The sequence below is a fragment of the Lutjanus erythropterus genome, chromosome 2 (genome assembly GCF_056507025.1).
Source record: "Lutjanus erythropterus isolate fLutEry1 chromosome 2, fLutEry1.hap2, whole genome shotgun sequence".
Classification (NCBI taxonomy): Eukaryota; Metazoa; Chordata; class Actinopteri; order Lutjaniformes; family Lutjanidae; genus Lutjanus; species Lutjanus erythropterus.
The window spans coordinates 41,460,962-41,749,319 of NC_139318.1; the positions used below are offsets into that span (position 1 = coordinate 41,460,962).

The 288,358-nt window shown below is 39.5% G+C and overlaps 14 protein-coding genes across 25 annotated transcripts in view; 5 read left to right on the plus strand and 9 right to left on the minus strand.

Moving 5' to 3' along the window:
* The first annotated feature begins 7,865 nt into the window (after nt 1-7,865).
* On the plus strand, nt 7,866-84,898 carry slmapa (sarcolemma associated protein a). Of its 9 annotated transcripts, XM_084740230.1 has the most exons (26): nt 7,868-9,662; nt 35,621-35,768; nt 38,847-38,919; nt 50,899-50,935; nt 56,432-56,494; nt 57,527-57,622; nt 58,429-58,500; nt 58,633-58,773; nt 59,474-59,611; nt 60,024-60,192; nt 60,404-60,454; nt 62,204-62,350; nt 64,748-64,813; nt 67,387-67,446; nt 67,618-67,692; nt 69,306-69,386; nt 69,828-69,887; nt 70,113-70,238; nt 70,671-70,745; nt 70,886-70,986; nt 71,452-71,656; nt 72,116-72,233; nt 76,074-76,245; nt 77,129-77,263; nt 80,143-80,230; nt 84,678-84,898. In XM_084740230.1, the coding sequence occupies exons 1-25, from the start codon at nt 9,465-9,467 to the stop codon at nt 80,224-80,226; spliced, it is 2,691 nt and encodes an 896-aa protein (XP_084596356.1). In that variant the 5' UTR covers nt 7,868-9,464; the 3' UTR covers nt 80,227-80,230; nt 84,678-84,898. The 9 variants fall into 9 exon arrangements, with proteins under 9 accessions (XP_084596364.1, XP_084596382.1, XP_084596348.1 ...); XM_084740222.1 differs by lacking the exon at nt 80,143-80,230 and having other exon boundaries at nt 7,867-9,662; XM_084740238.1 differs by lacking the exons at nt 64,748-64,813; nt 80,143-80,230 and having other exon boundaries at nt 7,866-9,662.
* Nucleotides 84,899-94,704: 9,806 nt separating this feature from the next.
* flnba (filamin B a) lies at nt 94,705-180,802 on the plus strand. 2 transcript variants are annotated; one of them, XM_084740300.1, is made up of 49 exons: nt 94,705-95,136; nt 129,949-130,058; nt 131,004-131,139; nt 131,949-132,046; nt 135,448-135,595; nt 137,870-137,988; nt 138,159-138,233; nt 138,622-138,784; nt 139,436-139,636; nt 139,750-139,887; nt 141,460-141,586; nt 144,303-144,439; nt 145,094-145,287; nt 145,392-145,505; nt 145,866-146,009; nt 152,804-152,927; nt 155,058-155,218; nt 155,784-155,874; nt 156,020-156,174; nt 156,660-156,777; nt 156,953-157,032; nt 157,173-157,358; nt 157,524-157,838; nt 158,453-158,570; nt 159,411-159,611; nt 161,025-161,198; nt 161,304-161,466; nt 161,556-161,716; nt 162,903-163,194; nt 163,458-163,611; nt 163,714-163,903; nt 164,003-164,250; nt 164,827-164,910; nt 166,543-166,648; nt 167,040-167,180; nt 167,916-168,044; nt 168,520-168,693; nt 169,064-169,222; nt 169,482-169,685; nt 170,274-170,426; nt 170,669-170,791; nt 172,000-172,266; nt 173,431-173,568; nt 173,656-173,771; nt 176,789-176,921; nt 177,032-177,208; nt 177,982-178,200; nt 178,782-178,991; nt 179,115-180,802. In XM_084740300.1, exons 1-49 carry the CDS (start codon nt 94,845-94,847, stop codon nt 179,300-179,302), a joined length of 7,848 nt encoding a protein of 2,615 aa, XP_084596426.1. In that variant the 5' UTR covers nt 94,705-94,844; the 3' UTR covers nt 179,303-180,802. The 2 variants fall into 2 exon arrangements, with proteins under 2 accessions (XP_084596426.1, XP_084596435.1); XM_084740309.1 differs by lacking the exon at nt 164,827-164,910.
* A 5,993-nt stretch (nt 180,803-186,795) lies between these two features.
* LOC146332197 (E3 ubiquitin-protein ligase TRIM39-like) lies at nt 186,796-188,304 on the plus strand. Its single transcript, XM_084745826.1, has one exon. It carries the CDS (start codon nt 186,796-186,798, stop codon nt 188,194-188,196), a length of 1,401 nt encoding a protein of 466 aa, XP_084601952.1. The 3' UTR covers nt 188,197-188,304.
* Nucleotides 188,305-193,538: 5,234 nt separating this feature from the next.
* Nucleotides 193,539-195,157, minus strand: LOC146332198 (nuclear factor 7, ovary-like). Its single transcript, XM_084740341.1, has one exon. It carries the CDS (start codon nt 195,080-195,082, stop codon nt 193,646-193,648), a length of 1,437 nt encoding a protein of 478 aa, XP_084596467.1. The 5' UTR covers nt 195,083-195,157; the 3' UTR covers nt 193,539-193,645.
* A 2,655-nt stretch (nt 195,158-197,812) lies between these two features.
* Nucleotides 197,813-199,684, minus strand: LOC146332199 (E3 ubiquitin-protein ligase TRIM39-like). Its single transcript, XM_084740353.1, has one exon. It carries the CDS (start codon nt 199,639-199,641, stop codon nt 198,214-198,216), a length of 1,428 nt encoding a protein of 475 aa, XP_084596479.1. The 5' UTR covers nt 199,642-199,684; the 3' UTR covers nt 197,813-198,213.
* Nucleotides 199,685-201,781: 2,097 nt separating this feature from the next.
* LOC146332200 (protein SPMIP1) lies at nt 201,782-204,439 on the plus strand. Its single transcript, XM_084740450.1, has 4 exons — nt 201,782-201,957; nt 202,160-202,331; nt 203,559-203,661; nt 203,792-204,439. Exons 1-4 carry the CDS (start codon nt 201,782-201,784, stop codon nt 203,908-203,910), a joined length of 570 nt encoding a protein of 189 aa, XP_084596576.1. The 3' UTR covers nt 203,911-204,439.
* A 2,343-nt stretch (nt 204,440-206,782) lies between these two features.
* c1qb (complement component 1, q subcomponent, B chain) lies at nt 206,783-211,209 on the minus strand. Its single transcript, XM_084740439.1, has 5 exons — nt 211,054-211,209; nt 210,259-210,418; nt 209,238-209,469; nt 208,347-208,464; nt 206,783-207,210 (listed from the first exon to the last, which is right to left on the minus strand). Exons 1-5 carry the CDS (start codon nt 211,054-211,056, stop codon nt 207,001-207,003), a joined length of 723 nt encoding a protein of 240 aa, XP_084596565.1. The 5' UTR covers nt 211,057-211,209; the 3' UTR covers nt 206,783-207,000.
* Nucleotides 211,210-215,368: 4,159 nt separating this feature from the next.
* c1qc (complement component 1, q subcomponent, C chain) lies at nt 215,369-219,490 on the minus strand. The gene is made up of 7 exons (XM_084740425.1): nt 219,332-219,490; nt 218,810-218,925; nt 218,633-218,695; nt 217,597-217,750; nt 217,318-217,458; nt 216,337-216,463; nt 215,369-215,755 (listed from the first exon to the last, which is right to left on the minus strand). Exons 2-7 carry the CDS (start codon nt 218,913-218,915, stop codon nt 215,621-215,623), a joined length of 726 nt encoding a protein of 241 aa, XP_084596551.1. The 5' UTR covers nt 218,916-218,925; nt 219,332-219,490; the 3' UTR covers nt 215,369-215,620.
* Nucleotides 219,491-223,704: 4,214 nt separating this feature from the next.
* Nucleotides 223,705-229,893, minus strand: c1qa (complement component 1, q subcomponent, A chain). Its single transcript, XM_084740474.1, has 7 exons — nt 229,744-229,893; nt 227,701-227,868; nt 227,208-227,390; nt 225,948-226,027; nt 225,450-225,566; nt 225,234-225,329; nt 223,705-224,133 (listed from the first exon to the last, which is right to left on the minus strand). The coding sequence occupies exons 2-7, from the start codon at nt 227,855-227,857 to the stop codon at nt 223,987-223,989; spliced, it is 780 nt and encodes a 259-aa protein (XP_084596600.1). The 5' UTR covers nt 227,858-227,868; nt 229,744-229,893; the 3' UTR covers nt 223,705-223,986.
* Nucleotides 229,894-232,129: 2,236 nt separating this feature from the next.
* Nucleotides 232,130-234,124, minus strand: LOC146332204 (nuclear factor 7, ovary-like). Its single transcript, XM_084740368.1, has one exon. The coding sequence runs from the start codon at nt 233,722-233,724 to the stop codon at nt 232,330-232,332; it is 1,395 nt and encodes a 464-aa protein (XP_084596494.1). The 5' UTR covers nt 233,725-234,124; the 3' UTR covers nt 232,130-232,329.
* A 1,455-nt stretch (nt 234,125-235,579) lies between these two features.
* On the minus strand, nt 235,580-237,854 carry LOC146332205 (nuclear factor 7, ovary-like). Its single transcript, XM_084740381.1, has one exon. It carries the CDS (start codon nt 237,176-237,178, stop codon nt 235,790-235,792), a length of 1,389 nt encoding a protein of 462 aa, XP_084596507.1. The 5' UTR covers nt 237,179-237,854; the 3' UTR covers nt 235,580-235,789.
* Nucleotides 237,855-242,037: 4,183 nt separating this feature from the next.
* dnase1l4.1 (deoxyribonuclease 1 like 4, tandem duplicate 1) lies at nt 242,038-256,885 on the plus strand. Of its 3 annotated transcripts, none has more exons than XM_084740403.1 (11): nt 242,137-242,196; nt 248,826-248,904; nt 250,919-251,004; nt 251,711-251,799; nt 252,071-252,157; nt 252,344-252,456; nt 252,725-252,837; nt 254,069-254,226; nt 254,506-254,602; nt 254,953-255,031; nt 256,380-256,885. In XM_084740403.1, the coding sequence occupies exons 3-11, from the start codon at nt 250,924-250,926 to the stop codon at nt 256,547-256,549; spliced, it is 987 nt and encodes a 328-aa protein (XP_084596529.1). In that variant the 5' UTR covers nt 242,137-242,196; nt 248,826-248,904; nt 250,919-250,923; the 3' UTR covers nt 256,550-256,885. The 3 variants fall into 3 exon arrangements, with proteins under 3 accessions (XP_084596521.1, XP_084596529.1, XP_084596539.1); XM_084740413.1 differs by having other exon boundaries at nt 242,182-242,196; nt 248,826-248,915; XM_084740395.1 differs by lacking the exon at nt 248,826-248,904 and having other exon boundaries at nt 242,038-242,196.
* A 5,790-nt stretch (nt 256,886-262,675) lies between these two features.
* LOC146332207 (protein NLRC3-like) lies at nt 262,676-282,168 on the minus strand. Its single transcript, XM_084743506.1, has 8 exons — nt 282,027-282,168; nt 280,025-280,128; nt 276,906-276,986; nt 273,400-275,164; nt 272,348-272,521; nt 270,182-270,355; nt 265,618-265,791; nt 262,676-263,120 (listed from the first exon to the last, which is right to left on the minus strand). The coding sequence occupies exons 1-8, from the start codon at nt 282,152-282,154 to the stop codon at nt 262,892-262,894; spliced, it is 2,829 nt and encodes a 942-aa protein (XP_084599632.1). The 5' UTR covers nt 282,155-282,168; the 3' UTR covers nt 262,676-262,891.
* A 4,109-nt stretch (nt 282,169-286,277) lies between these two features.
* tma7 (translation machinery associated 7 homolog) overlaps nt 286,278-288,358 on the minus strand; it is a 3,539-nt gene continuing 1,458 nt past the window's right edge. The window contains exons 3-4 of the mRNA XM_084740463.1: nt 288,328-288,358; nt 286,278-286,998 (exon numbers count right to left, since the gene is read on the minus strand). The exon at nt 288,328-288,358 is cut by the window's right edge and continues 57 nt beyond it. Of these exons, the coding sequence (XP_084596589.1) occupies nt 286,964-286,998; nt 288,328-288,358 (66 nt within the window). The 3' untranslated portion in view covers nt 286,278-286,963. The remainder of the gene's footprint in view (nt 286,999-288,327) is intronic.

The following is a 288,358-nucleotide window of genomic DNA, read 5'->3' on the forward strand; positions in this document are numbered from 1 at the left end:
ATGGTCCTAATTTTGAGATATTAAGTCAAAATGTATTTCTTTTCTGATTGGCAAATGTTTCACTTGCTCAAAAAATGTCTAATTTTGAATTATTTAATCAAAACTTGATCTAAGAATCACATAAGGGTGAACTTTTCTCGGCTGACAAAGACCATGACATGCAGGTGAAACCACTGGAAAAAGCTGGTAAATGGACCTTTTGTCCAACTACATTAGATTAGAACTAGAAACTAGAATTAATGGGAAACCTTTACTGACAAATGTGATGCACATTTTAAGTGATGTTGTATTTTTTGTAAAGTCACTGTGCAGAAGGAAGCATGCGTTTTCTCATGGATGAGAGGCTCGAGCTCCTGATAGTACAGGATATAAACATTAATGGTGTCCTTGGCTGAGTGATAACTTCTTGTCCTTGAATAGATCATGCATGCTTCTTTCTGCTTGGTGATACAGTGCCATCTTCCTTTAAATTACATTCAAGAGAAGGCAGACATCTCTCCACCTCTCTCATCTTTAAAACTCTGCAACTCACACCAAAACAATCTGGATGGATTAATAGCACTTTACGGCAGAGGTACAATGAGCATTTTTAATTTTGGGGTGAACTGTTCCTTTAAAGATATTCAATATTGGCACCTGTTCTGCTGGATCTGCATTCCTCCCCTTCACAACGATTGTAACTCACATCACTGAATGAATTACTCCTTCAATTACAGCCCGACTCTCAGGAACAAGGCGGTAAATCAGCTTTATCTAAATCCTTTAATAGCTCCATCACTGAGCAAGCAGATGGATGAACCGAAGTGGGGGGGCTCACAGAGGGCAGGGGTGCACCTCATCTTGACCCAAGTTGTGACACAAATCCACCTTATTATAGGTAAGAAGATAAAAGGAAAAAAAAAAACATTGCTTCCATTGACTAAGGGGCAAATCAATCAGATTAATTTACAGAAATGTAACTGATATTAGCTAAATAACTAATACCATATGTTCTGTATGGGTTTGATGTTTTTGTTGATTTTTATATCTTGGTCTGAGGAGAATCAATGACTGTGTTTACATGCTCATGAGTATCCTGGTTATGAGACTTATCCCAGTTTAGATCATGTTTGGGATATTGTGTTTACATGGAACATGAGAAACCTGGTTATTCATATCCATTTATATGATTCTATCAGTATCCTGGTTTCTGGTGATCTGTGTGCAGTGCACTCAATGTTTAATGTATGGTGGAAATGACAAAATAAACTAGAACGGTACACATATAAGTATAATTTTTATACATATGCATATATAAATACAAATTAGTAAAAAAAAAAATCGTAAGTTATAAATACATAAATGAATTAATAGAAAATTCAACAAGAAATATGTTGATGAGAAAACAACCTCACATCAATGTCCTGTATGTTGTTCTGGAGCTTTAGATCACACCACATGATCTTCGTCAGTTTGCCAGTTATCATGGAATTTTAAATGTTCAAATTTCAATTTTTTGTAAGCATTTTATGGACTTATTAGCATATTGGATTGATTATGAACCCATGTAGTTGTAAGCCATAAAATATATATATACAGGAAAATAAAATAAAATAATAATAAAATATGAATATTAAATAAAACGCAACATTCAATAAAACACAATTGTCAGAATGGTCAGAAATTTAAAGTGCAAAATATTGTTTTTGCCAAAGTGATTAATAATACACTTGAAAGCAGCATCCTGATAGCTCAGTTGGTAGAGGATGTGCATAATGACTCAGGCTGTGAGTCCTCTGCAGCAGCTGTTGGTTCGATTCCTGCCTGTCGCCCTTTGGTGCATGTCATCCCCCCACTCTCTGTCCCCTTTTCCTGTCCTTGCGTCAGCCATCCCTTCAAATAAAAGCATAAATTACTAAAAAAAAAAAAAAAAAAAAAAAAAAGTATTCTTTTTCTCTCTTTTGGCCTTTTTCATGGCTTTTATTGACGGGACAGGAAAGGGGGAGAGAGTCAGGGGACGACATGCAGCAAAGGGCTGCAAGCGGGACCCGAACCCACGGCCACTACAGACGACCCACAGCCTCGGCACATGGGGAAAGATTCTGTTTCTGTTTATTTTGAGACACCAAGTAACCTGCTATATTGTAAATGTCTAATTTTACTTCTTTAATCAAAACATTTCCTTAGAGTCACGTACAGATGAACTTTGCTCCACTCAGCAGCATAATACACTCAAAAGCAATGTTACAAAGCGCTTCACATGAAGCTTACGTATATAATTGAATAAAAAGGGTGAGATCAGTGAGCAGAACAACATAGAACAAACGGCAACATTTATGAAGACGTACATTTTTAATGGGTCTTATCCAGTGTTGGAGAAGCAACTTTGACAGCAGGCAATTATTTCACACTGGAAGAAGTTGAGCTGCGGCAAAGCTTCCCCGGGGAGAAGTCTAGTTTGGTTAACTAACACTACTTGGAAAAACTGCTTTGTAAAAAATAATCAAATTGACAATGTACACATGATATTAAATTATATATAATGCAAAAAGTCACATGTCAGGAAAAAAAATGCAAATCAGTTGAGTTTATTGCAGAAAGTGCCGACTTGTTCACCTCTCATAAACAAAATTAATAAATAATAGACCAGTATTCATGGGAAAGTTTCAGTAGTTAACACAGTTACCTAATTTAAAAGGCACCGTAAGGAGTTTTTAACTGGTTCTGAAACTGTCTCAGTTTATCAGTGATGCCTCCAGATACATTTAATGTTTGCCACCAGGTCGGATTCACCTTGAAATCAGTTGAAACAAGCCTGTGTTTACCTTTTCTCTGGTCAGGTTTCGGTGAGCAGAACAGTAAAAAGAAGCCAGAGAAGCTTTTTCTTTAGATAATTCTGTTGTTGACGTTATTTATTTTGTGGTTATGGTGGAAACACTAAAGCTTTTGTCCACAGGCGTCTGCAAAATCAGCAAAATATTGAAGTTCTTTGTAGTAGCTTTAACTACTTTATGAATGTAGTGCCCGAAAGCTACTGCAAAATGTATTTAAACTACTAGTTTAATGACATGTAGTTCACTATTCTCCAACACTGAACTTAACCTTTAGTAATGTGCCTGTTAGCAACACACAGCCTCTGTATTACTGGACGCTGTGATGTCAAACTGGGCTAAGAAGCTAAACACAGTAAGATGCTGTTTAATCTCAAATAATAGTCGGACTGTTAGCGCAGTGACAGCTGGTCCCCTGCTCGCTCTGTGGGAGGGCTGGGCTCGGCAGCAGGGGCTATAGGACCGGGATCTATAGATCCATACCATGACCATAACCCAGACCTGCTGCTCCAGGAACAGCTTACAGTAAGAAGTGTCTGATCCTGACACAAAGAGAATCAATCAACACTCCGTTGCAGACTGTGAAGGTGTGCTGTGGTTCACTCACACCTCTGGTTGATCTTGAGAGTGTGTGTTAGTCTCTCAGTCCTTGTCTTGTCCTTCACTCTGGTATATTTGGACCAGACTGATAATCAGTCTGATCCTGAAGTGACCCTGCATCAACCCTCAGGCCTCTCAGATCTGCCAAGACCTCCAGCAGGACTACATGCTCGAATCAGACTGTTTTTCCTCCCTGACAAGTAGTCACCCCAACTCTGTTATGATTATATAATCTCTGTTTTAAAATCTCTAAACCTTGTGTATGAGTGTGTGAGTATGTGTGCACTCTTAAATGTAATATTGTGTGTTCTCTTGTCTGTAGTTGGTTTTTACTGATTTGCACTGCACACACAGACTCTGATGTGCACTTTGATTAAACTGGAGTTAAAGTTGAGCTTGAAGTTGTTAAAGGCACTGATTATATCACATCAAACCCTGAATAACTCACAACACAAGAGACAGGAAGATAATAGAGAAACTGACATTTTGGGAAATTACATTTTTAATTTTCTTGACGAGATATCACTTTTTATGTGTCCTGGCTAAATATGAAGCCACAGGGGGAAACAGCGAGCCTGGCTACAGTGTACTCTGATCATTTACTCAAGTAAAAGTACCAAACGGGGTAGAAATACTTTGCTGTAATTAAAAGTGCATTCAAAACTAAAGTACAAACCTATTAGCATCAAAATGTGGAAAAGTAAAAGTACAAGTTCTGCAGAATGGCCCATTTCAGAATCATGTATATTATTGTATTACAATTTGATAAATGAATGTATATATGATTTTAATGATGGAGCTGGGAAAGCTGGGGCTAAATTTAATGCTTTAAGATATATAAAGTTGTGTAGTAATCCATACTACTCCTACTATTCCTCCTCCTCCTCCTCCTCCTCCTCCTCCTCCTCCTACTACTACTACTACTACTACTACTACTACTACTAATAATAATAATAATAATAATAATAATGATGATGTCTTATTTGTTTATACTATTTTGGTAGAACTAATTGTAATCTGAAAAGTAGGCCGAAAACTCAATTTATTTAATATCAGATAAATGTAGTGGAGTAAAAAGTACAATATTACCCTCTGAAATGTAGCAGGGTAGAAAATTAAAGTGCTACTCAAGTAAAGTACCTCAAAACTGCACTTAAGTACAGTACTTGAGTAAATGTACTTAGTTACTTTACACCAATGCCTGCCTCAAAATCTGTCTAACAGATGACAGTAAGGTGACAGTAACTGTCACCTTCAAGTGGTAACTTCCTGAAGTCTTGCAAGGAAACTTAACTTTTTTTTTTAGTTTCCTTGAAGTCATCGCTGTTGGGTTGCCAGGCAACCACTGGAGACAACTGTTCCCAGCCAAGAAGTAGTTCGCCACATATCCCTTTGTAAAACCACAGCACGCTGTTTGAGCTTTTTTTGTGAATTGAACAAACAAAATAGAATATTAACCAGGGAGCTCTGAGAGGTGATTGTAGGAATATTTTGTGATTGTTAGACAGAGACAGGCTGTAGCTCCCCCTCTTTCCAGTCTTTATGCTAAGCTAAGCTAAGCATCTGCTGGCTGTAGCTGCATATTCATTATGTGAACAACATATCTTCTCTTCTAACTTTCACCAAGAAAGCCTAAACACCAAAATGTCATAATCAAAAAACATTATGGATGTTAAAAATATTTTTGTAATTTAAATCCTACAATATTATACAACTGTGAATTTGAAGAAAACACATTAACAAATTATTTTGCACCAACATTTCAGCACCCTAACGTGTATAAGTTTGCTCTTGACTGTTCTTGGATTTGATTTGTACCTCAGTGCAAATCCCCACATTGCCGAATGCCAAAATCTTAATGAAAACTGCATAAGTGGGATTTAAGAAGAAATTTGGTTGTTGCATGTCTCAATATTATTTATTTTTGAGGCAAAAGTTACCTAATTTCTGTGAAATGTACTTTACTGACAACTGTGCCCAACATGAACAGGAAAAGCACTAAACACGGAGGCAGAGCAGGGGTCTCTGGCACAACTTCACCCACGTTCCAGGTGCATGGAGAAGGAAGGAAGTTCTCAAGAGGTAAAACCCCAGCAACACTTGAAGTACAACTTTACTCTCAGGTCAATGCATTTTGGCTTGTGGCCTCTATCAGGCCTTTCCTTGAGGCAAAAGTTACCTAATCTCTGTGAAATGCATTTTACAGACGGTTGTGCCGGACAAGAACAGGAAAAGCGCTTTTTTTTTTCTCAGCTGCATTTTGAGAAAAAAAACCTTTAATGTGAGTGACTTTTTTCAAATAAAGACAATTGCACAAAGAGACATCTTAATTAACAATTAATTCTGAATGTTTTTTGTTGTATCTCCTGTTAAATGATGTCTAAGTTAAACCAAAATGAGCAGCAGTGATGCACTGTGGTGTTTTATCCTCCCGTACTTAACTGCTCTACTGTCTAATCCAGCATTGATTTGGTCTCAGCTGTCGGCTCACTAGAACACAGCAGGGACATTTTTGGAGCCATAAGCAGAATTTGATCTCCTCCCATGTCACCCCACCCCACCCTGCTGTCCCAGTCCATAAATCAAGTCACCTGAATAAAACCAAGATGGAACTGTAAAATACTGTCTTTTGATGTTCTTATTAGTGTAACGTAAGTGAGAATAGAAAGTTACAGTATTATGAATATGTTCAATCGAACAGAGCTGTAAATTAGTCTTATTTAAAGACACACTCCCTGGTTTTAAAGCAATCAAATGAGCCCCAACTCCTACATAACTATAACCATAATCAAAATTGCAGTTGTTGTTTATTTTATGCATTTGAATCTGTGACCCCAACAGAGGCTTACTTTTGTTTATTTTGAAATATCAGAATAATATAATAATAATTATTATTATAGTTTTGTTTTGACATTTGTAATGCATCTCCATAGTTTTTAAATAGTAATACAAACTTTACATTTTTGTAGCTCTAAGAAAATCTTAAAATTTCATGTGTTTCCTGTTGTTCATGATAATGGCCTACTATACTTGATTAAATAGTGGGCATTCTTTATATTGTTTACATATAGCAATATGCAATATGGCTATAAATAGAAATGTACCACATTCAGTCTCTAGTATATTGTATTATAAGTTTTTCATTGAGACAGTTACATGTTTACCTTCATAATCCTAATACCATATTTTATTGAAAATACTGCCTGTATAGATTTACATGAGTATCAAATGGTTAAATCGGTATTATTATTTTTGTTAAGTAAGATAATTACACAAGTTGAAGTGAATTTGCTTTTCAAATACACAAATGTTACAGAGAAAAAGTAATGTATGAATGACAAAATAAAAGTACATAATAAATCTAACAATTAGTATAATAATAAGCAGTCCCAATAAGTCTAATTTTGATATAGCATAACACTGTTTGGACTTAAAAAGTAAAAAAACTTGAAATTGTGATTTAGTAAGTCAAAATAAAAAACAGAACATTTTACATTTGTTCTGGGATTGTTCTCACACAGAGAAATGTTGGTTGATCTTAAAGTTCATCCAAACATATTTCCTGCAGATTTTTCTTTTAAAGATGTATTCTTTGGTGTGTTTGATTTTAAGATGGAAAATAAAAGTTAACAATTTTTAAAAAAAATAAATCTTGTATTTTTTTTTACTTGCTAAATACCACATCCTGCAAGTTCCTCCTTTATTTACTGTTTTTTAAATGAACTAAATGAAACATGTAGATGCAATAAAATAATCAAAAAACTCTTGGTGTACGGGTCATCCTTTTTCTTCAGAATTAGAATCAGAAATACTTTATTGATTCCCAGGGGTAAATTGTTCACCTTGCAGATGCTTTCAAGAATAAAACAAATATATTGCACAGTGGAATATGAAGAAAAAATTAAAAAATATATTTAAAAAGGTGCACAGAAATGTGCAGAAATATGTACAATCTACTGCCAATTAAATAAAACAAAATATATGCAGTAAAAGTATGTGCCTTATTTGTACATACAGTAGTATACTATCATTAAAAATATATTCTGTAATATACTATAATAAAATCAAAGTTGATATATAAAATAAATATAAGAATTACATACACAATATGCATCATTATACAATAAATAATGCAATAATAAATTAAATTCTTTTTTGAATTTTTCAGGGACAGTACGTATTCATAAACATTGCTGTAATCATGCCACAATTAGCCAAAAGGCTGGTTTTCATCGCAAAAAAAGTTGGCAACCTAAAATCAAAATATATCAATTTATTAATTTGCTTTCATTTATTTTCTCATTTCCAACTTTTCACGAGTTTCTCTTTTCCCGGCATTAATTGGCTTCCGCAGAATCCGGTTAAATCCTCTAATTAACCGCATATATTTTAATCCAAAATTAAGACGACGTTTTTTCGGAGTCAACTGCTTTAATGAGCTCAGCGGTGAGTGGAGTTGATGTGACTCGGGCCGTGAACGCACCCCGCCTGTCTGCTCTCTAGTTACAGTATGGCGGCCGGGACTTGCGGAGGAGGACAACTTCTTCTAGATTCCTTCCAGAAAACTGGAGGAAGGCGACGGCTATAGCTCACAACCGTCACGGCAAACACAACCCGGACTGAGATAGACGACGACAGCACAACTTGTGGCTTTCACCGAGCTTTTTTCCTGGGAAATAATCGGGCTGGTGTGATGCGTGAGGACCCGCAGTCAAGAAACTCCCCTGATTTTTCCGCGTCTGTTTCTGCTGCCCGGACTGACTGACTGTCAGTTAGCCGGTTAGCTCACCTAACCGCTAGCTTCATGCTAACGCTCGCTTGCAGGGCTCGGTAGTAGCCAAAAGACGGGCTAGCTTGCTGCTTTTATTTGCTCCAGGAGACAGGGATGGCATTTCGCCTCCACTCGGTAAGCGAACTGGTTGAGAAGGGTGGGGAGAAAACATTTGAGGACCTTGATGATAAGTTTGTCGGCACTCATTAGCCTAGCCTAGCTTAGCCTAGCCTACTGGTACAACGCCAGAGAACGTTGGCCGAGAGAGTTAGCGCTTTGCTTGTCCAATAGCGAGCTAGCCAATTAGCATTTTTAGTTGCACAAGAAGACCTGCTAATCCCCCGTTCATCCCGGCTGAGTGTTGTGAAGCCTCTGCACAAACTAATTCAGACGAACAGTTGAGACTGAACTGCATTAATTAATTGACTATAACTCAGGGGTGTTTGTGGCGTTCAGTCTTGCTAGGTGTCGTTAGCGGTCTTATAGGTGTACTTATAGGTGGAGGGAGTGGTAACGTTAGGTAGCTAGCTAAGGTTCCCTGTATCAGGGCAGCAATGTCACCCAGATTATGTCAGGGTGTAAATGACGATTAAATGACAGATGACACATTACTAAACGTGGGGTGTGTGCCCGTTGTTAGCTTGCTGCAAGACAAGACTCAACTAGAAAGCGCGCAATAATTTGGTTAACTGCCTACAACGACATTAGATGGGTAGTTTCCTAGACTGATAACTCATTCGATCAGTAGTCACAATTATTGGCATGAGCTGTTGCTATCTTTGGGGACTAAAGCTCATGTGTGTGGTGCCTGACAGGCTTCCCTCGCCTGCTTCAGTGCTGGAATAGTTTGATGGACGTGGGAGGCTGTTTGCCAGACTGTCAGAGCTATACTCAGTCATGTATGTCTTGACACATGGCACCCTGGTCTGTACATAGTGCCTGCTGTCAGATGTAAGTGTCGTTATGTAGCTTTTGGTGGACAGTCAGTGAAGGGAATGTCTTGTCTTTTTTATACCTGTTGGTTTGTTTTTTATTTTAATTTTTTTCAAACACAGGAGAGTCTTGTCGAATCAAAGTGGGACAGCAGTGCAGCTTTGGCTGTGTACAGTGGACAATGTTTATTAGTTAGTGCCTAGAAGCTTAGAGGACTAACAGTTAGGCCTACACATAGGCCACAGATATTGTAGTTTATTCATTGGGGATTGCAACAGAAGCCAGCCACTCTGGATCAAGAAAACCTGTCCCTCGTGTCTGGTTGGAGTAATACTCTCAAGCCAAAATCAATGCCTTCAGCGCTGGCCGTGTTCGCCTGCCGACCCAACTCGCACCCATTCCAGGAGCGGCATGTATACCTGGATGAGCCAGTCAAGATCGGCAGGTCGGTGGCTCGGTGTCGCCCGGCCCAGAACAATGCCACCTTCGACTGCAAGGTGCTGTCCAGGAATCATGCCCTGGTCTGGTTCGACCACAAGACCGGCAAGGTAAGAGAACCGGCAGTTACTCTATCCCAGGGGTTTTCAGAGTCTGAGAGTCTTAGTTTCGCTCAGTTCCTTGAGGTCTATGAGATCATGATTATGTTATTTGATTGCATAGACCCTCAACAGTTCAGCCAAGATAGCCTAATATGTCTATTTTACACAAGACTACACGTAGAAAAGGTCTGCCCAAAGGCATTGGCCTCTGACTCTGGGCAAGTATGGTAAACAGTAATATTTTCCAATCCTGTATCTTGTTAACCAAATCACACACATTTAGGCTATTCTGTGTGATCTCCTTTTGAAAATCTATGCAGTATTTTTTATTTTCATTCACTGGGCCTCCCCTGAAACTGTTTGGAGCCCAACCTCCCACTTTGAAAACCCTTGCTCTATCCCGTTTTGATATGTGCCCCATTTCATGAGACATGTATTTTTAATTTGCACCAATTCATTTACACAAAACAAATTTATCATTTTAGGGAACAGTAAAGGAAAAATCTTAAGCCCACCCACCTTATTCTCTTTGTAGTGTGATAAATCATTAAACTTAGAACTTACTATCATTGTATCCGGTAACATTTCTTGATATCCAGGTACTGGATCAATAACCAGTGTTGTCTCTTGTTCAGATTTTTTTATGCATACTAATGTGTGGAATAGAATAAACACTTTGCCAGACAACGGCATGCTTGGCACATTTTCAGTTGAAGCGCTTTCTATTACTGTATTTTCCTGTCAAGATTGACTTGAATTAGGTGTAAAATCTTCTAATAGATCTGTTTTTTTCTTTTGATGAATTCATAATTGTAGAAGCTTTTCTGCTGGAGAATTTTGGATGATACAGCTCAAACGCCTCATCTACTGTATCTTCACAAATAACCACCTCAAAATGATTCTAGGTCATATTTAAATTGCCAGCAGTGCTGCCACAAACAAACATGTACTCTTTTACATGATAACAGCCTGGAGCAAGACTTTCTCCTGAGTTTGAACTCTGCTCAGACCTGAACAGATTGAGTTTGCTTAAGGGTGCATTCACATAAAAAATGTTTGGAGGGAAACATCAAACTCTTTTAAGTGTTGCTTTCTGTTGATGTATCCAACCAGGATCCAAAATGAGCTATTTTGTCCACCAGCCAAATGACTACTACATGTTGAAATTTTACCAGTGACTGAGTAGATTACCTTTGTTTTTTGGCTGTTGAGTGAAGCAATCTACCAATCTTGCATATTTTACCAGCATTTGTCTCGTGACTGGTGCTAATTTTGGTCCTTGTATCCAACACTGTACTTGAAGGAATACATAATCCCAATTGAGCACAGGAAATGTTCCCAAAACTCAGGGGATTATGGGTAGAAGGACACATGCTGTTCCTCATGAAGCTGAAAAGCTGAAAAAGCAGAAGAGAGTAACGTCTGGATCAATTCTAGATTTTTATCCTGCCCATGCAAAAATATCTTTCCTGCCTGTGTATTTGCCAGGCTGAGTCTTGATGAGACATCTGTGTGCAAACTCTGCCTGTATTTGTGAAAATACAACAAATACTTGGTCCATCTTAACCTGGTAAAAAACACTGTAACTTCCCATACATAAAACCATACAGTTGGTTTAGGTTATGATCCTGGCTGCTGTTTTCTGTTTCCGCTCTACTAACAACCGTGAAGGTTAGGATGTATGTTATAATAAATATGGGCTATTGTAAAGCCAATGGTGTCTCTTAGGGAATAATTTTGCATGCAAAGATGTAGTTAAAAATTTAGTGAATCTTATGTGAACTTTTATGTGATTCATAAATAACTTGAAAAAAAGTTAAGATTTTTTGGAACACTAAATGCAAACTCTCAACCTGCATATCCTCACTCTTGTGTGATAGATACATAAGTTAAAACAACAAAATCAAAATATATCAAACATACAAATCACATTTTAGAACATGGCACCAGTTAATGTTTGGCATTCTGGATTAATAAAAGACAGAAACAATTAATTGATTATGAAAATAGTTAGGCCTATTCATTGTTTTTCTGTAAATCTACTAAACTTATTGGTGCAACTGTCTTCTTTTTACCCAGTTTGTCCCAGTATAAATGCATTTCTGTCATTGGAAAAAGTATTGTTGTTGTTCATATTTTTATTTAAATGAATAAGTAGTAAAAATTTGTCACCATGTTTTGCTCAGTTTCCAGACAGAGGTTGAACTTTGTCTGGGACTAAACAAAACTTAATGCAGATATCTATTGAGCCATGCCCTTCAGTTCATTCTGGGGATAGATGTAATCCTTGTCTGGAAAACCAACCTGTAATTTCTTTAAAATCTGCAGGTCTGAGATCCAAAGCAGATGGATCAAATCTGTGTGCTGTAGCGTCTGTCGTTGTGTTCATTCAGTCCGTCTGTAGTTTCTCTGTAGAACAGGTTGAACAGGCTGAGACAGCCATGGGATTACCCAGCTATGTGGCATGCAGGGACTTTGAAATACCCTGTGTGAGTTTGTGTGTGTGTGTGTGCACACAGCACAAGCTATTTATAATGACACCAGTAGCGTCATCCTTTCCTCTCTTCAGGGATGGAATCACACGGACATCAGGATTGACCAGGATAGATTTATTGGCAGCAGTGATTCACCAATATACCATGTATTGAACTGGATAAAACAGAGGATCAATTGTTTCTGTTGTTATCACCAGGGGTTTTGTGTGGTTCAGAGAAGGACTCTATTGGTACTTAGTTGAGCTGATAAACAGTCAGTGGCCTCTCAGTATAATGAACATGGTCACTGACTGGCTCTGTGCTGAAGTTCCCTGAACATATAAGAGAGACTTCAGTAGTGTTGAATGAATATTCAGTAGGCACTCTATTGGCCCAAACACAAGAGGACCCCCTCTTGGATTAAGACTTTTTAAAGATGTGCAACACTTTACAAGGAGGACAGACGGGCCATATTTAATGTCTTTTGAATTAATTGTCACATTTAAATTAAAGTACAATAAATCTACTGCCTCTTTACTGGGAATTATATAATAAATGAGCAAAATACTTCCGATAATAATAATGTGAAGATACAGTGACAACAATACAACACAACAAGAAAATAATCACATTTATAAATTTGAGATAAAAATAAAAGATGAACATTGTGAGGCCTATATAGAAATATGAAACTTATTTAGGTCTGCAAGAACATCGCAAAATATTTTCAGTTGCATACATATAGGCTCATAAATTAATGTAAGTATGGTCACTTTTTAGCAATAAAGGTTTGTGTGGAGAAAAATAACATCCAACTGTATTCAAACATTTATTTTTCTTCAGCTTCTTGCTTCATCATACATTACTAGAGCAGCTGAAAACCGTGCTATGAGAGCGTTAAGTGTGAACCTGAACTAGAAATTTACTGACCAGAAAGATAAACAATGACCTTAAAGTCAATATAAGTTCAAGTTCACTGTTTTCTACTTGTCAAGTTGTAGCTGCTCTGTATTGATGATGTTAAGCTTCACAATGTAGGACAGTAATGTCCATCAACAGTCCACTGACAAATTGAGTGATGTTTATGAAACATGCTCTAAATTTTAAAAGCTCAACTAATACATAAGTTGATACTGGCCTACTAAATCTGCATCAGTGTGTCTATTAGTTTATGTTGCATGTCTGTTTAAAAGTGGAGCAATAGTCACTGTAACATATTTATGTTTTTTCACTCATACTAGTATTTGCCTTTTGTAGGCCAACATCCAGTATGGTTCAGATTGTATTTACACATACATTTAATTTTCACATTGAGAATGCACTACTACATAAGTGTGGTCAGAATTTGTGTTCAATGTACAATTAGGACACAGGATGAGTCCAACCCACAAATACAAAACATAATGCATTCAATTATGGAAATTAATTGGAATCATGTAAACTGTTAAATGACTCACTCCTCACTCTTTCTTGCAAAAGCACATACTCACACACACATAAAAGGAATTAAGACCTACATAGACCTGGCCTGCCTAACCAATACCTCATAACTGTAGGTTCCTCTAATGTGCAGTGAGAACACTGCTCACCACATGATTCTGCATTTTACGTCTGTTCAAAAACCAACCAACACTTTTTGCTCTAATGTCATGTTGAAACAGAGTTTGTCTGTTGTCACTTTCGCCTGTTCTGCATTGTGTGGTTTGAGGGCCTGTTGACTGGAATACCACTCAGGAGCCAAAAGTAAAATGAGATAAAATGTCAATGAAGGCGGTTGTAAAATATGTTTTACTGCACATGTGGACGCTTTGTCTTTTTGGTGGTTTTTGAACTCTGCAGTTTTCACCTCCATCTTGTCCGTTTGTGATAACTGTGCACTGGAGAGAAACAGGTGTGATTGGTCGCATCCTGTGATTGATGAACCAATCAGCTGGCTCAGTGATCCAGCAGATTGCTTTATTATTGATGTTATCATTCTAGTACATCAGAACAGGGTCTGCTCCCCCTGTAAGACTGGAGGAGGTTTCACAAAGATCCCCTCAGTCTTTGATTATGAGCATCACTGAAACATAATGTTCACTTCTCAGCCTCCGCTGGAGCTGCTGGAAAAATCACAATGTGATGACATCATGTCTTGTGTGTTTGGTCATTTTTATTGTCCTGCAGTCAGACTGAAATGAGATTAAGGATTGAGACGTGTAGGACAGTGATTACATGTTATGTACTGTGGCTTTCTGATGTCAGGTCCTCCCGCTGGGATGGTTGCCTTGACACTGACTACTGTGAGGGAAGGATGAACTAATTGACATGAGCGCAGCTGGTGGGATGAATATCTGAAGGGCTCTTGGAGATCATAATGAAGTGTGTTCTTATTTAAGCAGCAGCCATCATGAGAAGGTCAGATCAGACCCAGCTGCTTCTGTCTTAACCCTCAAGGTCCTGGGACCTCAGTTTGGTAACCCCTGTGCTGGAAAACCCAAGAGTCAGCCAGTCAACCAGAGGACAAGTCAGACAGTCGGATGAGGTGTCATTGGAGTGTCATTTATGATTGCTTACTTCTTCCTTCCTCTGTACGCTTTTGTTGACAAGACTCCAGGACTCCCGACAGTTTCCAGCTCCATCACCACATATTTTCCATTTATAGTTCTTTCTTTTTACCATTACTGCTACAGCGACTGTATGTCAAGTCCAGCTGACTTTTGTTTACATTCCATGAAAACAAGACAAAAACTATAAAACCATGCTAGAGGCCCTAAACGTTGCAAATGTTAGATGTAAGTTGTTTCTCACAGTCCTTGGTCTGTTTTGGGTAACTTTCTCAACATGGAGATGTTGAATATAAAGTACTCCTGCTGTAAAATTGCCAAATGTGTATTAATACACTGCTGGAAGTAGTCCCCAACAAATGTGCTCTTTCCTTTGTGTTTGAGTAATGTTTGCTAAAAACTATGATCACCAGCAGTTTTAGGTAATTGCAGACTTTGTTTTTTTTTTTTTTTTTTTTTTTAGCTTTTTTTTTTTTTTTTAATACATTGTTATTTTTGGTCTTTATCTGGAATTGTTGTAGGATTGAGCAATATAGCTAAAGAAATTATCATGATAAAATGTTTCATTTCAGTATATTGATAATTATTAATTTTTTTTTACATAGCCTATTTTTAATAAAGACCAAAAATGTTTGATTTAACCAATTTATTTTGATTTTAACCACCTTACTTTTACTTAAACCACTTCATTTATAAAAGCACACAAGTAATACACTTAATAGACTTAAAAAAAACAAAAACATATCATGTTTTATTAACAATTTGCAACTGAACAACACACCTGTTAAATGAATGCCTTTAACAAATATGGAACACCCTGCAATTTGAAAAAATCTTATAGGCAATGTTGCCATTTCAATCAAAAAATTGATTATTATTGTTCAAGTTGCATGTCACTCATGTTACGCTTCATTATTAAGGGATATAATAGGCTGCGGATAAGTCAGGACATATTTGTTAGGTGCTTTCATGGTTTTTCATTGCATTTAGGTGAAACTATTGGACATTTTCTTGAACAATTTTATTATTGCTATAAATGATGTATCCATTGACAATACATACCATTTTGTTTTATTGCCCAGGCTTGGTTTGTTGACAGTTAGAAAACAATAGTATGCAAGCATCTTTTTCTCATCAGTGTAGTATTGACCTTTTTGATTTTGACATGTCAAATTAATTTTATTTATATACAGCTAAATCATAGTTTTCTTAGGGCATTTTTCATATAGAGCAGGTCTAGACTGCACTCTTCATAATCTTATGTAACTGTGGGATAAACGGGTAGATTTAATTACACCAGTATAGGGCTGTATTCCATTTAGGTTTACCAGTTCCAAGGCCATGATGCTTTGCATAATGAGTCATTGTGACACTAACAGGAACTGAGCCATCATTTATGTTACACCTGTAATTTTCCTGTAATGACCAGGCAACATGTCTGATGTGAAAGTGACTTGAACTGCTACAGGGCAATTACGTTTCTGTCAGTAACTTGTTATTAAACCAACCAACCAGCCTGTCAGTAAGCCACTCAGAAACCTCTGAACAGCCTGTCAGTCAGCTCGTGGTGTGCTCAGGCAGATACGTATCAGATTAAACCAGATTTAGGACTCACAGCGGAGATCTCTGTAATATAGCTGTGTCACTTACAGTCATCCAGGCAGTCATTCATTCATCCTGTGAGTTTGTACACTGAGCCTCAACACATGCCAGTTGACTGGATCAGACCAGGTTTAACCTTCTGGAGGACGTAGTTTTGACACGTCAGAACTGCCTGCAAATCCTGACACTGATCTGTTGGTGACCTTACTACAGCCAGATTTTAGTGAATGTTACAAGAAAAAGTAAAAAGAATATCATATCTTAGTCAAAGTCTCAAGCATGTGGCTGATGAGTTTATTCATACCAGCAGTTTTGCGGATAGTTGAAAGGTAAAATGTTGAATTGTTTGGCTTCCTGCTTCATTACTAACCTACTATTGAGTGTACATACTGCACCAGTGCTGCAGCAATGTGTGATACGATGTGTTGGAGCTAAATTTGTCTTCTCTTGTCCTGCTTGTTTCCCTGCTGGCGGCCTATATGCCCCACGCAGTACCTCACATCAGGATCTGCAGCACTCCTCTGCAGGCCATTGTCACATTTGGTCAGCCCTCTGTGGAGGATTTAGAGTTGAGAAGTGAAAAGAATGCAGGGGAAACCCAGACTTTAATTATAGTATGAATGAATGGTTTAAGAGCCTTATCAGCTTCAAGCCTCATGGTTTAAACAGGTGTAAATACCAGTCAGCAAGTAGAAGCCTGTGCTGGGCTCCATAGAGGAAAGGTCCCTCCTGCCAGGTGAAAATGAACCATGTCATTTTATTTTTAGTGTTTTTCAGTTTTATAAAGGTTTCATGGTCAGTTATGTACTGAATTTGGTTCTACAGCTAATTCTGAACGTTTCAAACTGATTTTACAATTTAAAAAAATGTGTTGTCAGCTGTTGTTTTATACCAAACCTCTGAAAGTATCCATGGCAAAAGTTTTAATTCCACTGTGATGGGAATAAGTTCACTGTAACTAAAACTATAGTTCATATTGTACATTTTCATTTTCGTGAGTTCAAAATTTCATCAAGGAAATAAATCATAAAGGTTGTGTGAAGGATGTTTTGATTATTTGAGCTGAATGGAGAAACAACCCTGGATAGTTCAATGTGATGCTAGTATGTGGTGTTGTTGCTAATATTCAGCATGTTAGCAGCATGTTGACTAATGCTGTCAGGGTTTAATTTGAAATTCAAACTACTATTTCAACTATCAGGAAAATACTAATTCTGTAATGATCTGTCCCAACTTAAATTTATTCTGTAGGAGCAGCAAATCAATTTAAAATTAATGTTTTGTGTGAAATTATTATGTTATTTTTGTAAGTAACCCTGTAATAAGTGGGATAATGTACAGTTAGCAGGTCACTATTGTGAATAAATCCCTTCAGGATGATTCAAGACCCCTCTGCTTTGCATAGGGGTCCCGCATCACCTTGTCGGAGTTTATTTCAATCAATTAATCATGAAAATAATTGGCATAGTAGTTGTTAATGAAAACTGTAAATTGCGGCGCTACTTGAACACCAGCAGGAGCATTATTACTCTGATCTACTGCATGCCCTGTTGACACAAGACGCTTATTGAGAGGCGCTGACAGATTTAGTTAAAAGTGGCTGGGTTCCACTGCACATCAATCTAGAAATTAAATCATAATTTCTGACTAGAGCATGATGGCATGCTGCATGTGAAATTTTTGCTATTGTTCTTTTGGGTATGCGGATCAGTTCAGGATCGGAACCAGTTCACACCGGTTACATTTGAGATTTGGAGAATAAACCCTTTGATTCTTGCAGTATGTCCTTCTCTCTGGTGCCACCATCAGGATAAACTTTGGAAGAATACCTGAATTTAAAATGTCTGTTTTTCGTTCTCCAGTTTCCAGTGACTAATGCATTTTAAGCCTCACTTATCTAGTAGCATCGTGTTATAATTAGGTGTTGTTGATGTGAGGTCAAAGTAAATCGATTTAATGACCTGAGTGGCATATTGTGCAGCTAACAGACCTGGATGTTATAATCTTGGCACAGCAGTAATTAATTTTTTCAGGATGGTCCATCGTGGACATGCACATCAGATGGCGTTTTTGCTGGATGAAAGATTGTGTTATTGTCAGTCTGGTTGTTAGATTATAATGAGAAAACACACCCAGACACACATGTTTACTTGAATCAGCTTTGGGGACATTATATATATATATGTACTTCCATTCATTTCCTGGAGACCTATCCTAACCATACCCTTAACTTAACTCTGCCTTTAACCGCTGACCTCCAGAAATGTGCCTTTTCCCAATTGGGGTCATGGCTTTTGTTCCTAATTGGACAAGCCATCCCCAGTTAGGTGGTCTTTAGCCTGAAATGCGTTCCCAAAAGTAGGCTAAGTCAGAAACACACACGCACACTGACACTCTACAGTAGATGAGTCATTAGATTGCTGTAGGCATCAGGTGGGGCCACATGCACTCTGAAATAGTGAGTCTTCGCTCCCTGTACCTTCAGTGTTACTGTTGGACTACAAGTGCCCCCTAACAGTGTCAGCACAAACTTACTAAGTATGAATGGATAGACATATAGGGCTGCCCTGGCTAAAGATTTTTTTGGTCTACCAGTAGTCATTAGTTTAAGCCATTAGTCAACTAGTCGTTACACGTTTATGACATGAATTTAATCATTTAAATATATAATTTTGGCTGCCTGGTAAAGCTAATGGTAAAAGTGGTAACAACCAGCAAGGAGATTAAACATTTTCTAATTTATTTATTTAATTTCTGTCTACTTAAAAATTTGCTGGTCTTAATAAATGGATGGATGGAAGCACTTCACTGATCCTAAACTGGGAAATTTCTATGTTGCAGCAGCAAGTTACCAGGAAAAGCACAGGCACAATAAATACACATATACATGTAAACACCAAAACAGTATGAATGAAATAAATATAAACCCAACAAATAATTAAATTAAGTAAAATAGCACAGTATACGGTATTAAAAAATCAGTATAAAAAAGAACAGTCAAAAAGATAAAAATGTACCAAAATAAGAAACATTCTGTATACATAAGGCGAGTGTGCAATGAGGTAGTACAAGTTAAGATAACATGTGCTCTTAAACAAGCAGTAGGCTAATGAGATGTGCAATTCACCATGACCATGGAGTTAAGGGTGAGGGTGCAAAACAGAAACTGGCCAAAACAGAAACTATGGTCAAACAGAACTATGACTGTTCCATGTTAGACAGAGGTGTTATTGCTTGGGTCAGGAAAGATTTCCTTTAACAGTCCTTGTGACAGCAAAGCTGTATCATTCTGTTAGGGAAAGAGCTTCCCTGTCAGTCCAGTGTATATCATCGTCCCCAGAGTTAGAGTCCTGGTTGCAGCTTCACCTTGGTACTGTATTCCCGCTGGTCAAACTGGCCTTCTCTGGTCTCAGAGGCAGTGTCCCAGTACAGTACAACTGCTAACTGAGCTAACCCGTCAGTTACAGCATAGTTAACAGCAGTGCATTGGTGTGTTACAAGAGAAAAGGTCTGTGTTGCAACAATTCCTGATCTTATGGCAAGGTGCGTGCCCCAAATTTTTCTACAACTAATGGATAAATTAAAACTCAACTAAGACTCATCTTACCAACTAGCAGTTTAGTTGACTATTAAGTGGCAGCCCTGCAAAATACATCTTCAGTGGTACAGCCTCACTGCAAGAGTGCAAACACCACTGAAAGACACAGGCCACATTCAATGAGGCAGCCACTTTATCAGTTAGTCACGGCCCAGTTTTAATATGGCATCCTTCACCAGCCTCTTTAGTCTGTTTTTGCACAGGAGGGTAGTTGGTTTGTGATAAAAGACAACCGGAGAGCCAATCAGGCAGTCAACCAGGCAGCCGGTGGAGAGCAGTGCTGACAGCAGAGCAGAGCTGTTGTCTGGTATCAGTATTCCACAGCATGGTAATGGCCTCAATCTGAATACCAACACAGCACAGGAACGCTGTTACACAGACAGGACACAGCTCTGTAACTCTCTTTCTATCGGAGTGTGTGCGTGAAGGAATAAGACACTGTTGGCAGGAAAGGCACTCTGGCAAACTCAGCTCTGGCATTGTGCACGTGTGTGTTCAGTGATAGGAGTACTGCATCCAGATACCGCAGCAGGACATCACGATGGAGCTTTAGAAGTAGGGGTGGGAATCTCATGAATCAAATCTGATTATTGGTGTCACAATTCGATTCAGAATTCGTTCTAAATTCTTCTTCATCCAGCCCTAATTAGACATGAAATATCTGATGGTTTTCAAACTAACACAGATCAAAAGTTCAGTTAAGAGCAGAATATACTTCTGTTTCAAAACTACAAGCAGCCATGAGTAATGATGTCAAGGGTCAGAGGTCACAGTGCTAGTTGGAGATGGAGGTATTTCAATTATTTTATAGTATTGATGTTCAGTACCCAGCCTTACAGATGACAGAAAGAAAGAACTAGACCAGGTCTGATACTAGAATTTCATAGGGATGTACCAGTTAGTGTCAGAGATCAGATTCTGTATTGTTTAAATTCATATGCATGCATGATGGTCACATCATGCTCACAGTGACATGGACAGTAACATCACAGCCATATTCACACACACAGACAGCATATCTTCGGTGTTAATAAGAAGAGTGATAGACTCTAAGAACAGGATAAGGACAAGAGAGACGACTCTACAAGCAGACGGAGCAGCTGATAGTCTTGCTGATCGACAGTAAACTTTTTTGCTCTTCAAGCTAACGTTAACTAGCAGCATACTACAGTTGAGAGACTGAAAGTTAAAATCTCACCTCCCGTTCTGGCTGAAGAATAAACGGCCTGCGCTGACAGTGTCTCTGCAAACATTTTCTCATCCAGACTCATTTAATCTCTGCTTTTTAATTTTTTTTTCTTATTTAACACTGCAAAGCATTACTTGATCTAACTGTTGCATGTCAGTCTCTACTTTGTTTACATCTGCTCTCCCATGACATTAGGTAAGTTCACATTCCCCTTGAAATCATGTGAGATCTTGCTCCCCCTGGTACTAATCTTACTATAATAATATAATTAGGCATGACAGTAGCCTGGAGCACTCTTTGAGAAAATGAAAAAAAAAGTAAAAGCTATTTGACAGTCAGTGTTTTATTATGAACATACAGTTCAATCTAATAGTAAAGAGAAGTTACGATATTTTGTTGCAGTGGGAGCTTCTCTAGAATTTTGAGGTTGATACAATATAAATATGTGATTTAAGTCTAGTTTTCTTTAACACACACACACACACACACACACACACACACACACACACACACACACACACACACACACACACACACACACACAAAAAAGAAGGAATCCACACGATGTTTTGAAATGTCTGCCTCTTTGGTTAGTTATGTCAGCAGAAAGCTTTTTTTCTTTTGGTCACCATAAAACTTCATACTCATGTAACAAGTCTATCTTCCTTTCCACCTGCCCTCTTGCTGTTGGAGGTGTGAGTGCGTGATGTGAACTTTTACTATCTTGAACTTGATCCTATAAACATGCTGAGCTAGAGGCAGATAGCGTAACATGTTCATACATGATGCAATCTCTTAGAGGCAATTTTTCTTTCAAGTGAATGGTTGTTAAGCCCATTTACTATTTGCCCGTCTGTTACATCATACCAGCCATTATGGGAAGCTCTAAGTAAGTGAAAGTATCCTGTGACCCTTAGGAAAGATTAACATACCAGCCACAGCTGAACATTATCCAGCAGGGCTGGTAGGAAGGTTGTAGTCAAAAAGCCACAAGAGCAAACATGTTGGTGGTCAGGTAGCTCAGTTGGTAGGAGTGTTTGCCCATATTCAGAGGCTGTGAGTCCTCAGCAATGGCCATGGGTTCAACTTCTACCTGCAGCCCTTTGCTGCATGTTATGCCCCCACTGTCTTTCCCCCTCTCCTGTCATAGCTTCAGCGGTCTTATCTAAATAAGGTGAACCGGTTTTTTTTATTATCTGGTGAAGCAACTCATCCTGAGGCTTCAGCTTTTCAACACTTCCTCAGACAGAGAGGAGGGTGCTGTCGACACTATCGGCCTTCATGAACTTATTGTTAGAAGTCGCCACCAGCCACTACACATGATGCTAAATCCTAGCATGTGGCTTATAGGTTTAGGTTAACGAGGTAAATTATAGCAAAGTTATTTCTCCAGACACTGCAGCAGTTTCAAAAGGCTGCTCTTAAGAAATACTTATTCTGCTTAAATTACCTGCTTTGTAATTAAACTAAAACATTTTAAACAAATTAGCCTGTGAGGAGATTCAAAAGCCTCTACATAATTTAATAATAGATCAAGATTAAATGATTAAATATTTAAGTATTAACTGACGCTGCAGCATATCAAGTGAGTGATTGATCTTGTTGGCATCAGGACTGTTGCTATTAAATGAACAATATTATATAGAGCATGATTAAAAAATACTTGTGAAAGAACTGTTTGCTTCCAAGCAGTTCTACATCATGAACACACAGGTCATTTAATGAAAAAGTCACTTGTTTATGAATAAGTTTAATAAAACTAAGAACTAGAAAACACTGCAACTAAGCTGCTTGGCAATAAAGCTCCCCCTGCCACTTGTAGATATGTGTTCAGCTCCAATATTAAAATGGAAAAGGACAATATTATTTAGAAATAATATAGATTTGAATTAGTTTACCAACTTCATGTCATGCCAAGATTTGAGACACAGCAGTGAGTGAAATACAGAAGAAAAAGCTTTACTGGTCTTTATCTGTATCAGTGTATATTAGCCGATAAATATCTGCTATACTAATATTTGACCTGACAGATTATCAAAGCATTTAATTTGAATTCTTAGACAAAGTGCTCTGTAAAAAGTCAAAGTATGTAAGTTTTTTTTTAAATAAACTTAAAAAAATGAACATTTGAAGAGTCAGAACTGTTGTTTGTTTTTGTTTAGTGATTTAGATTTGGTTCAGTCAGCGCTTTGAAATATTAAATCATCCATCTTTGCTCAATACATCTTAGCCTTTGAGGACGAATATGCCACTGTTAGAGTGTAGAGTCTTTAAAAAGATGGTCTATATGATATCAAGTGTGAAATAATGGCCAGTAAGCTATACTGTGTCGATTTATTGAAACTAAAAGCTCATTTTGATCGATTTTCGATTTAATATTGAAATTGCGACACCCATAATTTGACATTTTATTGAAAAGTCATGTCAGCTAGTAGCTCAGCCAGATAACAGATCCTGGAAGATTCTGTCTCTTGTGCACCCTCTCTTTCTCTCTCTTCCTGCCTGTCTTCCACACAGACCACTAAAGTGACAGAGCTGAAAATAGGCAGCTGAAAATAGGCAGCTGAAATCTGTAGCCGAAACACACTCACCTTTCAAGGAAACGCGCACACAGTGCTGCAGGAATATGCTCACATGCTGACTGATAAAACCTTCTTTCTGTTTGCCAGTAGCAGCAAACCACCTCTTTTGGAAATGGTGGCAGGAGTCCAGGCTTCATTCAGCTGGCTCTCTGCACCGACACACTCGGGGATCAACAAATTCTCCTGCTCTCTCCATCTACAGTCTCTTGTAGATGTGCACTGTAACCTGCAAATGACAGTTTTACACGCCGGTATCATATTTGAAAAGCACCCCAAGTTAACTTTATGTAAATTCAGAGACCTGCTTTCTCTGTGCTGAGGATGAGATGACGAGACAGCTTAACTGCATGTTGTACCAAACAGTCTTTCATCACCTACATTATACATAACTTCTTGCTCTGGCTCGGCTCATGTGGAAGTTGCCAAATATCACGTGAGCACTGCAGCACTATCCACAAAGGTTCCATCATGTTTGAACCAGAGAGCTGATCTTAAGAATCTGTATATTTTAACTGAACAGTATAGCTGAAATAAAGCCAATCAAAATCCAAAATCTACTGTGTTTTGTGCACCTCAGCCTGCTGTTGCAGCACTGCTCTTCTGTACCACAGCTGGACTCAACAGTGCAGCATTTTGCTCCATATCACAGTGAAAATTGGAGCATGCGAATCTGAAAAATTATTTGCACCAGTGAGTGACTCAGCTCAGACACTGATTATCATTAGTTAAGATCACTCCACAAAACCTGCAGCTAGCAGCTTCTCTTATCTTTAACTAGCATTTACCATCACTTCCACTGATTTAAAATGACGGCTGCAGGTCATATCAGCTGAAAATACTGTCTGTAGCTCTTTACTTTGTATTGTATAGATATTTGAAGCTTATAAACTTAATATTTTTGAATCAGAAAAAAAAAAAAAAATCTGATGATACAGATGACCAAATACCTGCTTGTCATGGCCAATACAATAAGATAACCATTATTTTCATATTTTTCTTTCTTTCTTTTTTTTTTTTTAAAAAAAGAAGTAAATAACCTTTCATTTATGCACACCTGAGGGTATGAAAGGCAAAGATGTAGTGAGCAAGGCTGGATGATTTAATATTTCATAGCTTTTAATCAAACCAAATGTAACTGACATCACATTGACAATAAAAACATAAAAAACTTTTCTGACTCTTCAAATGTTCATTCATGTTTTTTTCTGGTAAAGTACAGTGCTTGGCATAATCCTGGGTTCAGCATGAATGTTTTTTTTTTTCACTTGCCTGGTCGGGTAAGTGGGTCAGACATCTACTGGCCTGAAGTCAACTTTTATTTGCCCCTCTACCATTTCATCTATTTGTTAGGATTGTCACATAACAAGAAAGGCTAAAGTTAATTTTCATGTTTCATCTAGGGCTGCAATGTCAATAAAATGTCAGAAAATATTGTAGCTTGTCCGTTTTTCGAAGTCCAAATTGATGTCTTTGTATGTCCCCAAAGATATTCAGTTTAATATAATAATAAATGGAGAAATGTGGGAGATCTCCATATGAAGAGGCTGACAGTGACATTCTTTGCCATTTTTGATTTTTTTTATTTATTTAAACAATTACTCAATTCCATTAAATATATAGTTCAGTTCATTTTTACCACTTGCCTGGTTGGGCAAGTGGTTTGCCAGGTTTGCTTGCTTGGCATGACATTTTACTTGTCTGAGGCAAGTGAGCAAGCCTTATTGTTGAGCCCTGATAATCTGTCAAATCAGATATTATTATAGCTCATATGTATGAGCTATAATTTAAGTGTTCGGATAAGAGCTGCAACAACTAATTGATTAATAAATTGATCTGCAGCTGTTTGATAATTGATTTACTGGTTTGAGTTCATTTTTAAGAAAAAATGTCTAAATTCTCTTGAGGACTTAGGCTTAGGGAAACTGAATTTTTTCACCTTTTTCCAACATTTTAAAATAAACAACTATTAATCAGTTGATCAAGAAGATAATTGACTGTGAATATAATTGTTTGTTGCAGTGCTAATTGAATAATAGATAGTATACATTTCTTATTTTGGCCAATAATTTATCAGCCCAGATATTTATTGTGAATCCCTAAAAAGACTGTCTCAGATTGTGTGGCCTAGAGTTGTTATTTTTATTTGTCAGATACATATTTAACCACCATATAAGTTTCAGGTTCTGCAACAGCAGATACTCAGTATTGGAGGACACAGATTCCTAGTTTATACTGAAAAGTTCCATGTTCACTATTCAGAAATGTATGTGTGAACGCTAAAAATACATTATTTAAACAGATGGAGGAATCCAGTCATGTGACTTGTTACATGTGTGAAAGGCGACAGTCATTCATTGTTAGTGTCTTTTCTCCCCTCTCTTTCTCCAGCCCAGCAAGCCTCTATCCCTTTTTTCCTCTCGACTCAACACCAGTGTTAATATAACAGGTTTATCGTACCAGTCATGACTCGCTTCCTTCAGCGTGACCGACTCATTCATTAAGAAAGTATGGAGAAAATCTCACGCCTCCGTTCCAGTCCTGTGGCGTGACCAATCCTTTGACATCCAGCCCCTCAAAGGAGCCTCTTCATACTCTTACTGTCAGTAATTATTAATCCAAATTTCATGGCACTTCTACTCAGCCTACCATTTGACCTTCCAGTTGAATTCTGATGGTGACCATCAATTGCCCTTTGATTTGTACAGTAATAAAATATATTCAGATTACACTACATTACAGTATTCCTGTAGTTAAACATTCCTGTTTTTGGTTTCTGGGTAGGCATGAACTGGTAGGAAATCTGTCATGACTGGCCCAAGATCCTCAGTGTGATAGATGTTTGGTTTGGCATTTCGTAAAATTTCAGGGAAAATTATGTAGGAGGGCTGTATAGCTGTTCTGACCTGTTAGGACTAAGAAATGAGTAGGCAGAAATCTGTATGTTTTAGCTGATAAGGAAATACAGGATGTGCAACTTTATTTAAAGATGTTTGTCACTCCTCCTCGAAGATATTAACTGGATAAAAGGATATTTTTTTCAAGAGTCTTTTAAAACTACTGAAAACAGTAATCAGCTTCCTGTGTGTACATTGAAACAGTTTTCCTTGCTCTAATTATTCCTCATGTTCGTACTGGCCATTAAGAAATCCCTCCCTCCTAAGTGGTAAGTTTATCTAAGTTTAATATAAGCACTGAACAGTCTCAATTAGTCAAATAAAGTGGGTATTTTAAATAGTTATATTTCTTTAGTTCAAGTTTCCCTCTTTGTGTTCAGTGTTTTCATTCTGAGCTGTGCTGGAGGGATAGTAACACTAAAAGGAAATTTTGTAACAGAAAAATGGTAACTTTGGAAGTCAGACTGCTGAAATCTAACAAACTGTAGATAAAGTTTGTATTTTCCATAGAATAAGGACTGTATGAACAGGGGGGACAAATACAGCAAGCAACATATTGAAACCTGACTATTGTTTTAAGATTGTCTTGAGAAATGATGAGTCTTTCCTTAAAAGCTTCTTTTGACTGTCTCTGTCTGTGTTCATTGCTCTGTAATACTTTTACAGGAAAGAAAACAAGTTTTTGCTTCATGTCTAATTGGGAGTAAGAAAATACAACGACAATGGTGATTTTAAAACTCAAATTGTGTTTACTGCACGAAAGCTCAACACTGTACACAGTAGTTTTAGTCATATTAGTAGCAGAGTAGTCGATTAATTCTTTATGTCAATCTTAAGTATAACTTTCATTATATCAGTTCTACTAACACAGATGATAACCTATTCTTGCTAAATCAAAAACACCAATACCAACACATGTAAGTGGTCTTAAGTGTGGGATCCCTTATGTTTGGGCCTTATGTTTCAATTGATATATTCCTGTGGTTTCAGTGGAGTGGTGAGGTTGCTGCGCTCCACAAGTTCTTTTAGCTTTGTTAGTCTAATAAATAAAGAAAATGAACTGAGAAAATGCCAAGGCAGGAAATATTAAATTAATTAATAAAAAATAATTTTAAAAATGCCTAAAAACAACTTCTGATGGACTGAGCTAATTGCAGATAATATATATTATATTATTTGTTCAATTCTGTACAAAAGTTCATGGCAATCCATGCAAAAGTTTGTTTCAGTCTGAACCAAAGAAGAGGACCGACAAGTTTCATGAATGTGTTGACTTGTCAGCATAAGACCTCAGGAAAAACTGAAAGGCATCATTCATTCATTCTCTTCATTCATTCTTCTCATTTTACTTTGAGTTTAGTTTAAGTCTTTCTCAAAAGGAGACCTTTTTCTTACAAGAGTGAATGTAGGACGCTGCACAAATACTCATGATCTGCTCTGAGGTGGAAAATTTTTGTGACTCCTACGAGTGATTCTGAGAGACTTGATAAATACAGTTGATCCATCAGCTGACTACTACTGTCTGTTTATTAAGTCGTCTGTGTGTGCGTGTCTGTGCACTGCGTCCAACTAAACTGGTGTCATGTGTCGGCCTGCTGACTGGTTAAGTGGTTGTCGTGCCGGTTGGCTGCCAGCTGATGGTTTGCACTGTTTTTGGAGGCTGAGGGCAAATTAAAATCCAAACACAATTACATGGCATTCATTTAGCTGACACTAATGAGGGAGGAGGCATTGAGAGAGAAAGGGAGGAGGAGGACAGAGAAAGGGATGCAGTGTTTCCCAGAGAAATGTTCTGCAAGTGGGTGGAAGTGGTGCAGGAATGTTGGTCGGATTGTTTGAAAAGTTGTGCACTTCTGTGATGTTGTATGAATCGGATAAAAGCCTTTCCTTATTCCAGAATTATTTTCTGATCCTTTTCAATACAAGAAGCTTATAAACTGTCTTTAATTCTTTGACAGGTTTTTTTCTTTTTCTTCTTCTTTTTTTTAATAGGTATTGAGTGTGACAGCAAACACTTCAGTCTTGCATTTCAGGGCCTCATTTCAGCATACCAGCTAAATTAACTAAAATTACATTACCATGTGAGGTTAATGTAACATAAACAACATTTTTTTTTTCAAACAATCCTGAAATTAATAGAAACTGATGGCTGTCACGACAGCAGGATTATTGTTATTACATAATTCTTAATGGGGATGGCGATTAATCACTAATGGTTATAGCAGAGAAACAGTGGGTTGAATATAGAGGCAGAAGTGCTGATGGATTGGAGAGAAAAGAGGGAAAGCAACATGGATGGCCAGCCAGAAAGACCAATTCATTGTTTAAGTCATTTGTAAACTGAAAATGCCAAACGTTTGATGGTTCTGGCTTCTCAACGGTGACGGTTTTTCAAATGAAGTTCTCAGATGAAATAATAAAGCCTAACAAGAAGAGGTCTTTGCAGGTTTACACAGAGCCGTGATGTAATTTGGTTGAAACTTGTTAATTGATGGAGCATCATGGCGATGCTGTAAGTGTTGCTGTTCTCTCAGGTCGCCCACATGTTTGATCGGGTCTGTTCTGACTGGGGCTGACTGGTCTCTGGGTCTTTCTTTTTTGAAAATTCTGGTTTTGGCTGGCTAAAATAAATAAAAACATTTTAAAGGATAATTCTAATTTATTAAGACTATTTTCATAGCTTTGTCTGTCATTTAAATGAATTATGATATCATTATACCAAATTAACATCGGTGACATCCTAAAAAAGTCAGAATGGTCAAGAAATATGAGGATTCAGGTGATTAGACAGGCTGTGAACAAGTGCCCTGGTTAGACACTTATTTGGATGAGAAAATGAAGGCCAACAGTAAAATTTTTACCCCAAATTAAGACAGCAACAAAGTTTTTATTATTGAGTCATCTGTTTATTAATTTCAAAATTAAATGATTAATTGTTTAGTGTTGCAGTGGTTCCCAAACTTATTTTGGCAGGCCTCCCTTTCAAAAACTGAAAAAAGTTCATGCTCACCCCACCCCACAGTTTTTTTTTATCAATTATTAACAGTTATTGTGGAAGCAGCTGATAAAAATTGATCCAAAAGTTGAATTTAAATTATGTAAATGTTTTTGTGATTGCATCAGCAAAGTCTTGTTTGTTTATTTTTCCTACATAAATAATTTTCATTTTACTTTGTTTCACTCTGTTTCTCCCCTGGTCATCTATGACCACTCTGCAGTGCCTCTGCGCCCTTCCAGGGGAGCCCACCCCCCAGTTTGGCAACAACTGATCTATAAAATGTAAAAAAAAAAAAAAAAAAAACGCTAAAAGTGACGTCAAATTATTTCTTTTGTCCAACCAACAATCTTCATTTACTACATTATTATAAATGACAAAGAAAAGTAGTGAAACCTCACATTTGAGCAAGTTTTTCACATTTTTGCCTGAAAAATGACTGAAACCAATAATGGACTAATTGATTAATAAACTAAGCATTTCAGCTCTGTTCATCATCCATCACAGTTTGCAGATCCACTTCCTATTTTGACTTACTGTATGTACTATAGTTGTGTGCTCAGTGTGTTCTTGAGCAGCAGAAATGGACAAATAATACCGAAAAAAAAAAGACATTTTGTAATAACCCAGATTCGTTCTTTTGAGAGACTGAAGGAACTGAAAAGGAACAGACAGAGACAGTAGTGAACTGGGAGATGTTGGTATGTGGCAGTTTACCAGCTGACTGAACAGGGAAGGAATTTTTTTCTGCTTACCCTCTGTCACATGCATGCACACACACAGGAAATCCCAGATAATGTCCATGGTAAGTGTGTCAGTAAGTCAACCAGTCAGTGAAGTTTGCCGTCATCTACTTTGTGTTTTTCTCTGTTTCAGAAGAGAAGATCAGAGAACCTGTCAGACCAACATACCTGCACTCACATTATAAATATAAAACAGTCAGCTGGTCTGTGGGCTCAGCTACAAGTCACCCGAGTTACCTGTTAGCCAATGAAACTATCATGAATGAAACTTTTAAGTTAGCAGGTATCAGAACTATTAACGGACTTAAGTCTGTACCGCTGGTGGACTGCACCTGTGACTGGTAGTTCATAGTCAGACAGCTGGGATTACTGCAGGGTGAGAAAACGAGAGGCTGCTGATGGATGCTGTCACCTCAAAGTTCATTTTTAGCTCCGGTATAAATGAGGAAATGAAGCAAGAGTGATTCAGCACAAATCCACAGTTTGTGGAAATGAAAGGGGCTTTCTGTTTAAGGTTAAGGTGTTAAAATAGTTTGGGAGATCAAATGCTGACTGAGATCAGACAACAAGAAAGGTACTGGGAACTCCTTCTGAAAGCCATTTGCCAGGAAAAAAAAAAGCTTTTATCTGTTGGCTGAATTTAAGAATGGGAAATGAAGACATGCACAATTAATTTCTATAGAAGGTGAAAATTTTGTTTTCACAGTGTCACTGATCACCAATTTAGTATCCCTTCATCCACAGGTCTTATTGAACAGTACACTGTACAATTTACTTGCTGCTGTCTTTTTTAGTACCAAGCTACTGCTTTTTCTTTTCAGTTTTGCTTTCAGTTTCATGTAAATGCACTTTTTTGGATTATGAATTTTGTCACGCTACCAAAAAATTAGTAGTCGATAGCAGTGAAATTACACTGTTCTTAATACCCACTTTAGTACCATAGTAAAAACAAAAACAATAGTAAAATTTAGCCATTGTTATGTTTCTTTGCCAGCTGAAATAAAAACTCCTCTGAGCTTCAAGGACAAAAGACTGAAGGGGATATTTACTAAGCTCGTCACAAATCACTGTCAGAGGAGCATGCTGCTAATGTCTAGGAAGTAATGGAGTGCAAAAGTCATTTCTGCTGCCAAATACAAGTTGAACTCAGAGTGCAAGCAGTAGTTAAAATTTACTGACAGAGTGACACTATTAGTCCAGATGTATTTATTTTAAATGCTAAGGTTATGTTTTAATGACAGATGTCAGATTGATCAGTAAGGAGTCTGGATGGCAGCCTGCTACTATGAGCTGTGGCTACATTACAATACATTAGCCTAAACACAATAGCCTGGACATGTTGGCTATGTTGTTAATGTAACATTAAAATGTAGTGAAACTCACTCAACATCTGGATGTCTGTCTTTGAGGTGCTTTGCTAAACTGGAAGGGTTTCCTAATTCTGTCTGAAAAGGTTGCATACTGTTTTTTGTGAAATTATTAATCCTAATTGATCTGCCTCAAGCCCGAAGTACTTCCATACACGACCCAAGTCTCTTGTTTTTCCTCCTTTGTAATGGCAGACTACAGTTAGTATTGTCAAACATATCGATAAATGGTGATACTGAATATTTGAAATGCTTTCGATACTTAATATTTATAGTTATATCTATCTTTAAATAAAAATCCATCAATTTATGCTCTCAATGTTGAGTAGGAACAGGCAGTATATTGATAGTATATTGTATCATATGTTGATATGAGCCTAGATTTTGGATATCGTTATATCATGATATGGCATAAGTATTTTCTTTTCCTGGTTTGAAGGCTGAATATAGTAAAGTGATGTGATTTTTTTCTGAACTTACCAGACTGTTTTAGCTGTCCTATTATTTGCCCTTACCCACTTTATGTCCACAATACTGATGATTATTTATCAAAAATCTCAGTGTTAATATTTTGTCAAAGCACCGATATTCATGCCCATAATATTGATGCAATATTGGTCAAAAATATTGGGATATTTGATTTTGTCCATATTGCCCATCGCTAATACAACAAATACACTTTATCACCTTAGCCCCTCCCATTCTTTGGAGTACAAAATATGTCAGCTATCGTCCAGGCCTAATGTTAAGTCAATTTTTTCCCAGTAGTATTGAACTGATATTGATATTTTTCAAGGTATTGTATCAAAATGAGAACTTCCAGTATAGTGACAACACTAACTGGAACACTTGTAGGTATATATGTGTATCTGTCAGCTCCAGAAGAATTGCATCACTGGTACCATAGCACTGTAGAAAGATAAGTATCATGTTTTCAGAATTTTGTCCTCGACTTTGTACTGAAGAGTCAGTTTTCATGACATCCCTAGTTTGAATGGACAGCACAATTTAAAAGTTGTTTTAGATTAAACTTTTTTGCATATTTTGCTGGAGCCTGGAGCATTAAAAGCCCATCGTCCCAGTGTTATACTTTTCATTTCATTGGTGTGGTCATTTGATTATTACTTAGTGTGACATGTTGTTACTATTCAAGTGACAGGAGAAAATGTCAACATGTCAAATGCTTTAACAGAAATGATGAATCAAAGACAATGGCACAAACGGATGAGTGTCACTGGGCTGAACCGGCAGTCGGCTGCTCATAGGTCGAAGACGTCATGTTTTTGGTGTGTGTATATGTGTGTGAGGCACACTAGGTGCGTGTGATAACCATATGTGAGGTATGTGACGCATAGTGTATGTGTGAGTGTGTTGTTGCTGGGTGAAAAGCTCTATAGTTAGGTCCCTCCCTCCCTGTCTCCAGGTTACCATGGGGACAGGAGGTAACTCTCTGTGTGTGTGTGTGTGTGCGTGTGTGTATAGCTATCATGATCTGTGAATTGGTAGCTTTTCGTAATACACTGCAGTCGGATAAACAACGAAGTCAGCCAGCATGCCTCGGCAGCTCTCTCTCTCTCTGTCTCTTGTTTCTCCTCCTTCAGTCCCTCCTCCTCTCCTCCTCCTCCTCCTCTTCCTCTCCTCAGTGTTCAGTTCGTGTCTCTCTCTCTCTGGTACATCGTCAGTGGTTTTCTGTCATGACGGAGAGCTGAGAGCTGATGAATGAAACTCCTGGAACGACAGACAGACAGACAGGCCTCAGGCATCCAGATCAGATCTCTAACTGTGTGTGCGTGTGTGTAGTGTAATTTATACCTTACCATGTTTGCGTGCGGTCTCGCGTTAGCTTTATGTTTGTATGTCAGGTCTGTGTTTGAATTCTCGTTAGTCTGTACATGTGCAGTGTTTTGCCTGATATGTTTATGATCAGTTTCCTGTCTGACATGTCCATGTATTTGTGTGTATGCATTTCATTTCTATGTCTGCAAATAATCGACTTCAGCATTTGTGTGTTTCTATGAATACGATGCGAATGGGACAGAGTTGATGTGATTCTTGCTATTTGTTTATGTTTTACTGTCATGGTTGTTGTCATCCTTGTGGATTTGTGCTGTATAACTATGTCTAAGTGCTTTCAAATGATTTGAAATGTTGCTGTGTTGTCAGTTTCTTGTGGGTTTCTGTGCTGTGAACTCGAGTATAGCCTCAGGATTAGATTATGAACAACTAGTCACACAGCCCTTAAGTACTGATGGGAGGATAGTAGTCATGAGTTCATTGTGAACAGAGGAAGAGATGCTTTAAAACATCAGACTCAGCAACTACAAATAACCGTTTCATGTATAGTGTATTTACAGAGTTGTTAATGAAACTTGATAGCCAGTCAGCATTGCTGCGTTTTTCTCAGTGGCCAAGTACAGTACTGCAACAACAACAACTACAACAACAAAAACATGCAGTCTGGAGAGCGTTTTCTTCAGAAACCACAATTTAATGATGTGTTTGAACTGGATGACTGTTGACAGGATACATTGAGAGAGGCAGACAAGGTCAGTCATCCCTTTTCAGACTGCAAAGATTTTATATTTCAAAAACTTGCCCAGAATCTAGAATGTTTCTTTTTTTTATATGCAGTATAACAATGTGTGGAACCAAAGTTCACAAGCATGAGTTCCACCTGGAAACTTGCAGCTGTACACTGTGAGCAACATGTGCTGAGATTAGCACAACAAACTATAGTGGTAACGATTATTCACTTAGTTGGCAACTACTGAATTAATCCCCAACTGTTTTGATAATTGATTAGGCAATTTGAGTCAAAAAAAAAAAAAAAAGTCAAAATCATCCAGCTTCTGAAATGTGAATGTTTTCTGGTTTCTCTGTGACAGCAGTCTGAATATCTTTGGGTTGTGAGCAAAACAAGACACTTGAGGATGTCATCTTGGACTTTAGGAAACAGTGATGACATTTATCACAATTTTCTGACATGTTATAGACCAAACAACTGATCGATAAATCAAGAAAAGAATCAACTGATTGCTTGACAATGAAAATTATTGTTACTTGCAGCCCTCCAATAAAAAACTGATTTGCATGCGAGTCTCTCACACTATGGCCAGTTTAAAAGTTTAAAACAGTTGTCTGAGCTGGAGGGCCAACCTGCGTCCTTTTTAAATCAGTTGGGAACAATTTAGGTTCCCGGTCAGTTACAACAACAACAGAGATAGTGTTGTGGATAAGACCGTCTGTTGGCATTGCTTCACTGCTGTGCAATTCATAAATGCTTGAGTGCTTTTGAACGTTTAAAAGTAGCCAAGATGGAACTGATTAACACTCATTGTAAAACACAAGTTGTATTTGTTACCATTCTGTTTATTTTGCATTTTCTTTTTAATGGCACAAGAGATGCTTCTCAGTTTTACAGCCTGTTGTCACCTGTTGCCTTTTTTTTGGAAGTGTTTGTTCAGTATTGGTACCGTGTGATACAGAAATGTTTGTAATGTTCCTTATTTTTATAATGAAAATTCTATCTGAATATTAACTGACTTTGCTAGTGGGCAGAATTCTACCTCAGTATTTCCACTACTGTTTGTTCAAAATGAATGAAAAGAAGCTTTATGCGCATGTTTCTTTTCTCCCACTTTACCAAATTTTCACCATGACTCCTAAGCTCGTGTATGAACCATCTTCTGTGTACTGTTACACCCCTATGACTGATGGTGACGCTCTTGGCATGGCAGCTTTTGCCTACTGTTATGACATTAGCACTAATATGATGTATAGAGTTTGAAAATTACTATTGACTGTTCTGAAATTTCATTATGAGCTGAATGTTTACTGTCACCTTGTATTATATTTTTTCTTTTCTGTCAGTTTCCATAATGATATGAATTTGATTCTGCTCCATTTCAATGACCACGAGTTGTTTTAGTGATATTTTACTTCACATGGTTCTTACCTGCTGTGTTTGTGTGTGTCAGTTCTACCTGCAGGACACTAAAAGCAGCAATGGGACGTTCATCAACAGCCAGAGATTGAGTCGCGGCTCAGAGGAGAGTCCGCCCTGCGAGGTTCTCTCCGGCGACATCATTCAGTTCGGCGTCGACGTCACTGAGAACACACGCAAAGGTACAAGCACATACGCAGTTATATTTCCACACAGTAACATTAAATTATAGTAAATTTAGTACACACAAACACTGTTTCACAGCATGCTGAAATCAAAGGAGGATGGTATGGTGAGGTAGATGAGGTTTTTTTTTTTTTTCCACCACCAGCCTTGTAGTTGACAATACACTCATACAACTCTGAAATAATTACACTTGACTAACCCTGAAGGGAACCTTAGGGCTCATTTTGCTAAGGTCATGGACTACATGCTGTGCAAAGCAGATATTGAGGTCAAATTTTCAGCTCCACTGAGACCCTTTTCATTCTGGCAACTCAATGTGCACTCAACCTAAACTGGACCTCATTCATATGAGACTACTATTAAAGGTTAATCCGGGAAAACTCTTTACTCCAGTCTATAGTTCCAAACACAACACTGCTTAACCACATTACATTTGATAAAATAAGACTCAGATTACTTTATTGGTCGTTAAATTTACATAAAATGGCGATATCATCTTTGGATCTGGCATATGGGACATATATATGCAACAACATGTAAAAAAAACACAATCATTCGGCATTGGATAAAATAAGCACCAGATAACTTCAAGTTGTGGCTAATTTTCTCCAGAAAAACGTAATTAATCCTTGTGTGTTGACTGTTTATTTTCCTGGCCTCTAACTTCCTTGTTACCTAAATGCAAATTTTAATTTAGACCAGTCTAACAATAAGAAAACACTTGGAAAGCAGTTAGAGTTGAGCACAGTTTATTAATTGATGATGTTAAACACTGTCCGAAAAAATGCTTTATGTATCAGGAGCCATTTGAAGCTGTTGATCACATTCTACAATCGCCAAATTGCTAAAATGTGTGTCACTTGGCGCCATATACAATACGAACATTACATATTAACCTACAAAACATGACAACAACTCACTAAATGCTTCACCTCTTCAGACAGAAAAGGATCACAGTTTCTGGAGGTAAATCACACTGTTTACCTGGAGCTGATGTTACCTGGCACATAGTGTGACTAACATTAGCAGTGCTAGCAGCAGCTGCTTTAGATGCAACAGTTAACTGGCATTGTGCATGAATAAAATGTTGGTAAATCGTTTAACCAACTAGTATTTCTGGTGCCCACTAGTGCAGGTGGCGACATTTGATTGTATAGTGGACTACTGGTGCAAATCCCTAGTGTTGGCAGCTATAAATCGTGTACTTCAGTTTTTGCTATACATTTTATATTTTCCTTGCTGTTCTGGGCAGTCGTTGGTGTCCTTTCATTGACATTCATGAAATTCAATTGCCAGGTTCTTTAAACTTTTTTATCCATCACAATAAATATCAGATCTGCTTTAGTATTGCAGAAGTATTGTTGTAACTCAAGCAAGTTTCTGGAGACAGCTAACAGGTTGTCATACTGTATGTTTGGAAAATGAAATGAAACAAGTGTTCTTTTGCAGGGTGGTTTGCCAAATATTTACCTTTGATGTCAAGATTAGGTAAAATGAGCTAAAGCATGTACAGTCATTGGCTCAATATTGTCAAGACTGCAAATTTTATTTTGTTTAGTTGATCTCATGTTCTTCCACTGTGTACTGTGTTTGAGATTGAGCTGTCATACGTGCCCATTTAGGAATACAGCCTATGATTGATCAACAGACTCAACCTAAGGCACCGTGAGATTGCCAGTGGACTGCAAATAATATGTCGGCAACAGCTGTTCTCAACTCAGAAAAATGGATAGATAATCAAAGAAGACATTCAGTGTTAGATTTATTATTATGGATTTATTTTGCAAAGTCTTCAAAAAGACACCTCAGTTCAAGGCTGGATTACAAAGCTTCTGAAAGGGATACAGTCGCACCAGAGTCGACGTTCTTGTCACAAAGGTAACGTTTTTGTTAGCCTTTCCTGCTCAGTTTACTGTGTGGCTAACCTCTTTTAGTTTTCAGCAGTTGGGAAATAACTGACAAGACTTTTCTCGGTCTTGAGAAGCTGCAGAGTTAATTAAGTGACGAACTGTAAACTCTGCTGTACATTTAATGCCAGATTGACTATTTACTGCTAACTGTTTTCTCTGCTCAGCTAGCAGCACCATCACTGAGTCTACAATTCGCTCTCCCTCAGTACTTCAACTGCACACACTATGCCCAAGTTACCCTCTGATCTATTCACTAAAGAAGCCACCCTACATATAACAGTATCCTGCAATAAAGTTCTTAGTCTTGCAGCACGCACACACACACACACACACACAGTAACTCCTTGTGTGTTTCTGTTTAATATTGAACCATTGGAATAATCTTGGTATCAATTCCCAGATCACTTGTTTACATTTTGCACCCCCACAACAACATGATGGCTTTTTCATAGCTGGTGGTTGCTAGTGGTGTTGAGGACCAGAGTTGGGCGATATGCTAAATCCGTCTCTCGAGTCTCAGCTGGTAGATATGTGCAAGCAGTGAATCCACTATGTTACGTATGCGTCATATGTTCCCTACGTCCAGTAAACAAAATATACTCACAAAGTGTCAAAAAATTAAAAATTCTCACACCTATTTTCCTTTATAAACAGAAAAATACAACCACACACCTTCTGAATACAAGTTTCTCTCTTACTGAACTAAGACGATCTTAATTTGCTCATTAAGTCCTTGTAAAACACACTTCATTCAAACTTGACAGAAGAACATGTAAAACTCACCTAAACTGTCTTTGCTACTCTGGGAGAAAAGAATGCAAAGAGTCTAACTCTGCAGGTGGTTTATCTCTCACTCCTCACCCAGCTCTGCGCACTCATGGTCCGGCTGAGTGTGTGTGTACTGTGATGCTGGATGAGAGTGTGGTACGGAGCAGCTGCTGCCCCTCTGCAGACATTACATTAGCAAAATAAAATGTCAAATGCCGCTCAAAAAATGATGATGGATTCAGACCATTGTTGATATGCAATATATGCATCTGGCCGCCCAACTGTATTGAGGACTTTTCTCCATAGTCTTCATGTCCACTGATGACATGGTGTTGACTGGTAACCAGTACTGAAAAGCTATACATTAACATGGTGGTTGTCTGTTTGTTTTTCTAGTCACTCATGGCTGCATCGTGTCAACAATCAAACTCTTCCTACCTGATGGGATGGAGGCACGCCGACGAAGCGAGTAAGCATTCTCACTTGTTAACACTGATCCATAATTCATTCATTCATTCATTCATATTGATCCCTCACAAACTGTAACAACACAATGGAAGATTGTGATCTGTGGGTGCAACAATATGATTGGACAGAATGTACCAGTTTCTGATGGTATTAATAGTTCTATGGTTACTGTAAATGAAAAGCTATTACTGCCTGTCTGGCTGCTCTTATGCGCGCACACACCAAATTTCTGCTTGCTTAGTGATGTGATTAGTGTCAGTCTAGTTGTTGATGAGGACAGCCATTTTGTTAACAAGCTGCCAGGGTAATGGTGCATATGTGTGTCTGGGTTTCTGTTTATGTTTGTGATCTTTGTGACAACATGCGAAAACTATTGTTGTTGTTGGACAAGTGGTCATTTGGTGTTCACATTAATTCATGCTGAGTTGGAGAAAGATCTTGTGTTCACACACAGAACAACAAACTGCGTGTGTGTGTGTGTCTGTAGTTAAACTGGCTGTAGCAGACCAGCAGCTGACCCAGCAGGGTACTTCCTACTGTATTGGGAGTCCCACCTGTGTGTGTGTGTCTGTGAGTTTGTAATTGGCTACTGTAGATACCATGTGGAATCTGTTTGTGTGTGTGTGATGCTGGGGCACAGTGCCATGGGGGGCAGTGCCATCTGCTGCCCTGCTGTCCGGCCTTCAGTCTGGAAAACACAGACGAGCATCCTGACCTGTATATTACAGACTGAAGTAAAGAGTTGTGGGTCTGTTCTGCTCCGGCTGTCTGTGTTGACATACGAAGAGTTGATTTGCAAAACTCCAAAAAGACCATGTTATTATAGGTCTGTTTTTGGTCTCTATGGACTCCTGAGGGAAATATTAAGCTCTTGAGATGCTAAATGCTCCAGTGAGTTCACAGGCTAGTTGCTAAATGTATCTGTTTGGTGTTTGTTTCTACACAGGTTGTGTGTAGTGGATAACAAAAATGTTGTTAAAAATGTATTAATCAGTAGTGCAGAAATGGCAGTAATTTCATTTAACATTGTTTTGTCTGGCAGAGCTATTTGTTGAATAAGGGACCTTAAATGTGAGCTTACAATGTGAAAAACGGAGAAAACAAACAAAAGAATGAAAATGTGGGGGAAAAAAGAATTTGTTTCTCAATGATTAATGGATTGATTGGTTAAGGGAGATGCACAAAATTTGCAACCCTAGTAGAGAAGTTTGGCAATTTATCACTTGAGATTATGCCATGAAAGTGGTGAGAGTGAGCCTAAACTGAAAGTTTAGGTACAGTTGAATGGACAACGAGCTGAAACTAGGGCTAAACGAAACCTCCCACTCACCCCGTCATTATTTGATGCACATGCATTACCGGCCTCAGGTTGCCAGCCCCAGAAGCAGACGGGTCACTATGAAGCAAAGTATCATGGGAGTAAAGTTAAAAAAAAAAAGAATACAATCACCAGCTTCTGCACATCTTTCAGCAGATATGTAGCCGAAATCAGGTGCTTCTACGCTTAGGGACATCAAACTCAAAGGCACAAAAAGGGCAGTAGCACAACTGATCAATTTACAGCTTTGATAGTGCAAACAGATTTGGATGAAGACACAGCAGTGTTGAAAAGTTAGACTGTGTACACAATTAAAGCTTTAAATTGATCAGTTGTGCTCCAAAGATATTAAGTTAAGTTTACTGCCATAAAGGAGTAAAGAACCCCAAAAATATTCACACTTTAAGAGGCTGAAATCAGAGAATTTTGACTTTTTTTCTTTGAAACATTATTCAAACTGATTAATCAATTATCAAAATATTTTATGGTTAATTTAGTAATCGATTAATAATTAAATAATCGTTGAAGCTCTAATGTTGTCCTGTGTAAACGATCAAATTCATACTGTAAGCGCACTACCTGATTTCTATAGAAAATTATTTTAACAGCATTTGAATTGGAATGATTTGTTCCCAAGCTTTTTTTTAATCAGTGTAAACAGTTAATCGCTATGACTGTGATCACTAATAGTAGTTCTCAGTGGAGTTTAGTGATTCATTGATAACTACTTAATTATAAATATCTTTTGACGGAAGAATATGGAGGAAACTACACCATGATAGGCCTCAGTGATGCCACCCACTATCACAAATCCATATGACAATAACTTTCCCCAAGAAGTTATTCTTTAGTTTAACAGACATTTTCTTTAATCAAGGACAGCCCTACTATAATTAAGTTTATGGAGCTCTGTCTATAAAGTGCAGCTGGAGAGGGAGAGTGATGTGAAGCTAAATCAGACAGATTTATTAATAGCTGAAGAATGTTTCTGCTCCCCCGGTGTTAGCATTAGCCTTCTGGAAGTCTGCCAGATACAGCTTTGTACAGTCGCCCTCTGTGTGAGAGCAAAGCATCTGTATTTATACAGTGCCAGACAAAATCTGTGTCCTTTGAAAGCTCAGTGGTGTTAGAGTAATATTTCAACTCAGTGATGTAGGAGTGAGTCTGACAACTCAAAAGAAGAGATTAACTTACCTTTGAGCTCTGCTCTTTTTGGAAAAGCCAAATCTTTGGAGCACTCTACCGAAAACACGTGGATGCGGTGTGTTTTGAATCGCTGCAGTCTGAGCTCCTGGCAACCACTTGCATTAGACTTAATGTAGAATAAAAAGCTGCGACAGATTGAACACACCCATATTATTTTGTTTTCCATCTAATGCAAAACACCTGCTGTGACCTCACTGATTGGGGTGTGGCCAGAGAAGTTTGAAAACGTGCAGCAGCAGCAGCGTTCTGCCCCTGTGATTCAGTGTGCAGTCATTCTTTCACATCAGTTTTAATGAGATGACACACCGAGAGGAGAACAACACAAAAAGATCCAGTTCACAAGTTGGAGCAAGTTGTAAATTAAAGCTCTGACTCTGCTTCATTTAATGGGTGACAGTTCCAGTTTCTGTGTAGGAAACGTGACTTTTATCTGGTGTAAAATGATTCTACTAGGTAAAAATATGACTGTATAATAATGAATTCAGATGTGTTCAGGTTTAACCACCATTGTTTATCCAGTCTCTTGTTTGCACATGACAATGGTTCTCCTTTGTTTCTCTTATCAGCCTGTTATCACTTGATGTATTTCCTTAAACCTCCCACACTCTCACACATGCTCATACTGAAGTGGTTTGAGAGGATGTTTCATTTTCAGGTGAGTGGAGCTTTTAAATGTCTGCTCCACCCCCTCATGCAGTGGTAGGTTAGTTATCCAGCACACCTTTAGCCTCCCACATACCATAAAGGCAGGGGAGAGCTATAGCTGCTGCAGAGTTTATTTCCTCACAGTGAGTGCCAGGAGGGGAGGAGCTACTGTAACCTGCACAAGTTGCAAGAAGAAAATCATCTGTTGTGCTCCGAGGAGAGGAGGAGCAAAGAGTAGAAAGAAAGAAAGAAAGTTTGTGTTATGGGATGACTTCACTCACACTGTGGAAAAGAGAGGAATCAGCTGCTCGTCTGGAACTAAGAGAGAAAATGAAGAAACAAGGACGGATCCATTTTCTCTGAGGAGTAGCTGTGTCAGGCTGAGATAGAGGCTGAACGGTGAACTTTGTCCTGTGACAAATCACCGGCTGAGACGCTCAGGAAGAAGATCTGACAGGTAACGTCTCTGCTGTCCAGAATCTGAGCCAGGATTTTTAGGTTCAGATGGTCCTGATCAGGCCAGGACATGGTGATGATTGTTCATTGAGGTTTATAGCTAAATACTATTACAATTCAAGTTCATGTTACCACACAATGAGAAGCTTGGACTGTCAGTTGTATCTGTTAAATGGGCAGCAAATGATTTACAGCCTGTAATATAATGAAGCTGTAAGTCTAAAGTGTCTGACAGTTGTTAGAGAACATATGAAACAGCTGGTTTCTTATGTTCACGTGACTGTTTAGTTTGTTAGAGAGAGAAAATTCACATGAAACAGAACAATTAAATAACCAAAAGTGGAGTTCAGGCAGCTCTGCAGAGGACTACTTATATTTATACCTCACCAGCCACATTCAGCACATTACTTAAATCTATGTTCTGTATGCACTGTGTAAAAGGATCCCGAATGGTTTCACAGAGCACGTGTATCTCTCATATTCTTCTCCAGACATAGACATAGTTATGCACAGTTCTTTAATGCAGTTAATGAACTTTGACCTTCTTCAAAGAGTGTGAGATAAGTCTTGACAAGCAGTTAACGAAGCTCTGAAGATTTACAATAATTTAAAATGGAGATAAGCACCATATTGTCGAGGGGTGTCACAATTCTCTAAAGCCATGATTCAAGAAAAGTAAAAATTCTGGGATAATTGCCGATTCTACCTTTTTTGATTCGATTACTGAAATTGAAAGCCCATTTCAAGTGATTTTCGATTTAACATTCAACCCCCTAATATCGTGACATTTTGAAAAAGTGAAAATGGCAAATGTTTAGCTTTTTCATCTTAATAGTTTAGTAGTTGATGATTGATTGTCAAAATTGTGGTTGCTTTCCTTTAATTGACTAATTGACTATGTGATTTCAGTACTAGTGCTGATAACTAGGGGTATAACAATACCAAAAACTCAAGTTACAATAATACAGTATATTTTTCACAATATTCTCCACTAAAAAAAAAAGATAACTAGAAAAAAGTCTAATTCTGATGTGTACAGCATTTTTGTTCTTGTAAAGTTTGTTTTTCATTTGAACTTTCAGTGGTTCAGCTTTCCTCCTTTTCATAAAATAAAAGTAGCCAGCCATGACTTAAGTATGTGCAAAAAATTTGGCAGGAATTGTTTGGAAATGGATGTTTGAATTATGTAAGTACAACTGCAAAACAAAACAATGCAGCAGTCAGCAGCAGTCATTTTCTAAAATAAAGATGATCAAATAAAATAATTAATATCGCAGTAGATATTGCTGCAGTGCCAAAAAAGCATAAAGACTGGATACAGAGCTGGTCATAATTTTCATGAGTCCTCGGCTCTGTGACAGGTCTGAGTCGGGGTGTGATTGTAAAACTTATTCAGTTAAATATCTGAGCAGGACACAGATGGAAACTACTGCCAGTGTTTTCCATCATCAGTCTCTGCTGAACCGCATGCAAAACACACTCAGCTAAATCTGATGTGGATGACTGATTCCTGTGGACCGGCTGCACTTTGAGTGTGTCTGTGTGTCTGTCTGTGAGTGTGTGTGTGTGTGTGCGTGTGTGTGTGTGTGTGGGCAGCCTTGATGTTCTTGTGAGCCATAGTTGAAGAGCTGTGAATTTAGGTCATGTTATGTTGTGGATTTCTCTGGATCTTTTTAAAATGTGTTATTTTGGAGCAGTGCTGCTCTGGCCTTTGCAGTCAGTGTTTGATGATGACTGAAAATGAGTGATTTGTTTGATGTAGACAGAGCCTGCTGTGGACACCTGCTGCTGAGCTTTGAGTTCAGTTTTCACAGCAGCCTGAAGTTTGAGCCTCCATGCACCAAAGGCCTGCGGCCAGACCAGAATAGGGGATGTTGTGGTTAGGGTCTTGGACCCGTCGGCCACTAGAATGCCCAGCATGTTTTTTCCAGTGTTGTCTCCCCCATGACATAAATTCTCTCACCTACCAAGTCATGTCAGCGGCTCTCCAAGGTTGTCCTTGGGTGCAGTGGTGCTTTGGCTAAAGGTAAATAACGGTATGAGAGCTGAACAGTTATCGAGCAATTAATTATAATGCCGTCTAAATAGCAGTATGATCTGCTGCAATGTTTAAATCACAAGAGGTGTTATATTTGTTAAAAGCATGAGTGGCACCCTGGTGGATTTGATTCCAGCCTGCAGCCCTTTTCTATCTGTGTTCTCCCCACTGTCACCCCTATCTCCTAACTATCTATAAGCTGTCCTTTCAAATATGATATAGAACTTAATTCATCCCAAAGGAAATTCTTGTACCAGATTGCTCCAAAATTAGAGTAACTTAATAATAATGAGTAAAATATAAACATAAAATATCAGCTGTATGAGGTGTAAATAATGGTTAAAAGCCCCAAGAAATAATCTAGGAAATAAAAAGCAAAATGTCTGTCAGAATACTGTTTTAAATTAAATATTGTTGTACTGTAGAGTAGGGCAGCAACTAATGATTATTTTCATGGTCAATTAATCTGTAAATTGTTTTCTCAATTAATTGGCAAATGTTTGGTCTGCAAAATGTCACAAAGTTGTGGAAAATGTGGATCAGTGTTTCCCAAAGACCAAGATGACATCCTCAAATGTCTTGTTTTGCCCACAGATATTCACTTAACTGTCATAAAGGAGTAAAGAAACAAGGAAATATTCACATTTAGCTAGAATCAGAGCAAGAGCATGAACTTTATCATATTCACCATCCTATTTTAGTGTGTTGGCCTGCTAAGATTTGCACAAACACAAAGTACACCTGAGGCTGACCGGAATAATCTTAGTTTTGGAGGTATTTGGTCTTAAATCCATGTGTTGGATGAATTAAAAATTTGACCTGATGATGGCAGTAGATGAAAATTGAGGGGATCACTAAAGTTATTCACCCTGACGGGCTCATGAATGACAGTCCATCCAATGGTTGTCAATGCATTTCACCTAAAACCTCAGCAGTGTTAGCCTCATGGTGGCAATACAGGAAATGAGGGCATCTTCAAAATCATTAGGATACATTGTCTGGAGATCATGAAAGTCTGTACAAACTTTATTCGCTAACCATCATGACAGTTGTGGAGATATTTACGTCTGCATCAGAAGACGAATGACAGACGATCCCTAGAGCCATCCCAAGGCGATGGCTAAAAATGATGAGGCCGGTCCGACTGCTGGACTTATTTAATGACCTGAAACAACCCGATTTTTAAAATACAGCAGAGAAACACAAGTAAAGACCTTGATCAACCTAGTTTACTGCAAAAGGCCTACTTGATTCATGACCTCGGAAAAAATACAAAAATAAATAGAGATTAAATAATGAATGCGAGGGCTCCCACTGTGATGATGCGGTTTGAATAACAGAACAGCTGCTGGCAGTGGTGATAAATAAGACACCATTATGCACAAAGATTGCCGTGGTGATGGAGATTAAAGCGTGACAGACTGCTGTGACTGAATGTGAATGTAGCATAAACAAATTGTAAGATGGAGTCATTAAGGATAGGAGTCCTCTTCAGGAAGTCCCAGCGTCGGTGTCCAGCAATCAGAAGAAGTTGGAACAAAAACCCCCTACAAAATAAGTGTGTAGCTGTTGGTATGCACTGTAAATTAAATATTTTAAATTGGCCCTTTTTAAAAAAGGACAAAAAAGCCACTAATAATCAAATCTGAGATGGCAAAAGTGTACTCTAGAAAAAAAAAAAAGTTAATTAAAGCCAGTTTCATTCCAGCCATTCAGTTTTTAGTAAACCCTTTGGAAAGTTTAAGCCAACTGCATGCAATTATGATTTTTGTATCATTTATTTATTCATTTTATTGCGAAAAATGTAGCTTGAAATGAGACTTATTAGAAAAGGTTAGATAAAAGGTCTTGTACTGAATGAGAAAGTGAAATTTGTAAGGCAACATGTTGTGCAGGATTATTTCCTGGAGGATACTTGTAATTCTTCCTGAGTGTCAGGTGATCGTCAGGCAGCAGAGCTCAGTGTAACGCAGCCCCGATACGAAAACACTGAACTCAGCACAGTGGAGTCACAGAGAGTCTCTGGTGTTTGCTGTGATGGATGATGTTGCTCTGAGGAGCAGCAGCAGAAACCCTAAAATCTCTGCAGAGAACCTGCACTGTGGGCGCTTCAACTACAAAAGACTTTTTTAAACACTGACTTATCCTTTCAAGTGTCTTTTATCCAACTCACTTACCTAAGCGTTGGCCTTGAGTACAAAGCAGCAGTCACCTAATGAAAATACTTTTCCCACTCTTTTTTATTTTACCTTTATTTGAGTTGATTTGATCTCCATTGTTTCAGTTTGTCTCTTTCTCAGTCTCTCCATTGTTCTGTTCCTCAAGTAAAAACATTACGAGCTTATAACCAGAGTTGGTTTGCCGCAGCTATTTGTAAAGTCTTCCCTAAGTATTTAGTAACAAGCATCTGCTCCCAAACTAGTGATTTACTAAATTTGGTCGTGTCATTAAAATGAGGAATGTCTTACTGAGTAAAGGCTTTAGCAATGTCTGAATAAAAGGCATCATACAAAAATAAAGTTCTGACCGATCGAGACGAGATGTATATTTAGATCACCTTACAGTCTTTTGTAATTGTGGGCATATATCAAGAAAAAAAATGTCTCAAAGCTGGTAGTCTTGTTTGGAGATGTTGGCTAATATAATTGGCGTAATGTTTGCAGTTTTATGTAAATTGTCATCCTTTGTGTAGATTTAATGCTACTCACCACTTTATTGGTTAATCAGGACTATTTTTGACACTCATTGTCTGAGAGTGAAGGCTACATAGTATATCAATCACACTTTACAAGTTTACATCACAGCATTTTGATTAGAGCTGCTATGATTAATCGACTTTTAATTGATTAGTGAATTAATCACCAACTATTTTGATGATCAATTAATCGGTTTGAGTAATTTTTAAAGAAAAAAAGTCGAAATTCTTAGATTCCAGCTTCTTTAATGTGACAAATTTCTGTTTTTTTTTTCTCACTCCATCATGACAATAAACTGAATATGTTTGGGTTGTGGACAAAACAAGACATTTGAGGATGTCATCATTTAGCGATTAATTTGATTAAGCGCATACAGTACTTTTGATCATTTTGACATTCATGTCAGATATGTTAATATATAATTACTAAACAGGTTATATAATAGCAAGCTACTTTTGTCAGTTGTTTCAGGCGGTTAGTGGGTGTAAATATTTAGTAACAATTAGTTCTGCACTGTTAATTGAAATATTATCAAAACTGTTTTATGGCAAATAAAACATAGTGCAGTATCCAAATTGCAGAAGCTTCAGTTTTTATGATCAAGAACAGTGTGTCAGAAAACATGTTTGTATATACTGTAGAGATGTGGAGATGACCTGGCCTACAAATCTTCTTCTTCAATCATGATTTTAGTAGTTCTTTTCAGTGAAAATGAGAATTGTGATGAGGATGATTCCCAGCAATATCTGTCAAGATAAATGTTCTTTTGTTTTTGTTTTTTTACCATATCGTGCACCCTAGTAACAACTAATATTTAAGCATGTGTGGCAAATCATTTTAATTAGGTTAATTCATGAGAGTGAATCTCCACTCCACAGTATTAAACATGTTAGATACAGGATGAGTTTAATGACAAACAGCCAGGTCAACTGGCTCCAGATAACAGGTGAAAAAATTTTGACAATAGGGCAGCAGGCAGCACAGTGGTACAGAGGTGAGCGTTGTTGACTCTCACTCAGAGGGCCCTGGGTTCACATTAAATCTGTCTCTCTATGTGACTATGGGTGACGAAGCTCAGTTTCCCTCTTAACTGACCATCAGTGTGAATGTGGGGTTGTACGGTTGTTTGTCAGCCCAGTGACGGACCGGCGACCCGTCCAGCAGGGTGTTCCCCCACCTTTCACCCAGTGTCAGCTGGACTCCAGCCCCACGCAACGTCACAAAGGATAATGAGCATTTGGTTAAATGGTGGACAATATGAAATTAAGGGTGTTATTTTATTAATGAAGTCAATACAGTATTTCAGATATTTAAATATTAATGTCTGGAGTCTTGCATTATGAATTGACTGAGAGAAGGTTGTGTTGTTTCCTCATAGTTGCTGTAGAAGCCGTTGCGGTCTCCACCTGTCCTGCTGCTTGGTAGTTACACATTGACAGAGTTTGGTTATGTTTTTCCCCAGAGTCAAGTTTACCTTCATTCCTGAACTCTGACTGTTTCCAGGTAAATTCTGGATTATCTTCAGCCCCGCTAAAACAAATCTGCGTGGCCTTGTGTTGATGTAAGATACTGTACAGTACTTTGGATAAATATATCTAAAGCGGTCACATTCATGCAGAGCAGAAACTGAAGGTGGCCAATTTTCCTCACAATGTGACTCAGGTCTGATGTTGATTCAGTGCTGTGTGAACAAAAAAAAACTCAGAGGGAGTCTATTCTTTTTCTAGTTGTTTTTAATTTGATTTGCTTTCATGTGTTAAATCAGAACTTTGTTTTTGTTTTTTAGGCCATTATCCATGCAGCTTTGTTCATAACTCATAACAGTGTCCATTTGATTCGTTTAAAGTTTGCATTAAACTAACATGAAACAAAAACAGAACCATCTTTGTGACATTATGTAAAACATCTGACCTGTGTTATATTTGAAAATATGTAAAACAGAATTATTATCTGCACGTTTTAGGTTTTTTGTTGATTAAATATTTTTGTTGCTTGTTGGCTGGTAACTTATAATTTTATGATGTTCTATCTATGGCTTAAAAAACATAGAACAGAGCATAGCTTGCATTTCTGAAGAACATACCTCATCTCATGTTACACAGGGTTTGAAAATAGGGACAAATGTGTATAAATTTAAACTTCACTAATATAATCCTATACCCTGGCCTGTATATATGATGATACAGATAACTGTAGGTCAGTAAATACGTTTCATCTTTAATATCCACAAAAAATCTCATCATATCTTATTTTGTCCATATTGCTCAGCCTCACTCTGTACTCACCTCTCAGTGAGTACAGCTGATCGTGTGTAGAGAGCTTTAAAGGGACTTTTCAGCCCAAAATCAAAAAGTATATTTTTCCTCTGGCCTGTAGTGCTATTTATCCATCTAGATTTTTTTAGTGTCAGTTGCAGAGTTTTGGAGATAACGACTGTAGAGATGTCTCCTTCTCTAAATTGTGCTCGGCTTGTGGTGAACTACTTTTTTCTGCGATACAATCTACCAGAACTACTTTGTTTTCTACTAGAAAGAGAGGCGTTCCAACTTGAAACTGCTCACAACAAGGTCTGTGGATTATCTTGAGTAATCAGTTCATGCTTTCTGGAAACAGACACTGGTTTTGAATTTTTTAAATGTATTTTTTGGCACTCTGAGTACCACATGCTAGATGCTGTCTGATTACATTATATTGGAGAGAAGATATCTTAATAACTCTGCAATTCACATCAAAACGATCTTGATGGAGAAATGGCACTACAGGCCAGAGGAAAAATAAGTATTTTTGATTTTGGGATGAACTGTCCCTTTAAATGTACTCTCGGGCCCTGATTGACTGGTATGTTATTGGTGCATTGTTGTGATTGGCTGAGCTAGCTAAGGACAAGTGTTATATGACTTGTCATTAGTAAAGCGGACTGCAAACTGGCCGGAGGCTGCTCAGTGTGAGTGAGCTGTCACCTCCCTCATCGATGTTAACTGTATTTTAAGGAATCCCTGTTAATCTTATTGATCGACTGACTGTGTTTCATGTTGAGTCACTTCCACACAACAACCATGACGCACTAATTTACTCTCTCTGCAAAGTCTGTCCAGTCCGTGGTTCCTCTGTGTACATTCACTGCAGTATTTCATTTTGAGATTATACAGCTCATTTAAGCTCATGATGTTTGGTTTTGTTGTGAACATTATCTCACAGGTGTTGATTGAACTTGATGGTCCTTTTTTAGGCTGTAGGCTGACTGTGATGTAGTTTCTACCCTGTGTGTGTGTGTTTTTTTTTAAGGCTGTAGTTGAAGCTGATATTGTGTCTGGAAATTAAACTGGCTTTTTAATTAAATTGGTACAAGGACAAAATCAATGAATTCACTGAAATTATTTTTTTAAACCAGAAAAAGGTTCAGATATTTGTAAAGTATTGTAAGGTCAAGGTTTGATTTCTCTCATCGTCTTCGATGTGCTGAGATGAGGTTTTTGTTTAACTAAGAGGTGAAAAATGAGTGTCACAAGACCTTCAAGAACCATTTTTTCCTTTTCTGTCGCCGTGGTTACTCCATGTGTCTTTCCCTCCCTGCTGTTTCCATGGTTACAAAATGTTTTCTCCTCTCCTCTCCTCTTTCAGTGTCATCCAGACTCCGTTACCACTACCTGTAGACAAGGTAAGAACACAAATGTGTTTGTTGTTGTTCTGTCATGTGTCCAAGTTGTTTGTGTCTGTCTCAGATTTGTGTGCATGCTCACACTCACGCACACATAGAGTGGAGTAGTCAGCTGATTGAGGAATGCAGGGATTGCTGCCAGTTTCTGCTGCCGCACTACACAAGACTTTCATGTGGATCAGGGGAGCAAAGTTTTTTTTTTTTTTCCCACCGTTCCCTCTGAGTGCTTTGGGTCTTTAGGTGTCTACAAAACTACTTGACTGTCCAAGTGAAATTAAAGTGTTTTTTTTTTTTCTGTCTTTCACATCTGAACCGATACCAGTACCTGAAAATCCATACTGGTCCTTCATAGCACCGTTTTTTTTTGTTGTTTTTTTCGATCTTAACTCTCCATGTAACAACAAAGATTTCATTTCAATTTTAAAAAATAAGTTAAAACTCAAATTAAATATTGTGTTATCAGGGCTCAGTAATAAGCATTGCCTGCCTGCCTGGGGCAAATAAAAAGTTACATCGGGCTCAACAGCCTAACAACTCACTTGTCCCACCAGAGAAGTCGTAATAAAGAATTAAACTATCAATTTTTAATAATCGACTTATGCAAATAATTAATTTATCATGTAAAAATGGTAGTATCATATTAAACTGACTGTCTTTGGGTTTTGCACTGACAAAACGAGACATTTAAAAACATTACCTTGGACTTTGAGAAACTGGCCTAGATTAAGTAGTTTTTTTTAGTAGGAGTAGATTTCTGACCCCTGACTGTGCACTTGAGCAAAGGAAAACACTTTGCACATCTATTAAGACAAGTCAGGTGCGTTGGCGAAAGTAGACCAAAAAGTTACAAAAGGACCCCCGCACAGTGTCTAACTTAGAATATATCATTTATTTGCGACGTTTCAGTACTAGACTTTCATCTGGCAAACCTGACTGTGCAAGTGGGAAAAAAAGTTAATATTGAACCCTGGTTGTTGCGAAGCTAACATCAGTCAAGTTAATTCCAAGAGCAACTTACCCAACTGGCTAATTAATTACCTGAAGATGTCCATGAAGTTGTCGATGCATCACTTAAAGTTTTGTTGTCAATGGCGGGTTAAACTTCTTCAATGCTGGAGTGCTAACGTTAGCTACGGGTGACTTTGCTTTCAGGCTGTCAAACTGTACGTTCTTTGGCTTTTATATGTATTTTTTGTTTGACCAAGTGTTTCCTCAGGTTAGATGTGCTGCTCTCGCCAGCATTTCACATTACAGCGAGTGTTGTCTGTGTCAAGATTTTAAAAGTGTCATCACACTTTCGGCTCACCATGGCCCTGATTCACTGACTTGAACAAGGTTCAGGAGTGACATAGTCTCAGTCTTTCTCTGTTGGGCTTTTCACACTGCATGTTCTTAGCCCAGGGCTAAGCCACAGTTGACCCTGAGATAATTTAGCCCCTTTTAACACACATTGCTAATCCAGGGTAAACCAAACATCGGTACAGTGTGAAAAGCCTTTTTCTCTCTGTACTCTTAAGTTACGGTACTCACTACCGCAGTAACCTTAAAAGTACCAAGTTGGGCACCTAACCTTGTGTTTGAGGGAAAAAAATTAGAAACTAAAACGTGTATGTTTTTAAGGTGTCCATCTACACAGAAAGGTACCAGAATGCAATTATGTCAGCTAATTAAATTTTGCATAAAGCAGTACAACAGTGTTCTATTTTAGGCAGAGCAGGCGGTCACACTGAGCCAGACAGCAGCCTGCTGCACAACACAAGAACCACAACAACAACCCACATTAGCTTTCCTGCTAAAGTCTCTAAGTTCTTATTTAAGTTAGAAGCATGAACTCTGACAGCATCAGTTTACAGGCTAGACAGCTAATTAGCTGCTTAACTGAGGCACATTAAACGGCATGTACCCGTAAATTAAGATGATTATAGTTAACTAAAACTAAACTAAAACTAGGTGTGGGGGAAAAAAAAGTTTTAAGGATAGTAATGAGACTTGGCTTGAGGAAAATAAAAACAGAAACCAAGGACACAGAAACTGTGTACTTACAAAACTAAAATAAAAGAAAAATGCACAGTAAAAGGTTATCAATTGGTCAAATTTCTCAACACAACAAACATGAGGAGGCATTAGTGCATATGTTTGAGACTGGGATGTCAGTTGCCCTCACCAAGTGTTGTTTATATTGCAGTACCTACTCTAAACTTAAATTTTGCTGCTAATAAATACCTCCATATTCTAATAATTAAATAAATTATTCTGAAACTAATAAAAAAATAAACGTAAACTAAACATTTTTAAATAGTAAAATCATAGCTAAAATTAGCAAACCCACTGAGGAAACTAACTGAAATTAAACAGAATTGAAAACAAAAATTACCAACAAAGTAAAAATAGAAAATAATTAACTATACAAAATTATACAAACTCTGCTGCAAATGTCCCTTTGGCCCAGTTAGATTCCAGTGTGGTCTTTACTCATTAATACCACTAACAACACACTGGCTGTCCATGACATTTAGGCTACATGTGTCATCAGGTAGCAAAAAACAGAACAAAACAAAAACGCATTGATGTTATGTTCGACTAAATGAGACCTTAAATGTTTCTTATGTGTTGTTAACTTAAAAACATGGTCCCACATGTCTTGTTCTCTAGCTGGAGCTTAAACTTTGTTCTGATGCTGTACCATAGATTGAAAGCCTGTTGCTTTGGGGTCACAAAAACAGATTTATTATTTTGTTTACTTATTATTTGATCAAATAGTCCTGATAAGTGGAATCCTTTTACTGTATTTTATTTAGACAGAAGTCTTCTATCTGTGGTCGTGCTTAAACATTTAATATTTAAGAGCTACTTTACTTAAATGACACTAATATGATAGCGTTTCTATCATATGTGGTATGGTGAGGTATGTGTCTGCAGGTTGTTACCGTATCATTTTATATTGTACTGCAGAGTGCCAGGCTAATAATGACTTTACTACAGTGTACCCTGTTAGCTTTCTCTGCTGCCTCGACCTGTTCTGTGTTTCCCTCAAACAGTGAGAACAACAGGGCCTCAGTGTAACCTGTCTGAGGAATGTAGGCTAGAGCTGACAGTGTGTGTGTGTGTTTGTGTATGTCATTCAGTGTGTGTGAGAGGAGCTGTGATTAGATTTGAACCACTTCTCTAACATAATTAAGTGTCCTGAAGCAGGATCCTTGCACGTCCCGAGTCTCAAAAGACGGACACACTCACTGAAGCCCACACTCTGAAACACGCATGCGCACACACACACACACACACACACACACACACACACACACACACACACACACACACACACACACACACACACACACACACAGGCTGTCAGATCGACTTAAGGTGGAAGTGTATTGATGCATAGACAGACTGAGTGGTTTTTGGGCAGACCGCATGTAGCTGTGGTTTCTCTGCAGTGTGCGCAGGATCTGTGTCTGAAATGGGCAAAATTGTTGATGCCAATTGGGTCGTGTTACACCAGGTTTCACTGCCGCCAAGCTTTTTTTTTTATCATGCAGTTGCAACATCATCAGGTGCAGAATAGTTCAAGATGTTCAAATGGGTGAATATCATGTCCTGTGTGTTAAGTAAAATGTTAACATGTTAAGTATATGGTAGCTGGAGCCAGGCTGTGGTTAGCTTAGTATAAAGACTGGAAAGAGCGTGAAACTGTTAGCTTGTCTGTGTCCTAACTTCAAAAATACAATGACCACAACACAACCTACACACACAACCTGGACTCAAAGTTTCTGCAACTGTAGACATACTTGGCCAATAAAGCCAGTCCTGGTTCTGATTCTTCAAAGCAGTTTCCCCAACTTTTTTTTCTAAAAGTAACAAACCTTCATGACTAAGTTCAAAACAGGACCTTATCAGTACACTATGGGAAGGTTTAATTTGTGCATAAATGAACGTTCCTGAACAGTTACTGTGATTTTTAAATCAATTGCATTTTTGTTTTTTCCCTTTTTGTTCCTTGAGCGTAAAATAACTTTATGCAGCAGACATGATGACAACACTGCTGTTTAGTTGAGCATTGACATGACAGGCTATTGGATGGTATCGGATTATACTTCTTTTCCCCAGATATCTGAGCCAGTGTTTTTGGCCAGTATCAGACTGATACTGAATATCAGATTGGACCATTCCTAATCTTGACGCCTGTTTTTGAAAACATATACACATGTTAAATACTTAATTGAGAAATAAATGCATTTAGGCTGCGTGAACAGGCCTTCTCATTGTTTTTATTTGCTCTCGTCAGGAAAACGAGGACATTTTAGCCTGCTGCATAAATGAGACAAAATAAGTGCTTTCTCAGTTTTCAGTCTCATTTTTCCTCTCTTCAAAAAAGCAATATGCATGTTTTAAGTGCTTTATAAATTTTAAATTTGCATTAAATTTAGTTGGCAGAATATAATGTAATATAATTGTTCATCTGTGGGTGACCATCCAGTCTCTGGGAACAACCGCTCCAGAGCTCGAAAATTAGCTATGTTGTGTCTCTTTTAGTTGAATCTGTACACAAACGGAAATGTAAAACAGTTTATGGTTTTAGGGGAGGCTGCATGCTGGAGCTACTGTTGAAACAGTTCCTTTAATGTGGGAACATGCCTTGACAGATGACTGCTGTGTAGTTATATACAACTGGATCGCTGGTTTACTAGTTTGGTCACTGGTGCTACTGCGTTACTGCATACGATTATTAGAATAGTTAGTAGTAGATTTTAGTGCAGACTATTCAGGGCTTATCCTCAGTACTACTGAGTTTTATAATCAGAATATGTAAACTGTGTGTGTGTGTGTTTGTAGGAGTGAGTTAAGTAACTTCATGTACAGTTGCAACAATTAGTCGATTAGTCGTCTACTATTAATCTCTAATCTCTAATCTCCTCTGTGATTATAAACAGAATCTTTGAGGAAACCATCTTTGGCTTTTGGAAACACTGATCAACATTGTTAAGTATTTTCTAGCATTGAATGAACCAAACAACTAATCGATTAATCAGGAAAATGGTCAGATTATTCGACAATTAAAATAATTGTTAGTTGCAGCCGTACATCCATGTCTTTGTTCCCCGGCCTGTGTTACACTGTCTGTGCTCCTGTATTTGTGAACCAATTTGAGTTTAAGACCTTTTCAGTTTTGGAAATTGAAGACGTTGTGGACAGTCCTTACTTTCTGACAGACCTTCAAAGGGCTGTCTGACTTGGTTTTAAGATTTAAATCATAATTGGGTTTAAGTTAGGGTAATGGGTACGGAGCTGGGGAGTGGATTATGTCAGCGAGGGTCCTTACAAAGATATCTATCTTATATCTCTCTTATATGTGAGAGGGAGTGCGTTTATGTACAGAAAATGCTTTTGAGCTCTGGTTTTTCATCTGTTTGTCCACCTTCAGTTCAAACACAGAGCTGAATGAACTCAAGACAACCGTCAATATGTTACCATGGTGTGTTTGTGTGTCTTTTCTAGGTTGCAGCCAACACTCCCAGTATGTATTCTCAGGAACTGTTCCAGCTCTCCCAGTATCTACAGGTAACACACTGACACCTACTGCTCATTCTGTGGAACTACACTGAAAAATAATGAGGGAGTAAGGACATGTCAGACATGCAAGTTGTTTTTTCATTAGTCATCAGACGTGTTATAACGTGTTTTTAGAGTCAGATAACAAATCAGGAAACTTTGACTGCTGTAAAATCACTGTCAACAGGAGCAGAGGACAGGAACTGTGCGGCGTTTCTTTGCAGTGATCCGAGCTGACTTTGTCTCACTGATTAGAAGTAATGTAATTATACAGCATCAAGTGTGTATCATCCATAATTCATTAATTAGAATTCAGAATTATAAAAGGAAAAATATAAAAGCAATCAGCAAGTGAGATGCATTAAAGTAGAGGAGATCACACGAAATTCCTTTTTAAGAAAAGAAGTAACTACCTCAGATCAGTGAACCACAGAAAAGATCTAAGGCTGAGTAGTAGGTGGAATTTTTTTCTGAAAAGAAGTGCTGTGGAATCTTTTCCTAAAGACTTACGCAACCTCCTCTTTTTTGATTTATGAAGGACTTTGATCAAAAACATGTTCCACTCGCAGCCAAGATTTCCTCATGAAAGAGACCTGATCTTTAATGAGGTGTGGTACAGCTTTTCAAAGCAACATGCGTCAGCTAACAGACACACGGTCAACTGAGAACCAAACAAATACTGCAAAACTGTTTCATAGTTCAACATTTCGAAAACTCATGACAGCGTGCCGAACAGATGAGCTACACAGACAGAGAGGAGCAGAGGTCACGAGTTAAAAGCAGGGAACTGACAGCCATACAGATTATTATATACTATAATGTACTGATCAGCGAGCTGACACATGCTTCTCATTCATGTGTCTGATATAACCAGTTTATTATTGTGGTTATAAAGAAGATTTAAGCTCATTTTATTTAAGTATTTATGAAGAACATATTTAAAATGAAAGTTTCGACCTTGTTCTTTCCACTTTAAATGACCCTGTTGCTTTCGTTTCTCATGATTTCTTTATTTTTCTCATGTCTGTCTCTTTCTGCCAGGAGGCCTTACACAGAGAGCAGATGTTGGAGCAGAAGCTAGCCACTCTGCAGCGTCTGTTAGCCAACACTCAGGAGGCCTCAGAGAGCAGCTGGCAGGTAGGAAACACCATTATCATACTTTAGCCCGCTACTGTAACACAGAGAGGTACAAATATCTGCTGCTGCTGTTTTTACTCTTCCTGGCACTTTTTTAAGTTGAGTAGTGTAATGGCACTGATGCTTCATGTTGCTGTTTGTGTGTTGATACTTGAAAATATTCATCACTGAATGAATTCAGTATGTGATGGATTTCAAACTATCTGACTACCTGAAACTTGAAACCATGTTCTTTATGAAAGTACAGAAACTCAGTAGAAATCAATATGTATGATAACTGTCCTTTTTCATATAATGGTATACCATGAAACCAGTAAAATGCTGCAACCCTACAGAATATTCTGATAGTATTTGGACATGAACCCCCCATATGCACCTTACATGCTGATCTCTCTTAGATGAATATCAGACTAAATTGTCAACTCGTCACGCTTTCATCTCCATATTCAGAGAAATGGCCAAGTCAGTGGAGTGGGCGTATTTGAAGGTCTGGACCAGGCTAGATCTCTCTGCATTCTAGCCTCTCAAAAGTACACAGTACTACACAGTATAATGTACAAATTTTACTGTGTTGCTATGAACAGATCATATGGAGATTGCATGTTCCAGCTTGTAAATACCATTAATCTCAAACTCCAAACAGTTGTTACAACTGATAATTTTGTTTACCATGATTGTCATTCAGTGCAAATCAGTTCTATAGAATAACGAACCCTTCATTTAAACATTGTGTTGATCATGCACACTGGAATTTTCCTCATTCCCTCTTATCGCATATGAACGACTATGTTGTGTATCTTCACCAGGCTCTGATAGATGAAGACCGTCTGCTCTCCAGACTGGAGGTGATGGGCAGTCAGCTACAGGCTTACTCTAAAGTAAGACACTCAAGTGGCTCTGTTTCAATAGCTCATGATACAAATAACAAATTGTCCTGCAGTAAGTGATCAAAATGATCATCGTCTTTAAAATATATATATATTTATATATCCTCCCCTCTTCTCTCTCAGTCCCAGACAGAGGAAGGGATCCGAAAGGAGCTCTTGGCTCTTCAGGAGGACAAACACAACTACGAGACAACGGCTAAGGAGTCTCTGAGGAGAGTCCTGCAGGAGAAGATCGAGGTGGTCAGGAAGCTGTCAGAAGTAGAGGTAGGACACACACTTACACATGCTGTATGCACCTGTGTTGTAGTCAAGACCATCTAAACCGAGACCAAAACCAGAGTCCATCACCCAGTCACCACCCTGAGTTTGGTTCTGCTGGTTTCTGGCTGTTATAATAGAGTTCCTCATCCCTGCTTTGTTGTGTGGGAGTACAGTTTAGACCTGGTCAATATGAAAAGAGCCCTGAGAAGACTTCTGTTATGATTCAGCACTATATAAATAAAATTGACTTGACCTGATGAAAACACCCCCTTCACCAGCCCCTTCATTCATCTCTTTTATTGCCATATATTGGACACTGTTTGGCAGCTGAGCTCTCTGTGGTTTCAGTGGCTAGATTTTATTACCAAAGATTTGTGTGATATCTCCTCCTAGAAAGCCACAGCTTCTTCTCCTGTCTCTTCTTGGAGTGTGTGGGGAGGGGCGGCAGCTGTGAACAGTAAAAAAAAAAATCAGATTAGAAATGAGTCAAGTTATTGGTCGGATTTGAAGCAGGCAATGCACAAGCATTTTAGTGTGGTCTTGAAATAAAATTTGTCCTCATTGTCTGAGATGAAGCGGAGTAAAGTAGCTGTTGATTCTGAGATAAGAAGTGGTCTCCAGACTGGTCTTGTCAATATATGAGGTATGGGGCTGCTTGTGTTGGTGAAACTAAAAAGTGTTTATTGTTTCTGCTGTCCCGCAGCGCTCACTCAGTAACACAGAGGATGAATGTACCCACCTGAAGGAGATGTCCGAGAGGGGCCAGGAGGAGCTGAAGGAGCTCGCCAACAAATACAACGCCGCCGTCAATGAGATCAAAGAACTCACTGACAAAATTAAGGTACCTACACGGACACTGGAAGGCCACATTTGGACTGAATCAGGCGTTGCAGCAAAAACACCACTTATTTCATTCATTTGAATGGTGGTGGTCCTTTTAGGCTGTGGCAGTGGGAGCTGCAGGGGATGACAAAAAAAGTGGCATCTGGCACAAACATGTTTTATATATTGTTTGTTACTTTATTACTTAAAATACAATTGCTGTATTTTTTACTCTCTCTTTGTTTCTATCTGCCCTTTTCTTCTTTCTGTTTTGCTCTTTTTTATTCCTCTTTCCTTCATTCTTTTGTTTGTTTCCTCTTCTTGTCCTCCTTTTTCTCCTCTTGTCTTTTGTCATTCCTGTTTTTCTCCCCCACGCTATTCCCACCCTCTCTTTCCTCCGCGTCTCCTCTTCCTCCTCCTACCCCCCCCAGGCGGCGGAGGGCCGGCAGGAGGAGCTGACCCAGCGGGGAGCGACAGAGAAGAGGGAGTTGGAGCTGCGGATCGAGGAGATGGAGGAGAAGGAGCAGGTTCTCCAGGCTCGCATCGAAGCTCTGCAGGCCGACAACGACTTCACCAACGAGAGGCTCGCCGCCCTGCAGGGTACAAACACATGCACACAGACATACACACACCGCCCCGCCCTAACTTTTAACAAACTGACTGCACCCTGCAAGCCAATCACTTTAACTCCCTGGTCATCACAAGAGTAACCATAACAACCAGTGTCCGGGTCTTTTTGACCAATCAGGGGCTCAGCTTGGACTTCCTGTCAGTCAACGCTTGTCTCTGCTGTTGTTGTTGTTGTTTGCAGTGCGGTTAGAACAGCTACAAGAGAAAAGCATTAAAGAGAACAACAGTCTGGGTGAGTCCACTCGTCTCTGGTCTGCTCTGGGACGCTCGTCCTCTCAGCCGCCGTTTGTCTCCTCTGTGGTCGCTAACTTCACTTCCTCATCCAGCACTAATGATGCATGACAACTTCCTGCATGATGTCCACATAACTTCCTGTTGCTCGCTGCTCTCTTTGGGCTCTTTGTTCATCTGTCTCTTTGTCTGTCACAGTGGAAGTCTGGCTCTTCTTCTTCCTTTTTGTTTATAGTAGCTTGAAGTCCGGCCCTCGTGTGTCCTCTGGTAGATTAAGGGGACATGTGATGTTGATTCGTGTTTGGTTGAAATATTTTTCTGAATTCATGAAAATTGAAGCCCACATTACATTTCAGTAATTTTCTTTTAAGTTCTTAAATCATTCGGAGAGAATGAGCAGTCACTTTTTCCTGATTTACATTCAGAATCCTCAACACAGTCACGCTGACAGCTGACTGTTGCAGCATTTCTGCTGCTGTTGGCAAGATAAATCATCAGTCCAAGTTTACAAATTTTGGGAAATTTAGAAAAAAAACAACCAACTAAATGTTTCATTAGAGAATTACACATTTTATATACATTTAACTAGTTTTTGGAGCAGGTGTCAATACAATAAAATACAACATTCTGATAAATAAAAATAGGTAACTGGCAGGCACCGTAACTAGCAGCTTCCCACCTAGTCAGGACTAAATTCCATGCTAACATTTAAGTAAATGCTATAGCAATTGACTGACATGAAGAGGTGTTCTGATCTGTTGAGGGTGAACCAAATATCACCATACACAGATTAGTATCTGTTGTTGTATTGCAGATATATGAATACGTTCCAAATATTGAGAAAGAAAGTGTATATTGCCCAATATTTAATATAAATGTGTGGCATATGAATTTTTTTGTGTTAAGGCTCATGGCAAAGTAAGGTTTTGGTGTGCAAAGATACCAGAAATGTTTTAAGGATCAGTGCAGTGCAGCAATTTGTGATTCCAATAAAATGTGTATAGTCTTGCAGAAGTACAGGAAATGGAGGAGATCCAGCCAGTGCATCGGATGATTTTGATAAAACTGGACATAAAGTGCAAAAATACATTTTCAGTATGTGTTGCCATTGAAATGTAGTATCTTAAGTCACTGTTTTAATGAGCACAGTTAGCTGTTTTGGCCTTTTAGTGCATAAGAATTAATGTGACTGAAAATACTGCCATGGCTTGTTAAGATTTTATTTGTGTTTTGGCTCAAATTGTGATAACTGGCTTTGCCCATACACTTTTCTCTGTCCAAGTGTTTCACATGACCCACAGTTTCAACTGTACCCACTATGCTAAAATCACCAGCCCAAGCCCTCAGGATCAACACCGGGCTGCACGAGGATTCAAACCTGTGATCTTTGAGTAACAGGCTGATTTGTGTGTGGCTGTTCCAGAAGAGGTTCTTTCTGAGACATGGTGGGACTCTGTTGAGTCTAAACTGGGCCTATTGGGGTTTCTGGATAATCTGGGTTGTCTCTATGGTTGCACAAACTGTCCACTGCTTTGTTTTTCTTCTTCTGGGGAAAAAGAGCTTTTTGGTCACTGATTGACTTCTGGTGATTGAATGACAACACTGAACGTGAATGCTGGAGGTGACTGTCTCACTGCTCACTTCGCCACTGTAGCCACTTTGTGAAGGAACCTGCCATCATTTGAACATGTATTTGTGGCTGGTTAAAGTTTCGACAACATCGTATATATCTGATCTGGTCACATGACAGATGTCGACATTGTCTCCCCTGGACCAGTAGAGGAGCCTGTCGAGGAGAAACAGAGCCTGCAGACACCTGAGAGCCAGGAGGAAGAGGAGGATGAGGAAGATACAGACACGGATGAGGGTGCAGTTGGTGAACATGCAGATATTCATGGTAGTTAGTTTGATTATCATAATAATAGACAGTTTGATTTATATTTATGTAAGGTTTTGCAAAGGATAAAAGGATAAAAGAAAAGTTCTGTAGAGTTCAGTACAACTAAAAAAGAAAAATCTAGAGAAGTTTAAAACATTGCAGAATTAAATGCTATTAAATGAATATATATGATAAAATAATATAAAAAAACAAACCTATAAGATGAGATTTTATAAAAAAAAAGACTAAATACAGACTTTAACCTGATTGTGTTAAGTGATTCCAGACATTAGTTTATTCAAGCGCAGCCTGCCTTTCTTTAGAGAGATTCTTTTTCTAGTTTTCTACTTTTGTTAAAGTTCTTTTTTTCTCCAGCAATATATTTACTAATATTTTCAAATTTCTTCCAAAAACAAGGAAACTATTGTGCTCTCATTCAGTATGACACATATTTAAAGGCATATACATTATGCATTAACATTAAAATTAGCCTTGTATTATGCAAATTATTTTTTTCCCAGGAAGGTGAAGGCCCTACCCTGCAACTGATATTCTTACTCTGACCCCACCCAATCTCGATCTTCATGCCTAAACTACCCTACCCAAATGACCCAAACTGATAAGGGCAACGAGTACTAGCCAATCAGAGTCAAGAGTAGGGCAGGTCATGACTGAAGTAGTAGCATTATCAAAACAAAGAAAAGTTGTGTATAATTTCTATATTCTATGCACATTACAATCTCATATAGATGGTTATCTTAGCCAGTAATATGTTATTTTGGATGGACTTATTATTAGTCAATATAAAAACACGTTGGTTTATGTTGTAGATGCAGAATGTGAACGATATTTCAGGGAGAGTGGAGTACGATGTGTCCGAAACAACATCAGTCAACTGCATGGTTTACATTATGACATAATACATATTTGTGTTAGCCAGTAGCAGGTTCAGATAGGATTTGGTGTCATTTAGGATGGAGAAACATGCTAACATTTAGAAAAAGGCAATGGTGACTGAGGGAATTCGAACCAGATGCATGTAGTACAGGGCTTTAAACTTACTTTTTCACCATGTTCCTTAAAATGATTCCACAGCAGCCACGCTAACAAGGCTGCCTGCTGATATGGCTGCAGACATTTTTAGTGTATTGGTCTTCTGAGTGCAGGCATTAGTGAGTGTCGATTATCCCAAAATGCCAGGTAATTGGCCCGATTAATCGGTTTATTGCTAATGAAGAGTTTCAGCCTTTGTTTCATCTCGATATCCTGCTCATTTCGTATGTTCGGTGACTCACAGATGGAGCACTTTAGTAAATCTGTGGCGTTGTGTTTAGGAGACACTTGTGGAGTTCACTTTTTGTTTTTGATCAGGTTTTATGTGGAGCAGAGTTCCTCAAAGTTTCCATTCTCACTCTGACTCTGAAGTTTGTGAGTCTGCCCTCTGATTCAGAAACTCTTCTTTCTTTGAGACAACGAGATGACTGGATTTTTTTTTTTTTTTTTGCATGAAGTTGTAGAGTAGTTGAGTTGAGACGGTTGGGCTGGTTAATTGATGCATTGAACTGAAAAATTATAGAGGCAAGTTTTTGTGCCTCAGTTGTCTGTCTGTTGTCTGCCTGTCTACATCCTGTCTGTTGTTACAGTGTTGTGTCTGTCCAGAACCACTGTAAAAAAAAAAAAAAAAAAAAAAATCTGACATGTATGGCTTTGATTCTGTCTTCTCCGTTTGTTTCTGAGCATCTATCTGTCCGTGTAGTTATCTTGTTAGTTCTGTCATGCTTTCTACTTGCTTGTATCTGTCTGTCCTTTCGCTGTCATGATTCTTGTCCTCCGTCTGTCTTCGGCTCTTTCTATCTCGTCCTCTCTGATACAGTGTTGGGTTTTGAGAACCTGTTCATTAGGAAGAAGATGGTTTTTGATTCTGCTCATCAATCTAACTTTTTTATCTTGTATGGATCTGCAGGACAGGAGTCCAGAACATATTTCCCTGTGGAGACATTAAAGTATATCTCATATTATCTTATTGTAAACAGTTAAATAATTCATACAGAAAGGAAGTCCATCTAATATGACGTAGAATTTACTGTAAATTTGATATTATAATCACTCAGAATCGGCTAATGATAGGACCAGAAGGGAAAAAGAATTAGTGGTAGTATGTATAGTAAAATGGAGTATACCACTTTTTTTTTTTTATTTAATTTAATCTTTTACCCAAAATAATCCCAAAAATGACAATTTATACCCTTGGTTTTCTTTGAATATAGGATGTTTTTTCCAGTATATTTTGTTTCAGTTCTTAAATATGATTGAAGCAGCATTGATGAGCAGAATCAATAACATCTGAGATAAATAAATACTCGTCTCCTCTCTGATAGTCATCGTAGTAACGTCAGTGCTCTGTGTTTCTATCAGACAACTGTCATGTTAACAACAGCGGAGGAGACTCGACTAGAATCCAACAGTTGATTGAGTGTCCGCGTGAGTACAAACATCCATTCCTGCTGTACCCTGCTACACACACACACACACACACACACACACACGGAAGCATCACTGCCCAGAAAAGACCAAAAAGAACAACAAAAAAGGAAACAAGAACAAAAAAATGTTGATTTAAAACTCAAATCAAATTTACAAGCTGGTTAGGCAAACCAATCACTTTCTCATTCAAATTCAGTCAAATGATTTGATTTTCTCATTATTTGATTTACAATAATTATCTTTTGTTTTTGCTTAACATGCCTAACACTTTTTTTTTCTTTTCCTGGTGGAAATGTGCTTCCATACATTCATACTCCATACTTCCATGCCTTCTTTGATGGGACAGGTTGTGGATTTGGGTTTAAGACAATAACTAACTTTAACTGATTTTTAACTCAAAAGCATGTTAACAATTGAAGACAGTTATCAGAGGGTTATTTGTCTGTCAGACAACAACCAGATACACAGATGACCTGTCAAGTCTGTGAATACCAAAAAAACCAACATCTTTTTCAAGACACCTTTTTAACATCTTGGCAGAAGTGTTTTCTTGTAAGGCAAGAAAAGAGGGTCTTGACAGATACTGGCTGTTTTTCTTCCACTTTTAAGTTTTGTCAGTGCAGACACCATGTGAAGAGTCTGTAGGCGAGGTATGACCAACATCTTTGATCGGAGTACGACAGATTTAGTTTAATTTCTAGTTTTGGTTTTATCTGTGTAAGTTTCGAGATATCTGCCCCTGAGTTTCCTGCCTCCACCTCAACATAATATTTTTTTTCCCTGTGGCGCTCAAAGCATTGAAAAATTACATTCACAAATTTCAAGAGCAACTTCTCTCTTCAGAAACGACGACAACCATTATTCAGAATAATCCACAGTCTTCACTGTCAACAGCTTGAATTTGAAAGTATTTGAAAGTATTTTTTTGTTGGGTTTTTGAGTGATTTGATCCTGTAAACAAAGAGACTGAAGAGTTTAACAATGTGTACGGCGTGTACTTGTACAAATCGAATTTCTTTTTGAGAGTTTGTTGGAGATGTTTGTTGCTCAACCACAGGCGCTCATTTATCTGCTAGTAATTGGTTTTACTGGTGCTTCGGTAACTTTACTGGTATGTTGTGGTTCTAACCGTACCTCCGGCCAACTGGTTGGTTCTCGGCTTCTCAAACACTCACAGACTTATTTTCTTCTCCTTTAGCAGATATTCACATCTGTTTTTCTCTGCATGCTGCCTTTGTAGCTTTTCACTGGATTAGTTCACTAACCACCTCGTTCCTCTCCCGGGTCTCTGCTGTCGTCCTTCTCTTTTGGTTCTGTCTTTTCCTCTGGCCATGTGTTTATACATGACGCAGACCAAGTTTTCTCGTCTGTGGAAAACATCTCTTCACTGCCTACGTTTGATTCCGGCCAAACATCAGACGATGTTGAGCCGTTTTTGCTTCTTTTCCTTGTTTGTTGGCTGTTTGTTGACGCTTGCTCTCAGCTGCCAGTTACATACAAGTGTTTCTGCAAAATTACTGGCTTTTCCCACTTGCTGCCATTGTGCCTGATTGTAGTAGACATTTTAGAAGTCTTCAATCTGCCTCAGCTGGTGATAGATGTTTTAAAAGTGCATATTATTGACCAGCCTGATGTCTGAGATGTGTTTTGCTCACTAATGACACTCCCACTAATATGGTTTCACCAACACTGAAAACAGCTTTTCTTTGCAGCTATGAAACATAACTTGTATGCAGAGCCGTGACTTTAGTTGGATCTGGTGGATTTTATTGAGATTAATCAAAATGATTTTAGTTAAGTCCTGCAGATTTTGAAGTTTATTGTGGGAGCAGCCGATAACGGCACAGCCAAGCAAGTGTGGTTTGTGCTGATGAGAAGGATTTGGATTCTAACTGGGACATTTCACTTTCTTTATTTCAATAAACAGCAGGTTTTATAGGTTATCCTGGACTCATAGTTGATGTACAAACACCAAAAAATACACGTTTAAGTATAGTGTCGGTGCGCAAATATACGAATAAGAAGCCACTGAAGTGTAACCTGGATTAGTCTGTATTTCACATGTGTTATTTATCTGATGCACATGTCCAGAGCACCTACACAACTTTCAGGTCCTTGGTTGCAACATAACTGTAATACAAAGAACTGATATTGTACTTTTGCAACTAGTTCCTTAATGTGGTGAACAGGACAGGACAAGTATCTTTGTTTCTCTGTTTTTTTTTAACTTGTGTCAAAAGTACTCTATAAATAAAATGTATTATTATTTTAACACAGTCAGCTAACTTATCACAGACTCCTTTAATGCACAAAGTTTGAACAACAAGCACAACCTCACTTATTTGAGCGATTTCAGTAGCTAAAGTCAAACATTATTCTACACTTAGGTTCTGTACTAACCAGCCACTAATCCAGCTGATAACTCACACTGAGTCTGTGTAAATGGATGTTAAATTGACCTTTTGGACATTTGAAAACTTTAGGAAAAGCTCAAGTGCTGTGTTTTCTAACAAATTCAAACTGTTTATTCACTGATTCCTCTCGTCTGTTTTTTTTTTTCCTCCCTCCAGCGGTCAAACAGCTGAAGGAGACTGTGAGCTCTTCAATCCACAAACTGGCCAACTTTGATGGTAAGCACTTAACTAAGCCTCGGATAAAAAGCACTTCCTCTGTGGTCTTTGAGTCCTGGAGCAGTTAAATGAAAGTGTGTTATAACATTAACTTGCACTATATTTTATCAGTGGTAACAGGCATGAGCTAAAAAATTAAACCGTTATGTTTACATTTGTGTGTATTTGTAGAAGTGATGGACGCCCACCTACAGAACAACCAGACGGCAGCAGACGACATCCTGGCCAGCCCTGATCGACTCAAAGGTAGAGGACACACAAACGCTGTGTCACAGAGCTGTATTTATACCTGACACAAGGGCTTCCTGCCACTGGTTCCTACAGTGCAGGTTTTGATTTATATTTAGTGCCAAATTTATGCTGTCTATCACCACCACAACACTAAACAGATGTTATCATACAACATAGCATCAGAGCGTACCTACACATGTAGCTGCAGTAGATACAACATAACCTCTTAATCCAAAGGTATAATGAATCCAGATTTACACTCTTCATGTCCCAGCTGCTAAATATCAACTAATTACAACTGATCTGATGTTGTCAGTGTCTGAAGTACACTAAAAATGCCTACTAAAATCTTTTATTTTTTAGTTTTCAATCATAGCACGACACAGTATTTTATGTCTTGTATGTCTCATTAACTATATTTTGTGCTACTTTTAATTCTTGTGATCATATTAAATGTTAGAGAATATCCTCATGTGTCTGGGTTTCTTAGACGGCCTACTTATTCATCACTTTTGAAACATTTTAGTTAATTAATTGAAAAGTAGAAAAAGCAGAAGCTGCAGTTTTTTAAAACAGGAAAAATGTGACAAAACAGCATTATAATGAGGTACAGTAGTGCTGCAGAGATGTCCTGGCCTACAAATCTTTTTCTCCTGAAGTAAGAAAATGTATTTGCTTGGTACAGACCCCAACTAATGTCACATCATCATGATTTTAATTTATTATATATCACGATATACTCTTTGTTTTACCATGTCATGCAGCCCTAGTCTTGTTTTCAGTGGTTACACTGACTGAGTTTTTGTGAAGTAGTAAACACAAAGAGGCAAAACTGCTGACAAGGAAACATCCTACTACAGTGACCTCTGACCTCTGACCTTTGTCTTTGTTGTTGTGAGAGATTTGACTTTTTTTCATCCTTTGGATTCTCTGGACATGGACACACACACACACACACACACACACACACACACACACACACACACACAAACACACACAAACACACACAGAGAGAGAGAGTACTCATGAATGGAGGCTCTGATATTTTTGTATTTCTGTACTTTTGAGAACAAGAACTGTCATCTGTTAAATACTTTATAGAAGATTTTGTTATAAGAAGATTTTTTTTCATCACTGGGGGATTGTTACATGGAGTTTTTTACTGGTGCTTAATTCTAACCTCAACTGTAAAATCAAGACTAAACCTTAAAACAGTTCTTTGAATAAATGAGAAACACTCAAATTGTTCTTATTCCCAAACTCTAAAAATCTGATCCAGAAAGATAATTTACAAGAACACACAGATACTAAATCTGGTCTAAACTGCTGGCTTTGTTTCTGTTTCCCTGCTGTGCCTCACACACTATAATCCAGTCCACTACAGACAAGAGTGTGTGCGCGCACATGTACACTTGTACACATACTTGTGCCTAAACCTATTAAACAGTTTTTTTGAGTGTGTTTCTATTTTGGTATTTAATTTTTTTTTGCCTCCTCCTGTTTTTTTTCACTGGTGTGATATTTTAATTCTTTGTTTCACACCCATTCTGCCCCAGCCTGACGAGCCTTTGTGTGTGTGTGTTTGTGTGTGTGTGTGTGTGTGTGTTTGCATGCGTGTGTGTCCACAGGGAATCAGATGGATGCCAAAGAGTCGGACATGTCAGACACTCTGAGTCCCAGCAAAGACCGCAGCAGTGACGACACGTCAGGTCAGTAAAACGTGTCATGTTTTTTTTTGTTTTTTTTTATGTTAATGTTTTTCAGTCTTATTTATGTAATTCTGTCCCTCTTCCTGGTTTTATTTAATTTTAGTTTCAAGTTAATTTTTTTTCAGTTTAACTCTTGTTTACTTTAAATAGCTTTACTTTTAATAGCATTGAAATCTGTTCTCACACTACTCTGATCTGTTACATTTAGAGCATCTGGTGTGAAATTCATCATGGAATAAGTTCTAGGGAACATACTGAGAACTAAATAACATATTTAGAGTTATTTTTTCATCTTTAAACTGATAATTCAGAAAATTGCATATCACTTTGTGCATTTTTAAGTTCTTTTTACATTTAGTCTGTATTAGAAACACATCAAAAAGGAATATACGTGTGTTTAGTGTACATAATAATGTGTGTGTCTTTGTGTGTGTGTTTCAGACGGCAACATGGACGACCAGGAGTTGAATGAACCACAGAACAGAGTAGCTCTGCTCAAAGGTAAAAATGGCAGCTCATCTCTTCTTTGTAGTTCTCCTCTGTGCTGCACTAACAGACCAACATTAACCAAAGTTAACTGTCCATTAGGGGGAGCTGTTCAGTCGTGTTGGTGCTTGCAGGTCTTATAACAGGCTTTGACTTCAGTAGTTTGTTGTGTATGATAAGGCCATTATATATGTTCAGTGCTTTTTCATAAATTACTCTGCGTCGTGTGTGTGTTTGTAGCTGAGTTGCATCGGGCCGGTCTAGAGCCTGGAGACACGGAGCAGGTCATCCATCATCTCCACAGAGAGCTTCTGGAGGCCCAGGAATTAGCCAACACTGGCAAGCAGAGATGTCTCGAGCTACAAGGTAAAAGAGTCCCACTTAAAGACACGACAAGGAGCTTTTAACTGGTTATGAAACAGTCGCAATTTATTACTGATGCCTCTATGTGATCTGCATAAGCAAAGAAGACCATCAGATTGGCTTTGAAATACGAAAGTTCAGTGTTGTGGCTTTAATTAACAGAGATATTATGGGAGCTTTGATTAAATTCAAGATACAAATAGGATCCACAAATTCTTAAATTTTCTCCCATTTCACTTGGGAGGAAAATGTGAACTGTGTTAAATGTTGTAACAGTGCAGGGAGAGCGATTGTTGCCTTAAATTTTGGTGCTGTAGAGCTGCACAAAAGTTTCTGACATGAGAAAATTTAATCCAAAAATGACTCTGATTGTGCATCACATGACAATCATACCAGAATATGATGGTAACCACATGACTGTGTGTCTGTCTGTAGCTCTGCTGGAGGACGAGAGGAGGAGTAACTCTCAACAGACTGAAGAGTCGACCAAACAGATCCAGTACCTGCAGAGTTAGTACACAAGTGCACGCACACACACACACACACACACACACACTACACAATACACACCTGGATGTGCCATAATCTGCCTTACTCCCATCTCACAACCCCGTGTGTGTGTGTGTGTGTGCACCTGTGTGTGTGTTTAGCTCAGCTCGGGAAGCTGCAGGCTGACATGGAGGCACTGAGGGAGCAGAGGGAGAGCACAATCTGCACCACCAGAGAGGAGCTCTACTCCGCCCAGGAGGAGGTACCACTCTATTTTACCATCACTCCTGCCTATTAGCTTCTGACTCCTTGCGTCTCCTACTGAAACCCATCTTAGTCCTTATGTCTCTTTGACTCCTGCTGACTCCCCTCAGTCTTCCACTGACATTCCTCTGATTCCTCACAGCTCTTTCTTACTCTCCTCCAACGCCTCCTGACACCTCTTTTGCTCCTCACAAGTCCCCTTTTCTCCCTTCTGTCTACCTCTGACCCTTTCTGACCTATTCTCCTCTTACTCCTCCTGAATTCCTCTGATTTCTTTCATCTCCCCTCTTGATTCCTTGTGGCTCCCTCTGACTTCTCCCGACTCCTCACTGACTCCTTCGAACACTCAAATTAACCACGCCCCCAGAATGAAACTTGGTGTCCGTTAGCTAACAGTCAGTTAACAGTATACCCACTCATACGACATCACTGACCGACTGACGGACTGTGTTTCTGCCGTCAGATTCTCGTCCTGCGGCACGCCATGGAGGCAGCCACTACGGAGCGGGAGCGCGAGATCGCCGCCCTGCAGGCCGACCTCGGCAGCGTGCGATCTGAGCTGGAGCACTGGAGGAACACGGCCGCCAAGTACGAGGAGGAGATCAGCCGGCTGCAGGAGGCCTTCACACAGCAGCAACAGCAGCAGAACACCGCCACCCAGCTGCAGGGTGAGCAGAGTGTGTGTCTGTCTGTGTGTGTCCTGAACTACAATCCAATAATCTGAATTTTAGGCCTTAAAATGTCTTTAATATGATTTTGACAGGATTGAATTATGAAGTTAACATTTATACAGTCGCATTAACATCAGTCTCATGTTGAAATGTGTTTTTGAGAATATTTATAGTGATCAATAGAAAACGAAACCAACATTGACCCAATAACCACTAATACAAACTGTGCTTGTCCTACTTTTTTACCAGTATCAATGTGAAACAGGTTTTAATTCATAATTGTCTTAAAAAGTCTTTAATTTAACTTGTTGAAATCTGCAGGAACTCGGAAATGCGAATGGCAGTCAATTATTGTTTTTTTTCTGATACAGCATTAGCAATATGTCATTAAATACACAGCTGAGGTTTTAGATATTGATTATAACTACACTTCCTCTCCCTCTGTCTCTCTCTCAGCGGAGTGTGTTACGTTGCAGCAGCGGTGTTTGTGTTTGCAGCAGGACTGTGACGGCCTGAGAGCTGAACGGACAGCTCTTACAGACAAACTGCACCGCCTGGAGACTGAGCTGAGCAGGTATATATACACACACACACACACACACACACACACACACACACACACACACACATTTTAAATCCTTCATTTGAATCCACCACATATAAAAGATTATTTAACAAGGTTACATCTGTTGACACTTGAAGGTGAAGGATAGACAGTTAGGAACACAGGCTAACCGTTACAGCTGAGGTGGACAGATCAATCACTAACCTACATTCATGTCGTTTCTCATACTTGAATCAGTTTACCAGAAAAATCTTTCTACATGAGCAGGTTGGAAACACCATTAAAACTTTGTTTACAAAAACACCATCAGTGTTAAAGATGGCGTTACTGATGTTATAGAACAGATCACAAGAGATGTTTAACCCCGCAGGAATGTCCCCACCAGAGAATCACCATAAATTGTCCCTTGAAAAATACTTTTTCTGAAGCCCCAGACATCAAGAGGACTTGGGTGCTCACACAGTCATCCATAAAGAAATGCAGCCTGTCTTTGATAAATTAAACACGCTTCTAAGTTTGATTACGAGGCTTACCTCATGATATCTGTGTTAATTCAAACAAGAAACTCTGTACTGAAGGCATCAAGTTTATGTGCAACCATGAAAAGATTTCATAGAACCACTTTTAAAGTTTCTCTAAAAGGAAAACAACTTACTATAATTAGGAGGTTGTGCTTCAACAGTGGGATTCTCAGTGGATCACTGAACACAAAATCAAGTGCATAGATTCCAAAAAAAAATTAAAAGAAAGAAAAAATCTCAAGCCTTCAGTACAAGGAGGCCAAAAACTCACTTTTCACTTGTTTACTTGGCTCACGTCTCAATAGATAAATCAGATTTGAGTATATATTGGTCCCCGTATCTAAGAGGAAAAGTGATTGGTTCCTAGGTAACTGTGTCCAGCTCCCAGCTGTGCGTTTATCTCTGCCCTATTGTGTGTTACCAAATTGAACCTGTGTCTGTTAGATGTGAGACACATGAAAAGGGAAATATGAGTATTTTGGCCTCTTTGGCTTGAAGACTTTTTGGAGTATGCTCACTTCAAACTAAAACTCCATCTTGAAAAGTCCACAAACTCTTTAATAAATGTAAATATGAGTTTCGACCTGGAACATATCAGGAATGCGTGTCAAACTTAGTGAAGGTGGACAATAAAACCGGACCTCAAAAGTCTTTGTGACAGCCGTGATCAAGTTGATGAATTCTGGCTGAGGACGGCTGACCAGAGCGCCGCCAAGTCCACAGGTCGTGACAGGTTCAGAATTTGGATTCAGCATTAAAAAGAAGGACCGAGGACGAGATGGACCGGAGGAGACATTGAGTCCGGCTGATTCAGGCAGAACGGGAAGAGGGGGACGACAGCTGACTGACAGATGACAGAACCAGACCGAGCAGTCAGCAGGTTTACCGACTGCACCTCTGTCTGTTCTCCATGGAGAGAAAACATCACCGCATGTTCTCATCGGAGCTCAGCAGGTTTTTTATCTGAGCTTCAGCTGTGTTTTCATTAGTTTTCAATAAACTGTAGGTGCCCCTGGCAGCACTTCTCATGAATACCTATGATGCACCACTCCAGTAAAACTGCAGATGTCAGCTGCAGCTCGCTGTCCCGTCCCCATTGAAATTCTGTACTGGAACATAATTCTGGAATTCTGGAACATAAAAGTACTTCCTAAACATCTTTAAATGATCACCAGGAGACGAAGCCAAATTCAACAAAGTCTCAGTTTAGTGCAAATATTTACCTTCAGCAGCTCCAAACAAAAGACAGGAGAACACAGAGGGCGGAACAAAATGTATCCCAACTGTTCCCTGACACAAACATGCTTCTGTGATACCCGATTCATGCACAGGCATCAAACGCAAATGATGATAGGATTTTCCACAGTGTGTTACTATGGAGACACTCCACCTAAAACACTTCAGAAGAAATAATTGCACCTTTTATGAAATGTAACAAACCCTCAGGGTAAAAAGACAGAGGCTGTTAATTATGCAGTAAAGACAGGCTATATTTTAGTGAGGCAATTTGTTTCTGCTATTATGTAACAAAAAAAAAAAAAACTTAATTGATCACAAGATGAGATGTGTCTGGATCTGTGTGATTCAGCTCAGAGAGTGACAGTAATTGATTGATCAGTGATTGACATTGTACATTTGCTTTGCAGTCCAATTAACCCTCGCCACAAAGAAAATGAGTTTAGCTGAGGAAATGTTAGGTTGGTTTTTTTTTCTTTATTTTTTTGTAAGGTATATTAATCCAACTAGTAAGACGGTGATATGACGTTGGTTGTGTTATTGATCATTCAGCTTGTGTTTTTCATCAGAGAGTGATAAGATAAATGCTTATGTGAAGTTTGACTGGATTAGATTGAATGAATATAATCTGACTGAGATGTCGACTGTTTTCATCGAAAACTAATTAGACTAAGAGATAAATTAGACTAAATTAGTTTTTCTTTGACTGAGATAAAACTAAAATCCCCAGGTTTTAGTCAAGTATAACTTGACTAAAATAAATACAGGATGAGGTTGACTAAATATGATAGAAAATAAAAAGGACATTTAATACAGGACTAAGGCTAAATTCACTAAATTTTAGGCTGAAAGACAAAAGGCAAGGTAAAGTAGGCCTGGGTGATATACCTGTCACACTAGTGAAGTTTCATATCGGTCAATATTGATGATGATTGATCATGTAGGTTGTGACTAACAACATGTTTTGCACTGCAAGGGATGGAAGCAGCTGAGGGAATAAAATGAGTGAAAATCATATTTTTGACCAAGTACCCTGATATTGCAACAATATTGTAGGAATGATTATTGGTGCTTTCACAACATATTAACTCAATGAGATTTTTTTGATAAATAGTCAAAAGTAATATAGATATATTGACTAATTGGGTAAAGGCAAATAGTACAACAGTTTGAAGTTCAGAAAATGACATCACTTTAGTGTAATGCAGCCTTTAAAACCAGGAAAAGACAACACTCATGCCATATCGTGATGTAACAATATCCAAACTCGATCACAGTATCTAGTCTTATTAATGATCCGATATGATATCAATATATTGCCCAGTCTTAAGTTAAAGCATAAACTGTCACTGATTGTCATATGAAAATGACAAAAAACGTGCAGAATAAGCAGCCTCCCCTGTGACGCTCTTAGTTGTTTTTTGATTTGCAGATTTTCCTATACAAGGCAGCACAGTGTGCACGCACTCCATGTGAAAACAAATAACGATATTAAAACCAAACGTGATACTGTTCAAGAGGAAAAAGGGTTTTTATGAATGTTAACACGTCTAAAACTCTGTACTTCAATGTGTCACACATGCTTTTGTAAGCAGATAATCATATTTGTGAGTGTGTGTCAGAAGGAATTTCGCTGTGAGCTCAGTCACAGAGGGGAATCTGCCTCTGGTCCAGCAAAATGTCCCATCAGATCAAAATCTTTGCTGTCAATAAATGAAATCATCCATTCAACACGTGATTTGCCAGATCAGAATAAATGTTTAAGACAGATGAGGTCAGTGAGAGTCAACAGATGGAACTCAAGCAGGAAAAATAATAAACACTCTGTTCTTAATAATCTGAAGTCCTCTCGGTGTCTTCATACATGTTGCTGCTGTCATGATGTCAGTATTTAATCCCCACAGAGTGCGATTTGTAATCACTGTGACCCAGAATGAATTGGCTGCATATTTGTAGTATGTAATACGTTCCAGTGAGAGTAGAAACCAGTTAAACAATTAACCTTTTCATATAAACAAAATGGTTGAGTGTGTTCGGTGGTTAATAGCTAGACACGGTTGGATTAATTGTGTTTGTGTTTGTGTGTGTGCAGCACCAGGGAGCAGAGTCAGGTCCTCAGCAGCAGTCTGGAGTCTCTGGAGAAGAATAAGGAGGTTCTGCAGGACAAACTGGGTTCTCTGGAGAACCAACACCTGCAGGACGCAAGCAGGCTGAAGACTCAGCTGGACCAGGCCCAGGCCCACACACACACACTGCAGAAAGAGGTACACACACTCTCTCACACACACACACACACACACACACACACACACACACACACACACACACACACTGCAAAGAGAGGTACACACACTCAACTCTATTACAAACAAGAGCAGACTATAACAAAATATTAATTTAGTTTATATGTTATTTGTAGTTTCATGACATGCAGTGAACTGACACGGGACATGCCATGGTTGTGTTAAGTTGGAAAATTTAGATATATAATAACCCTGTATATGTTAATTTAGATAGGTCCTATAATATTATTTTCTAAAAGAAAAAAAGGAAAAAGGGAAAAAAGAATGAATGTAGAAGGGAACTGAATAACTGTGTAAGATGAGAATTTAGCTTTACAGCTTAAATGAACCGAGAATTCGGGGAGGAGGTGTGGTTGAGGGTTAGAGTGAGGAGTGTGCAAAGTAAAATTTATGATTGATGGAAGTGTAGATGAAGATTAGAATTTTATTTTATTTAATTTTTGTTTTTTCTTCTCTTTTATCCTACTATTTTAATAAGTTATTTGAATTCTGTGTTGGCACATTAATTTTCTTATTTTGGGTCTTATCCTGAGTATACAGATATATGTACTATTTTTTTTTTGTAGTTATTTTAAATTAGTGTTTCCCTTCGTGTGTCATGATTTCATCACTGTTGATTGGAGCTGGAGCCAATAAATAATAGTTACTGCTGCAGAGTCATTTGACTGGGGACTGAATGCTGATTGTAACCTTTCCCTCTGAAGACAAAAGCCAGATGTTACTGGGTGTTTGTGTGATTTTTGCTCCAGTTGTAAAAGGGGCGTCACATACACACACACACACACACTCCTGAGAGGCACACAATCCCTTGAAAATAATTAAATTCTCCAATGGATTTGTGCAGTATGAAGACACACAGTCGCAGCTGTTGGACCTTCGTCAGCGCTATGAGAGAACAGAGAAGGAGAAGCTGAACATCCACCAGGAGCTGGAGCAGTGCAGGAGCAGCCTGAAGCTGCTGCAGGACAAGACCAGCTCCGTGAGTACACACACACACACACACACACACACACACACACACACACACACACACACACACACTCACACTCTTCCTTTTTACAAATCTTTTACAAAGATTATGTATCAGTTTGTGTTGTAACCTTTTTCCCCCCACAGTTTGTGGTTTGTTTGTTTTGTTTTTTTGCTGTAAGATAAAAGCAGGTGAAGCAGCAGATTTGCTCTTGGACGCTGTGACAGTCTTGGACTTTCTAGCTGTAACCCACCCACTACTTCCAGTTCACAGCCTCCATCCTCACTGCTTATTTGCTAACTCTGGACACACAAGTGTTGTTTGAGTCTCCAAATCAATTTTGAGTCACACCTGACAACTAACATAGAGGACTGATAACAACCTCTGTGGTAAACAGAATAGTGACAGATTATAACAAGAATAAAATTTAATGTGTGATTCCAGCAGATCAATCCAGCTTAATTAATAAATAAATGAAGGTAGAAATTGTTTTTACTCGGCTTGACTGACAGTAGAAAAAACTCTGTTTTTCCAGCTGAGGTGACATCATCATTTCTCCCGTCTTTTCATCCTGAGTTGAACGATAACAGCTGTTAGTTTGTGTCTGTGAAAACTCCCAGGAAGTACAAATCAGAAAATCAGAAGATGACAGCGAGGCGGAGCAGCCTCCTCCTCCTCCTCCTCCTCCTCCTCCTCCTCCTCCTCCTCCTCCTCCTCCTCCTCCTCCTCCTCCTCCTCCTCCTCCTCTGTTACCCCTCTTCTTCCTCTCCTCCTCCTCCTCTCTCTCTCTCATCTACCTGTCTTCAGCTTGTCCTCCTCCTCAGTGTTTTGTTGATGTGACAGTAGATGTTTTATGTCTTGCTCCTCAGGTTTTTGTTCGTTCAGAGCTTTTCAAAATAAGAGTCCTGATCCACAATCACAGGACTTGATCAACAAATGTTGTTTTAACTGACATTTCTTAAAGGATAATTTCTGTTTTTGTGCAGACTTTGGTCTTACTGTCAAAGTTTTGTCCATCATTTCTTTCAGTTTACTTCATGCACTCAGAGTTAAAAGCACTGAGGTGCATTATTGCCATCAACTTTTTGCAAAAGAATTTGCTGAACAAATCACGTTACTTTCAAGGCGCAACATCACTACAGGTGGACATGAAGTTACTTTTGCACGGTGTATACCATCATCTTGGCTAACCTTTCTTTTGGATATCAATTTATCCTAATAGACATTTGTGTGAAATTTTATTTTACCATAAGTAACACATGAATTCTTAAGGTGTTTTGTGAGGTCACAGTGACATTTGACCACCAAAATCTAATCAGTTCATCCTCTAGTCCAAGTGGAAAATTGTGCCAAATTTGAACAAATACCTTCAAGTCGTTTTTGAGATGTGGCATTCACAAGAATAGCTAGCATGTAGCCATAAACGAAAAACTTTGCTAGCTGAAAAGAAAAGTTTTTCCATCCATCCATCCATCCATCATCCATAACTGCTTATCCTTGACGGGTCGTGGGGCTGCTGGAGCCTTTCCCAGCCGACACTGGGTGAGAGGCGGGATCCTCCCTGGACAAGTCGCCAGTTCGTCGCAGGACTAAGAAAAGTTTTTGTCAGAATCGCTTTGTTTGTTGTTGTCATACTAATTTCAACCACAGGAGGCAGAAGTGCACCACAACCTCATGTATTGAGTAAAGTCACTGTCTATTCTCCTGCTTACTACATGGCCACTTGCTTAACAAAATTTGACACAAAATATTTATTTAAGAATGATTTTATTGATTTAAGAATTATTTTGATCCTCCTCCAGAATCTATGATCAGAAGTCTGTCCATAGCAACGGTCTGTTGCACGTAGTAACAGTCGGTTCTTCATTCTGTCTCCTCTACAGAAATAACAGACTGTGCTGTAACTGACCAATCAAACTGAGTATTAAACAGTCATGTAGTAAATAGGACTAAAAGTGTTTTCTTCTAGGTGAGCTTTAATTTTTCCATGCACTCTAAACATAAGGTGCATAATATTGTGTGGAGCCAAAAATCAAAGACCAAAAACACCTTTTCCATCTGTTTTGCAGATGAAAGAAACATTTAAAAAAAGCCTTTTTCCACCTGTGTTTAAGTCATAAACACATCAGAGGAAACAATTTAAATCAATCACAGACATATAAACAGACTTTGAAATGCAAAATCGGTGCGCTTCCCCTTTAAGATGCTTCCTCCTTTAATAGAAAACATCAGGTGCGAGTGTTTTGATATGCATCGTTCACCGGCGATGTGTTTTCTGCCTTGTCAAACCTCGTTGGCGTGACGTTGTGTTTCCGGATCTCAGCGCAATGATGGATCAAACTATGACGATAAGACTCAAGATGTAATGACTCAGAATTATCCTGTAAGTCCATTATTTATCTTCACCAGGCATCATTGTCACGTATCGGCACTCTAGTTAACTCTAGTTTTTTTAGTGTTCCTCAAACTCATCATTAAACTCAAATCATTCCACACTGGCCTTTTAAAAGCGGTGGACTGTTATCTGTCGGCAGCAGCTGGTGGAGAGACTCTGAGTGCTGATGAGATGTCCTGGTGCAGAAAGTTAATGAGCTGAAATCCAGCAGGAAAGTGTTGCCTGGTGATGGGTGGTGTTTGGTGAATGTGGCTGCTGAATGTGTAGCGACGGCGGTGTTGCTTTGTAGAAACAGCTGATTTGATACAAACCTTCAACCCCCTCCCTCTCTCTCTCTATCTGTCTCTGTCTCTGTGTCTCTCTCTCTGTCTCCCCTTTCTCCTCCCCCCTCGCTGTAGCTGCTCCATCCTCCATGTTGGTTTTGGTTGATTTGCCGGCTGATTTCTTCTTATCCCTCTCCTCCCTCCCCCCTCCCTCCTTCCCTCCCCTCTAGCCATCCATATTGCAGCCTGTCCAAGCCATATTCATTGGCCTTGTCCTGGCTCTGCTCTACTGGTGTTTCGGCCAGTTGTGGTAGAAAGGTACACACCGACATGACATCAGTCTGTCTCTCTGTCTGTCTGTCTCCTCTGCCTCCATCTGTCCATCATCTGTGGAAGGAAAGATGACAGAGTTGAAAACTTTGTCCTGATCTGTGAGGAATTCAGGGTCACGCGTTGAGATAAACCAGGAGAATAAGATAGAGAATGTCCTGTACAGTCTGCCTTTTTCTATAATGATTATTCTTGTCAAATTTTCATGACCTTTAACCTTTAGTGCTCCTATAAAAAGTAATTGGCAGTTGTTTACAGTGGAGATACACTACAGTTATAATTAGGTTTAAATATGTCAGGAAAACTCACTTTTAGATATTTTGAAAGTCATTTTTTTTTAACTCGAACTGCCTTTGCTTTCCTTCTTTAATAAAACAAAATAAAGTAGCAGCCATGACCTAAGCCTGTGCAAAACATCGGCATGAATTGTCTTTGGTAATGAAAGTAAACATAAACGATGCATGCAACGATATTCAACATAGTGTTACATCCTTACAAAATTGTTCTCAAAAAATCTCTAAAAGGCTTTTTTTTTTTCTTTGAGGAGAAGAAGCCAACAGCTGTATGAATGTTGTTTAAAAAGTCCAAATAAAATAGTCTAAAATTTATTACATTTAATTATGACATCAATCAGGAACTGTCTGATCAAAAACGAGTAACAAGAACAGTGTACTGAACTCACCTGGACCCTAATTTTGATATTATTTCCTAAAAAGGGAAAGTTTGGATAATCATGCATGTAACAGGATGTTCTTTCACACTTTTGTGGAGCTCATGAATTGTAGCTGCTCCACAGGTGAAACTGAGCTGGTGTCCAATTAGTAGATCATGTTTATTATTTTGTAATTAAATGCGTCACGGTGTAGATTGCTGTTACATAAAGGTAACCAGGCTGTTAGTGTTGAGCCCTGAATTCTGATCAGCAGGACGCTCTTCTCACCTCAAACACTTCCCTTTAAGACTGAGTATCATCTTCATCATCATCATCATCATCATCATCATCATCATCACTATGGTGGTCTGCCTTCGTCTTCTGGTTTGAGCAGCTCGAACTGCATGGGTGTCTGTCTGTCTGCCTGCCTGTCAGTCTCACCTCTTCTGCTTCTGCTCGGCTGTAGCTAACACTGAACTCGGCTCTTCAAAGGGACCAACCAACAACAGAATACAGGACGCAAAGATGGAACTTATTCAGTCCAATAAGACTTTCTCACCTGGTGCATACCCCAAAAAAGTTTTCTAGTTTCCAGGTTTACTTCTGCGGTATGTGGCCAGCTGAATATGAGCAGTAGTGTTTCTCCTGCTCGTCCCACAAGTTCCTGTTCAACCTGTGGACCACAATAATAATACTAAACTGTGAGCGACCACTGGGCAAAATTGGAAGCAAGGCTGAGCAGCAACACACCATCTACAACAGTTTCCTCAGTGCCTGCTAACAGTTTTAGCTCCCGCAAGGAAAAAATTCTCTGGCTTTGTAAGCGTGGTGCTGTAGATCGAATAGTTGTTGCTAGATATCAGGTGACAAGCTACAAAACCACAGCAACTTCTAATAAAGTTGCATTAATAGTTAAAAATCCCTGTTCTTCCTCTACAGTTTTTGTGCAGAATTTTTTGGTAGGAAAAAGTGAGCCATCGGTGGTCTTTGTTGTAGCCGTCAGAGACGATAATCTGTGGAAACGCCTCCCCAGGACGCTCAAATTATAAGACTGATGTGGTTTTATATTTTTCTGATTATCAGCAATATGTAAGTCAGTTTCTCAGCACTAATACTTCTCTACTTGTCACACTCCGTTAGTAAATTTACAAGATACAAGGCTGAAGAAATTTGAAAAAATTGCGATATTTTGGTGATATTGCAATTGCGATATGATTTGCGATATTAGAAGTAATGATTATTTTTACGTCATTATTATTTTGATTGAAAAACATGGATCTGAATTTGTAGGGCAGGACGTCTCTGCCTCACAACATTAATTTAAAAGTCTTTTTGACACACACACACACACACACACACACACACACACACACACATTTTGCCTTTAACAAATATTGCACCTCCTGCAGTTTGAAAATAGCAGAAAGCCATATTGTGATTTTAATAAAAATTTGGTTAATTGTGTAGTCCTGTTTACAAGCTCTCGCAAAAGATGCAAAATCTGGAGAAGTTTGAAACTTTCAGTGCAGGTGAAGGTGCATCCCTTTAAAGAGTCGTGCTCGCTCCTTCATGTCTGACCTCCTCCTCAGTTACTAACTCTGTCCTCCCTCATTCATTCACTCGCTGTCTCGCTCTCACTTTCAGGGTGTTGCTGCTGTTTTTTTGGTCAGTTTTATTTCATTTTCTCCTGCTTCAGGGTTTGTGGTTACTTTTATAAATTTATTCATTCTTCTTCAGTTTCTTGCATCCAGCCTGCAGCTTAATCCGAGTTATTTTTCCATGTGGTTCTGTCTTTGCCTGCTGACAGGTTTGGTGTTTCGTTTACTCTGACGTTTCCTTCAGCCTCTGATGCGTTTTTGTTTTCTTCATTTTTAAAACATCCATCACTCTGTCCATCACGTTCGTCTTGTGTTGTGCTCGTTGTGTTTGCTGCTTGTTTGTTTATTTGTGAATGTCTGACCAGCGTTTCCAGTCGTTTGCTGTGAAGGAAAACTGGTCTGTAACTTTTCTGTTTTTCTACTCAGGTAACCTCCTCGGCCTCGTTTACTTTGCTGCTTCCAGCTGTGTTTTTTTTTTTATTTTACCTTCTGTTATGTTTACTTCCTCCTCTTCTCCACCTCTCCTGAAGTCCCAAAAGGATGTATTTTTTATTATTCAGCATTTAAGTCATTGTCCTTTGTGCATGAGTTGTAGTTAACTTCTTTGTTAGGGAGAGAGAGTTTAGCAAGAATGCTAATATACACCCATAGTCCCCAGGCAGGTAGTGACCACAGATGTCATAAGTGACAATATACAGTTATGAATACAAAACGCACAATTAGAATTAGACAAAATACAATGTCCAGTGTTGAAATAAGATGATTTACTATAAACCCACGAGATTCTTCATGCAATGGACAGAATTCTAGTTAGAAAGTTTTTTTTTCCCACCTCAGAAAGTCAAAGAATGAACTTCAATGTGTACCGTCAAAGTACGTCCACCAAAAGTGCTTCTTTAGCTGCTGACAGATTGTCATAAGAGTCTTGACAACGTTATGGAAAGTATCCCTGCAGAGGTAGACCTTTTTGTTAAAGAGTGAGATCCTTTATGATGAACCAGAAACAGACGTTTTATCATTCTCGCCAAACCCACCCACTTGACAGAAACGAAACAAAAACGTCTCTGTTCATCTTTACACTGTTCCAACAATCACCAGCTGTGGTTTGGTCAAAAAATTAATTCACAGTGATGGGTGTGAAAATATCAGGAGAGGAGCAGAGAGAGGGAGGTCAGATATCAGCAAAGCAGAGAGGAGAAATGATGTGTAGAGGCAGAATATTTTCACATCTACCTCAGTAGACAACCAGAATGATGACGGACGCAACTGAAGTGAAGACAGGAAAAGGGGTGGTTGTGAAATGCACCCAAGATTTTACTTTTAAACAAAAAGGTTCGTCTTTGTCAGGATCCTTTCCATACTGTTGTCATACACATAGAAAAATACGAGGAAAACAAGCACTTTTAGTGGGCGTTTGTTGATGATGTGTAATTGCCCACAAGGATGACCTCACAGCCCGTTTTGCTTCTGCTGGCTGCTGTGCAAACCCTCACGGGGGGAAAAAAGGGTCCAAGCTGAAAGGTTCAGAAGTTAAAAACACTTCAAGAACTCTACAAAATCACAATTATTATCACGATCATCATGTCATACAGAGAGTAATTTACAGAAAATCCAGGAAAACAACTGCAGCTCCCAGACACGACTCTGTCCTCACATTCTGGTGCAGAAAAATTAGACAGTTTTTTTGTTGAATACCAGTGGAAATAAGGAACGTCTGTCCACTGTGTTTTAAGTTTGACTGAAGAATAGCCTGACATTTTTATAGATTTAAGTGTTTAATTTTTCTTGATTTATCTTTTAAGACAGTGAGGCTAAAGTCTCATTTTCTTATTTTAATTGCATGAATTAAGATTATTATTTGTTTCGTCAGTTTTTAGTTGTCTTCGGACTGTTGTGTGACCAAGAAAGAAAAAATATCATCTTTTGGACTTGGGCTTGGCTTTTTTAATGTTTTTTTTTTCTATGTTCTGCAGTCCTCTTTACTTTGTCTTTCCCTCTGTTCCTCTTCATTGTCTGTCTTCTTCTCTTTATCTTTGTTCTTCTTCTCTTTCTTTCTTCTATCTTTCCTGATTTGAGTCTTTAGTCCAGTTTGAGTCTAAACATTCAGACGTGATGATGCACACTAACTGGATTTTCTTTGTGTTTCCGTGTGTGTTTGTGTCGTCGTCGTCTCTCTCTCGGACAGAGCGGCTGGAGCCCCTGGATGCCGGTCATCGCAGTGATGGTCGCCGTGACGGCAGCCGTCCTCTACCCAAACCTCTCCAAGAGCAGCTCCACCTAGGACACACACAGACACACAAACACACACACAGAGCGCTGTGAGGAGAGCATCACTGCTTTACTTGTATAAAGTCTAATTGTACATAATTGTAGAGGGAATATAAAGGTTGTGGTTTCTACAGAGGATTCAGATGCTTCTTTGGTTTATTTTGTTTTTGTGTGTTTTATTATTTTTTTCTTCTGCGGCGGAGAGTGTTGTTGTCGTTTTTATTCTCGGCTCTCTCTCAGCTGTTGGTGGGGGCTTTTTTTGGTTTTCGTCTCTCTGCTGATTTCTGGGTAACAAAGCGTTCTCCAGCAGGCCGAGCTTCCTCACAAAATTTAAAAAAAAAAGAAAAAAAAGAACCTGCCAGACGTGACGTTCACTTCACGGAAGCGAATGCAACACTTTCCAGCAGCCTCAGTCCGGTCAGGGGAACATGATCCACATTCATCACTGAACACCGGCAGGTCCGCGTTTGCTGGAAGGAGCATCTGCACACGTTTTGATAGATTTCATCGGCTATTGGAATCTGTTAGCAGGCGGTGTTTACCGGTAGCTCTGTTTGACGGACGGGGCTGCAGCGCTGAGGACGGTTCCTCAGTATATTTACTGAGGAAAGACCTGCAGTGTGTTCGTCTTTGATATTCAGCTTTAATTTCACCCGTTCAGTGCTTCAAAGCAGCCCGGGGCTTTCACCTGCCTCCTGAAACTGCAGTAAGAGTCTGTGCTGCTGATTTCTTAGAGCAATATGATTTACTTTTGGATATTAGCTGCTGATTTCTGATGCCACTGACCCATAAATCTTTAACCTTGTTCGATTTTATTCCAAAAGTATCAGCATATTTCTCTTATTTCCCAAATTTGCAAAGTAGGTAGCTGAGCAGTTTGTCAGTGTGGTGTTGACTGTTTGATAATTTTATTAAATGCTAATATACGCCACTAAGGCACAGTTAAAAACTAATGATAACAGACTTGATGTTTGTTTTTTAGCAAATCTTGATTCTCTGTGGTTTAGAGGGGCTGTCTGTCAAAGTCAGGTTTTAATAACTTTACTATTCCAGTTGATGTTCTGCCGACGTGGTGCATATTCCTAAATAATTTTTGTTTAATCAAATTATCACAAATTAACTGTCATGCAGCAAACTTCAGGCAGGAAGAGTGCAGGACTGTCACTTTTTCTCCAGAATTCAAGCCGCTCGTTCCTCGTCCTCACAGCAGCAAAGCAGCGTCTCTCCTCAGCTGCGTTGATTGTTTAGTCTCTAAAATGTCAAAAAAATAGTGAAAAATGTTCATCACTGTTTCTCACAACTCAAAGTAATTTCTTCAGATGTCGTGTTTTGTCAGACCGTCAGGACATTTCATTTACTAAACAAATCAGATCTTCACTTTTACCCCTTTTCCACCAAACTAGCTCTGGTTCTTCAACTGGTTCCATTAAAGATTCTTGGGACCTTGATGCCATCCAGCAAACCAGACGCCGTTTCTACCAGTTTTGAGGGGAACCGTTGTAATCGAGGACATGTCAGCAACAGAGGGCGTTACACCCACTTCAATTAACTCTTCAGGTCAAGGAAAACCTTTTCTGGTTCCAGCCGGGAACCAAAGTTTCAGGTTCTGTCCCAGTTTATTTGCTCCAAAAGCTTTAGAATCAGGTGTGCAAACTGTAACAGAAAGTTTATGGAAAATGGGTAAAATAGACAAGGCTGGAAGTAGTTAATGTTTGTCAATTTGGCTCGAGAATTACAAAAACAATCGATTATGGTTGCTAAATATTAAAAAAAAATCCATTGACTAAGTGCTTTAATATAAATAAATCAATCAATACATCCAGATTAAATATGAAAAGTGGATGGAGGAGTTATAATTTGTGACTGTCAGTGAATGCATCTGTCAGACAATTTTATGATGCGTCATGTGACAAATTTCATATTTGTTCTATTACATTACAGTAGATTTTCTTCAAAAAGTGACATTCCTATCGCTCTCTACCATCTGTTTCACCACAGGTCCCATGATTTGGTTATTCTGGCCCCGTTTACTTTAAACACAGTCCTGCTTTAAAATAAACCTACATCACATCAGACTCGAACACATCAGGTGTCTGATCTATATGTCAGTGAAACAGTAAAGTTAATAAACATTAAAATACTGCGTCATCACTTCATGAAACTCACCTTCACAGTAAATCTACATTCAGGCTGTTAAAGACCAACTTAAGCACAAACAGTGACCGAGTGCCTCCGTTCACCTGGATCAGTATTGTCGTTAACTGAGTCTGCTGGGAAGTGTTCACACCGCGGCGGTTTCAGGAGGTCCCGCTCTGTTCTGTTCTGGTTTTAGTCGGCCATGTTGGATGTCTGACATGGTGTTTTCTCTGTTTTGTTTTTTTTTTTTCTTTTCTTTTCAGGGGAGTTTTCTGGGTCGGGGTTGAAACTTGAAGCCAAATTATTAAATAAAAATCAGATTTATTTTCTTCTTTTGTTTTTGTTTTGTTTTCCGGGGCACAGAAAAAGGGGGTCAAAGTGCCTCTGATGTAACTAACTAACACCACAGTTTGTGTATGTGTGCGGGCAAACGCACACAACGACACACACACACACACGCTTTCTCTGATAAACACACAAACACACACGCACACTTGACTGTCAGAGGTCTGTCAGTGTAAAGACTTTGGAGAGAAGCTGATGATCCACAGTTAGCTCAGTCGTCATAGAGCTGCTTGAAATCCGATGACAACGGAGACGACGCCTCCCAGAATGAAAAATGGTGACGGAGAAGCTCTTATTTTTATGAACGTTCTGATATGTTTGACTTTGTGTTTTAATATTTGTCAAAAAGTCAAATATGGACCTCAAACATGAACTGAAGTCTGTCTGATGATGTGAGCGCTCTCAATTTATGAGATTTCTGCTATCTGATACAACACTCAGTCTCTCTTAATTTAAGGACCAACATGGCCTTTAAAGGGATAGTTTGAAGTTTTTGAAGTGGGGTTGCATGAGGTGCTTACCTTAGTCAGTGTGTTACCTGCAGCAGATGGTGGAGAAGCAGCAGGAGTACATGTTTGGTTGGTGATTGGTAAATAAAGAATATTTTCACCTCTTTACCTTGCAATCAGTTTTTTCTGATGGCAAATCGCACTTACACAACCAAAACTCAATTTCTCCAAACCAACCAAACTCCATTGGCAAAAACAATCATTTTAATTTTCAGGAAACTGGTCAGTTTCTGGTCTGCCACTGCCTCAGCTGGTTAGTTCGTTTGTGTTATTGTGCGTCTTTGGTGTTTTAAAAGTAAGTTCAGATTCACCAAAGTCACATAATAACAAAAACATACTAACAGATTGAGGCAGCAGTAGACCAGCGGCTCTTGTTTTCTGTGAGTTACAATAATTGATTTTGCTGTGGAGTTTGGTTGGTTTGGAGTTTGCAGTTTCCTGCCGGGTAAGGTTGTCTGATGGAAGAGTAAAGCCATGAAAATCTGTATTTTGGTGTTTTTAAAAGTTAGTTCAGATTCTTCAAAGTCACACTATAAAACAAACATTAACAGATCGAGGCAGCGGTGGACCAGAAACTCCTGTGTTCTGCAAGGTAAAATGACAGATTTTGCCAATGGAGTCTGAAATTTGGCTTAAATAACTCCAGTTTCCTGTCTTGAAAAGCTGTCTGATGGCAAGGGAAAGAGGTGAAAGTATTCTAAATACAGTGTACATTTAAACGTTTAAGCTTTGCTGACCCTGTCCACAGTAGTACAGCTGGTACTCCTCTCTGCTAACCCAAACTGGAGTAGTTTTTACCACCTTCTACTGTCAGTAATACACTGACAAATACCTCAAAAAAAAGACAAACTATTCCTTTAAACTGGCACCATCCTCAGGACAAACACGGTTGTCTCCAGTTTTCGTCCATCCGAACCTGTTTTATTCCCGTCGAGCCTCACTGATCTGCTGCCGTGGCTACAGAGTTGAAGTTTCTCTAAAACGTGTGTTCAGCTTCTCTCCAAACCAACGTCCAAACACTCGAGGCCTCTGCTGAAATGTTTTTAGCAGACTTTAAATTATTTCAAGGTGTGTGTGTGTGTGTGTTGGTGAACAGGGGAGTGTGTGTCGGTTCACACTCTGGACTCTTGAGCAGCGTTTGTCATCGTTCGTGTACTCTGTCTTGTCTCCGTGTTAAAAAAAAAAAAAGAATAATACGAACAAATATTCCTGATGTTTAAAGAGAAAAACACTACAGTACAGAGAGAGAATTGTAAAATAAAATGTTATTGAATGATGTGCTACTAGACTTATTTTGTTAAAATTGTTTAGAGATATGAGAGGGAGCTATGTAGAGGATACAGTATGATGATGATGATGATGTATTGAATATGCAGAGCAAATGTTTGGATTAAAGTTGTAGCAAGCTGACCCACCAAACCGGCTTCCAGCGCCTTCATTCATTCACAAACTTCACAATGAACTCTGCAGATCATCTGTAATAATATTTAAAAAATGAAATGGTTACACATCAGGGCCCTCTGGTCTCTCTACGCTCAAGATGGTTCTTTAAAACTATAAGAGAAGAAAATGAGTGAGAGGTGAACTCAGTGATGGGAATGACAGGAAGTCAGAGAGGTTAGTTTTGACAAATTCGTGATGTTATCAGGATAAAATCATCCTAGTAATTCTCATGTGGATAACTTTGTTTTTAAATAAAGACAACAAGCCGAGTTGAATCAGAACAGAACCATTTAAAAATCACTGTTTAGATAGATAGAGTACTTTATTGTGGAGAGTAAGTATACAGAAAAAAAAAACAAAAAAACCTGGCATTTAAAAAAAATTTTAAATGAAAAAGTACAAGAAAGTTCTTGGCATACTCTGTAAATATTAAGATACATATCTATAGAATATCTGAGAATATAGAAAACAAAATAATTAACTACTAAAATTACTTAGTAAACAAGAACATAATTTCAATTTGGTGGAGGCAGAACAAAAAATAAATATGAGCAGAATGAGGATTAAAATTGCATGATCAAGTATGCACAGGTTACTATAGAAATATGAGACTAAGTACACAGATACAGTGTATGTATGTACAGTACAGTATGTGTTTTACTGCACAGTGTATGACGTTAGATACTGTGAGAATAACAGAATAAAGGCGATGCAGTCAGTGGTTTAGTCACAGGCGCAGAGACGGGAGGAGGCCTCCATCAGGAGAAACACTACAGATGAATATAGGGGGAAAATTTCAACTAATAGTTATCAGCATAAAACTTACCCAGTTATTAACTTACGCTGAGAATTTTTTATAAAAAATATAAATATGCACCAATTTAAACACATTTCCAGAACATAAATCTGAACACTGGACAGAGCCAGGTTCACAATTCTTCTTTCATTCTGCTGACATGCAGCAGATATATATATATATATATATATATATATATATATATATATATATATATATATATATATATATATATATATATATATATATATATATATATATATATATTTAGCACTCTGTCAAAAATACTGTCAACATCCATTACAAATTTTGCCATATTATATATACCTCTGTAAAAACCTTCAGAATATAGTAGATGGGAACCTTCAGATTATTGATGCATGTAAACGCTACTGAAGTGGAGATTTCTGAGATGTGAGAAAAAAAAACCCCTCATTTTAAGAAAACAGCCTTTAAAAATTCTATACCACCATGAAACATTAAGGCAATTATCTTTTGTACTACATTTTTTGAAATGTTACGTTTAAATATGCAAATGGAACTTTTTAAAATCTTATTTTAACTTAGGAAAACAAAATAGACTAAAATCTCAAAACTGTATTTGTTTTATCTGTATTGTCTTGCCTTAAATCTAAGATCTTCATAATTGTTTTGGTAATGAAATGTTTTTAATGTCCTATATTATAAAAAAAAATCAGTTTGGGGCTGTGAGATGATTAAGATGAAAAAACGTTCTGTTCTGTAACGTTCTGTAAAAGAAAGCTGTCAAAGCTGTTTTACTATTATTGATTTTTCTGCAATTATAAATGACAGGGGGCCTCAAATAGAAACACTGGTGTAATCTTTAACAATGTGCTGTATTATATACATTCATCAAATATATATAATATAATGTAAGAGGTTCTGGAGAAAGAAAGAAAGAAAGAAAGAAAGAAAGAAAGAAAGAAAACTGATTGTTGGGGTTAAATGAACGATCAACTATCTTTTCTCCAGAATCACTTAAAGCAGCTTTGCTCTGAAAAGTAACTAGTAACTAAAGCTGTCACATCAATGTAGTGGAGTAAAAAGGACAATATGTCCCTCTGAAATGCAGTGGAGTAAAAATATAAAGACACATGAAACATAAATAAAGTACCTCAAAGTTTTATTAAAGTACAGCGTATGAGTGAATGTACTCAGTTACTTTCAGCAGTGATAAAAACACAGTGAGGAGATTCTGAGATTTAATGGAGACACAGAACCAAAGACTGAACCATTAAACAGGCCTGGACGTGTGTGTGTGTGTGTGTGTGTGTGTGTGTGTGTGTGTGTGTGTGTGTGTGTGTGTGTGTACACCCTGTACTCTGATGTTTAAGCTGAATGTCTTCACACGACAAACACGCATCAATCATCCAGCAGGAGCATGATGTCATCTTTACGAGACGGTTGCAACATGTAGAAGGAATTAACACTCAGCTCACAGATCTGAGTCTGTCTTTGTTAGACCGGAGTCCACCGTCCAATCAGAAAGAAACTGGAGAGAAAAGGTTTTCAGTCGTACTGATGTTGGAAAAAAATCATTTTAATAATTAATTTATGTCATGAAGGAAAAACGTAAAGTAAAAACGTGGGGAGGGGAGGTCCTCTAATGTTAAAGAATGAGAAGCTCGAGGTGAAACATCTGCTGAAAACATGAACTCACATCTGTTTCCAATAAAATGATAATCAATAATGATCATGTAGCTCGCTGTGAAAGAGGAACAGAGATGTGTAGATCTGTTTATCCAGTTTGTTCTTCTTGTGTAATCATTTCTTAGAAAATATATATATTTTAGACTCTGACATTTAAAATTAAGTGCAGATACTGATATGTTATCAGAGGACAAAACTATAAAAATCCAGACTTTTATCTTATGTAAAACTCATGGTGAAAACAGGAGCTCTGTTTCTTCAGGAAGAGGAAGAGAGAGAGAAACAGTGGGTGTGAAAAAATAAAAAAAATACTCATGGTAAATAAAGATTAATAAATAAAGATTAAAGATTAAATTCAACTTAAGTAATAATTATTGCTTCCTAAAGTTTTAAAATCATTTGAATTTTGACCTAAAAGATCATAACTGTAATGTAGCATTTCATAATATTGTCTGTAAAAGTCAAACATTTGAGTTTTTAGTTCAGAATCTTATCTTAAATGAATAAAATGTTGATTTACTACTTTGTAATTTACTTTAACATCATAAAAATATTTGAATCACTATCTTATATAAATAATGCTTATTTAACATGATATTTTTAGTGTTCCTTCCTTCTTCTAATATTAGCTTGAAAAGAACTAAAAGATCGGCACAAAGAAAGGTGTGCGTGTGTGTGTGTGTGTGTGTGTGAACAGCAGATCAAAGACTCTGACTGAAAACAAACACAAGCTCAGTTTGTTCACCGTTAAGGTCTGAAAATATGAAGCTGATCAGATCAAACTTTATTGATCCACGTGGGTCAGTGAGGTAAAAACAACTACAACAAACCAAACTGATAACTGAGCAGATCAATAATCCAGCCTGACAGAATCAGACATGTTGATTCACACAGTTTCTGATTGATAAATACAAACAACACGTCACAGAGGATGTTTTTCTGCACTGAGAAATTTGGCTTTTAATACTTGAAGAACTTTTTCCTTTTACTTTTTTCTTAAAGGGACAGTTCTACAGTAGATGGTGATTTTCACCACTTCACCTCGCTGTCGGCCTTTTCCAGCAGGAAAACACCGTTATACACCGCCTGGAGGTCACACACTCCAATTTTTCATTGGACAGCCTTTAGCTTTGATTACAGCACACTTTCACCAGGGCATCGTTTCAATAAGCTCATGCAGTGTCACAACATTTATTTCTGTCCAGAGTTGCATTAATTTTTCATCAAGATCTTGTATTGATGATGGGAGAGTCGGACCGCTGCGTCTTCTCCAGCACATCCTAAAGATTCTCAGTGGGGTTCAGGTCTGGACTCTGTGGTGGACAATCCGTGTGTGAAAATGATGTCTCATGCTCCCTGAAACACTCGTTCACAGTTTGAGCCCCATGAATCCTGACATTGTCATCTTGAAATATATCTGAGCCACTGGGGAAGAAAAAATCCACTGATGTAAAAACCTGTTCATTCAGTTTATTCAGGTAGTGAACTGAACTCATGTTTTTGGACACGTAATGTTGCTGAACCTCGACCTGAGCAACTGAAGCAACTCCAGATCATAACTCTGCCCCCACAGGCTTGTACTGTAGACACTAGGCATGATGGGAGCAGCATTTCATCCACCTCTCTTCTTACCCTGATGCCCCCATCACTCTGGAACAGGGTAAATCTGGACTCATCAGACCACATGAGTTAAATAACTTGTTTCCAGCTGAAACAAATTAATCACCACCTCAATCTCCTCTCTTTAGTGGTTCCCATTCTTTTTCTGGCACGTCCCCCTTTCAGAGGCTGAAAAAAAGCTCCTGACTATCTTAAGTAGGACTGTGGCACAGTGAATTCTGGGTAAATTAGGACATTTTTCAAAAATTAACAAAATGGCTGATGGAGTGACCACATCCAACCGCTCAGCTCAGTTTACCCCAGCAGAAAATACGTGTCTTTTGGGGGAATTCAGCACTGACAGGGACATTTTACTTGGAAAGTTTAGTGAACAATAGTGAGTGTAACAATGCAAAACAAACAAACAACAAAAAAAAATCTGATAATCTGACAGTCTTTCCAGTGGCTTTAGAATAGAAGGTTTAGAATAGATTTTAAGATTTTACTCATGACTTTTAAGGCTCTCAGTGGCCTCGCCACCTCTTATATCACTGACCTATTAGTACCTTACAGACCAGGACGTACCTTGTGAGGAGCTGAGGTCTTTTGTCTGTTCCACAGGCCCGGCTGAAAAACTAAAGGGGACAGGGGCCTTTTCAGCCAGGGGCCCCCGAGGCTCTGGAACAATCTGCCCGAGGAAATCAGGTCGGCCTCTTTTAAATTCTTTCTTAAAACATACTTTTATCGGAGAGCCTTTCCTGAGTTTTAACTGTTTTGAACTGTTTTTATTTCTTAAAATGTTTTTATGTTCCTATTTTTGTCTGTTTTATTTTGCTGCCCTTTATGAAGCACTTTTTTTAAACATAGATTTTGATAAGTGCTCTATAAATAACATGTTTATTATTATTATTATTATTATTATTATTATTATTATTATTACAAAAATATGGCACAAGATGAAAAGAAATCATTGCTCTCTCCACAGGAATATCAACAATCCACAAATCAGCAGCCATGTTTTCTGCTTTTTTGTTGTTGGGTGCTGCTGATCAGTTGGTGACACTGATTGTTGCCATGGTAACACAGGTCTTGAGCCTGAGACAGCCTGGAGGTCAGATGTCTAATTTTTTTGCTTACAGTTAGTCAGTCTTTATTTTTCCAGACTAGACTATAATATCTCTGTAAAACCGGTCCCCAGTTTTTTGGTCCTGTGATGTGATGTGATGTGTTCAGGTGCTGTTATATAATAGGATGTGATGTTCCAATGAAACAGGTTTATAAGAATGAAGAGGACACTGAGGGAGAATACATCCAGAGGGAGGCGGTAATGCAGCATCAAGGATGTAAACTGCTGCAACACTTTAATGAACAAAGGAGAGAATTCCGAGCTTTCAGTGCAGCACCTGAACGCAGCAGCAGCCAGTCAGTCTCAGTGAGTTTGAGACAAACTTCAAACCAACTCCAGCCTGCTCCGAGGAAACACCGCGGGAACACGACTCACACTCACCGGCCACCTCCTGCCTCGGTTCACCGCAGCCCCCAACAACAAGCGTTAGAGAAAATAAAGTGAAAATAACCGACAAAGATGCCGGCCACAGAGAAGGACCTGGCTGAGGACGCTCCGTGGAAGAAGATCCAGCAGAACACCTTCACCCGCTGGATCAACGAGCACCTGAAGTGCGTCAACAAGCGGATCGGTGACCTGCAGCTGGACCTGGGCGACGGCCTGAGGCTCATCGCCCTGCTGGAGGTCCTCAGCCACAAGAAGATGTACAGAAAGTACCACCCGAGGCCCAACTTCAGGCAGATGAAGCTGGAGAACGTGTCGGTGGCTCTGGAGTTCCTGGAGAAGGAGTCCATCAAGCTCGTCTCCATAGGTGAGTAACGGCTGTCGGTCCATTCATTCGTCTGGAAGTTTCTCTGAGGCTCTAAAACCATGAAGTGTTCACCCCCAACTTAGTTTGTCTGTCCACAGTCAGTCTACACATGACATAGATGCTGGTTTGACTAATATTACTTGCCACAGTTAGGGTTTTCTCCCAGTTTTCCCAGTTTATAGCCCAAACACACCGTTGTGTGTCGTGGAAAGCACGGACTACCTTTAATAATGTAGCGTTTTAAAGTTTAATTGATTCTCCACATAAATTCATACATCCTATATTAATGTAAATGATGCCTTTTGAATTAGTTGGACGCAGTCTTCAATTCGGCATACATTTAAAACTCAAAGCTACCAAACTTATTAGAAAAGTTTAGGTTTTGTAAGTGGTTCGCGCCGTCGCTGCCGCCCACCTGGCTGCATTTTAGGTGTCAGGCTGCGTTGGGAGTCGAAACCCACTTTTAAAAGTCGTTATTCAATTGAAGTTAACGCTGTTTGGTGTGTTTTGTTATGTCAAAGTAAACAATGACGTAGGAGGTTTTTGAACTTATTTGTGTTTCATAATAGTGGTCATGCATTTCTGCAGGAGACCAAAGTTCAATCCGTACCTTTGTCCTGTTATTTGTGTGGAGGTTTCCCCGGGATTCCCACATTTCTAAGCACTATGTTAACCCATAATAGACTGCCAATGACAGGCCCTCTTTTGTTAGAATAAATAATGTTACTCAAATGTCATGTTTTAGTGAGATTTATTTTAATTTTAGCCAGTTTTGGCCCCGTTAACTCCTGTACAAAAGCAGCACTTGGGCGTGACAAGAACTCACCGCCAAATGTCGTTCAAAAATCCTGCATTTTAAGGTCTCCTGCCTATCTGCGACCTTACAATAATTGTAAATTACTTTATTGGGGTATTTATAGAATTGGCAGGAACTCGCCTTCAGATCGGCAAACACAGAACCCCATTCTTGTGCAATTTTGTTTTGAATATCTATTTTCAAGTAAACCATGTGAAAAGATGACTGTGAGAACTGGACTCAGATCGCTTTTAAAATGTTCAGTTTCATTTAAGTAGATTACTGGGGGAACCAGTCATATCCGCAGGCCCAGATTGGCTCCCACAGTAATTACAGATGAAATGTATCATGTTGTCATCAGCAGCATTAAACTGACAGATTTCTGGATGGAGTTTGGCATGTTGTGGTTGTCGAGTCTCCACATGGAAACAGCAGAGTGTGTTTTAATGAGCAGGCTCCCACAGAGGGGGGACACACCTGTGATAATGAGCCTGGCTCCATGTGGAGAGCTCATGTCTCTCAGTTTGGGTCTCTTTTGCCCCTCTTAACCCCAAAATACATTATGTGGTTAATATGGTTTGTCAGCTGTATGACATATTCTTCTTTAACAAGCGTCTTGTTGTTTTGTCTCAAACAATAATTACCACACATCTGATTTTAATTAACATTGCTTGGCTTCCACCCAGGCTGCACAATACCGACAGATAATCATATTGCTGTTATTTTGCTCAGGACTTTGTCTTTTAAATTGCCTGTACAGTGTGGGATTACAGAGATGTTGCAGGTTTTTTCCATGTCACACTCTGCAAAGTAGTCCAACAAAATCTCAGTGACAATCTTTGTCTGACTGAGTGATTATCAGCTGTCAGATTGTGTGACGAATGTCTGTTGAATCATCGCTGTGCAATGGGGAAAAGGACAAAAGTCTAAGCGGAGATGTGTCATTAAACCGCGTCATCAACCTGCACAGCTGTTTGAAAATTCAGCAGAAACAAACAAGCTGTTGTCATCAAGCTGGTACTGTTAAAAACAACAAAAACAAAAAACTTGATTTAAAAATGATGCTTGCTTACTTGATCCTCTTCATTCCAGGTGAGACATAAGGCCCCAGTAATCCTCTGTAATGTTGTTGTTGCAGTTTCTGTTGCATTGCTTTTTTTATGCTGCATTAATTTTTGGCTTCTTGAGGTTTTTGGGGTTGATTTCTCCCAGGTAATTGGTTACAGTCTCACAACACATGAAACCAGACAGGTTTTCTGGGTTGAATTTCTGTGGTGTTGACACCAGTCCAGGTATCCAAGTGTGATGAGCTGCATCCATCCTTTCTTCTCATAATCCCTTTTGGTTGTTCATCTTTTGTTAAGAGCACTGAGACGTTCAGAATGTGACTGACCGTGAACGCAGCGTCGGCCTGCAGTTATCCGTGTTTGTGCAGCTCTGCTCTCCGTCAGCCGCTCTGTCAACACGCTGATGGAGAAATCCACGCCTTCACTTCCACGCCGTCATTTTTATATGAAACATCTCCGGCCTTCATTAATGACATCAGCTCAGATCTGCGGTTAAACCAGGTGTGTTTGTGGAGTGATGAGGATTTCAGAGATCAGGATTCTTCTTTCTTTGCCAACTGTTTTCTTGCTGGGTTTGGTCTTTTTATGCACTCCGTATGCACTTAAATGCATCCTTGTGTTCAAAATAATTTAATTTAATTTGAAGTCAGACTAAAACAAACTGAAACAAGCATTCTTAAGAGACTCTGAGTTCACTTGAAATCCTGAAACACTGTTTTAATATGAACAAAGACTGCTTTTCTGTATTCAACAGATGCTTTTATACTTTAGATATATTAAAATCTTAATTAAACACTGGCTCATGAGAAAAGTAGCTCGCTGAGACACTGAGGCTGGTCGTTGTTTGGCGATGATGGGAGTGAGCTCTGAGGTCGGAGCGTGTGCCGTGATGTAAAACTGTGGAGGTTTGATTTTCCACAGTAGAAAGGAAATGACTGGGCGGGTGGGACGGACACACACACACACACACACACACACACAGACACAGACACAGACACACACACACACACACACACACAGAGTGAGGCAGCACTGGTTGTGTTACAGCTTTCAGAGATGAACCAGCCAGTCAGATCAGAAAACACTGACATTTGTTGTTTTTAAAGAAAATGTGACAGGAGACTCGATATTTTTATATATATTGTAGTTCATATTCATTAAAGATGAAACAATACATCAGTTAGTTGTCAGTTGGTGATCAGTTTTTCAATTAAAATAAGAATAATGATTTAAAAATTATCATTACCTCTAATATTGTAAATCATATAAGAGGGTGGAAGATCAAATCACGATCAGCAGATTGATCTAATGGGAGTTTATCTTTTGTATTTATGCTAAAGTCCACATGCATATGCTCAAAAAAAATCCAGTTCGCCTTTGCTTTTGTAACCCAGACAAACTCCACTGCAGTCCTCTTGGAAGTGGACTGAGACTCTCTTTTTCTGTCTGGTTGGTTCGTCTGAATCAGAGTTTGATTGACATCTTTCGCATTAGTCTAAACGAACCGAACAAAACAGCCGAACACACCAGAAATCAACTGATCAAGTTTCTGTCTATTCAACTGAAAATTCAGTTTTCTGGTGTGTAGTGAGACGTACGTCCGTACGCTGCACATGTTTGGATTTATTTTTCAGCTGACAAGATTGAAAACTTTTTGTTAACTTTTGAGCAAACACTAGCTCGCAAGCAATGTAATATTTTAACTTTTTAGTCAATGTTAACTAGCAAACTGTCACTTTTTGTTAACTTTTCAGCTAATCATGAAAACAGTGTGACTTTTTGCTACTTTTTTTTAGCAAACGTTAGCTTTCAAGCAGTGTCATGTTTTAACTTTTTAGTTAACGTTGGCTATTTTTCCTGTTTGGTTCCTAAAATGGTGAAAAATGTCAGTCAGTGTTTCCCAACGTCCAAGATGAAACCAGAGAATATTCACGTTTAAGAAACTGAAATCATAATTTTGACCTTTTTTTTTTCTTAAAAAAATGACCCAAACTGATTAATCGATTATCAGAATAGTTGCCGATTAATTTAATTATCGATTATTCTATTGATCATTGCAGCTCTACTTCAGTGCGACAGCCACACTGTGTTTTGTCAGAACAGCTCAGTCCTTCTTATGGAGATGAGAGAACAGGACTTTATTGAGACATTTTTCTGAAGTCTGTTCATACTTCGTTCTTTTCTGACGGGGAAAAACCCTCAGTGAGTCAGGAGGAGTGAAACTGGAGTCTGGACACCGTGGAAAAGATCCAGTGTGGTTCCACAGGTAACATTAGTTTGTCAGATACCTCACCTCCATGACAGGAAGAGAGCTCCAGACAAACAGAGAGGGAGAGCGTGGGAAGGACGGACAAAGTGAGGTAACTCAACGTCTCCCTTTCAGTTATCTGTGTGTGTTTGTTAATGGTTAGCTGTGTGTGGGGCCCCTCAGTGAGGCCCCCTGGCTTTTGTTACTGAGACAGAGGAGGAATATTTTTCATCACATGTCAGAGATTCATGATGTTTTTTTTTTTTTTTAATTCATTGAGCAGTTTGAACGTTTTCAGTCTCTGCTGTTTCAGTCAGACTGGTTGTTCCTTAGCGCTCTGCTGCTTTCACTGTCTGCTGGGAGATCTGAAGGTTGTCGTCCTCAACATTTAACGCGCGTGTTTTTGGTGACACAGGTTAACATATTTTTGTGGCCATTTTGAAGTACTGCACAGTGGTTTAAAAGAAGCATTTACTCAAATTTTCTTTAAAATTTGCCGTATGTTTGGATGGAAACACGGCCGATCTTATGGTCCCACAGACCCACTGAGATTTTAAAATTAACCAAATTTCCCCTTTAAATATATAGTTTATTTTCTTTTAAAATCCATAAAGGTCCTAAAGAGGTGTTAACCCTTTCTGTCTCAAACCGGGCTTGTGCATTTTATGAATCTGAAAGACTACAAAAATGACCAAATAAGGAAATTATATTTGCTATATATGAACAAATACTGTATATTTGTTTTGTTTTCCAGAAGTTATTGCAGGCACTGAAATGCACAATTACTCAGCATGTTAACTTACATATTAAGGTAATTTCTAATTATATAAGTAATTATGATGAGGTGTTTGAGCTCTTATAAACAGGCTTCTATAAAACAGAAAAATGCTAACAATAACTTTATAACTTTATTTGGGGTTTAAGAAGGCAGTGCTGTATGAACGGTACTATCCAACCACAGATACGGAGCAGATGAAAATCTAATAACCGTGTTTCACAGCTGGCGTCCCTGACAGGCGTGATGTGTGCAGCGGTCCTCTGAAACATGCCGTCAGTTCAAAATAACTGATAAACGTCTGAAAATACACACAGTTGCTTTAAGAGGACCAAACAGAACGTGAAGGTTAAAGTTAAGATCTGAGTCTCTTCATGAATGAATAATATGAGAGCATCTGGAACTGTTAGATTCTCACACTGCCGTGGTTCACATGTGGGGTGTGTGTCTGTGTGTGGCGAGGTGTGGCATTGTGTGTGCGTGTGCGTGTGCGAGACTCCTCCCTGCTTCATATCCACCAGCTGTGGTTTGTTCCTGATGTAACTGTAGCTCAGGATCGACCTCATCTATCATCTTCTGCTGTTTTTGTCTGAAAACTGAAGTTCATTGTGTTACAAAAGCAACGTTTTTAACAGAAGATTTAGTTTCACATTTTCTCTGAAACTCTGTGTCAATGATTTTATCTTAAACGTCTGTTGGTTTAGCGAAGTTTTCAGCGACCTTTCAGATTTCTGACCTTCTCTAAAACTTTTCCAGAACCTCATCCTGAAATATTTTATAACGTGCGTCAATATTCAAGCTAAAACCTGCAAGAATGTCTCTCGAATGCATCACAGATGGAAAAAAAAAACAAGTAGAAGCTAAAGAACAATTATCCCCGAATGAACTGACTTTGAATGTGTGTGCAGTGTGTCTGTTAGCGGTGCACGGCAGCGTTTCTTGCAGCGCTCGTATTGACTGAGACTTTATCACTCTGAGATTGCAAAACCCTGTGTGTGTGTGTTTTACCTGCCTGTTGGATGTTGGCCCGTGTGTGTGTGTGTGTTGTATAAAAAGGGTGTTGGCTGGCTGCTTGTGCAGGCAGGTGTGTTGCATCACGGCTGAAGTGGAGAGTGATTTCAGCCTGTCAGTGTTGGTTTGACAAGTGCTTTTTTTTGATAATTTATTAATCAGTTGTTAGTTATTATCAGTTATTATCAGCAGCAGAAGCCAGTGCTGCTGCAGATTTCTTTGAAGAAGTATTAATCATTTTTTTTGGTCAGAGGAACGGGCTGTAAACACAACATTAAAGTTCTGAATATGTTGTTAATGTGATGTTAAGTAGCTGCATATTTACACACTGATCAGACACAGAGTGACATTATCTTCCTAATGTTGTCCTGTTTGTGTCCATCTGATTAATGTACAGTATTCACTGTTGTTTGATGCTGGGAAGGTAGTGTGCAATGTGTTCATCAGAGTTTGTTTGGCTGAAAACAGCTGTCTGCTGCAGCTGGAAACAACACTGATGAGAGCACCATCAGTATGGTGTATATCAGCTAACATTAGCAATGCTAGCAGCAGCATCCTGCTCTGCTTGCAGGTTAACATCCGTGTCTGTGTCGAATGTGGTCACATGTTGCTCAATTTGCTCAGTTTGTACTGACACAGCACAAATACGAGATTATAATCATTTTCTACATCAAAATACTCACAAACTGCGCTGTTACAAGCTGTCATCTGTCCCACTTTGCTGGTAACAAGATCAGATGGCGGGCCGTCAGGGCATTCGTGCTGCTGTCTGCCCTGGCTGCAGCCCCGACAAGTGGTGGGCACCTGCATAACATCTTAGGGGCAACAGTTAAGTGACATTCTGCGTGGATAAAATACTGATAAATGGTTTAACTGACTAGTATTTCTGGTGCACTGACTCATGAGGGTGGTGACCTTTAGTCGTATAGTCGACTTGTTTCTGTGCAGAGGTATTTTCATATGTCTCTACTGAAGGGGTAGATGTCTCGGTGAGGGAGACAGAGTGGATGTGCTTTGAGCCCCTTTTTAAAGTAAAAGAAAAACAACTTTTTTTATATGGGAAAACCTTGTTAAAGGAAATATTAATCACAGCAGAGTATTTTTTACATACTTTAAAACGTGTCTGGAGGGGAACTTTAAAATGGTCCACTGAAGCATGCAGAGTGCAAGTGCCAAACACCAGCAATTAGACACATCCGCTGGAGCGAAACCACAACATTACCGTCAAAGACACTAAACACTGAGACATCTTACAGCTTTTGAGTTCATTTTTTCCTCAAATTTAAGCTGCCTGAATTTACCAGCTACTGTATCCTGGCATGTGGTGCAGAGAGTGAGAGGAACCAGGTGAGCACGCTGAGAACAGGCACAACGGGATCTGTAGCTTTCAGTTAGGACCTCATTCACCTGCAGTTAAGCTGCAGTGCCTTCGGGCTGTGTTTTTGAAGAGCGACATTAGCTTGTGGTGAAGTGACGTGTTTAGAATTTAAAAAAAAAAGAGGTCGCTAAAGTGACTGAAGCTTCAGTCTGTGTTTTTACCTGGAAGGCAATCATTCATGTATAAACATATCTGTTACATCTTAAGATGCAGCAGTGATTCAGCCTATTTCTTCTTGATTAGAACACTTATTCCTGCTGCACAGGAAATGATGTGTCCTGACCTTGAAGCTGTGTTCCGACTAACATCAGTACTGCATGAATGCCACAAAAAAACAAAAACAAAATTGCATCACCTGGCTACATCTGACTAACGTTAACCTGCCTATAAAGCTCTAATAAACCAGAGTGGAGCGGCAGATTGAGGTGGTAAATCTCTGTAGTAGAGTTGGGCGACATGTTAAAAATTCGTCAGTCATTGTTGATATATTTGCCCCCCCTCTTCATAAAAAGCATCTCAATCAAACTCGACTGAAAGGCATGTAAAGCTCACCAAAACCATCTTTGTAAGTAAAAATGATCTATTTACACCTGAAGTTCAGTTTCTTTGTCACACAAAGGTTGCTGCAAACCGTTTATAACCGTTTGACTTTATAAAGCCTGCATTACAAACTGGAAGTGTGTGGTTTGAAAGACGCGGGTGTTTATCATGCCGGGAGGGAAATGTGAGAGAAATGAGATAAACAGGTCAGTGTCACTATAGCTCAAGTTCTGCTGCTTTTATTTTGACCAGTACGATATTTAATGTATCAGGCTCCACACATTATGATTCTGCTGTACGGGTCGGCTTGTTTTTGTATTTCACTCAATCACAGTAGTCTCGGGCGGCGTCAAGTCCAGCGTGCAGCTAAATCCCTGCAAAAGAAAAGGTAACAGCTGGCAGTTTGTTTACGGTCGTACCATTAGTGATCAGTTTAGGGCAACTTGTTGTTTTCAGCACGTAAGTCGCTGCTCAGAGGTCGGTTTGTTTCCCAAAGTGACTGGGATTTTGCCTGAAGCAGGCAGCCAATGTTAGGCTTATACCCACAGTCTACATCTGGTGAGTCAGACATTTTACCAAGTGGTTGATTTAAAAAAAAAAAAAAAAAAGACAGATTAATAGATAGTGAAAATAAAGTTTGCTGCAACTGTAGTTTTAATGTCAGCTGACATTCAGAGCAGACAGGTCGTGACTCTCTGTCTCTGTGACATATTAACTCAGTGACTGGCAGGCTTCTCCTGCCCTGGACCAGAAACCAGACTGAAACACTCTCACACACTTGGCCCCACACACACACACACACACACACACACACACACACACACACACACACACACACACACACTTGCTTTCACTCTCTCTCTCTCTCTCTTTCTCTTTCGGTGGCTCGGTTGCCATGGCGCTGTGTGTCAACAACAGTCTCCGTCCAGCTCGGCTCGTTGAACTCCAACAGCTGATGGATGTTTGGTTTCACTCGTAACAGGATCATGTTTTCCTGAAACTCGGCTTTTTGTTTCTGTTTTAGTTTTTCGTGTCATGATTTACTCGTGGTTTTGTCACTGAGGTGGTTTTTATCTGCCATCTGGGATTTTCTCACAGTTTCACTCACAAACCGGTTGATCACTGCGCAGGTCGAACTTTTATTTGTAGTGCTTTATGTCCTGAAAAAAAGAAGAAATATCCGACAGCTCAAGAGTCGCACGTTCAGTTTTCGCACGCTAACTTTTTAAATAGGGAAGTCATTATTATTTTATATGTTAATGCTCCTGCTTCTGTTGTCTGTTTAGTGGAGTCTGATTCATGCGTGTGATGTTGCTGAAAGCTCTTTTGTTATCTTCATGTTCTGTTTTTAATGTTCCCAACATGCATGAAGTTGAATGTGAAGTTCACCTAGACTTGGACAGATGTTTCAATTCATCTGCAAATATAAAGAAATAATAAAATTATATCAGAATAGAAAAATAAAAAAAACACAATTTTTTTTTTGAAATGCCAGTCACAGCATCGTTGCAGCTTCCATAGTTACAAAAATAGTCCTGTTTTTGTCGGACTTATGAAAAATGTCTAATGCATCATTAAAAGTTTTAATCCGAGAGTATCCAGCGTTTTACATTTTGGAAATTTGGAAGATGTGACCAAACAAAGCCGTAATGGTCTCAGAACGAAGAGTAATGAGCTTGAGGAGGATGGGGACACTTGAAAGACTTTCCAAGTATAATGTCACAGGCCTCATAAATACAAGCCTTCAATACGTCCACTGTGATTTCTTTTTCCCTTAGAAGACAGAGAGAGAAGAGAGAATCCTTCCTCCTTGGACGGGCGGAGTGATGTAGTGTACTTAGAAGGAAAAATAGTCTTTTATAGCACTTCTTTTTTTGACAAGTTTAAAAAGTGTTTCATGATGTTTTGAACCAATTATAGTTTTAAAAAAGATCCACATTAAAGCATAGCAATTCTCTGATTTCAGCTTCTTAAATGGGAATATATACAATTATTTGAATTATCTTTGGTTTGTGGATAAAACAAGACGTTTAAAGACGTCATCTTGGGCTTCCAGAAACATTGTCGACTGTGAAAAATAATTGTTAGTTGCAGCCCTAAACATGACATAACAAACTTAAAGGCAAACAGGCTGCAGGATTTCCCCCTGAAAAAGTGCATAGACTCTCAATCATCATTCATGAGCCATCAGGCAACACCAGCATCTTCCCACACCTTCTAATTTTCTTTCTTAACCTGCTTAACCACCCCAAAAAGTCAGTATTTGATGACCTGGGAATGAGACAAATAAGGTCCATCAGTGTGAGATAAAAGGCTCGTTTTAAACACCACAAAGTTTCCTGAATCTCTTATTTATTCTGTTGGTAAGAAATTCCACTTCCTCACTACTTTAAGTGACATAGTTTCACACTTTCATCACAAGGAAGAATCAGTATCATTGTAATTATATTATGTTATAAAAGGACAAAGGGCAATGGGTTGAAAACACACACACACACACACACACACACACACACACACACACACACACACACACACACACATACACACACACACATACACACACACACACACACACAGACACACAGAGGCAGAAATGTGTCCCAAGGTCAGCGCAGGATGAGGTGCATTCCACCTGTTGTCCCGGCAACCTGGGTAAACAAAGTCAGTGATTGGCCGGAGTCCACCAGTGGGGGCGTGTGTGGCTTTGAAGAGGAAGTGTCACATAACTTCAGTGACCCGGAGCTGCCTGATGCCGCGTTCAGGTGCTGTGAGAAAGATGAGAGATAAGAGATGGCGGCGACAGAACGTCTTCAAACAGACTTTTTTTTTCACAGCAGCCACATTAATATGAACTATTCAGGTAAACACAGGTGTTACCAATGATAATAATTAATGTCCCGTTCCATTTAGTGTAGCTGAGCCTTTCCAGTGAGTGAGAACATGCACAATAGCAGCACTGTGACTTTATTTGACATGAATGGAACAGAACCTTAATTTGTCCAATGATATTTGACCACAAGCTCTGTGTTGGGTTCTTTTACTGTACTGAATTTATAAAAGGTGTACACAATCCTACCATCTTTAATAGATCATATACAGTTAGGGTTGCAACTAAGAATTATTTTCGTAGTCGATTAATTGGTCGATTATATTCTTGATTAATAATTAACGCTTTGGCAATATTAACATCCTCAAATGTCTTGTTTTGCTCACAAACCAAAGATTTATTGTCACACTTAACAAGCTGGAATCAGAAAATTTGGACTTTCTTCATAAAAAATTACTCAGATCGATTAATTTAATATTTAAATGGTTGATTAATTCAATAATCGATCAATCGTTGCAGCTCTACGAGCAGTATGAGACGTTAGGAGGGCCCTCCGTTACATCAGACCGATACTGCTGTGAACACAGATCCATGCTTGTCAAGGCCGTTTCCAGGATCCCAAACATCTGTATTAAATCTGTTGAGCTGTGACTGATTTGAATTTCACTCCCTCCTCGTCGTCTCGCGGACAAGTCCAAAGATAATTGATGTACATAACTTGCAAACCTGAGAACATCATGGATTTATTTAGAGGGTGCAGTGCTCCAACACGCCGCTCCATTTATTTCAATGAAAGTTACTCACTGGAGGACAAAGCTGTCATGACTGTCTTGTTTTTGAGTCCCTCTCTGCAGTGTTACATGCGAGTGCACTGGGTTTATGGTTATGTCGGTTGTGGGTGTTTCTGTTATGTGGACTGTGAGGGTTGTTGTGGGCTTTAAATATTATGGCATGGATGGTCTGTGCATGTATACAGGACGAGAGAGCCGAGGCTCTGTACAGTAAACTGGAACATAGCAGAATGATGTGGTCCAGATGTGGCTTCAGAGTGGCACGGCTGCCATCGGTTGGCGGTGGCGGAAAGCGTAGCAGAGTACGCTCTCATCGAAGTTCCTTCAGTTCATCCTGAGGGGGACGTGAATGTGTGAACCGAATTTTAAGTTCAGACAGTCCATTCAAACCACCAATGGTGGCGCTGGAGGAGAAATCCAAGGATCACTTAAGGAAGAGCTGCTAAGGTCCATCGTTAGCTGTAAGCTGTGTTTCGCTGCGGCGCGCGCATCGATTGATCACTTGTAAAGGCTCATAAATGACATTTTAATATAACAAGTCTTGCCAAAATCATTTTACCTCGATCTAATGTTACAGCAGAGGAAGCTATACCTACTAAAGATCATCTGCTAATGTATTTAAGAGTCCAGGAAAGACTTTAGTTCCAATAAATGTGTAACATATATCTTACAAAATCAGGAATCAGAATCAAGACATAAGCCAGTCTGGGCACCTGTAGCAGCATATTCATGTTTTATTGCAGTGTTTGTGTTCTGTGTGTAATTTGTAATCCAAAAAAATGGCAAATAAGTGAATAGTTGAAGAATAATGTTGCTAATGATGCATAACTTTAACCCTTAACATAAACTGGTGAGTTCAACCCCTGTACAGTTGTCACAAAGGGGCAAATGAGTTATTGAGCCCCAAACCGTTTTTCGCGTCAGACTGTAAAATGTTTATTTTTGCTCTAAAGTAGGTGATTTTTTTGGCACAATTTGTCACTGTAGGAAAGATCTGATTGTCTAAATTAACGTCTAAATTAACAAGCGTGGGTTTGCAATGGCTTCCACAAACCATTTGACCTCCATACGAAATTTCAGCCTCCTGAGCTGAAATCTGTGGCTGCCAAAGGGTGAGGCCGGTCGACAGAGTGACCTATAGAACTGCTGGTCGCAGCAAATACATCTAGAACTGAATGTCAAACTAACTGTAAAAAATCTAGGAGGGAGAAAGTTTTTAATTTTATTTTCTTGGGTATTATTTTCCCTCCATGCAACACAGTGATGTGCGTCCCTGTCTGACTGATGGAGGCTGCACAGCCATCGGCCACTATTGGCAAACCATCTGATAGATCTTCGGATATTTCGGTCTGGACCAAAGTGCATGGCTAAAATTACTATTTCAGACTTGCATTATAATCCTATCTAATGATGGAGGAGATTTCCAGCGAAGTGGAGCAAAAACTTAAAACAATAATATTGCAGTGAACCAAAGTGCAGAGACGAGGAAGTTCATGAATCGTTTTAATTTCCTTTGGAAATTGGAGCCATAAAGACTCTAATGTGCTCTTACATGCAAACGTCTCCCTTGTCTATAAGTCATAGCTGGCAGGAGTGTTTGACTTGGCCATGTTCTCACTCAGACACACACACACACACACACACACACACACACAGAAACCTCACAGCTCTGTTACTCATGCAGTAACCCATTTTCTTCTCGACCGTTTTGTTCCGTCTTTCTCCTTTTTCCTCTGTTTCAGTTCTTCGGTTTCACTCCTCCAGGAGAAAAAAACATCAGCGCTGCGGTCATATTTATGGCTCCGGCCTTTGTTCTCATCTTTGGTTTTTCGCTGCACACGTCGTCACTGCAGCTCAACCAAACTGTGTCAGCCGGTGGAAGAACATAAACATGGGACGTCAGATAAAGTGGTTCCAAAGTCCAGATTCTCAGCTTCAGCTCGCTGGTTACCGCGTCCGTCGAGATGCAACCACCGTGATAATTGCAACCACATCAATAATCACAACCAGATCGCCACTTACGTCACCCACAAATAAGACCAAAAATAGAAAAAGAGAAACTTAATAAACAAGGCTGGATGACTTTTGCATTTTTGTTTCCATGTTTCGATTCTCCACCATGAAGGAGTTTGGTTTTGGAGGAATTAAAAGAGCGTGACTTGTGGTGTTGGAACTTAAAACACATTTTTTTGGGGGGGAGAACAAAAGTGCTTTCAGGTTACAACTCACACAAGAAACTGAGCTCAAGTCAAGACGCACTGTAAAACCATCAGCGCAGAAAACACCAACACATTCCCTCCGTCCTCCTCGTCTTCGGTTGAGCTGATGAGATGTTTCCTGCAGAACCCCAAAAACATCAAACCAGACCATCAAAGAGATTATTGTGGAAAGTGGGTTACTTTGTACATGTTCACATTTATGTTTTTGGTTTATTCAAAGTCAGAAAACCAGCGTCATGAATAGAGCTGAACAGTTAGTCATGCTCTTATTTGAAAGAGTGCGGTTTTCAAATTGCAATAGTCAGCATTTTAATTGTATTATCATCAATAAGCACATTTAAAACATGATTGAGAGACGCATTTAGTTGGCAACCATCAAATTCTCTGCCTGAAGAGTTGTGAAGCGTGAGAATCTGATGGTCCTGGACATTTCCCCTTGTCCAAGTGTAGTCAGGAGCTGTTGTTAACCTCTCCCAAAGTTTGACTTTTCTTTTTAACCATGAATCAGATATTTTCTAATGCAGTTGTTAATCTTTTGTTGTGTTAAGTCACCTGTCAGAGTTTCATACCCAGCCAACAATTAGAACTACTTGCCCAAAGTAAATTTTTACTTGCCCCTGCACACTCTGGGCCTCATGCAAGAACCGCTCGTACGAACGGATTTGTGCTTGAGTGCTGCGTACGAGTGATTTAAGAGAACTTGTGTCATTCACCAATTTTCTCGTATTTTGAACTTTCTTTTGGATACGAACACAATTTCTGAGCGGTCTGGACCTGTCGTAGAGTCATGTGCAGTCAGTCTGCCGGTATCCAAACTGAAGTTTTTCACTAATGACTGTATATTTCAGCAGTTTGAAGACATTTTGAGTTTGAAAAATAAATCACATTTCATAATTATGTCGACATTATCCTGTTTGGCTACATTTCAGATTCTAATATAATTGTAAATGTACATATAAAGCCTCTCATCATTCATTCAGTGATCCATTATGACCTGCTGTCAGGTGTTTTGGCCGTACATCTGCACATGAAGGTTTATCAAGTCTGTCCAGGCGAACATCCTCACTTCTGTCCTCAGTCTTCGTGATGAAAACTTCCACTTAACCCTGTCCTCCTGCTGCAGTCACTGATCACCCCTTACTGTGGCTGTGGCGAGTAGTTTCTTTTCCTCTGAAGTCATTTTGATCTTGAGATGTTTCTTCTTTATTTTAGTGACAGTCCGACCCTCTGGTAACATGACATCAGCAGGTCTTTTAATTTCACTGCTGAAGCTGTTAAAATGACAGATTTTCTGTTACGGATCTCTGAAAGCAGGACGTCAAACTCGCAAAGTTTTTCTTTTTTCTCTTTGCCATTTTCATGAATGAACACTTCCTGACATATGGAGCAGGAAGCACAGCCATATATGGTATTATTTGGGTGTTAATTATGCTAATTTACAAGTCTCATGTGCGCGCAATCAAATATGCACAGGTGGATAATTTCCACAGTTTTCTGAAGTTACGAGTGTTTGTTGAATCTGATGCTGCGTGTTTGTATGAGCCCTTTGTACAAAAAAACATGAGAGAAATTGAAGACAAGAATACGAAAATGTTCCTGCATGAGGCCCAGTGTCATTTATTAACGGTTAACCAATAAGTGCTCTCTGCCCTGTTGACAGCCATCTTTGTAGAACATGCTCATCATCGAAACTGGCAGCTGCTGGCGCCTCAGTGCTTTCGCTTCCATCATCAGCTCCAGTGTTCTTCTTTGTTAGATTTACTAGCCTGGTGTGACATTATACTTACTCCCGGCAGTCTGGCGATCTCTATTGTCGAGCCCCGACTTCGCTGGCAAGTTAAAGTCAGCTATAATCAATTATAATTCTGAGGGAGCAAATTGGTGCCATAACTTATCCTGAAAATATAAAATATGACATGCCAAGCTAAGACATGTAGTGACACCACCAAAACCTCATTCAGCTGTGACTAAACTTTACAGAAACGTTCAGTCTGAGGATTTAAAGAGCTGCTAGATAAACACAAAGTGCACCACATCCTTCAAGACAGATCATGAAGCTTCTTACTTGGACATCAAAGCGAGTCCCAAACCTGCAGCTCAGTGGTCTGCAGACACAGACGGACAAAAACAAAAGTCTCAGCCCTGACGGGATTATTTCTGTTTGATGTTGACCTTAAAAGATGTTATATATAAACACAGAAATGAAGTGCCGCTGATCTTTTCACTCCGTCAGCTCTCGTCCCACGCTACGAGGCCGTAATGTGTGTGAGACACGACACACACACAGAGCCTCTGTGTTGCTGCAGAAAAGGTAACATGAGAGCGGCTGGGATATAGGTTTACACACACACACACATACACACACACACACACACACACACACACACACACACACACACACACACACACACCTCGTCTGTGCAGAGAAAGCTTCTTTGTTGGTTTCAGGTCTAAATGTTGCAGCTTTGTGCTGTTTTTTTTTTTTTCTTCAATGCGGAGCTCAAAGGAACAAATGTCACTGAATCCACTTTGAGAAACATTTAAAGGATTTATTCCAGGATGTCTGATTTGCTCTGTGTTTATTCATGATCAAAGCGATGGCCACACTGGTTAGATGTGATTTATTTATTTCTTTGTGGTCTTTTTTTCAGAGCGGTGGAAGTCTGTTTGCGACTCGTCGCCACAAACTGTTGTTTTTTTTCCCCCCTTTTTTTAACTTCAGCAGTCACAGTCAGCAGCCAGTTAGCTTCGCACAAAGACTGGAAATGGGGGTAAACAGCTTAACCTAATGTAACACAATCCACCAGCACTTCTAAAGCTCCCTAATGAACATGTTTTTTTTTTATATATTGCGTTTGTTTAATCCATACAAAAGTTTAGAGACATCACTTCACCCTTTTGAAGGTAGTTGAAACAGCAAATTGTTGTTTTTACACGTAGGATTTAACAAACGAGATATAACTTATGTTCATTATTGACCTTTAGAGGTTCTGTTAGGTGGAATTTGTTACCTTTGAGTGGAGCCAGACTAGCTGTGTTCCCCTGCTTCCAGTCTTTGTGCTAAAATAAGTTAACTGGCCGCCACTCAAAAATCACAAAACCACCAAGTTGGTCACTTTCAAAACAGTTAAAACAATTCCAATGCCTTTATTTTAATGTCATGGTCACGTTAGACCTTCAAACAAGCACCCAGGTGTCGTGATAGTAGGGAATCAGGAGATAACTAAATGAAAATCATACCAGCAGGATTTCTTAATACTCTGGTACGCCGTAATACCTCCCAAGCCTACCAGCTGCCAGTTTTTAGCGTTTCTAGGTCGTTTTTTTTTTTTTCTGCACAAACACTTTAGCTGAGAACAATAATAAGAAGAAAGAATGAGAACAAAACAACAGGGGTCCCAGCGGTAAGTGACGCTGCTTTGACCTCTAATTAACATTTAAGCCTCGTGATAGTTTTGGTTCTGCCAAGGTTTTTTGAGGGGTCTGCTGATGAGACCAAAATACAATGGAGGTTAACGGAAATTTATCTTGTGGTGCCAACACCACTGGAAAAAATCACACAAAAAAAAACACGTCCAACATACAAACACACTCTCGCGCACCTCTCTTTGTCTCCGTGTCGCTGCCAGACGTCCTGCTGTCTCACAGCAGACGTTCACGTCTTTATGAAGCTGAATTGTTGTCATCATGTCGCTGGTGTCTTTGTGTTCTGCTGCTGAATAGTGTTTGATGTCGGGGATATAATGCACAACACACACACACACACACACGTCTGTTGTCTGGTTGGAGATGGAGCAGACATGACGCAGAGTTACTGACTGAGACTCTTCACCAAATATTTGGTTAAAGATGATGATTTGACTGATGAGCAAGATGACAGAGAGACAGTTCACTCCAACAAAGAGACAGTTATCTCACTGTCTTACACACACAGACAGACATTAAAACCCCAAACCTCTACATTTAACCAATCCCACACTCCAACTTCCCAACACACACACACACACACACACACACACACACACACACACACACACACACACACACACACACACACACACACTGTGGTGTTGATCTGTGTGTGTGTGTGTGTGTGTGTGTGTGTGTGTGTGTGTGTGTGTGTGTGTGTGGTTGTGGTGTTTTACTCAGGATTGTTTAGTGATAATCGCTGTGGTGAACCTCCTGCAGCCTGGCTCGGCTACAAACATCTCTGCTCTTCTTACTCACTCTTGTTCCGTTTTTTCTTCTGTTTTATTCTTCTTCTTTTGTCTCTTTGTTCTGCGCCTGGGTAGCCAACTGCAACTTTTTTATGGCATCGACTGATTTGCTTCAATACTAGTATCAGAGTATTGATAAATGCCTTGACGTTGAATACCACGTTTCGATATTTATGGAAAAAAGTTCACCAGCGTCATCGAGCCATTAAGCATGCAGCGTGCTTGCATGAAGATCTAATAATTCTGGTGATTGGATGTTTAACCTCACATGTTATAAAGGCATACAGGAAAAACATGTTGCGCCCAAAGACAGGGATTATTGTTTTTTACCACCAGGTCCTTAAGCAGCTTCTTCTTTTATAGTGTGTAATCTCAACTTCCTTGGTTAAATAAGGGTGAAATATAATAAAGCAACTAATTGTACCAAGATGTGTAAAATGAATTTGGTATCGTTCAGGAACTGGTATTGAATCCAAGGTATTGGTACTGTACCATAATGAAAAATCTTTGAATGATACCCAGCCCTACTTTGTTCTCTTTTCTACTTGACTCGTTGGTTTTGAAGCCTCAGGACTTTTGTGGCACCGACGTAATATAGCGTTTCACCTAGTATTAGAAAAGTTGGCATGTGATGTCTGGTCCGACATGTTGTCTTGATTATTTATTCTTTGATCAGATTGTTCCTGGTTAAAATCAAGTATTTGATTATTTTAGACTCGAATAGGTCTGCAGCTAACAAGTATTATGATTTGTGTTCCCAATTAATCAATAAAGATGAAAGAGAAGAGTCCAAGAGTCCAAAAACACAAAGACATTCAATTTACTATCACATAAATCAAAGAAATGCAGCAAATACTCACTGCTGAGTTGCTTTTACTCTTTTGCTTGTGTTCTCTTTTTCCATCCAGTTTCTCTCCCTTTTTGTCTTACATTCGGAAAGTGAAGTCTGATATATATTTAAATACAGAATAATTTAATTTTTTAGCTTTATGTTTATGTCACATCATCATGATTATAATAGTTTTGTTCCTGCAAAAATGAAGATTGTGATGCAACAACGATAATTCCAGCAAATAGTGAATCACAAACAGCAGTTTAGCATCTTTTCTGGAGTTTTTTTGAACCTGTCACTGTGTGTCTCTCTCCTTTGTCTTTGTATGCAATCTTATGGCCTCTAAATACTTTATATTCTTCCTGAAAACACCTTTATTCCGCTTGTCTTTGTCTCCTCATGTTCCTTTTGTCTCCATCACCATCCTCTCCTCTCTTCTCTTCATTCTCCTCTTCCTCACCACATGGCCGGTCTGGTATTGATGACATCATAGCCTGGGAACCAGCAGGGTGAGGTCATGCAAGGCTAAACGCTGCAGTGTGTTTGTCAGTGTGTGTCCTGTTTATGCATGCAGACGTAATGCCAGATGTGTGTGTGTGTGTGTGTGTGTGTGTGTGTGTGTGTGTGTGTGTGTGTGTGTGTGTGTGTGTGTGTGTTAATGACAGGGCAGAACTGTGCTGGTTACTCAGCTCTCTGGTGGTTTTCATGTTTTTAATTTTTCTTCTGCTGTTTGTTTGCATCAAACTTTGTCTGGCTCTGTCCTCCTAGTAGAAACTTTTATTGGATGTAGTTTTTAATTGTATTTTATGTTTAACTTTTCTTTCCTGGTTGTTGATGACGCTCCTGCCCGATGCTACTCAACCTTACTGTTAGATTTGACACAGTTGACCAGAACGTCCTGCTTAAAGGACCAGTGTGTCGGCTTTAGTTGCATGAAGCCGTGACGTTGTAGTTTGCAACCAACTGAATGCCACTCACCTCACGCTCCCTTTCCAAGCATGTAGGAGAAACTACAGAGGCTGTAAAACTTGCGAAAAGACCACTGAAAGGCCTAAAGAGGACCCACACCCTCTTTAAATATAAAGGGCTCATTGTAAGGTAACAAAAACACAGCGACACTTATTTTCAGGTGATTTTACACTAATGAAATTGCACCCTACTGTTTCAAATCTTATCAAATCCTTTACATTTCACTTGTGGTGTGCCACAAAGCTCAACTTTAGGCTCACTAAAAACCAAAACTTCACTCATAAATCACACATTCATTCATCATTAATCCCCATTAATCCTTGCTGCGTTTTAATTCATTGTTTGTATGTTAAAAGAGACTTACTAGATAGACAGTGGCTGTCAGTGGAGGAGACTCTGTTCCGGTCTGTTTTTGTTCTCGGGGAGCGTGTTATTAATTTAGTCTGCGGTTGTGTGCGAGACCTGTGAGGCTGAAGTCTGGTTGGGGTTTGTGTAACTTTTGTTTTGTCTTGGGTTGGATCATTTCTCCAGAGAGTGACCAGAAAACCTCATCACAACAGGATCTGTCACAGCAAAGAGTTAATGCTGACAAAGAACGACCGTCCGTACCACCGACTTCACAGTTCGAGTTAAATCTATTGCTTGTAAATAGTTGTAAATCTATCACTTATTCTTCCAAGCTATTTCCAAGATATGTTTTGTTTCCCTCCTTTTCGGTTGAGCTGACTGTAAATCCAAGAGTGGAACTTTGAGTTGCTGTTGTTTTTCTGATGTGAGAACTGAACTGAAAACTTAATTTTGAGTTTAAATACCAGATTTTGATTGTGTGGAACTGTTAGGATGTTTAGACCTGATTCTTTCATCCACACATCAGTTTTCCTCATCACCACTGACTTCTCGAGTCACTCATCAAACAAAAGATGTTACACTTTCTATCTATGAAATTAATTTATGCATGCTTGTTTGTTTTAAACATGCAGCCAAACAACAACATATAGTCTTGGCTGTGACTGGCACCCCAAACCAAATACTAGTAACTAAGCGAAAGGGTGAAAAATAGTGAGGGGAAAAAAGTGACCTCATTGTGTAAAAGTAATTTAATCACCAGCAAATTGTTTCTAGGATTCTGTTTTTAGTAAATGTACCAGCTAATATAAAAATATAATTTAATTCCCTTTATTTATTATTTTTAATTCCTCAGTTAGAAGTTAGGGATATACCGATGGACCGACCAGAGACTGGACCCGGACGATTTTCAATATGACCAGCTGGTCAGCATCACATATCTGATTGTGTACCGGTCAAATTCACACACGTTTCGCAGGATGGTCACGTCATGCATGCAGCGACACAGACAGTAACTTTACAGCCACACACACTCAAACACATGCCTGCATGAAGTTGGTGTTAGTGATAGATTCCAAGAACAGGATAAAGAGAAGACAGACAGTGTTTCTGAACAACAGTAAACTCTTCATGCTGATGTTAGCCAGCAGCAGACTGCCGTTCACAGACTGAGTTAAAACCTCACCTCCAGTTCTGGCTGAAGAATAAACAACCTGTGTTGATGCATTTTCTCAATTATTTTCTCATCCAGACTCGTTTAATTTTTTGTTTCACTGCAAAGTGTTACCACAGCAAACTGTTGCACCGCATCAGTCTCGCTTCCATGAGATCATGTGAAGTCACATTCCTACAAGATCTCACAAGATCGTGCTGTTCTCTGGTTCATAAACTTAATATAATACTATAATAAGGCCTGGCTGTAACCTCAAGCACAAATGTAAAAGTTATTTAATAGTAGCTTTGGTTTTATCCTGCTGTTGTGATACACATTGACTGAGAAGAGAAAACAAAAGAATCTCAGTTGACTGAGGGGTCGATTCATCGACTTTCAGGGGGCGGCCCTACATCCCTGTTTGCTTTCTTTACGTGTTTTTCTTCCCTGCTTTTCGTGGTGCATTGCTGTTTTATTCACACGTTCCTGCCACCAACTGCACGACCGCAGAATGCTGCATGGAGGAGTGTCGCCCACGTGCTCGCATGCACGGGTAATACAAACAAAACGGGGACAAATCTGTGAAATTATTGCTCTGTGGCGCTACTTGTGGTCAAAACTGCACAGGGTGCTTTTAAAGTGTACGTCCAAAGTTAGGTCTTTGTTGTCCTCTGCTGCCCTGGAGAAAGTTTGGTTAAGACACAGTTTTCTCTCTTGGCTGCAGTTTGTCCAACATGGAGGCCTAACTGGGTCTGGTCCGTAACCACATCTGTGAACTCCTGACCCTGTATGAGCCGGGTCCTGGCCTGAGGTCCTCTGTGAAGGTCCTCCTGAATGTTTCTGGTTAATAAACCTGCTCTTGAACCAACACTGGACGCTCTCCAGTCTCCCTCGTTTGACATTTTATGAAAAGTTTTTTTGTTCATTCACGTCTTTGATTCCTTGTGTGAGCGAGTCTGAAACACATGAGAGCCAGTTTTTCTTGCTCTTTGATCTTTCTCTCTCTTCATCTCTGCAGCTGTTTGACTCCAACCAATGACCAGATTAAAGAGCGAGCGAGACAGAATGACACACACTTTGTATCTCGCTCGCCCCTCATTAACCAAATCAAAGACATTAAAAGCCTCTTGCCTCCTTCTGTGCCTGTAATCTGGGTTTTCTGGTGGGATCACCCCCTCTGAGCTGCTGGTGCATGACTCATGTGACTCTTATTAAGCTGCACCGTTATTACAGCAATGCATCATGTGGTGATGTCATCAGTGGGTGCCACGGTTTGGGAGTGCCGACATGATGCTATGGGGGAAGACTGCTGACTTCTCGAGTTCACATGTTGGACCTCGAAAGCAGATTGTATGTGATCAGTCACTTTAAAACAACTTAACTCCCACAGGAGACTTAAAGGGTCAGTCCACACAAATTATTAGAAACATACGTGCGTTCGTACCTCTAGTCATGCCGAGCTATGTTGATGAAATTTCTGCCTCCACCCCACTACAAGGGTGGTGAACTTTTGGTCATCAGAACATTGAAAATGAGGTCTTTTCCCATGACTCTTTACAATCAGCAGAACAAGCTGTCAACTGTTTCCAGAGGAACTATTTCGTCAGAAGAAAGTAGCACCCATTTTTCTAGAACTGGGACAAATCATGTCCAACCAAAAAAACTTGTTTGCTTGCTAGTCCAATTAGCTGCTCATTTGTGGAAAAAAAAAAAAAAAAAAAAACCTCTTGGAGCAAATCAAAGACCTTTTCACCTGCCTCCTAAAATTCATAGTTTATAGAAAGAACAAAAGTTAAAAGTTGTTGTGAAATTTTGAATTTTCTCACCTTTTTCATTTTTACAGTTCAGGATATTTTAGCCACCTATACGCTATATACACCACACACATTTTAAATGCTTTATGTAAGTTATATAAAGCTTAAATTTTGCAGAATTTCTTCCATAGTCTTTTATTTTTTAGGGGACCCAAATAAAATCTCCTGTGGCACCCCTGTGGGTCACGATCCAGACTTTGGGAATGACTGGAATAGAGTGCTCTAAGATTAGGATAAAAAAGTGTAAAATGCATGATTTTTTCCCTCTATCCTAACATGTTGTGTTTAGAAAAATAAAGATGGATGCATTGAAATATACAGATCATCCAGAGTCATGGCGTACAGAAGAAGAAGTAGGGAAGATGGTTAAAAACGAGAATAAAACAATATTGATTCAGATGATGATGAAGATGATGTTTTTTTGCTGTTGGATTGTGGAGATGTGATCAGACTTGCAGCACAGAGGAGTGATGTCATACACCTGGAGGAGTGTGTGTGTGTGTGTGTGTGTGTGCACAGAGTGTTGTTTTCCCTCAGTGTGTTGAGTCAAAGATGTGTTGGTACCTGATCTGAAATCAGTTTGAAAAGTGTGTTCGTGTGTGTTGAGTAATGTTTAATGTATAGGGAGAGGCTGTGTGTGTTTGTGGCTTTTGTTTCTTTGCCATCATCCACTGGGCCCTCGGAGCGGGGTGTTTATGTGTGTGTGGTAATTTGGGGGTGGTGGTGGGCGGGGTTATGATCTCACCGTTGAGGAATCTGTGTGTGTGTGTGTGTGTGTGTGTGTGTGCGCGCCATGGGTCAGTCCTTCTATGCACACACACACACACACACACACGCACACACACACACACACACACGGTAGCTCCACATCCTGTTTACCACTGCAGGTACCTCCTGTCCTCCCTTTTAAAGGGTATTCCCCCCCCCGAAATTCACTTTCCCCACCAGACTGCTACATTATTTTTTCAGCTTTAAGTTTTTTATCCCCCATAGTGAGTTCCAAATCACAATAATAACCTCGTCAAATCCTGATTCATGTTTGTCCCTGTCTTCCAGGCAGCCTTTGGTGTCCATTTATGTCTGTATGGAATTAAAATCAGTTAGTAGAGCTTAGCTTGAGTTGTGTAATTCATAGCAGTGAACATCAGGTCTGCATTTATGGATGGATTATACACATTATCTCATTTAGTGATTTCTTAAAAAAAAAAAGAGAAAAAAGTTTTTTATAGTTTTTAAGAAGTAAAAATATTCAGTATTTTATGACAAAAAATAAGAATAGTTGTAGAAATGTTTTTCTTGTCCTGTCACAAGTTTTAAGCTTCTGCTAATTTTAATATTGTTTGCATATTAATGGAAAACTAGTGACCAGGGCTGAGGAGTATTCAGAAAACAAGTATTTAAAATCTGTTTATAAAATGCAAAATATGAGTAACTGTATTCCATTACAGTAGCAGTGTAATTAGTGGAATACTGAATAGTTACTGTCTTAAAATTACTTAAAGGGAATCCTTTTTGTTTTATTTGCTCCAAAATTCATATGAAGGGTGTATTTCCCATTTACACATCACAGTGCAGCTGCCACACAGCAGATGAGAGGAGACGCGCAGCCAGGACGCCGTCAGGAAAGTGTTTTTGACCTGGAAATATAAAGTACGTGTTCCCAAAGTAATCCAAAGAATTTAAAATGTGTTACTTAACAGTAATCTGTAGTGGAATACATTTTAAAAGTAAAAGTTTTAAAAGTATCCCAACTCTGGCTGCCTGGTGAACAGCAGCAAAAAAGACATATTTCTCTTTCAAGGTGGTTGAGACCAAAAACGGAGCAAAATAAGAGCATGAACATTGGACTTGGATTCACCAAGTGACTCCAGTGGGAATAATGTTGCTCTGCAGCTGCTGGATGTGTAAATAAGCAACTGCTTGCTAACAAGTTCACTATATCAACTCAGAAAATGATGATGTTGCCCCCACGTAGCCAAAAAAAAATCAGTTTTTGCAGGTTTAATTGACCCATCCGTATCTATGACCAATTTTGCCTTGTTCACAACTGGTTTACTCGTGTAGATAGGAACCAAAAACTCCAGTATAAACTGGAAATAGATGAAAATAATCTGTATATAGGTACAATGATCATACATCATTAGGTTTGTGTATCTGTAATGTAATGGAATGATAGCTAATTTAATAAGAGGAGAGTTTCTTTGATTTCTGATTCATTTATAGAAAAAGGTTGTATTAAATTTTGTGTTTAGTATTTTTATTAAACAGATTAGTTACTGATGAAGATCCTCACTCTGGCTGCTGGTGTGAGATGCTTTTTTTTTTGGCTTTAAATGGACTGGAAAGGTGTTAAAGAGAGAGAGGGGGGTGACATGCAGCCATGCAGGTTGGAATCAGACCCAGGCTGCTGCATTAAGGATGCAGCCTCAGCACATGGAGTAAAACTATCAGAGCTCCCCGGACAGACATTTTTTTTTTTTTTTTGTGGTGCGTGTGGCCGACTGTGTGCAGGCTGACATCAGTGTGATGATGTGCCTCAGGCGTCGACTGTTCTGAACTGTTCAGCAGTAAATTGTTGGGTAGGAAGCCGAACACGTGTGTTTGTGAGACGCTGATGGAGTCATCGTGTGAAGGAACAGCTGTTGTAAGTGAGACGGCAGTTGTGCCTCTGAGGGTGAGCGACACAGAGACAGAAAGAAAGGGATGGAGAGAGAGAGGCAGAGATTCAAGCATCACGACAGTGTGAACTGTAGTTACCGGATATAATGTTCCTGGTGTCTCACCTGTAGCCCAGGTGTGACTGGACCTCACAGATTAATGTGAGTGAACCGAGAGGGACACTTTTCAATGTGTTTTTTGTAATAAATAGAAAAAAAAAGTAATTGTATGGAAATTGGTAGGACTGCTCCTTAAATTTTGATGGTTTGGATTATCTCCAAACATTGGCCTTTGTTTCCCAACTTGTTTCCAAACGTCCAACCTAACTGTAGTAGAAATAAGGACAAAGGTGGAAATTCTTTCGAGAGGAGGAAGGAGCACTGTGGTGCGTTTCCTGACCTGTGTTTTGCACGCGCTGCAGCTCCGAGCTCAGATGCTGTTGATTGGGTTTATTGTTGTCTTCCTGAACCACAGCAGATCAGGCTGTCGGAGTGCTTCTTGTGCTGATTGGAGAATGCATGCACGTCCAAACCCAACGAGGGCAGGTACTGAGCCAAAAGTGAGCAAATAATGAAATAAACAAACGGCTTGCGCGCTGCAGGGCTCCAGTGTCCACTTACTTAATGCGCCAAGGTGATGTTTTAGGCACAACTGCTCTTCATCGGACTACTTGTACTGGTGACTAATGCAATCATGAGTTTGGCTTCCAGCATTAGAACCATCAGCCTAAACTGGTGTCTCCACTCTCAGTATGTTTCTACCAAATGCTGTTTATCTGGAACTTTATACTGCATTTATACACACACAAGTTGGGGATGTGCGCAATTAGTCAGCTAAATGATTAAACATTGCTATCGTGGCCAAGTGGTACCCATAATTCTAGTAAGATAAACTACTGATTAATATATTATTAATCTACAATATTAGAAAAAAGCTGGAAAATCATGGTGTGAATTAGGTGTGAGTGTCAGATTATCTGTTTGTTGAAAGATTACAGAAATGGACAGACGCTGATCCACTGATGCAAGCTGGAAAGCTGTGGGTGGGTGTTTTCAAAGCTACTGAACCGTCCGACAGGCGCTTCTGAAGAAGCACGGCGGCAGCTTCAGACATGCATGTGTGTGACCGACGTCACCGGGTGAAAACGGTGTTGACGCAGAGCAAACAGTTACATTATTGATCTCAAAGTAGACAACAAAGAGACAAACGTGAATTAAACCTGTGCAGACCCTCAGGGGTTGATTTGAGGCCTAATTTTGCTTTACCTGTTTGACTTTTAAGGTCCGATGCCTCAGGGCCAGACCAAGGCTGATTTTGCTTCTTTTTTTTTTTTTGTAGCGCTTAACTTGTTGGCTGACAGGTTGGTTAACTGTCAATGTGAGCAAATTAAAATCAGTGTTTAGTTTGTGTTAATTTGATTTAGCAGACTGTTGGCTTCACAGAACAGGTACCTCTATAGTCTGCTGTTGGCTCATGATGTAAGTTTTCCTGTTCCAGAGAGGGTGTGCCGCGCTGATAAGAAAGGCATTTTGTTCCAATCCAATTCACCTTTACACACACACACACACACACACACACACACACACACACACACACACACACACACACACACACACTCACACACACTTTCTACATACATACACACCTACTTTATCTTTCTCCCTCACTTTCCGTTTCTCCTTGTACACGTTCTTTGTCTCTGCTAATGCTAAACTTAAACCCTCCCAGCCCCCACTTCTCCATTAGTGTCCTTGTTGCCTCTGTATTGTGGCGTCTCCATGGCGACGTGTCAACAAATCAGCAGGTATCTGCAGCGATACAGGCAGGCCGAGAGGCTCAGACGCTGTGAAACTGACGCAGATCCGGGCTGAATTGAACAGGGACCTTTTGTGAATGGAAGTGTGGACAGATAAATCTCTGAATGAAAGAGGAGGTGACTGTAGTGTTTAATATCGCAGAGAGGGGGGCGGGGGGAGTCGTGACAGGCCTCGTCTCTGAACCTTTTATGGTCATGGAGTCGACAAATTAGAGCTGCAGTAGGTGTAGGTCAGCAGGTAGGAGTGGTAGGAGTGATACTGGTTTGTTTTGTGTGAGGGCCTAAAGTAAAAACCAAGGAAAACACAGGAGAGTGCAGCAAGGAAAAGATCAACATTTTTATTATAATGGATCAACATTTTATTGCAAAGGATCCCTTTAAAATGTCTTTTTATAGGTTTCCATTAAAATGTGCCTGGGCTCCAGATAGAATCTGGTACTCAGAACATTTCTAAAGTCTTCTTAAGTATTATTATCATGCGATGGGGTCGTGTGGATGTGCATGACATCAGGGCTAATCTTGCATTTTACTGGACCCATCAGCCTAATATTTTTTGTCCAAGAACCTCTCATGGTGGCGGTGATTCGCAATTTTTTTTTTCTTATTGACGTCTCTGTTTTATACCAGATGTTGGCTCCTTAACTGACCGATAAGGGCTGCAAGTGATCAACAACTGCGAGGCTAAAACCTAAGGCTTCACTAGTCTGTTGCAGGCCTCGTGTTGGCATTTGCCGTCGGCAAAACTATGATCCACAGACAAGTTTGATTTCATATTAAATTGAAGCATCTACAGATTAATTCATCACCTGATATGTTATGATACACTAAAGTTTGGCACGATACAAGATGAATATATCTCTTTTTGTTCTCGTCACCGCCATCTTGACCGCTATAGGTCTGCATGGTCGCCATTCTGACGTGCCCAAAGGCCTCTAGTAAACAAATAAAAGATGCAGACCTCACTACAGAATTGACTGTAACTCGCTTAATTCTGAATGTATTTTAATGAAATTTGGTTTGTTATAAATCTGAAAAATTAAACACAATAGTGGTCAGTTGTTGGAATTAAACTCTAATCTGCTGTATGCTGAAACTTTAACCTTCTGAAGAGATTCTACTTCTACTGGGTGATTCAAAATTAAGGCTGTCCTGTTGTAAAATTAATACCTGGGACGCAAAGATACCATTACACCATCACACTACCATTACAAAAGAAAACTGAAGCAGTATAATAAAAACCCCACTGTATTAAAAGCCTTGCATACATCTAGATAAGAAAACTTACACCATACTACATAAAAAAAAACTTTTAAAAATTTAAATCGGATCTCTTCTGGCTGCATCTGGCAGTGGTGGTCACATTGCAGCAGGTGCTTCACCGTCTGTTACCTGTTGGAAAGCTGCAATCCACTGAACAAAAAGAGAGTTCGCATTTCTTTCATTTCATTAATGGACATTAAATTTATTTTCGTTTTTGTGTTAGATCATTAACCATGATGGAGCTGATTATTGTTTGATTATTGGAAACCTCCGGATGTCAGGATATCATTCATTTACCTTTCTGCTGCACACCTATTTTTTTTTCCAAACCTTTTGTAAGAAAAACCTACGCTACACATTTCTTTTCTGGTTTAGACTGGTTTTAATGTTGGCATCTTTGTTGGGGTCCTCAGTGAGTCTCTGAAAACCAGGTTCTTTAGTGGGGATGTTTATTTGTGCTGGGCGGGTAAAGTACTTTCAGGTCATTGGCAGGATTTTGTTTAACAAGTCCAATCAATCCCTTTAAGACACAAAGGACGTGATTGATAACATTTGGTGTTGTTACCTGTCCAGGTGTGTGTGAGTTGGCGTGCTGCTGCCTTGAAGAATTTATGGGTTTGGACCAAACCCAGAGCGTTACAACATCAGCGTTGTTCAGGTAGAGGGTGTAAAAATGTTAGTTTAAAGATTTGTGACTGCTGTCACTTTGAGGCCTTGAATGAGCAGGAAGCTGAATGATTTTTGTGTCCTCAGACGTGTGAGTCACATGAGGAGGATGAGGGACTCGGAGAGGAAGGTGAGGTCAGGGTTTGAACAACAGGAAACAATGCTGCAGATTATTAGAGCTGTTAAAACCCTCTGTTACACACACACACACACACACACACACACACACACACACACACACACACACACACACACACACACCTAACCCATGAGCTTGAACGTCTGCCACAAATATTTTGGTGTTTTTTTTTTTTTTTATTGTTTTGTTCTTCTTCTATCCTTGTTTTGACTCCCTGTTTTTAACTTTTTCTATCACGCTCCCTGTCACACTCTCACACACTCACTCCCTCTTTGTCTCTCTCTTACACTCGTCCTTCATGTGAACAATAGGCTACCATGGCGATAGCCTCGTTACTCACAAAACTGTGTCGACAAGGACACACACACACACACACACACACACACACACACACACACACACGCTCTCACATGGTGTTTACTTCCCACTATGATGATCTGAACTGTAAAGTTTACAGGCAAAAAATAATGATTTAAGTTTAAAAAAATGAAATTTCAAAAGCTAAAGAACATTTTGTTCACTCACTTCTCTCTGCAGTTATTTCTTTGTTTTTAGACTGTTTAATGTTACATAGCACAATGTCAGTGTGAATAATAATAATAATAAACATCAGACATATTCTAAACAGGAATGCACAAGCAAGCAAATAAATGAAAACAAAAAAAAAAACAAAATAAAAAGAGTGAACCTTTTTTTTTATCAAGGCACACAGGTAATGACTTAAATGTCAACACAACAATAAAAAAACACAAAAATAAATTTTACACAGACAGATATATATAATGATAAATTGATCATCTCACCTTGATACAAATAAAATACTGGCAAGCTGACCCGTCCATTTTGAAGATTAAAATTTAAAGTCTTCACTGTCTGCACTTCTTTAAGTGTTTCCATTATTGCGTCACGTGTCAATAGTGCAACTGAACAACTCAACTGGTGAATAATTGGCTGTTTGCCTGTCAATCATCACACACTTCATTATCAAGGAATATGACCGGCTGTTCATGAGCCAGTGCATGTTTGCATTTAATGCATTTCAGTGAAACTATTGAACATTTTATCTTAGAATCTTCTTCTTGCCAGTCTTGTTTATTTGCCCAGGCTGAGTTTCTTCCCCTGTTTACTAAAACAGTGGGTAAAAGCTCATTGTTTGACCAGGTCATAACCTACAGGCTTGGATTTAAGCGCTGATAACGGATCAGAAATAGACACAAACGAGCCGTAAAGGTCAGGAACAATGCACTTGGATGCAAGAGAGGAATGAATGAAAGGTAGAAAAAAAAATAGCAGCTGAAAAAGTACAAATTTAGAGATTTAAATTTAGAGATAAAACGTGTAATTTTAATTGCTTTCTCATGCATTAACTAAATGACCGTGTCTTAAGTTTAATACTTTGTAGTTCTCCATGTGGTTTTAATAAAGAAAATGTCCAGTTTGGTGTGACTGATGAGTATACAGCTGAGTGAGTGAGCTCAGATATGGGTGGAGCTGCGTGTGTGTGTGTGTGTGTGTGTGTGTGTGTGTGTGTGTGTGTGTGTGTGTGTGTGTGTGTGTGTGTGTGTGTGTGTGTGTGAGAAAGGCTGCTGACTAGTACTGCTGCTCACTGACAGGATGTTTGCTGGAGAGGTGGTTGCTGGTGACACACACACATATTCACAAACACACACACAGGTGTGGCAGATCAACCATAGGGTCCAAAAGAAAAGAGGGAGGCAGTGTGGGAGGGAGGGAAGAAAAAGGGAAACCCACAGAAAGATAAGTGAGAAATGAGACGTGAAAAAAGCAAACAGGTGGAGAAAGTGAAAGGGTTGGAGGAGGATGAGAGGAAAAATGAGTGACAAGAGTTGAAACAGAAGAAGAAGAAGACAAACACAAAGAGATAACCGAGTGTCTTGAGTCTGGCATGAGAGAGAGAGAGAGAGATTAGGAATGCAGAAAACTGGATTTCGCAACCTCTCCTGCATGTGTGTATGTGTGAGAGTGTGTGTCGAAGAATATCCTCCGTCATTAACAGCGTTGTGTCACCCGTGGGTGAGGCCGCAGTCTCCCATAGCTCCACCTAAACCTGAGTTGCTGAAACATGTTTGGGCCACAGCTGGTCCGCTGACAGCGAGGCAGAGCTGGAGACTCACCAGGTGGATTTCTCACATGCACACGCACACACACACACACACACACACACACACACACACACACACACACACACACACACACACACACACACACACACACACTGTGAGGACACGGCTCATATCTGCTCAACACACCAGTAATGAAATGTGTTGAAAGTCTGCGTGCAGCAACACAGTTGCATAAGCGAGCAGAAACAACCATATTTGATGAAGGTGTGGAGGCTTTAGAATGAGATTGTTTCCTGATAAACGGCGTTAAAGAAAAATCATATGGACGATGAAGTGCATCGTGGTCATGAATGCTTATGTAGATAGTCTTGTTTATTTCTACATGTGTTAAAATTAATGCCTGACCGATACTGGATCTTAGGGGTGGAAAGAATAAATGGTATAGAGAAGAGCACTCGTATAGATTTGCCCTGTGAATTTTGACTCTTCTGTGATTAGGGCTGCAACTGACGATTATTTTCAAAGTCAGTTAATCTGTTGATTATTTTCTGGTATTTTCTAGTTGTTTGGTCCATAAAATGTTGATCAGTTTTTCCCAAAACTCAGGATGAGGTCCTCAGATTTCTTGTTTTGTCCGCAACCCAAAGATATTCAGTTTACTATCGGAGAGAACGAAAGAAACCAGAAAATACTCACGTTTAAGAAGCTGGAATCAAAGAATTATAACTTCTCAAAAAATACTGAAACCGAATAATCAATTACCAAATAGTTGGCAATTAATTTAATTAGCAAGTATTTGATTAATTGTTGCAGCTGTATTATTATTTTCATTGTTGATTAATCGGTTGATTATTTTATTTTCATTAGAATTTAATTACACCAATCAATTAAATGATTATCAATGAAGTTACATCATAACATCATGTGCTAACATCATAAGTTTTTATGAAACAGGCCTTTAATATTAGACCTCTTATGCTTCAGGGAAACGAGCAGAGGTGTAACGTCACACAGCAGAAGCCACATGTTTAATGAGCGAGGAGATAAAACAGTCATCGAGTGACTTCGTCGACGACGGGATGAGATTCGTCAGGATCCGTCTGATTCAGCTCAGCAGGTGTTCGATTGATCACATTATACGTTCGCTTCCCAGAAATGAATCACAGCGGCGTGTTGCAACATGGGAAAAAAAAGTAGGCGTGTAAAGATGAGCAGATGCTGAACAGAAAACTGATAAGAGCCAGAGATGCTGTCACTGCAAAAAATGTGACCCGGCTGGTAGCCGACATGTGACCAACCAGGGACCCCTGCTCTGTGTTGATGAAGGTGCACATGTCAGTACTGTGATGAATACAGGTGGCTAACACAGGTACTGTGTGTGTGTATATGTGGACTAGTGACAGTCTGTATGTATTGTATGTTGTATGTAAATATGCATCTTTTAACAGCAGATACTGTATGTGACAAAGACAGATTTCCTCCTTCAGGTCAATAAAATCTATTTTAAAATAAGTATAAGAAAACAAAGAGAAAAAGAACAAGCTCATCATCGCCTCATACACATGTGGCTACATCTGTTTACAACCACAGACACCATCTAAATTCTGCATGACATTTGGAAAAACAAAAGTAAAAAAAAAAAAACAGATTGAACTTTTCTCTGCGCACCTGATGTTTTAGCATGTGTGTCCAGAATCACATACCTGCTTCAAACCAGCCGCAATTATCCTAAAAAAAGGAAAAAAAGTGTGGGACTGACATGTACCTGACATCTTTACATCACATCTTCAAAGCGCCGTGGTGCTCAGGGGGCAGAGCGGGTCGTCCGCTGATCACAGGGTCGGTGGTTTAAATCCCTCCTCCTGTCACATGTTGATGTGTCCTTCGGCAAGAAGACGCTGAAACCCAGTCTGCTCCTGATTGGTCAGACGAGCACCTTGCTACTAATTTGTTTGGACAGCTGACATGTCAATGGCCCCATTTATTTGCATTGTCTTATTTTATTACAAAACTCCTTTGTGATGTTAGTGAGTAACCTGGCTCATTTTAAGTAGTGCAACTTTGAGATATGACTTAATGCACTGTTTCTCTTTATTTTACAGTTTAATATCTGACTTAGTGTGCTGGGTTTCTTTATTTTGAAGCTGGAAAACATAATTTAGGTAAATTAACCATACCATAATCTGATTAAATAAGCAAATAAGTAAATTATCATAAATATCAGAGTTCCTTTTTTAAAGAAAAAGTTGTTTTTATGGGAAACGGAGAGATTAAAAATGACTGGAATGTTTTGTCTGCTTCTCTCTGAACTCGGTGTGCTGCAGCCAAAGATTAGCTAATATTGCCTTGTGTGTGTGTGTGTGTGTGTGTGTGTGTGTGTGTGTGTGTCTGTGTGTGTGTGTGTCTGTGTGTGTGTGTGTGTGTGTGTGTGTGTGTGTGTGTGTGTGTGTGTGTGTGTGTTAGCAGCTGGTGTGAGGCACCAGCTGGTACAGTGAGGTCTGATTAATGAGAAACATTACCCAGCAGCACTCTGTTCTGCTCTGCTAAAAAAAACAAAAACAAAAGGTAAATCATTGATATCCACGGTGAGTTTGGAGCAGGTTCTGGCTCGTGTTCAGATGTCGTGTTCCGACGGTCAGACTCAGTGTTGCACAGTTTTTTCATCCCCGTCTGAAATGAACGTAATCTGAAGTGTAATCTGTGGGGTTTTGAGGCTGAACAGGTCAGACGGTGCAGCAGATCGAAGCTGAGAGTGAAAATGGATGTCGACTCTTAAATGTTACTGATTGTAGGAACTGAAATGATCTCAGCTTGATCTTCTTCTGTTCCTCTGGTGAACTTAAATTTGAAATGATTAAATTAAGCAGATAACAATAACCTGCAATTGATCTTTTTTCACAGCAGCTATTTTGACATGAACATGAGTGAACACAGTTGTTACCAGTGATATTGATTAAAGGGACAGTTCACCCAAGAATCAGAAATACACGTTTTTCCTCTGGCCTGTAGAGCTGTTTATCCATCTGTACTGTTCTGTTGTGAGTTGTCTAGTTTTAAAGATATCAGCTGCCTTCTCTCCAATAAGACTGGACTAACTGGCACAAGTCCTTATGTCCATTTGAAAGAAAAGGACTGATGTTCTTTGACGTGTTTCATCTCCAGAACATGAATCTGACCTCAGGTCTGTTTGTTTCCCTCCTTCAGACTCTAAAGCCATCGTTGATGGGAACCTGAAGCTGATCCTGGGTCTAGTCTGGACTCTGATCCTGCACTACTCCATCTCCATGCCAGTCTGGGAGGGCGAGGATGAAGACGTAAGAGCTCGGTTTTTATTTGAACTTCTGTTCATCTCATGACAAAAATCTGCATTAAAGGTGCAGTGTGTAAAATTTACAGGGACTTTTTGGCAGAAATGGAATAAAGTATTCATGAGTATGTTTCCATTAGTGTATAATCAGCTAAAAATAAGAATTATTGTGTTATTGTTACCTCAGAATGAGACATTTATATTTACAGAGGGCGCAGCTCCTCTTCCATGGTGCACTGCTACGTTTCTTCAGAGCCCAGAATGGACAAACCAAACAGTGGCTCTAGATATGGCCTTTCGTGTTTTTCATGAGTTTCATGGCTCCCATAGGTCCTACTACACATTTAGAAGGGGAGAGTGAAAACAGGTGTGCAAGTTCACCAGTGATGCCGCTAAATCATGCAGCCCAGTTTCTTACTGGTTCTTTAGTACTCTATTTTAAAATTTTCAATTACACAAGAACAGTACAACTAATTCCCACTAAAAACTCAATAATAAATGACACAGTTAATAAAAACAGTGAGGTAAAAGAATTATAACAGTAACTGAATTAATAAAATAAAGAATAGTAATTTTTTTTTTAAAAAAGCAAAACACATTTATGATATTGTGACACACAAGATATCTCAACCATCGTACCTGGATGTTAGCATTAGCTTCAGTGGAGACACTTCAAAGGTTGCAGCAAATCCACAGCTGATGAAGGTCATGTTTCTATATATTCAATAAAAGGCTGCCAGATCTTTAAAAAGCATCTTACCATGTTTTTCAGGACATAAGTGCTTTTCTTTCAGGGCGTACAGGTCATCATTTCTGATGTGATTCACTTTCCACGCTGATTCTTAAAGTGAAAAAAAAAAAAAAACAGACTTAAAAACAAAAAGTAAAACAGAAAGTTGTTTCACAGATTGGAAGCTGAAACTGAATTTATTTGTGTCCGTTTCTTGTTCAGGCGGAGTCAAAGACACCTAAGCAGCGTCTGCTGGGCTGGATCCAACACAAAGTCCCTGATTTGCCAATCACCAACTTCAGCCAGGACTGGAGCAACGGCAAGGCACTGGGAGCACTGGTCGACAGCTGTGCGCCAGGTGTGTATGTGCGTGTGTGTGTGTGAGTGTGTGTGTGTGTGTGTGTGTGTGTGTGTGTGTGTGTGTGTGTGTGAGTGTGAGTGTGTGTGAGCATTTCAAGCTCTGCAGCCTGACAGTGTCACGTACAGTGCTCTCTATCAGTAGCACAGGAACTTTGTCCAGGGACGAGGAGCATGTGGAGGTTTCCACCTCAGGGACCAGAGTCTAAATTAAGTTACAGGGACATTATTTTACCCCCCAAAAAGTCAAGGGGTAGTACTTTCCTAGAGTGAGGGTAGTTTGGAGGTGGGGCTTCTGCACCGAGTAATTGCAGAATTTTATTCCAGCCACTATTTTTAAAAATCTGCAGCCGCAAACCAGTTTGTATTTTGTTCATGACAACAATGAACGAATCAACAGCAGCACGACTTGAATCTCGTCCTCACTTACTGTTGTCACAGTGTCTCACAAATAATGATGCCTGTCTGTCACTTTATGTGGCATCAAAGGTGTTGTATAGTCGCACAGAAAAATGATGCGTTAAAACAGACGTTGTTTTTTCATACGTCAGTGGAATAATTCGCCTAATCTTCACAGCTCTTCAGCTCGCAGTGGAAACAGAAGGAACCTTTTAGTTCCCAGCTTGTGGTGCACAAAGCACCAAAAACTACATTTGAAAAATTCAAAACCAGTGTCTCTTTCCAAAAATCATGACCCGGTTACTCAAGATAATTCACAGACCTCGTTGTGAACAGTTTCTGTTGTGCTGTTACTGTTGTGTGTCTGTAAGCAGTTGTGGTTGACGGTGTTGTTGTTTGTGTCGTTTGCAGGTTTGTGTCCAGACTGGGAGACCTGGGATCCAGTGAAACCAGTGGAGAATGCCACTGAAGCCATGCAGCTGGCTGACGACTGGCTGGGCATCCCACAGGTCAGACCTTTAACCTTTAACCTCTCTATACTTTTGATTTTCATCTTCAAAACTGACTTTGACAAGCTTGACAGAAAATATAAAAGCGAAGCAAATGTAGAAAAAACCAAATATAGATGTATACCAACTTTTATCAAACCTGTTAGCGTGCTGTGCTAATTAAAAAAACTTCAAAATAAAAGCCCTCCAGCCACCAAGTGCCTGAGTGCAAGAGAGGGAGGTGTCTCTGGGGGCTTTTACTGTAAAGCAGCTGCAGGGATGATTCACACATGTGTCGCGTCTGCTCGAACCTGGACTGCTAACAAAGCTAAAGTCTAATAGATTCAGGGTGCGGTGACACTTAAATGTTTTGTTTTGCATCTTATTTCATTACACAAGTATCCAACAAACATCACACTTCCTGTATTTTCTGTGTGTCATGATGCAGCCCAGTAGAGGCAGAACTGGCTCCGCTGTGATTTTTCTGCAGAGGTCAAAGTTCGTCCGCAGCATCTCCAACAGATGCCGCTTGGCTTCCTGATTGTTCACAGCAGAGGAAACTCGCTGAGGCCGAGCTCGTTTCTTTTACACACTTTTGTTTGAAGCCGAAAGGATGCAACCCGCAGATTTACGAGCTGAAAACAGAAATGTACTATAATGACTTATGTAACAAATGATTGTTCCAGGAAAATAATTAGCAAAATATTTACAGCACATAGGTGTTCTGTTGAATAATTGTATAGAGTGTCTTTTATCAAATGATAACAGTTAAACTGCAGATGTTTAAGCTCAATACAAAGAACACCGCCAAACTGTAATTTTGAGGATCTTTCATTCTGATGTCATTAATTATGAGTTGAATGTTCTTAGGGCTGCACCAAATACTTCAAAGCTTCGTTCATAATGTTTAATTTCTTCATAGCTGCAGATAAAGATTGGACCACTTTATAATATGTCACAAGTCGTTAGAAAGACAGAAAACACACGAATGAAAGGGAAAAAAATGCTAAGACTACTCTACCTTGTTTTTTTTGGTCATTTATGATCACCCTCTCTGTTCTCTTCTCCTTTTACACAACCGCAGCACACTTGTTAAGCTATAGAGAAGTCTTAAAAACTCTCGTGCAGGATTTTTTTTCAGCATTTTTCGCTCAGCACACAAGTGTTTCTTCTCAGCCAGAGCTTTTCACTAATGGACACAAGCCTTAAAGAAACAGTCAACCAAGTTATGATTACCCCCCCCCCCCACAACGACAGTTATAAAATATGATAAATGTGAGCATGGAAGTGAAAAAAGAAGCCCTGTTTTCATAGCAAGGGCGCTGCCGTATCGCCTGACCCTAGCTTGTGACGTCATGCTGGTGGTTCGCTCGGCTGCGCTCATACAGTAGAGTACAGATACAGTAGAAACAGTGAAAAATATAGAGACAGATGTCAACTAAGACAGAGACAGACGAGCCACGGGAGAGGAGAAGACAAATGGGAGACGGTCAGAAATTGATGAAAGAATGAATCACTTCATTCAAATTGTGGATTTTTGATTTTTGGTGACATTATAAATATTAGAACAGACATTTTGAACTCTATTCAAAAAGCTCGACATCAGCTTTGAATGTAAAACAAAAGGTGACATTCAGTACAGCCTGAGGTGTTTTTCTGTCATGGCCACATTACGTTATGCTCCGCTTCCTCTCCATCAGCTGACACCCACCACAGGAAGTCTCCTCCTGAAAAAACACAGAACTTACAAAGTTCACCGTCACACCCATGGACGCTAATTTAGGGCATCTTTGTTTGCTGGAAAACGTTAATTCCAGCTGACAATTATAGTGTTTTCCTTTTTTTAAAAAATGTGCTGAGCAGTGAAGTAGAGTCAGTTTGGGGGGGAAAAAAAAAACTGACACGAGCAGCAAGAAAAGAGCGCTGACTGTGAATGACACCGGTGTGACACAGAGTTCAGTGTCCTGGACTGAGGCAAGTTCATTCACAGCCACATTTCTTCCTAAAATCATCACTCATCATCGTTTTCCTCCACGTCACACCTCCTCTTTGTCCTCTGAGTTCAGCTCAGCCGCTTCAGCCTGTTGGCAGATTAACTGATGATGATTCACAGTCTGAGTCTTCACAGCTACTAAAAACACTTTAATTACACTCACTGCTTTTGTAAAAAAAAAACCATTAAGGGGTTTTATTGTCTATTTTTACCTTTTTTTGGCCATTATATACTGTGTGGTCACATTCTGCGTCTGTTTTTTAATGGTTTAAGCTCCTTAATTCCACTGAAAGGAAACCTTAATCCTACAGCAAACAGTGATATTTTAGACAAAAGCCTTCTTCCAGCTTTGTGGCAACAGTTTGGGGAAAACCCTTTCCTGCTTCAACATGACGATGCCCCCTTTACACAAAGCCCGGGCCATGAGTAAATATTTTTCCCAGTTTTGTGTGGAAGAACTTGACTCATGTGCACAGAGACCAGAGCTCAAACCCATCAATCAGCTTTAGGATGAACTGGAACACCGATAATGAGCCGGACCTGATCTCCCAGCCACCGGCGTCTGACCTCACTAATGCTCCTGTGGGAGAACATACCTACAGCCAGGTGGAGGCTGTTGAAGCAGAAGATGAATGTCCACCACCTGACAGATTAAACAAACCATCTCCATATTGTGACATTTGTTTTTTTTTTGCATAAATCAGAGATATTGGTCACCTTTATGCCTGTCTGTGGGTTTTATAAATATTTACCATTTAAAAAGTTTTAAAAAGAGCTACAAAGCTGCATTCAATTAATTTAAAAACACAGGGTTTTTAAAAAAATTTAACAAGGTTTATGTCCGACAGCGACGATATTTATCATCATTCGTCATAAAATGTCCCTGATACATTATCAGAAATTAATGAAACATGTTCAGTTGAAATACTCGCATCTTTGACAACAAAGTTACAGCCACAAAGTCCCCCTGTAAAATTTCTATTCTGGGCAAGAACAACTGTTTTTTTCACGTTAATTAGAGTTCAAATTAATGCAGAATTAGTAAGTATGTGTTTAGTCTGGAACTCAGACTTTTCAGAGCAGTGATCTTTTTGTTTCCAGGATGTCGGGATTTATTTGTTTTATATTTACAGACAACTGACAGTTATAAACAGCTGATTACTTTATGATGTTGCACTCATCTTGGTTCCTGCAGCCTCAGCTGCCTCGAGACCTGCCTCGAGTCGATGAAGGAGGGGGTGGGAGGTAACAACTCGCTTCAACCATAGATTGCTTATTAAATAGGATTTCAACCTATTTAATATCCAACTCATTTTTGCACCTGCTGTTAGAGGGATACATGTCATGGGAGACACAGTTTGGCAGAGTCTCTGACAGCAGACAGATCTCTAATGTGTGTGTGTGTGTGTGTGTGTGTGTGTGTGTGCAGGTGATCGCTCCAGAGGAGATCATTGACCCCAGCGTGGACGAACAGTCAGTGATGACCTACCTGTCTCAGTTCCCCAAAGCCAAACTGAAGCCAGGAGCTCCGCTCAAACCCAAACTCAACCCCAAGAAGGCCCGCGCATACGGACCAGGTACACACACACACACACACACACACACACACACACACACACACACACACACACACACACACACACACGAGGAGGTACAATGAAGAATGTTGACTTTGTATTAGATATGCAGTGATTCAGTTGCAGCAGCAGTGACTCAAGATACAAACAAAAATAAACGTTGAAAGTAACCAGGCGTTTTATGACTTCCTGTTTTTCACGTATCATTATATTGAGTCACATTTCTGCAGACTTTTTAGGCCATCTGTGTTGATTGAATAACACGAGAGCTTCTGTGTGTGTTGGGTAATGGGAACACTGGAAACACTGGTCTGCCTGACAATGTGAGGAAGTGAGCAGCTCGTAGTCTGAACAAAGGACCTCACTTATATCTGATACACACACACACACACACACACACACACACACACACACACACACACACACACATACACACACACACACACACACACACACACACACACACACACACAGATCGGTGAGCTCCACAATCATCCTCCAACTTTAAGTGTAACCCTGAGGAGTAAATACCTGGAAGTGGCTAAAGAGGCAGCAGGACACCACACACACACTCACACACACACACTTTAGATACTAACACACACTCACTGCTCTGGTTCTCTTCATTACATCCCAACATAAAGAACTCCGGCAGAGTTCTCCAACAGAATTTGAACTTGATTCAACTGTTGCTTCAGCAAAACGCAGCTTCATCAACGCTAGTCAAATATGTGCAAGCAAACATTCCTGTTGCAACAGTGTTGTTGACCTTGTGATCGTCAAGACAGAGGATGCAGTAACTGTGTCTGTGATAACTCTCTGGAGTTACAACAGATGATCTTGCAATGGGGTCACATCAGCTGTGACACAGGGTCAACATGTTGACATTCCAGCCCACGATTACTCAGTAGTCCACTACATTATTACATGAGTACTCAGTACTTATGGGTCTGATCACACCCGTCTTCAAACCCGGCCGTCATTTTGATCTTAACTACACACCTGGAAGGTTTCATGACTGCGTCTTGCACGGTTGTGATGCTATTTCAGTAACCAGATCAGAAACACAAGCACTCAAAACCTCTTCTGTGGTATTTCCTGCTACAGTAGGTGTTATGATGACGCACACAAACACAGACTCACAAGGAGAAAACAATACCAGCTCCATGCTGTTGCCACTAGTAATAAAATCCCTTCTTATAATATCGTAAACTGTTGTTTATTAAATTTACCGCCAGATAATCGATTTATTGGTGTGTGGGATTTTTTTTTTTGGTTCCTTTCCGCCTGTATGACGGTAAACTGAATATCTTTGGGTTATGGATTAAACGAGACATTTGAGGACATCAGCTTCTGCTTTGGGAAACACTGATCAACATTTTTCACCATTTTCTGACATTTTATAGACCAAACAACTATTAATCAATTAATTGAGAAAATAATCGACCAGTGAAACATATGAAAATAATCGTTAGTTGCAGGTCTATTTCAGTGACTGATGAACTAATAAATGTGTAACTCAAACTAGACTCAAAATCAATATTAATTCAATGACGTTTTATTTGGCTGTAACTACCATTTATTTTAATGATCAGTTAATCTTTGATCAATTGGTTAGTTGTTTTTGCCTTAAAATGTTCAGAAAGTGATAAAACGTGCCCATATCATTTTTTTTTCCAGAGCCCAATTAAAATTGTTTGTCCAAAAACCCAAAATATTCAGTCAACTATCATACATGACAAATAACAGAAGCAAATGATTATATTTCAACTGCTGCAACCTGCAAATGTTTGTCATTTTTGCACGAAAAGTGACTGAAACGACTGTTGAGTTATTAAAAGAGCTGCACATTGATTTTCTGTTAACCAACTAATTGATTAACAGACTGATTGTTTCACCTCTGGATGATTTGATTAAAAACATGGTGCTAAAGAAAGCTTACATAAATGCACTAAGGTTGAAAATACATTTAAACAGTACATAAAATATAGGAGTGTCACAACTTCAATATTAAATGAAAATGAAAGGCAGAAAATCAAGGCTGGATAGTCTAACAGTGTCCAGCCTGTTTGGGCTAAAAAAAAAAAAAGTGTTTAAATTGAAAAATTGAAACAAATCATGACCAAATCAAAAGTCAGACTGAATCGTGGGTTTGTAGAATCGTGACACCCTGATAAAAAGTTATATGCCGTATATGAAATAGATGATTGGTTGATAAAATGATGGATGAAGTGATTTTACCAGCCTGTGTCTGTTGACGTTCTTGTCTTGTAGGTATTGAACCGACGGGGAACAGGGTGATGCGTGCCGCCGTCTTCACAGTGGACACGTTCAGTGCCGGTCAGGGTCAGGTCACCGTCTACCTGGATCATCCGGACGGCACCAGAGAGGAAGTACGCGCCCAAACCCTCCTCTCCCTCCGTCCCATCCTTTACTATTCTGTCTTCATTAGAGACCTCAGTGTCTTCTCACTCGTCGAATGACTGACCTGATGTGATTCTGTATTTTATAGTCTCCATCTGGCACGACTAGTCTTAAATAAATCCTTTTCTGTGTTGATCAGCTGAAGGTGGAGCCAAATGAGGGCAAGAAGACGTTCAGCGTCACCTACATTCCTCAAGTCATTGGACCTCACAAGGTCAGCTTCATTACATTTTCTATAAACATGTAGTAATTAATAAAATAACTGGTTTCACTTTATTTTTCAGTACACAAATAAGTTATTTATTAGATACTATTAGATCATTTATTAGCCTATAATTAAACTTTATTACAGGTTAATTAAAACACATTTCACTTTAGTTTACAGTACAGTTCTGTCTAATAAGGGTCTAGTAATGAGTGTATATATATATGAGAATATATGACAGTATTTCTAGTTTTTTTTTAATTTGATACAGACTACAGCTTGTTACGTCTTATTAGCGAAGTGTGAACCAATAATTAAATATATTTGGGTGTGAATATCAGAAACGTTTCTTTTTCCTGCTTAGGCATCTGGATAATTATTGTTTTGTGTTTCCTAGGTGACGGTGTTGTTTGCAGGCCAGCAAATTCCCAAAAGTCCATTTGAGGTGCACGTGGACAAGGCGCTGGGCGACGCCTCCAAGGTCACGGTGAAAGGCCCGGGAGTCGAACCTGTGGGCAACGTCGCCAACAAACCCACGTACTTTGACATCTTCACCGCAGGTCAGAGAAATCGGAAACCTCACACTCAGAAACACTCAGATATATTTATTGGTACAGTCAAATCAGCCTCGAGTCCAATGGAAAGGTGTGGTCACTCAGCATGTCGCTCTCACAAACTGTAAACTGTCTTCTGTATAAGAGTGACACATTGTAGTGTAACACTTTACACAATCACAGTCTGTGACTCGCCTCACAACACCCACACCCAGCGTTTTCCATGTAAGCACACACACACACACACACACACACACGTTTTGTATTGTAGGCTCACCAGGTGCTAGCATTAGCAACGGAGCTAAGAAGGTGCAGCATGTAAGACGACTTTGTAGTTACCAGGAGTCACATGTATCCTCTTCTGGATGGCGACCTCCCTGCTCCTCTGTTTTTTTCCATTTCCAGAATCTATCAGCTAAAGCACGTTGGAATTAACATTTAAAGTCAGACTATGTAGCTTTTTGAAGAAGAGATAATTAGCCTTCCTCTTATAAATGATGAGTTGACTCCATAAGCAGTGAAAGCACCATTTCTCAACATGGGGTATAGTTTTCACCAGGTTCACTGTTTAAAAATGGAAGTTTTACTCCTTTCTGTTTCCTATAAAGTCGAATCCTGGCTCGTCAAAGTTTCCTCTTCCTTTCGTCTTCTCTGTAGGAGCCGGTACAGGAGATGTGACGGCCATGATCAGAGACCCTCAGGGCCGTCAGAACACCGTGGAGGTGATGATGGAGGATAAAGGCGACAGCACGTATCGCTGCACCTACCGGCCCACTCAGGCCGGCCCGCACACAGTCACCGTCACCTTCGGAGGGGTGGGGATCCCCAAGAGCCCCTTCGGTGTGGACGTGGGCCCCGGTGAGTTTGTTCAACCTCACAACATCGGATGAACGTTCAGATGAACTCAAGCTCAACTTGATCACACCCTAATACACATAATCACACCTTTATGTTTTTTGTTTTTTCTCCAGCCTGCATGCCGGGGGCGTGCAGGGCGACGGGTCGGGGTCTCCAGCCGTCAGGGATGAGGGTGAAACAGGTCGGTGACTTCAAGGTGGACACGAGAAACGCCGGCAGTGGAGACCTGAAGGTGGTCGTCAAAGGACCCAGTGAGTTCAGTTCACTCTGTAGAGGCTTGAGAGAGAAACAAAGTGGAACCAGAACTTCTGAGTTCTGTTCCTGAACTAAGGAAACCTCATTAAAAGTAACACTGATTCATGGGAGCTGTAGTTTTTTGCCATGCTAGCAACATGGCCTGAGGGCTGGCAGTGTTACGTCTGCGTGGTGTTACCTGCTGGTTTTCATTTCGGTGCTTGTTTTAACTAGTTAGAGCGTCCTGCTTGAGCAGCGCGACTCGTGTGTGTCAGGCGCTGCTCTCGCCACGCTTCATCTAGAGATTCAGAGGCTCGCCTATTTTTTCCTTGTGATCCAAAATACACATGAAAAATGATCTGTTGACTGTCATATTGACATTATATCAGCAACACGACACCTCATGACAGTTTAATGGTCTACATCTGTGCAGTATGTCACAGACATGAAAATATCAGGTACAGAGCAGTGTTTTATTCTTCCTCTCTTTTCTCTTCTCCCTCTGTCTATTCATCACTCCCCCCTCCAAAAAAATTTAACTTGCACAATAAACTAATGAAATCCCCATCAGCTATGCTTTACTTTTATTGCTAATTTTCAAATTTTAACATGCTAACATGCTAAATTAAGATGGTAAACACATCTTAACATCAACATTAATTGCTTTAGTGGATGCTAATTTGTATGCAAGTCAACTCCAGTAACACACTGAAAGAACAGTGAAATAAATACTAGATTAAAGACTGTCACTGAAACTCGTGGAACAGAAGCTAGCTCAGGTAAAACCAAGGTTAGTGGTTCTCTATTTCCACATTAACACCTGTTAATAACATGCAATCTGAATATGTTTCTTTATACTGAAATCTGATCATCAGGCCTGTCTGGTATTAATGAGAGACAGCAGGCGGCTGACGACATCTGGAGGCTACTGTTTGGTAGCTTTGCTAATTAGGTTAATGTCACTTATGCTGTAAACTGTTCTTGGCCAGAGGATGTGATATCTTTTCTGTAATTAGAAGAAAATAAATATAGTTTGAGAGGTTCCACTGAAAACTGATGGTGTAGTTGTATCTGAGTCGCTGAACTCAGTCTTTTGGCAAATGAACTGACTGATTTTTGTTGCCAACTATTTTAAGTGACAAAGGAAACAATATTAAACTTTAGGGCCAGTATTATTACTTACTTACTCTGCATGGATATGTTTCTGGGTTTTCTTGTTTATTTTATTTTACTCATGTTCTCTTGTTTATTTACTTTTTTGTAATGGTATCATCGTGTGAGGGGGGAGTCACAGTTGCAGGGTTTAGCGGCAGGTGTTGGGGGTGGGTTCACTGAGTCTGCTCTGGGTGATGGAAAAACAACATGTTTTTGTAGTAGGTATATTATTGTTGTCTCATTAATTATACATGTTTCCAATAAAAATACCAGGAACGCTCAGCGCCAGCGAAGAAGCTCTTAGGGCAGATGGCAGATAAGAGTGTTTTCCAAAATGTCTCAGTGTTCAGAACTCAGACTTAATTACTGATTACTCTGTTTGATAAGTTTGTGTGTCTGTGTGTGTGTCTGTGTGTGTGTGTGTGTGTGTTCAGAGGGCATCGAGGAGCCGGTGAAGCAGATCTCCAGTCAGGACGGTGTGTTCTCCTACGAGTATCATCCCAACAGTCCTGGCAAATACACAGTCTCCATCACCTGGGGAGGTCAGCACATCCCGAAGAGGTGAGCTGCACGCTGTGTGTGTGTGTGTGTGTGTGTGTGTGTGTGCGTGTGCGTGTGCGCGCTTTTTAAAGAATTACCTCAGCACATTACCTCATCTGATCTGAATGGTTGGATCCGCAGGGGAATGAAGACTTTGAGTCGGGGCCTCGTGTTCTCTTTGTCACCTCTCTGTAGGGCAGATTGAGTGTTTTGTTCTCTCAGTTTTAGTTTTAAAACTGGGACTTCCCCCAAAATTTCTGAGCCTCCAGCCAGATGGGAAAAGAAGCCAACTAAGGTGATGAGTAGCCAGACTTGGACAAAGCAATACATGGATCGCAAGTTTGTAGATGTGAGGGAAGTACCTGTGAAAACATAATTAAATGAACATTTCACAGAACAGCAGCGTCGGCTGCACCTGAACGCGTTTCGGTCATAATCCAGAACAGAGTCGTGTGCGGACGTCCTCACGGGTCAAACACGGTCAGAAAGTTCCCACAGTAAAGAAGCCTGTGGGGTGGAGTTTGAGGAGAAGTCCTTGAGCAGGTTTCTGTTTTATTTCATCCAGCACCTGACGTTTAGCTCACCGGCTAAAGTAACACACAGAAAACACTTTCTGTCACCTCTGATGTTTTTCCTCTGGACAGATGGAAAGAGAGACGGAGAAGGAGTAACTTTAACATCAGGCTGAAAAGCAGTGTGCTGCTGCCCTCTCTGGTTTCACCCCTGACCAGCATCACTGATGGGTGTGGTCGGGTCTGTTTTATTTATGTAGCCCAACATGACACATGCAATCTAACAACCTCTGGATTTGACCCTGAAGGGATCAGCTTTATTGATCCCTAGAAAAGCAATTCATTTGCAGCTTCCCCAGTCCAGACACAACTCCAGCACTCACAGGCAAAGATATGTCCGAGGCAACAGATCAATATACATGAAGCAATGCAAGAAACACTGAGCAGCAATAAATAAAGTACAACATTTTATTATAGTTGTCAGAACAGATTTAAAACTGTAATATGTAACATTTCTGTATTAAATTGTGTAAAAATGCCGGACCTATGCCATATATTTTGTTCCCAGGATGGTCAAACCAGAGAAATCCATAACATAACAACAGAGTGTGAAGGGAGCCAGAAAAAAAATGCTACTTCATGACATCATCAAACTGCGTCTTTTGTTAATCTTTTGATGTGAGAGAGACCCCAGAACAGCACAACATGTATATATTGTGCATCTTTAAAAACAGTAATAAAGTTAACAGTATTTATCACATGGCTTTGGTAAATACTCAATTCTGATTGGTTAATTATGACATTCTGAGGTCTGTTATTTCTGTATTACAGACCGTTGTTAGGATGAACAGACCGTTGCTATGGACACAATTCTGATGACAGACTTTCACTGTTGTGAAATGAAGCCACAAATTCATTTTAGAATTAATATTTTGTGTGACATAAATGTGTGCCAAACATATATTTTATGTATTTGCCACAATTCTGGCAAGTAAATGTTTTCTGATTCTTGTTCACCTGTAGTGTGCTTCATCAGGTCAGGGGGTCTGGACATATAAGACGTAGCTGTAGCCACTTACTGGTTTTGTGGACTACCGTTTTGAAGTTCTGTGCATTTATGTCCATCACTTTCTTGGTTTTCTGGAGGCGCAAGTACACGTTGAGACAGGGGAGTCGAGCTTTGGAGGTCGCCATGGCAGCAACTTGGTAGCCATGCCCTAAATTATACCCTGCTTTATCGTCCGTTTTACTTTAAGTGGGACTGTAATTTACCAAATGAACATCATGCTGAAGAGGACAAGAAGACTTGGAACTAAAGATTGAGACCATAAACTCATCAAGAAACATAAATCAAGTAAAAAGAAGAAGTAATGAAGAAGACTTGAAACTAGTGATTGACAACATCAGCTTTAGCATAGTTAGCTCCAGAGTGCTAAATGTTGCTTAATATCCACTCACACAATGGTACTAGTGTTTGGTGGTTTCTAGTCATAGTACATAAAAGGGGCTACTTCAATCACACAACTGGCAAGTAAATGTTTTTTGAGGTGGTTTATTTGTACTGTGCTCCGTTTGTAGTGACCAATATGATCCAATCAGATCAATATAAGTGGGTTTTACTGTATCATTTGTAGCAGTTGTTGCAGTCTGAGGAGTATTTTGGAAAAGCAAACAAAGACAAGACTGGATGTAAAAGGAAAAAAATAAAGGTCCTCTGTGTGTGTGCGTAATGAAGACAGTAAATCCCAACAGACAGGTTTATTTGGCGTGAAGGTAGTTTCCATCTACACACACACACACACACACACACACACACACACACACACACACACACACACACACGCTTACTTAGAGCCAGTAACTGCTGAAGATTGGATTACCGTTCTGTGAGGCAGGGAGGTTGTTGGTTTGTGTGTGTGTTGACAGCATAGTGGGTGATCTCATGCTGTTTGCAGTCACATAGCTCCCTCTGCACACACACACACACACACACACACACACACACACACACACACACACACACACACACACACACACACACACACACACACACACACATATATATATATGTTAAGTCACATACTGTTTTTCATACATATTTTGCAGCATGACCACACCAGCAGCCACAGAGTTGTGGATTATGTGATTTAACTCATTCTGACAGTTCTGCTCTCTCTCTCTCTCTCTCTCTCTCTCCCTCTCTCTCGCTTGCTCTCTGTTTTCAGTCCGTTCGAAGTGACGGTCGGTCGGGAGGCGGGGTCTCAGCAGATCAGGGCCTGGGGTCCTGGCCTGGAGGGAGGCATTGTGGGTAAACCTGCGGCCTTTGTAGTGGAGTCTGTCGGCACTGATGTCGGAGTGCTGGGTGAGTCTTTGATTTCCCTCTTTTCAAACCAGGTTTATTTTGGGATTATCAGTATTTACCACCATCAAACTGTGTTTCATTAGACCTTTATAGAAACTTCTCAGTTAGTGGTTGAATTAAAGAAGAAGTAGCCACTGTGGCATCACTCACTGGTTTGGGGGACTATTGTTTTGAAGCCTATGGCCGTTGCCGTCTTGGTTTTTTGGAGCCTGAAGTGGCCATATTTAGATGAGAGGGTTGAGCTGGGGAGGTCGCTGTGGTAGTCAGGTAGCCACGCCCTAAATTATACCCTGCTTTATTGTCTGTTTTATTCTAAATGGAACTATAATTTACTAAATGAACGTTATCCTGTGGAAGAAGATTTGAAACCAGTGATTAAGACTCATTAGGAATCTGTTTATTCAGGTAATAAATCAAGTGAGGAGTCGGGTTGTTTTGCCATAGATTTATATACAGTCAGACTCCTTTGTGCAGCCAGTGGAGTCGCCCCCTGCTGGCCATTAGAGAGAATGCAGGTTTCTGCGGTATCTGCAGTATTTTGGATCAAACAGCAGGTGAAAAAAAGTCAGTAAGCTTCCACAGTTACGTCATTGCCTGCAGTCACATTTGATTAAATTCTATCAAACAGTCTAATCAGACCTGCCGTGTCCTCAGGTTTTGCCATTGAGGGTCCTTCCCAGGCTAAAATCGAGTGCGAAGACCAGAACGACGGGTCATGCGACGTCCGCTACTGGCCGACGGAGCCGGGAGAATACGCCGTCCACGTCACCTGCGATGAGGAGGACATCGAACACAGCCCCTTCATGGCCTACATCGTCCCTGACAACGACGCCAATAACCCAGATAAGGTCAGTAGTGCTGTGAAACCATTTAAGTATATCTGGGTCCTGGTCCTGATCAGCTCGAGACATCTCTTCTAAATCATACTGGGTTTTTTTTTTTTCGGTTGTAGGTCCAGGCTTATGGACCGGGACTTGAGAAGACCGGCTGCCTGGTCAACCAACCTGCCGAGTTCACCGTCAGTGCTAAGGATGCTGGGAAAGGACCTCTGAAGATCATGGCTCAGGTAAGATGCATAAATCCTGTCCTACTCAGACATAATGAATGCATTCAGAGATGCTCATATTTGTGTCAGCTTTCTCTCTAAACTGCAGTTCAGTATTTTTGAAATAATACCAACAACTATACATGGAGCTTACAACCGACTGGTCTATTAAATGTCAAATTGCTATCCTAATTTCTTAAACCTCAAAACAAGCATTTGTATGCAGCCACACAAAAAGTCTCTGCATACCTGAACTGTCGGAAGGTGTAAGGACTTGTTACTACGCTGTTATTTAAGAGAGACGGTTTGCAGGAGTTCTTCTCATTGACTTTTGTGTCTGTTTCATGAAGCTTTGACCACCTTCTTCTGTCTCTTTGTCAGGACGCAGAGGGACTTCCTGTGGAGGTGAAAGTGAGGAGTAAAGGCGACGGGCTGTACGCCTGCTCTTATACGCCCAACTCCCCTCTCAAACACACCGTGGCCGTCGCCTGGGGAGGAGTCAGCATTCCCAACAGCCCGTTCAGGGTAAGCAGCCAAGCACAGCTCCCTGTCACAACAGGAAGTGATATCCTGCTCAAATCCACGGATCCCGTTAAGGTAGAAAGTGTGAAGGTTTTACAATCAGAACCTTTAGTTAAGGCAGAAACCATCAAACTTGTCCAATCAGAGCCAGAGGAAAGTTTTAAGATGCTTCAGAGCAAAAGTAAAGATGCGAAAAGTAAAACTAAGAAGCCTCTGATTATCATCACCACATACACTGAGGAGAGGTACATGAACCACACAAATGAAGTGATACATTAAACTTCAGATGAAGCCAAGCCAGCTGTTTTTCCCTGTTTTCACTTTTTATGCTAAGCTAGGCTAACCACACCGTGACTCCAGCTCCACACTTAAAGGTGCAATGTGTAAAATATGACCTGAATTTTAAAGTGTTAAAAAAAATTAATTAACATTATCTACATATTTTGAAGAAGTAGCAGTTCTGACTTTGTGCCACAGACGTGACAGACATGTATCTACTGAAGTTAGCATGCTAACCAGCTGGCCCCGGCCTATCCTGTTCAGTCTTTGAGTCTGTGTTTACTGAGAGGCTGCTGAGCCTGGTTCAGTTCCCTGTGGCGTAAACATCTTCTGGTGCGCCGAGCTGCAGGCCCACCCAGACTCAAGTCATAATAAGGCCACAAGCTGCGGGGCTAACCGAGCTAACAACAGCAAGCAGGCTAGCTACAGCCAAAGATAGTTACAGAAAAGAGTGAGCAACAGTTAGTGGTTTCTCTGGTGATCTGCTGCCCCCAGTTTGTTTGGTGTTGCCTTCAACAGGTGGCCATATTTTACACATTGCCCCTGTAAATCACAGACCTGAGATTAATATTGATATTTTTACTCTTTCTTATAACAACATGTGTGAAAGTGTGTACATCCAGACGTGGAGGTCGTTCTTCAAACAAACTAAAACTTTATCAAAACCAGAGCTTCTACCAGATCATAACTTGTTGTTTATCAGATGTGTAATAATAATTTGCTGGGCAGCAAACTGATAGACTGTTACCTAAAAATAGTCAGAAGCATCAGTGATGACATCAAAGACCAAGCCTGCAGTTTGCTGAGGAGTAAAACGTTCTCAGATTTTGTTGCCTCCATCACAGAGGGTTTGTCATGTGGCATGAAGCCATTAGCTGGACTGAGCTCAGGTTGGTTGGTTGTTATGTGCCAAAGTGTTTGTCATGCAAACTTGATTTTAATTTAAAAAAAATTTCTGATACTAAACTGACACTAAGATATAATTAACACCATGCATATGATTTGTTTTTGTTGTTGACTGAAGAAATATGACTGACAATCACTGATGTCCACTATATGATGAAAAATGAAGTTACAACTAACAAACTCTGTTGTGTTTTGATAAATTTCCACATCGTATATGTCGTACACTCATTAACCTCTGTCTGTGCACTGTAACAACCTTTGGTTTGTCTTTTACAACCTCACTTTGAACTTTACTAATTTTAGCTTTTTAAAAATGTAATTATTTAATCAAACTTGTTTTTATGTCAACTTTACTGAAGATAACTTGGTGACAGTATGCACTAACCGGTGTTTTCTGCACTGTAATGACTCTCCATGCACTGTAACTCACTTTGCTCTTTGTATTTTTTTAACACTTTTTGGTTGAGCTGCACCTGAACTTCACTAATCTGAACCTTTCTGATCCGGACCACAAACCAGTGAAGAGCTTTTCTAATGCAGTACCCGATCTGATACTTGTATTTACTTAAATGTTGATTAAATGTGTGTGATGCGCTGAAATAACAGCTGTAGATACTTTATCTCTTTATTAGATTGGGACAGCTGAAGAGAGACAGGAAAGAAAGCGGGGGGAGAGGAGGGATGGCATGCAGCAAGCAGGGCCGCTGTTGTAAGACTCAGTTGTGGTACATGGTGTGTGCGGTCCGCAAGATGAGCTGTCAGGGCACCTTATTTCCTCCAGCCGCCGCCTTGGGCAGTGTGCTTTAATCAGATGACAGACAAGTTTAATTTTGGCCTGTACAGATTTATTTAAATATTCCTGGAGTCGCCCCTTTACTGATCCATGAGACCACCTTCAGATGACTTTAAACACAGGCAGGATTCTAATTACACATAAAATATACAGAATTATGTAATGGATGTAAAAGATACTGATTGAACCACAGTGTTTGCCAAAGTAGTTAATTATTTTTCTCAGTTTAAGGAAACCCAGGCAAATTAAGGCATCTAAACCACTTTGAAAACATGTAAATTTTGGATTTAGAAAAGAAAAACACTTGACAGCGCACATGTTGTACAAAAAGAACAAGAACTAACATACAAAACTCATTGGTGGACCACAGGCCAACACCAGTTCTATTATATTGTTAAGATGCTAACTGGTTCTGGGATCATCTGACCGCCAAATCAAACATTATGGTGTGCCAACTTTGGACTGCAGGCAGCTCTGAGTTTGAGTGTTTAAATAAAAATTCCCAGCAGTGATAGCCATCTCGCCAACTAACACGATTATCTATTTCTGCTGGTGGGAAGCTGGTGAGGGATCACGCCCTTGTTTTGCGGCAGTAGCATTTCCTATTGGTCGATCAGGGCGCCCGCACAGAAGCGAGTGGGATCCGTGGTGATAAACCTGCCAACGATCACACCCTGCAGGTGAAGCTGGTTATAATGAGCGTGTGAAACACTGAGAATACAAACATTTAAGTTGTGAAGGACGAGAGGTTCAGATAAGTGAAGCTCAGCTGTTTTCTTCACAGCTTGTGGTTTTATCAAGTAAAAGTGTTCCTGTTGACTGAAAACCTTTTCACTTGACGTGTAACTCGTGAAGTAAAAGCATCATCTATTAGATTGGAATTTTACCAACCACAGAAACTTAAAATATCAAGTCAAACATGAATTTATGATGCTGACTCTCTTGAGCCAGATGTGCTGAGAGCTTTGGCCCCTGAGCGCCTCATCAGATCCTCATTTATAATGATTTCATTACGAGATTGAAAGAGGAGATGACAGAGAAAAGTCTCAGCTAAATGATAAAAAATGATGGGAGTGAAAAGGTTTTCTTCTCACAGTCGAGTTATGCACTAACCAGTCTTCTTTGCACTGTAACCACCTTTAATTTTGTTTTTCTAACCACAGTTTGAGGGATTTGTTTGCTTTGTTGTTACTACTGTCGGGTTTCTGACTTGTTTATCAGCTGTCTTCCCTTCTCGCAGTTGTTTTGAGATGTTTATAGAAGTTTTCACCCGCTGGGAAAGACGTCTCATGAGAAACTTTCAATGGGCCTCAGATATGCCTGGATATGTGTTTGTGTGCTGCTGAGGAATTTATGACGATGCCAGCAGGCTTCATCAGTCGGTGAAGGGATTTATTTACTTGTGTTGAGATGATGGCGGTACAAAGTCAAAAAAAATTAAAAAAAATTAAGATAGAAGAGGCTTTCGAGTGTTTGGATCTGGACACTGCTTCATTATATTTGTGCAAAGCTTTTCCTTGCATTCATAGTAAAAAAAACAGCATTCTTCAATAAAATGGTACCAGTATACTGATAGTTATTAGGCTTTGATGGGTCACAAGTATTCGCACTGGTTCATAAATCCTTTCAACTGGTTGAGGGCAGTTTGTACTTGTTTCAGAGTATAGTTCCAGGTTCAGTGCTGATGTCACTGTGATGATTCAGCAGGCTTGTTGTGAGCTGCAGCAGCCTGCAGGCCACCTGGCACCGACTGCACCTTTCTCCAACTTTGGTGTTCATACAGGAGATGGATAGAAAGTAAACAGTCACACCCAGCTCTCAGCGCTGCTGGGAACACGCAGCAGTGACACATTTTCATTGAAAATGAGAAGGTAAAGAAGCCAGTGTGAAAGAGCGGTTCATGATGGAAACTTGACCCAACCTGACGCGACCCTCGTCTGTCACTAATATCCACTGTGAGAAGGAAACGACACATAACTGCAGTGTGCGTGTTTGTTTAATTGTGTTGAAAATACAATACTTTGCTGACGTGGCTTGATTTAATGTTTAAAAGCAAAAAATTGTAAAGTTAATCATCCGTTTTGTTTGTAAGAATAAACACATCAGCCACATCCCCTGAAGCAGCCAAACAGACCCAGTGACACAAGAATTTAATGACATTTTCAGACCAAAATCGATGAACTGCAGCAGAACTACAGTTACTGATTTGACTTAACTGAGGTAAAGTAAATCAGCAGTGAGGTTTTGTTCAAGTTCGGTGACTTTAACATGTGAATTTGTGCTGTTAAAAGAGGCATTGACTGCACTCAGTTGCCAGACAAGGATCGAGGGTACAAACACGTCTCAACAACAACAAGATAATTTAGCTTTTGTGCTGACAGAACAATACATGGTGAAGAGGGCTTGGCAGGCTGTTGCAGCTGGCTAGCATTAGCATGTTAGTTGCCAATAGTCCACACAAGTAGCCACTACACAAACCATCAATAGGAACATCCATGGATGGTTTGAATCCTCTGCAAAGTTGCCCTTGAGATTTAAGTGAGATTTATGCAAATGGAAGCTCCTCGCCTTTATTTTTTAATGTTAAAAACAAACCTGGAAGACAGCTGGTAAACATGTTTTTGTTTGAGTAAATGTGTAACATGTTGACTGAAACTCACATTAATCAGCTGTACTAAAGTCCAAAGTCATTTATATTCACTTAAATCACTAATCAACTTAGACTGGTTTCAAAATAAATTCTGATATTTCATTTAAATGTTTTACTGTGTTGTTTGGTTCATTTGCTTTAAACTTTGCTGACTTTCATAACCTTGATTTTTTTTTAAATTCTTTTAATTTTAATTTTAGTGAGTTATTTCAGGTGTCAGTATGTTATATTAACTTTACAGGACCAACCAGAAATGATTTTATATTTCTCAATAGAATTTTAGCTGTAGCGTTAAAATAGAAATGGTATTGAAACTTGTTTGAAGTTTGGCAAAAATGAAAATGCAGAAGTAGATGCAACTGAACTGTAACTGAGAATTATTCTTGTGACTTTGAGAGAAATATCAACGACTCTAATGTTCACCAGAATCTCACAGCACAAAAGAGACAGTTGACTTTGACTAAACACACATCACACCAACAATAAATACACTGCATGTCTATATAAAAAAGAGCTGTAGTAGCTGTGTGTGTAAACAAAATGATAATTACATATTATTTTGTTATACCAAAGGAAAAAAACATACAGTTTTAAACAGTGTTTGTGGCTGTTTAACACATGAAAATTGTGTAAAACTCCACACAGCAGGATTTGTCAGTACTTCAAGTCCCTAGTTTTTAAACCTTTAACCTTTTGCTGCTCTGCACTGTAGCCAACGTGCTGTAAAACATGCTTGAGCAGCTATAAAAGACAAAATTGGACTACATTCTTTTAAAATTGATAAAACGCTGGTGATGTTTTTAGTATGTCTGATTTATTATGTACTTGGCCAGTCTTACAAACTGTTATTTTAGGAGTAAAACCCTGTGGCAGGGTAGATTGTAGACATTTCTCTTCAAATAAAATTGTTCTGTCAGTTTATTATTGCCGCCTCTGAAGCTGCACCTGGAAGGCCGGCTAACATAGCACAGCTTATTCTCTCTGCTGGAGTAGAAACTCAAGAGAAATCTGGTCACTTGAACACAATGTCGTTTCATAAGTTTTTGAACAAGACTAGCCTCCCACATTTTTAAATACATGTCATATTTCCTCAAATGAAAGCAGTGTCTCAGATAATGGCAGGGAGTTTGGTCAACACGAACAAATATAGGAAGGCCATAAGATAAAATAAGGCGGTTTACTCCCTGGCAGCTGTCATATTATGTGCATGCCAGCGCGCGCATGTTTGTTAATAAAAGTCTTCTTGGGAATAAAGGAGTTCTCTCAACTGAAATGGCAGAGGACATTTAATTTTGAAACGGATACAGAAATTGTTGAGTTTGTATTAACAGTGTAATGCAGAAAGTTTAGCAGGACACACAGGAGCGGATCAAAACTAGACTTTGGAAAAATATGACCAGTTATACTTATCAAACATGAGGATTTAGAAATAAAGGCCTGCCTTTAATACAGGCCTCCTTCAAATAGAGGCCTGGTAATTTCTGCAGATGAGGTTAATAAAGGCTCCTGTCAGTATTTCAGGAAATATGGCACCTCAAGTTCGGATGTACACATTATTTTCATACATTTAGGAACACTGGTGAATTGTACAATGTTAAATTTTCCAAGTATCTTAAGCTGGTACCATTTTCAAGAGCTCCTAGAGACACAATACTTAATTCTTGACATGTCTTTGTGTTTCCATCCAAGTACAGGACCCCTAAATCAATTAGAAAAAAAAAACTTTTATAGCAGCTATTATCAAGATTAATGTGCAATGATTGTTCAGATGGTTGTGCAGACAGCATTTCTATTTCAAATTTCACCATTCTTCCTGCTATCTATTCTCCATTCTTACCCTCAAGTACAATGACATGTCAGGTCTATGGAGTGAAGTCAAGTCATATGAGATACAATGTAACAAAAAAACAAGGCTTTTATTTGACTACTAGTTTTATTCAAGGAAAAACAGTAATATAGTAAGGAAGTAATATGTAAAGACTGAAAAGTTGTGGATCCAGGACGGAGCCAGGCGGGACTCCATATATAGTGTTCATACTTTCTAATGACAAGAGTGCAGAAACCTGATTAACTGCTGCTGTGTTTTAAACATTACCAGATCAGATCGGGGGAAATAATGTTAAATAATGTTTTTTAAAGGAAAATAAGTGATGTAATTTCCTGTTGCAGGTGGGTGTGGGTAAAGGCAGCCACCCCAACATGGTGAAGGTGTTCGGTCCCGGAGTGGAGAGAACCGGACTAAAGGCTAACGAGCCCACACACTTCACTGTGGACTGTTCAGGAGCTGGAGACGGTAAGAAAGACCCAAACACACACACACACACACACACACACACACACACACACACACACACACACACACACACACACACAGAGTAATAATCAAGACAGGAAATCCCCACAGACTGTTTTATTTGGTGTGACAGCAGTTTCCATGTGTCAGAACAACACACACCTAAGACATCTACACATTCTACACAAACATCTACCTTTATATTGTCTGCGAGTGATTCTAAGACACACACACACACACACACACGCACACACACACACACACACACACACACACACACACACACACACACACACACACCCTGGTATGTCCTGGCGATGATCTCAAGGCAGAAACATCTTGACAGGAAATTCATCACTCTGACCTTCCTGAGCAGAGCAACACACACACACACACACACACACACACACACACACACACACACACACACACACACACACACACACACACACACACACACACACACACACACACACGATCACGCTTCATCATCTACCTGCACAAACCAGGAACAAAAATGCATTAAACAGAAACTCAACTTTGTAGCTTGTGCACGTTTCCCTCACATGTTAAAGAAAAGCCCTCTCAATCATCACCCATGAGCCACCAGTGTGTGTGGCGGCGCCTGCATCCACAGGGTCATTATTCGAGTCCTAGCTTTTATTTGACGATTGATTTTTATTTCAGAAAATATGGTAATATAGTGAGTGAGTATATATATATATATATATGAAAAACTACTGAAAAGTAGTGGATCCAGGACAGAGCCCTGTGGCACTCACTGTTTGTAATGATAAGGATACCAAAACTTGATTTATCTGCTGTGTTGTTTTAAACATTAAAGCAGTGCTTCCCAAACTTTTTCCAACACGTATCACCTCCAAAAATATTGAGCTCTCCGAGTACCACTTTAATGTTTGGTGTTTGCTGGTTTAGTGAACACTGTGAATGCTACGTTCTTGATCTTGACTTCATAGCAGACTGATATTGAGCCATTTCAGTGATGACATATTTTATGTGTTGTCAATAGAAGATAGTATTATACATTTTTAAATAAATTTATTTCAATTTTAAAAAATATTTCTGACATTCCTTCGTGTACCACCAGTGATACATGTACCACAGTTTGAGAATCTAGGCATTAAAGGACCAGGATTTATTGAGAAAATAAGAAGGTACGGGCGGACGGCAGGATGCAGGCGCCGCCACACACACTGGTGGCTCATGGGTGATGATTGAGAGGGATTATTTTTGTGTGGCTCAGTGCGTTGTTCTTTTGGCGTAGCATAGTTTGCCTTGAAAGGATTGACATCTAACAAGCTAAATGGAAAAATATTGCGTTATCTGAAGTATTTCTTTCCCGTCTTGTATTGGATTTTGCTGCCATGTGCAGGACAGTTTATCGTTTTTATGATGATGTACTCTATGAACACACCTGTCTGCGTTACACTTTTTTTGTGCTGTCCGCTCCTCCTGGGCAAACAAACTATGGCTGAACAGGGGAAGCCTGAAGAGACAGAGAGAGAGAGAGAGAGAGAGGAGTTTTTAGATTGTCAACGGTTGAAGAATGTGACCTGTTTCTGTTGTCTGACATAGTTTCTGTCTTCGTTCCTCTCATACAATGAATTCCTGTGTTGAGACTGACAGCTCAGTTCTGCCGCGGGGTTTGTTCTGCATGGTTAGTTCATTGTTTACATTAGAGTCTGTGACGGCGCGACGTCCCCAGAGCAAAGAGTTTGTCCCATTAATTAATAAACTGATTCAGCAGCAGAAAACAAAAATGCTATAGTGCCCCCTTGTGGCAATTAGTGTCAGGTGGTTTGAGACACAACACACACATCCAGCTCCAGTCAGTTTTATGGTCACCTTGGTTTCTAAGGAAGTTTGTAAAAAAGGTTTTATATCTCAGACTGGTTGGCTGGTTTTTGCTGTTGTTGTGTTGGATGTTGTGTCTTGTACAGTTTTGTTCTGGTTTATCCTGAGATTATAAATTTCTATTGTTGTCATAGTAACAGTAGTAGTCAGATACCCTCTAATTCATAAATCAAATGATCTCTCTGAAATATGAACATCCTCATTTCCGACACTGAAGTCTGAAGCTGCATTTTGTGTGTTTGTGTGTTCATTCAGGTGACGTCAGCGTGGGCATTAAGTGTGATGCCAACATGGTCGGTGACAAAGAGGCTGACGTGGACTTTGACATCATCCCCAACGCCAACGACACGTTCACTGTCAAATACGTTCCTCCTGCGGCTGGAAGACTCACCGTCAAAGTCCTGTTTACTGACAAGGTACAACCACACACACACACACACACACACAGTTTTTAATCTCTGGATAGATCTGTGAGGATGCTGGGGGTCTGTTATGATGAATTTCACTGTCAATTCAGACACAGATTTAATCATTTTGGGGTTAAATTAAAACTGGAACAACAACAATGCCTCCTAACATATGACCTTATCATTGCAGAAAAGGTTATTTTATTATTGGGGGAAAAAGAAAGGCTTCCAACACTGAAACACTGACTCACAGAAGTGATGGACACACTTCACTTTGAGAGAATTTGATTTATCATTAAAGAAAACAGACAAATTTGGCAACCATTCATTGTTAATTTCCCAGAAGGAACCAAATGTTAAAGGCAGTGCAGTGTTGGTGTGGAGAAGAGGTAGATAAGGGGAAAATCTGAGGTCGGTTATGTGTTTGAGGTCTCATGTTTGTCTTTTTTTTCCTATGTTTTTGACATTATGTTTATATGCAAAAGAAGCATGGCTGTACCACATTTTATTATGTTTCAAAATATTGCTTCTCAGTAAAAATGTTTGAAATGATTTTGTGAATTTTCCCACACAGGAAGTTCCACAGAGCCCCTTTCTCGTTAAAGTGGATCCTTCCCATGATGCATCGAAGGTCAAAGCAGAAGGTCCTGGACTGGCTCGCACTGGTGAGACACACACGTGCACGCACAGTCAGGATGACCTAATGACCAGTTTCCAAAAATGTGTTTTAATTTACTGCTAAATCAGTTAAATTATCCGAATCTGTGTGTATTCCTGTCTGACTGTTGCACTTTCTCTCTACCTGTGCAGGTATAGAGAGCGGTAAGCCGACTCATTTCACAGTGTTGACTAAAGGAGCCGGTAAAGCACCGCTGGATGTTTCCTTCTCCTCCCCTGTCAAAGACTTTGACATCATCGACAACTACGACTACTCCCAGACTGTCAAATACACACCTACACAACAGGTACATTGTTTACTCACATGTACAACAAATAAATAACACGACAGGAGGTTGTTTAGCGGCTCAGTCGGTAGAGCTCACCCACTCTCTCTCCATTTCCTGTCATATCTTCAGCTGGTCCTGTCTGAATAAAAGGCCCAAAAACTAAAACTAAAAACACAAAACTAACAAAAGAAGTTCACATTTTCAGTAGTTTCATCAAATGCAGAGCTGTGCAACAGATTAGTCTGTTCTCTGTATCTTTTACCAGGTCAACATGCTAATATAAAACTGAAATTGAGTTTTATTGTAAGAACATAAGTAAATTCTCCACTGTCTTCAACTGTCTGCGGTCACTGTAAAAGGCAGCGCTGGTCCAAACTAAAATTAAAAAGAAGGCAAAGCAGCACCACTCATCTCACTAGAATTAAAACAGTCAACAAAGCCTTCTTACCAGGTGCTCTTGAAATAGAGGAGCTGTTGGATCTTCATGTTGACTCTGTCTGCAGGGCGAGATGACGATCGTGGTGAAGTTTGGAGGGGACCCCATCGCCAAGAGCCCCTTCACGGTCGGAGTCGCTGCCCCGCTGGATCTGAACAAGGTCAACCTGGACAACCTGGATGGAAGTAAGAAATCAGTCATCAGTCAAACATTTAAAACCAAATTTGTCTCGGTTTGTACATTTTTAGGACACCACCTATCCAATAGAGAAAATTAAGGTTTTCCATCATTTGCAAAATAAGTATTTAGTATTGTTTGAAGCCTCTGCAGGACTTTGTTAAATTGATGAATGTCTTTCAGGAGTGGAGGTCAATCAGGAGCAGGAGTTTCTGGTGGACACCAAGGGTGCAGGAGGTCAAGGTCAACTCGAGGTGGCAGTGGTGAGTTCTGTTTTTCTCTTAGAGCAGTATAAGCTTGCTTAGTTTTGTTCTTTTCATAGGATTTGTTAACAAGAAAAATACAGAATATCACCAAACTGTGACATCAGGTTACCAAGTTTGTGTTTGTTGTGTGTTCTTAGCTGAGTCCCAGCCAGCGGGCGGTACCCTGTAAAGTGGAGCCTCAGCCCGGTAAAGCAGGCGTCAGTCGAGTCCGTTACACCCCCACAGAGGAGGGCGTCCATGCTGTCAACGTGTCCTACGATGGACATCCTGTCCCTGGGAGCCCCTTCCCTGTGGAGGCTCAGCTGCCTCCAGACCCGAGCAAGGTAACATCAGCATCTGTGGCCAGTTTCACAAAACACCTTAAGTTTTCTCATCAAGTTTAACACTTAAGGCCTAATTTCTTCTTAGCTAAAGGATTTTGTGACAATAAAAGCAGATACATGGGTTTTATTGTGAGAAAATCAGCAAAATTATTGTCCGCCCTGCAGGTGAAGGCGTTCGGTCCTGGTCTGAAGGGAGGCTTGGTGGGAAACCCGGCAGAGTTCACCATTGATACGAAGGGCGCCGGCACTGGAGGTCTGGGGCTGACGGTGGAGGGGCCTACCGAGGCCAAGATCGAATGTTCGGACAACGGCGACGGGACCTGCTCCGTCTCATACCTGCCCACCGAGCCCGGAGACTACCTGGTTAACATCCTGTTTGAGGAAGTCCACATCCCCGGCTCGCCATTCAAAGCCGACATCCAGATGCCCTTTGACCCCTCCAAGGTGGTGGCGTCGGGGTCGGGCCTGAAAAGAGGCAAGGTGAGAATCTGGAGAGGAAGATGGAACAGGCGAGCTGTAGAGCTGTCAAATTATTGAGGAACTGTCCATTGTATAATTTAAATAAAGAACCATACTTCCTCAAACAAAAACCAGTAGTAAGATACAAGCTGGGTGTTGACTTCCATCACTGTAGGTGTTCAGTATAAGAGTTAAAGTCTCTTCCAAACTGTGTTTTGTAGTAATGTACAAGTACTACTAGATGGCAATGGCTACATTTCAAGTGGGTGTGAGTTTTCTACAATTTTCTGCAAATGTTTCACAATGAAAGCCTTGTCATGAAATGAATGGTTTCTGTGCACTGACACACTAGAGGGCTTTTAATTTGAAATGGATACAGAAAGTGCTGAGGTTGTATTAACAGTGTGATGTAGTAACTTTAACAGGACAAATGGGAGCAGATCAAAACAAGATGCTGTAGTAAAATATGACTAATTTCACTTATCAAACAGATGAAATTAAAATTAAATGCCTGTTAGCGTCTGCTGTTGAGGGAATTAAAGGCCCAGTGACTGTTTGAGGAAATACAGTATAAAGTCTGATCCAGCTTGTGTGTGTGTGCGTGTGTGCGTGTGTGCGTGTGTGTGTGTTTGCAGGTTGGAGAGACCAGTGTGGTGAATGTGGACTGTTCACGGGCCGGACCAGGAGAACTCAGCTTGGAGGCGGCGCTAGACTCCCCCCCGACCAGTCCTACAGGCTCTGCACCACGTTCTGGTAACACCAACACTGTTTTCTTTAACTAAAAACACAGTATATATATCTTTGATTGTAGACATTAACTATAAATTACACGGGCCACATATTAATATTGACCTGTGGTTAAACTGGGCTGTTCAGGGCTCAGCTTCAGCTGTAGGTCTACACTTTTTTTATGTCATTGTGGGACGCTTAACTGCATACAGTATATACAGTCTTCAACAAGATATATATTTTTACACTTTACTCTTAATGATTCAATCAATGACTAAAACATGTTTTCTTTGAAGCTGTAGAAAAGATGGGCTGAAATGAGTTTACAAACAGAACTTTCACAGGGTTTCCCTTTTTTCTGTCAGTGTTTTTTCTTAAAAGCTGCCTCACTAATCAACAGCCTTAGACACATATTAGTCCTGTGGTTGTCAAACTTTCTCCGGCACACTCTACAAATTCACGATCATTAACAATAACAGGGGAAGCTACTGATTTAAAAAAAAAAAAAAACATCCAAGTTGAATTTTTGTGAAATAGATGTCAGTTTGAGAGCATCAGTAAACTCAAAACTTTATTTCGTCCACATAAATCATATTCATTCAAGTTAGTTTCACTCAATATTTCTACCCTGGTCATCCACACCCCCCTGCAGCGGCTCTCTGCCCTACCAGGGGGCCGGACCCACAGTTTGAGAACCACTGTGTTAGTCAGTCAGACAGCACGGATGACAGACTGACAGGTAGATGCAAGGTAGGGGGGAAAAAAAAGGTCAGAAACAGGTTCAGTAATGATGTAATCTGCTCACACTTTAGACATTCAGATGCACTTAAGTTCTGTGATTGAAGCGTAAAAACTTTGTTCCAGGTGTTAAAGCAAAGACAGAGGTGGTGGACAACAAAGACGGGACGTACACGGTGACCTACATCCCTCTGACCTCCGGCATGTACACCCTGCTGCTGAAGTACGGAGGCAAGGCCGTCCCCGGTTTCCCTGCCAAGGTGATGGTGGATCCCGCCGTCGACACCTCCAAGGTCAAAGTGTTTGGACCCGGAGTGGAGGGACAAGGTGCAGTATGGTCTCTCTGAGTCAGTGTGTAGCTCTGCTTGGTTAAAGGGGTTGAAGATAACACAACATTGTTTAACCCTCTATGGTACGCATTATGATGCCACTGAGAGAAAAAATGTTTGGAGTGGTTTTATGTCTCAAAATAGACTAAATAAACATAATCTGAAGAAATTTTATTTTTATTTTTATTTTTGGAAGTTTTTGGGGTTCGTTGCCTGTAGGCAACATTGTACCATAATGGTGCATCTTTTTCCAATTTGAACATTATTTATTTCATAAACATATGCAAAAATATTCAATAACATCCAGAAGTCACAATTCATTTTAAATTTTAAATTAAAAAAAAGTATAAAAAGAATTTAAAAGGTTTCTTGGCTAAATGTTGCCTGTAGGCAACATTGTACCATTTAGGAACAACCCATTGAAATAAACGTGTAAAGTGTAATTGTAGTGAAAAGTGTAAGACTTTAAACTACTTAAATCAACAAAGATAACCATTACCATAACCATTTGAAAAACAAAAGCAAGTGTCAAATTCCAGTGTTTGATCATCACTGCTTCATTTCAGTGCATGTTTTGTGTCAGTCCCCTGTGTCTTTCCTGACATGTGTTGCCATCACTTGTGGTGTTGCTGCTCAGTGCTTATGGAACTCCATGAAGCAGTTTTTTTCAGGAGTGAAGCACAGGCAGGTGACACATTTTGTGCACTGCAATTTCACTCTACCCTTACATCCAGGGTATCTGCATCTGCCCTTTTTCTCCACCCAAATAGGCCAGTGGTCAGTGTTGTGTTTGCTATAGTGATTCCATAATGGTTCACTGTTGCCTAAAGGCAACATTGCAACTTTCCATGATGGCACGTTGTTGCCTCAGGGCAACAGCTACATTTGAACAAGTTTCCACTATTAAATTAGTAAATAAGTTGCATAAAACTATCAAAACTTAAAGTTTACTCACCTATTAGTATGAAGACATTTTTTTCCAGGTGGAAAAGGGACAAAAAATAACTTTTTGAGAGTCTTTTTTTACAGCAAGATAGCAGAGCTGTCTCCTTAGAAAAAGCCCGCCAAGAAGGGTTTCAAAATCGTTTCCTGGAGGTCATGTGACAAATTAAAGCATTGTTAATGGTTCCCTATGGTTTTCCCTCTTTTTTAAAGTATTGCATCATTTAAAGGGATGCATTGTGGAGATGTGACAGGGCAAAAATGGGTTTGTTGCCTGAGGGCAACATGGTACCATAGAGGGTTAAGGGGAGACACTACATAAGAGTGAAAGGTTTTTAAAGAGGGAATCTCTTTTATGACTCCATACTGTAAATCAGGAAATGCTTTCAACAGCCATAAAAATACATTTTTGCCTTGTTTTTAGGAATAAAATGTTGTAGTTTATCACTATGACCCTTCTCTCCTGCAGGTGTTTTCAGAGAAGCCACCACAGCGTTCACAGTGGATGCCCGTCCTCTGAGCCGGCGCGGAGGAGACCACATAAAGGCGGAGGTTAAGAACCCGTCCGGAGCACTGACGGACTGTGTGGTTACCGACAACGCAGACGGAACCTACGGCGTCGAGTACACTCCCTTCGAGAACGGTAACGCACCTGCTGCAATGAAAAAGGCTCATCGTGAAGCTTTACCAAACGATTTCACTGTGATCTAGATTCATCAGCTGCCGCTTGTCTCTGGGTGCGTTTCAGGCGTCCACAGTGTCCAGGTTCTGTACGACGACACACCGGTTCCTAAGAGCCCGTTCAGAGTTTCTGTGACGGAGGGATGTGACCCCAGCAGGGTGGTGGCTACCGGCCCCGGACTCCAGCAGGCCCTGACTGACAAACCCAACAACTTTGACATCATCACCAGGTACTGACAGTAACAAAAAAGGCAGACAGGAAGTCTCTTGACTGGAGGTCAAACTGTTGCTGATGTTGGGTGTGTTCCTCCTTTACCAGAGGGGCGGGTATCGGTGGTCTCGGCATCACTGTGGAGGGTCCGTCAGAGTCGAAGATGTCCTGCAAAGACAACAAAGATGGCAGCTGCAGCGTGGAGTACGTTCCCTTCACCCCCGGCCTCTATGACGTCAACATCACCTACGGAGGAGAACACATCCCCGGTGAGATCAGATGCTCTAACTTTTATGAAATTTTATTTTTTTTTAAAGCCATGTCAGTCTTAATTTAGTTACATAGTTTAGTCATAGTCCAGTCCCTTCAGCCTCCGCTTTACATCTTTGTTCAAACTCTTCCGCAAATTTGTCATCATGTATGTCTCAATGAGGTCCTCGTTTTCTCTTTCTCTCAAACGTTGGCATTTCTGTACATTTTCGACATGCAGCAAACACCTGCTGGTTGACTTTCCAGGTAGATCAGTGCCATCAGATTGAGTTCATCGAACCTCCCTACCACACAGAGTCATTTGCTCTGATTGGATCTTTTCCCAACTCATCCATCCTGAACATTTTCATATTTTTATTCATTGATGAAAATGTCAAAAGATTTTGTCAGTTTTTGACAAAACTTATTGTCAACGATATTAAAGCTGACACAACAGTGTGTTTGTCCGTCTCTCAAGACTTTGACTGTCCTCTGCTGTTTGTGGTTCTCAGCTTCCAGTCCACTGATAAATTTTAAAAAATGTCTCACGTGTAAAGTTTCATTTTTCAAAAAAGGCTCAGTCGTTTCACTAAAACAGCTGGAAATTGTGATCAATTTGAGAAAGCTAAAAATCTAAACAATGACTTAGCATCAAAGATCCATCCACTTGGTTCCCTCACGTGTTTATTTCTTTAGGCTCTTTAATGTTAAATCCCTTATAACGTTTTGTTTACTTTGCTCTAATTTCCGCCTGTAAACAGCCACTGATGTTAAAAGACGTGGTTAATGCTCCTCAGTTAATGGTAGAAAGATGTTAAAAGACGTGTGGCGTGTTTCTGTTTAATGTTTTAAAGATGTGGTTGAAGTTAAAAAGCTGCAGCTCAGTTTAATTAACTTTGTTCAGGAAAAGCTCAGCGTGTGTCCCTGTTTGACACCTTTCACAGCTGTTGGTTTGTGTTTCTGCTGTGTGAAGGATTCAGCCTGCAAAGAGCTTCAGGATGAAGAAGCAACTCGATCCAGATCAAACTTACAAAGAGGATAAACTTTGTAGAGCTGTTGCAATTAGGCAGTTGTCAGGCTACTTGTTTTTCACAGGCATGTCTTCAAATAGCTTTTTTTGTCTCACAGACTCTTCAAAACCTGAAGATATTTCTCTAGAAACTATTTTCATATGTATTCAACATTTCCTTTTCTTTTTCTTTTCAGGAAGTCCATTCAAGGTCCCAGTGAAGGACGTGGTGGACTCCAGTAAGGTCAAGGTGTCTGGTCCCGGTGTGGGGTCAGGGGTCAGAGCTAATATCCCACAATCCTTCACGGTGGACTGCAGGAAGGCGGGTGTGGCCCCACTGGCCGTGGCCGTCACCGGTCCTAAAGGCCTCGCAGAGCCTGTTGAGGTGACGGACAACGGGGACGGGACTCACTTGGTGTCTTACACTCCGTCTGTAGAGGGACCGTACTCTGTGGGCATCAAATACGCAGAGGAGGACGTCCCCCGCAGGTACAGAGCAGAACTGCAGTACAGAGTCTCCTTCAGGAGGCAGTTGACCAGCTTAAAGACAAGATCAGTTCTGTAATATCTGTTTTCAATGTTGAGCCTGGCGTGTAGCACATCTGAGAACAGGAAACGGTTAAGAAGAAAGCTGACAGAAGTTTTAAAAGGAGCAGACTTAGGAAGGGTCCACTAAATTCAAAATTTATACTTAATAAATGCATGAAAAGCAGTAAAGAATCTGTTGTAAGTGTGTGTCTGTGTCTCCTCAGTCCCTTCAAATTCCGGGTTCTGCCGACTCACGATGCCAGTAAAGTGCGAGCCAGTGGTCCCGGGCTGACCAATGGCGTCCCCGCCAGCTTCCCGGTTGAGTTCAACATCGACGCCAAGGACGCTGGACAGGGCCAACTGAGCGTGCTCATCACTGTCAGTAACACACACTCATGATTAGATACACAAATGAAAGAAGACATCACACTTAAACTATCTTTCCTCCTGTCTTTTTTCTTCTCTTCCCTCCTACTTCAGGACCAGGATGGTAAACCTAAGCAGCCCACTATCCATGACAACGGGGATGGTACATACCGGGTGTCTTATATCCCTGACCGCACGGGTCGCTACACCATTGTCATAAAGTATGGCGGTGATGACATCCCTGCCTCACCTTACAGAGTCCGCGCTACAGCAACCGGAGACGCCAGCAAGTGCACAGTCACCGGTACATGACCGCTGATGAATGAACGAGAAAACATTTAGAAAAATAAGACATTGAAAAATAATTATTGGAAAATAATCTACATCCTTCTCTCCCTCTCAGGTCCAGGTGTCGGCCCCACAGTGGCCATCGGCGAGGAGCTGGGTCTGGTCGTGAACGCTAAGGGTGCTGGGAAGGGGAAGGTGAGCTGCGTGGTGGTTCAGCCCGACGGCAGCGAGGTGGAGGCCGAGGTGCTGGAGAACGAGGACGGCACCTTTGACATCTTCTACACCGCACCAGCACCTGGGAACTACGTCATCTATGTCCGCTTCGGAGGGGAAAACATCCCGCGTAGTCCCTTCAAAGTCATGGTGAGTGAGGGATGCAGAATCGTGTTGATTAGGGATCCAAAATGAGTTCATGTTAAGACGACCACATCCGTTGCAGCTTCTCAACAGAAGAGCATCGCTAAGAGGTGGAGACAGATGGAGATCTGACTCTTTAATACACTTTGACTGGAGATCCAGAATGGGTTCAGTATTTAAAGGAACAACCCTGTGTATTTATAGGCTGTAGCTCCTTTTCTACAAATCTTGCACACATGGTTTTGTATTTTCAATGTATGTATATGTCCTGTGTTTATCCTGCTTTGTTCCAGGCAGCAGCTGGTTTCAATTCATGTCTTTAAAATGTGAGAAACCAATCAGCTGACTCTTATGTAATCAGTCACAGTTAACATTAATTTTGCATTCATTTTTGTTGTATTATTGTTGTGTAATAGAGCTGTTGAAGTGCAGATTGATAGTTGTGATGACCTCATTCATGCCTTCAGGTTACAGACCAGGATTTATCCACGAGGCCACAGCAGTGTGTGTCACTGTCTGTTATTGTGTGTGTGTGTGTGTGTGTGTGAGGTCAGATGTTAACCCTTACTGTCGTGTCTTCAGGCTACTGATGAGGTACCCATCATGCAAGAGCAGACGTCCCTACAGCAACAGGCCGCTCCCCCCGGAGCTGGCTTCCAGCCCTGGGTACCCCCAAAACAGACACACACACACACACACACACACACACACACACACTCAAAACATACACAAATTTGAGCATGCCTCATATTTGTGATTTTAGCGAAAGTACTCTTTAACAGAACGTCATGAGTGAATTTTTTTACTTGCCCATACTGTTTTTGTTTATTAGCAGTTATCAAATAATATCTTCGATGAGCCATGTTGGTGTAGTGCTGCGTAGCCGGGTCAGTCCTGTTCTACTGTTGAAGAGCAGTCGCCCTGGAGTACACAGTGAACAGCTGTGCTTTTCTGAAACATGATCCGCTGTGGTAATCAATTTTGAGATTACCTGACTTGCTTCAGCGTTTCATGCAAGCAACAGCACAAAACCCTGGAGGAGGGCATGTCGGCAGCCCTCTTAGCTGCCATGGGAGATCCTGTCAGCTCTTGTTCTGGCTCTCCAGAGACGTATTTTGGAAACTGGACGTGGCTTTGAAAAAAAAAAAAAAGAAAAAGAAAAAAAAAAAAGACCCTCTTTTATTTTTGTGCAACACATGGTTGAGTTTCACCCACATCCTTTAATGCCTTCCAACTAAACTCCTGTTTCCAGGTTATTTAAAATGCTCGCTTGCACTTCAGCTCATAAACTTTGCCTTTATCCTCCACCATTTTCTCGAGTGCCCGATTGGTCATGTGCAACTTCAAACAGAGATGAGAAGGAAGCCAGATGGCTCACTCTTTAGCTACTTCTGTTATCAGCGCTGGAAAAAAACAATGTGTTTAATTTTTCTTTCTTTTTTTTTTTTTTAGGCTTGATGTTACTGTAGTAGCAGGTATAAATGATAAAAATACTGTCCAGTCATTTTTTATTTCCAATATCTCTATGGAAAAAAAGCACGTTATTTGAGTTATATTATTGTTCTCACCTTCTGGCCGCCCACAATTAGTTCATTTTTACCTGTACCCCTACCAGTAAATTTATATAAAGACATTTTTTACCCGTTACACAGCCTTTGGACGGGGTCGGGTTGGTGCAGGACTCTAACCTGGACAGGGATATAACACACAAAGCACGCACAGAAACGCACACACACTCATACAGACCGCTTCTCTCTCTTGCAGGTGAATGGCTGCTGATTAAAACTTGACCCCTCCCTCCCTCCCTCCCTCTCTCTCTCCATTCTAAAGTGTACTTGCTCGACCGCTTTGCCTCCTTCATGTCATCGCTTCTCTTTTTGTCTCAGCCAATGGGAACGCATCAAACGTCTAACATCATAACATAAATAATAAGGGCCAGCTCTTTGTGAGATGTGTTGCAGAAGGTGTTGCTATGGTTACGGGTGTTTGAGGATTTTTTTTTTCCTCCAGGGTTTGTTATGGTGGTATGTCTCTCTCTCTTTCTTTCTCCTCTTCATCAGTGCACTCTTCATCATCGCTGTGGCTGCATCACAGAGTCACCTCCTCCTCCTCCTCCTCCTCCTCCTCCTCTTTTCTCTCCTCCTTCTTCCTGCTCCATCACACTTCACTTCCCAGGATGCCTCTCTGTGGTCAGGGTTGGGATGCAGCATTATGTTTTTTTATGTGGGTCGTTGAGGCAGACAGGAAGTTTTTAGTGTTGAACAGACACGTTAAACTCTGTCTGTGTGTCGTCTCCAGGTGACATCAGACAACTACAAGCCAGTCAGCAGCAGTGTTAACGGAAGCGGCTTCAGACCGTTCGACATGGTGATACCGTTCTCCTTCAGGAAGGGAGAAATCACCGGTGAGGAACCGAATACAAAGTTTGTGATGACAGTGTTTAAACCTGTTTGTCTCATCACTGTGTTGGAGAAAAGTCCCTGATGTTTCTTACAGTTAACTTGACACACATCTCGTTCAGACTTGCACGTTGGTTCATAAACGTTTCATTTAATTTTGTAGCATTTCTTTGTCTGCCCTTTTTTGTCCAAACTTGTAAAACTTAAACATATCATTACAAAATACTTCCTTGGTACTAGCATGATAAATTAATTAGCTTTTTCTGGTGAGGTTAGCAGAGGTCACAATCAGTGGGACTGATAGGTTTTTATAACGTGTTGGTACACCAGAAAAGTCAAATAAAATGAGGCAAACAAACCTGTAAATCTGTCTCTACTTCTATGACTCTCTCTCAGGTGAGGTTCTGATGCCTTCTGGTAAATCAGCTCAGCCTCTGATCACAGACAACCTGGATGGGACGGTCACAGTGCAGTACTCGCCCACTGAGGCTGGCCTGCACGAGATGCACATCAAATACAACGGCACACACATCCCAGGTCAGCACATACAGACTCACACATACACAGACTGGGGGTTAAAAAAGGTGAATAGAGACATCTGGTGTCCAGAAGGAGAACTGCAGCCTCTCAAACATCAATCTCCTGTCAGGATGTTTGGACACCGATGTCATAATCAGGATGAAACATGGAGCGAGTGTGTGCTTGTGTGCGTGCATATGTGGGAGTGATTAGGCCTGTGTCTAGGCTCTTTAAGAAAGATGAATTGTGTGGTGTGTTACATTCATGTTTGTGATTAAAGGAGCGATGTCACTTGGATCGGCAGAAGAAAACCATTAACCACCAGTCCACATGACATCACATCCTGAGAATCTGTGTGTGTGTGTGGTCGATGTTCCTGTTTCAGCTGTAGTATACAGTAAATGGACTAAAGTATGTGGACACCTGATCACTCTAGGTTACATCAGAACGTGATTTTTACACCATGGGTGGTAACCTGTGTCCTCGACATGACAGGGGAAGTCTGTCCATGAGATTTTGGATCCTGAATGCAGGAATTTGCTCCCATTCATTCATCATATTTCTCAGACTCAGTGTACCAGTTGATCCTAAAAGTGTTGGATGGGGTTGACATCGGGGTTCTGTGTAGACCAGTCAGGTCCTTCCACACCAAACTGGAAACCATCTTTTATAGGACCTGGAAACAGCTTTACCTGTAGTTTTATTGCTTTTTGTTGTACTCATGTTAATTTGTGTATGTTTGTGTGTTTGCAGAGTCTCCCCTTCAGTTCTATGTGAACCACGCCAGCAGTCCCAATGTCACAGCCTACGGTCCTGGTCTGAGCTACGGTGTTGCCAACAAGACTGCCACGTTCACAGTCTTCACAGAGGACGCCTCTGAAGGTATGTCAACTACAAGAGGAGGAGGAGGAGGAGGGGCAGCAGAGCTGGTATTTACTCTTTTAACATCATGTGACAGCAGTAGGAACAGCAGTGACAGCATTAGTTAACTGGTGTTGGGTTGCAATTATTACGTCTTTTACTAATCATGTTTTTGTTAGAAAATTTGCAAAGAAACAGAATCAATAATATTAAAATCCAAGGAAAAATAAAAATAAACTAGTGATTAAGCATTTTATTTAAAAATGCATTAAAAGTTGTCAACACTTGAGGATGCTTGTGATCCTTCAGGGTATTTATAACGGTAATAATTCAGCAGGAAACTTGAATTGGGCTCCTTAAGGTATTATTAACATAGAAGCAGCATATCAGTGTTTTGGAACAAGTCTGTTATTTTTGTTCTACTTTTTAGTAAATCAGTGTTAACATCCTATTTCAAGTATATTCTGTTTGTCTGTCTGTCTGTCTGTCTGTCCAGGGGGTCTTGACTTGGCTATCGAGGGTCCGTCCAAAGCAGAGATCAGTTGTGTGGACAACAAAGACGGGACGTGCAGTGTCAGCTACCTTCCCACTCTGCCTGGAGACTACAACATTCTGGTCAAATACAATGACGAGCACATCGCCGGCAGCCCGTTCACTGCCAGGATCACTGGTGAGACTCAGCTGGTTCTGGATTAAAATTATCACCAGGATTATAGTTTTTCTGAACCATAACCAAGTGTTATTTCCATACTTAAAATTTTTCATGAAAATTAGACAACCAGAGGAACCCATTTACATCAGACATGTAAAGAACAAGGCTACAGTTTAGTTGATCACAACAGATGTATCAGGATCTGTCAAATTCAGCAGCTGATGATGATTTCTTCAGTCAGTCATAATCAGATAGTTATATAATCATCAGCATAGTGAGTTTAAGTTTGATATCAGTCAAACTTAAATGTTATAGACATAATGTGTGTGTGTGTGTGTGTGTGTGTGTGTGCGTGTGTGTGTGTGTATGTGTGTGTGTGTGTTTTTAGAGGACAACCAGCGGCGCTCTCAGGTCAAACTGGGCTCTGCAGCAGATTTCTCTCTGGACATTAATGAGACAGACTTGAGCCTGCTGACCGCCAGCATCCAGGCGCCATCTGGCCGTGACGAGCCCTGCCTGCTGAAGAGGATGGCCAACAATCACATTGGTAACACACACACACACACACAAATAAATACATACAGACACACACTGTAAAGTAACAACAAAGTGTTCATTTGAATCTGTTTCTTCTCCCACTCTTTCCACCTTCTTCCCTTTCCCCATCTCCTCTGTTCCTATTCTCCCTCCTTGATCCCTCTTATGACTTGTTCTCTTACTCCTCCTTTTCTTTTCCTCTAAACCGTCAATCTCTCCATTTCGTCTCACCCCCTCCCTCCTCCTCTTCCTCCTCCTCCTCCTACCAGGTATCTCCTTCATCCCCCGGGAGGTGGGTGAACACAAGGTCAGCATCCTGAAGAACGGCCGTCATGTCGCCAACAGTCCCATCACCATCATGGTCGTCCAGTCTGAGATCGGCGACGCCAGCCAAGTCAAAGTTCATGGCGACGGCCTCGTCCAGGGAACCACCTTCAACAACTCCAGCTTCATCGTCGACACGCGGGAGGCCGGTCAGTATGCAGGCCTTCAAACGCCACAGCTGTGTTTAATTATTAGCATTATTTTTTCTAGCCAATCTAGTGACGTGGCTCTATGGATGGCATTGTGGGTTTGTTGGTTGCTCGTTCACCTCTCCTGATTTAAATGTCCCAGCGGTTATCAGACGGACTGCCATAAAATTTTGTCAGTTCATTCATGTTCCCCACTTTTCCTCTACTTTTCCTGCTGTGCCACATGAGGTTGACATTTGTGGTCAAGATTGAAATATCTTGACAACTGTTGGATGGAAATCTGGACTTTCACATTAATTCCAGGATTAACTGTAATAACTTTGGTGATCCCCTGACTTTTCATATAGCGCCATCATCAGATCAAAGTTTCAGTTTGTACAATACTTCCTATATACTTGAAATCTGGCCCCATCCTCATCCCCATCAGCCTCAGCTGTGCTTTGTGTTTAGTGTTTGTATTGATTACACTACTCTGTAAAAACGCTGAGATCAGGTAACATGATGATGCCACTTAAAAGTCTGCCAGCTGTTTGTTTCTGCTGTTAGCCAGCCAGAGTCAACTTCATGTACATCTGTGTGTGCGCACAGGTTATGGTGGCCTGGCTCTGTCCATCGAAGGTCCGAGTAAGGTGGACATCCAGACGGATGACATGGAGGACGGGACGTGTAGAGTCACCTACTGTCCTACTGAACCAGGAAACTACATCGTCTCAATCCGATTTGCTGAGGAACACGTCCCAGGTAAAAATTTTCACCAGTTTTCTTTGTTTTCCACAAATGATCATAGATACAATTCTTACAATTTTTGTCTAGAATACAGATTATTGATTCAAAGTCCCCTGAAGGCAAAATAATATTTTTGAGGACTGAAACTCTGAGGTTAAGGAAGGAAGATCGAGGGTGGTGGCTGTCACTGGTGCCACTAAATCCTCAGGTCATAATCCAGATGAAAGATCAATAATTTCACGCGTGTTCATCAACAGGAAGTCCGTTCACAGTGCGGGTGACTGGAGAAGGTCGTATCCGCGAGAGCATCACCCGACGACAGAAGGCTGCATCTGTCGCCAGCGTGGGGAGTGTGTGTGACCTCAGTCTGAAGATACCAGGTACACACACAAACACACACACACACACATACTTTCTTACCTTACTGAGCTGAAGGCTCGTCTGATTGGCTGACTGCACAGTCAGTGTCCACACATACCTGTACGACAGATAAGATATAGGTGTGTGTGTGCCTGCTTTGTAAGTCAATGCAAAAAGGCGCACATTAGTGAGTCCTGAACTCATAATCTGGGGACGATGTTCAGACTGAAAACATCCTGCATCATCAGCTGCTCCTCCTCCTTTTCTAAAACCGTTTCCTGTCTGAAGTCCTTGACATTTCTCTGGTTTCTGACTGTTGTTTCTTACTGCTACTCTGTACTGACAGTAACAGCTTTGTCTTTTCTTAATCTCTGCTTTCATTATCTCTTTTCCCCTCCCTTTTCATCCCTCTCTTTGTCTCACCCTGCTGCCTTGTCCTTGACTTTCTTTTCTACTTTATCATTCCTACATTTTAACATTTCTGCCTTTTTCCTTCTACAATCTTTCTGTCCCCTTTCTTTTGTCTGTATTGTTTATTTTGTCCTATTTCACTTCCTCTTCTCTATCATGTCTCCCTCTTCTTTTCCTCAGCTGCTGCTTATTTTCTCCTCATCTGTCTTCTGTCCTTATCTCCAATCATTCCTCTCCTCCTCCATCACCTCTTCCTCCTCCTCTCCTTTTCATCCTCCTCTTCCTCCAGTCACCTGGTTCCTCCTGATCCTGTCTCGGCAGCTTCTCTCTCACACTTCCTACCGCTCCTACTGCTCCCTTTGGTGGTCTGGAAGCTCCAGAGGTCGCGGGACTCGTTCCTCTGTTGTTGCCCAGGATCAGAACCTCTCCCCAGGGCGCGTCCGCCTCATCTCCGGCCTCTCTGGTCTGGTGCTGGCAGGAGGGTCAAAGGCAGCGAGGGGTGTTTGGGTCGTTGATGGCCACTGCTCGGGGGCTGGGGTGGAGGGTGCGTTGTAGAGTCACGGGGAAAATGCTGGGGTTTGCAGGATAAGGTTTGCATCATAACATGTTTCATTCATTTGCAGTTGTGTGTGTGTGCGCTTAAAAGAATTTGTCTCATCTGTTTCTGGCTTCGTTTTGTTTTTTTTGAGCCATAACTTGTTTTGTTTTGTCAAACAAAACATGCAAAGGAATATATATATAAAGAGTTAGAGAATACTAATACCAGTAAATCACATAAGTCAACAAAAAGTAATAAAACTCACTCTTTTTCTTTCAGCAATTGATATGCAGGACGTCACTGCGGAGGTCACTTCCCCCTCTGGAGCTCGTCAGCCAGCTGAGCTGGTTGCTGTGGGTAACGACACCTACTGTGTGCGCTTCGTGCCCACAGAGATGGGTGTGCACAGTGTGAGTGTGAGGTACAGGGGTGTGCATGTGCCGGGCAGCCCCTTCCAGTTCACCGTGGGGCCACTGGGAGAGGGCGGGGCCGCCAAGGTGAGAGCAGGAGGTCCAGGACTGGAGGGAGCGCAGGCAGGAGAGCCAGGTACACAAACAGAGACATTGTGCTGACAGAGACTTTATAGTAGCTGTGTTTCCATTGATGCATTTTTATGCACATTTTGAAGTATTAGTTCTGAACCCTCAGCTTCATATCAGAGCTACATGCTACATACCAGACCAACAGAAATAAGTCTGGTGATATTCTTTATTTTGTTACTGTCAAATTCCATGAAAGGCCAAAACTAACAATCAATTATTCTACTAACAAATAATACCTGTGTATCCAGAGCCTGTATTCCTCTGTGCCATGGGTGAAATATTTGCAAAATATTTCCCGTTTCCTCCTGATTGAGGAAGGTTTTCCAAAAAACTACAGTTTATCAATTAGCTGATTGAAAGAAAAATAGTTGCTAACAATTTTGGTAATTGATTAATCTTTTTAGACATTTTTCAAACAAAGATATTGAACAATTCTTGGTTCAGGCTTCTTAAAAGTGAGGATTTTCTGCTTCTCTTTCTTATTTATGAAAGTAAATGAGTCTTTGGGTTTTGGACTGTTTGGACAAAAGAAACAATTTGAAGATGTCACTTTGGGCTAATATTTTACAGACTAAACAATTGATCCATTAATTGTGAAAATAATCAACAGTTTAATAAATAATGAAAATAAATTGTTAGTTGCAGCCCTACAAATAAAAAAAAGTAGAATAACACCAGGCTTATTCTTTGGCTGAGGCACGCTCTCAGAGAAAGTCACTAATCTTTAGGTTACCAGATTGTAACGCTCCAGAAAACAGGCATTGCTGGCTACCTTTGCCGTTATTTATGGATCAATATGTAAAGCATTGATTTGCCAAATTGATACCAAATCTTGTTTTGGTTACTGTTACACACATCAAAAGGATTGCTACCAAAAAACTGCATCTAACTCGTGTTAAGTTGCCGTCTGTCTGCTATTTAGTGCAAGCAGCAATCACCTTGTCGTTTCAGACTTCACACAATAAATATTTGCTTGTAAGAATGAAAACTCTTGTTTTAACATATCAGAAAACAGTAAAAGTAAACGCTTAATGTTTAGCAAAAGGTATTCAGAAGTAGCAGATTAATGGTGATCTTGCTTCATAAATCATAATGTATGGCTCTGTACACTATATTACATTGGCTGCAGTGGATGTGGAGTTTTCTCATGTTCTCTTTCTTTTACCAGCTGATTTCAGTATCTGGACGAGGGAGGCGGGGGCCGGTGGTCTGTCCATCGCTGTGGAAGGACCCAGCAGGGCGGAGATCTCCTTTGATGACCGTAAAGATGGATCCTGCGGCGTCTCGTACATCGCTCAGGAGCCTGGTAGAAAAAACACACACAGTTCACCCTGATGACTGATTACTGATCTAGCATTTCGACTCTGATATATTCTCACCCCCTTGTTTGCAGGTGATTATGAGATTTCGGTGAAGTTCAACGACCAGCACATACCCGACAGCCCCTACCTTGTTCCTGTCGTTGCGCCAGCGAACGACGCTCGCCGCCTCACTGTTACCGGCCTTCAGGTGAGGCATGAGGAGACACCTCCACAACCAGCCTGCCCTGCCTTGCTAATGGGCTCTGAGGCACAGTTGCATAAAAATGTGATGTCAGGAACAAAGATAGCAGGTGAACTGTTTGTGATGGTTCGTCTGGTTTGGGTTTTTAATCGGACAAAGACAACTGTTCATTTAGAGACTTTACATTTAACACAAAACTGCACTGAACCCAACTCATGCCCAAATCCTGCCTGCAATGTTTTAAACTTAACATCATACTTCATAGCTTTGATATGTGAGCAGGGCTTAGATTACAAAAAATGTCCTATTCCCTGACCACCTCATGCTATTGCAACCACATTTGATGGACATGTGTAGATAAATCTAAGTAACCATGACAAATTTGGTGCCATTTTTCCAGACAGGCAGCAGTGTAGCAGCATCTAACCTATAAAACAAGTAATCTCTGTCTCTATGTCCTCCACACTGGGCAGGTGTATTGCTGAGGATAAAAGTAATTCCTAAGAGCGATTCTTGAATGCTGCATTCAGCCATACTGGGATTCTTGACAACTCTGGAAGCAGCTCTTTCTTCCTGGGGCCCGTTTTTAATGGACACATATTCCAAACAGCCATGTCTCAACACCGTACTAGTATGAATTAATGATAGTCAACGATGAGACAACTTTTTTTTTTCCACTGCAATAAGAAGAAAGTACTTATGGAGACTAAGTACTTGGATTTGTTAAGATATTGAACACCATGTTAAACAGTGTCATAACCCACATCAGTCGAACCTTTGCAGTTGTACAGTCAGGATTAAATATTACTATTGTCTTTATGCAACTGACCTCTCATGGATGTGACCACAGCCAGGCAAACACACAGCTTCTGTGTGAAGTGACACTTTGGACTGAGAGAGGTGGTAGAGGAAACATCATGGAGAGTCAAAAATGGAAATGGTTCATCCTTCATGAACCGGGATGAACTAGGGCTCAACCAACCAACCAAAAACTCAAATAATAATTACAGAATTGATTAATTATTCTACGTCTTTAGGATTATGTCAGTCAACTAACAGAATAATTGAGTAACTGTTTGAACTTTACAGTGAACCCTTTCCATTTTGGATATTCTATGATGGTTCTGTTAGCGTCACCACAGGACAAAATGTCACCCATCACCCATCAAACATCATCGTATAGACAGATTTCCTTGACATTGACTGAACAAAGTAATTCTGTCTGTGCTGGATGGACAGACACTGACAAAGCTCGCTGCTCAGTGATGTAATCCCAAACACAGCTGTTCAGACTGTCTGAGTTAGAGAGAAAATCTTCCCTCCCTCGACTGTTTTGCCTGGCTCTGGTCATCCCTCTTCTGTCTGGTGTGGAACTGCTGGTGTTTCTCTTGTGTTTCATTTAAAGGCTTTTAACAGCACCATCTTCTTCAGCATCATCAGCCCCCTGGTTGCCTAGCTACAGCAGATGGAGGCGGGCCACAGCAGACCTCCCACTGTCCTGTTAGAGACTGTAGTTTGTTTCTTGTAGCTGTAGACGAACCTCTATATTTAGTGTATTTAGTTAAATCCTTATCTTCTAAGGATCTTATAGTATTATAGTACAGTCAACAGATAAGATTTTGCCAAACTGCTTGATGTCTTTTCATATATCTGATTGCATTTAGCTATTTAGAGGACTTTCGCATCAATGTGATGAAGCACCATGATTAGTTAAATATTTAACTCCACCTGTTAACCAAAAACAAGACACTCATCAGGCTTCTTCTACAGATAGTTTCTTAATTCAATTTACATTTAATATATCATGATATATGATATTATCATTGTTTAAAGTTACATAATACTGTAATTAAATTTATGTATTTAACTTCAATAATCAAAATTACACTAATCATCTAAAACATTAAAGTATGGAAAGTTGTCAAATGTCCAGTCAGACGTTTGTACGTCAGTAGATACTTCACTCATGAATTTTGAAGCTTTTAACATCTTTAAAAAGGCGTTAGCTAATAAGCGACCTTGGTATTTTTACATCTGGAGGTTGTATTTATGCTAAAAATATTTGTAAAGATTACCTTGCTGAACAAAACCTGTAAGTATCAGAAACTTTTGATTCTGATTTTCTGCACTAATCCAGAATACAATGGAAAAATCCCATTGGCTTTTTACAGCAGCAACCAGAGCGAAGCTAACTTAAGTGTGTGCCTACAATAATATATCATCGCTGCAGCACTCTATACTGTAAGTTTGTAATAGTCCTTTGGCTTCGGCTCTAAAATGAAGAGACATTTTGTAGAAATTATTTACATTTCTCAAAGTATAGAAAAAAAGTCATATCCATTTTGTCCACCCCAATAATACATTCTTGCAGCCTCTTCTCACACAGCCAGGCCTTTCTCCACTGGAAAAAGTTAGAAATTGCAGCCTGGCTGATTGGCACTATAATATTACTGGGATTAGCTAAATTTGACCAAAGAAACATCAGTTAAAAAGGACGGTTTATCCATAACATAGTCTGTCCACCAGAGAGCGCTAACATGTTTAATTTTACACTGTAAAATGTCCCACTCAGTCCATACTATATCTTAGTGTTAATTTTTTATTAAAAATGTTTGTGTGCAAATGAACAGCTGGCAAAATCTTTATCAGATTTATTGAGTACTTCCTTTAAGACTGTACTGTAACACCATAAGACTGTAGTGTCCATGTGTCTAACTGCTTTTTAACACTGTGGCTGTCTGCTTCTGTCTGCTGGAGCTGCACCAGCGGGAGCTCAGGTAAGAGTAGAAGACAGACAATAAATAAATGGAGAGAAATCATAGAAATAGAGCACAGAAAATAACAGAATAGAAACTGCGAACAGGAACACAGTTTGTAGTGTTTCACTACTTAAATGTGACTGTGCATTTGTATGTGTGTCTGTGTCTTGAGGTGTTGCCTCATTTTCTTGTCCATCCCTTTACACTGACTGTGTGTGTGTGTGTGTGTGTGTGTGTGTGTGTGTGTGTGTCTGACCTTGGTAGGAGTCTGGTCTGAAGGTGAATCACCCAGCATCCTTTGCAGTGCGTCTGAATGGAGCGCAGGGCAAGATGGCGGCCAAAGTCCACAGCCCGTCAGGAGCTCTGGAGGAGTGTGTCGTCACTGAGCTGGAAAAAGGTCTGTGTGTGTTTTACTAGTGTTTTCAAGGACAGTCTGTTGCTCTTCAGCAACACAACAAATCTGTTCTTATATTGCTTGTAATCAAATCCCTTTGTCCTGTCGTCCAGACAAGTACGCTGTCCGGTTCATCCCCCGGGAGAACGGCATCCACACCATCGATGTCAAGTTCAACGGATCTCACATCCCAGGAAGTCCTTTCCAGGTCAGAGTCGGGGAACCAGGACAGACCGGAGAGCCTGGTCTGGTCTCTGCGTATGGCGCTGGACTGGAGAGAGGCACGACAGGTGAGTTACCTGTCTAACTATGACCTCTTACCTGCTGTAATTATTCTGTTTATGAAAGCAAAACAAATTAAGATTATTTCTATTAAAGCATAAAATTATAGTTGTGTGTGCTTACAGGGACAGTTTGAATTATTTGAAGTTATATGAGATACTTTTCCATAGTCAGTGTATTACCTACAAAAGATGGTGGCTGACGCTCCCCGAGTTTGGAGGAGCAGCAGGAGTACTGGTGTAGGAAGCTAAGCAATATACTGCTGTGGACATGATCAGCAGCAAAAAAAAAAGCCCCACATTATAAAATCATAAAAGTATATGCTATATTTAGAGCCCTTTTGAGACAGGAAACCAGTTTTATAGAAGCTAAATATTGCTCTTTCCAGTCCACCCATACTTCATTGGTAACGTGTTATTGTGTGACTTTCAGTGTTCAGATCCACTAAAGTCACACAATAACACAAACAAACTAACAGCTCAAGGCAGCTGCAGACAGACAACTCCCATGTACTGCAGGGTAAAATTACAGATTTTACCAGTGGAGTCTAGTTGAGTGAGACAGGGTGAAATTTGGCTTGTTTTGTTTTTTTAAATGTACTGGTAGTTCTACTGCTTCTTGAAACTTGGGGTGTGTTGACCTCTATAATACACTGACTACATGAATAAGTACCTCATACAACTCATACACTTAAAAACATCCAAAGTATCCTTTTGATAACAGGACTACAACACTGTGACAACCACTGCTAGTTGTAAAACAAAGTGTTTTAACTGTGCAGGTACACAGTCAGAGTTCATCATTAACAACACTAAGGCGGGCCCCGGGGCCTTGGCTGTGACCATCGAGGGTCCATCCAAGGTCAAGATGGACTGCCAGGAGGTTCCTGAGGGCTACAAGGTGCAGTACACTCCCATGGCACCTGGAAACTACCTGATCAGCATCAAATATGGAGGGCCGAACCACATTACAGGCAGTCCCTTCAAGGCCAAAGTCACAGGTAAGTTGGTGAACGTCTCTCTGCTGAACTTACCTGTACTCTCGATTTTCTGTTGTTTAGGAGAAACATGTTAACATTGAGCAAAGACGATGAGATGATTGCAACTCAGGAAAATTAACCTTTTCAAAGCTAAGCTAAGCAGCCACACTGACAAGACTGCCTGCAGATGTGTCAGCAGATGTTTTTATCATCAGCCTCATGAGTGCAGACATCAGCTGAGAACAAGTATCTTAAATTGCCAAATAATCAGCCCAACTGATCAGCCTGCCACTATAAAAATATTTAATGCCACTAAGTATGATACAAAAAGGAGTATCAAAATAATCTAAGGTTTGTTTTTAGCTTTCAACTCCATCATAGTCTTCAGCAAATGGAAGGATGACCGTAACATACAGTTTAAATTATTATTACTATTATGCTGTTTAGGTCATTTAAAAGATGCAGCAGGCTTTAAATTGTGTTGATTTCATGTCAAAGTCCTGATATCTTTTTACTGTAGTTCACGCTCCTGTTCTGCAACACATTTTAAAAATGTTTTATTAAAAAAAAGATTATACCTGATTTTTCTCTGTCCATCTCAGGTCCTCGGCTGGTAAATGTGACCAATGCCAGTGAGACGTCGACCCTGACTGTGGATCCAGCAGTAAGAGCGTCCAGCAGCAGCTACACCCAGAGCGCCATGCCCAGGTTTGCCGACTCAGATGCCAGCAAGGTGCTGAGCCGAGGCCCCGGTCTCAGCAAGGCCTTCGTGGGTCAGAGGAGCAGCTTCTCTGTCGACTGCAGCAAGGCTGGTAAGGATCTCACTGCTGACCTGTGATGATGGTGTGCAAACGCAAGACATAAAGCAACGACACTGTTAACAATTTGACGTTGGGATACTTTATGTACCTGTTATCTTCTCCTCCTCTTTCCAGGTAAAAATATGCTCCTGGTGGGTGTACACGGTCCTCAGGTCCCCTGTGAGGAGGTTCTGGTCAAACACTTGGGCAACCTGCAGTACAACGTCAGCTACGTGCTGAAGGAGCGGGGCAACTACATCCTGGTGGTCAAGTGGGGCGAAGATCACATCCCAGGCTCCCCCTTCCAAGTCACCGTCCCGTGAGGCACCAAGAAGTCCGCTGTCACTCCTCCTGCACCATTTTGCATCCCTGTTTTGTTTGAGGAGACATGTTAGCTGCACTGCAAATAACTGTCCAATGAACAAGTTGCTTAACAAAGCTATGTGTGCTGATTTTGTTTTTCATATTTTTTTTGCCCCAACACAATTGATTTACAGGTACCAAACTGCTCACCAACAAGTAAAAAAGTCACAAAACTAATTTAAAAAGAAACATTCAAGTTGAAGGGAAGAGAAAATAAATGTCCTTTTCTGCAGTGAATCAGGGAGGCAAAATGGTAAAAGTTGTAGATGCTGTAATCTGGCCTGAAGCTGGAGCTGTAAATAAAGTGGCTAAAATAAATAATGACCTGATTGGGAAAGAGAGATCTCATCTGTTGATTTTTTTTTTTTTGCCCTGAAATTACCAATTGACAAATATTGCACTTGACGATAGTTCTTATACTTGATTGGTAAATTAAAGATTGCTGGTTTTACACAAGAAGTTAGCTGGTGCCTCTGTGCACTTCCAAAATGTTAAAACTAAATTGGACCTGAGACAAGTGGAGACAAACTTTTAAATGCTTAACGAAAAAAAATAACTGGAATTATACAGCACTTTGTTTCAGGTTACATAATGCCAGGAACAATATGGAAAAGAGAGACACATTTAACCTGTGAGGTTTCTAAGCCAAATGACCAGATATTGAATCCTTCAGTTTACAAAACACATGACTAAACATCTCAATTTAAAGAAAAAAAAGAGCTTCTCTGTGTTGGTTTATTGTCAGTATGATGTTTCTTTAAAAGTGTGGACAGATCAAACTCGCTCCGACAGGTAGCGTCAAACTGTAAGCAACTACTGATGTTTATTATTGATTTATTGCTCTTGAAACTCATCTCCCAGAATCCCATGAGTACATAATGTTGCCATAACGAATCAATGTCTGTTAAAGCTGCCTTCACACTACTGGTTCCTGCACTGTACAACAGACTACTTAATTATGTGCTAGAGTTTTGGGTTCATCGCTGTTTTCTGTTGTTCCTTCAGCTGCATTTTCACATAAGCAGGTCTGACTTTTATCTTCGTGGCTCAGTTCTGATGTGCTAAAAATCACACTCTGGTAGGGATGTTGGATTTGATACTGACATATATATTACTTCTCTTCTAGTGATACTCTTTGCAGTGAAAGTATAATCAAACACTGTTAATCACTGCATGAAATACTAAAATGAAAAAAAAAAAAACAGATCTGAGCTGGAAGATCAGAGGTCAGACTTTTGTTTTGTGTGTAAATCCTGTAGAAAGCTAGATGAATCTGTCTTCATGTCTTACCTGGATGTTGTTGCCTAATCGTTGCTACTTTTGATACTTAAGGGATGAGAACATTTTTGTATGGGGGAAAAGAACTTCTCATTTTGTATTAGGGAATGACTGTTTTAATGTGAAAAATTAAACCCTGAGATGATGTACATTTGATAATTAAAATCAACTGGAATTAAGAATATTGACTTCAGTCTTTCATTTTTTTAGTTTAGTTCACAGGCTGCAGAAGGTTGGAAGAAATTCAGTTACTGTGCTGAAACCTCATACTATATATGATCATTTTACTTTAGTAAGACTTATCATACAACGTTCTTCTTCCTCACACAACCCCGAAAAATAGGGTTGCCACAAAGTAAACAGAAGACAGAGTCTCTGCAAAAAACACCACAATATTCTAGTGGGTCAGAAGTGATGACTGAGAGGGATTATTTTTGAGTCTGTGATGATTTTTTGACACACCTGCATAGTAAAATCATAGTTTGTAAAATCCCAGACTTTCCATTTTCTAAGTATTCCAGACCAATGAGAACCCTGGAGATGTTGGGACTCACTGCTTTGTGTTCAAATTCAGTTTCTCTGCATCTATCTGATAATCTGCATTGAGTATTTTTCAGTTATAATTTAAAATCTTCAAACTGAAACCAAACAGTGGCTGTCTAGTCACTGATTTGTCCTCCGTCAATATTCTTTATCCAATGAAAAATGAGGGAGAAACAATTTGAAATAAAACGAACTCTGACTCATCCAGACAAAACGAGTTCTGTTAAACTGTTATTCTCCTTTGGAGAGGAGAGAAATGCTACGATGAAAACCACAAATTCAACTGAGAGAGCATGGTTACAGATGGAAATACTAGATAACAAAAAGAGTCATGGCTCAAAGTGAAACTTGGGTTTAGGTGGGAACTTTTCTAGGAAGGGAAAGAAGTCAAATAACAAAGAGATTGAGTTTTCTGCTCTGGCGTTTTCAGTTTCACTAAGAGAGAACATGGCTTACCGATCGGAAAATGATCTCTCCTGGATGGTCTGCCATGACATCTTTATGGATCTTGTTGTTCTGTCATGCCACCACAGCTTCTGTAAACACTGTCTGCAGAGATGGTGGAGAGAGAAACAAACACACGAATGTTCAGTTTGTGAGCAAATATCTTTACAAAGTGAATCAGTAGGCTACTTGTAAAAACTGATGCATTTAAGGATAACAATATCTTTGGTTATTATTGATATATTTTACATTTTGCATATTTTATTATCATGAAATCAGTATGACTCTCAGTTTTATGTACCAGTTCGATTTGATTTGTCTGATGAATCTCCATCTACCCTAACGACTAGTGCATAAAGTTGACTCTTGTACCAGAATAATTAGATTTTTAATCAATTTTTTTCTGTGATTTGTGACACAAACTGCATAACTGCAGTACTTCTTTACCACTTCTAAAGATTGCATGACAAATGACCAAAATGAGACTGATTACATACAAATTGTTGTGAAATTAAGTCAAAAAATGTCACCATGTGCTCATACGCTGAATGTTAAGACTCAAAGAATGATAATGATTATCAAAAATTGATAATATGCTGCATCATAACAACACAATAACTTCCTAATTGCTTTCTTTTTTGGGGTTGTAAGGAAATTTGCCAAACCTGCTAAAATATGAAATCCAGATAAAGACAACATTCTTTGATATACCTCAATTGTCCAGTGTTTAGTAATCCTACAAAAAAGGTAAATCCTGTCAAGAGGGGACCTGATGTTAAAAATGCCACAACTCTCACAGCTAAAGGGAATCTTGGACAGACAGGTAATACTACTAAAAAAAAAAATCACAAATACATATTTGTCCTCTTACATATAGTGCTATTTATCCATCTAGATTTTTTCTGGAGAGAGCTGCAGAGTTTTGCAGATATCAGCAGTAGAGACATCTGCCTTCTCTCCAATATAATGAGACTAAATGACACTCGGTTTGTGGTGCTCAAAGTGCTGAAAAAATACATCTGAAAATTTTAAGTGTCTCTTAAGTGCCCACATCTGATTTTTGCCCCAACACAATTGATTTACAGGTACCAAACTGCTCACCAAAAAGTAAAAAAGTCACAAAACTAATTTAAAAAGAAACATTCAAGTTGAAGGGAAGAGAAAATAAATGTCCTTTTCTGCAGTGAATCAGGGAGGCAAAATGGTAAAAGTTGTAGATGCTGTAATCTGGCCTGAAGCTGGAGCTGTAAATAAAGTGGATAAAATAAATAATGACCTGATTGGTAATTTCAGGGCAAAAAAAAAAAAATCAACAGATGAGATCTCTCTTTCCCAATTGACAAATATTGCACTTGACGATAGTTCTTATACTTGATTGGTAAATTAAAGATTGCTGGTTTTACACAAGACGTTAGCTGGTGCCTCTGTGCACTTCCAAAATGTTAAAACTAAATTGGACCTGAGACAAGTGGAGACAAACTTTTAAATGCTTAACAAAATAACTGGAATTATACAGCACTTTGTTTCAGGTTACATAATGCCAGGAACAATATGGAAAAGAGAGACACATTTAACCTGTGAGGTTTCTAAGCCAAATGACCAGATATTGAATCCTTCAGTTTACAAAACACATGACTAAACATCTCAATTTAAAGAAAAAAAAGAGCTTCTCTGTGTTGGTTTATTGTCAGTATGATGTTTCTTTAAAAGTGTGGACAGATCAAACTCGCTCCGACAGGTAGCGTCAAACTGTAAGCAACTACTGATGTTTATTATTGATTTATTTCTCTTGAAACTCATCTCCCAGAATCCCATGAGTACATAATGTTGCCATAACGAATCAATGTCTGTTAAAGCTGCCTTCACACTACTGGTTCCTGCACTGTACAACAGACTACTTAATTATGTGCTAGAGTTTTGGGTTCATCGCTGTTTTCTGTTGTTCCTTCAGCTGCATTTTCACATAAGCAGGTCTGACTTTTATCTTCGTGGCTCAGTTCTGATGTGCTAAAAATCACACTCTGGTAGGGATGTTGGATTTGATACTGACATATATATTACTTCTCTTCTAGTGATACTCTTTGCAGTGAAAGTATAATCAAACACTGTTAATCACTGCATGAAATACTAAAATGAAAAAAAAAAAAACAGATCTGAGCTGGAAGATCAGAGGTCAGACTTTTGTTTTGTGTGTAAATCCTGTAGAAAGCTAGATGAATCTGTCTTCATGTCTTACCTGGATGTTGTTGCCTAATCGTTGCTACTTTTGATACTTAAGGGATGAGAACATTTTTGTATGGGGGAAAAGAACTTCTCATTTTGTATTAGGGAATGACTGTTTTAATGTGAAAAATTAAACCCTGAGATGATGTACATTTGATAATTAAAATCAACTGGAATTAAGAATATTGACTTCAGTCTTTCATTTTTTTAGTTTAGTTCACAGGCTGCAGAAGGTTGGAAGAAATTCAGTTACTGTGCTGAAACCTCATACTATATATGATCATTTTACTTTAGTAAGACTTATCATACAACGTTCTTCTTCCTCACACAACCCCGAAAAATAGGGTTGCCACAAAGTAAACAGAAGACAGAGTCTCTGCAAAAAACACCACAATATTCTAGTGGGTCAGAAGTGATGACTGAGAGGGATTATTTTTGAGTCTGTGATGATTTTTTGACACACCTGCATAGTAAAATCATAGTTTGTAAAATCCCCGACTTTCCATTTTCTAAGTATTCCAGACCAATGAGAACCCTGGAGATGTTGGGACTCACTGCTTTGTGTTCAAATTCAGTTTTTCTGCATTGAGTATTTTTCAGTTATAATTTAAAATCTTCAAACTGAAACCAAACAGTGGCTGTCTAGTCACTGATTGGTCCTCCGTCAATATTCTTTATCCAATGAAAAATGAGGGAGAAGTGATTTGAAATAAAACGAACTCTGACTCATCCAGACAAAACGAGTTCTGTTAAACTGTTATTCTCCTTTGGAGAGGAGAGAAATGCTACGATGAAAACCACAAATTCAACTGAGAGAGCATGGTTACAGATGGAAATACTAGATAACAAAAAGAGTCATGGCTCAAAGTGAAACTTGGGATTAGGGGGGAACTTTTCTAGGAAGGGAAAGAAGTCAAATAACAAAGAGATTGAGTTTTCTGCTCTGGCGTTTTCAGTTTCACTAAGAGAGAAAATGCCTTACCGATCGGAAAATGATCTCTCCTGGCTGGTCTGCCATGACGTCTTTATGGATCTTGTTGTTCTGTCATGCCACCACAGCTTCTGTAAACACTGTCTGCAGAGATGGTGGAGAGAGAAACAAACACACGAATGTTCAGTTTGTGAGCAAATATCTTTACAAAGTGAATCAGTAGGCTAGTTGTAAAAACTGATGCATTTAAGGATAACAATATCTTTGGTTATTATTGATATATTTTACATTTTGCATATTTTATTATCATGAAATCAGTATGACTCTCAGTTTTATGTACCAGTTCGATTTGATTTGTCTGATGAATCTCCATCTACCCTAACGACTAGTGCATAAAGTTGACTCTTGTACCAGAATAATTAGATTTTTAATCAATTTTTTTCTGTGATTTGTGACACAAACTGCATAACTGCAGTACTTCTTTACCACTTCTAAAGATCGCAGGACAAATGACCAAAATGAGACTGATTACATACAAATTGTTGTGAAATTAAGTCAAAAAATGTCGCCATGTGCTCATACGCTGAATGTTAAGACTCGAAGAATGATGATGATTATCAAAAAATGATAATATGCTGCATCATAACAACATAATAACTTCATAATTGCTTTCTTTTTTGGGGTTGTAAGGAAATTTGCCAAACCTGCTAAAATATGAAATCCAGATAAAGACAACATTCTTTGATATACCTCAATTGTCCAGTGTTTAGTAATCCTACAAAAAAGGTAAATCCTGTCAAGAGGGGACCTGATGTTAAAAATGCCACAACTCTCACAGCTAAAGGGAATCTTGGACAGACAGGTAATACTACTAAAAAAAAAATCACAAATACATATTTGTCCTCTTACATATAGTGCTATTTATCCATCTAGATTTTTTCTGGAGAGAGCTGCAGAGTTTTGCAGATATCAGCAGTAGAGACATCTGCCTTCTCTCCAATATAATGAGACTAAATGACACTCGGTTTGTGGTGCTCAAAGTGCTGAAAAAATACATCTGAAAAAAACATAACCAGCTTCTCTTTCCAAACATCATGAGCCACTTACTCAAGATGCAGTTTAATGTAGGAAATAGTTTCTATCTTGTAGAAAAGATAGTTTTGGTAGATTCTAAAGATCCAGTAGATCATATTGCAGAAAGAAAGTAGTGTTTGATAACAGATAGTTTTTTTTTTAGCAAAAATAAGCACAATACATTAAAACAAACTAAAATTAAATCAAGCAGGGTTGAAAGAAATATTTAGTAGATTTTAGTTGAACTTTTAAGTCTGAGACAAAACAAAGTGTGAACATGTGCTGAAAATGTCAACCAGCAGAAAATGGAGCAGAAAATGAATTATGTGAAACCATTAACATTTAAATATTAATCTCCAAACAATTACCACTTCAACATATTAAGTATGCAAATACATTAATAAATAAATAACTGGTAAGGTGACTGATCAAATTATGAGTTTTACAAGCAACATCTCTATTCATTTAAACTCTGCTGAGGTTTCATCAGAATTCTGTGGGCACAGATTCTGTATGGACCTGCCTAATATGTGAGCCTAAAATGTCTTACTACGTATTTCAAACACTGGCTATCTGATTGGCCCACTGTACCCGCCTTTGCTCTACTTTGCCCAATAAAAAATGCAGAGAAACATTTTGAAACACAACAAACAACTGGTCTAACAACGCTCTCTGGCCCGCTTAAAATAGATCAGTCGGTTATTCTCGTGAGAGGACACCCTGATGAAACACTAAGACACAAGCGATCAGATTCATCTTCACGCCAGAAAAACGGACTTGTCCAAAGAAAAAGGGGACACTTACAAATGCTGGAATACTGAAGAGCAACTGCAGACTCCACAAACTGAATTTCAACATTACAAGAGCCACATCTCAAAACTTAAAGTAAGTTTCGGGGCAACATCTGTGAAGGCGGGAAAGGAGCCACAACTGTGACTGTGCTTCGTCTTTCTTCTGAAAATGGCTTATCCATCAGAAAAAGATCTCTCCTGTCCTGTCTGCAATGACATCTTTAAAGATCCTGTTCTTCTGTCATGTAGCCACAGCTTTTGTAAAGACTGTCTGCAGAGATGGTGGTCGGAGAAACAAACATACGAGTGTCCAATTTGTGAGCACGTATCTTTGCAAAAAGAGCTGCCTGTTAATTCTCTGTTAAAGAGCATGTGTGAAGCATTTTTACTGGAGAGAGATCAGAAAGATTCAGTCAAGGCTGAGGCTCTCTGCAACCTGCACTTTGAGAAACTCAAACTCTTCTGTTTGGACCACCAGCAGCCAGTATGTGTGGTTTGTCTGCATTCAAAAACACACAACAACCACAGATTCAGACCCATCGATGAAGCTGCACAGGATCACAAAGAGGAGCTCCAGGAAACACTGAAGCCCTTACAGGAGAAACTGAAGCTGTTCGAACAAGTTAAAGGAAACTGTGATCAAACAGCAGAACATATTAAGGTCCAGGCTCATGACACAGAGAAGCAGATTAAGGAGCAGTTTGAGAAGCTTCACCAGTTCCTACAAGAGGAAGAGGAGGCCAGAATCACTGCTCTGAGGGAGGAAGAGCAGCGGAAGAGTCAGACAATGAAGGAGCAGATTGAGGCTCTGAGCACAGACATTGCAGCTCTTTCAGACACAATCAGAGCCACAGAGGAGGAGCTGAAAGCCGAAGACGTCTCATTCCTGCAGAACTACAAGGCTGCAGTAGAAAAAGTCCAGGAGCGCCCTCTGCTGGATGATCCACAGCTGCCATCAGGAGCTCTGATAGATGTGGACAAACACCTGGGCAACCTGAGCTACAACATCTGGAACAAGATGAAGGAGATGGTCTCCTTCACTCCTGTGGCTCTAGATCCAAACACTGCACATCTAGAACACCTCCTCTTTGATGATCTGACCAGTGTGAGACATGGAAAAGGGCAGAAGCTTCCTGAAAACTCACAGAGGATTGATTCCTACATCTTTGTCCTGGGCTCTGAGAGCTTTACATCAGGGACTCACAACTGGGATATTGCAGTTGAAGACATGAGAGACTGGACAGTGGGCGTGTTAGCAGAGTCTACAGAGACGAAGGGAGAGACAGCATCCGGATTATGGAGAATTGGGTTCTACAATGATGAATACACAGCACGCTCACCACCAGGTCCAACCACTGTTCTGTCAGTGAAGAAGAAACTCCAGAGGATCAGAGTTAATCTGGACTGGGATGCAGGAAAGCTGTCATTCTATGATGCTGATACTGACACACACATACACACCTTCACACACACTTTCACTGACAGGCTGTTCCCGTACGTTATCAAACTGAATGAATTCCCACTGAATGAATTCCCAGGGGAGGAAGGGAAGACAGACAGGTGTGGTTAGTTTGAAGATAAACATAACAGAGTACTTTACCCATTTCTTAGGAAATAATACACCAATAAAACTTTGGTTTGGAGGCCAGATTTTTGCAGCACCAGACAGTAAAAGGAAACAGTTTAGATTAAAAGAATAAAAACAGTTACAGACTACAGCAGAATAAGAGGGGTTAACATACTATATACAAAAATGTAATATACTAAAATGTAGGGCTGAATGATAAGGACAAAATCAAATATCAAAATATTTCTGACCAAATACCTTGATATTGAGACAAAACTGTAGGGATGACTATTGGTGCACAGTGAGAGTTTTAATAAAGAATTATAAATAATGTGAATATTGTAACTAAGGCATTAAAGGCAAATAATAGAAAGACTAGAATGTTCGGAAAATTACATCACTTTAATGTAATGCAGCCTTTAAAACTAGAAGTTTATTTTATATCAAGATATAATGATATCCAAAATCTGAGACAATATCTAGTCTCATATCACAACATATATATATATATATAATATCAATATAATGTCCAGCATTACTAAAATGTAAACTTAAAAGTATTTTAATAATGTGCAGACTACAGAAAAACAGGGGATACTTGGCAAAAACAAAGCATATAAAGTATGATAAACATCCAAAATATAAATGCACTAGTTTAGGGCTGATTATTTTCATTTCTGATTAATCTGTCGATTATTTTCTTGATTAACTGATTAGTTTTTTGGTCTATAATTTGTAAATTAATCGATGGCCAACATAGTTGTTGATTAATTTCCTGTTTTCTTTTGTTTTCCCTGTTTCTTTTGTTTATCAAAACTTTATATTAAGGAAACTGTAAGGCTGTACTTGGCAAATTAACACAGTGAAGGCTCCAACTTCACTGCCCAGAAATCTTCTTTGAGTAATTAAGTAAACTATGTAACTGTAATGTGATTAAATGTCAATGATGTTTAACGGCAGTGGGTTTTGGTAATCTTATTTACTTTGTGTACAGTCTGTAAAGTAATGTCTCTGTTCATTGTGTAGATTACTGCACAACAGAGGTTGTCTGTGATGTGTAACAGGAAATAATACAATAATAAAACTTTGGTTTGGGAGCCACAGTTTTGCAGCTCCAGACAATAAAAGGAAACAGTTTAGATTAAAAGAATAAAAACAGAATTATAAAACAAAAACAAGACTATAATGGAATAAGAGGGGGTACAAAAACGTAATATACTAAAATGCAGGGCTGAACGATACAGACAAAATCAAATATATTTTTGACCAAATACCCTGATACAAAGATAAACTATAGGGATGACTATTGGTGCACAATGTGATTTTTAATAAAAAACATTTTAAATAAAAAAAAAAGTATTATAAATAATGTGAATACTGTAAGGTATTAAATTTAAATAATAGAAAAGCTAGAATAGACTGATAAATTCAGAAAATCACATCACTTTAATGTAATGCAGACTTTACAGTTGCATTACATAAGCTAAAGAAAACTGTCATATCGATATCCATAATATAAGACAATATCTAATCTCATATCACAACATTGATATAATAAAATGTATACTTAAAACTACATATTTTAATGATGTGCAGACTACAGAAAAACAGGAGGTAACTGACAAAAACAAAACATAAAAGGCATGATAAATAACCAAAATATAAATGCACTTGTTTAGGGCTGATTATTTGCATTTCTGATTAATCTGTTGATTTTTTTTTCTATTAATTTATATGTTCTTTGGTCTATAATTCGTATTATTTTGGTCTCTCATTATCTAAACCAGTCTGTTCTGTATCAACAAATCATTTACAGAAAGCAGGATGAGATGTTTATAGGCTATGACATTTACAAGCGCAAAACATAACCAGGAAACTTGCTTTAAGGTATTAGGGGTCAGTCTTAAATAGTTCTGTTTTCTTTTTTCGTTTTTTGTTTTCACCTTTGTTGTCCTTGTTTTTCACTTTATTTACTCTTCTTATTGGAACTGTGTGTTTAACATGTGTACATGTTCTTAGCAAATAAAGCTGATTCTGATGCATTTTATATTCATATAATCTTTACAGTTTTAATAATTCAGCTTGGGTTTGGGCCTATGAACTATGTGTTTTATATTCATATTATCCTTACAGTTTTTAACAGCACAGCTTGCATTTGGGTGAATGAACTCTGAAATCATAGGGTCTGTCGACTAAATGTTACCAGTAGGTGCATTCAACTTTTCTGTAACAAAATAAGTACAGTTTTATCCTCTTTTTTCATGATTTTTGATTGAAGTTTTTGTTTGTTTTTGTTCTGTGATGTATAAATACTTTGAAATAAACTGTAAATGAAAATAAATTGACATCTGTGACTGTGGGAAATGTTATATATATTAACTGCAAAAAAAAAAAGTCTTGTCTTTTCATTTACCAACCTTACTATGAGGGATGGAAGTAACTAATTACAAAATCTCAAGTTACTGTAATTAAGTACTTTTTTTGGGGTATTTGTATGTCTATGAGTAGATTTTCAAGTCTTACTCTTACTTGCACGTATGTATTCATTAAACCATCTAATCTACTTAGTTACTTTCAAAGTAATAATAATAATAATAATAATAATAATAATAATAATAAATATCTACAATTATTATTATCTTTATTATCATTATTATTAATAATAATAATAACACTTGCATTTTTGTAGCCAATAAGGTCATCTGATTGCAAACAGTGCCATGAAAACAAGGACAACATAGCAGCACTTTACTTTGGAGTAAGGATGTTAATGATTAATTATTAACCGGCATGAAGAATTTAACCAATTAAAACTGTAACCATGAATATTTTGTTTATGGTCAAACCTCATTCCACATAGTTTTTTTCTGGCGGAGTCACTTGTTGAATAAGGAAACTAAAATAAGAAAAAGACGACAAACAAAAAAGAAAAAACTGAGAATGAAAAAAAGTTTCAACATGTTTTGTATCTTATACATTTTAATGATTAATCAGTTGTTTGCATTTTTAACTGTCGGTTAAGGAAAACAGAGAAGAAGTGAACTGAACATCTGAAGTAACAGAAACCTCTGTGATTGAATGTCTGCTATTGATGGTTAATTTTTCAGACTACTTTTACTTAAGTAGTCTATATTTCTAACACCCGTACTTTTACATCTTATTTCCACCATTGCTTACTACTTTCAGAGTCTAAATTATGTTACACTTGGACAGACATTGAAACATGTGCAGTGACATCAATTAAAACAAGTTCTTACCTCAGTAGAGAAGTAACGTTAATCCCCTGTGTGTTTGGGAGGCTCCACTACTCTCACAGGAAAATAAACAAGGAGACAATTAGCGCTAACTCCAACAACCTGTGCACAGGTTTAAGCTAGCTGGTACAAGTTAGCTACTTCTGGTTTACGCACAAACAAAATCGGTTTAAACATCGGTTGTTGGCGGCAAACCTCAACAAAACCGACACAGAAAAAGAAGAAACGTAATATAAAACACAATTTCACCGTTATAGTCCGTTAATATCGTGAATATTAGGAGCAAAAAATTATTCGCTGCTCCGCTTCCCAGAAAACGTTACGATCAACTGCTCCCTCACGTCTTAGAAGGGAACCGTTGATTTGCGAAACTCTCGCGAGATTTTTTTTTCGTGTTGTTTCTTCATTGTGCACTTTGAAAAACTAACAGGTTATATTTTTTAACGTGACACAATCTGAGCAGGTTTAAATAAAGAAATCACTTGGTTAGGGTGAGGGAAATATCGTGATTTGGTTCAAAATTATCATTCTCGCGAGATCTTTCGCAGGTCTGGGGTTTTCTTTCAGGACACGAACGAGTAGGAGGCGTTCAGGGGAAGGAAAAATAAATTGACAAAATTAGTGGAATTTATTCACTTCACGGATGGATAATAACAGGAGATAATACTGATTAAAGGTCACATTTTCCCATACTGATATTTTATTTACATTGCATTTTATTTTTACCTTTAATGTAGGCCTATTGTCCTTTTAATTTAACAGATATATTCTTTAATGTCTGGGACCAGTCACAGGGTGCTGATTGCTGTATTTACAGTCAAATTATATAATATCAGATAATCCTTTATTATACAATAAATATTTTAATTTGGTGATTTTATAAATGTTACATTTAAATTATAGGCTAGGCTAGTGAGAAATTATTACCATGGCATTATATTTGATAATGCACCAGATGACATCATTTTATGTTGTTGTCTCAGCTCTTAGATCATGTGATAATGGACTTGAAAACTGACAAACTGGCTACAAGCTACTTGAAAAATATGTTTTGTTGCCTCTGTGGTATTTGATAGCACAACAGATAGATGATCAATATCAATAAAAAAAATATTTACTGTGGTTAGAGTTAGGGTGTTTGATGTGAATGATAGTACTGAGCTTTTATGTCAATTTAGACCATTTTTATTTTAATTTGAAATTCAAAAAATAATTTAATTAAATATGTGATTACAAAGCAACCACTTCAAATGCAATTCATTATGAAAATGTTAGTTTCCTTAAGTTAATGAAGATAAAAAAAAATAATAATAATGTATACAGGAAAAATGGAATTAAAACTTGAAACTGATCTCCCATAGCCTATACATTCATAATATTATGAACACTTTGTGAGTTACAGAATGCATTCTTTGTCTGTCAGTAGTCAATCATCCTCACTTATTTCATGATTATTTATCATATGATAATTTAAGTTTCAGCATGAAAAAAATCCCCACCATAGCATTTATATTCCCCAAGACATTAAATGCATGACAAGCTCCTCACCCACCATTGTTGGCCATTGTATGCCTCACATAAAGAATAAATTCCATTTAAAGTTTTAAATATTTTTATTCTGTGATGAACTGGCGACTTGTCCAGGGTGTACCCCGCCTCTCGTGTCAGCTGGGATAGGCTCCAGCAGCCCGCGACCCTTACGGAATAAGCGGTTACAGAAAATGAATGAACAAATGAATTAATATTTTTATTATATTTTTCATTATATATTTTTCTTTTTTTTTTTTAAATTCTGCTAAAATACTGAGAAAGATAAATGTCTTGAAACTGAGTAATTATTGAAGGCTGATAACTTTTCATTCACATACTTTGCTTGTCACAAATATTCTCCACAGAACAGGAGAAACTGAGCATAAATCTGTTTGAATATCTTGTAATTGGAGCGTTAGTGGATAGACAGATTAAAGCCAAGAGGAAATGAAACAGCGTCCTTTTAGATCATATTCCCAGTCACCTATATATGTGAAAATATATACAAAAAGCAATCAAGATTCAAATTTTATCAAGACAATGCTTTCTGTTCAGCTTCAGTTCTGTAACTACTACCATACATTTTTTCCCCCATGTTAGGTCCCATGGCGGTCCACCAGAAAGGGAGGGACTTCGACTCTCTATAGCACTCTGCTTTCATGTGGACTTTAACCAAAAGTCCACCAACTCTTGGTGTTCGCTTTGTTTTCTGTAGAGTCCTTCACTGGTAATATCTTCAGTGGGAGTTCATTTCCATTGCTGAAGTATGGAAACAGCCTCTCAGTGAAAGTGTGTGAGAAGGTGTGTATGTGTGTGTTGGTGTCAGGATCAGAGAATGACAGTTTTCCTCTGGTAAAGTCCAGATTCACTCTGATCCTCTGCAGCTTCTTCTTCACTGACAGAATAGTAGGTGGATCAGGTGAGGAGCGAGCTGTGTATTCGTCATTATAGAACAATATTCTCCACAATCCAGACTGACTTTCTTCTTTCCTCTGGACAGACTCTGTTGCCACGCCAGCGCTCCAGTATTTATTGTCTCCGACCTCGACTTCCCAGCTGTGAGTCCCTGACATAAATCCATCTGAGCCGAGGACAGGCAGGTAGAAAAGAGTCCTCTCTGGGTTTTCAGGAAGCTTCTGTCTCTGTCCATATCTCACGCTGGTCAGATCTTCAGACAGGAGGAGTTCTGGATGAGCAGAGTTTGGATCCAGAATCACAGGAGTGAAGGAGACCGTCTCCTTCATCTTGTTCCAGATGTTGTAGCTCAGGTTGCCCAGGTGTTTGGCCTCATCTATCAGAGCTCCTGAGGGCAGCTGTGGATCATCCAGCAGGGGGCGCTGCTGGACTCTTTGTACTGCAGCCTTGTAGTTCTGCAGGAATGAGACGTCTTCAGCTCTCAGCTCCTCCTCTGTGGCTCTGAGTGTGTCTGAAAGAGCTGCAATGTCTGTGCTCAGAGCCTCAATCTGCTCCTTCATCATCTGACTCTTCTGCTCCTCTTCCTCCCTCAGAGCCGCGATCCTGGCCTCCTCTTCCTCTTGTAGAAACTGGTGAAGCTTCTTAAACTGCTCCTTAATCTGCTTCTCTGTGTGTCGAGCCTGGACTTTAATGTGTTCTGCTGTTTGATCACAGTTTTCTTTAACTTGTTCAAACAGCTTCAGTTTCTCCTGTAAAAGCCTCAACATTTTCTGGAGCTCCTCTCTGTGATCCTGTGCAGCGTTTTCAATGAGGCTGAATCTGTGGTCGGTGTGTCTCTTTGAATCTCTGCAGACGAGACACACCGGCTGCTGGTGGTCCAAACAGAAGAGTTTGAATTTCTCAGAGTGCAGACTGCAGAGAGACTCCAAACCTCTCTGATCTCTCTCCCGCACGAAGGCCTCACACAGGTTTCTTAACGCCAAACTAACAGGTGGCTCAATCAGTAAAGGTTTTTCCTTACAAACCGGACACTCCTGTCGTTGTTTCTCTCTCCACCATCTCTTCACGCAGCCTTCACAGAAGCTGTGGCTGCATGACAGGACAACAGGGTTTTTAAAAATGTTAATGCAGATGGGACAGGTGAGGTCCACCTCCTTTCGGGATGCCATTTCCACCCTGTAAGATTTCATCCACTTTTCCAGTATTCAGATATTCCCAGTATCCTCTCTTGTAGCTGCTCTCTTTCTGTGGAAGATATAGTTTTGTTCTGATTGTGAATCTTGTCTCTCGGTGTACAAGTTCCTTTTCCAAGCAAAACAAATATAACCTGTATTTCATCTGTTGTTCCCGGCTGAGTCACGAATGGGGAGGAACTTTGTCATGCCCATTTTGTTCATCGCTTATTCATTTATAGAAAGGTACACCTGCAGGGGTGGGTCACAGGTGAACGTTGTTGAACAAGATAAGCAACATATGATGAATTGGCTATTTTTAGAGCCTTATGTAGCAGAGCTATCAAGACTAAGAGACTTGACTATTTACACAGTGAAATGACTGAAGTAGACCTATCTGTTATATGGTGTACAAATCACAAAAAAATAATTTAAAAGGGATATATCATACTCATCTACCAGTTCAAGGCTACTTTTGGGCAGCAGTAGCTCAGTCTGTAAGGACGTGGCTTGGAAACCAGAGGGTCACCAATACAAGTCCAGCACAGACCAGTCAGTACAGAGCGTGGACTGGTAGCTGTAGAGGTGCCAGTTTACCTCCAGGGCACTGCTGTGGTGCCCATGAACAAGGCAGCTAACCTCTAACTGCATGGGGTGCCTGACTATATGTATGTGTGCAGTCCTTTACATGATTTGCAGTTCAAAAATATCCTTATTTATCTTATACTAGCCCTTTATGTAGCCCCTTAATTCACCCACTGTCTTTAGCTCCTGTCTTTGATTGGCCAGTTTCTCTGACAAAGGGCAGCACCATGGATTTATAAAAGAGAACTGGATACAGTTCGGAGGCAGGTGTCCGTTCCTTTGAGAGCTGCTCAGTGGTACATGAAGCCGACTTCCATGCCGAAGCTTCTGCGTATGTTTCCATGTCATGCGGTTCATAGAGCGAGCGCAGCAGAGACTTTCACAGGCCAGTAGCTAACTTCTGGTTTATCCCTTTGCGTACTTCAACGGTTCAACCGTGCAGTTCTTCCAGACTTTCCAAATGTTATTTGACTACATGGATCAAATCTTGATAGTTAGTTATTTCATGGGGGGTCGTAATGCTAAAAGAAATGTACCCAGCATTTGACAGCCGCTTCTTTCACAATGTGAGTTGATGGGGAAAAGTGTTTTTGGGCTGTAGAGCATCATGTGACATTGTCATTTAACCACTATGTCAAATTGGCCCGGCGCTCTTCCTGGAGGCTTGAGCAAAACCCACAACTTGTGAACACTGCAATGACCACTGAGTGGAGTGTTTGGGTGTTGGGCATCACTGATTTCTGTATAAAAACACATTTAGTTCTCCAGAGCTCCAAGTTTATCAGCATAAGACATAAAATATGGAGATATAGAGACATTCCCTTTCTCTTGAATATAATGAGGCTAGATGGCACTTGGCTTGTGGTGCTTGAAGCACCAAAAAAGAAAAAAAAAAATTGAGAAACTCAATACTGGTGTCTCTTTCCAGAAATCATTACCCAGTTACTAAAGATAATCCACAGACCTTGTTGTGAGCAGTTGAAAGTAGTTCTGTTAGATTCTACTGCAGAAAAAACAAGTCTTTCCTAAACGAAGCTGCTTACAACAAGGTCTGTGGATTATCTTGAGTAACTGGGTCATGATTTCTGGAAATTTGGCACTTTGAGCACCACAAGCCGAATGTCATCTAGTTCAATTATATTCTACAGAAGAAAGTCATCGCCACAGATATCTCCAAATTCCGCAATTCACACCAAAACTATCTAGATGGATAAATCACACTGTGGGTGAGAGGAAAAATATGTGTTGTTGAATGTGGGATGAACTATCCTTTTAAAAGCATCAAAAGTCAGGATTCATCCTCTAAATCTCTCAGGACTTAGTTGGCATTTGCACTTATGGACAAGTAAGTGTCTTTATATTTACCTACAATTCAAAGAGGAAAGGAAGGAGAGTCCCTGTGTCATGGCTGGTTATTGATTAAGCTTTTATTATATAACAAGAGTTGAATGCCAGGGTTTGGTGACTGGTTCTACAGGACCGACAGCCCTTCATTTTCCAGTTTAGGATCATACTTTATGCACCAAATGTCAACATGAACTCAAGAAAAACATTTCAGCTTCCGCATATTAACCGTCAGTACATTCAGCACTGACACAGTACAGTACACTCACAAAATGCATCAGCTCTCAATCATTGTCAGGGACTGAATAATAGATCGTATACATCATAAAATTTCAAAGCATGAAACCCCCCACCATATATAAGCTGATAACAATAACATATTTCAAATGTGCATTTTAAAATTTTAATTAAACTTAATAATAACATGAAAAAATACAAATTAAAAAAATTCAGACATTAACATCCTAAAAACATCCTTTTTGCTTTTCATCCACATTAAGATTGCAAATTTTGTGAATTTTCCATAACCGATAGTAGAAAACAGTAACAATTAACAATCAAATAATCAACATTAATCAATAAGATACAAGCCCCAATTCCAAAATAGTTGGTGTGGTGTGTAAAATGTAAATTGCATTGCAATGCATTAATAATTATTAGAATACAAAAAAATAATAATAATAAAAAGAACATAATGCATCATGTAAAGGATACTACATGGGCTCAGGAACATTTTGGAAAGGACATTTCTGCCATCATACAATTAAATAATTTTAAAGGTTTTTGACACACATTTTACCTTTATCAAATATTGCACTGCCTGTGATTTGAAAACTGCAGAAAGCCATACTGCGGTTTGGATAAAATTTGATGAACTGTGCAGCCCTACATTAATTTATGAATAGAATGATCAAACAATAACGCTCTCGCTCAAAATAGCTGCTTTTGCCTGATCTGTCCTTATTCAACAAGGTGAATCAAACCAAACAGTGCAAGAACCTGTGAGCTCTGGAGAAATGTTGCACAAAACATACATTATCAATTAATACATTGTAGCCCTCATTTTTATTTCATTTTAAATTCTGTGTTTTCTCCAGTCTGCTCAGGTCCATATTCAAACAAAACATGAAACAGAGCTCTCTTTTATTTAACTGTATCTGTGAATCAAGCTGGAATCTGCTTGATTATCTTGTAATCTGAGCATCAGTCGATCAACCAAATCAACCAAAAAACCACCAACTCTTGGTGTTTGCTTTGTTTTCTGTAGAGTCCTTCACTGGTAATATCTTCAGTGGGAGTTTATTTTCATTGCTGAAGTACGGAAACAGCCTCTCAGTGAAAGTGTGTGAGAAGGTGTGTATGTGTGTGTTGGTGTCAGGATCAGAGAATGACAGTTTTCCTCTGTTAAAGTCCAGATTCACTCTGATCCTCTGCAGCTTCTTCTTCACTGATAGAACAGTAGCTGGATCAGGTGAGGAACAGGCTGTGTATTCACCGTTAGAGAACAGTATTCTCCATAATCCAGATTGTGGTTGTTCCTTCCTCTCTACAGACTCTGTTGCCACACCAACTCTCCAGTATGTATTGTCTCCGACCTCAACATCCCAGCTGTGTGTCCCCGAATTAAAGCCCTCAGAGCCGAGGACACAGGGGTAAAAATCAAACCTCTCTGGATTTTCTGGGAGTTTCCACCTCTCTCCGTGTTTCATGCTTTTCAGATCCTCAGACAGGAGAAGTTCTGGATGAGCGGAGTTTGGATCCAGAATCACAGGAGTGCAGGAGACCGTCTCCTTCATCTTGTTCCAGATGTTGTAGCTCAGGTTGCCAAGGTGTTTGGCCTCATCTATCAGGGCTCCTGGCTCCAGCTGTGGGTCCTTAAACTGGGGGATCGACGGGACTCTTTTCATTGCAGCTTCATAGTTCTGCAGAAACAAGACTGAGAATTCAGCTTTCAGATGCTCCTCTATCACTCTGATTTTTTCTGAAACAACTACTATCTGTGCGCTTAGACAATCAATCTGCGCCTTCATCATCACACTCCTCTGCTCCTCTTCCTCCCTCAGAGCAGTGATCCTGGTCTTTTTTTCCTTTTGAAGAAACTGCCACAGTTTTCTAAACTGCTCATTAATCTGCCTCTCTGTGTGTCGAGCCTGGACTTTAATGTGTTCTGCTGTTTGATCGCAGTTTCCTTTAACTTGTTCAAGCAGCTTCAGTTTCTCTTTTAAGGGCTTCAGGGATTCCTGGAGCTCCTCTCTGTGATCCTGTGCAGCTTCATCAATGGGTCTGAATCTGTGGTTGTTGTGTGTTTTTGAATCTCTGCAGACGAGACACACCGGCTGCTGATGGTCCAGACAGAAGAGTTTGAGTTTCTTAGCGTGCAGACTGCAGAGAGACTCAGACCCTGCTGAAGATCTCTGGTCTCTCTCCAGTGAGAAGGCCTCACACAGGTTCTTTAATACCAAACTAACAGGTGGATCGCTTAGTAAAGACCTTTCCTTACAAACCGGACACTCCCGTAATTGCTCCTTTCTCCACCATCTCTTCAGACAGGCTTTACAGAAGCTGTGGCTGCAGGACAGGACGACAGGCTCTTTAAAGATGTTCTGACAGACAGGACAGGAGAGATCCCCTCTTGTTCCAGAAGCCATATTTTCTGCAAGTGATGACAGAAACACACTTTTCCAGGACGCGATCACTGTCTGTGTGTGTGTGTCTATTGTCCATGAAACAAATATAACTTGTATTTCTTCTGTTGCTCTCAGCTGACTCGGGTGAGGGGCGGAGCTTGGCGAACACTGCCAAGGCATAATGGGAGTTAACTGTTTCCCTCCCACTATGCAGCAATGCAATGATGCTGCAGATAGAGCAGCCAAGTTGAAAAATGGCAGCGCACGAGCGCCATACCTGTAATTTCTTTCTCATACAAATGAGAAGTTGTTGTAAACTGAATATAACTGTATGTTATGTTTTATGTAAAAGCTAACAAGAGATCAACATGAGTTTGAGCTTGTCTGTTTTAGGTGTTTGGTAGGGGAGACTGGGGGCAATTGTAACACTCAAGTCGTCCAATCAGACACAAATTAGAGTGATGACACTGACTCGGCACATGCTCAGTAGGAGTTTTCAACAACAACAACAAAAAAGAGATTTTGAGGTATGAAAGTTACTTTCTGGATGTACAGTATTTTTCTTCTGCTGTTTAAAGTTTCGATGCCTGCAAATTTAATCTTACATCAATTTTATGTAGTGGGTATTCATTAAAAATAAACATGAGCAACTATTCTCTTAAAGGTCTTGCTAGCTAGCATACAAGATTTACCACATGGCCAAATGTTAGCGCCTCGTTTTACTGTGCTGACACATGTTTCTGTCAAGAGATAATCTTGATGTAATAATTTTGCATAATTAACCGCTATTCAGCAAAGGTTAAAGGCTCTACGCGGTAAAAAAAAGATTAGATTTAGGTTAGTGTCACAGGTTTCTGGTGGTCGAGGAGCAGGAAGTGTGTTTGCATGTGTGTCTCATGTTTCCTTGTGTTACAGAGTGTTATCTGATCCACAACTCATCCCCACAGTGAGAAGCTGATCCTGCAGCTCTGCATCAGGCTCATCAGAGGTAAATGAAGACATTTAACAATTATCCTTCTTATCATTCGTTATTCTTTGATTTCTACTTCCTTGTTCTTTTGGTCAGTTGTGACATATGGCAGATTCTATGGGAAGTATTCAAATTTCTTACATATGTAGAATTACAGTCTGATTGTAAGGTAATAAATCCAGACTATTTTGTCACTATTTTTTTGGTGGAAAAGTGAAGTTAGAACAGCTTAACAGTTATTCTAAATTTAGGAGAGTTTATCTAAAATTTTGGGACGTTACGATGCTTAATACACATTTCCTGTCTTAAATTATGATGCAAACTTTGGAAGTGTTCAGAATTTTTTTTTTTGTCCTAAATCAAATCATAACCATAATTTCTGTTTCTGTAATACACCCTGTGAGTTTTTTTTTCTTCTTACTCTGAAGTTGCATTTAATTTGGGTGCATTGGCCCTGTGAATAAAATCTGACTGAAACAAATGAAATAAAATAAAATAAAATAAAATAAAATAAATAAAAATATAACTTGAATACTGGAAAGTCTCAGCTACTGTTGATATGTACAAGATTGGGAGGGTGACTTTAAAAATATATTCCAATACAATTACTAATTACCTGTTTAAAAAAATGTAGTCAGTAACCTTATCGAAGTATCACAACATTAAAGTAATCTAACTTGATTACTTTCCATGAAACGTCAGAAAATTACGTCCTCAAATGTCTTCACTGTCAGAGAGGAGTAAAGAAACCAGAAAATATTCACATTTAAAAAACTGAAAAACAAAAAAAAAAAGACTGAAAACAATTAATCGATTATCAAAATGGGCGCAGAATAATTTAATAGTCGATTAACAACAGATTAATCCTTGCATCTGTAAGAGTTTTGTGATTGTTACTACTATGTTTATTACTTTTTACCCAAGTGCATCTTGGGAGTTGTAGTTCTTTTCTGTCCGTCAGTTTTTATGTTTAGTATCGGTGATTCAGAAGAGGAGCTTCAGGTTTAAGGTGTTTTTCCATTAATGACACCGTTTCCTTGACTGAGGAACAGCGTCCACCAATCAGACCAACTGTGACTCTGGAATCTGTTGTTGTTTATGTTTAAAGCCCTCTACGTTTATATTTAATATTAAACTGTGTCAAAACTGTAACTGTACACAGGTTTGCTAAATTAAACTTTCTGACAGGAGATGCGTAGCCTGCTGACGACCCAGAGCCAGAACTGCTATCGAGAGCAGATCCAGAAGGAGATGTTGACCCGTTTGGCCTGGAAGAGCCGCTACGCCAAGCTTTACCCGTCCTGCTCCGATCCCCAAAACAACGGGACGGAGTCAGCGGAGCCGCCCCGCCTGCCCGCCGAGCCCCGGTGAGCTGCTTTATTCACATTAAACCCACTGTTGGAAGGGTTTTCATGTAAAACTGCAGCTCTGTGAGTCCTGGAGTGTGTCTCAGCTTTGTTGTGTTTGTTGTGTCAGAAGTTTTTCCAAAGTAAAACGTGTTTTCAGCATGATCAAGCTTGTTGTGCATATATATTTATACATATATTTTGTTTATGCTGCACCCACCAGGGCTGTCCTGCCTCCTGTTACCAGGACACCTGAGAAACAAAACAACCCTCCTCCTCCTCCTCCTCCTCCTGTGCTCACTACGAACGGGGAGGAGCGGCTCAGTGTGGCCCCCTTGATGAGGCCAGTTTCTCCTCAGACCAGAGATGCTCTTTATCAGGACTCGTCTCACCATGTACGAATCACGGTGACACACAACATATGTTTAAGTATAAATGTGAAGTTGATTGTAGAAGTCAGGGGCCACATTAGAGAAACCGATTTTAAGTCTTAAGACAGGAAAAGTTTAAGATAGGATTTTTTATTTTATTTTTTTACCAATTTCCCTCCAGCATCCATTCTGTAAAAGCTATTAAAGAGCAGCTATGCAGATTAAAGAAGTTAGCCAGCACTACCATTAACTACTGTTAGCAAACACTACTGTTAGCTACCGTAGTGTTAGGTAGCACTACTGTTAGCTACTGTTAGTGAGCACTATTGTTCGCTAACAGCTACTGTAAGCTAGCACTACCATTGGCTGCTGTTAGGTAACATGACTGTTAGCCAACACTACCGTTAGCTACTGTTAGCGAATACTACTGCTAGTTACTGTTAGTGAACACCACTGTTAACTATCACTACCGTTAGCTAATGTTAGCTTACACTACTGTTGACTAACACTACCATTAGCAAACAGTACCATTAGTTTTTTGAACACTACTTTTAACTAACATTACCATTAGCTACTGTTAGCTAACACTACTGTTAACTAACACTACCGTTAGCAAACAGTACCATTAGTTTTGTGAACACCACTGTTAATTAACACTACCGTTAGTTTAGTGAACGCTACTGTTAACTAACACTACTGTTAGCAACTGTTAGCTAACACTACCCACAGTTAGCTACTAGCTACAGTTAACAAGTTGGTAAGTTTACTACTACTATGATTGGAAAAGTGAACAATTTAATGGTTATCTTAAAGTGAGGAGACTTTATTTAAGATTTTGAAAAGTTAGGATGCTTGTATAAAACTCATTTCCCATCTTAAGTTAGGATAGAAACATTGAATGTTCATCTGTAATGTCTTTTTCTCTCTTTTTTCTTTTCTTATCACCATGGTTACCAAACAGTTAAGCTAGGATCTGTGATACAGCCCCTGCACTGTATCTCACATTGTCTAGGCTTTATTTACTTCTATCTTGAAATTAAACCTTATTAAACATTATTTTTAGTCTTTCACAATCCAGTAATAATATGCATAAAACAAAAGTCTCTTAAATTGTTGCAGTTTATTAAAATGAAAAAGCAAGGCATATTTGAAAAGTGTTAGCATCGCTAATCATGCGTACGCTAATAATTCTGCTAAATGTTTAAACATAATGTATTAAAAATTAATTTTAAACTAAAATGTGCTCTGCAGGGGAAAGGTCGTAGGCTGTACATGCAGAGACGAGGCAAAATTAGACCTGAGGAGAAGTTTGAGTTTCCTCTGTTGTCGTCCTGGGAGTATGGATGGAGGCTGGGTAAGTCCTCAAACTTCTGTCATGGTGGATGGCGACATAATTGTCCAGCTGTGTCTTTCATTAAAATCCATTCTTTTTGTAGTAGATCTTTTTTTGACCCCAGATTAACATTATCTACCTGGATCCACAGGTGACTACAATCTGGATTATAGAACACCATCCCGTGCCAAGTCATCCGTGGTGAGGAACACCTTCTACGCCAGGAACGGCGTGTTCAGCAGCCCATCAGCTACCGACACACTGGGCTGAAGTTCGGTCTTCAGACTCCAGAGGGCGTTCTCTAAATAGAGTGAAGAACAGCAAACAGGCTTGCATTCAATAAACATCATTGTTGTCTGTTTTAAGATGCACACTGATTTTATTTTAATCGCCAATACTGCTAAAAAAAAATCCTCTAATGTTACCTCAGCTCCGCTGCCTTGATCAGATAGTTTATTTGTGTAATTTTGTGACTTTGTTTAATTGTGTGAATTTGGTGAAACCACATTAACTCTTGAAAACGCCAAACAATCTGCCTGATCGAGGCGGTGGTAGACCAACAACTTCTGTGTTCTGCAAGGTAAAATTAGTGTTTTTGTCAAAGGAGTTTGGATGCTTTGAAGAACGTGATACAACAGCTTTATAATGGAGTTTCCCCTTCGGAAGAAGCTGTCCAACAGCAAGGTAAAGCAGTGAAAATATTGTAAAAAATAAAGTACACTTTTTTTAGGTGGCTAAAATACATTTTGCTGCTGATCCTGTTACCAGCACAGGATTATGGACCGTCCCTTTAATAATTTTGTGCTCATAAAATGAAAATGAAAAAAGTAAGAAAAAGTCATGACAGGGTTGAAGGGTCTGTTCAGTGAATGTGGGAATGACGATGATGATGATGAGAGAAAAAAAAACACAAATCCAACAGACAAATCCACCAGGTGATCCTCTTCTTCCTCTAACACTGTTTACCGTCCACAGAGCTGTAAGGTTAAGTGTCTGCCAACCTGACACTGTGTGATGGATAATTAATGAACTGCTGGCCAGGAATCAATCAGAAAGCTGTTCACCTGATACCTCTGTGTTTTTAAATAGTGACTCACTGGAGGGAATATTACACACGACAACATTAAATATTTTATCTCTAATTATAGTTCAATTACTCCATTATGCTTCCTCCAAGCAGTGTAGTTTTAAACCTGTTGTACAAATGTTTATACTGCCCCACAAAGGAAAAGGGCAGTCACTTCATAACGGTATAATCAATTTAGTAACATTAAAGACATCCTTTGTCGTGTGGACAAATATCGTCTCTCAAATGTGTTTGTTCTGGAGAAAATAATTACAGTACCTGCAAACCACTGTGAAGTTATTTGAAGTTACTGCGACTTGTTTCTGTGTAAGACAGAATACTGGCAATAAGAACATTCAGACAGTGTTACACTCGTATATATAAAGTATTTTAAAAGAAGTTGAAGATCATTCTGATCATGGCACTGTGTCCAGGGAAAATTTGATTTTAAAAGAATATAAATATTAGTAGTTTCAAATGCTCAGAAACATCCAAAACCATTGAATTAATTTGATTTCTGAAGTTACTTGGAACATCACAAACATACATAATACAATAATAAATGTCGTAAATAATTAATAATAATGATGATAACAAGAATAACAGTAAAAGGTATGATTTCATTTTATATCATTATCAGACTAAGGATTTTTTTTTTGTCATATTTGTCATTATTCTTGTGACGTGAAGTGATGAGAAAAGATTAAACTTACTGCCTTTGCTACATGCTAATTACTGTGCATTGGCATGGTATCACTTTTTGTATTTCCACGTCTTCCATCTTATTTTTGAGTATTGAGCACTATTGTGTGTTTTCAATTTGAGAAAATCAATAAAAAATCTTTGAACAAAATGATTGAATGAATGAATAACTTCTTGAAAACGTTAAACTTTTAAATAAACAGGCTCACTCTGTGTCAAATAACCTGTCGGCCTCTGAAGACAGTAAAAATAATAAAACAAAATTTTCTTAACTTTTTAAAAAAATAATACGTTATTTGGACCTAGATTTAGATTCTGTTTCTGTCTGTCAGGAATTCTCTGACACACAGATAAATTAAGCTCAACAGTTAACCTGCCACAGAGCAGGCTAGTTCAGCTGTATCTGTTACCATGGTTACTGAGCAGGGACTCCTATAGGCCACGGTCATGGAACGGATCTCTCCCTTAAACGAGACAGATTTATCAAAATTAGACAGACTATTCCTTTATCCACGTGGCTGGAATACCCCTCAGGTGGGTGGCACAATAAGACAGACATGATAATATCACAGAGTGCATGAACATCATCTGCATATGAGATTCATTAAACTAGCGAGTAATTTACACACACTCAACAGATTCAGGAAACATTTATAGATTTACGTTGTTTAATGAGAGTTATACAGAATAAAAAGTCACAGCAGATTTCAGTCTTCTTTGGTGGTGAGAATTTGTTTAATTGTACCTTTAACTGAGATGGATTTATCATAGTGAAATAACCAGAAACCACTGGCTGTATATAAAATGGCACGTTTAGAAAGAGAACACACTGTTTGTAGTTAATGAGCTGACACAGGGGTCTGCAACCTGCGGTCCGGAGCAGCATGAGGTTATGAATAACGGTTATTTCTTTAACATTTTAATTTTCGTTTATCGTTGTTGTAGGTCTGCGGAAAAGTTGAAACAACTCCAAATGTCAAGGCAACGTACTGCAAGAGCTTTCTGTGTTTTGTGTGTTTGTGTGTTCTGTGTTTTTTTTTTTTTGAAGAAGTTTTACCATCTAGTTAACTTTTAATTTACTTTTGTTCTGTGAGTTTTAGAAAATTGTTCTTAAAAATTTAAGTGATTCAAGTGAAAGTGAATGATGGTAAATATTTTAATATTTTCAATTAAAACCATTTAACTTGTAATGATAAATCAGGTTCACAGCTCACTGTGACCAATTTTGGATTTTTTTTTTTTTAAGTTTTAGTTGCTAAAAAGTTTATCTAAAGAAGAATAGCAAATTATCTCAACTAAAGATTACAGGTCAGCAAAACTTTGACAAATGACAAATTTTATTAAATGTGTTCAAGGAAAAGAGAATTTAATAGTTGTGGTACCAGACAGATTATTATTATTTTTTTTGAGGGGGCCCAAAAATGGCTCCTTTGATCATAAAGGTTGCAGACCCCCAGTCTAACACATGTAAAAACAGTGACACAGTCCTTTAAAGCGCTTTGTGTGATTACAGAAAACACATTTTTCATTGCATTTGTGTAAAATGATCCCCAAAATGTCTGTGATATCGTCGTTTTCGTGGATCAGAGGCTTCAGGAGGTGGGGGCGATCAGGAAGCCGGTGAAGGTGTGGCTGGTGCTGGTGGTGCTCGTCACGATGGTGTTGTACTTGGTCAACTCCAGCGAGACGGTGTCTCCGGCCTCCAGCTCCAGGACCGTGGAGCCCGAGGTGACCAGGAAGCCTTCGGACGTGTCGCACAGCGTCATGTGACTGTCGCTGCCCTTCACCAGCTTCAGACACACCTGGAGGTGAACATGCAAAGACAGTCAGGAGCTCGAATATCCACAGATCAGTGTTCAAAGTGGGGAGGATTACTTTAAAAATGTATTCTGATACAATTAATAATTACCTGTTAAAAAAATGTAGCCAGTAACCTAATCCAATTATCACAATGTTAAATTAATGTAACTTTGTGTTACTTTTGGATTACCTCAATATAAAATGCATGGAAGTTGCATTTTTACATCTGCAACTAATGATTATTTTCATCATCAATTAATCTGTCAGCTATTTTCTCAATTAATCGATTAGTTGTTTGGTCCATTAAATATCAGAAAATGGTGAAAAATGTTGACGTCTTCAAATGTCTTGTTTTGTCCACAACCCCAAAATATTCCATTAACTGGCAGAAACAGGTAAAGAAACCAGAAAATATTCACATTTTAGAAGCTGAAATCAGAGAATTTGGGCTCTTTATCAAGATAGATGCGCATTAATTAAATAGTCATTAATTATCTATTACTATTTGCAGCTCTATGTGTTCTGTGTTTGTTAGTAGGTTTTTCCTTCCTTTGTTGTCAGCAATTTTTTAATCGATTGATTAATTTAAAGACAAAAAAAGATTAAAAATTTCCACCCATGCAGTGAAGCATTTTTTCACTAAAAGCCGTGATAATGAATTGGTGACTGTGTGTGCACTGTACAGGGTAGTATATCTTGTATACCTATGTATTTGTAATCTAATTACTTCGTTATCTTCTTCTGCATCTGTAACTGTAATGGAATACTGTTTTTATGTATCCAGACTATGTAATCCAGTTACATGTAATCAGTTACTCTCCAATCCTGGTGAAAGTGTAATCTGACCCGCTGGCTGACATGAAGAAAACTACACAGAAATAGCCAGTCTTCTCACTAATGATCTAATTAACTCCTGCAGGTCACACGGAGGCATCAGTAATAATCTGACACAGTTTCATAACCAGTTAAAAACTCCTTGTAGTAACTTTAAGTAAACTACTGGATAAAATGTGAGTTTGACTGCTGGTCAAATGATTATATCTGACTGTTGAAATCAAAATGAAGCAAATCAAAAAGACGACAGAAAGGCACCGAGTCAGACAGACGGGTTTCATGAGGATGACGTCTGCAGACTCACTCTGCTCTTTGCTGAAACGTGGTAACTGAAGAAATAGATCCCTCTGACGCCACATGTGAACGTTCCGTTTGTCAGCGATTCTCCCTGAAACTGTTGATCCAGGTCCGGCAAGATCTCTCTGAGGGAGATTCACACAAACACATTTCAGGTTTCATGAAGTGGTATCAGTGTTTTTGTTTTGTGTGTTTAGTTGCTCACATACATGTTTTCAGATCCTTAGCCTGGAGCCACGTTCACACCGTCTGAACTTTAAGATCCTTTTATTGGTTTATAAAGGTCTTAATGGTCTTAGTCCGACCTCTTTATCAGATTTGCTTTTGGAACAAAAATCCACGTCCACATCTGTGGAACAGGCTGAAGACCTGAGGGCTGCACAGAGTGCAACAGCCCGGCCTTTAATTGAACTTTAACTATTTATTTATCATGTATTAATTATTATAGTGTATTTATCTATTTATTTATTTTCATTCATCTGTTTTTCTAGCTGGCATATTCTCCTATTTTATCCACTGATTATTATTAACTAATTTATTTACTTATTTATTGATTGATTTTCTATTTTGTGTTTTTATTCTGCCTCTGTTGTTTCCTCATTTATGATAGCGTTTCCTCGGCTTATTTTATTCTTTACCATTACGAAGTGTGAAGCACTTTGTGTTGCTTTCTGAAAGCACTGGAGTGCACGCACATGTGAACGTGGCCCCAAGCTGTGGATCTACAGAAATGTTGTTAAATGAAATTATGTAATTGAAAAGTTATACAGTTCCAAATCAAAATACGTAAAACATGAGATAATTGAAATGTAACCCCAGGCTGCAAAAAAGCACATAACTCTTGTTTTGTTGCATGAAATACTCCTCCTGCTCTCTCTGTGACTGGAAAAGCACCGACCTGTTGAAGTTGATGGCGGTGTCCAGCTCTGGTGCTTGTGATATCATCCGTTTGAAGGAGAAGTAGGAGCTCTGCTGGTGGGAGGGGTGGAAGGGTTTTCCCTTCTCACCTGGCAGGCCTGGAATACCGGGAGGCCCCGGAAGACCCACGTCACCCTTCAGCCCAGGCCGTCCCGGGGGCCCCAAGAGACCTGGGAACCCCTTCTGTCCCCTGACAGGCTGACCTGCCTCACCTGCTCATACAGAGAAACACATGTCACAAGGCTGATACACCGAACTGATGCTAAGATCAAAGTGAAGTGTTTGAGTGTTTATTTTAGCTATAAATTAAAACTCTTTGTAGAAATGTGGGAAGAAGCTGGTTACAATCTGATACGATCCATTATATAACTAGTATCATGAAAATTTTGTAAAATTTGTGAGAGAATGTGTGAGCGAGACCTGTCATCATGTCAGCTGTGTGGAGGAATTTTAAAGGGATAGTTCACCCAAAAATCATCATTATCTACTCTCCCTCATGCTGATTGAAGGTTGGGTTTATTTTGTTATTCTGCAAAATACTGCTGGAGTTTCACAGGAAAACAGTGTGGCAGAATCTCAAACTTCTTCCAAGCAATGGAAGTGAATGGTGACCAGTTTTCAAAGGTAAAAAAACAACTGGAGGACAAAACATAAAATGCCTCCATACTGCTTGTCTGGTGTAGTCCAAGTCTCTTGACATGCAGTTTGCACACTGTCACCACACACACACACACACACACACACACACACACACACACACACACGCCTGAAAACTGGTCACCATTCATTTCACAGTTTTCCTGTGAAACACCATCAGTGTTTTTTACGGACTAAAAAAGTGTAGTAGTAACATGGTAGTTGATTGAAATTCATATTGGCATGTACTTGAAGTTGTGGTATTGGTGTCATATCGGGCATGTAAAAGTGAGCCATTCCTACTTATTAAGTCGATATTTAACAACAGAACATTTAAAACGTATCTGATGTCCCCATGAACTCACCAGGGTCTCCCTTCTCTCCCTTGGGACCGTCCATGCCGTTGCGCCCATGGCTGCCTGGTATCCCAGGAATCCCCGGGACCCCGCAGGACTGTGTGACCGCCGGACTGACGTGAACTAAGAGCAGAAACACTGCAGTACTGCAGCTCAGCCACCGGGGGGCCTGAATGAGCAGACACACAGATACAAAGAACTTGTTTCTGACACTTCGGAGGACAGTGCACTGACTTTCATAAATTCTTGCCTTAAACTTTAATCATAACCAGCACTCAATATCCTTAACCAAACACCAAGTCTTAAACTTAAAATGTTTTATCTTATGGGGACCAGCTCCCTTTGTCCTTAAATGATTTGGTAATTATTTCAATTAGAAAACTGATTGTAAAACCCACAAAAAATCAACCAGTTGACAGTGACAGATATTACAGAAATCATAGGCGAAGTATGAAAAAAAAAAGCACTGAGTTGATATCTGACAACATCTGTATAATATTTTTTTATGTTCTAGCCAACTGTCTAAACAATATGACAAAATGCCTAAAATTTTAGACATTTAAACATTTTAAGCATATGCAGCCTAGAAAACAGTTATAACTCCTCAGCAAAGCATAACAAATAATACTTTACTCTGTTAAAAGGTTAAACACAATGACAAGATTCAACATTGGGCAAGAAATGCTCTGAAACCATCCACTTCTGTTAAAACAATGCTTCTGTCTGATGAAGTGATCTTCCCTCTCTATGTCTACATATATTTTTTTTGTACTTTTAGGTTTCGAAGGGACACAAAAGTCTCACCATTTGCAGGCAATGCAGTCTCTCGTCCTGTGGTGGAGTGATAAGCTGATGGAGATCGGAGCCGAAGAGCTGAGGAGCTGAAGAGCTGCACACTGACAGCAGCAGCTCAGTCGGGACAAAACAGGAAGTGAAAGTGTTCGAGGGTGCACAATCACTGCTCTACTGGCACTTATAATCATCATTTTTAAGGTGCGACATTGACTGAAACAGACACAGAAAAAAAACTGTTTCTTGCTGTCAGTGGTGGAATGAAACAAAGTGAAACAAGTGTTCTGAAGTATTTTTATTTCTTGATACTTACAATTTTTCTCTTTTGTTTGAGGAAAATTGTGTATTTTTTTGGTAGTTACTTTGTGGATTGAGATTTTATATACAAAGAATTATCCGTTTCTGTAGTTTAAACTAAACAGAACACAAAATAGTTTAAATTAGCTCCACCTTGACCACTTACAGTGGTAAAATGCTAATTACATGATGTACGCTCATTTCCCACTATTATTACGATGATTATAATATTCAGAATTATATTTAGGCATGTAAACAGCACATTAGGTTTGGATATTCTGAATTTGGCCTTATTCTGAATGCCATTTTCTAATTAAAACGTGGGATACAGCAATATTCACGTTTTAGGAGCGTTCTTTGGACATCTAACCGGTGCATTCAGAATATGTGTCTTTGGGACACATGTCCTCTTGTTTGTTTGCAGTTAACTCTGCAAGTTTGCAAGTCTTGGATAGAGACATGCCAGAGGGAGAAACTTTGAAATATGAAAGACTTTGATATCAACAGTTTTTTTGAATATGTGCAAATATTGGAATGCCAGCCTTTTCAGGTAGGTGGTTGAACGAATGAAAGATGGAGGCCGTGTTCGCACGGTTGAACGAGTCCGCCACTTGTGGAAATTTTTTGAAAAAATACCATTTTAACTCTAAAAGGCAAAATGATCCAAGTGGCTCCAGCAGCAGGCTCCAAGGAGCTCTGGGCATCTCGGGTAATAAACACTGCAAATCACATCGGATTCTGTTCTGATCCAACGTACTTCACTTTGCGAACGTACAGACGTATAAGAGAAACAACCAGAGTCTGTTGATTTTGCTGCTCAGTCAGAACTGAACTCGAGGCACACACGCTTTGTGCCGCGGGAGGCGGAAATTCTCTTCAATCCAACAATACTGGTCTGTTTTTAATATGAAAGTACAGAAAAAATACAGTTGCCCATGGTGATGCATTAATTCACCAGTAACCAGGAGCGAAGCACACGCCACCTTCACAGATTTAACAAACGTAGTCACTGATGCGTGACTAATAATAAGCAAATTATATTTGTCTGCATTAACACTACTTTTTTTTTGAATAGGCATATTTTAAGTGCATTTTGCTGATTGTCGGTGCCATCTGACACTGTATTATTTTAAAGATTTCAAGGTCTAAGGTCTTTTATTTTTTTATGACAGACTGTTGCCATGACAAACAGATTGTTGCCATGGACACAGTTCTGATCATATAGACTCTGGAGGAACAATGTCATCGTTAAATCACTAAAATCATTTATAAATTAATCAAATTATTTATATTTTTGGTACATAACCATGTACCAAGCAGGATAATATACAGTGAGCAGGCCGTTATTTGTGAAATAAATCCATTCTGGATGATCCTGCATCATCCTGTCAGGGTTTATTTCACCATAACGACCTGCTCACTGTACATTATCCCCTATGTAAAGTCCCAGCAGTAAAAGTAAGTAACTTTATCAGTCAATAAATGTTGCAGAGTGTAAAGTGCAATATTTTTCTCAAAAATGTTGTGAAGTAGCAATAGAAAGTAAACTGAAAATACTTGGATAAAACGCCTGAAAATGTACATGACTACATTACTTGACTAAACTTATTTTCGACCACTGACCTTGGGTAGATCTCCTAAATGTTCTCTTGCATTTCGTTCATCACTCCTCCCTTCCTCTTTTCTTGTTCACATCGTTTTTATTTGCTGTTTATTTTTGTACTTCAAAACTTTCTCATAACCTCATGTCACCTCAGTGCCTTTTCCTAAATCTGTAATATTTTATGGCATTTATCTGACAAAGCAAATGACCCCTCAGAGGAAGTGAAACAGTTGAACAAGAAGTCAGGAAAGTCAGGACTCCACCTGAAGAAGAACTGATGATGAAGCATTGCTGAATGAATGTGAATTAAAAAGCATCTTTTCTCAAAATCTACATTTTGTTCTGTTTTTTTCTCCGAACTTCCTCTTTGCTGTTGCCTAAAATACAAACTGGTTTCCGGACAGGGCGTCTCTGAGGCTCCAAACCCCATTCTGGATGGCAGTATCTGTTCCACAAAATATTTAATTTCCTCAACAGTCTCCATCGACAAAGGGCTGGCCGATATTCATTAAAAATACATCCTGTCAAATATGCCAGTTTGCCATTTTTTGTCTTTCTCAGATCCTCTTTCCATTTCTTCACTTCGTGTTTTCTGTTTCTGAATGTTTGATCCACCTTGTTTTTGGGACCTTTCGTTCCATCTGTCCACCCTTTAATACTGTACTCGTGTTTTGGGGTCACTGCAGCTGTTGGTCTGGATTGTGATCAGTTTTTCTCGGCCTGTGCTTTGTTGCATCGCGTTGCTACCATGGCTGTGTGGCGTTTTGCTGTACTGTTGGGCGGATGTTTTTCTCTTTTTTGTTTGCTTGAATTTTGTCTTCAAGAATTTTTGTTTTGTTGTCTGTTTCTGTGTCTGTGGCATCTTGTTGTCTTCCTTCTGTGCATTTTATCACTTTATAGCTTTCAAAACATCTCGCCAAAGGACCACAGTTGAAATTTAGCCAGCTGGCTAACACTGACACATTTACAGACATGTTGATTAAAATAATGTGTGTTGCACAAATTATGCTATATTAAAAAATAATGAAATAGAAATGAAACTGTGTCTAATGAATTGATGCATTTTTTTTTAAATGTCCCTAAAGATTAAACTTATGATCCTGAAGATTTTCATGAAATCAAACCTAATTTTTGATACCATTAGTATATATCAGTTTTCATTATTCATGGCGGACTCCGCCATCCCCACACTGGATTCAAGTCATCATTTCACAAACACAAAAAATTGTCTATACAGGAGTCATGCATGTAATCGAATGTTGTTTTAATGGCCTCAGTGTTTTCTGTCTGTTCTCTTTAGATCTGTATTTATTTATTTACTGTATTAAAGCAACATTATGTAACTATTTTATCTTGTAAAAGCATTAATGGTGTCTCTGTTATTCTCACTCTATGGCCTGAATGCCGATTCTCACGCTATCTAACTTTGGTTGCTGGGTATGATTTTACTATATAACGCTTTACAGCACTTCACAGCAACTTTTGTTCTGGTTTTCCCTCTGATATCCTCCGGCTGCTCTGCCTCAGCTCTCTGTGATTCACAGTTTCCTGACAGACAGTCAGCTTAGTAAGAGCTAACTGCTGCTAAGTGTAGCTGCTGTTAGATCGTTAGCTCAGTTAGCTGTACTTGGAGCTTGTTTACATCGCTAGCACACGAACTTTGGTCTCGTGCCAGAAACAGAGCTGGGCGAACAGGTAGTATAAGCAGCCGCTAGGGACACCATGACGCAGGCAAAGAGACTAAAGTGGACGTTAAGAGTATGGAGGATGGAGGTAGCTAAGAAGAGAAAAAGACAGTGACCGAGAAAAAGGCTGCTGGACAAATGTAAATCTCAGACTGGCTTTAAGTCACTGGTGAGAACTGGGTGAAATAAAGACTGAGTCTATCTTTAAGTTTAAGCCCACTGCCAAAGCAAATGTTAAATCCCACTGGTCCTGTTTCACATTGAAAGTGTTCAACTGGGACATGAAACAATGGATACTAATCAGCAAATGGCAGTAACACTATCTTCCGGCTATTTTATAGTTGTCTTGTAGATTTATATCTGCAGCCCATACATCAGTGGTGAAAGTGCACAGGAGTCCAGTATGTCTTACACTGCAAAATCTTATGGAAACTTGGTCAAGGAGAATGAACGAATAATCAGTAAACACTTTGTCCTGATGCTCCCTTCAATTCTGGAGTTCGGTCCTCTGGTGATGATTTCAAACACCTGAACCAGGAGCCAGTGAGCTCACAGGTAACACATGTTGCATTTATTTTTTCATTATTCTCTTTGTTAACCTATTGGCTTCAGCTGTCTTTAAACACTGCATTAAGAGGCACACTTTTTAAATTAAATTAAAAAATAATAATTTGCCTAAGAAGGAAATAAATAAAATGCACAAGGATAAGAAGAAATTAAGTACAAATACACAGCATTCTGGTTGTTTTTCCAGTTGTTTTATTTGTGTTTATTGGGTTTATCATTTCAAAATATCTGACAGACAGAGAAGGTAAATCAACAGATTAAGTCCTCTCATGATTGTTGACTGTACAGTACAATCATTCTTCTGTCCAGACGACAGAAAGGGTTAAAGGGTCAGTGTGAAAGAAGGGAAGACATTATTTCAGAGTGTTGCTGTAAAACTGTTGAGTTAAAGTGATGAAAAAGGCTGTTTTGTGTTTTATCCTGTGTTTTAGTGAGCATGCAGCAGGAAACCAGAGAAGATGCTGTAACCTTGTGGTTTTCCTGTCATCCCTCTGTAGTCTTTAGTCTCCAGCCAGACCTCCTGATCCCTCGACACGTAGACGGCCAGGCTGCCGGACGTCACCTGGAATCAGTCAGAGTGTAACTACAGGGTTCATCGTTTAACACCAGACTGGGTACTAATTACATTCACTCATATGGATTTTGGAAGGTTTTGGAACATTCAATAAATCCACTGTATTTATTAAGAGGTAATTTTGTAAATAACTTTTTAGCACTCCATAAATCAGACATTACTGTTGACAGCCATGAGGAAATTGCCATGCTTTTAGGAATAAAATGTTATTAATTAGGCTATGAATGATTAATGAACAAACTCCCCGTTAAAACCTTCAGAATATAAACTGGAAGAAAACCAGAAAGTTTGGTTTTAAGACACATTAAGGCAATTATTTTTTTGTATTACAAGTTTTCAGAAATTTTATGAGCTGACATCATCAAGTTTTGGATATTTTCAACAGAATATTTGTCCACAATTCAACATGGCAGCTCAGAGAGGGCGACCAACAGTAGAAAAGCCATATATAGAACACTTCTGACTGTTTTGGTCATTATTAGGACCTTTTATCATTTGTGTCTGGCCCACAGCAGCCTGATCAATTTCTCATGAAAAGTGATTGCCGATCCCCGGTGTATCGTGAGTACCTGTCTCCTGACACGGCGATGATCACAGAAGGATGTCAGCAGTGTTTGGTCCAGCTTCATCAGCACACACAGTCGGTCCTCTAAAGAGGCGTGGAACACGAAGTAGTACGTTCCCGAGACCCGACACCTACAACACAAAAACTTCATTAACTCTCTAAAACTGGATTTTTTTTTTTCTCTGTCTATGTGGTTGGGCAGATTGATCACATTGGAAATTTGCACAAACCTTATTGCCTTCTACTCATTTGCTCTGATTTAAAGATTGCAGCTCAATCAGGGATTCGGTTGGTCTTTAGCCAAGCTAGCTGGGGGCACGGCTCTCTGGATGAGAGGTGGCTCTGTCGGTTGTGTCACCACTTTGATCCAGAAAGAAATATCTTAACAATTATTGGATGGATTTCATGAACTGTCAGACATCCCTACTGTAAAGGGTTAGGGCTGTAAAGAAAAGTAACCTTGCTGTGCAGGTTTTTAGTTTGAGTAATTTAGCTCATTGGCGCTAACGTTGCCACCTGCTCCTGATATGGTTCAGTCTTAATAATCAACAAAATCAGAAAAGTGCAGCAAAATTTACGGGACTTGTCAGCAACCCATAAAGTGTTTGTGGTTCAGCTCCTTTTAGCTGAACATTTATTTGAATAGCAAAATTAGTGGGGCGATTTCATTCAGAGACCTGATGACTACACTGACTATTGTTAGCTAACATATTAATATGATATGAAAGACAAACGAACAGATCCAACTCTGAAATGGCATTTAATGATTGAGACAACAAGGACTTACAAAATTATGCTACATTTACGTTGATTACAACTGTTGTAATTTTTCGACCAACTACCAAAGCCATTTTGCACTATTAAAAAATAAATAAAACCCTTTCATACATAATGAACTACTTGCAGATTGAAATAAATTATAAATTTTAACACTATGGCGTGCTAAGGCAGTGCTTACAATAAGAAACCAGGTGTTTTTCCTCACCTGAAGCGTCCTGTAGCTGTGTTGTAGTCGTCGTTGATGTTGGTGATGACGTTGGTGAAACGAATGACGCTGGCTTTCTCCGGGTAAGTGCTGCTTCCTCTGGCCACGCTGAACGCTGCCTTCTGCTGGGCGCCAGCGAACCTGCAGCCACAGGAACAGCAGAAAATCATGCTCAGAGCTCCATTAGAGCCATTCAAGCATGAAATGAAATGGAATATTAAAGTCCCTTTGCAAGACAGGCGTCCTCATCAGGGCCCCCTGTGCTTAAAGGTTACACACCCTGCATCTCCTGGTTCTCCCGGAGGTCCATCCATCCCTGAGAGCCCCGTCTCCCCCGGTTCTCCGCTCTGTCCTCTTTTACCCGCAAATCCCTGAGATCCTGGCTCTCCCTTCTGTCCCTTCTGGGGGCCGTGACCACCGTGCCATATTGCTCCTGGAAAGGGGAAACAACAGACTGGTCATCGCACATCATAACCAGCCACACTGATCTAATGTGTCTGACAGATTAAAGGAATAGCTCAAAATTTTGGGAAATGTGCTTATTTGGTTTCTTTCCTGAGAGTCAAAAGAGAAAACTGATCTCAATCTCATGTCTGTGTGCTAAGTATGGAGGTCAGGACATGATTAGCTTAGCTTAGCATAAATAGTGGGAGCAGAGGGAAACAGCTCGCCTAGTTTACGGTTCTAGGGGGAGTTTGATGCAGGGAACTGGTATGGAAAGAAAATAGATAACACAGTTAGATCAATGGTGGAACTGATACTGTAGAAGAAATAAGTTGAATGAATGTCCTGCTGAATGCTTATCAGAACCTAATCATGTCAGATTAACCTTAATAATAGAAAATGTTTTTATGCCAATAATTTCACATTTAGCCTTGAACTTTGCTCTTGTATATTTGACAGTAACGAGGCAGACAGGAAACAGGGGGAGACTCCACCCCTGACCCTCCCCCTTCTCCCCCGCACCTTCTTAGTTTCTGATTACTGTGTTGTGTTCAAGATGCTTTACTTACTCAAAACATCAGTACCTGACTTCCAGAAAATGAGACTCAGAAATCATCTATATCTGGTGCATTTACACCCAGTAACTGATGACTCCTACTTATTCTACCTTTAAGAACAAACATCACTAAAGAGCGCGGCGGGTTTGCATCCAAACTGGTTCCACTTTCTTAGCTATTTCAATAAAGTTTCAGACCCCAGCGAGACAAGATGATGGCAAGACAGTTTAAATACTAAGTTTGATTGTTCACAATATATGTGTGTGTGTGTGTGTGTGTGTGTGTGTGTGTGTTTGTGCGTGTGTGTTGGCTACCTGACTCTCCTTTCTCTCCCTTCTGTCCATCACGACCGTCTCTGCCAGGCATCCCGGGAATACCTGAAGGTGGAAATTACAGATAAACAAACAAAATGTGTACAAAACACCAACAACAGAACAACACACATGCACATATAAATATACACACATACAAACATGTATGCACGCACACACCTGGCATTCCTGGCAGCCCTGTTGCCGGGCAGCTTTCCATGGCGACCAGCAGGGGTATGGCCACTGAGAGCAAGGCCCCGATCACAAGGAAGCAATGATGGAACATGATGAAGAACCTTACAGGTGGAAGAGGAGACAAGAAATTATTGGAGGAGACGAGGAAGATGGTGGAAGTGGAGATGAAGAGGAGACAAGGAGGACAGAAGAGGTAGAGCAGACAGTTTGGTTCAGTCCTTTGTAACAACAGCACTTGAATCTATCACAGTGCCTCTGATAAACTGAATCGTCAGCTGACAGAAAATAACTAAAAGTATTGTTCAGTATAACAACTAAAATTTGAGGTCAGAATACACTGATCAATAATCAAAGTTCTCTTTAGTAAATATAACCTTAACCTTGTTAACAAGAGATGATTATTCTCCTTTTTGTAGAAAAAAACAAACAAATAAGTGTAACTGACTTCAGTTTAATGAACTATAATTAAACGTGGAGAAATAAATGTAAGAAATTAATAAAACTCACCTGAGAGAACAGACGAACAGATGATTGAAGCCCACCACGATGAGCTCAAATCAAACTGAAGAGAGGCGCCGAGTCCCGCAGCAGCCAGAGGAGGAAGTCGACTCAAAACCAAAGATTCAGCAGCTTCTCCTTCGAAATCATTTTCTCAGCCAACTGTCTGTAGTTCTGCAAATCTGGGTGGGTACTGAGAGCTGGAAGGACACGGAAAGAGAGAAATGCAGACTTCAAAAAAATTCACGACACCAACAAGCTGTCAAACTGAGAGACAAAACCAGCACAGGTGAAGAAGAGAACAGTGATCCCTACATGGTCAAAAGTTTGTGTTTTTTTCGTATTTTTTTGTTGGAAGTAAGTTAGAAGTATATCAAGTGTATAATTAATTAATTTAAAAAAAACCCAGAATGTTAACAAGGTTTTTCTATTGGATGAGAGGAAATACATAAACTGTATAAATCAAAAGAAATTGTTTGCCTTGCCAGAAGATGACTAGTGTGTTTTAAGTAGTAAATATAAAATGTTTTTATAATTTCCCCCTAGTCTCCCCTCTCTAAAAATATTGAATTAGTATCTCAAAATAATGAGAAACTTAATGAAAATAATGACTTGTGTGAGAGCCATTCTTTTAAGTTACTAAGTCATCGTTTGAGATATTACCTCAATATTTTGAAATATCAAAACAAAATTTTAAGATGCTAACTCATTATTTTGACAGTTACTTATTGTAATGATTTACAGAATGTTCTTTTTTTCTGCTACACGGCAGAAATAGGCTTTTATGGATACAGACATTTATATAACAGGGATCCATCTGTCTGTTTGTCACTGTTAACAGACTCCAGTCTGCAGTGAAGTTCATACACTTCACTGATAAAACACAGAATTACAAAGAAACATGCAGCTTCATGTATCATGCTCATGCTTCTGTTCATATTCACGTAGACTTCTCCGTCACTTGTCCTGAGCGCTTTCTTTCTCTCTCGAGTTCACTGCAGTGAGTTAATCAGTGTTTTTTATAATACTTCCACGTCAGGCTTTGTGCCTCCTCCAGCACTATGTGTGCCCTCTGCACAGCGCATGATGTGTGCATAGCGGCGCTGCTGTGATGGGTGATGAGGTCAGTATTCCTGTTCATCTTAAAGGTGCCGGATGAGGTTGAGGTCGTGCTGGAACAGGGAAGGACTTTCACCAAACTGATGACGTGAAGTTTAAAGACCACTGTGTTGTGTGAAATGGAGAAAACTGGACCCAAAAGTGAGACCCAGACAGCTGTTCGGGTTTAAGTGGCTTTATTTAAAAAAAAAAAACAAGAACGGACATCTTGAGTTGATGCTGGGCTCTCAGGAGAAACAGGGCAGGCAGGTAGAGCAAAGCTGGAAACAGGTGGCAGGCAAATAGGCAGCCAGTGAGCATCAATCTGAGGCAGAAAAAGACAAGTTTTAAGCAAAAATCCACAAGGGGAAAAAAGCAATCAGGCAAGAAGTAGGCCGTGGTTAGTATCGCAAGGCAGAGTGAACGATCTGGCAGAGACTGGACTGCAGAGCCGGGGTATTTGTACTGCTGGAGTTGATTGGTGGATGGTTTTCAGGTGAGCAGGCAGATTGGCAGCAGGAGTTGATTGGCAGCAGAACTGATGAGCCACACCCAGACACACAGACACAGAGAGAGACAAACAAGGAACAGCTGACACATGAGGAATGAAGGAAAAGGCAGACTATGACACACTGATGTCTAAAATATTAATGTTTGCTCTGGCAAAAAGATTTCTCTTGATTTTAGTTGAGGGGTCCAAACCTGAAAACCGGCCCCAGATCACAAGTACACTTGGATAAGCACTTCAGCATGTTGTGTACTTAGATCACCAGTATGTAAGATTAGGGAAATCTTGTGGTGTGCTTACAGACTGCAAACACCTCGCCTCATTCTCTTCTTCCGAGTGCGCATAAGAACCGGAGGCTGCAACGTGAAAGGCCATATCTACAGCCAGCGTTTGGTTTGTCGGCTCTGGCTGCACTGAAACATGACGACGTCCGTGAAAGACCAAGGACTTGCATCCTCTGTAGATAGAGACAACTCATTCTGAGTTAACGCTAACAACACGAGTCTTATTTTCAGGTGATTATACACTAATGAAAACATACTTGTACATATTATATTCCATTGCTGCCACATTCAAAAAATAGATCCCTGTAAGTCTCACACACTGGACCTGATGAACATTTGGATGCATTTCCTGCCTAATGTTTAAATCTATCACCCACTGACACCACTTTCACCTGAGCAGTTGGCAGAAATATGACCTCGAGCTCGTGTTGTGAATGTGCTGCCAGAACCAGAGATACAGTTTCTGTCACATCCAGGTTTAACTGCTGAGTCATGACAGGGTGTGTTCTTCCAAGAAGCTGTTTTCAGCATTTTAATCCAAATAAAACGAGGGCTGACCTCAAAACACACACACACACACACACACACACACACACACACACACACACACACATACTAATGAGGTCGGTGAGGATGTGCCAAAGTGGCAAAAGTTAACCAAAAAGAAGAAGTGCAAAACCCCAAAATGTTTCAGTTCCATAACCTTCAGATGCGTTGCAGGCGGCTTTTCTGTGTGAAGATACATAATTAAATAATAATAATACATAAACTGTATAAATTAATGGAAACTTGTTTAGAGCTTAACAGGGGGATGTAATGTTTATGATAGAAAAACATTTACAGCCTATAACAGGTGTTTATATGAAGCTCTATTTGCACTGGATTTACCGAAGGACCTCATATGACTCGCCCACGTCTGCGTTTCGGGCTGCACATTCTCACAGAATAAGCAAAATCTATATTTTGCATGAATTTACTGGCATTATTCCCCAAATATGACATCAATGCTCCGCCTAACATCAGCGTTTCAGAAGTGGAGCGTCTCTTTTTCAGCAGCCAAATTAAAAAATATAGTTTAGTATAATTTTATTTCTGTCCACTTTCTGCACGTTACAAGCATAAATACACTTCTGCAGCTAGAACTCCTCTGTCATCATCTCTCATTTAAACATCAATAAAGCTGATCTCACATTCCCTATCAAATTTCGTACTTGTTTAGTTGTTTGAAAACAGAAAAAGACCCCAAACCACTGAGATGCGAATTGACATATTGTACTGTGCAGTGTATACTTACTGTTTTTATTATGTAAAGCACCTGAATTTACTGTGTTCTGTATTGCACTGTAAATTTTATTTATTGTGTCTGCTTGTCATGTGTAGGATTACAGATGGAAATTAGTGTGTCACTAAATCTGGTGCAACCACGTTTTTATTTCATGTAAATGATCGATGTGATTGCACGCTGTCCTTTTATAAATGAAATAAATTAAACTAAACATGGACTACTATCGCAGGACCTCTGTGTTTGGTGAAATATGGCGAGTAATCTGGGTTGAATTTTTAATTTACAAATTACATTTTATATATTTGCTGTCAAATCCAACCCTCATCTTCAACCTCTCTGAACTCTTTAGGAGGAGGAACTGGGGAAGAAGATTTCTGCTCAACCTTCGAGGAAATGTTCTTAAAAGTGTACACAACTCATCTGTTTTCACCAGGCATCGGTTAATTCAGTGCAAAGTTGCATACCTCACTCACTGAACCAAAGTTACAGTCTTCAGAACTGGTCATGATGTTGACCCATCTGGTGGAAAAAAATGTCATCAAACACCTGCAAACCACATGCATGTGTTCAGGTCATGTGGATCTCTGCAAGACTACTGGTCTGCAATTTTTGATACTTTGATGGAGATAACAGGGAAACTTACAGAGCATCTCTCAGTTGCATTTGTCTGAGCTCCAAGCAGATCTAACAACTTTTTGCAACTTTATTGGTGAGATGCCTCATATTAATGAGGTGGACCAACACCGCCTTCTCACATTCTGTGGATAAAAGAGATTTTCAATCATTTACAGCTTGAAAAAAAAACTGATATACATTGAAATTTAAAAAGATAGGGGGGCTTTTGAGAGAAAGAAAATGATCTTCCAAGTTTCCCTGAATGAGATTCCACTCTATCTAACTTATTTATCATTCTTGTTTATTTATGTTCTTTATTACTCTCACTTGAAGTGTGACGTTACTGTTAAATATGAAATATGACTGAGCTGACAGTTTTGTTTTTAGTTGTTATGTGGTTTATGATTTTACTGCAAATTACACTGTTACAAGTGATTTAAAACTATTGTCAATTTCACTTCCATGATACCAGGCAGATATGTTGCTAAATCTACAACCAAACTAGTTGCAAAAGAATGGCATAGAGAGTGCAGCCAAAATTTTCTTAGTCTGAACAAGACCTACATGTCTTTAATCCCATGAAAAACATCCACACTCAATAAAAGACTTTAATTTTGTTTTAGTTGCATTCAAAGAACATTTACATGAGTGAATGTGAAGGAAACAAATCAGGTGAACAAATCCAAAGTTACCTCGGGGTTCACATGGAAACCAAACAAGCGTAAAAGTTTCACAGATGTTACTGTTCTGTGAAAAATGTGATCTGATTCAGCGATTTTTAAGTGTTAAATTCATGAAGAGCGGCAGTCTCAGATTTTCAGCTCTGACTTCACGGTGCAGTGAAATTATCGAGCGTACAACTGAAGTTCTTTTCTTAATTGCGGAAGAGCAGGAAGCCGCTGAAGATGATCTGTTTGTCTTGGGTGTCTCGTGAGTCAGCATCTCTCTGCGTGTCCCTGAAGGACTCGAGCCAAATCTTCTGTCTAGCTGCCAGCTGTAAGACCACGCCGCCCGACAGCACCTGAGACACAACACAGCCAATCACAGCAAAGGTTTCGTGACAAATCTCAGTGACCTCGGATTATTCAGTCCTGTAAACCATTTTGTGAGTAAACAGAATCAGGGTATAACAAGAGTGGGAGGGACTACTAGCGACTACAGGCGTTTTTTTTTTTAGGTACTGTATGACGACAGCGAGAAGCGTCCATGGAGGTGACTCATCTCAAACAAACAATGGCGGCTCCTGAGAAGTTAGCATAGACACTGTGATAGCATCAGTTATATCAGAAGTTTCTTCATCGTAAGAAGAAAAAAGAACAGCACTGAAGGCTTTTCTTGTTTTTTTCTTGTTTGATCTGATTGGTTGAAGTTTGCCCTTGTTAGACGTGATAGACAGATGAATTGAAAGTGCCTGCCCTTTTCCAAACAGTTTCTAAGTACAACTGCCCAGATGGTTCTGTGTAACAAACCATCTGGTGTGCCAGGATATAAACATGTGCCACTGCACATGAAAGAAGTTGGGCTTCTGGCCTTTCTGCCAGAAAGCCCTCTGGGCGCTTACACCCCTTCCTAACTGGAAGTGATGCAAACGAATGACCAGACATCAGATTGTTTGTTTTTTCCAGTGAAGACATTCAAAATTGCTCTGTGTGTCAGCAAACAAAGTAAACAATATATTGTTTTGTTCACAAAAAAAAAAGTTAATTCTGGTTCTATTTTTGAGAAGGACACAAGCACTGCCACGATGACAATATCTGAAGCAAAAAACGTCTCAACTTCAACTTAATTACGATCCCAAATGCCATGAGACTGTGTTGGCTGTTTTTTGTGCGCATGCTGTAACAACTGTTTTCTGTTGTTCTTCAGGAGAGGACAGGGACAACTTAAAGGGACAGTTCACAGGAATATGTTGGACCTATATGGCATTCAGCTTGTGGCGCTCAACGCACCGAAAAAGACATTTGAGTGTCAACAGAAGAAGTATTTGATAGAAGTCAGACCGATATCTCCAAAACTCTGCAACTGATTTTGGGATGAACTGTCCTTTTAATAGGCTGTGAATGTGAGTGAACAGTTTGGCACATCTCTCAGGCTCTGTGGTAGTGAAACACTGAAACTGACCTGCTCAGTGTTCCTGTGGTAATCATTCTTGTTGTAATCACAGAATCCCACCTTGTTGAAGGGAGGGGCGCCGGCTATACGCAGACACAAACTGACCTAAAAACAAACATACAGCACAACTGTGACGCACTTCGATCGCGGAGCTGATTGCATTAGATATTTTACAGACTGGTTACATGAAGGAGTGCAGAAGAGGAAGAGACAGCAGTGTGTTACCTTGGCAACTGAGTGGAAGGTGAAGTAGTAAACACCAGCTACCCTGCAGGTGAATTCACCTGTGGCGATGTTAAAATCCCTGAGTGTGTTGACTACAGCAGTCTGGTAGGTTACTCTCTGATACAGACACACACACAAAAAGAAAACACATTTTATTTGTAAATATACTGAAGAATTTAAAGGCACAATGTGTAGGATTTACTGGTATCTGTGAGTGAGGTTGTAGATATTACACCTCGTCTCACTTTTCCCTGTGTGGAAGAAACTAGAGGCCATGAAACTTGTGTGTGGCCTTTTATAAAGCCGGTGTTTGGTTTGTCTGGTTTGGGCTATTTTCAGGTGATTATACACTAATGAAAACATACATATGAATATTATATTCCATTCCTTCCATATCCTGCTAATGAATCTGCATAAATCTTACATACTGGACCTTAAGAATATTTTGGAATGAAAACGGCTGAGAGACAAAGTGGTGCGATGGGCGACAGACTGAACCTGGTTGTAAGCAGGATAACTGGAGTCAGTCCTCATCACTGAGAAGGCTGAATGGGCCTGCTGCTGATTAGCTTGTCCTCCTAGGAACACACACACACACACACACACACACACACACACACACACACACACACACACACACACGTGCAACAGACTTTAATCTTTCAACTACAACAAGCCAGTGAAACATACAGACCATATACATGCACATTTACTGTATATACCATATTGTTTGTGAAATTATTTTAGATTATCACACAAAATCTATTTGAATATATTCAGTACCTGACTCTGGAGACTGGGCCACACTACAAGACTTTCACAGTTGTTAGATCACTGTGATGTTCACACTACACCACTCTTTGTCTTATAATCACGAGTCTTTGCTCACTAAATGACCAGAGACAGGAGATCACAAGCTACAAGATCATTCACCCGAGGGATCTCCTGACTGCTCTCCAAACTAATTCACCAGTGCGCTCTTGCCGAGCTCTGGATCACGTCTTTGAGCAGCTCACGATTTTGCAATCCTTCCTCTCCTGGGTACACCGCGATTTGGAGGGGCGTGTCAGCAATTTTCAGAAGATGTCAGCGAGTGGGAACTCACAGCTAAAATCCCATAGCGTGGCCTTCGCTTAAGGTTCAAGTCATGGATGTATTATAAGACCTGGATACTGGACTTTGAGATGGCACCCACACACTGCTAAAAAAGTTTTCACATAGCCAGGTTTGGCCTTGTTTGTAGATTTGTTTTGTAGATGTTCTGCCAACAGTTTTACAAATGTCTTTTTTATAATGGAGGTCTAGGGGTGACTGTGAACTGCATATCCAGGTCTCTTAATACATCCATGGATGAAGTTCAGAATTCTTGCTTCTTCATTTCTTCATCTATGATGTCTATCATGTCTAACAAGGGTGACAAAAAGGGGTGTAATTTTTTTTGTCAAGTTAACAATGTAATCCTAGAGTTTCCTATAGTTTGCTGTGTACATTTTTGTTTTCAGTAATATCATGTCTTTCTACACTTGGTGATAAAGAGAGTTCTGTGTTTTGTCAATAGCTCCTAGCTTAAAGTTCCAGTAAATACAGCTAACACCCATTTTGCTTTTTTATTGATTTCATTGGTTTGCGAGCTAGATCATTTAGAGGTTCTACTTATTATCTGTCCTGTGAGATATTTTTATTGTATGTGACTTCAGGATGATATATACTGTGTGTTATCACATACATACACCATATGTTGTGGCTATGGGATCATACCATTATTGCGGTGGATGTTCCTCCCTGGGGGGCCAGGGCGACCAGGGCTTCCTGGGAGACCTGCTGGTCCCAGTTCTCCACGGTAACCTTTAGGGCCCATGACCCCTGGCGGGCCCCGACTCCCGATTTCACCATTCAGCCTCAGCAGGGCGCCTGCGTCCACTGGACCGCTGGCCATCACAGCTGGACAGAAACAGATGAATGATTAAACCTGTAAGAACTGATTTTTGTAGCCACTTGGGGGCAGCACTTAAATAAGCTGTGAACACAACACTATCAAACTAGATAAAACTATAATAAATTATATATTCTGTTGAGTTGTGTTTTTAAATTATACCCAAATGTTTCCAACAATTTTCAAACCAGAATAATCTGTAATTTATTCAAGGTAACAGCAGGTTTTTAACTTTAACTATAACTTCCAGGAAAATGTGGGAATACATCAGAGGGCGAGGAAGGAAGTCAGCGAATGTGACTAAACGCATCATGTTACCTGGCTCTCCTTTCTCTCCCTTCTGTCCGGCCCATCCATCTCTGCCGGGGATCCCTGACTCTCCTGCCTGGCCATCTCTGCAGCTCACGTCACATTGGCCAGTCGTCAGAAGCACGGCCACGCCCACCAGAACCGCCAGCCCATAGTAGCCTCCCATGGTCCAAAACACTGGATTGGACAGTCGATTATATTGACGGGAAGAAGAAGGTGATGGTGAAAGTCAAGACACAAGAGTTATAATGCAAAGAAGCTACACATGAACAACAGTCTCATCTTCTGTTCAGTCTCGGTTTCTCTTTCTAACTCAGCTAACATCTGTCAATATGCTGTCTAATAAAAATTATTTCATGACTTTGATGAATACTTGATACAGTAAAAACACTGTTAAATCACTGAAATAATTTAAAAATTAATAATTTGTGTGAAATTATTGATTTTTTTTGACAAGGACAGTACACACAGGGAATTTTAATTGTCAATGACTAAACTGTGGAGAAAAATGAAAACAAATAAATAAATAAATGAACGTAGTACAGCCCAAACACTACGTGAGCCCGTGATATATGTGAGAAATAAGGCCCGACCTGACCTGACCCGACCTGACCTGAACCTGTCAGGCCCTGCTGGGTCCTGGTTCAGGTACAGGTCTCAAGGTCTAGTGTGGACTGGCCTGATGGGAATGGGATGGACAGGAATTATTCTTCTGGGACTGGAGCAACAGGACAGGAGTGAAAATTCACTCCCTTATCCCAGCTGTTCTTCAAAGCAACAGTCTGCTATACAGAAATAACAGGCCTTACAATGCTGTAATTGACCAATGAGAATTGAGAATTTAGGAAAAATATTTTGCTTAAGTGACAAACTTTGTCTTGTCTTGCTTTATGCCACCGGGCAAAGTTTCTTACGGTGTAGAGAAGGATTTGAAACATCATTCCGACTTTTATATTAGGAAGCAGATTTTACAGGAGAATGTAAATTAACAGTTCTATGTATCACAAACTGTCTTAAATATTATACTTTTTGTGATATTTTGTTCTGTACACGCAACATCTTTTGCACACCTGTCCGTCCCAGGTGGATCCCTTTTTCTGAGGTTTCTTCCATTTTTTGCCTCTTAAACTTTTTTTTGGGGAGAGTTTTTGGTCACTCTTTCTAGGGTTTACAGGACAGGCGGTGTTCCACACTGTACAGACTGTAAAGCCCCTGAGGCAAATTGTTATTATATACAAATAAAATTTGACTTGACTTGACGGTTAATTGTCGATTTTTGGTGTTGTTTTGGTGTAGTTGGGGGAAACTTATACAATTTATTTTTAAAATGCCACTGATTCAAACAATAAAAAACATGTAAATGTAAAATTTCAGAAAGATTTTCAGAATGATGGAATTACAGATTGCAGTTTTATTGAGGAAGTAAAACACAGCAAAATGCAACTCAAACGTGACATAATCTAAAGATGAACACCACTGTGTGTTAATGTTCACTGAGGTGGTTCAAGCAAAGTTATTTGTCATAATATAATTTATATCACAACTGAACAAACTCATTATTTCATTTCTGAGTTCTTCAATTATTTGTCCAGCAAGGGGGAATCTGAGCTTGCAAAAAATACACAGAATTCTGACAGACACTTCAAAACAATCTAAAAAGTGTGTTAGTGAAAAGATTTTAAAAATATTGTTGTGAGATCCAACATCCATTACTGACCAACGACAGGCTTAAAATCTAATCTAATCTAACTGAATCTATAAGTCATACATCTGTGTAGGGTTATCATTTAATCATATGGACTTATTTCAATTAAGAGATGAAACAGTTTCATCAGTTTTTACATTGACTTGCAGCCTTTCAGCCATTAGTTTCAGTTAATTTCTATGAAAAACTATTTGTAGAGGTTTGAACATTGCTGCAAAAAGATAATCAGTCACACTTAGTTTCCTTTATCTGAAGAGTACATTTTATAATTTTTGAGTTAAGTTATTTTACACACACTTTATGCAGATTTGAATGTTGAGAGACATTATTTTTATTATTTTACTCACCGGCTGAGTTTTCTGTCTCACCAGCGGAGATTTGGAGCAGCGATGAACGGACGGGATTTCCTCTTTTGGTGAACAGATCAAGACTTCTTATTAGACTGAAGAGAGACTCAGTGACACACACACACACACACACACACACACACACACACACACACACACACATGCACGCACAGAGTATAAAATCAGCAGGGAAATGAAACTTGTCATCCGACAGAAAAAATTATTGTCCAGAGTTGGCAGTATAACATGTTGGGCCAGTTTCACGACGACATCTTTGACTGGTCTGTAGTGTTAATTAAAGTGTGTTAATTTTACTCTTAGATTAGTTTGATGCAAGTTAGACAATTTTACAAAAAACATAAAGACTGATTTATGTGAAACCTAAAAAGTAAGCCAACCTGCAAACAGGCATGTTTCCATGTTAACAGTGTTGACGAGTTTTACATTACGCTGTAATTTTATTTGATTTTTACCAATCAGCCATTTTTCTAGTTGGAAAAAAGTCCTAATTTACCCAGAAATCATTGCAAGTTAGTTCTACTTACTCTGAGCTGATCAAGAACTACAGCTTTGTAAAACAGTCTAATAGACGTCGATCTGAAGTTTGACTATTCTTTAGATTTATGTCTTTGTCGCAGTCTAGACTTGTGCCACTGAAAGAAAAATAATCCATTAGAACTACAAGACCATTTTTATGTTTTTAGATTGGATGAAGAGGAAAAGAAGGACATAATATAAGAAATTACTAATAATAATAATAACTTTATTTACATAGCACTTTTAAAAACAGAGTTTAGAAGTGCTTTGACAGACAAAGAAAAAGAGCAGCATACCCAGGCAAAAATAAGACAACACAGTAGGAATCAGTAAAGAAAGAAAAGCAGGGGGAAGTAAGGAGTGCTGCAGGAACATCTCAATTACAGCTGAAGTTTCTACATTAAAGGCCTTGAATGAATCAGACTTTGCAGAGAGTTTGGGGCGCCCTCATGTGGGCACATGATACCATAGACTGGTCAGGATTAATGAGGACTGGACTGATCAGTGAGTCACAAAATCAAGGTAATGTCATAGTGTACCTGTGGTAATTTATATTTAAATGGAATTTGTCTTTATACAAGACAGATTTATTCATAAATGAGTATCTTTGCATGCATTAGACTGAAGTTAACTGCTGCTCTGCTGAAACCATTTTGCCTTTTGAATAATTTGAAGAAAGGTCATTAGAATTTAGGCAACCCCGATGAAGACAACCTGTCGATTAAAGGAACGTAAATGGAGAGTGCAAAGCTTTTTCTTGCATTTTCATAGCTGTAAGTGCAACCCAATATAGAAGAATTATAGGCCAGTGGCCATATATGATTATTTGAGGACCATTTCTGCTGAAAATATCTAAACAACTGTTAAAGATCCCATGAAATGGCATTTGTACTTCCTTGATTTAAATGGGGTTATTACTTTGACTTAGATGTTCAGTTTAACAGTTAACCAGTTCCTAATAAAGCCCAAGACTGGTCATTTCCAACAGTATATATTTAATTATATTGGTCGACTTCTAGTGGATACCAGTCACTGTCAATATGCTTTTGTGTACTTTTGGTCTGGGGCTGTTTTTTTATGAGTTAGGCTCATTACTTCCACTGAAATGAAAAATCATGTAGAAAGCCGTCCCATCGTGTTCATGTGTTCATCTAAACTGGGTGGGTCTTTACCAGGGTGAGCAACCTTACCCATCAAAAGAGACATTTATGCCCAAAAAAAAGAAAACAAAAATCTGCCTGGAGATGCAACTATTACATTTTCTATTTTCTTTTTTGATAAAGGCATTATTAGCTTATGAAGACTCAAGACAAGCCATCATCAAAATTCAGAAATTCGATTTTTGAAATACTTTATTCATATTTTTTTTCTTTTTACACAACACAGTATAAAAATAGACAAATAGACACAATGAAACAGAACAAAATAAAACAAACAGTCAGCTCACACAAAAATGTGCACATGTTCACGTCAGTCCTTACATTGATTGAAATGTCCTCAAGTGGATTGTGGATCAGAGAAAGAGTCCATACTGTCAAGACAGACTGAGGCCAAGGAAGGCCAGAAAAAACAATGACACAGTGATACAGCAGCACAGTACAATGCAGTCCAACATCATTTGGTCCCAGTATGACACGTCTCCCTCCTAATGTAATCAATAAAAGGTCCCCGGAGCTTCAGAAACTTGGGGTGAGTATATTATGAACATTTTTTGAAATACAAATTTGTTTGTGTTTCTCAAACTTGGCAAAACTTGTTTCAGAACTTGAGTTTGATTTAAAACTCAAAAATCTTTTTCTCAGTTTTGTTTTTTACAGCGTACATACTGCAGTGAATAATTAATATTATTCAATCAAGAATTGAATAATATCAAATATATGAAATGTAGACTATTTGTTTTTGACAATATATGAATATAAAAAGCAAATAAAAATATATGAAATATGTAGAAAACTTGTAGCAATATTCAGAAAAAAGGTATGAAAGGTTACAGCAGATGTCCATGATGTGCAAACATGTCACATCAGTACATGACCCTCATCATCACCTTTAACAGAGCTTTTCTCTTATCACAACGATTTTGCTTTCTAATATCTTCAGAGGGAGTTCATTCAAAGTGCCCACGCACGGAAACAGCCTGTCAGTGAAGGTGTGTGTGAAGGTGTGTATGTGTGTGTTAGTATCCCGATCAAAGAATGACAGTTTTCCTCTGTTCCAGTCCAGGTGAACCCCGATCCTCTGCAGCTTCTTCTTCACTCTGAGGACAAGAGGTGGACATCCCAACAGGCGTGCGCTGTATTTACTGTTGTAGAACTCTATTTGCCAGAACCCAGATTTTGTGCGCCCAGTCTTTTGGACAGATTCTGCCGCCACACCAATAAACCAGGCTTCATTGTCGCCAACCTCAACATCCCAGCTGTGAGTCCCTGAGTTAAAGCCCTCTGAGCCGCGGACAGAGCGATGGTAGTCCGTCCTCTCTGGGTTCTCTGGAAGCTTCTGTCTCTCTCCGTGTCTCACGCTGGTCAGATTGTCAGACAGGTTAAATTCTGGGTTGGCAGTGTTTGGATCCAGAATCACAGGGGTGAAGGAGACCATCTCCTTCATCTTGTTCCAGATGTTGAAGCTCAAGTTGCCCAGATGTTTGGCCTCATCTATTAGAGCTCCTGATGGCAGCTGTGGATCATCCAGCAGGGGGCGCTGCCACACTCTTTTCACAGCAGCCTTGTAGTTCTGCAGGAATGAGACGTCTTCAGCTCTCAGCTCCTCCTCTGTGTCTGAAATTGTGTCTGACAGAGCTGCTATCTCTCTGCTCAGAGCCTCAATCTGCTCCTTCATCATCTGACTCTTCTGCTCCTCTTCCTCCCTCAGAGCAGCGATCCTGACCTCCTCCTCCTCTTCTAGAAAATGGTGAAGCCTCTCAAACTGCTTCTTAATCTGCCTCTCTGTGTGTCGAGCCTGGACTTTAATGTGTTCTGCTATTCGATTACAGTTTCCTTTAACTTGATCGAACAGCTTCAGTTTCTCCTGTAAGGGCTGCAGAGATTTCTGGAGCTCCTTCTTGTGATCCAGGGCAAATTCAGCGACGGGTCTGAATCTGTGGTTGTTGTGTGTTTTTGAATCCCTGCAGACGAGACACACCGGCTGCTGATGGTCCAGACAGAAGAGTTTGAGTTTCTCGGAGTGCAGACTGCAGAGAGACTCTGAACCTCTCTGATCTCTCTCCAGTACGAACGTCTCACACAGGTTCTTTAACGCCAGGTTACGAGGTGGATCGCTCCTTGAGGATCTTCTCTTACAAACTGGACATTCCTGTACAGGTTTCCCTCTCCACCATGTCTGCAGGCAGTCTCTGCAGAAGCTGTGGCTGCATGTCAGGACAACAGGGTCTTTAAAGATGTCTTGGCACACGGGACAGGAGAGATCCTCCTCGGATCGAAAAGACATGTTCTCTCTGGGTGAAGCTGAACACACCTGGAGGAATGCTAAACAGGAAGTCAGTCAATCGTGGCTCCTCGAGAAAGTTCCCTTAAAGTCACAAACATTCACTTTGGGTGTTTTTTTTTCCCTCCCTTTGCAGTCAGCTGCTAGTTAAAGGTGAAATCCTCGCTGTATTTCTTGCTGTAGCGCTCCTCCCTCAGGGGAAGTTTTGCATCTGGTCTCAAATTCTTAACTGTCTGTCGCTGTGTGTCACTTTCCGGCGGAGGAACAAACGCCTGTTTCCTGGTTTGTCCCAGGTGAGTTGGAGGAGGAGCTTTATCACGCAATCTCTGACAAACATTGAACCATTACAGACCAAATGAGGCACAAGTTTCCTTCCAGAGTACTGTGAGTTATTTTAATTATGAAGGACAACAACAGTAACAGACCTGCTCATACTCTCTGTCTTGACTGTATTAGTGTAGCCATTATACAGCAAATATTCTGATCTATAAATTCAATGCATGTAACTTTAAAAAGAGGTTGTTAGAGTGGTCGTCTCCAAAGCTGACGTTACTATAAGACGTTTGCTGTTTACATGTCAACAAACAGCCAGACCTTTATCCACAATATTTACATCTATGGTGGTGAGTTCTCCTCGTGTTACTTCTCAGATGGATGGTGTCATAAATTTGTTCATCATGGCTAATTTTCTTTAACGTGTTGGCATGAGAACAAAAATAGTCTAATAACTCAAAGGAGAATTTTAACACCGCTCACTGGAGTACAAGCAAGAGGCTTGTTGAGGACTTTTTCCTCATAGTGTGAATCTTTAATGTTATAGATCTAATGGGCCCAATCATTTTTGTCCACAGTCAAATGAACTGAATTTTGAATAAAGCCCAAGGAGTTTAATTTGCATAGCAGATACACCTTGGCTAACTGTGCTGACTAAAGGTAGCTGGCTTTCATGATCTAGCTGAAGTTAAAATTTTAGACTCGGCTAACGTATGCTACTAACTAATTTATCCCAGACAGCTACAGTTCCTCTCAAAAACAAGAACTGTAGCCTATCATGGATGACAACAGCACCACAGTAAACAGATTTAGCTAGCTAACATTACTTTAGCTAGGAAGCTAAATCAGAAGATAAAATGTGATGTTTGATCAGTAGAATCAAGAAACTGTTGAAACTGTGAAATGCTTCTACCTGCATATTTAGGGCTGTGTAATACTAATTCCAAGACAGCTTAAGTATGATACTTCATAACTGGTTAATTTATCCCTGAAAGCTTTAAGATTAAAAACTACTCAGACTGTCATATGAACAGTTAATAGCACTATAATAGCCAGTATTGATATACAATTTAAATCACAGTCAAGTCAACTAAAGTCAAGTCAAATTTGTTTTTATTGCCCTGTATAGTTACAGTATATATCATACACAAACAGTGGAGAGGATGATTTCAGAAGTGGTTTAAGAAGTTTCTATGAATGTTTCAATACAGTATTTTTGTTTTGCCATCATTGGAAATCACTTTTTAGAACCACAGGAAAAATCCATAGGAAAAATCTGTAATTTAACCTTGCAGAACACAAGAGTTTCACTACCTTGATCTGTTAGTTTGTTTTGGTTATTGTGATTTCTGTAACTCTGAACTAACCCTTTAAAATCCTGAAGTCACACAATGACGCAATGACACAGATCGAGGCAGTAGTACACTGCCAACTCCTGTATTCTGAGACATAAAATTAATGATTTTGCCTTTGGAGTTTGGTAGGTTTGGAGAGAGAGATGTTTGGCTAATATAACTGTGGTTTCCCATCCGAAAAGGCTTTTAACAGCAAGGTAAAGCAATGAAAATAATCTGAATATAGCTTTCACTTAAAGAGAGTGGGTTTTTTTATTCCTGACTCTGTCTACAGCAGTACATCGCTTAGATTCTGTGCTGGTACTCGTCTCTGCTTCTCCAAACTGGGGGTGTGTTGACTGCCATCTACTGTAGGTAAACACTGACTATGGATAAGTACCTCCAAACTATCCCTTTAATAGATGATTACTATTCATATCTCATTGCCACTGACTAATCTGTCATGATACAGAGAACTTCACTGGTAATATTTTTAGTTGTTGTTCACTTTTACTACTAATGAATGGGACCAGCCTGTCAGTGAAGGTGTGTGTGAAGGTGTGTATGTGTGTGTTAGTATCAGGATCAGAGAATGACAGCCTTCTTCTGTTAAAGTCCAGATGAACCCTGATCTTCTGGAGTTTCGTCTTCACAGGGAGAGCGGTGTTGGGATCTGATGAGGAGGCCGCTGCGTATTTACCATCAGATAACCCTATCTGCCACAGTCCGGACTTCGTGTCTCCCTTCCTTTGGACAGACTGTGCCGCCACACCCAGGACCCAGCCTGGACTGTCTCCAACCTCGACGTCCCAGCTGTGAGTCCCTGACTCAAAGCCCTCTGAGCCCAGGACAATGTCATGAAAGTCAAACCTCTCTGGGTTTTCTGGAAGCCTCTGTCTGTGTCCACATCTCACGCTGGTCAGATCTTCAGACAGGAGGAGTTCTGGATGAGCAGAGTTTGGATCCAAAATCACAGGAGTGAAGGAGACCATCTCCTTCATCTTGTTCCAGATGTTGTAGCTCAGGTTGGCCAGGTGTTTGGCCACATCTATCAGAGCTCCTGAGACCAGCTGTGGATCATCCAGCAGGAGGCGCTGCTGGACTCTTTTCACTGCATCCTTGTAGTTCTGCAGGAATGAGACGTCTTCAGCTCTCAGCTCCTCCTCTGTGGCTCTGATTGTGTCTGACAGAGCTGCTATATCTCCGCTCAGAGCCTCACTCTTCTGCCTCATCACTTTACTTTTTTGCTTCTCCTCCTTCCTCAGAGCAGCGATCCTGGCCTCCTCTTCCTCTTGAAGAAACTGATGAAGCTTCTTAAACTGCTCCTTAATCTGTTTCTCTGTGTGCCGGGTCTGGACTTTGATGTGTCTTGCTGTGTGATCATAGTGTCCTTGAATTTCTTTACACAGCTTCAGTTTCTCTTTTAAGGGCTTCACGGTTTTCTGGAGCTCCTCTCTGTGATCCTGTGCAGCTTCATCGATGGGTCTGAATCTGTGGTTGTTGTGTGTTTTTGAATCTCTGCAGACGAGACACACCGGCTGCTGATGGTCCAGACAGAAGAGTTTGAGTCTCTCAGAGTGCAGACTGCAGAGAGACTCAGACTTTGCTGAAGTTTTCCGATCTCTCTCCAGTAAGAAGGCCTCACATACGTTCTTTAACGCCAGGTTACAGGGTAGATCACTCAATAAAGGTATTTTCTTGCAGACTGGACACTCCTTTAATTGTTGCTCTGTCCACCATCTCTGCAGACAGTCTTTACAGAAGCTGTGGCTACACGACAGAACAACAGGATCTCTGAAGATGTCATGGCAGACAGGACAGGAGAGATCCTTCTCTGGGCAGGAAGCCATTTACCTTTGAGTGAAGTGACAAAATCACCAGGCAGGGCGGTAAAACAGGAACACAGACTGTGGTGTTTTTCTCTCCCTTCGTATCAAGTTCCCTAGTTACTTTCACTTCGATTTCTGATTTTTTTTTTCAGTCGGCAGCAGGTTGAAGTGGAAGTATTCAGTATTCCAGTATTGCATCCCAATCCTTTCTTCTCTCAGTTATGAAGATTGATGCTGTAATTTTTCTCAGTGTGTCTGTCTCTTTTGACTGAACAATGCAGAAAACAAACTCTATTTCCTGTTTGTCTCAGTGCTGTAAGGAAAGAGGTGGAGCTTCGTTTGTCCATGCTCAAATGATGAATGTGATGATTACAAACTGTCACACTCGAGATTGTCTCATTATGCCAACTCCTTTCATGGGAAGAGTGCAAAGAAAACATGATGAGTTCTGACTTGTGGGCTCCATGTGTCTCTGCAAATGGAGAAACTTGTATGCAATCAAATTTATTTACACTTTCATTGCCAATTTTTTTTTGGCTTTCAGTCATCTTAAACAGACATGATGGAGAAACAGTGGAAAACATGGCAACAAATGCAACACACCTGTGCTACTAAAATCAACATTTTTTCTAAATATAGAAAAGTTACACAAAGATTAAATACAGCTAATGCAATGAAATTGGGTTAAGGAAAATAAGAAAAAGGAGAAAGATTATGTATAAATGTGCTAAAGGTCAACAAATATCAAGTTAAAGTCAAAGCAGTTATGATAAAGATAAAGAAAAAAGTCACAAAATTTGGGAAATGGATTAAAACAATATTTTCTGTAGTCTTTGGTAAATGTGATATCATGTGAAAACTATGAATAAATAGTCACTCAGTAGACTGCAAAACTCTGCCAGGCAAGCTTTATTTTGGAATTTAATAACATGTAACTAGTTACACTTAAGTATTACTCTCTGGCACTGACTAGTATCGTATCAGACATTTATGTGAAATTCTGTCATAACTAGCGCATGAATTCTTGAGTTATTGTCAAGAACGTGTATTGTGAGGTCACAGTGACCTCTGACCTTTGACAACAAAAATCTGGGCAGTTCATCCTTGAGTCCAAACAGATGTTTGTACCAAATTTGAATAAATTTACTCTGCGTGTACCTGAAATATCTCATGTTTTCACATAAGTGGGATGGACGAGTGACCTTTGAACTTTAACCACCAAAATGTAATCAGTTAATTATTGAGTCCAAGTGGACATTTGCACCAAGTTTGAGAAAAAAAATACTTCAGGGTGTTCTTGAGTTATCTCATTCATGACAATGGGATGACCTATGGTGACCCTGGTGCCCCTCACTGTTTCTGCAAACTAGGAGTGTGCTGACCAGCATTGACTATAGGTAATATACTATCAATAACTACCTCAGATCAAATAATTCAAACTATTCCTTTAAAAGATTATGTTATATGACTGTTGTGTTGCTCTCAATGGCCAAAAAACCATGTTGATATTGCTTCAGATGACTATAAACCAAGCATTAATGATTCATAAACACAGTATCTGTCAGTTCTCGTCATCATTTACTACCATTATCCTGTTACTGAGGAACTACTTATTACTGATTCGTCATAAAGATTGTTCCTGATTTTTTTTTTATTTGTTCCTTTGTAATTACTCACAGTTTTGTATGCCAACATGCAGAGAAGAATTTCATCTGAAATTCAGTTGGCAGCCGCCAGTATTTTCTCTCGCAGAGATCAATGAGGAAATGACTGGAACTCTGCCATCTGAAATTATAGTCGAGGTGTCAGCGGCACAGATCACCTGTCCAATAACCTTAACAACCGATGAATCACAAAGTGAGGAGGCAGAACTTTGGGAAAACAGAAGGCGTTGTTTATTTTGGCTGTTCAGCTTATACCTACCTTTTATTTTCCTCTCTTCATCAGGACACCTCAGTACCACGCCTTAGTTTGTTTTTTCAACAAACATCTACCACAATGTGTTTCTTGTTGAAACAGGACGCTGAGGTGGGACATAAAATAACACTACACAAGAACAATCATGAATAATCCAGAAAACAGAGATTAGTTCTTTGCACTACAACAAGGGGCTGTTTGTCAGGAAAATGTATGCATTGCATTGGTTAATTTGGTTATGAGACACTGTTTCTAATGCATCTTTTATGATGTTTGCATAATTAGTGCCTCTCTACCTCATTTTGGACGTTTCAACAAATGTCCAATGCTGTTAGTTTTCTGGTGAGAACTGTCTAAAAAGGAAAGGGAACATTCAAAAACGTGTAATGTCATTGTGGCTTCAAAATCTTCATGCTCTACTAAAAAATCTGCTAAATAAGGTGGATGGAAAATAACTTTTACACTGTGCCAAAAGTTACAGAAAAAGTAATCATGAATCCCAATTAGCAGGTCCACTGAGACCTCCTCCATCTTGTTCATACTCAGCTGCACAACCTGCACCAACCAACGAAGAGTTCCTCCAGGCCTCTGTATTGGTCCTACTGTTGTCCATTGTTAGACCACATAAAGGCGGAGACACCAGAGAGCTTCTGCTGGTGGCGTGAGTTGCAGCTGATGTCAGAGGCGTTTTCCTACAATCTATTTAACCCAGAAGTCGGAGCTGGGAATCACGTTGCACATGAGTTGACTACAGAAAGTCAGAAAACCAAGATAAGACGCCTTTGTTGTACGTTGCCTGTGACACGGTATAACGCACAAACACTGCTACAACATGTCCATAGAAGTTGGACAGTGCTGTGTATAACTGATTAGAGAGATACAAAGGACAAATGTGCTAATAAACAGTATCTTAGTACTGTAGTCACATATTCTTGGCAAATATTGTTACCCAAGAGAGCGAAGTCAGGACCCGCCCTACTCTGACTCTGATTGGCTAGTGCTCATTGCCTTTGTAGGTTTAAGTTATTTGGGTTAGGTAGTTTCAGGCAGGAGGAGTGAGACCAGGTAGAACATCAGGTTAAGCCAATCAGACGCAGAGTTGGGCGGGTCATGCCTTCGTCATACTGGGAAGAAAAATATGGCGCACTGTTGATGCACAGAGCAGCCATCCTGGGCTTTCATTGGGTTTGGTGAGGTTCTTCTGACTTTACAAGTCGGAAATCTGACGTTCCAGTCAAATATTCCAACCGGAAACTCGCAAATTCCGACTTCCCAGTTTAAATGGAACCCAGAAGAGTAATCAGGAAGAGGTGGAGGAAGGTCCTCTGGGTGGACCAGGTGTTACTCATCACAGTTCCTGACATGCAGTTCCCCAGTCTCACAAACTGTGGCGTGTCAGTCAGGTAATCCAGGATACAACTGGAGGGTTCACCTGCACGGCCCCTAACCCCCCCTCCCCCGGGCAGATCTAGGAGTGGAAAGTAGTTTCAGGTAAACTGAGGAATGTGGGGATTAGGGGGCCTTTGTGTCAAATATGTTAAAAAAAAAAAAACAGGTTCAGCTCATCAGCCCAGTGCTACCTATGATACCCACCACACCAGCACCGTTTGGTTGATTACAGCGAGGGATGTTCCTCCTGCCCCTCCACACTCCCCTGGTGTTGTTCTGCTAATGAACTCAAACGTGAGGCTATTCTTGTTCAAATGTGTTCATCAGCATTTTATAGAAACTCTTCATAATTGTAAAATAATTGTAAAATTGTTTCCTCTGTTTCTGTGGTTGATGATGACTAATGTAATAAATATATTATAAATATTTCAGCTACAATACCATAACTTTACTGCTATTTATTTCAATTTAGAAGTGACACAAAACGTTTTTAGTGAAGAAAACCTGTGTCATATTAGCAATTTTTGTGTTTCTATGTCCTGTTTATTGTGTGCAATTGAGGTTAGTTTCAGGGCTTTGATATATAAAATCTAGGAAAAATAATTTATCATATGAATAAATATGAGAGCAAAAGAAAGAAAGCTGTCGTGCTTATCACAGTATAATTACTGTGCAAAAGTTGGTGATGAAGATGAAAGTAACTTGATGATGAAGTACACAACTCATGAAAATAAGCACTCTGACTGATCAAAGCTCTGCTGTTACACTTATTTAATGCACGATGATTCCTCCATCACCATCTCAACAATCACTTTGATTGCATTATTCTTCCACTGATGTGCTGCAGCTGCCTGATTTGCATGTTATTGATCACAGTGAACTTGGTTGAACTCGGTGGAAACTAAGTAAATTTACTCAAGTACTGTGATTAAGTGCAGTTACGTTACACAGGAGGTGGTGTCGTTCATGTGTTGGTTCATGGCGCTTATATTTGGTAAAATTTCACCTTGGCAAAATGTGGTCCTGGAGACACCTACTATATCAGGAACTACCACAGAGGCAGTTTTGAGTATTTTTCTGGGTGACTCCAGAGCTCTGGGAACATCCCCACTTGACCATCCGACTACTTTCACTACAAACTATGTAAGGTGCTGTAAACTGTTCGACTGGACTGCAGCTCTTGGCAACAGGGAAGCCAAATTACTCTCAGACAAGCCGAATGTATCTGGGTAAACCACTTCCTGTTGGCATGTTATTTGTCACTGCTTTGTGGGTTTTTGTCGTCTGCAACTCTGCTGAGAGGCTGTGAGCAGACACACATCCTCTTTCACACACAGGCAAGTTTTAATGCTTCGGTTTATGGCCTCTGTTTATTATAGGAGCATAAAGACCAGATGATATCCTCTAACACACACACACACACACACACACACACACACACACACACACAGAACAGGAAAACATTATGGAGGGCGGGATCCTTGTTTTTTTTTTTCCCTCCCTGTACGTGTGTCTCTGTCCAGCTCCTGCTATTGGTTGGCTTTCGACCAATCACATTGCCTGTGGTCAAAAACTGTAGAGTATTTTGCCCCCCGGCAGTGACTGAAGAGCATAAACACTGTGAGGTTTGCAAGGTTCTCCTTCTCTTTCTTCATTTTGTTTCATCCTTACTGGGACTAAACTAACCTGACTGAAGGTTGAATCAGCAGCAGCAGTTTCTTCTTCTCCTACAGGTGAGAAATGACTCCTCTTCTCTTTCTGTCTGTTTTTCCTCACGCTGAGCTGAATACCTCAGAGGCTTTAGATGTCTTAAGACGATGAAAACAGCCTTCTTCCAGTCCGTAGGCCTGAAACAACAGGTGGGACATCATAGTCAGGCATTCAAGTACAGATCTGAGCTGCTGGCGGTTTACTCAGCTTTTTCCTGATACTTTGTTGTTCTGTTTATGGTGGATAAAGTACTCAAGTGAAAAGCAAAATACTTACCATTAGCAGTAAAACCCACCGGACGTATGAAAAGAAGAGGTACTGGTGGTACTGTGAAGAAGTTTCCCTGTGAGAGTAAATTTATTGATATGATGCAGTGAACTTTGTGTCTGTTGTTGCATCAATTGAACATAAAACATGTTTTATGAGCGGATCTCATGTTAAAGCTGGAGTGTGTGACTTTTACATGAATAAACATCACGTTACATTCAAGCTCTTGTCAAACGAGTTCACACAGTGCTGATTAAACCTTTAATCGCCAGGTAAATGTCTCAGTATTAATATACAGACAGTGGTTGAGTAATGTGGGTTTTTCAGCAGGATGGCAGAAAAATAGTATAAAGTTTAATTCCTTTATTTCACACACTTAACAATTGAATACAGAAGTTTTCTTTCCACCAAGGACAGAAAACAGACTGCATCAGGAAGCACCTTCCTGTATGTTCCTTGGAATAAATTTCTGTATTATAATATAACATTAGAGAAATATATAGAGAGCTGGTTTCCACCATTTCGTACCCAGAAAAGAACAGTTCTGGACTACTTTTATAATATTTATATACTTCACACCACCTCAGTGCCCCACAGCGGGGAATACTGCTGTTTTTACATTTATATTACATAAAAAAAAATACTTTTCTCATCCATCAATATTCACACCTGTAATAACATGGACCACATAGTACAGTAAATACTGCTGACAGGTTAACACAGCAGTCATTTAAATTGATCGTGAGTAATTTTTCACTATTTTTGGGACCTGACCCCTTTTACTCCACCTGTTTTGAGGTACTTGTACTTTTTCCTTTTGATGCTCCTTACTATGGCATGAGTACTCCTGTGCATATCAGAGGCAAATATTGTACTTTTACTGACTAAATTAGTTTACAAACTTAAGATACCAGTTCCTTTGTAGACACATATTGATAAAAATATAATCAGCATGTAAATTATTGATTTATTATTATAAATTATGTTACCTGGCAGTATATTAAGTAATTAAAATGTATCCCAACTTAGTAAAGAGTAAAAGAAGCATTTATTCCACCACTGAGAGGATTTGAATATTTTATCACCAGTTAGTTAAAGGTGTGTGATGTCGACGCCGCCGAACAAAGTCCAGATAATTACAGTGAAACCTGAGAAGCTTCCGCTAAGCTGTTGGATGTGCAGTATTCATCGTTTCACCCACTGTAGTTCTTTTGTTCAAATATTTGAGCTGTCACACACTGTCATGCTGTTGGCGCCAGGTAGACAGTAAGATATTTATGATGCTAAAGCATCAGCGTACCATTTTGCCATGTTTGATGCAACCATTTTCCCCAAGTTGATTAAAGCGATATCAGACTATTCATAACATTTAGGCTGAGCAGTAGATAACAAGTTAGCAGTATGCTGGTCTTTAAATGTAGAATATGCAGGATTGTTTGCACACACATCATTCAAAGTTCGCCCCTCCTCAATGATCAAGACAGGTGGAGAGTGAATGAAGTGAGAGAGCACCTTAAAAGAGAAAAATGATTTTCCTGTTGTTTGTTACGTTCTAAAGCACGAATAAACACAACACACCTCCGCACAGAACCAGATTTTGTGTGAATGTCACCGAAACGATCCTCAGTCTGCTCTGCCTGTGTGTGTGTGTGTGTGTGTGTGTGTGTGTATGCTGGTGTATTTCTCTGAGGTGATGTAACCGTCGGTCGCTTCATTTTTATAGACTCATGCTGTCACAGCCTGCGCTCTGTATTGGCTGGAGGCAACATGCTGCAGCCAAACGGGCTGAGGCCCAGAAGCATCCCCAGCTCAGCAAAACATGAGAAAAATAAGAAAATGCAGGTAGAGGGCAGGTTATCTGCAGATACAGACACTCCCACACACTTCTAGTGGAGTCTGTACCAGGGGTCTTCAATGTTTTTTTCAGTCCATGGACGCCTTAGCTGACAGCGAAACAGAACAGGGACCCCCTGCAAAGTATACCGTATTGAACATTTGTATATATCCACAGCTGCTAAGTCAATCTTAGCATGGCTAATGCTAGGTGTGTTAAACTCACCCTCTGCACTTTCGCCGGTGGTTTCTGAGGTGAAGGGTGTGTCAGAGTCTCTTGCTCATGAAATTACAAAACGATCTATTATGGCTCACAAGAGGGTCTGTATGCTGGATAATAATACAGATAATTGGTCAGTATGTTTCAGTAATACGTAACTAACTAGTTTTCCATTTTGGAGCCACACAGTGATTTAGTAGGTTAGCCTTCTTTGTTTGTGTTTTTTTTGGTGCTAATAAAATGTTTGATGCATGTAGATGTGCATTTTCAGACAATAGTGTTGTAATGACACTGAAATTTCTAATTTCGATATAGTACCTTGAAAAATATTGATATTTGATACCAATTTTGAGAGCACGGGGAAAAGATAAGGGGTAAGTTATGGGCATAACATTATAGATTTTTTTTTAAAGGTAAGTATAACAAGGATAAAACATGACAACAGTCAGGAGGGACTATGTGGGCTGCAGGGGTGTTAACTCGCTTTCTGTGAGAAAAGAAAGCAAGAAAGCGCAGCTTGTACCGGAATATCGATACTGTGAAAAATTTGTCCTGACAGCACTTCAAAGATTAAATACAGTATAGTTATCAATATTTTTGGTGACACTATCAGACAGTATTTTAACACTAATTTGTTAGACCGCCAAAGTAATTCTGAGAGCCCCCTAGATCCTGATGAAGACCCAGGATTGTTTTTGTTTTTTAAAGAAATATCCTGCATAGTATTCTGTCAAACAGCTGTCAAATCATGCCAGGCACTGGAAGGTGTCTTAAGGGGATTCAGAGCCCAGGTTCTGGTATAATGAATCCTCCCTGGAGCAGCTCTGTCGCTACGTGAGCTGACACTAGCAGTATCACCTGCGGGGAGGTTGTCACGGCGGTGCCCTCCTCTTCTTGCCCCTGCTCCCCCCTTTGAAATCAGCCTGCTGCTCATCTGTCCAGACTCTTTCCTCCTCCGGTATTTTAGCCCCTAGCAATATGTCACAAAACAAAAGTAATCGGTACAGAAGAATTCGCTTCTTTCTTTTGCCGCTGTGCTCTTGCCTTAGTGTTAATGTTGGAATAGATCCAACCAGAATTAATTTACATCCTGAAGAATGTTGTTCACAAGCTGTAACAGTGTTGAAGTTTGTGTTTTACTTGTACTGTCAACTCCACCTTAATAATTATTTTTACTCTGAGGACTTTTAGAGGGATAAAACAGGATCTTGATGCATGACTGTGAAGTTTAAATGCAGTTAAAGTTCATGAGTGTAAATATGGCAGTGAGTGTTGAACCCAACGCGTCCATCCAGACTGTTTTCTTAATAGTCTGCTGTTAGAGCAGACAGGACATCGCTTGTTATGTTAATCACCAGCAGGTAAAAACAGACGTCTGAAAGTTTCATAAGAGGTAAAACTAGTCAGGGCAACACTGATATCTGATCCCAGTGTTGACGACGGCGTCTTTACTGTTTGTGTTACTTCTGAGAAAGTGTCTGCTCTGTGTTTGTTGGCATGTTATCAGCTGTGGTATCTACTGATCACCTCACACACAGCAGGTCAAACACAAACTAGTTGGACAACCTCGCAACACACATGCAAATACACTGATAATAGTGACTTCATTGTTTTTTTTAAATCACCAGCAACCAAGGATGTATCCATATAAATGCAGGGCTGCTGTATCTAAATCTGTAATAATAATAGTAACTCATGACATGAGCATGATGTGTCAACAGAGATCAAGAAAACGTCAAGTTGAAATACTCACTTCAATGTCCTCCTTTAAAATGTCCATTTCGGACCAAAATAACTGTTTTGTTTGTCCGTTTCACATTAATTTCACTTCAAATTATTGCAGAATTTTTGCAGAATGGGTAAGTGTCTGTTTATGAGTCGTAAGAAATCATTCATATTCTTGCAGAGGACGAATATGTTTATAACTCTTAAATTGAGCAAAACGTTAATGGAGTTTGGCAGGCAGTAAAGCGGGCAGTCTGTAAAATTGTAGGCATGTTTATATTGAATTATTGATCAAATAACTAAATATACAAAGAATAACAGATGCAGCTGATGTTTACAACATGCTGCCAGCTGTTTGTGATCTACGTCAGACTTGAAAAGATTTGTGTTCTTTTTGACTGACAGCAACAATTACAAGTCAGATACATTCCTGTGGTGAGACACTAAACTTCAATTACATACAGTGACTGCTGCCATCATGTTAAAAATGTGTTTACGTAATACTGTATGTGAACATGTGTTGCTGCCTTGTTAGTGATGTTGCAAACTCAAAATGATGTTTAATGTCTGTGTATTGAGCTTATTAAAGGGACATTTAACCCCCAAATCAAAAATACATATTTTTTCCTCTGGCCTAGATAGTTCTGGTGTGAGTTGCAGAGTTTTGGAGAAATCAGCCATAGAGATGTCCCACTTCTCTCTAATATAATGGAAGCAGATGACACTTGTCCTGTGGTTTAGATTTTCAAATGTATTTACTTTGTGCTTTGGGCACCATATGCTGGATGTCATTTAGTAAATGCAGTACAGGCCAGAGGAAAAACATGTATTTTTGATTTTTGAACTGTCCTCTTTAAAGGGAACTAAGCTCCCAATCTTAACAACGTAACTGTGCTGCTCAACAAATTTGATTCAATTGATTAAAAGGAAACACTCTAAATACCTATGGTGCACCATGAGGCTTCAATCAGAAATGAACCACACCCGCCTAGCACACACAAGCACACACACACACACACACACACACACACACACACACACACACACACGCACACACACGTCTCTGCTGTTCTCATCAACAGCAACAAGAGAGCTGAACTTCAACAACCACAGAACACACACACCACTGTTCACTACAGCAGCAATCGCAGCATCACCACCATCAGATCTTCCTTTATGTCACTCAGCAGACAGATTGCACACACACACACACACACACACACACACACACACACACACACACACACACACACACACACACACACACACACACACACACCACATGGCACAAAAATAACAAACAAGTTTCCACTTGTGCAACTTCAGCAAGCTCAGTAAAGTATGGTCACAATATCATCATCAATGCCAAATATTTCATCATAGCTATAATATTCCATCTGAAATAATCTGTCTGATTCAGCCGTAACAACAAACAATGTATAAACTATAACACTACAATAACTGACAAGATTTAGTATAGAGATCTATATTAACACTCACACCATACTGGGACAGAGCCACTACTGAGATACTGAGGACAAAGTATAAATATTTATTATTAGAAAGACAAAATGTTATGAAAATAAGTTCTAATTTGGAAAGCAAACGTTAAAATATTAGGATAAAAGAGAAAGAAGTAATATTTTAATAGATGTTTCCTCCAGGAATCTGGAATAAGTTTGAGAATTCTTGATGCATTACAACTTAAAGAGGAAATATGTAATATATCTATTGTACTAAATCATAAAATGACTTTCTGAGGTAAAAAAAAAAAAAAAAAAAGAATTCTCAGGTGTCAGAAAATCTCAGATTTCTTTTTATACTTGAAAAAATACCTTTTTAAGTTGGACACTTGGTTGCCAGGTCTGTGTTTTTCCCCTGGAATCAGGCTACTTTTGAAGATTATTTTTTTTGTCCGCTGTATGTATTTTGCAAGCAAATTGCATTAATAATATCTATAATTATGAATGAATGAAATAATTTATTTATACCTAAATCCTGCCAAACTGACTCCAGATCAGCATGTACCCACATGGACCTGGTACACACACGCCCACAAACACAAATACAATCTGCCTCACGGCTCTGGTTGTGTTGGCCGTTGGGCTGATACCAATCTGTTACACTTCAGTTCCTCGTTCAGAGAAACCGCCAACTCAGTGGAGTGGGTGGACTCGAAGGTCTGGACTGAGGCAACCACTGGGCTGGTTTTGTCAAACAAACCTGGCAACCCTGGTTGAACATTCTGTGGATTATCACTGGTGCTGAAATACACAAATTTACTTACTCAAATGAAGTAGATGCAGATTGTAAAAATACTCTTAAGTATAAGTCATGTATTTACATTGTTTGATTACAGCCACATGGTTGTTAGTTATAGCCTGTTAGTGGTGCAGCTGTTTGCCATCTGAGTCTATAAGGGAGAGGTTTTCAAAGTGGGAATCAGGCCTCTTGGTATTTGGTATAGTCTGAAGTTATGTGAAACAGCAGTATTGTGCTGTTTTAGCTCCATTGTTGAGTGTCTGTGGGATTAAATAGCATAATCATCCCACGTCAAAAAACACCCAGGCATTGAGCAAAAAGCACTAATGCAGAGTATTTTTCCAGTCTTTATCTGCAGGAGGCCCACAGTCTCAGACTTTGAACACCCCTGCTATAGGGTAAACTGACAGACTGGTGCTTAAAGGTAAATTTACAGTAAGTATGGTATGTCCTGTGTTGATTTAGACCAGATGGCTGCAGGTAGATCAGGGGAGACTGGCTGGGAGGGAGTGTTTACAGACACGGCGACTAAACCTGTTAGAACAAGTCCTGAAGGGTTTCTTTAGCCGTTTTTGTTGAAAGACTGATGATTTGAGTTATTTCAGGGAGGATTTGCTGTCAGGCAGGAGATACAGAAGTATCTGATCTGACTATCTCTCAGGCTGCTGAAATCCATAAGATCAGATGCATCCTTACTGATCCCCTGCAGGAAAAGTTTGATTTGACACAGCAGCACAAAAAAGTAGCAGTGCAAGGTGATAAGTAGTAAGAAATAAAGTTAGAGAAGAAAAAGAAACCAAAATAAGTAAGATTTAAATAGATAGACTACTATATACAGTGACTGAAGACTGTCCAATGTACATATAAATGTGTAACGTGCCAAAAATCATACAGACTGTTTATGTGCATGTGCAATATGTCAGGTTAAATAAAATATAGGCATATTCTATACATGAACAGGCAGATTAAAGAGCTCCATAATGAGAGCTCCTGTTCACTATTATATGTGCAAAGAATGAGGCCAGTGTGGAGTCAAAAAGGGTTTTCTCTGTTCCTGCAGTTGGACATTTGAGCTTCATTCTAGAAGGCTGTTTTAATGTGCATCTGCTGAAAGAGGAAAGTTTCTCTGTGCACATTGAAAATCAGATGTTAGGTGTGATGTTGAAACCTGAACTTGACCTTCAGCATGAAAACATTTCCAAATATATACAAACAACACTTTTCCAATCACCCAGTCAGAGGATGGCTAAGATTGATGATCTCTTGAAACTGCTTAAAGCATCATCAGTCAGACAGCAGCATTCAAAATATACGAAATGACACAATAAATTATAAAGAACATCCACGAATCCTCAAATCGTCCAAAATCCAGACACTTTAAAAGCAAGTGTGATCATAAATATCATCATGTATTTAGTAAATCTATCCCAAAGCCATGTGTCAGTGTGCAGGAGTTCTTTATGTTGCCTTTAAGGATTTTAACGTAGAAATTATACTTTTTTTTGCATAACAAACTTAACACACATGCATTGTTGTTCCAAGCAGACTATGTGTGCAGAACTATGCTTTGCCTCAATCACAAGTCTGGAGGGGAATGATAAATTAAAATAAACAAAAGCCTGGCCTCAAAAAAAGGACTAACCTAACCTAAAATCAAAAACACAAAAATCAAAATGGCCACTAATATATTTTAAGAAATTACACAAAATTTGTGGGATTTTTGTTTCTTTTTTGCACAGTAAAAACTCGTTGTTTTAAAGGGAAAATGTGGCAGTTTTCATGTGGATGTTCAGTAAGTGTTGATGGTAAATGTAGCAAAGGAAGAAAAGTCCTAAAAGACAACAGATTGTGCAGCACTAGAACCCATTTTTCAGTAAATATAACACACCCTGAAGAATTTGTTGTTTCAATTTGAGTTTAATCTCTGCAGAGATTATTTTTGTGTTTCATAATCACATTCAACAACTTTCTAAACAACTATAAAGAGAAAAATGTAATAAATGATAGAAATGACCTCAAACGTGTTCTTAATTAAATTAAATCACTCCTAATTTGATCAAGCTGTCTTTGACATTCTTAACATTTTATGATGCTCATTTCTGAGTTGACATGACATGTTGTTAAATTTCTCAATAAAACTCTGTGCCAACAGTGTTTTATGTTTATAGCGTGTACTTAAAACACTGCAAACATTTTTTATTGTGTACAGTATGAATTTAGCTTGTTATACAGGAGGAGACCTGAAAAGCCGTCTCACACACACACAAACACACACACACACACACACACACACACACACACACACACACACACACACACACACACACACAGAGCTTGTTGGTAATACCATACATGCCTGTGCGTGTTCAGACACAAACACACTCATTAAACTGTCAATAATGTCTCCCTTCTCTTTCTGTTTCTCTTTTTCTCTGCAGCCACGATGAAAATAGCATCTTTTAACATCCAGAAGTTTGGAAAAAACAAAGTGTCAGACCCAGATATCCTCAATATCCTGACTAAGGTAACAACGACCAGCAGGGAAACACACCCACACACCCACACCCACACACCCACACCCACACACACACACACACACACACACACACACACACACACACACACACACAACAGGTGTTCTTTTGTGTACATGACAGACATCTTGTTCCTGTATTGAGGCATCTGAATTGCAGGATTGTAAAGATTTCTAGCGAAACGTCTCCTCCCTCAGTCACCTGGTCACCAAACTGATATGAGAAACTGTGACTCACAACACCGTCACCTGCTCCAATTAAAAGTTGTTCTTGTTATATGAATAAATCGGTGTTTTTGTCAGGTACAGAAGAATAAAGAAATCCCTGACTTTTTCCTTCATCTGTACCTGACAGCCAATTTAGGGTCAAAACATTACAGCAGGTGAGACAGTTTGAAGTCCTTTAGTAGATAAAAACATAATAAATAATAATATAACATCTTTGGGCTTTTACATATCTAATGTAGTTTCTTTTAAATTCAGTTAGTTCATCAATACCACTTAGTAGCAAAATATGAAACCAGAGAAAAAATAAGCAAAATCTAACCAGAGTTAGTAATAAAATGAAATGAGTGAACTCTGGATATTCTGGGTTCGTCCCTTAATATATTCAATTAAAACAAAAACATAATACTGTTATGGTATTTGCCTGCAATAGTAACAGAACAGCCACTTTCTCCCTCTCTCTGTCTTTCAGATTGTGTCTCGATATGACATCATTTTGATCCTGGAGGTGGTGGACATCAGCGGACAGTCTGTCCAAATCTTTCTGGATGCACTCAACAAGTGAGAGCAGGCTTTGTTTCTGTCTCTGTTTCTCTCATTATCATCACCACCATCATCATCATTATTATTATTATTATTTAGATCAGTTCCTCTACCTCACAGTTTTATACATGCATTGCCACTACTGTGGTGAAATAATAAAGATGAGTTTCTCTCAACATTTGTGACATGGGACCAGCAGAATACACGCAATGTTGAAAAGACAGAATTTTGAAGCTACGCAAGAGGAAATATCACAACTGTCTGTCTGTCTGTCTCTCTGTCTGTCCAGATGCAGCAAGAAGCATCACTACACTCTGAAGATCAGCAGCCGTCTGGGCCGAACGCGCTACAAGGAGCAGTTCATGTTCCTGTACAGGTGAGTGTGTTCACCTGCAGCAGATTCTCACTGTTTCCCCACAAACCTGAGTTACCGTCATCCCTGTCCTCTTAATCCCCTTCCAAAGAAAAGGACCCACAATTAGATCACAGGGACAGAAACCTGGTCAGCTGATAATTCTGTGTGTGTGTGTGTGTGTGTGTGTGTGTGTGTGTGTGTGTGTAGGGATGACCTGGTTGACTTGGTGGGCTCCTATCAGTTTGATGACCAGGCAACTGAGGGAGGAGACGTTTTCGCTAGAGACCCCTACATCCTGCGATTCAGATGTCTCAATACAGGTAGAAGACGGATGATGTGCACACAAAGGAACACTTTTGTCTGAATGTTTTTAGAGAGGAGGAAAAATCATCAGAACATATCTAGAAAAACTATGAAAATGCAACAACACGTTTCTTGTCTCACCTCTTTAGATTAATGTTTGGACTTTGTGTTTAGGGTTAAGTTTGGGTGTAAAGGACACGGCTGCAGTGGACTTCCTGTCAGTTAGGTGTGTGCGTGTGTGTGTGTGTGTGTGTGTGTGTGTGTGTGTGTGTGTGCCCACCACAGTGCTGAAGGACCTGGTGATGATCCCAGTTCACACCAAACCAGAGGACTCGGACAAGGAGCTGGACGAGCTCTACGATGTCTTCCAGCACGTCAAGAAGAAGTGGAGGACTGATGTGAGGACATGATGACATCATCAGTACACTGGCAGTGATAACAATACAAACAACACTCTGATTACCCAGGGGGCCACACTACTCTTTTTTCGGACAATGATTTGCACAAATAATTGACAGCAAACTACTTTTGACAGGGACAATTTAACATTTGAAGTCCCGGACAAGTTTAACCGAGTTTGATTTGACTTTTAACACAGAATACCTTCAGACAGAAATTCTTTTGCTGTGGCGGCGATTTACAATTTCCGCTGCCTGTGTTTCACTGCCACGTCTTTCTGTTGGTGGTTACTGTGCAATACTGTGTTTATGTGGTCATGTATGTCTCGAACTGTCAAAATTAAAAGTCTGTAATCTGACAAACAAGGTTGGGAAGAACTGATCTAACGACAAGGACATGAAAATAATGTTAATACTCTTTACAGAGAAATTCACACTACTTTAATAGTTTTAAAATAGTAGTTCCTCTTCAGAGATGGTAGTTCAGGAAGTCCATTGATCAATCCAAGATTATTGCTGTCTTACCTAGAGTTAACTAAGAATATCAGGTCCTACTTAGCTTTGCACAATACATCGGTATCACAAAATTAAATATCAATATCATGTTAATAATAAACATATTGTGTAAATAAGATCCACTGCATGGGAGGCCTTTATGACCAGTGGAGAAATAAAGAGTGAAACAAAATTAAATGAATATGATTCATTTAGGGAAATGAACAACTAAGAGTTTGCTGGTGCTTTCATGCTGACCTATATTTCACTAAAACTCAGCTTTAATCTTTTTTTTTATCCACTGTTTCCCAGTTATCGTTAATGATTGATAATAATTGTGGGGCGGAAGTGGGTGGTCAGGCCTGAACCTTTTTTTTTGGCTCATGAAGGGTGGCATGCCAAAATAAAAGAGCTGTAGCTCCATTTCTTTTGTTAATCTGGTTGCCTTTTCACTCTATATTATGTGTAGTTTGTACACTTTTATACAGTTGTGGTTACAGACTTTGTCTCTGCCTCCCTACATTAATATCTTGTGTGTAATGTCATTTGCCAAAAAAGAGACAAAACACACAACAGATGAAACTGACTGAAAGCAAGATTTCTTCTCAGATTCTCTACAGATGATGTGATTGTGAAATGTTTTTGGCCACAATAATCGTGTGGCGATATCGTGAACACTTCATGCTGGACGTTTGTTGGTACATGTTGTTAATGTTCTGTCACCTTTATTCTGTAGAACGTCATGATCCTGGGTGACTTCAACGCGGATGGCGGGTACGTCTCAAAGAGGGACATGAAGACCATCCGTATCCGAACCGACAAGAACTTCCACTGGCTGATCGGAGATGAGGTCGACACCACGGCGAGCACCAGAAACGACCACACATATGACAGGTAACAAACATACACATAGAAACACAAGGAAAGGGAATCAGTGTATTTCCTAAAAATTCAAACTATTCCTTTAAGTTGTCTGAAATAGAAACAAAAGTTTGTTTCCTTTTAATTGTTACTGATTTGGGGGTTTTTGTTTGTACTTCTGTATTTGCAAGTTTTTATGTTGTATTCATAATGGCTGCTGCAGCAAAGCAAGTCTACCTTTAGTATTACGGTGTAATATGAACAACTAAAGAGACTGACTTTGATAATGTGAGACTGTGTGTCGCTGTTCAGGATCGTGGTTTACGGAGACGACATGCTCCAGGCCGTGGTACCAAACTCTGCCAAACCCTTCAACTTCCAGAAGGCGTACGGACTCAGTGAGGAGAAGGTCTGTTGTTGTTTTAACGCTCTCATTTCACAATTTCCTGAAATAAATCATGTTGTTGTTCTTGAGAGCCTCAGTCTTAAAATCTGGCTTTGGTTTGGCATCGCAGAACAGCTCGTAAATATTGTAATATTTTAAATATTTAGAAACAAGTAACCAGAACTAGTTTGCCTGGTACAAAAATGTGCGAAGCTCCACTTAGCGTTTATGTGAGAACAACTTACAAACATCTGGTTCAATCTGGTTTCATTCTGTCCAACACAACTTGATTCACACACATCCAGAATTATAATTACAACAGCTTTAGAATAATACATTATCTACTATCAATCCAAATAAAATTTATTTTCCAGGCTCTGGAAGTGAGCGACCATTACCCTGTGGAGGTGCGGCTGAAGTCCTTGACGACAAACGAAGAAGATGAAGATGATGGTAACCAGAGAAATTATACTGTGATACTACTAGGCTTACTACTGTTACCCAATTAGAGTCTAATTTTTATTAAGATTATTCAGCTGAGCTTCAGTGTGTTAACTGGTGAGTTTTAGAGGTGTTGGTAGGTGGATTTTGTTCCCATTGGACGGACAGAGGCTAGCAGTTTCCCTGTGTTCAGTCTTTGTGCTAAGCTAAGCTAACAGTCTGCTCTAGCAGTCCCTCCAGGAAGTCATGATTGCAGCACAACACAACTTCAGCCAATCCCTGTGAATTTTGCACCATGCGATTTTGTCCAATCACAGCAACTTCTCCGTGAATTTAAAAAAAATCGTAGCTCCCTACGAGTTCCATTATTCTATTATCCATCTACCTTATTTTGTCATATGAACACAAGAACAAAGTAGGAAGAACACAAGGTTGATTTTTATTTGTTGTTATTGACATTTTAATGCTCTGAGCACTTTAAGATTTTATAATTTTGTCTTTGGTGTGTTGGCTGAGTTTGAGCTGCAAAAAGATTTTACTTCCCTGTAAAATACCCCCCAGGTGCACTTATTCACTTACAAGTAAAGCACATTTTGATAGATGTTTTGTAAGGTTACGTAGAAGACTCAGAACAGAGTGTGATTTGCTTCTCCCTGGCCTATAATTTTGAATATATTATACTAAAAAAAAGCAACTTCCACTTGCTCCCACAATTTTATTTTTCGTACACATAAAAATACCTACAAAACATTACAACGTGCATCACAATTTTTTTAAAAAAAGCTGCAGGGAAATCAGGTATTTTAGGCTGCAAAAATGAAAAAAGCCTGCAAAATCTTGGTGGGACTGTATTTTACATGGAGGGATCATATTTTCAATCCCCCAAACCGGGACCCTTAAGTCTACTGCATGTTCATGCATGCCTCTGTACACACCTTAGACAGTTTCATCAGGATGGGGGACAGTTATTTTAACACTTAGCACACTTACAGACCGCACCTCTCAACAACATGGATGCCATTGCAGCTTCCTTGAGCACCTGGGGCACAACTTTCACTTTGACAGCTAACTATTAGCAAATTGACAGGTTCTGTCAGAAAGGCTTGCAGGTAAATACGTAAGCTCTCAAAACTATTATTTTGATTGTGGTGAAAAACGAGACAGGGGACTCAGGACGCCCGTCATCGTAATTTTATGGACAGATATGAGAGTGGTATTGATTTATATTTTTAACTGAATAAGTGAACATGAAAAAGCGTCTTTCCTAAAATGTGGAACTATTCCTTTAAAAGCCAGGCTTTCTAACCTGTGATGAAGCAGCTGCAGGGCCCAGTTGATCGTGTGTTTTTTTTCTCTGCAGAGCCGGACCAGCAGCAGCAGTTTCAGACGCCGCGGGGACTCGTGGTCGTGGACGAGAATCTGCTGGAGCTGAAGAGAGGAAACCTGCTGCTGGAGAGGGAGAAGCTCAGCCTGGAGATCCAGATCCTGCGTGCGAAGATGGCCAAGATGAGCCACGGAGATGAAGCTTAAGGAGGTCAGGAGGAGGCCAGACCCATCTAATACACCCACCAGAGCAATAACCTCCCAGTTTAACTCACCATTATCTACAAGAACCAGTCTGTAAACAGTGTTCAATTTGACACAGAGTGTTCACTGGACTCTGCAGATGATTTCTGTGAAACCACTATACCTCACGCACCAATCCAGATATTTGATTTTCTGGATTAATGCTCAAATACCTCATTAATATGAACTGACATTTCTCAGTTAGATATTTTGACTTTTGACTGAATCAAGTTGTCCGTGTTTTTTCTTCCATGCTGCACAAAAGTTGAAATAAATTATGATAACTGGTTTGTGACACAATCTGGACTAATTTTTCTACAGTTTAGACTCTCAGCTGAAACCAAATGTCACCTGACACCTTTCGGCCGGGCTGGGTTTCATTTTGTCGAGGATCTTTTTAAACAGTGTGATGAATCGATGGCACCTTGAAAGGGTAACCCTGACATTGTTCCACCTTTTTAATCATCACTGACACTCCTCAACTCAGTGTGTTATCAGTTTTCATTATTCAAAATGCATGAAAGAGCATTACTTCTATCCACTGTGTTTAATACTGGTTTCAGTGTACTCAAAGAATTAAACTTTCATGTACAGTACACCTGCTTCTTTAATGACTATTTATCCAAAAGCCAAATCATGTAAAAATAAACACACCACAAGAAACATCTTACACATTTTAAGCTATACTGCATCATACTGAGAGGTGTTTCTATCAATTTATTTAGTCTAAACTCACAATAAAATTTAACCACAGCACAAAGTTGAATCAACACCTCTCTAAACAGTATAACCGTCATGAAGTTAGGATTTAATGTGTTGTACTAGATTCCATAAACAAGAATTAGCACAAACCTATTATAGCGAGGTATTCATATGGCTGAATCGTGTCTGGTTATGTCCTAAACTGTGGCCAATTCTCACAAATATCTTCAGATGTTTGATTTGAAAAAGAATTTAAAATGAATCAGAGGCCTTTAGTCTTAAAATAGTAGCCTTGTATCCGAGACCAGAAGTATATTTAGTTCTAATATGTGATACAGTAACCACGCCAGCTACAGTAACTTCTCTGACTCACAACCTGGGAAGACAGGTGTGCTCTCAGACTGCCTGTCAAGAAATGAAAGAAACAGAAACCTTCTCAAATAAAAGTCAGAACCTGAATAAACAGGTTCAACAGTTCACTACAGACAGGTACTGCAATTACTACTCCAGATATTATCCAAATCACAATATTTGATAAGAGCGATATTCAAATCAAAGACGCTGCAATTTTTCAATGTAAAAATTTGCAGTGAACACAACAAAAACAACAACAACAACAACAACAGAACTTTGTTTTCTTACTCCATGTGGATCATAGAGCCTTGAATATAACACCACTCAGTTGGGAAATAAACGTTGTAGTGCTTTTTATCCAGAGTACCTGCAGCTCCCCCGTTGACATGAATTTGTTCACAGGTCAGTCTTGACCTCACCAAAATGGCGGCGACGTCGACGTAACGCAGCAACGAGCTGAAGCGCTCAATGCGGCGCCTACGTATGCATGTCTATGACTTTGGAGAAATACATTCACACTGGTCAATATCATCTCTTTCTCAACCAACAAATGAACAAATGATCAAAAAGATGAAACTAATTTGTGTTTTGTTGATGTTGTAACAGAATTTTATCTGGTTGAAAAGACGTTTAGACCGAATATCAACCAGAGCCGCTCCACCAGCCACATCATGTCGTCCTCACCCACCATTTTCTCAGCACGCACGTTTTTCTTTTCATATGCTCATGGGAGACCAACACGTCCCCGACTGTCCATTTGCCCCAACAAACTGTCTCTAACTTCCAACTGCCCAAGCTGCTGATGCGTTCAGGTGCACCACACAACGTCTGTATTCAAATACTTCGTTTTCGTTTACCTCCAGGAGATAATAAACAAAATATGAAAAGTATATTTTTGGTCAATCAAATAATAACTACAGAATCTGGAAATGTGATGGTATTACTATACAAAAATAAACCTCCACAACTGTTAATTAGTTGCCATCAGAAACGGACATGAGTTACATTGTTTACAGCCTATAAATGCAGCTTCTCACATATTATATATGAGTTTTATGGATCGTTTACAGTCGTAGTTGTAATATTTCCATGATTGTCCTGAAGGCAGCATGGAAACCGGGAGAGTATGGGCGGGAAGCGCGAGCTCCATGGCTCCATGTAATTTGAATTTGACGGTTAGGTTTGCGACGTGTTTGGAAGGGAACCCTTGACTTGTGAAAGTGTCGCGAGATTTGTACGCGTAGTTTCTTCATTGTTCATGTTGTACAAACTACTTATGTATTATAATGTAGATGTTGGTGTGGGTAAATTTCAGTAGAGTTGGGGACAGGAAACACCTGGTTAGAGTTGAAGGAAGATCATGGTTTGGGTTAAAATGGTCTCTCTCGTGCGATCTGTCGCAGGTCTGAGGTTCCCTTCTCGCCAATACCTTAAAGTAACTGTATAATTTTCAAAAGTGTTTTAAAATGTGGGGAATTACTTTATAAATCCTTGAAGGGAAGCAAAAGCACACATGAATTTTAAGATACACGTCATTCCCACATGTAATATAATATAATTTTATATAATATATAATTTAATTTATTAAACAGTTGACACATCATGACAACATTTCATGTTTGCTTGGTAAACTTGTAGTCGTGTTTTTTGTTGCTTCTGCCTTAGTTTGAACACAATGACTGAAAGGAACCACTAGAGGGAGCTACAGTCCAGATGGACGCATCAGTCCATGCTGTCCTGCTGCTCATCACTGTTCATGTCCTGACATTTTACACACATACTAGAGTCTCTGTGCTGTTTAATGCTGCCTCTCTATCATTTATCATTCACTTACTATTAAATGCATATAAAAATGTACAGTAAATGTTTTTAGTTTTTGTCCCTTTGGTCAAATGTGTCAACACAACAACATGAGGAGGCGTTGGTGCGTCTGTTTATTGACACTGGGACTTTGACATGACTGTGAGTCGCTGTGTTTGTATTTTAATACCTGTTCTGATTTATTCAATCTGCCCCCGAATTATAAGAATAAAAAACACCAACAAACAGTGAAACTCATCAAAAAATAAAACCAAGCATTTTCACCAATCAAAACTGAACTGAAAGGAGGAAATCTGCTCTGGAAACAAACTGAAACTAAAGTGAACTGGAAAGAAAAATGAAAAAAACAACATGAAAATAAAAACTAATGAACTATGATAAGTGTGATATAGAACAGGTGTAGAGCCAACACTTTCTAATATCATGTATAGAGAGCCAACAGTTCCCACCAGGAGCAAGCACTAAGACCACAGCGGTGAGGAAAACGGTCCTTTTAACAGACAGAACCCTGCAGCAGAACCAGACTGTGGTTGTTCTTGACAGATTGGGGGGTTCTACCGTGGAGCTGACCTTCTTTATTTTATTCTCTTCCTTTTTTCTCCAGGGGAAATAAAATGGATTGTCGTTCACAGTGAGCCTGCAGCTCCATCAACAACACGATCCATCTGAGACGGACTAAAGTTAGCAGACCACTCCTCTGTTAGAATTAAATGCACATGAAATCACTTCCTTAAATTGAACTACAGCACGTTCACAAAGACATCTAGTGTAGGAATGTTTTCCTAATGACGTGTAATCCACTAACAGGAAATCAACACTTATTCAAGCTCCTACACTCACTTTATAACTGCTTATAAACACTCTCACTTTAATCCTGATGCCTCTATATCTTGGGAGAGTTCATTTGGGCATTAACGAACATTCCTGACCATTGTTACTGCCATTTCCACATCACCATATATTATCTTGACACATGCATATACATGAAAAATAATTTAGAAATAAAAAATAAATGCATTTAGGCTGAGTTACCAGGCCGTCTCAATCTTTTTATTTCCACTCATCAAGAAAAAAAAGTTGAGAAAACAAGGAAACTTACTTCAACCACTTTACTCTATTTTTGAAAGACAATTTTTTGGGGTTTCTAAAACACAAAAATTCAAGTTTTGTCTAAATAAGAAAAGTAAATTATGTAAACAAAACTTTATTAGCTGGTCAAACTTTTTTAAAACTTTAGACTTTGAGTTAGGCTCAAAACTCAAAAATCTATTGAAGTAAGTTTCCTTGAAATGTGGTTTTTACAGTGTCGAACATTTTATCTGCTTCATAAATGAGACAAAAAAAGAACATTTAGGTGGAATTAACAGGCTCTTGTTTTTTCCTCTCATCATTAAAACAATCAACACTTCAAATGTTTTATAAAAGCTGGACTGTAGATATAAATATGACATTTTGCAGAATTTCTCCCAGTCTTTTAATTTCCAAGGGACCTAAATAAAATCTCCTGCGACCCACTTGTGGGTCACGAGCCAGTGTTTGTGAATGATTGCTCTATATTGAGAAGAAAGTTCAGATATTTGTGTTCAAATATTAAAGTGAAAAAATAAAGACTCAAGTAAAGTACAGACGCCTGAAAACCCAACTTAAAGCTGCTACAGTCATCTCTTATATTTGGTTGATTTTGTCGCCCTGTGAACAAAAGCAGAAGTGTTTCCATGGTAACAATCACAAAATACAAGGTCAAAATTAAAATGTCAATAAAACCTGCTCCTGCTTCATTTTAACTGTCTGACTGTAACTTTGTGTGTGAAAATGTAAACAGGCTGCTTTCATCTGATTTCACACATTCAGAATAAATATATAGTTAACTCCTTCATTTTACCTCTGTCATATAGAGGCATCAGGATGAAAGTGAGACTGTTTGTAACCTGTTATAAACTCACTGCAGGAGCTTTAAGTCACCACCTCTGCAAGTGACGTCACTACGTTCTTTAGCACAATCCAGGGGTGTCCAACCTGCGGCTCCGGAGCCACACGTGGCCCAGAGACTGCTGAAAGTGAGGTGGAGCTCATTTTAACTGCTTATTAACATTGTTGGTTAGTTTGATGTAAACTAAAGCTTCATATTTGATAAACTGATGACATGTTTTATATTTAAAATATGAATGTGAAGAGTAACGAGTAACTACAGCTGTTAAATAAATGTGGTGGAGTCAAAAGTTGAAGATTTCCTTCTGAAATCTAGTGCAGTAGAAGTAAACAGGAGCATCACGTGGATGTACTCAGTACAGTACTGGAGTAAATGTACTCGGATACTTTGCACCAGTGGAAATACAGAAAACAAAGATGGTGGGGGGAATTAGTCACGTTACAGCTGCTCCCATTCAACAATACAAACAGAAGAACAGAGAAATGACAAGAATAGAAAAAGAACAAGTCTGTCAAAATATTGACATTCTACTACAATATATAAAAGAGATAATAATATAATCAATATATACAACAGCAAGTTCACAAGTAAATATGGGCCTTATTCTACAATATATACCACCAATATATTCATATAAAAAGTTGGAGCCTCTCCACACACAAGCTGCTGCTGCTTCAACCTCTGTGGATCATCAGGACACAGCTGATCCTCTCAACACCTCCTCCTTCATCATCATCACTCTGACTGAGATGACTTCCACCTGATGAGAGAAGCAGACAGACAGCAGGAGTCATAAATCAGTGTTTACTGAGACTCTTCTTCATCACATCCAGTGCAGAGCAGCAGGACTTCAGTCCTGTTCAGAGCACAAGTGGAGCGGAGCTGCTTCCTTTCAGCTCTCATGTTAACCTGTTGGAGTCAACACACTGAGCTGGAAGCTCACAGACCATCAGGTCTGTTGACTCTGCAGACTCACTCAAGTACACAGTGGAAATAACCTGCTGAAAGTCCCTGAACGCATCATGACACCAGAAACACAGAGACATTCACTGCTCACTTTAATGATGGATTTACTGCTGTAAGAGATCAAAGCTGTTAAAAACCAGAGTCTCACTTTGAATATTTCATATACTTTTGGAATATTAACATGATAAACATGAATATTCAAAATATTTGGACAAAACTAAAGACACATGGACAGATATATATATTTATGACATTAAAGGTCCTACATGTTCATATAAAGACTGAAGACAAATCATCAGCTGTGGTTACTGGACCACATGGTTACTAAATGTAACCATGGTTCTATGAAATAAGAGCCAGTGATTTGCAGGCTTCAGTCAGACTGATCTGAGAGCTGTGACAAAGATGAACTGATCAATTGTTTAGTGTTGAAACAAACACTTTGAGATCCTGAAGCCTGTCACCGTTCTCCTCTCACAGCTTCACTGAAGAAAACAGGAAATACTGGATCTTTACTTTGACTCAAACTGTGTTTACTTCAATACTGCTGAAACCAGCATGGACTGACTCCGCCCCTCTACTGACCTCAGAATCTCCAGTCGACAGTGCGGACTCTTCACAAGATCACACAGCAGCTTCACATCTGAATCCTTCAGGTTGTAGTTGTCACTCAGGTCCAGCTCTGTCAGATGGGAGGGGTTGGACTTCAGAGCTGAGGCCAGAGAAGCACAGCTGATCTCTGACAAACTGCAGCGCTCCAATCTGAATAAAGAACAAATGATGAAGATAAAAATCCATTTATAATCCAATCAGATGTGTTCAGGTTTTAAACATGCAGCTCAATATTACTATGTCCTAATCAATGAACTTTTTTCTAAAACGAGTAGAGAGATTTTGTCATTATGTTATTGTGGATCATCATAATGTCAGCCTTCTACACACATCACCAAAATGTCAGCACAACATTCACACACAGATTAATAACATGCTGCTGATCTCAGACCAGTCTGAGCACCTTTTTTTAAGTTATGTTTTGGTCTTTTTGTCTTTCTTGGACAGGACAGCTGAAAGGCCAAAACGCACTGCAGGCTTCATCTGACACACGTCAATAGACTGATAACTGTCAGATAACTGTTCAGTACCATCAGGATTTATCATCAAAAAAGTTTTATATCAGTTGGCACTTCACACACGATCCCCCTCCCTCCCTCCTCTCTGCTGTCCCTCTCTAGATCTTTGTAGTTATGATTAATTGATGGGGAGTAATTAAATATTTAAGTAAGTACACAAATGGAACTTGGAGCAAAAAAAAAAAAAAAATCACACACCACCGAAGTGTGCAGTAATGTTATGTTTCATGGTCATAAAGTTTTTATATCAAGTTGGCGCATCTGTCCATATTCACACACTCACTCCCTCCCTTGCTCTCTGCTGCGGGTAGATTTTTTTTTAAAGTCTGCTTTCAGGTGGAGCTAAAGCTCAATCAGCACTCGCTCCTAACGTCCATGCCTTTTTTATTCCATTTAACTCTCCCCAAACATGAACTGCAGCTGCAGATAAAAAAGCCCTGGTCCTCATTTGACGCTTCAAAATCGAAACAAGTTCGGAGTGTGAGCTTCAAGTCAGTTTGACGTGCGTCAAGATGCTTTCAGTGCGTGTTCTGCCATTTAGAACAATGGGTGCACTTCAAAACGCGAGCATCAGACACCTTTAGTGCGCTTTGGTCTTAAGTCTTTCATCTCATTTCCTCCTCTCACCACAGCAAATGGCTGTTTTATATCAGACCATGAGGAGATCTGTGCAGCTTTTAATGAACATTTTTCATCTGCTGGTAACCTGTTTGATCAAACTTACACCTCTGTCCAGTATTGATCCAGTCACCCAGATAATGACAACTCCTCCTTTTTCACTGCAGCCTTTCTCTTTTGATGAAGTGGCCAATGCACTCCTTTCTATGGATTCTAAGATTTCTGTGCGAGTGGATAAACTTGATCCCGACTTTTTAAAACTTGCTGCTCCAGTTGTGGTCTGTTACGTTACACATATTTTTAACCTTTCAGTCAAGGCTCAATCCTGGGGCCTGTCCTGTTCACACTTTATATCAGTGATATTACCTCAGCTGTCACTGGCTGTAATATTCATCTTTATGCAGATGACACCATTTTGTTCTGTATTGTGAATGATGAACACTGACATAAATTCCCTCCAACACTGCTTTTCTCATCTACAAGTTGCACTCAGTAATAATAAACTGCTTCTCAATGCAGACAAATCTAAATTCATGTTGTTCAGCAGATCGAAAAATATGAATCTTGACAGCCTCATCATCTCTACCAACAATATTGAAAAGCTCACAGAGTAGAAGTACCTTGGTATATGGATCCATGAAAAGTTAACCTTTAAATATCATGTTTCCAAGCTGCTGACTTCTCTACCAATGAAAATTGGTTTCTTTTATAGAAATAGACTCTCCTTTCTGCTACATTGTAGAAAGATGCTCGTTGAGACAACTTTTTTTAATCCCCTGGACTCTGTTTATCACTCTGCCTTAAGATTCATCACTGGAGACAGTTATAACAGCCATCATTGTGACTTGTATACTAAGGCTGGGTGTCCCTCTCTCTGTGTAAGACGTGAAAGACACTGGCTTATATTTATTTATAAAGATCTTATCGCTCTTTTATCTTCGTAACTGTTTTTATTTATTGACACTTTGATTTATTTGTACATTTTTATTGTGGCTTTTATTGTTTTTCACTTCTTTTTGCCACTTTTATGTAAGTTTCTCTTTGGTGTTTCCTGTGTCTAAGTGCTTTTATTTTTTATTGTTTTACTCTGCAACATTGAAAATGAGTCTCTACCTCAATGTATTTCCAAGTTAAAATAACGGTTGAATGAATGAATGAAAATACTGTGTTCTGAAGGTTTTGTATAAAAAGAAATTCCTGAACATGTGTTGAACTTGTTTGACTTTTTTGATTTATTGATGTCTCACATGGAACAAAAATGATAAATGTTGATTTAATTTGGCAGCACATTGAAGGATAAATCCTAGTTTCCTTAATAACATGAATCCAGTTTGAGTTCAGACTAAATTTACAGATAAACTGTTCAGACTGACAAACTTTAAAAAAGAGCTGTTGTGATTTCTGCTGAAACAAACCCAGAAAACAAGAGAACTGAAGGAAATTTAAAACTTCTCTTGTGGATTTCATTTTGGTAGATATACAATGTACAAGAGCAAAATACATGAACTGACCTCAGAGTCTTCAGTCGACAGTGTGGACTCTCCAGTCCAGCTGACAGAAGCTTCACTCCTGAGTCCTTCAGGTTGTTGTAGCTCAGGTCCAGATCTGTCAGATGGGAGGGGTCGGACTTCAGAGCTGAGACCAGAGAAGCACAGCTGATCTCTGACAAACTGCAGCCCCTCAATCTGAATAAAGAATAAATTATGAAGATAAAAATCCATTTATAATCCAATCAGATGTGTTCAGGTTTTAAATGTGCAGCTCAACATTACTATGTCCTAATCAATGAACTTTTCTCTAAAATGAGCAGAGTGACTTTGTCATTGTGTTATTGTGGATCATCATAATGTCAGCCTTCTACACACATCATCCAAATGTCAACACAACATTCACACACCTATTCATTAGGGGTGTGTATCTCACTGACTGAAACGATTCGATACATATCTCGATAAAAGTTCAACCATATGATACATCTGAGAAATGTTTAAAAAGCCAACGATTCAGTACGATACGATTTAGTCCAGCGGCTCTACTCCGAGCTCCTCCCGGGTGACAGAGCTCCTCACCCTATCTCTGAGGGAGTGCCCCACCACCCTGCGGAGGAAACTCATTTCAGCCGCTTGTGTCAGAGATCTTGTTCTTTCGGTCATGACCCAAAGTTCATGACCATAGTTGAGGGTAGGAACGTAAATTGACCGGAAAATCGAGAGCTTCGCCTTTCGGCTCAGCTCCTTCTTTTCCACGACAGACTGGTACAACAACTGCAATACTGCTGCCACCGCACCAATCCGTCTGTCAGTCTCATGCTCCTGTGGTCCCCAAACGGGACTCTCTCCGGCCCCTGGCTGCGCCTAGAAATTCTGTCCATAAAAATAATGAACAGAACCGGTGACAAAGGGCAGCCCTGCCAGAGTCCAACATGCACCAGGAACAGGTCTGACTTATTGCTGGCAATGCGAACCAAGCTCCCGCTCTGGTCACACAGAGATCGTACGGCCCTTAGCAAAGAGCCCCAAACTCCATACTCCTAAAGCACCTCCCACAGAATGCCACGAGGGACACGGTCAAATGCCTTCTCCAAGTCCACAAAACACATGTGGACTGGTTGGGCAAACTCCCATGAACCCTCAAGCACCCTGTGGAGGGTATAGAGCTGGTCCAGTGCTCCACAACCAGAACGAAAACCGCATTGTTCCTCCTGGATCCAAGGTTCGACTATCGCCCGAATTCTCCTCTCCAGTACCCTGGAATAGACTTTCCCAGGGAGGCTGAGGAGTGTGATCCCCCTATAGTTGGAGCACACCCTCCGGTCCCCCTTCTTGAATAGAGGGACCACCACCCTGGTCTGCCAGTCCAGAGGCACTGTCCCCAACTGCCACGTGATGTTGCAGAGGCATGTCAACCAAGACAGCCCTACAAAATCCAGAGACTTGAGGTGGATGATGTTTATATGTAAACAACAGGATAAGGACTGAAACACTGAGTATGTCACAGGAACAAACTGTGGAGACAAGGCAATCCAGATTGTTTGTGGGGTTTTTGTTTGTTTGTTTGTTTTACTTTGTGTGTATTTTTTGTAAAAGCAATAAAAATAAACTATAATAAAAAATAAATCCTGCAGCCTAAATGAGAATCTGTGAACAAACTTTCAAACTGTTTAAAAGTCATTTTTGCAGTAAGATGATCTGCTGCTCTGTTTCATATGAAGAGTGCTGTGGTTTGGATTGAATTTAACCGTGGCATTGTACGGCCCGCAAGGTCGAAGACAAACCACACCATTTTACTTAGGAGGCTAATGAGACGTATGAAATGTTCTAAATCGGCTTTTATTTTGAAATGCTTGTGTGGCGCGAGTGCGCTTCCCACTGTCACCCACTGTGAGTGATGTTTGCAGTCACTGCAACTTCTGCTGAGGTGACTGATTCACGCCCACGGCAGGTTGAGCGAATGGGGATTTTCATTTTGTTTGTAGAACACAGTTGATGGAGGAAAACACTGGAGAACTGAAAAAGCATAAGGTTGATGCCGAATGTAGTGTTTAATAAGTCTTTAATAAGTATTTTTTCACAGAGGTTGGCAATAAGGCTGTGTGCTTAGTTTGCAACAAACATGTTGCTGTGTAGAAAACAGTATTACTTTTTGTCAAGATTTTTGTTTTTTGGCATTGACAGTCCACACTGAATTATCCAAAAAACAAAACAAAAGTTCTCCTCTTCTCATAAATTGAAAAAAGAAACCTACATGTGTTTATAGGTCAGGACAGGAGATATTTTACTGTTTTGGATTTTTTCATATCAGGTTTGTTTTGTTGCTCAACAGTTCTTGTCAAAGATGCAAACAGGAGTACATGTGTCATAGTCTGCCTTTCCCTTCATTCCTCATGTGTCAGCTGTTTCCCCCTCCCCTTTGTTTCTTGTGGTTCCTTGTTTGTCTCTCTCTCTGTGTGTCTGTGTGTCTGGGCGTGGCTCATCAGCTCTGCTGCAATCAACTCCTGCTACCAATCTGCCTGCTCACCTGAGAACCATCCAGCAATCAACCCCAGCAATACAAATACTCCGGCTCTGCAGTCCAGTCTCTGCCAGATCGTTCAGTTTGCCTTGCACTCGACACTCACGGGGAACCCATTCGCCTGCCACTTCAGCCTGCCGTCTGTCTCCAGCCTTGCCCTGCCTGCCTGCCTCTGATCCATTCACTGGTACTCGTTTGCCTGCCTACCCTGTTTCACCTGAGAGTTCTGCATCCACCCAAGACGTCCATTCCTGTTTGTTTAACAATAAAACCACCTAAACTGCTATCCGGGTCTCGCTTTTGGGTCCAGTTATTTCCATTGGATATAACAACATGATGAGTTGTGTCCAAGCATCATGTGTTTGTTCTGTGTGTACAAAACAGTATTATTTTGTCATGTTGTTTGTTTTTGGCACTGAGAATCCACAGTGGATTATTAAAAAAAAACAAACTAATACTCTCATGTTTTTTTGGTATATTTTTTACCTGGCTGTTATTCAGCTAATAGTTCTTGCCAAAGATAAAACAGGTATACAGGATGGGTTGTATCCATAGCATCTCTGGTGTGCTGCTTTAGATTACCTGTACAGTATTTTCAAAGACTCCTGTATACTTTAATGTTCTTAATAAGATGCTGTTTGGAATGATTTTTAATATAATAAATACTGAAGACTAAGAGCAAGTGTGCAGTATGTTTTCTATATTTAATCTTAGCGATAAAATTGAGGTACAGTGTGACAAAAATTTGTGCAGCCCCTGGCAACAATCAGGGCTTCTCATGTGGCCCCCTAGGAAAAATAATTGCCCAGCCCTGGTGTAGAGGGAGTGGGGTGTGGAGGAACAGTGGTACCCCATGTTACCTGCTCTCACAGTGACATGACGTCTTTGTGGGTCAACTCGTGGCTCTGTACTCTGCTGTCAGACACGTTTTACATCAATGATTTACAGCAGTGTTTCACATCTTTCTTATTAAACCCAAACTGATTCTACACTTGTGGGTTATTAAAGTTTGGAGGTGCGACATCAGTTCTTTCACTGTCTGTTTTGAGGAAATGAAGAGGAGACACAGGAGAGGGAGAGGGGAGCGCTTGTTTTGTGTGAGGGAGGCAGCAGGAGTCCAGTGAGAGCGGTGCAGACAGAGAAAACAGAGGAAAGTTACAGTGACAGTTCATTGATGCCAAAAATGAAACACACACATGTTCCTAATGAGATGTATGGATACACTGGTGCTGCATCGATTATTTCAGATTCACACTCAGCTTTTTACAGATAAAGTTCATCTGAACTGATGAACTAGTATCTTACACATTAAAGCCTGATGCATCAGATGAATGAGTGAATCGTTACACAACTACAATTCATGTCAACACAGATTAATAACGAGCTTCATCCTCATCATCTTTAGAACTGAGCAGACAGACATGAATGTTGTCTTCATCTTAAATGGAAGCTGCTACCTTATTATTTATGCTCCTGTTTACTGGTCGACTCACAACACAAAGTGACATCATTTTCTAACAGGAAGCATCATCACATGTTGAAGTGTCGCCTGTCGTTGGTCACACATCAGACACCACACTTCAAACACCTGACTTTGGAAATATGCTTCACAGACTCTGTGTGTGTGTGTGTGTGTGTGTGTGTGTGTGTGTGTGTGTGTGTGTGTGTGTGTGTGTGTGTGTGTGTGTGTGTGTGTGTGTGTCAGTTCCAGTAACATATTGTGTTCTGAAGGTTTTGTATAAAAAGACACTTCTGAACATGTGTTGAACTTGTTTGACTTTTTTGATTTATTGTCTCACATGGAACAAAAATGATAAATGTTGATTTAATTTGGCAGCACACTGAAGGATAAATCCTACAGTTTCCTTAATAACATGAATCCAGTTTGAGTTCAGACTAAATTTACAGATAAACTGTTCAGACTGACAAACTTTAAAAAGAGCTGTTGTGATTAGTGCTGAAACAAACCCAGAAAACAAGAGAACTGAAGGAAATTTAAAACTTCTCTTGTGGATTTCATTTTGGTAGATATACACTGTACAAGAGCAAAATACATGAACTGACCTCAGAGTCTTCAGTCGACAGTGTGGACTCTCCAGTCCAGCTGACAGAAGCTTCACTCCTGAATCATACAGGAAGTTGTGACTCAGGTCCAGATCTGTCAGATGGGAGGGGTCGGACTTCAGAGCTGAGGCCAGAGAAACACAGCTGATCTCTGACAAACTGCAGTCCTTCAATCTGAATAAAGAATAAATGATGAAGATAAAAAAACATTTATAATCCAATCAGATGTGTTCAGGTTTTAAATGTGCAGCTCAACATTATTATGTCCTAATCAATGAACTTTTCTCTAAAATGAGCAGAGTGACTTTGTCATTGTGTTATTGTGGATCATCATAATGTCAGCCTTCTACACTTTTGAAGGCTGACATTTCCTCCTCTCACCACAGCAAATGGCTGTTTTATATCAGACCATGAGGAGATTTGTGCAGCTTTTAATGAACATTTTTCATCTGCTGGTAACCTGTTTGATCAAACTTACACAGGACCACCTCTGTCCAGTATTGATCCAGTCACCCAGATAATGACAACTCCTCCTTTTTCACTGCAGCCTTTCTCTTTTGATGAAGTGGCCAATGCACTCCTTTCTATGGATTCTAAGATTTCTGTGAAAGAGGATAAACTTGACCCCGACTTTTTAAAACTTGCTGCTCCAGTTGTGGTCTGTTATGTTACACATATTTTTAACCTTTCAGTCAAGGCTCAATCCTGGGGCCTGTCCTGTTCACACTTTATATCAGTGATATTACCTCAGCTGTCACTGGCTGTAATATTCATCTTTATGCAGATGACACCATTTTGTTCTGTATTGTGAATGATGAACACTGACATAAATTCCCTCCAACACTGCTTTTCTCATCTACAAGTTGCCTCATCATCTCTACCAACAATGGTACAAATATTGAAAGGCTCACAGAGTATAAGTACCTTGGTATTTGGATCCATGAAAAGTTCACCTTTAAATATCATGTTTCCAAGCTGCTGACTTCTCTACCAATGAAAATTGGTTTCTTTTATAGACATAGACTCTCATTTCTGCTGCATCGTAGAAAGATGCTCGTTGAGACAACTTTTTTTAATCAGTCTCAGACTATGGTGATATTTTATACATGCACACCTCTGCTGCCACTCTGAAGCCCCTGGACTCTGTTTATCACTCTGCCTTAAGATTCATCACTGGAGACAGTTATAACAGCCATCATTGTGACTTGTATACTAAGGCTGGGTGTCCCTACCTCTGTGTAAGACATGAAAGACACTGGCTTTTATTGATTTATAAAGATCTTATCGCTCTTTTACCTTCGTACATCAGTTCAATCATTTCATTAGATGTGGGCTCTTATCAAACTCAGTCTAGTGACTGGATTACACTGCAGGTGTCGGCTGTTTTTACTGAATCTGGAAAATCCACTATTTCATATTGTGCACCTGTAATGTTGATCAACAGGCAGAACAATTTAAAGCTTTCCTCATTTTTATCCACAGGACAATTTAAATCTTTAACTGTACTGCATTAGTAGTAGTAGTAGTAGTAGTAGTAGTAGTAGTAGTAGTAGTGGTTCTAGATGTTCGTGTTTTACCTGATTAATGTGTTCTACATTTTAACTGTTTTTATTTATTATTGACACTTTGATTTAATTTTACATTTTTATTGTGGCTTTTATTGTTTTTCACTTCTTTTTGCCACTTTTATGTAAGTTTCTCTTTGGTGTTTTCTGTGTCTAAGTGCTTTTATTTTTTATTGTTTTACTCTGCGACATTGAAAAGGAGTCTCTACCTCAGTGTATTTCCAAGTTAAAATAAAGGCTTAATGAATGAATGAAAATATTGTGTTCTGAAGGTTTTGTATAAAAAGACACTTCTGAACATGTGTTGAACTTGTTTGACTTTTTTGATTTATTGATGTCTCACATGGAACAAAAATGATAAATGTTGATTTAATTTGGCAGCACATTGAAGGATAAATCCTCCTTAATAACATGAATCCAGTTTGAGTTCAGACTAAATTCACAGATAAACTGTTCAGACTGACAAACTTTAAAAAGAGCTGTTGTGATTTGTGCTGAAACAAACCCAGAAAACAAGAGAACTGAAGGAAATTTAAAACTTCTCTTGTGGATTTCATTTTGGTAGATATACACTGTACAAGAGCAAAATACATGAACTGACCTCAGAGTCTTCAGTCGACAGTGTGGACTCTCCAGTCCAGCTGACAGAAGCTTCACTCCTGAGTCCTGCAGGAAGTTGTCACTCAGGTCCAGAACTGTCAGATGGGAGGGGTTGGACTTCAGAGCTGAGACCATGACTTCACAGTGAGTCTCTGAGAGTCGACAGTTATTAAACCTGTGATGACAGAGAATATGAAAGTTAAAGAATAATAAAATCTGACATTTTATTACAAAAATAAAGTGACAAAGCACATGAACCTGAGCGGCTGCAGCTCAGCTGGTCAGTCACTGATCACAATGAAGTGTAAGATCACTGCAGGTTGTTACTGCACTTGTATATATTTACCCCAGTCATGTGTTTGTGTGTATTTTGATGAATCTTATGTTTCTCCATCTGCTTTTCATCTCACACTAAATTAACTGAATGACTCCTGTTGCATTAATAGTTTCATCAGTACTAAAGACTGAATGATTATCATTATCAGTTTTTCTCAAGTGGAGTACAGCAGATTATATATATCTATATCTATATCTATATCTATATATATATATATATATATATATATATATATATATATATATATATATATATATATGTATATATACATATATAGAGATATAGATATAGATACACACACACACACACACACACACATATAAAGAACAATAAACAGACACATTATAGAAACATACAGACAGAAAACTACTGTCAAAATATTTTCAAGTCCTCATATTTCCCTGCTGAATTTGTATCAAACCTCCATCACCCAAAGAAAGACAGAAGATGACAGAAGAAACTTGTGTTCACTGACTTGATGACTATAAACACAAAAAATGAGTTTTGTAGATATTTGTAGTTTAACACATGTTGAATTATTTCTATTATTATTATTATTAAACATTTGTATTCATTATTATTATTTTAATTCTAGTTGAAGAAAACTTTTACAGTGTAGAAGTTTTATATTGTGCATGTGTCTGTAAAGTCTCTTTAATACTGAAGGCTTCACCTTTTTGTTGCTTTATAATGTTGATAATCACATCTGGACTTACCGAGCCTTTCTGCAGTTCCTCACAGCTGGAATCAGTCTCTGTCGTCCCTCCAATGATGTGTTGTACTTCTTCAGGTCCAACTCATCCAGAACCTCCTCTGACATCTGCAGCATGTAGGTCAGAGCTGAGCAGTGGATCACAGAGAGTTTTTTCTCTGATCTGTTCTCTGACTTCAGGAACTCTTGGATCTCCTGATGCACTGAGAGGTCTTTCATCTCCATCAGACAGTGGAAGATGTTGATGCTTCTGTCAGGAGAGATCTTAGAACTGTTCATCTTCTTCAGGTTGTTGATGGCTCTCTGGATGGTTTCTGGACTGTTGTCTGTCTGACCCAGCAGGCCTCTGAAGAGTCTCTGGTTGGACTTCAGAGAGAGGCCATGAAGGAAGCGGACAAACAGGTCCAGGTGGCCATTTTCACTGTTGAGGGATTTCTCCATGGCTCTCCTCAGGAAGTCGTCCAAAGATAAGTTGTTTCCACCATCTGAGTCTGTGTATTCCCCCAGGAAAGCCTCCAGTACCTGTGTGTTCCTGTTGGTGTAACAGTGGAACATGTAGACTGCAGCCAGAAACTCCTGAACGCTCAGATGAACAAAGCAGTAGACTGTTTTCTGGAGGATAACACTCTCTCTTTTGAAGATCTCTGTGCAAACTCCTGAGTACACCAAGGCCTCTGTGACATCCAGACCACATCGCTCCAGGTCTTCTTGGTAGAACATGATGTTTCCTTCCTCCAGATGTTCAAATGCCAGCCTCCCAAGCTTCAGAAGAACTTCCATGTCAGCCTCATGGTACCTCTTCTTTGTCTGAACCATCAGGAAGTGTGAGTACAGGTCAGTCAGGGTCTTGGGCAGCTCTCCTCTCTGCTCTGTAGTCAACATGTCCTCCAGAACTGTAGCAGTGATCCAGCAGAAGACTGGGATTCGACACATGACATGGAGGCTCCTGGATCTCTTGATGTGTGAGATGATTCTGCTGGACAGATCTTCATCACTGAACCTCCTCCTGAAGTACTCCTCCTTCTGGGCATCAGTGAAGCCTCGTACTTCTGTTACCCTGTCAACACACGAAGGAGGGATCTGATTGGCCGCTGCAGGTCTGGAAGTTATCCAGACCAGAGCCGAGGGAAGCAGATTCCCCTTGATGAGGTTTGTCAGCAGCACGTTGACTGATGACTCCTGTGTGACATCAGACACAACCTGACTGTTGTTGAAATCCAGTGAAAGTTTGCTTTCATCCAGGCCGTCAAAGATGAACAGAAGTTTACAGACAGCCAGCTTCTCTGCTGTGACCTTCTGTAATGTTGGATGGAAAACATGGATCAGACTGAGAAGACTGTACTGCTCATCTTTGATCAAGTTCAGCTCCCTGAACGAAAGCAGAATCAGCAGACTGACATCTTGGTTTTCCAAACCCTCTGCCCAGTCCAGAGTGAACTTCTGCACTAAGAAGGTTTTTCCAATGCCAGCGACACCGTTGGTCAGAACGACTCTGATGTGTCTCTGTTGGTCAGGTAAGACTTTAAAGATGTCCTGGCACTTGATTGGAGTCTCATGGAGGGTCTCCTTCTTGGACATTGTCTCCAGCTGTCTCACCTCATGTTGGGTATTAACCTCTTCACTCTGTCCCTCTGTGATGTAGAGCTCAGTGTAGATCCTGTTGAGGAGGGTTTCACTTCCTGTTTCATCACTTCCTTCAGTCACATGTTCACATCTCGTCTTCAGACTGATCCTATGTTCATCTGAAACCTCCTGCAGACTGGCGTCCACTAAAAAAGACAAAAAAGCTGTGAGGCCATTTTACTCAGGAGGCTAAAGAGACGAATGAAATGTTCTAAATCAGCTTTTATTTTGAAATGCTTGTGTGGCGCGAGTGCGCTTCCCACTGTCACCCACTGTGAGTGATGTTTGCAGTCACTGCAACTTCTGCTGAGGTGACTGATTCACGCCCACAGCAGGTTGAGCGAATGAGGATTTTCATTTTGTTTGTGGAACACAGTTGATGGAGGAAAACACTGGAGAACTGAAAAAGCATAAGGTTGATGCCGAATGTAGTGTTTAATAAGTCTTTAATAAGTATTTTTTCACAGAGGTTGGCAATAAGGCTGTGTGCTTAGTTTGCAACGAACATGTTGCTGTGTAGAAAACAGTATTACTTTTTGTCAAGATTTTTGTTTTTTGGCATTGACAGTCCACACTGAATTATCCAAAAAACAAAACAAAAGTTCTCCTGTTCTCAGAAATTGAAAAAAGAAACCTACATGTGTTTATAGGTCAGGACAGGAGATATTTTACTGTTTTGGATTTTTTCCCATCAGGTTTGTTTTGTTACTCAACAGTTCTTGTCAAAGATGCAAACAGAGGTACATGATGAGTTGTGTCCAAGCATCATGTGTTTGTTCTGTGTGTACAAAACAGTATTATTTTGTCATGTTGTTTGTTTTTGGCACTGAGAATCCACAGTGGATTATTAAAAAACAAACAAACTAATACTCTCATGTTTTTTTGGTATATTTTTTACCTGGCTGTTATTCAGCTAATAGTTCTTACCAAAGATAAAACAGGTATACAGGATGGGTTGTATCCAAAGCATCTCTGGTGTGCTGCTTTAGATTACCTGTACAGTATTTTCAGACTCCTGTATACTTTAATGTTCTTAATAAGATGCTGTTTGGAATGATTTTCAATATAATAAATACTGAAGACTAAGAGCAAGTGTGCAGTATGTTTTCTATATTTAATCTTAGCGACAAAATTGAGCTACAGCATGACAAAAATTGTGCGGCCCCTGGCAACAATCAGAGCTTCTCATGTGGCCCCCTAGGAAAAATAATTGCCCACCCCTGCTGTAGTGTAAACTTCATAAATACACTTTAGCTTTTATAGATCATTTTACCAAAGAATTCAAATTAAATGATTAAACAATCAGAAATTATAACTTTATTTATTACTGATCTATACCGAGTCAGTGTAAGTGTTTGATTGACAGCAGAGGCAATAGGCTGAGCTGCAGCTCTTCATCTAAACCAAGGACCCCTTACAAGATAATATAGGATATAATAAAGGAATGTCTTCTATAGTCTTACAGCAAAATACCTGTTTCTGTCCATGAAGTCTGGAGGCTGTGAAAAGAGCAGAGACTGTAGCTTCAGTTTCAAGATTACTGTCACCAATTCACCCCCAGCAGAGACACACTGAGGTCAGACACAGACGGCTACATGGATCCATCTGGACACAACTGAAGATCATTTTCTCAGATTTTGAAGATTTAAAATCTTTACAGCGACTTCAACATCAGAGCAGAGATATATGAACATTTTATGAAGTTTAAATGATGAAATGGAGGTTCTCAGGTGTTTTGATGAAGAAATAAAATAAGATCCATCTTAGTTTGAAACAGTGTCTGTACTCATAGTTCTGCATCATGAATATAAATATTTTAGCATTTTGTCTTTATCCTTAATGAATCAACTTCCATCAGGTCAGTTTACAGTAAAAACAGTCTCTTACTTTGTGTCTGAGGGTCCAGGTTCATTACTGAAGACTGGAGGTTCACCTTTGGACTCTGCTCTCTGTCTGTTGGACTGAACTCTGCAAACACCAACATGTTTTTATTCAGATCACATAATTCCTTCATAAATCCTCTGATGAAAGTCATTTATGAAGCTTTAAATACACAAACTGCTGCTGCTGTTGATAATCAGGAGGTTTAACAGTTTGTATTAGTTCTCTTAGATTAGATTACAACTTTTCTAGTTGACTGACAGCTGTCACAGATACTAAGAAGAAGACGGGACAAATTATGTCTCTTTGTGTCACAGATTTTACTTCACAGTTAAATTCAGAAACAATGGGCCTCATTCACAAACAGTCTGTACACACAGATTTGTGCTTAAACTATGTGTATGAACGTTTTAGGCATAAATCTGGGATTTATCAATATTTTCTTACCTGAATTTTTTCTTACTCTGGGAACAAATGTAGAACTGTTTCAGACCACGCGTATGCACAAATAATAACAGGCCAGCTGTCTTAGAAAATGTTGAAACACACCTTTTATCTAAATGTAAAGCAAATGAAAACCATATTCATTAAAAAAAAAGTTTTAATAGAAGTCTTGGAAGTGTTTTTGTGGTTGAATTTATTTTCCTTGTTTTCAGGATTTTATCATAAATGTCTGTTTTATCTGTTTTTATGTGAAGCACTATTCTTGCATTTTATGAATGTATTCTGCCAGATTATTTATTATAATTTTTATCATTATTATTAATATTGTCACTTTCACCTTCCTTTCTTGATCCCATTTAAAGATATTTCCAGTAATTGCAGTGAGTCTCTTATCTTGAGCTGACAGATCAGGTTCTCCTTGTTTTCCACCTGATTCCTTTTTTATTCTTCTGGTCTGTTTTTCTTTTTAACACATCAACTTTAATGTCAAACCATTTCTTTTTCATCAGAGACACAGTCTGTTTCTCCTGGGACACAACACAACATGCACCACTTCAGTTACTGCAGACCCAGCAGTTATTATTGTGTCTCAGTGTGTCCTCTCTGTCTTCCTCCTCGGACGCTGGCAGTGCAGCGGTGTGTCCGCGGCCTGATTGGGCCTGAATGTGAAGTTACAACAACTTCACTGCTTCCTCCATGATACTTTTCTAAGCAAACATATTTCCTCATATAGAGAAAAGTGGGCGTGTCAGTCTGCAGGTTGCAGGCAGCGAGCATGAGTCTGTCACTTTAGAATGATTCTGATTCACTAACATACACATAGTGGTAAGAACAAACTCCATCAGTGAGAACGTTTCATCAATCAGATGGTGAATCTGCATGGGAACTTTTTTCTGTGCTCACAGTAATAACATTTCTGCTCACATGTTAGTGAATGAGGCCCACTGTTGTTAAACACAGTGTAAAAAGACAATTTAAAGACATATAGTACTGAAAAAATGCAGACATGTCCACAGCATGGACACAAAAAGTAAAGCTGCTCAGGGAGCTGCAGCACCTCCTAAAACCAGGTTTTATAAAAACCACCAACTGATAAACAAGTTTAAACTTAGTGTTAAAACTACAGTGTCAGGGTGACCCTGTAGCTCAGTTGGTAGAACGTCTGGGTCTTTCATATCGTCATCTGTCCTGTTCAATAAAGACAAAAAAGCCCAAAAAGATAACTTAATGAAAAAAAAAGAAAAAACACTACAGGTTCTTCCTCCTTCTTACAGGGTTATATTGGCTGTATGTGTAGTACTCAGGTATTTGAGGTGTTTTTTATCAGTTTTTTATTGTATTTATTCATCCATTATTGGATTAATTCTGATGTGGTCTTTAGAAGAAGATTTTCAAGTGTCCCACTGAATCCAAGTAACAGATATCAGAGCAGCGATCATCCTGTCAGACTCCTGGACAGCAACAGGACATAAGGTAACTGATATTACTGCAGCTGGACAGAGACACTCAGAGACACAGTGACTATATTAGTTCATCTAATAATAATGTGTGTCTGTATTTGTATTAGTTGTGTTTGTTGCACTGTTATAATGTTGGTGAGGTTTAATACAGTAATTAGCCTGCTTGTATATTAGCCCAGTGTTAAGCTAACTGACTAGCCTCGCTGACTTGCCTGTATTATTGTGATTGTAAATGTTCATGTGGTTCTGTGTGATGTTAGAGTGATATTGGCTGCTGTCATAGTTACTGTTTGGTGATCACATAGAAAGAATACAGATCTCATATTAAGATATATAAATGCCTTTAATCAACACTGGTTATTAGCAATAACTCAGATTTATATGTTTATTTTTTCTGAGTGTTTACGTACTCCTTTGCTGCTCTGCTACGTCAGCTCACAGCATGTCTGGTATTTGCATTTCCAGTACAGCAGGTCTACCCTCATGAAGGTGTGTCTTTTATCTCAGGACAACAAACAACAAACAAACAAACACTTCACTTCCTATAAATCCTTAACAGCAAAAGCACTGTGTTATTTTGTTATCCAAAAGTTTTTATTATGAAGCAGCTAAATGAGGAAATGTTGCATTTTCACCAGCAGTAACTTGACACGACTCCTATACAGCTGAAAGTGACATGAAACAGTCAGATAAGGCAGATACCTGAAAGTACAAACAACAACACAGGAGAGAAACTTCACTTCAAAACACAGAGACTCAGCTGAAGCTACAAAAGTCCTGAGAGCTGAACACACAGAGACTTTTAAAAACCTATTTCTCCCTGAGATTCTGCACACACAACTGCAGTCCCACAACACACACGTGTTTGAGGGAGGAGAAAGGGGGGTCATCGTGGGTTCACTGCGGTGGAGGAGGTGAGGCGGGTCAAGCTCACTTTAGCCGAACTCCAGAAAAGGTCCATCACTGAGGCGACTTGGCGCGACAAAAAGTGTTTGTGGAAATGTAAATCACCGCGGCACAGTTTGACTCAGGTGACAATAAAAAACTCTGCTTGTTCCCTGACTAGAACCCTGTAGTGGTCAATATCTCAACTCACCAGTTTTAAAGGGTCACTTCCACACAGATGCTTCATTACACCCCGACTCTACAACATTACCAGAAACACTGAATGACTTAGTTATCAGTTCTCTTACTTTGTGTCTGAGGGTCCAGGTTCCTTACTGAAGCCTGGAGGTTCATGTCTGGACCCGTCACTGGACGCTGGAGACTCTGCTCTGTCCTCCTCCTCCTTCACACAAACACTCATCTTCTGATCTGAACTCAGTCTGAGAGAAACAGGAACACTGTGAGCTCAGAGCACAAGAATCAAGAAAAACAAGTTTTTTCAAGTGTCACACAGAGCGTAACAGATAAACAGACAAACACAGATACAGATCATCAATCAGACGGTGAATCTGCATGGGAACTTTTTTCTGTGCTCACAGTAATAACATTTCTGCTCACATGTTAGTGAATGAGGCCCACTGTTGTTAAACACAGTGTAAAAAGACCATTTAAAGAAGTATAGTACTGAAAATATGCAGACATGTCCACAGCATGGACACAAAAAGTAAAGCTGCTCAGGGAGCTGCAGCACCTCCTAAAACCAGGTTTTATAAAAAACCATCAACTGATAAACAAGTTTAAACTTAGTGTTAAAACTACAGTGTCAGGGTGACCCTGTAGCTCAGTTGGTAGAACATCTGGGTCTTTCATATCGTCATCTGTCCTGTTCAATAAAGACAAAAAAGCCCAAAAAGATAACTTAATGAAAAAAAAGAAAAAACACTACAGGTTCTTCCTCCTTCTTACAGGGTTATATAGGCTGTATGTGTAGTACTCAGGTATTTGAGGTGTTTCTTATCAGTTTTTTATTGTATTTATTCATCCATTATTGGATTAATTCTGATGTGGTCTTTAGAAGAAGATTTTCAAGTGTCCCACTGAATCCAAGTAACAGATATCAGAGCAGCGATCATCCTGTCAGACTCCTGGACAGCAACAGGACATAAGGTAACTGATATTACTGCAGCTGGACAGAGACACTCAGAGACACAGTGACTATATTAGTTCATCTAATAATAATGTGTGTTTGTATTTATATTAGTTGTGTTTGTTGCACTGTTATAATGTTGGTGAGGTTTAATACAGTAATTAGCCTGCTTGTACATTAGCCCAGTGTTAAGCTAACTGACTAGCCTCGCTGACTTGCCTGTATTATTGTGATTGTAAATGTTCATGTGGTTCTGTGTGATGTTAGAGTGATACTGGCTGCTGTCACAGTTACTGTTTGGTAATCACATAGAAAGTATACAGATCTCATATTAAGATATATAAATGCCTTTAATCAACGCTGGTTATTAGCAATAACTCAGATTTATATGTTTATTTTTTCTGAGTGTTTACGTACTCCTATGCTGCTCTGCTACGTCAGCTCACAGCATGTCTGGTATTTGCATTTCCAGTACAGCAGGTCTACCCTCATGAAGGTGTGTCTTTTATCTCAGGACAACAAACAACAAACAAACAAACACTTCACTTCCTATAAATCCTTAACAGCAAAAGCACTGTGTTATTTTGTTATCCAAAAGTTTTTATTATGAAGCAGCTAAATGAGGAAATGTTGCATTTTCACCAGCAGTAACTTGACACGACTCCTATACAGCTGAAAGTGACATGAAACAGTCAGATAAGGCAGATACCTGAAAGTACAAACAACAACACAGGAGAGAAACTTCACTTCAAAACACAGAGACTCAGCTGAAGCTACAAAAGTCCTGAGAGCTGAACACACAGAGACTTTTAAACAGCTATTTCTCCCTGAGATTCTGCACACACAACTGCAGTCCCACAACACACACGTGTTTGAGGGAGGAGAAAGGGGGGTCATCGTGGGTTCACTGCGGTGGAGGAGGTGAGGCGGGTCAAGCTCACTTTAGCCGAACTCCAGAAAAGGTCCATCACTGAGGCGACTTGGCGCGACAAAAAGTGTTTGTGGAAATGTAAATCACTGCGGCACAGTTTGACTCAGGCGACAATAAAAAGCTCTGCTTGTTCCCTGACTAGAACCCTGTAGTGGTCAATATCTCAACTCACCAGTTTTAAAGGGTCAGTTCAACACAGATGCTTCATTACACCCCGACTCTACAACATTACCAGAAACACTGAATGACTTGACTCTTACTTTGTGTCTGAGGGTCCAGGTTCATTACTGAAGTCTAGAGGATAATCTCTGGACCGGTCACTCTTCAGAGACGGACTGCTGGACACTGGAGACTCTGCTCTGTCCTCCTCCTCCACAGAAACACTCATTTTCTGATCTGAACTTAGTCTGAGAGAAACAGGAAAACTGACTGAGAGCACAGAGCACAAGAATCAAGAAAAACAAGTTTTTTCAAGTGTCACACAGAGCGTAACAGATAAACAGACAAACACAGATACAGATCATCAATCAGACGGTGAATCTGCATGGGAACTTTTTTCTGTGCTCACAGTAATAACATTTCTGCTCACATGTTAGTGAATGAGGCCCACTGTTGTTAAACACAGTGTAAAAAGACCTGCTTTAGGACTTCGCTAGATTCTGTTCTAAAAACAACCTGTTCGTGTTATTAATTTCGTGTTATTAATTTCTAGTATCTGTAAATTCCTCATTTGTTGATATGATTGCTGCTGGTCATGATATCTATTTTAAGTTCTTTTGTGCATTAGCTTTGGGTAGGGGTATGGGTGGGTTGTGGAGAGGGTGAGCAAGATGTTTGTTTGTGTATTTGTTGTGTATGTTTGTTATGTAAGGCTACTTCTGTCTGTATGTTCTTTTCTTTTTCTGTATTTGTGTTTATAGGACCCCCTCGAAAATGAGATGCTACATCTCAAGGGGCTATCCTTCAATAAATTCAAATTCAAATTCAAACAGACAAACACACACACACAGACAGTACAGTATAATAAATCACCTCAGTTTTCTTTAAATCTGTGTTTGTTTTCTCAGGTTACAGCAGGTTTCATGTGAATTTTTCAGCCAATCAGGACTTTGTGTCGACAGCTGAATCAAACAGTTGAGTTCATTCTAACATTTCTTTCCTCTACAGTCCACAGGGAGAAAACTGACTCACACACTTTGACAGTAAAATCATAAAAATGTTGTATTAACACTCACCCTGCCTCAGCCTTCAGTTCTCCTCTGTCTGCTCTGATCTGTCCACACAAAATAGAGCCTGGATGTTCTGACTTAACACTTTCATTTTCAGGTTCCCTCCCTGTTCTCATGCAGCCTACCTGGATCACCTGAGCAGTGTTGCTCCGCCCCTCTCTGTTTACAGAAAATTACTTTATCTGTGTGTGTGTGTGTGTGTGTTGTTCAACATGATGTGTTTATGTGTCTCTATTGACTTGAACAGACTGAATTAAAATGAGTTTGGGTCAAAATGTTGGTTGGCTGCTTCGATTCCACCACATCTCAGAGGGAAATATTCTTCTCTGAGAACTTCTTCCACCATCGGGTCAGCTAGCTGACTGTACTGAGACACAGACCTGCTGGGAGATAAAAGCTACAACTGCAACAATTTATCACTTACAACATTTTTCATTGATTAATAAATTAATTGTCAACTATTTTAAAAAGTCATCCGAGTCATTTTTTTGTAACTTTTTAAAGGAAAAATTCTCTGATTACAGCTTCTTAAATGTGAATATTTTCTGATTTCTTTACTCCTCTCTGACAGTAAACTGAATATTTTTGAGTTGTGGACAAAATAAGACATTTGAGGACATCATCATTTCTCTCAATACCGTCTCATTTGTCATTTACACACAAAAAACATGAGAAAACTGCTAAAAATAAACAATATTTATTTATTATTGTGGATGCAAAAGTGCTGTCAACTTACCAAACCATCAAGTCAAACTCTATCTTTAAGCCACGTTCAGCAGCATGGCTCTATGGGCAGCAGTGTCAGTCCATTCAATCCAGACTGAAATATCTTAAAACCAGGGCTGAACACACGGTTAGCATTGTAAGAAAGAGTTGGTGTCCATGTGAGCCAAAGTGCGTCTGCATTATCATTAAATTCAAACCGTCCTGGTGAAATTAAGACCCAGAGTCGAGTCTTCAGGTTCCAGCAGCTGTGGGTTTGTGGAAGAAGTTGTGGATTTGCTGAGCTGCAGCTTGACCCACGATAGGCTCCAGCTCGGCGGGGTCGGCGTTGGAGAGCTGCTGAATGCTCCAGCAAGACCAGAGTTTTGACCCTGCCGACCCCGGGGACCTGCTGGACCACAGCCAGGACCAGCGGATCCCACAGCTGAAATGGACTCGTCCTCCTGAAGGGGTTCTCCCTGCCCTTCTCGTGAACCTGGAGACAATTAGAGCAGGATGGAAAATTAACATCAGACAACACACTGTACTACTATGAGAGGTTTAGGCAAGGCAGCTTAGTTTAGAAGAGCTGGTGCGTGAATACCTGAAGCTGTACAACACGGCGGCAGAAATTTATGTGAAGCTGACAGAGGGAAACACTAATGAGGATTTATGTCTATCACAAAAATATGCTTTAGCAAAGTGGACGTCACTGACTGAAACACAGATATACAAGAAATGCCTAAAATAATTAAACAAATTAAACTGGTATGGATTGCCAGTTTATTGTTTTGTCTTCACTACTTACTACCTGAATGATGAGCTGTGAGGCTTCAGTCTGCCTTCTGACCGGCAGCAGAGTCAGGTCGAGGTCAAACACCACAAACTATGACAGAAATATTACATAATATTTAGTCTCAAAATCTGCCCAAATTGACGAAAAGCCGCCCAAATATTGTCTATAACAGAAAATACAAATGAATCAATAAACAATAGCAGTAGCATTGTGATTCAAATCAGTTTTTCAATATGACAAAATACTAAAACAACAATTTCAGAGCTGGCAGGTGCTCATGTGACCTCTGTCTGTGATGTCTTCCTAATAAACCTCTTGGAGCTGTTTCTTTGGGTTGGCAACAGTCAGGTTTATTCCATGTATATGCATTTAGAAATTTTTCATGTGTACATTTCTATATAAAATACACATACTATTCACAATAGATTTCATTACTGGACTGTTACCTTTTTTTCTTTTTTTTTTTTTTTCTTTTAGTTAAACGCAAAATAAGTTCAAGTCACATTTTTTAGAAAAATGTTACTACAATTCCTGAATATATTACACCTAAATAAAATAATTTGGGACACACGTACCTGCAGTTAAGACAAATGATGATAGAGCATAATCGGCGCATGCTCTCTCTCTCTGGAAAGACGGCATACGTTACTTTAAGCTAGCGATGCTCGAGGGATATTTTTTACTCGCAATAAAACACATAAAAACCCGTAGCTGACACAATTAAACTATAGCAAAATTAACATTAAACATCTAATTTCAAACAAAATACAGTCAGCTTTAAGTTTGAAGTGCTTTTAGAAGTTTTATCATTGTTTTGTCCACAGACATTCACAGATACATTACCTCAGTGCAAATCACCCGTTACTTTGAGGATTACCCATAATCCTTTGCTACTATTACTAACTGCAGGTACGGATTAAAAACAGCAGATGGCACTGTGTTCCCATTTAGCGGGATTTAAAAATTACTTTTAACATGAACCTTATTTAACTGTTAGACTCACAGGTTTACCTTTCTACCTTTTCTTTCTACCATTTGTGTTAAAAATAGAGAAAAGAAATGCGACAGGTCAAATATAAAAAAAATAATAGGTTTGATCTAACTTGGACAACTGCAACAAGCCTTGAGAGTACGCCAAATTAAAACAGTAAAATACTTAATAGTAGCAGTTAACAGTAGCCCCACAGTAATTTAACAGTAACTCAACCTAGTATTTTGTATTAGCAACACATTAACTCCAGACAGCTAATATAACAGCTAGCATGAGTAGCAAAAGTAAGTTTATTATAGACAAAATAAACTACCTAATACCAAATCAGCACTCCCAAAATTAGTACAAGGCTTACCTCAACAAAACCCTCTGAAGAGAGTAAATAAAAGATGGCTGTAAATATTTGCTCAGTCACTCTGTTCAGACAAGATGCCGGACGGCTATGTCAGTTAGTTAAGCAGCAACTGCTTTAGTGCCAGTAGCAGCTGGTATCTGCACAAGTTGACATTAAGTCAATAAACTAAACGCTGCACAGTAATTAATCCAGTAAATATACACTTAGAGTCCACAAGAGTAAAACTAAAGAGTAAAATGCTTAACACTAACAGTTACTGCTAGCTTAACAGGAATTTAACAGTAACTTAACTTAGTATTTCTTATTAGCAACACATAAGCTCTAGAGATAAGCTATAGTTTGAAGCCCCAAAGCTCCAAAACTCTTTTTCAGCACAACAGAAAGAAAGTCCCAAAGCTTCATGAGGCTCATCCACCCATAACTAAAATAGAACCACAGTACCAAAGCAAATTCTTGATTTAATGAAACACTACACACATATTTACAGTAATAATTTGGGGTTTAAAAGGAAACCTTTGTCACTGTCGTTACTTTAAACATAGTTTCACGGTTGAGATTCGACTGCTTCTTTTCCATCTGACCAAAAACTACAGTAACAAGCAGTAATTACAAAAACTTTATTAGAATCTCCCTCTTTACAATACAACAAAAATCTGAAAAAAAAAAAAAAAAAAGAACTTGGGGTGAGTTGTGTTTCTGATAAAGTTTCACATGGGCACAAAATAAAATGTGGTGGAAATCAGGATTTTTCAAGGCTTCCATTTCTAGAGCAGCAGACCTTCATTTCTAATTTGGATGTGAAGATTTTGGTCAGTGTGTATGACTGAGTGACATCTTTACAACAAATATCACAGTGTGAAACCTCTAATTACATGCCATTAGGAGTTGTAATGTGTGTACCTGGCCTGACTTGCAACAGATAATCCTGTCTTTAAAATCCCAAAAATGATTGAATTCATTTTCTGTACATTTTCACTGGTGAAAACCAGGGCTGGTTTTGAGTTTGATGACGTTCATGTTAAACAGAGCAAAACAAACTGGAGTCTTCTCAGCGAGCATAAACACATCGCAGACGCGGGAAGCGAGGCCGGGGAGCAAACGAACATCGTCACCAGATTCAGAATTTACTTCTTGCCCGATTTCTTGATGCCGCCACCACCTAGAAGAAGAAAAGAGAAAACAGGGAACACAAAATTTAGGTGTGTAAGAAACTGTGGTTGCACATTTTGTTTCTGTTTACAACTGAAAGGTAGACTGTAAATGAAAGTAGAGGTTGTTATGATTTCATATTGACCAGTACGAGAAAGAGGTTTGATTGGTTTCATAACCAAATTGGTGTTACTATAGTACATAGTATGGATGTTACTGTCATTATTATTGGTGTAAATATAGGATATAGTATGATTATATAAAAATTTGTAATATAATTTATGGGTTTGTAGTATAATATGTAATGTAATATATAAATGAGCCATTTTAAAAACAGATGTGAGATTTAGAAATGTATAACTTTGAAATGGCAACTATTAGGACATTTCCATAACTTACATCACTTAAAAACAGCACTGCCTGTGCTGTGTGCTTTCTTTTACCAGGTTTGTTCTTTATTTAGAATAGTGACAGTATTTTCTGCGGCCAGTGGGTCCTAATAAACTAAACTCAACATTAATTTATGTCCTGACTTCCAGCCTTCCAGGATTTTTCTATTTTAATACAATATTCACATGCCCATATGTACATCTGGAAAATAAAAATAAAATAATTAAAATAATAAAATAATCGCTATTTGCAGCCCTACTCAAATGTGATGATTTGCTACTTTTCTTTTTCTCTTAGTATTTGTGATTGTTGGTGGGACAAAAACTACAGCAAACTGACAGACAGCTACCAGGACCAAACGCACTTAATGTGGGTAACTCAAGACTTCTGAAGACTCATATTTGCATTTTTGCAGTGAATGAAGACTTACAATTATGTCACCCAAGTTTTAAAGCCATTACACTGGAAGCTCACTGTCATTACTGATCCCTCACAGTGAATGCAAGAACAGACACATGGCAACTGCACAGCACTAGTCTCCTATTTGGTAATGAAAAGAGGAGACACAGAAGTCACCTAGATGTAAATCCAGATCTGTAAATATGAGTGCAGCCCTTGGCTCAATGTTAGAAAGTGAAGTGGCAGTTACTTTGGGGGTCGTAATTAAAGAATGATTTTTACCGATCATGTATAATACATCGGTCAAGTGTTGTGGGGGCTGCTATCAATGGGTAAAATCCAACACTGAAATATAAATCAGACTCTACACTGTAAGTATCTACAGCAGCACTCCCAATAAGCCCTTGTATGAAGTGTAAGCATACACCTCAACTCTTACATGAACATATGCCATCTGAGTATTGTATTAAGACAGACTTGGGAAAAAAACATCAGAAACTTGAGGGTCACATACATGTCATATACACCATGGCTGTTTTTCTAGTCTTACCTAGAGGTCCTTTTCCAGAAGCTTTGGCCTT

What these genes read in the sequence shown, in the direction of transcription:
- LOC146332198 (XM_084740341.1), bottom strand. Translation starts at nt 195,082, where the DNA reads ATGAAATCTTACAGGGTGGAAATGGCATCCCGAAAGGAGGTGGACCTC.
- LOC146332205 (XM_084740381.1), bottom strand. Translation starts at nt 237,178, where the DNA reads ATGGCTTCCTGCCCAGAGAAGGATCTCTCCTGTCCTGTCTGCCATGAC.
- slmapa (XM_084740222.1), top strand. Translation starts at nt 9,465, where the DNA reads ATGCCTTCAGCGCTGGCCGTGTTCGCCTGCCGACCCAACTCGCACCCA. An exon ending in GAGGCTCGCCGCCCTGCAGG is followed by an intron (nt 60,193 to 60,403) that starts GTACAAACACAT and finishes TGTTGTTTGCAG; the next exon opens with TGCGGTTAGAACAGCTACAA. An exon ending in CAGAGTAGCTCTGCTCAAAG is followed by an intron (nt 69,888 to 70,112) that starts GTAAAAATGGCA and finishes GTGTGTTTGTAG; the next exon opens with CTGAGTTGCATCGGGCCGGT.
- flnba (XM_084740300.1), top strand. Translation starts at nt 94,845, where the DNA reads ATGCCGGCCACAGAGAAGGACCTGGCTGAGGACGCTCCGTGGAAGAAG. An exon ending in TTCCCAACAGCCCGTTCAGG is followed by an intron (nt 146,010 to 152,803) that starts GTAAGCAGCCAA and finishes TTCCTGTTGCAG; the next exon opens with GTGGGTGTGGGTAAAGGCAG. An exon ending in CTGTTCAGGAGCTGGAGACG is followed by an intron (nt 152,928 to 155,057) that starts GTAAGAAAGACC and finishes GTGTTCATTCAG; the next exon opens with GTGACGTCAGCGTGGGCATT.
- LOC146332207 (XM_084743506.1), bottom strand. Translation starts at nt 282,154, where the DNA reads ATGAGTGTTTCTGTGGAGGAGGAGGACAGAGCAGAGTCTCCAGTGTCC. An exon ending in TGTCGACTGAAGACTCTGAG is followed by an intron (nt 265,792 to 270,181) that starts GTCAGTTCATGT and finishes TTCTTTATTCAG; the next exon opens with ATTGAGGGGCTGCAGTTTGT. An exon ending in TGTCGACTGAAGACTCTGAG is followed by an intron (nt 263,121 to 265,617) that starts GTCAGTTCATGT and finishes TTCTTTATTCAG; the next exon opens with ATTGGAGCGCTGCAGTTTGT.
- c1qc (XM_084740425.1), bottom strand. Translation starts at nt 218,915, where the DNA reads ATGTTCCATCATTGCTTCCTTGTGATCGGGGCCTTGCTCTCAGTGGCC. An exon ending in ACAGCTACAGGACGCTTCAG is followed by an intron (nt 216,464 to 217,317) that starts GTGAGGAAAAAC and finishes TTTGTGTTGTAG; the next exon opens with GTGTCGGGTCTCGGGAACGT. An exon ending in ATCGCCGTGTCAGGAGACAG is followed by an intron (nt 215,756 to 216,336) that starts GTACTCACGATA and finishes GACTGATTCCAG; the next exon opens with GTGACGTCCGGCAGCCTGGC.
- dnase1l4.1 (XM_084740395.1), top strand. Translation starts at nt 250,924, where the DNA reads ATGAAAATAGCATCTTTTAACATCCAGAAGTTTGGAAAAAACAAAGTG. An exon ending in TCCTCAATATCCTGACTAAG is followed by an intron (nt 251,005 to 251,710) that starts GTAACAACGACC and finishes TCTGTCTTTCAG; the next exon opens with ATTGTGTCTCGATATGACAT. An exon ending in AGAAGAAGTGGAGGACTGAT is followed by an intron (nt 252,838 to 254,068) that starts GTGAGGACATGA and finishes TTTATTCTGTAG; the next exon opens with AACGTCATGATCCTGGGTGA.
- LOC146332197 (XM_084745826.1), top strand. Translation starts at nt 186,796, where the DNA reads ATGGCTTATCCATCAGAAAAAGATCTCTCCTGTCCTGTCTGCAATGAC.
- c1qb (XM_084740439.1), bottom strand. An exon ending in ACCGCCATCAACTTCAACAG is followed by an intron (nt 208,465 to 209,237) that starts GTCGGTGCTTTT and finishes AATCTCCCTCAG; the next exon opens with AGAGATCTTGCCGGACCTGG. An exon ending in ACGTTTCAGCAAAGAGCAGA is followed by an intron (nt 207,211 to 208,346) that starts GTGAGTCTGCAG and finishes GTTCACCTCCAG; the next exon opens with GTGTGTCTGAAGCTGGTGAA.
- LOC146332199 (XM_084740353.1), bottom strand. Translation starts at nt 199,641, where the DNA reads ATGGCTTCTGGAACAAGAGGGGATCTCTCCTGTCCTGTCTGTCAGAAC.
- LOC146332204 (XM_084740368.1), bottom strand. Translation starts at nt 233,724, where the DNA reads ATGTCTTTTCGATCCGAGGAGGATCTCTCCTGTCCCGTGTGCCAAGAC.
- c1qa (XM_084740474.1), bottom strand. Translation starts at nt 227,857, where the DNA reads ATGGGAGGCTACTATGGGCTGGCGGTTCTGGTGGGCGTGGCCGTGCTT. An exon ending in GTTATCCTGCTTACAACCAG is followed by an intron (nt 225,567 to 225,947) that starts GTTCAGTCTGTC and finishes TGTCTGTATCAG; the next exon opens with AGAGTAACCTACCAGACTGC. An exon ending in CCTTCCACTCAGTTGCCAAG is followed by an intron (nt 225,330 to 225,449) that starts GTAACACACTGC and finishes GTTTGTTTTTAG; the next exon opens with GTCAGTTTGTGTCTGCGTAT.
- LOC146332200 (XM_084740450.1), top strand. Translation starts at nt 201,782, where the DNA reads ATGCGTAGCCTGCTGACGACCCAGAGCCAGAACTGCTATCGAGAGCAG. An exon ending in CGCCTGCCCGCCGAGCCCCG is followed by an intron (nt 201,958 to 202,159) that starts GTGAGCTGCTTT and finishes TGCACCCACCAG; the next exon opens with GGCTGTCCTGCCTCCTGTTA. An exon ending in ATCAGGACTCGTCTCACCAT is followed by an intron (nt 202,332 to 203,558) that starts GTACGAATCACG and finishes TGTGCTCTGCAG; the next exon opens with GGGAAAGGTCGTAGGCTGTA.